At 46.9% G+C, this 222,036-nt stretch overlaps 9 protein-coding genes across 17 annotated transcripts; 5 read left to right on the forward strand and 4 right to left on the reverse strand.

Annotated features, from left to right (window-relative positions):
- Positions 1-4,883: 4,883 nt before the first annotated feature.
- Positions 4,884-59,722, reverse strand: DCPS (decapping enzyme, scavenger). 2 transcript variants are annotated; one of them, XM_074976855.1, is made up of 6 exons: positions 59,569-59,722; positions 51,283-51,451; positions 24,691-24,836; positions 19,102-19,215; positions 9,683-9,793; positions 4,884-5,765 (listed from the first exon to the last, which is right to left on the reverse strand). In XM_074976855.1, exons 1-6 carry the CDS (start codon positions 59,719-59,721, stop codon positions 5,499-5,501), a joined length of 960 nt encoding a protein of 319 aa, XP_074832956.1. In that variant the 5' UTR covers position 59,722; the 3' UTR covers positions 4,884-5,498. The 2 variants fall into 2 exon arrangements, with proteins under 2 accessions (XP_074832956.1, XP_074832957.1); XM_074976856.1 differs by lacking the exon at positions 9,683-9,793.
- Positions 59,723-60,563: 841 nt separating this feature from the next.
- TIRAP (TIR domain containing adaptor protein) lies at positions 60,564-72,015 on the reverse strand. 2 transcript variants are annotated; one of them, XM_074977169.1, is made up of 4 exons: positions 71,694-72,015; positions 67,777-67,828; positions 65,161-65,710; positions 60,564-64,727 (listed from the first exon to the last, which is right to left on the reverse strand). In XM_074977169.1, the coding sequence occupies exons 1-4, from the start codon at positions 72,009-72,011 to the stop codon at positions 64,571-64,573; spliced, it is 1,077 nt and encodes a 358-aa protein (XP_074833270.1). In that variant the 5' UTR covers positions 72,012-72,015; the 3' UTR covers positions 60,564-64,570. The 2 variants fall into 2 exon arrangements, with proteins under 2 accessions (XP_074833270.1, XP_074833271.1); XM_074977170.1 differs by having other exon boundaries at positions 65,090-65,710.
- On the forward strand, positions 71,803-80,838 carry LOC142001679 (cryptochrome-2-like). Of its 4 annotated transcripts, none has more exons than XM_074977164.1 (11): positions 71,803-71,930; positions 72,326-72,598; positions 73,259-73,453; positions 73,967-74,085; positions 75,238-75,392; positions 75,875-76,015; positions 77,048-77,215; positions 77,652-77,792; positions 78,465-78,616; positions 79,072-79,301; positions 79,779-80,838. In XM_074977164.1, the coding sequence occupies exons 2-11, from the start codon at positions 72,384-72,386 to the stop codon at positions 79,853-79,855; spliced, it is 1,593 nt and encodes a 530-aa protein (XP_074833265.1). In that variant the 5' UTR covers positions 71,803-71,930; positions 72,326-72,383; the 3' UTR covers positions 79,856-80,838. The 4 variants fall into 4 exon arrangements, with proteins under 4 accessions (XP_074833265.1, XP_074833266.1, XP_074833267.1 ...); XM_074977165.1 differs by lacking the exon at positions 71,803-71,930 and adding an exon at positions 72,019-72,150; XM_074977163.1 differs by lacking the exon at positions 71,803-71,930 and adding an exon at positions 72,063-72,195.
- Positions 80,839-80,978: 140 nt separating this feature from the next.
- On the reverse strand, positions 80,979-95,455 carry FOXRED1 (FAD dependent oxidoreductase domain containing 1). The gene is made up of 12 exons (XM_074977168.1): positions 95,298-95,455; positions 93,587-93,807; positions 92,418-92,528; positions 90,323-90,441; positions 89,164-89,258; positions 87,392-87,493; positions 86,504-86,574; positions 85,305-85,465; positions 84,478-84,607; positions 83,535-83,639; positions 82,751-83,027; positions 80,979-81,160 (listed from the first exon to the last, which is right to left on the reverse strand). The coding sequence occupies exons 1-11, from the start codon at positions 95,434-95,436 to the stop codon at positions 82,773-82,775; spliced, it is 1,509 nt and encodes a 502-aa protein (XP_074833269.1). The 5' UTR covers positions 95,437-95,455; the 3' UTR covers positions 80,979-81,160; positions 82,751-82,772.
- Positions 95,456-95,931: 476 nt separating this feature from the next.
- Positions 95,932-117,802, forward strand: SRPRA (SRP receptor subunit alpha). Its single transcript, XM_074976848.1, has 14 exons — positions 95,932-96,145; positions 98,243-98,326; positions 100,229-100,392; positions 103,631-103,791; positions 105,067-105,232; positions 106,656-106,809; positions 107,640-107,749; positions 108,467-108,585; positions 110,154-110,240; positions 111,004-111,176; positions 112,177-112,390; positions 113,201-113,364; positions 113,531-113,629; positions 116,238-117,802. The coding sequence occupies exons 1-14, from the start codon at positions 96,020-96,022 to the stop codon at positions 116,364-116,366; spliced, it is 1,950 nt and encodes a 649-aa protein (XP_074832949.1). The 5' UTR covers positions 95,932-96,019; the 3' UTR covers positions 116,367-117,802.
- Positions 117,803-117,974: 172 nt separating this feature from the next.
- Positions 117,975-131,341, reverse strand: FAM118B (family with sequence similarity 118 member B). The gene is made up of 8 exons (XM_074976849.1): positions 131,201-131,341; positions 128,913-128,996; positions 125,523-125,775; positions 124,190-124,417; positions 121,946-122,074; positions 120,847-121,132; positions 118,896-118,949; positions 117,975-118,455 (listed from the first exon to the last, which is right to left on the reverse strand). Exons 2-8 carry the CDS (start codon positions 128,987-128,989, stop codon positions 118,442-118,444), a joined length of 1,041 nt encoding a protein of 346 aa, XP_074832950.1. The 5' UTR covers positions 128,990-128,996; positions 131,201-131,341; the 3' UTR covers positions 117,975-118,441.
- A 673-nt stretch (positions 131,342-132,014) lies between these two features.
- On the forward strand, positions 132,015-165,794 carry EI24 (EI24 autophagy associated transmembrane protein). 3 transcript variants are annotated; one of them, XM_074976854.1, is made up of 13 exons: positions 132,015-132,116; positions 132,956-133,066; positions 135,449-135,540; positions 141,648-141,795; positions 144,634-144,779; positions 146,675-146,735; positions 147,698-147,764; positions 152,821-152,945; positions 156,813-156,932; positions 157,563-157,674; positions 160,039-160,150; positions 161,386-161,460; positions 162,981-165,794. In XM_074976854.1, exons 4-13 carry the CDS (start codon positions 141,754-141,756, stop codon positions 163,141-163,143), a joined length of 1,023 nt encoding a protein of 340 aa, XP_074832955.1. In that variant the 5' UTR covers positions 132,015-132,116; positions 132,956-133,066; positions 135,449-135,540; positions 141,648-141,753; the 3' UTR covers positions 163,144-165,794. The 3 variants fall into 3 exon arrangements, with proteins under 3 accessions (XP_074832955.1, XP_074832951.1, XP_074832954.1); XM_074976850.1 differs by lacking the exons at positions 132,015-132,116; positions 132,956-133,066; positions 135,449-135,540 and adding an exon at positions 135,613-135,749; XM_074976853.1 differs by lacking the exons at positions 132,015-132,116; positions 132,956-133,066; positions 135,449-135,540 and adding an exon at positions 139,550-139,669.
- A 1,812-nt stretch (positions 165,795-167,606) lies between these two features.
- STT3A (STT3 oligosaccharyltransferase complex catalytic subunit A) lies at positions 167,607-192,463 on the forward strand. 2 transcript variants are annotated; one of them, XM_074976859.1, is made up of 18 exons: positions 167,607-167,709; positions 170,516-170,641; positions 171,010-171,070; positions 172,067-172,188; positions 173,230-173,375; positions 175,405-175,495; positions 176,771-176,877; positions 177,678-177,842; positions 178,945-179,125; positions 180,003-180,158; positions 181,599-181,690; positions 182,499-182,654; positions 182,957-183,145; positions 185,250-185,366; positions 188,767-188,869; positions 189,815-190,003; positions 190,801-190,916; positions 192,199-192,463. In XM_074976859.1, exons 2-18 carry the CDS (start codon positions 170,554-170,556, stop codon positions 192,235-192,237), a joined length of 2,118 nt encoding a protein of 705 aa, XP_074832960.1. In that variant the 5' UTR covers positions 167,607-167,709; positions 170,516-170,553; the 3' UTR covers positions 192,238-192,463. The 2 variants fall into 2 exon arrangements, with proteins under 2 accessions (XP_074832960.1, XP_074832961.1); XM_074976860.1 differs by lacking the exon at positions 167,607-167,709 and adding an exon at positions 169,993-170,077.
- A 3,709-nt stretch (positions 192,464-196,172) lies between these two features.
- Positions 196,173-217,235, forward strand: CHEK1 (checkpoint kinase 1). Its single transcript, XM_074976883.1, has 12 exons — positions 196,173-196,379; positions 197,668-197,891; positions 201,575-201,639; positions 201,736-201,805; positions 203,492-203,680; positions 208,472-208,576; positions 210,359-210,454; positions 211,699-211,807; positions 214,523-214,700; positions 214,883-215,014; positions 215,242-215,343; positions 216,061-217,235. Exons 1-12 carry the CDS (start codon positions 196,315-196,317, stop codon positions 216,154-216,156), a joined length of 1,431 nt encoding a protein of 476 aa, XP_074832984.1. The 5' UTR covers positions 196,173-196,314; the 3' UTR covers positions 216,157-217,235.
- The last annotated feature ends 4,801 nt before the right edge of the window (positions 217,236-222,036 follow it).

Consider the following 222,036-nt stretch of genomic DNA (forward strand, 5'->3'; position numbering starts at 1 on the left):
CTTGCAAGCATCACCCCCCGCAGCTCCCATTGGCCAGGAATGGGAAACTGTGGCTAATGGGGGCTGAGTAGCATGACTTAGTGGGTTGCACACTAGATTGGGACCCTGGCTCTGTTGCTGGGTGACCTAGGGCCAAGCATGGCCCTGCTCTGTGCCTTGGTTTCCCCATCTGTAACATGAGGCTGAGCTCATTTATTAAGTGCTTTGAGATCCACTAGTATAAAGTGCTAACTGTTATAATTCTCCTGCCTCCTGCTCTGTGCCTGGCCAGGGATCATGAACCCCACCTACCTGCCTGCCCTGCTGCTAGGAGCTGTGCAGAGCCACAGCATATGTGCAGAGGTGCAATGCCCTGATCCCATACCTCTCTGGAGCACCATGACCGGGCAAGCCCCAGCCCTCTGGCTGAAGCAGGGAAAGACTCCAATCAGCCCATGTGTGGAATAATTTTTCTGTGCACTGAGGCATGTGCAAATGTGCACCACCAGCCAACACAGCTGTGGGGGCTCCGTTAATCACCTGGGTGTCACTGGAATCTCTCCTGAACAGCCACAAGTACCCAGCTTACAGGGAATACTGTCTATAGCCAACTGGGACATCTGTGCCAAGACACAGCTTCTTATGTACTGGGCAGGGGTTGTTCCAACACTACCGTGCACATGTGAAACGTGGACAACATACAAGCATCATCTGAAAGCTCTTGAACAATATCATCAATGCAGTCTCAGGAGAATCCTAAATATCTCTTGGCACATGAGTGTCCTGGAAGAGTCAAACCTGACCAGCACTGAAGCCATTAGCATTCACCTACAACTCCTCTGGACTGGTCACGTGGTTCGGACATCTGATCAGCACCTCCCACAACAGATTCTGTTTCTCGAGTTGGAGGAAGGATGGAGGAACGTTGGGGGCCAGAGGATGCGATATAAGCACATGCTGAAGGCACACATGGAAAAAGTGCAGCATCGGTTAGTCTGTTCGTCTTTAGGGTGCTACAGGACTGCTTGTTTTTGTGAAGCTACAGACCAACACAGTTCCCCCTTGGAGATTACCTGACACTGTTAATCATGTTTACTTCTGGCCCGCTGCCATGCTGCCTGCCTGCCTGCCTGCCAAGACTCTGAGATGCACCTGAAGTGGCACACCCCTGGGGACATCACTCGAGGAAAAACCATCTAACTTGACAGCTTTATTAACCACCTTTCAGCATCAAACAAATTGCCATCTCTAGCTGAGGTTTTTGCCATTCTAAACTAACCGACTTTGAAGTTACAGGAAAAAGGTAATGATTTGTTCCGACCCTGAAGTCGGTAGCACTGTAGCAAGTGCAACTGGGAAGTAGTTGTCCAAATTACTGCGTGCTCCCAACACTGGTGTAACACATGGAGAACAGCATCAGTGAAGACAAAGTGAATGAAACGAGACACGTCATATCTCCCTGCGTCTGACAGGCTTTGTTGCTGCTTCCCTTTCTGCTTTCAGAAATCCAGACTCAATAACGGAGCTAAACTTGGTGCCTAAGCAAGGAAAGAAAACCTGCTGCAAGTCCCCTGTCTTAATACTCGAAATGCACTACAAATCCTTACCTTTGTCCTAGTTCTGGAGAAGCGTTTCCAAGGCTAAGTTAAGTAACATTGGTGTTCTGTCATTGCTGTGGTCCGCAGCAACCTAGACAGGTGAACTGGCATTTTCAACTCCACCACAATTAAAAACAAGAATGCCTGTTCTGGGGCTAGCACTTGTGATCAGCTTGGGAAGGGATCATGAACAACACACTGGCCACCCATCACATTAAAGTGAAACTCACTCTTGCCTTTTTCTTTTTGTAACTCTATTTATGTTGCATTTTAAAATGTTTTGCAAATAGTGCTACATCAATGTCTAAATTTAGTTACTGCTCGCAGTGGTTAAAGCCAGCATGTGTTTACAGTGATTTTATGAAAACTTTACTCAGAAGATATTATTGTTTTGGGTCATGGGGAATAAGTGTTATTTTGCCATTGGGTGTGACAAATCCCTCATCAGTTCCTTAGGAATTCTGTGCTTCCAGGTGGCTCCCCATGTGCCTCTGACACTCACAGAGGCTTCTTTTGTTGCCTTGGGACTTCCTGAAGGTCAGGGTCTCCCTTTACCAAGCCATTTTCATCACAGGCCAGTCCTAATTGGAGGTGGAGTAGGTCCCTTTCCTCTGGTCTCCAGCTGCTCTGGTTTTGCCACAGTTGGGCAGCCCTTCACAGGAAATGGTGTGGGGGGAATCCAGTCCCAACCACTGCTCTGGACCCTGGCCCAGGGACCCTAGGGAAGGAAGGAGCTGGGGAGGGCTTTGCCCCTGTCCCACAGAAGCGATCTTTCCCTGGACATCTTCAGCCACCACTTCCTTGTGGTATCTTCCCCCCCATATCTTGTTATTGGTGTTACTCAATTCAACTCTGTGCTGTGCTGTCCTTCCACCCTCTTTCTTTCCAGGCAACACTCCACCACCCCTCCTGCTGCCTGGGGAAAACCTTTTATAAGGAACCTGGAGACCTTAACTGGTTGCAGGTGCTTGACTACATCCTGTTACTGGCTGACTCCTGATGAGCCCCAGCAGCCTCTCCAGCCTGCAGGCCTGCACCCTCTGTGAACTTGGGAGAGGAACAAAAAGGAGCTTCTCCAGCATCCAAAATGTTCCCCCTCTATCAAGCACTTGTCAGCTGCAGTCTGTGATCTGCCACATGGGTCACAAGAAAAGGGCTGGAAAACCACTGCTCTAGTTAAGTTTTATATTTATGTAAGGAATACAGAAGAGGAGCTTGAGGAATGCGTTCCTCACAGATCACATGGAAATGGGAAGAGTTTCAGGGTGTCTATACGTAAATAGTTGTTTTGTTTGCAAGACCTGCTGCGTAGAAGATGAAGTAGTGGTGTGTCACCTATTGTAGACAACTTGTTGTAAAGTCACAACTTATCACCCAGTGTAGGAATTGTGGAATATCATCAATGTTTGAATTATTAGGGGGATACAGGGCAGTCACCATCGCTGCGTAAAATGTGGATCACACAGGCCTCCCCTCCGCAGAGTACTGTGGAGTAGAAAGCAGGGATGGGGTATTGGTTGAACCTGCTGGGTGCTTTCTGGCCCTACAGTTGTAAGTCTGGTTTGACTTGTCCCCACCCCCATTCAAAGAGAGATCCAAAGCCCAAACCAATACAGCAGTCTGCAGTTATTCTGTGAGCATCGGGCTAGTGATATTCTTGTGATGAGGCCCAGAGCTGAAATCACTGGCAGCTGAAGCCATTGAGAGTGGAAATCACAGGGTTTTGCCTAGAGTCAAATCCACAAAGCAGCAGGCAAGGGGCTGCTAGTGTGAGCAGCTGGCAATTCCACCCCAGTGTGGTAAGAGGGTCCATGCTGACGTATCTGTGAAATCTGGGTTGGTATGGGCCAGACTACACTGTGGGTGGAGAGTTGAGGTGGAAGAACACTCAATAAGTGGGGGCGTGCAGATAAAGAGCTCTAAGCAAGGGACTTGGCTCAGCAGACTCTGGAGACAGTGCCTTGTTAATGAGATTTTCCTTTCCTCTGTTTAGAAATACTGTACTTGCCACTGCGTAAATTTATGCTAGGCTACTGTTACTAAACAAACTGTTTCTATCTCACACTCTGCACTTGCGAGAAGAGAACTGCCCTTCCAGGCACCCAGCAGGGAGGGTGAGATTGTCCCAGGCTATTGGGTGAGGGCTCCAGCCCGTTTGGTTGCATTATTGACAGCATCCCTTAGGAATTGAACCTGGCCCTTCTGGCGGTCACCTGCCATTAATAGAAAGGTTATGTGAAGTGCATGCAAGCTGGTGTGTAAATCTGCAGTGCATTAGCTGCCTGTGCCACCCATGGCTGTTCCCTCATGTGCTTAGATCTACTCCGCACTGAATCTTGCTGTAGATTTCCACCTCAGCTTGCTGTGCACTAATGGGTTATCTTGTCTAGACAAGCCCTCCAAAAAGGAGCTTGTAAGAGTGTGTGTAACAGCACCACGGTGACTCCTGCCAGCTTTGTACATTTAAGGTCGCATTCAAAAGATGCACACCAAGAATGGTGCTTGGAGTTTGATGCAGTTACTTCAGAAACATAAATCACTGCATCCAAACAGGTGGCAAGGGCAGTGCCAGTAACTTATTCCCGTACAGTTAAGCCGTACCAGGTGGGTGTATAGACAAAGCCTTAGTAAATTATGAAGTAAGAGCACTGCTGGTCCAGTGGGCTAGAAGGTGAGTGGATATTGAAAGGCAGGGGATCCACAGTAGGCTGGAAAAACTTCTTGCTTCTGGATCACCAGTTCTAATCTATAAAGGTTCTTTATCCACCTTTTTGAACTGCAGTATCTGGGCATCTGCCAGAACTGCATTAGGCCATGTGACCATCATCTATCACACAGATATCATGCTCTCCACATTCAGAGCTAGCTCAGTTCCTTTCAGCTGCTGGGTGACTCCTTGCTCCCAGTCCAGCAGAGGAGCCAAGTTTGGATCGACCATGGGAAGCAAACTCCTCTCTTGCCTTTAGAGGGAGTCCCTTCAGGTCAGAGTTAAGTCATAATGGTGGGACTGGGGAGTTGTGAAAGAGGCTGAGACAGGGCCTCCCTTGTTCTGGAAAGAGAGGGAAGATTCTGCTGCCTAGGGCTGTCATGCCCTTGCTTGTCAAGACAGTGACAACACACTCAGTATGCAAGTGTCACAGTTCAGCGCACTCACTCTCAGCTCCAGGCTTCTCTTGGGTAGTGACCCATATCTTCTTCCCTCCTGCCTGGGCTATTTCCAAGTTTCACACTCCCCTGCCTACACTCTGAATTTCCCAGTAAGTCAGACTGCTCCAGTACACTGAAAATGCAGGCACAATGAAAATATCAAACTTGACAGATTTATTATCCGTTTTCCGATTTAATTCAGTGAAAAGCCTCAATTTTGTCATTTATCTAAAGCTGATAATGAATATCCACAAGTGTGTTCTTATCACTGAAAAGGATAAACCTCTATGGGAGATGGGTTTAGCCCCGCCCCCACCCCCCATAACTTATTAGCTTCCTCCTGATAGATCTGAGTCCTGGGATCAGGTCACCGGATCCTAGCTCTGCAAGAGACCCAGGGTCAGGGAAAAGGGGCCAGGACGACAGGCACTGGTTTACAGAAATAAACCATCTCTGAAGACAGGGACTGAAATTCTGCTACTGTTGAGAGTTTATGTGATCCACTGCCCTGCGAGTCAGCCCATCAGCATCCGGTTTGTTGTAGACGTTAGGTGCACTCTTCCTCAGAGCACAGAGAACGTGATTCCATAGGACACAGTGAAGAACAGATTCTACCTAAAGAGCATTCTGCTAGAAATGCAGGGACCAGTTACTATGGCAATAGGAACAGAATTGCGATTCTTACAAAACTGAGTTTAAAAAAAGTCAGAGACAATAAAAATAACACATATATAAAACAGGTATAAAACCAGCCCACTTCCAGTCCCAGAGATCTCAAGCTTTGCCTGCTTCTTGGAACTTCTTCAGCAAGGTTTCATCTGCCCGGAGGGCGAAGGTCAGCGTACGCTTCTGGTAGTACTGGGGGTCGAGCTCTAGATTATCAATAACATCGGCCAGCAGGTGAGCTCTCTCCACGGAACAGCCTGGTGCATCGTAGCCCAGAGCGGTGAAATGGACGTGCAGGTGGAAGTAGGATGGCTGATAATGCAGGTAAATCCGCAGTTGGGAGCCAGCCATGCCAAAGCGCTTTAATATGGCTTCCTGGGGGAGAAACGGTAGAGAATTTAATCTCCAAAATAATACACTGGAAAGTTTAGCATCCTACCTGCAGACTGGATAGAAGGTGACTGTTACATCCTGTGACATAGCTCTGTCTCTTGTGACGGTGAATTAATATCAAGAGACACGGACATAGCACATTTCATCCAACAATCTCAAAACATTCTGGCAAAACTTCCCAAATAGCACAAAGGAATGGCTGAAATACAGCAACCTCTGAGGTGGAATACAGAAGCTGAGTTCACGGCCATGCTTGGGTTCATTGAGAACAGGAAGTGCACGATACCAGCTAAATGGCATGGGGGTGGGCCTAAGATTTAGGTAGCAGAATGGACTTACTCAACTGGAATTTAGCCAGCACAACAGGATTAATAACACCTGCCTTGGGACTTGGAATGGCCATGAGGGATCAAGCCCTCCACTCTAGGTCTCAAAGATTTGATTACACCTTAAGGAACTTGCATCAGCGGGGCAGCTGTGTTAGTCAATATCTGCAAAAACAACGAGAAGTCCTGTGGCACCTGACGGACTAACAGATTTATTGGAGCATAACCTTTCGTGGGCAAAGACCCACTTCATTAGAGGCATGGAGTGACAAAGCAGGTCTTTGCCCACGATAGCTTGTGCTCCAATAAATCTATTAGTCCATAAGGTGCCACAGGACTTCTAGTTGTCATACAGGAACTTGTTCTCCAGTGTGTTTACATATTTTTCCCTTCTCAGATTTCTGCAGAAGGAAAGTGATGGACGGGATCATGCAATACTCGGTATTTGCCCAATAAGTCCTCCCAGAGATAAACTCACTATGCAGCATCTCTGTGAAACTTCTAACCCAGCACAGACTGAGGCTAGAGCTCTATCAGAGAGGAGGGGGAAGGAGGAACAGATGCCCACAGCATTACTCAGCCCAAAAGCCCATTACCAGCCAAGCCCTCAGGCCACCAGGTACATGCCCGCAGAAGAATTTTAAATGGGTGGAGAACTACTGTAGGTTCAGACCCACCATGCAGTGAAAGCATTCAGGTCAGAGCTGTAAAACAGAGCCGAGAGCTTGGTGGGTGTACTCTCCCAGAAAGGATCTGAAAGAGCAGACCAAGGCTGCGATGCCATGTGAGCGTCCGAGCCATTATCAAAGGTCTGAAGCAGAAGCTGGGAGGCAGGAGGCAAGCAAGCGGGGAGAGGGAAAGAGAAGAGATGGTGTGTGCTGCGGAGGAGAGCATCCCAGTGCCACACAGGGCACAAGGCCGGGTGGGCCAGTTTCCCCAACCAATCTGAAAGTCACTGTGGGAGCTGAGATAGGAGTAGTAGTGCCCATCATTCCCACCACTGCACAGACAGGTAGTTGAGCCTGATGGCGCATGATGCGCCTCATACAGGTTATTCTCCGAGGCACATGCCTGCTCCAGCAGTGATCCCAAATCAGAGGCCCGTACGCACAGGACGCACCCTCCAGGGAGGGAAGCACAGTGCTCCAGCTCAGCACCTGCCCAGCACAGAGAGAGGGGTAACAGCAGACCAGATTCCAATCTCAGCTCCACTGGTGTATATCTGGACCCGCTCCACTGGAGGCCCCTGGGCCTGTCCCTGCAGAGGCCCAATCAGACAGACCTGGAGCAGAAGCCATTTGTGGCAAGGGAGGCTTGCAGAGCAGAAGGCTGCCTCCGTCCCCAGTACCCATCTCCAGAACAAGGCCTGCTGCTGGTGGGGTGGGTAAGAGCAGAGTCTCTCAGCTTTCACTGGTCTCCATTCCAGGCTTGTCCTCCAGTTTGCTCAGAGAGTTGCAGGACCCTCTGACCATTAGTGTCACTAAAGCTATCGAAAGCGACTGTGAACTTGCCACGGACCTTTGCAGCATGCTGCACTTGTGTGCTGGTTGGGAACACTGAGATGCCTCACCCAACCTGTTCATTGATCTCTACTCTGCCCAGTGGAATTACATTCTGAATTTCCAGTGCGACGAAGGGGAAAAACTCTGTTACCAAACATGCTGCGTCATGGGCCTAGAAAAGATCGTCAGGAGCAGGAATATGGGCAGATGTTTAGAAGCACGTTATGGATGCAGGGGACAAACCTCCTGCTGGACTGAGGAGAGTAACTGCCCCTTGACTCAGGAGGCGGTGTCTGCGGGGGTCAGGGTACTCATGCTCAGCACCTCTCCCACACTGTGTATCCCGAGAGTCCGAGGCCAGAAGGATCCTGGGAACATCTAGTCAGACTTGATTAAAACAACAGCCAGCGAGAGAAGAACCTATCCCAACACTTGGTGGGTGAGGCATGACCCGCCCGTAAGAATGTGTGTCCTAGTTCTAAGCTGAATTGGTCTAGCTTCAGTCTTCAGCCACTGGATTTTGGTAGCCCTTTGCCTGACAGATTGATGACCCCATCCTTATGTGAGGGGGGGAAAAACCCTCACAGACGAGAGGCAGGAAAATAAGACACTCCCCTCCAGCTCCAGCCTGGAACATTGTACTGCCCCTTTATAAAGCTATGATACGCCCGCATCCTGAGTACTGCACACAGATGTGTCTCCTCACCTCAAAAAAGATATTTTGGCATTAGAAAATGTTCAGAAAAGGGCAACTAAAATGAGGAGGGGTTTGGAATGGGTCCCATCTGAGGAGAGGTTAAAGAGGCTGGGACTTTTCAGTTTAGAAAAGAGGAGACTGAGGGGGGATATGATAGAGGTATACAAAAGCATGACTGATGTGGGGAAAGTAAATAAGGAAAGTTATTTACTTGTTCCCATAATATAAGAACTAGAAGACACCAAATTAAATTGATGGGTAGCAGGTTTAAAACTAATCAAAGAAAGTTCTTTTTCCACACAGCGCACAATCAACCTGTGGAACTCCTTGCCATAGGAGGCTGTGAAGGCCAGAACTGTAAGAGAATTCAAAGAAGAGCTACATAAATTCATGGAGATTAGCTCCATAAAAGGCTATTAGCCAGGGGGCAGGAATGGTGTCCCTGGCCTCTGTTTGTCAGAGGCTGGAGATGGATGACAGGAGACAAGATGCTTGATCGTTATCTTCGGTACACCCCCTCTGGGGCACCTGGCACTGGTCACTGTTGGCAGACGGGATGCTGGGCTAGGTGGTCTTTGGTCTGACCCAGTAACGGCCAGTCTTATGAGGTATGTAATTTTACCACTTTAACAATTACTCTCGTACTGTTCTCTCTTCTATTACTAAACTTTTAGATTTTACGTTTTAAAGGACTGGCCCAGCGTGCTGTTTTGGGTAAGAGCTAAGTATATATATTGACCCACGAATATGGCTGGTCCCTTTGGGGCCTGGAAACAACTGCACGGATTTGATGAGACTGGTTTGTGTAACCCCAATTCTGTGTAAGGAGGGATACTGATTGGACCACCAGGGAAGCTAGAGATCCTGAGGGATTTGCTTGTGTGACCCCTAGCTGGCCAGAAAGGTAGCAGAGGTGTGCTTTGTGAATGGTTTGGTGCCTTATAGTGGAGAAATCCCAGTCTGGGCTGTAAGTAACCTGGTTTTAAGCAATTAGCCACAATCAAATTACTGTCCCCAGCAGAATAGGTGTGGTTGGAGGATGAAAGTGTAAATACAGGTCCAGGCTGTGCAGGCTGGTGGGTCTGAAATGCTCTGAACAAAACACCCTGCGAAGAGACTGTGACTTCCACTTGCAGGATATCCGGGAACTTCCAGCCTCTTCCCTGAGCAAACAGCGCTCCCAACAGCCCAGATGGACTCCATAAAACCTCACCACAAGGAAGCTAAAAGTTGGCTGCCATTCCCTGATGACAGGAAATCGAGACAGTTCCCAAACTGATCTTCCATGAGCGAAACAGAGGCCCTGATGGATGCTTAGACACTACTGTGACTGAGGCAATTGGAAACTGGACAGATAAATGAAGCAATACCCACCTTCCCTTCCTGCAAGATGCCTCTCAGCAAGGGCAGGTGCTCTGCGGTGAGGTGTCTCAGTGACTTTATTCCCCGACGGTGGCAGATGGCGATCAAGTACAGGTCGTCTAGCTGCAGAGATGGGACATTGTTACGACCAAAATGTAACATAAAAGCAGCTAGAGGAGCTAGGTCTTAGTGCCTCACAGAGAACAGAACCATATTAGTGTATCTCTGACCGGGGTCTTGCCCTGCACAAATATGAACTGGTGTCATCATTTGCTCTGCCTCCTAGATTTGGCTGGAGAGTATTTCTTAAATAGTGCACTAGGTATCTCTCACCCAAATACAGAGGAAAGATTTTTTTGTGAAGGGAGTTTTACCTGCTGTGAGCCAGTTCTACAGCTGGTCCGACACCATTCATCAAAATTTTCCCCGAACCAGTCAATAGTGTATTTGCAATGTTTCACCCATCATTTGGCTGGTTCTGCTCACATGTTTGCTGTGATAAATGGAGCAGCCAGACAAAACCCAATGATGACACAGTGCTACAGGAGCAAATCACCTCCTTGATCACCTCTCCTTAAGATCACCTCCTTTCTTTTCTTCTGTCATTTGAACAAATCTTTCTTTGGCCTTCAACATGCATACTTTCTTGTTGCCATTGTGCTTAAAACGAATTAGCAGACCAAACCACCTTCCACAGTAACACTCACTCAGTGGCAAAATCAGTTTTAAAATGTTAATACCAACTCCTACCAACAACTCCGTAAGGAATCCTTACATTGTCTTCCTATTTTACTGCTGGGTGAAACGAGGCTCAAGGTCAGAGTGAGGCAATGGGAGAACTAGGAGTAGAAGTCAGAAACATAAGATTGCCAGCCACTTGCTCAAAGCACCGTCTCCCTACAGGACAATGAAGCAGCGTTGTCTCCCTGTACAGATGTTAAGAAAAAGATTTTTCTAGGAATCCAGAAGGGCAAAAGTATAGATTTATATTTCCAAATGGAAAGGCCTGATGTGTTTCTGCTTGACTATTAAAAGCTGGACCAATTTCCAGTCACTCTGGCTCTTTCAATGACTCATCTTGAAAGAATTAATGAGTCAATTCATACTACTAATGCATGAAGCAATATCTTATCTATGAAATGATCAGTCAGGCTTCTGGCATCACCCAAGTTAAACATGCGATCACCCTTACAGGCCTAAGGCATTACAAATGGAAAGAAACCAAACAAAGCTTCTGGGCTAGGTAACACACACTATGGTAACGCACACACACAAATGTTCACTGAATATTCTGATGGTGTTTCAAGGGCCGTAATGACCACGTAATCCATTGTAAAATGTCCAAACACCCATGTGTACCCTTACTAATAATTATTGGCTGTATAACAGTACCAGTTAGCAACCACCGCTGAAATTGGCCACATAGAACCACACCCAATACTTTATTTACATTCTGCCTATTTATGGAAAACCTTTAAAGAATGCAGTTTCTTTAGTGTATTTTATCATCTGCCCCATGCTTCTGAAGCGGAATCCTGCGTGTATGCAAACATTCCCTTCTGTAGGGTTCTACAGCTTGTGCCACTTGTACTGAGCTAGCTCCACTCTAAGATATGTTCAGCATGTGGGACAAATAATTAAGATCTCTAAGGTCCTCTAGGCCTCCTCACCTTTAAAGTAATTCCACTTGGCTACTCTGCAACAGCAGTGTAAGTCTCTCCCAGTGCCTATTCACACACCCAAAGCATGACACTTGCAATTACATCTTTTTGTTTCCAAGGCACGAAATGATTTTCATTGCTAGACACTTATTTATCATTCCCAGGCTGACCTAGTTAGCTCAGCCGTTTCTCTTTACAGCTCCTAGACGAGGCAGCATATTACTGTGGTTTATTAAGATCACCCTGGGCTCCCTACTGGATCTATACTGCAGAAGAAAAGCGAATCTCTCTTGTCTTCTTAGAGCAACATCTGTCTGTTGCTGTTTGAAATATATAGGCCTGTGGCTACAAAGGCTCTGGATGATGTAATGTACAACATTTCAGGCAACGCCTCAGGGTTCCTGTGTGTTTGAGAAGTGGTGAACAGTTAGAGAGATCTAAAACAGCCTTTAGCAGCATGTTCAACTAAAACACATTCCTCTGCGCAGGCCAAAACAACAGCTACTATATTTCCTAGGTCTCAATTGACTCCAATTATACAGGGTCTGGTGACCCTGGAGAAGATCCTCGTAATCCTCAGCAGCTGAAATGGCTGATCAGAGGCACTTCAACTAGTTCAAACACTTGGAAAACTCAGCAAGTTCACTTGGGAATTCCCATGTCCCTGACATTTCTAGGCTTGAGCAGAACCACACCCATCATTTCAGTTGGAAAGTTACAATTATACAGGGAGATCTGTGGCTTGGCCCACTTGCCACCTTTGGAACAAAGATAATCATGCAGACACGTGGCCACATGGAGTCTGTAACCATCCTTCACAGACAATGTTGTAGTCCAGATTCCCAGCTAATGTCAACCGGTGGGATCTTGTTGAAGTCAATGCAATGGCACCATTAAGAACCTGGGTCTGTGACTGCTTGGGCTTCACAGATGTTAGCTCGGAGAGAACTCTGTTTAAAGCCTAGACAACTTAACCATGAAATCTGACCAATAGCTGCAATCCTACTACAGCTAACAAACTCTGTGGGTCCCCAGCCACTAGAAGACACCCTTACAAGTGGGCAGTCTCAATTCTCCCCAGAAGAGCAAAAGGTAGCATACTGCCCACCTGCTTTGTAGGAAAAGGTCACGTAAGATGTACGCTCACGAACACCTCCGGTCTTCTCCTTACACACAAGCCTATAGTGTTTTCAACCACTCTAGCTCTGCAGACCCTTATGCTGAAGCCTGACATCACAGTTCCAGGGAGTCAGCACAAGATATCCTCCACTGCATTATTTGGGGTGGGAGGGGAAAAAAAAAGATTATGTAGATTTCACATTCTGACAGGGAGTAAAGTCAGTCAGCAGCTTCTGTTCATTTTACTGAGGTCACTGACACTCAAAACAATTTCAAAGAGCAAACAAACAAACAAGCATTCCAACTGCAATCCACCAGCCTGAGATAATTAAAGGTCCACACATGCGTCATCACCAATTAAAGCGTTAAGTTAGCGTAACACAACCCTACTGAGCAAGCTTCTACGCCCTAGTTCGAGAGAGGCTTTGACAGCCCTTCTGGGAGACACGTGTAGCTGCTGTAATTTAATCTAGTGGCCTGGGGCTTTGGGATGGAGCCTGCAGTGTGTGCTGATCTGATGACAGAAATCGGACAGCTCATAACAGATGAGTGCTTTGATGTCACTGCTGAAATGGATGTTATGACAGATTAGCAAGTTTAATCTGATATGCTCCTTATATGACTCAAGATGCATTAGATTCCAACTTGTTTGGTGTTTTTCAGACTAATTTATTTACACTCTATGCCTATCTTCTCTTACATAATTTTCATCTCTCCTAAATTTTCCACATATCAGCACATCTGAAGTACATAACTCTGCTCCTTGTGGGGTTTATAAACTGTGCATGCAACCTGCTGCATGCAAGAAATCATACAGTGCATTGAAGTTTGTTACAAAATCTTTGAGACAACGGTTTCTTTGTTCTTATTCCACTCCCTTCCTCCCCCTTCTTAGGCGATGTCCTAGTTAAAGCCACATTTTCTCCAAATAAAGTCCTTTATGATTTGTATAATACCAGTAAGTGTGCTAGGAATTTGAGGGTACTTTGCAATTCTAACCCGACTTCTGTCCAAGGATCCCCAGGTATTTTGCAGGCATTAATTAATAAACCACTAACTGAGGCAGCCTTCACACATATTCTATGGGTTTTTAAATCTCAGCAAAGAAAGGTTACTCACCGTAGTAACGGTGGTTCTTCGAGATGTGTCCCCGTGGGTGCTCCACATTAGGTGTCGGGCTCGCCCGGCGCCGCAGATCGGATCTTCCAAGCAGTTTCTGCCGGACCGCGCATGCGCCGGTGCGCGCCGCTCCCCCGCGCGCTCCCGGCCATGTGCGCGATCCGGTCCCCGCCAGTTCCTTGACCAACCGCCTCGGATGCTCCTGCAAAACACTAAACAGAGATCCGGAGCGGGGAGGATGGGCGGGTAGTGGAGCACCCACGGGGACACATCTCGAAGAACCACCGTTACTACGGTGAGTAACCTTTCTTTCTTCTTCGAGTGTCCCCGTGGGTGCTCCACATTAGGTGACTACCCAGCAGTAACCCAAGATAGGAGGTGGGTAATCGGATTATGTGCAGCTTGTCCCCGAGAGGACCGCTGCCAAGAGACGGGTATCCTCTTGGAATACCCTGTGAAGGGCGTAATGTTTGGCGAAGGTGTCACAGGATGACCAGGTCGCCACTCTGCAAATGTCTTTTAGCGCAACGCCCTTGAAAAAAAGACTGTTGATGCTGCCACCGCCCTAGTGGAATGAGCCCTGGGCGTGGCCAGTAAAGGAGTCTTTTTGAGTTTGTAGCACATTTTTATGCAAGATACGATGTGCTTAGAGATTCTCTGCGAAGAGAGACATTCTCCTTTTGATTTGGGAGCGATAGAGACTAGGAGCCTATCCGTTCTCCGGAAGGACTTGGTCCTGTCCATATAGAAAGCTAGCGCCTGCTCACGTCCAGGAGGTGTAGGCGCACCTCTTTGTTAGAGTTATGAGGCTTTGGATAAACAAGGGTAAACAATAGGTTCGTTAGTATGAAACTCAGAAAGAAACTTTAGGAACAAAGGCTGGATGCAGCCGTATGGTTACCGCCTCCTTGGAAAAACAGCGCAGGGCGGCGTTGCCATAACTGCCTCAAGCTCGCTCACCCTGCGAGCTGACGTGATTGCGAGAAGAAAGGTCGTCTTCATCATAAGGAGGCGGAGGGAGACCGTGGCCAAAGGCTCAAACGGTGGTCCCCTTTTCGCATTAAGCACCAGGTCCGAGTTCCACAGAGGTGGAAGCGGTTTCTGAGGGGGGTATAGGCTTACCAGCCCTTTGAAGAACCTGGTAACCATGGGATGGGCGAACACCGTGTGCCCTTCCTCTTCGTGTCTGAACACCAAAATGGCGGCCAGGTGGACCTGAAACGAGGATAGCGAGAGTCCTCCTCTCTTGAGGTCCAGTAAATACTCTAATATCACAGCCATAGGCACCGAAAGGGGGGCTAGCTGTTTGGTAGAACACCATGCCGTAAAGCGAGTCCATTTCTGCTTGAAGGTCTTCCTGGTGGAAGTCCTCCTGCTACTTTCTAGGACGTGCTGCACTTCCTCCGTACATGTGCTCTCTAGGGAGCTGAGCCATGGATTAACCACGTCTGTAGTCGCAGGCCTTGGGGGTGCGGATGCACTATGGACCCCTGGGCTTGCGTGAGCAGATCCCGCGCCACCGGAGGGGACCTCAGTGGCCGGTCCGACATGCGCAGGAATAGGGGGAACCATTGCTGTCGATCCCACGTTGGGACTATCGGGATCATTCAGGTTCCTTCCCTCCTGGCTTTCTGCAACACTTTGTGGATGAGCACTGTGGGAGGGAAAGCGTAAAGCAGGGGGCCCCTCCATGAGATCGCGAAGGCATCCCTCAGGGACCCCCGTCCCAGTCCTGCCCTGGAGCAGAATTGTGGGCACTTCTTGTTGTGCTGAGTAGCAAACAGGGTCTATCTGGGGAAAAACCCCATGCGTGGAAAAATCGGTTGCAGCAGATCGGGACGGATCTGCCACTCGTGCGTGAGTGCGAAACGCCTGCTCAGCTGGTTTGCCTTCACATTGCGAGCGCCTGGTAAGTACGAGGCTTTCAAGGTTACATTGTTGGCGATGCAGCAGTTCCACAATCGGACTGCTTCTACACATAAGGCACGGGACCGAGCTCCTCCTTGCCGATTTATATAAAACATGGTGGAGGTATCGTCTGTACTGATCCCGACTACCTTGCCTTTCAGTTGGTCTCGAAAGTGTCTGCAGGCGTTGAACACTGCTTTGAGCTCCAGTATATTTGTGTGCAGTGACTGCTCCATAGAGGACCACAGCCCTTGCGTCACCTCTTCGCCCATGTGTGCTCCCCACCCTATGAGGGGGGCATCTGTAGTAAGAAAAACCAATACGTGTGGTTGGTGGAAGGGTACCCTTGTTAGCAGGTTCTCTGGGTTTACCCACCATTGCAGGGATTTGCGCACCTCCGTTGTGGGCGACGCCATCCTGTGAACAGTGTGTGCTGCCGGTTTGTATACGCTCGCCAGCCAATGCTGCATGCTGCGCATGTGTAACCTGGCGTTCTGTTGTACGAAACGTTGCTGCTGCCATGTGGCCCAGCGGCTGTAAGCACGTCAGAACCGGCACCATAGGGCTGAAGGTGAAGCCTTGCGCGAGGGAGCCGATGGCCCGAAAGCGAGTCTCTGGTAGATACGCCCTCGCTGTAATAGAATTTATGCGTGCCCCTACGAACTCTATGTCCTGTGTGGGGTCTGTCTTTGATTTTGTCAGATTGATAAGCAGGCCGAGCGAAGAGAACGTGCCTGCTGTGACACATATTATGCGTAGTACCTCCTCCTTTGAGGCCCCTTTGAGTAGGCAGTCATTCAGATACTGGAATATAAATACCCCCTGTCTGTGCAGGTAGGCTGACACCACTGCCAAGGTCTTGGTGAAGACTCTGGGGGCTGAGGAGAGCCCAAACGGTAGGACCTTGTAAGTCGAGGGCTGCGAACCAATCTCCATCGTCTAGTGCCGTAAGGATGGAGGCGTTTGTGATCATCCGAAAACGTTGCTTGCGCAGGTACCGGTGAGGCCTCGAAAATCTAAGATGGACCTCCCCGTGAGGAAGTACCTCGAGTAGAACCCTCTCCCTTGCAGTTGCTCCGGCACTCTTTCCACTGCCCCTACGAGCATGAGATGGTCTACCTCCTGCTTGAGCCTCGCTACATGGGAGGTCTCCTGGAGGTGGGGCCCCGGGTGGAGGTCATGGCGGTGGGAGCAACTGGGAGGGGATGGCGTACCCCGTGGCTATGATCTCCAGCACCCATGTGTCTGTGGTGATCCTTTGCCACTGGTTATAAAATGGTCGGATGATGGCCTTGAGCACTGGTTTCGTGCCCTCTGGAAGCGAGTCCATGAGGGAGGTCAACCTAATGTGGTTGTTGAAATTATGGTTCGCTAGATGCGCTGCGTAATTTGCCATTGGCAACAGTAGCGTGGAGGAGGAGTAGACCTTTCTGCCCAACAGCTCTAGCTTTTTGGCATGTTTGTTTATTCCCCCACGTTGCGACGACTCCGCCACCAAAGAATTTGGTTGTGGGTGGCTGAACAGGAACTCCATGCCCTTCGTGGGCACGAAGTATTTTTTTTTTTTTTTTTTTTTTTTTCGCTCTTTTGTGGACAGGCGGAATAGTCGCAGGAGTCTGCCATTAAATACACTACTTGGCCTTAGCCTAGTTGGATTCCGTCTGCAGCCGACGGCGGTTAAGAGGAACTGGCGGGGACCGGATCGCGCACATGGCCGGGAGCGCGCGGGGGAGCGGCGCGCACCGGCGCATGCGCGGTCCGGCAGAAACTGCTTGGAAGATCCGATCTGCGGCGCCGGGCGAGCCCGACACCTAATGTGGAGCACCCACGGGGACACTCGAAGAAGAACTGCTCTGTTATTGTAATTTCCAAATGTTTGTGTCAGTGAGCAGAAAGTGGCCAACATTCTGCACTAGCCTCAAGGTTTCTAACACTCCTTTCTAGTACTCTAAAAGAGCAGAGACAAGGAGACAGAATTTGTGTTTAAGAAACCAAATGGATTATTCCATAGATTTAAAGGCAACAGAGATGTGTGGGGCCCTGGACTCTATGACCTCTCAAGGTCCTTTCCAGATCTACGAGATGTGTATATCTCCATAACATCATCTCATGGGTGAAGAATCCAATTCCATCTGCACAATCATGCATTCACTTCCAGAATCTGAAGATCCCCCACCTAAGCCTTTTCCTTCAACAGGCAGGATGGATAAGAACATAACTTGTACCTCACACTTCCTGATCTTTCTTCCCACTGCCACATGATCTGCTCAAGGTCATTCAGGGCAACATCACTGGTGCCAACATGGAGAAGTACAGACGGGTAGCAGTCCAAGCACTTGATCAGTTTCAGAAGAATCCCGTCCCCAATTTAGCTTAATTAAATGTTCTGAGGCTCAGAGACCCAAAGCACTATCCCGGCTCCACTGAAATGAATGAGAGTTTTGCCAAGGATTCTCATGGATCTAGGAATGTAGCCTTGGTCTTCCTATTTTGAGGTTTATGGTTTACATTCTATTTCCTGGTCCCAGGCCTTACAGTTTCCAGACCACAAAAATACCACAACAAGCATATTCAGTACAAAAAATATTAGTTAAGGGCCAGTACATTTAGAGTTATAGACTAGACTAAGGCCTGTGAATGTCAAGATATGCAGAATAAGGAGTATTCATTCCTGTAAGGGGTTAAGCAGTTGCTTATGAGATGACAGCAGAGGGCAACAAAAATGATTAGGGGTCTGCAGCACATGACCTGTGAGGAGAGGCTGAGGGATTTAGGCTTATTTAGTCTACAGAAGACAAGAGTGAAGGGGGATCAGCTACCTGAAGGGGAATTACAAAGAGGTTGGAGACAGGCTGTTTTCAGTGGTGACAGATGGCAGAATGAGGAGCAATGGCCTCAAGTTACAGTGGGGGAGGTCTAGGTTAGATATTAGGAAAAACTTTATCACCAGAAGGGCGGTGAAGCACTGGAATAGGTCACCTAGAGAGATGGTGGAATCTCCATCCCTAGAGGCTTTTAAGTCCTGTCTTGACAAAACCTGGCTGGGATGATTTAGATATGACTGGTCCTGCTTTGGGCAGGGGGTTGGACTCGATGAATTCCTGTTATCTCTTCTAACCCTAGGATTCTATGACTGTGTGATACAAAGTATGAAAGTAACCTTGATGCAAGTGCAAATAGTTAAATGTTCAAGAGAGAAGAAAAGTTAGTTATATCAGCTAAAAGGGACACCAAGTTGATTGATGTATAATATTTAGATTTACAAAAATGAGGTTTTACAAAATCTCAGTCAATAGAAATGTATCTAGAATTTTAAAATGGCTTTAAAAATGCCCTAGCAATGTTTGTATAGATGCACAAGAACCAGAAAGCGTAGTTTACTAGTGAGTCACAAAACAAAAGCAAAACTGACCAGTTAGTTCTCATTGTCAGCCAGAGTGAAATGTACAGTTTTACGTTATAGGTGCATAATTAATAAATACCGTCATTAACAACTGTAGCACATTTAATTTTTAAAACCTGCAGTTTTAAGAATCCCGAGAATTGTTAAAAACACAGGTAAGGAGTCTTCTTTTGTGTTAGTTTGAACCAGGCCTTGACTAGAGGAGCAAATGAGAGGCTAACCTGTTTTTGATTCCATTTAAAATCTGGAATGAGAATGAAACCACTGGAAGGATCAGGGTTTTCATGGATTATTCGGTCAGCCTCAGCCTTCTTCTCCAGGATATTATATACCCACTGGAAGAAAGAAACACAGTTTATATAAACAGCAAACAAACAAACAGCTGCTCAGGATCTTAGATTAATTCTGATGCAATGCAAATGAACTTGGATTTGAAAAAGGACCAAATGATTTTATGGCCAATGACACTGGTAGTTAATTATCCATGAAATAATTAAATCTGCTCCAGGGCAACAACTGATCATTAGAAGGGTCAGGAAGGAATTTTTTATGCATGTAGAGTGTTGTGCAATTGACGAGATAAGTTATGGGGGACTTTTACTTTCTTCTGAAGCATTAGGAGAGATTTAGGTTAGAGACTAAGAAAAAAACATTTTAGGTATTAAGACTGCGCATGGTATATTCCTACACAGGAGAGAGGGGGAAGAGTTCTCCCTGACAGGATCGATCAATTGCTATGAAATGGATATTGGTGAAGGACAGCAACTAACACATGGCTGGGAAGGGTCTATTTTCTAGGATATGAAATGAGACTCAGAGTATGCCATGGCTGGCCTATATTAGCCAACTTGCGCTCATGGGATTTAGCCTGGTTCATTGCAGTGTAGACGTCTGGGCTGAGTCTGGAGTCCAGGCTTTAGAACCCAGCAGGAAGGGAGGGTCCCAGAGACGAGGCTGGGTCAAGTGGCATGAGCCAGCTGTGGGTTTTTGTTTTGCAGTGTAGACATACCCTAAGGTTTCTTAACAGGCACTCTTCCCTTCCCATACATGTACAGTGTATGTAACACAGTAGGGCTCTGATTCTAGTTAGGGGCTACAACCATAATAATTCACAAAACAGCCAGTCACCCAGGAACATGTTGTGCATTACAATATGGTTTGCTTCAGCCTGAATCTATTTTATAACCAGGTTAAAAGAAAGTACATTAACCCTGGCTTTAAACAAACCTGAATCCATCCACACAGACTAAGCCAAATGGTTATAATACAGCTGGTCTTCCCCCACATTAAACCCTCATGCTTAAACACAGAAAGTTTCACAGGGCAGACAGGCTATTAGTGCTGATCACAATTATATGTTATGGTCATTCTCTTTAGTTTATCTTTAATTAACTTTGCAATATGGCGCATGTGTGCACTTGCTCATTCATTCTGTATATTGCATTGTGGGATTGCTGGTGTTTGACATGTTTAGTAAATATTTTGTAGTAAGAAAAAAGGATCTTTTTAAAGGATATAGAAAGGTGCTTTATGAAAGGATCTAGAAGCTCATCAGAGCAAGACTCATCTCAGAGGCAGAGCCAGGAACACAGGAATCTTGAGTTTATAAAGGCTTTGACATTGTCTCACATGTCCGCCTCATAAACAAACTAGTGAAATATGAGCTAGATGGAACCTGTACAAGGTGGTGCATAAATGGTAGGAAATTCATTCCCAGAGAGCAGTTATCAGTGACTCTCAGTCCAGCTGGAAGGGCATAAGGAGTGGTGTTCCATATGAGTCAGTTCTGGTTCCGGTTCTGTTCAATATGTTCATCAATAATTTAGATAATGGCATCGCAAGTACTCCTATAAAGACTGCCGAGAACACCAAGCTGGGAACAGTTATAAGTGCTTTGGAGAATAGCACTAAAATTCAAAATGAGCTGGAGAAATGTGATGAACTCAATAAGGACAAATGCAAACGTACTCCGCTTAGGCAAGAACAATCAATGGAATGCATGCAACATGGGAAATGACTACCTAGGAAGCAGTACCACACAGTGGGATCTGGGAGGGTTATAAATGGATTATAAACTAAAAATGAGTCAACAGGGTAACACTGGCAAAAAAAAAAAAAAAAAAGGGGCAAACCATCCTAGGATGGTAACAGAGAGAACGCCGTGCTAGTCTATATACTATCAAAACAAGAGAACAGTCAAGTAGCACTTTAAAGACTAACAAAATAATTTATTAGGTGAGCTTTCGTGGGACAGACCCACTTCTTCAGACCATAGCCATACCAGAACAGACTCAATATTTAAGGCACAGAGAACCAAAAACAGTAATCAAGGTGGACAAATCAGAAAAAAAATTGTCAAGGTGAGCAAATAAGAGAATAGAGGGGCGGGGGTGGGGGAGTCAAGAATTAGATTAAGCCAAGTATGCAACTGAGCCCCTATAGCGACCCAGAAAATTCCCATCCCGGTTCAAACCATGTATTAATGTGTCGAATTTGAATATGTATTAGTAGAGTGTTGTAAGCCAGACATGAGAAGTAATTCTTATGCTTTACTCTGTCCTGGTATATACTGAAGTATTGTGTCCAGTTCTGAGTAAGAAGCAGTTCTGCTTCAGGCTGAGCAAGTACAGCATGGTGGTACAATGTACCTTTGCCCATTTAAAAGCATGATGGCAATGATTATGGACTAACTTAAACATTAGCAAAAGCAATATTCCCATTGTTGTTCTGCTTGCTGTGTGCTGCATAATATCTGTGAAAGTAACTGTAGGAGGGAGGCGGAGTTTCAGGTGAGGTGGGTCGAGGCAGATCACCATTCAGGGTCAATCTTCTGGGGTTTGCTTTCATGCGTCTGGTAAGGAAGTGTGAAATTGACCTCTCAGGGATTGGCAGTTGACCTCTGTACTCACTATCATGAGGAGTAAGGGAGGACAACAGGAGAAACTCTCACATTGACTTTCCTCAGTGAGGATTGCCAGGTAAGTCAATTTCAGATAAGTCATTCTAGCTGCGCATCTGAAATTGACCTATTTCCCAAGTGTAGACCTGGCTTTAGGGAGGTGGTAGAATCTCTATCCTCAGAGGTTTACAAAGCCAAGCTGGGATGATTTAGGTAGGGTCAGTTCTGCTTTAAGAAAGGGGGCTCCTGAGGTCTCTTGCAACCTTAATCTTCTATGATTCCAAGTACATTTTTATACTTTGTTTTGGCTGCTCTTCTGGTTTCAACAAGAGAAAGAAGAGGATGAGAGACTGCAGCATTGTAATTGGATGAATAAAGCTACACCATAAAATTATACTGGGGGAAGTGTCTCCATTTGTCTCAGACAGACTGACTATCAGATGCAACTTGGTTACTCTGCTTTTCCAAGAGGATGTTTGCATATTCACATACAGTTCACACAATCTCAGCAGAGAGGACTCATTCTTGTTCAGTGCCAACAGCAGCCAAGTTCTGGATGCTTATGGTCATCATAGAAAGACATGGAAAAAAACATTTGCTTTAGAAAGTTACAGTAGACTACAGAGACATCCTCCTGCTTTCTCCCAATTCATAAACACTTCTCACGTACTGCTGATGCTGTAGTTTGATGACACTGGCATGAGAGCTGAAAACTGGAGCAAGCAAAAGGATATGAGTCAGGGGAGTAATTGAGTGCATATTGCAGCCTGCAAAGTGGTTTCCTTTACTAAATGCAAAAAAGCTCAATAATGGTTAGATGTGAAGAATTAGGAAACAAATATCTCAACAGCTTCAGTGCTGCAAAGGGTAACAGACACGCGTAGAGAGCAACCCTGGGTACAAGAGTGTTAGATCCCCAGCGAGAGATCAGCATTTATAGGCCTGGTCTACACTAGGGAACAAAGTCAATCCCAGATACTCAATTCTAGCTACACCATTAGCGTAGCTAGAATTGATGTATCAGAATCAACTTTCTGCCCTAGGTTAGATCAGGGCTCTTCGGGCTCACATGAAGTACCAAGGTAAATGGCCAAGCCCAGAGAGATCAATTTTGCCGGGTCTTCACACACATGGCAAAAATCAAACTCCGGAAGATTGATCACAGCATGTTGAATGCCCGGTAATAGAGACATACCCTCAGAGATGTATGGTCTCAGTGGGCCCTCAGCTGCATGTCATATGGCAAAGCATACAACTCTCTCATTGGGAATCAGTCTAGGCACCTACATGGAGGTTGAAGCAAAGGGAGTTAGGAACAGTTTGATTTGGGTGCTGGCTTTCATTTTATATCAGCTGCTGTTCAAATTAGACAGAAGTTAATTACACTCATCACTTTTAATGCACTTTTCAAAGCTCTACGCAAATATTAACTAATTAGAGTCAATGTTGCATTTCTGGAGTAATTACGCCTACTTCTTTGCAATCAGAGTAAGTGGATCCCAGCAGACTAGTAGAATTGTTTTCCTCTACCCTGCGAAGCGCCGAGGCGTGATGGGATGTGGGGCTGCTTTGTCAGAAGACAGGTAGGAAAGGAGAACAAACCGCTTTCTCCAAAGCGGCAAAGTCTAGCTAAAGAAGAGACAGAACACACCAAAGCCAGGCGGCATACTACTGCACTGGAGATGGGATGGGAGATCTTGCACAGGAAAAGGGCTGGGGTTTTTCAGAGTCCAGACGTAGCACAGGTGTGTAAGGCCTCTCCTGGAAGAGCTTGACACAGTAAACTTCAAGGACTGCGATTATTATTCATATTGCATTGGAAGCAGGGCCCAAGACTGGACAGTGCTAGGCTCTATGTAGACACTGAACAAGAAAGTAGGCTGCAAGCTCTTTAGGTCATGGACTACATATAAGACAAGAGACAACAGCTGAATACAGACACAGAGAAAGGAGTACAAGGAACTAGTGAGACAGTATCAGCCAGCATGGAGAGCAGTCTGTGGCAGCAGACCAGCTGCCTAGCCACTGTCAGGTTTTTGGTAGGCATTGCAGGAAAGGAAAGCTTTAAGGAGAAGTCTTTTGAGACCGAAGACAAGTAGGCTGTTTGGTATAATGGTGAAAGCAGATGTCATGCATAGAGGAAAAGCAAGCAGCTATTTGATTAAAAAAAAAAGAGCTAGGAAAATTGTTTATTATTTTGCTGAGCCTTCCAGGAACAGATCATCCGAGTACAGATCTCATGACCTGGTATTTTCAAGATCTCACCTGTGCATATCAGTACAAGCTGACAAAGCTAACAGATTGCCAGAGAGCTGTTTCTGCTCCTCAGACTCCCAGAAACTCAAGTTTTCATATAGATTTTTGGCTCAAAGACAACTTTTTATTTCTGTTTTGTTTATTTGAAGAGCACGATGGGACATCTGCTTTAACATCATTAAGTTTGTCTCACACTTGACAATTTTAAACACCACAATATGTGCCTCCACATGTACAGCTAGCAAAATGACAAGTGAGAAAGAGACATACAAAGTTATTAAGAGACAGACTGTGTACAGGAATTTCAAGTTCAAGGTAACCATCAAGCTAGGGTTCTAATCCATCGCAATTTTTCCAAGGCCAACCAAATCTGGTCTGAACTCATGACATCTAGCAAAGTGACAAGCAGGCAACCAGTACTGCATGGTCTTGGGTTTATCAACCTTTCTTCCACAAGCTTAACTTCAGAGTTATTCCAAATCAACATTAATCCCATCTAGATTGGCTCCCAGTCTTATTTATTCAAATTCAGCAGCATCCACACAAACTAGAACAAAATGGATCCTTTGCTACTGTCCAAAAGCTGAGCTGTCTTAGGAAAAACAGCTGGATGTTCCAGATAATACTAGGCCACAAAGGCAAGCACCTACTATACCTGGATGCTGAAGCTCTGGGATTGTATGAAGGGCAGTGTAATGTTCTTGTAATCTTCCCCAGTCTCACGGATGAGATACACCTCTTGACGCAGATATTTCTGAAGATGTTTCTCTGTGGCAGGGTACACCACTGTGGTTTTTATCTCTGGAAATAAATATGTTTACAACGTTACAGTCAGAAGAGACGAAATTGAAGTTGCATCCTGTCTGATGAATTCTCTCTTATTTTTGTTGACCACTATGATAACAGATTGCAGAAATGATTTCCAAGGTAGTGAGAGACTTTCAAAAATATCACCAGAGCACTATTCCCTAGAGCTCATTTGTATCAAGACAAGTTCACTCAGTCCTGCATGCTGAAGAGAATCAGTTGACAAAACAGTTTGAGTGCATATTTCCAGCAAAGGCTGGATTCACCTGACCATTTCCAAGGGAAGAGCCTGCCAATTAGATGAATACAATTAATACAACAGCGCTGCTTGTAAAATAGTTGTGTATCTACAAGTGGATATGCACAGCAGGTGGCCAGTCTGGACTGCCTTGTTTTTGATTTTGCCACTTGGAATTCAGGTTTTTCTAAGTGGAAATTTGCCTTTGGAGCTCTGGAGGCAAAAAGGCCACCCTGGAGGGGAGTTCGCAGCAACAGAATTTTCACAGAATCCACCCACCCAGGGCAGAACAAAAGGAGGCAGGGTCTGAACAGCTGCAACATGCCTCAGCTCTGCACATTGCAGCAGCTTCAAACAGCAAGAGACCTATGAACTCTTACCCCCCACTGACCCACTAACATTGCCCAGTCTCACCCACACGGGAAGAGACAAAGGATGGGACACAGAGGGTTACAGGGGGATGCAACTGTCCTTCACCTTGTGTGAACCTGGCGCTCCCAGAGCCAGGACCTGCAAGATATGCTTAAATGGAACTGGAGGGCAACTCCTGATCCATTCTGACATAGTTGCTGAGTCTGCACTGCTGCAGCCCAGTTTATGCGATACCAGGGGTCAGCAACCTTTCCGAAACAGAGGTCCAAAACTTTATCTTTTGACATCCATGTATGGGCTGGGGGCCAGTGATAATTTTTAAAGTCACTACTTACAACAGCTTCATTCATAAATACATTGGGATGCAGAGCTTTACTGTTTAGGTGCTGGTTGGTGGCATTAGCAGGTCTCTTGTTAATCCACAGGTGGCCTGGCTCTGAGCAAGCTCCTGGCTGCATGGGTGAGGAGGGGTGGGGCTGAGCTCCTGCCTTGCACGCTGATGTAAACTGGCTCGCGTGCCACTCTTGGCACCCCTCTGCTGCACCAATGGCTCCCAAACCTTTTAGCATAAGACATTTGCTGTTGGCTCAGTGTTTGAGGCTCCCTCCCTAGCTAAATGAAGGGTCTCTCTGCCATCTCCTTCCCACTTGCCAGTCAATGGTCCTTGCTCAACCTTCGCAGTACCTTCACATCTCCCCAAGTCTGAGGGTTTGCAACCAGCCAAAAAATGTACTGATACGAGAAGTCACTGAAAAAGCAGATTTTAAATCAGAGGAAAGAAACCCAAGTTGTGATCTCCCAGATTTATTTACTGCTACTTCTGCAATTCAACAATTATTTCACAGCTATACAATAAAAGTGCAAAGGCCTTGGGCTCCTTTGCGAGCAGTGCAGCTGGGCAGGGCTGGATTAAGGAAGAGTCTTTAGGGGCTGCAGCCTGGGGCTCTGGGCTAAAGGGGAGGAGCAAAAGGGCAAATCTTTTGCAGGGTCTGCTTAACTTGGTACCTGGGCTGCAGCCCCCATGTTCTGGCCCTGCTTGGCCAGGAGGGGGTGCAGCTCCATGCTCTGCCCTTCCACCTTGGCTGGAGCTGCAAGCGTAAGAAAGCTCCCCCACTTCCCTTCCCTGCAGGTGCAGCCTTCACAGCTCCCATTGGCTGGAAATCAGGGCAAATGGGAACTGCAGGGGAGTGGTGCCTTCTGGCGAGTGCAGGGCAGCACACAGCACGACCCGTCCTTCCTCTATCCAGGCCTGCACCACAAAAAGAGCTCTTACCTGGATTAGCTCCCTGCCCCACCACCCTCTGCCCCAGCCCTGAGCCCCTCCCACACCCTAAAACTCTGCTTACATCCCCCGCTGCACCCCACCCCTGCCCTGAGCTCCCTTCCACACTCCAAACTCTAGCCTTGGGGATGCCCAGATGTCCCCTTCAGAATCTCTACCTATGTCTTCATCTACCTACAGCCACCGATAGCACAAAGGCCCCCTCGCCCCCATGACTTAGCTGGGATAGGAAAGTGGCAAAGAGAAGATAACAGCCCCAGCATTTAATTGACAGTCTGCTTGCACTACCTGAAGCACACCTGGATGCTCTTGCAAGAGTCCACAGAGGAGCAAGAGAGCGCTCAGGTCTACCTATTCTTAGTCCGTTCTATGCCACAAGGGAGTGTGGAAAAGTCCTTTGATATCAGTACAGGTTGGACTTCTCTGGTCCAGCACCTGGGGTACCTGAGCAGTCCCCCAAGGAGGGAGTTTGACAGACCAGGGGAGATCAGGCCATTCCCAGCTGGCCCTGCTCCAGACAGTGGAGATTACTTCTCCCAGCAGCTGGTGGTTCTACACCCCCAGGCTAGTAGGGCTCCCTGCTCCTGGCACTAGGGTATCTGTGTCTCCATAAGCTAGCAGGGCTCCCTGCCCCTAGTCAGCAATGGCTCCATTTTCAGCTGGCAGGGCTGCCTGCTGCCAGGCCAGCTGATCTCCAAGCTTTTAGTAGCATCTGTGGCTGGGGCTCTCTGATCCAGCAAGTTCAACCTGTAGTCCACTCCCTCGCTCATTCAGGCTGAGCAATGAGTACAACAATTAGAGTCTAGACCCCAGAGGGCCCCCCACACATACTGTTTCTAAGAAGGCATCTGAAGAACAGGGCAGGGTGGTGGCTCTTCTACTGCTTAACACCAGATGGACTGGAGAAAAGAAACCTTCACATTTAACTGTCACCTGCTATTCAAGTTTCCAGGGGCAACATCTTTGCAGGAGAAAGGAGAGCAGAGAATATTGGACTTTCAATTAGGACACTGCCGCTGCGCCCCAGGGAGGTTCTCCTCCTCCAGTCTTTGATATCGGTCTCTGGCTAGTTTCTTTCTAGCCATGGCACTGCTAACACTTGACAAAGATGCACTGGAAGCCCTCCCATGGCAGAGAAAGTGCCCTTGGCAGAATCTTTAAGGTGGAGGCTGTTTTTTAAGTCTGAAAGCTTTGTCTGTAACCCCTGCTGGAAACAGACCTAGGCAACTGGGTGAAGTTCTCAGCAACTAGTCTTGGCAGAGAAAAAAGAGAGCTGTCTTTGTAACACACACAGAATTCTCTCCCATATGCTTATTCTTGATGATTTTCATTGCAGCCCCAAGTGCTCATTGTTATTTGTTCTGCTGAGCTTCGTCTCATGGACGTTCTTCTTAATCAATTTGATTTTCTCATACCCCCTTCAAAGCCTGGACATACCCTCCGTTGTGACTCTCAGCTTCTGGCCAGAGTCCCAGTGACAACCTCCTGACACAGGCTCCATACTTTCCTCTATTCAATACAATGCACATGAAAGAGCTGAAGAACTGCACATACAATGATCTGACTAGCTCCTGACCTCCTGCCAACCAAACTCCCATTTTGTACTGCTCTGTTACATCCAAGTGAGCAGGACCTGTTGTTTGTTCAAAGAGTCATGTGAACTTACACTAATATGTAACTAATCACACATGACTCTTCTGCAGTCAGACCCACCAGAGGGTCTCAAAGTCTTAAGCCAGAGCTGCCTTTGAGTTCAGCATGGATCTCTACGCACAGCAGTTGGGCCATCCTCTGCCCCTATGGCAATAGGCTTCCCCTTGACAAATCAGCATTACACTCCAAGGAAGATAAAAGGGAGAGCCTAAGTTAGTGATGCTACTACCACCATTAAGTTTGGTACAGATATGCACTTGGGCTATGTCTACCTACCAGGGTTGATCTTCCAGGGTTCGATTTTGCACATCTGGTAGGGACGCATGAAATAACTTCTCAGGGGTTGCAGTCAACCTCTGTACTCCTCACAACACTCAAGTTGTCAGGGAGATTGATGGGACAGTAAGGATGGCCAAGAAAGCTGAGCACAGATATGTTGATTCTAGCTTCACAACGGCTGTAGCTAGACCTGCGTATCCGCAGTCGACTTACTTGGCCTAGTGTAGATGCAGCCTTGGATGCTCCTTGCCGGAGAGAGGGAATGTGCGACTCCCTTGCCCATTCTCTCCCTGAAGAGCTTTGGCAGAGGGACTCCTGCCCACTGGATCCCCAGGTGAATGAAAACAAAATGTGGATCCAGTTTGCGTACTCCCTGCCACAGATGCATCCAGTCTGGTTTCCTCCCAAAGACCGAGGCAAGGAAAGCAATCAGGCCCAGAGGATGAGACCTTGTGTGTATGAACATGAAGACATGACTCATCAAGGAGAGACATGGGAGCCAAAGAAAGCTGGAGAAAGTCTTATGTTGTATTATTCATAGAGAGAAGGCTCAGAGAAGGGCTACTTCAGTGATTCAATGACTGTTCCTCAACCCAGCTGTCATGCGGACAGTGTTTAGAGGGAGTTTACAGCTTGCTATGGAAAACCAGTTGCTGTTTATCTTGAGATTTAAATTCTTGGCATGTACTTACCAATGCATGATTGGGCATGTAGTCTGCTACTCATACAGTCTGAGAGCTTTGACCCCAGAGTCATGAGCAATGTATCCACCACAGCATTAAAACAAAGTAATAATAACCCCTGCTTTTAAGCCACTCAGCCTAGCACAGAACCTACTAGAACACTGAGTACATAAGCAATCCTCTTGTTATAAAAACATGCAATGTTATGGAAAGTGGCTCTAAAATTTAATGAAGAAGATGGGAAAACAAAACCCTGAACCATGTTTGATCCCTTTTAAACAAAAGTGGAGGAGGAGAAGATGCAGTTTTCTTCACTCCCAGTCAGCGGTCAGGAACATTTCAAGGGAAACTCTTTTATCCAACTTAAAATATAGGGTCATCAGGTCCATATTTACTTTTTCAGCATGGATCATCACCACAAAAACTGCACAGCACCTCCCAGGTTAGATTTATGTCTTAAGACTGATGCTGACCATTTCATATATAAGTAAGGCAACATGGTTTAATGGCTAGGTTACAGAATGGTGAATAGAGCAGTAGTTTTCAACCAGTGTGCTGTGGCATACTGGTGTGCCGTGAGAACTGTCCAAGGGTGCCTTGAAATTTTGTAAACACGCGCCCCCCCAGTGGCTCTTTGCAGAGCCACCATGAAGGAAAATGCCGAGACCCCAGGAACTTGTTCGCACTGGAAGACAGCAGAAATGCTGCTACCTGACCTGAAGGAGCTGGTGGGAAGCCCACCCCTCACCTTGCTGTGGCAAGGGGGAGGAAGGAAGGGAGAGAGGGCAGGAGCCTGTTGAAGATGGGATGTGGTTTAAATGCTGTGTCCTGGCTCCAACGGGCTGGCAGGGAGGGGAGCTGCTTTCAATGGTTACTCAGTTCCACAGCATCCCTAGCATAGCACTATGTGGATTTTGACAAAATGTCTGTGCTTGGCACCTAAGGCAGTGTATGCTGGGGTGGATTTGAAACCTTAACGCGTTTGATCGCTGTTTAGCTTGTTGTGTGCACTGCTGTGCCGCAAACCTCTCTAGTAAGATGGTCACCCCAGTAAATGTAAGTAAATGTGTCATTTATGAGCAACCGATACAGCTGAAAAAAGTGAGTGTGCTGTGGAATTGCTTGTCTCGTTGAAGTGTGCTGTGTTACTGAACAGGTTGGAAACCACTGGAACAGAGAGATGCAAGTTTTAACTATCAGTCTAACATCATTTTACTAAACACTGACTGCATAATGGTAAAGGATCAGAATGGGGCAACACATATGATTAGGGGTTTGGAACCATGCCACAAGGAGAGAGAGTGAAAAAAGATTGGAACTTTACTGTTTAGAAAAGGGGGGATTAATGGGGATCTGATAGCAGTCCACAAAACCATGACAGGTATGGAGAAAGTGAAAAAGGAAAAGCTGTTCACTTGTCCCCATAAGAACTAGGGGTCACCAAATGAAATCAATGGGCAGCAGGTTTAAAATAAACAAAAGGAAGTTTTTTTTCCACACAGGGCACAGTTGGCCTGGGGAACTCCTGGCCAGAGGAGGTTGTGAGGACTAGGACTTTATCAGGGTTCAAAAAAGAACTAGATAAATTCATGGTGGATAGGTCCATCAGTGGCTATTATCTAGGATGGGTAGGAACAGTGTCCCTGGCCTTTGTTTGCCAGAGGCTGGAAATGGATGACAGGGGATGGATCACTTGATGATGACCTGTTCTGTTCACTCCCTCTGGGGCATCTGGCACTGGCCAATGGTGGAAGACAGGACACTGGACTAGATGGACCTCTGGTTTGACCCAGCCTGGCTGTTCTTATGTACATATACTGAGCATATTTTATATATAGATGGGGTCTATATACACATGTTGAAGGTCTGAAAAACAAATATCTATTTTTCCTTAAAAGCAGGATTTAACATTTTTTAGGTCAGAGCTGCACAAGCTGGGAGACAAGGCCTTTCTACTTCATACCAAGCCCAGCTTAATGAAATTCATAGGAAAATGCTGGTGACATGAAATATGAAAATGTGAATCACTTAGACACTCTGGCCTGATTCCCACCATACACATATCCAAATGGGATCAGTTTTCAGATGTTGGTTAGCCCGTCTCTGGATGAGGTAATAGCATAAGACATGGCTGTGACTTTGTTTAATCCTCATCAAACCAAGGTAGTTTAAAATAACACCCAAGACATGCAGCACAACAGCAATGTAGACAAAAATAGTCTGAAAAATTCAGCATTGCCAGAAGAGACTTTGGCATCTCAATTTCTTGCTTTCAAGAAAAGTTGCACATTCAAGATGTGGCAGACTTGGTCACTGGAGACTACTACTTCTTTTGCCATTTGGAAGGTGAAGTGCACTAGCATTTTTTGGAGAGCTCTCCTTTAAGCCCGGGCTTTCCAGGGCGGAGGACTGCACACCACTTGTGGCTCATTCCCCAACACTTAATCAAAGATTTGCCAATAAGAAACAGGAACCATTAGAGCTACGATTTCTGAATTGCTGCTTTCAGTGGAGATGTACTTTATACATTTCTAGAACTCAGTGCAGGGAAAAGGAAACAAAAACCCTTAAGGCACAGTGGTCAAAAATATAAGACGATGAAAGAAAGTGGAAGGAAGACTGTGGTTCATTAATGATCATTTCCCTTCTAAAGGTCTCATCTACTCCAGAACATCCTGAGACCACTAATTAACGTGCATGGCTAAAGTTAGACAAATAGTTTTAATACAGACCAAGTTCAGACGCTGACTTCAGTGAGGTGTCTGGCACTCCAGATTTGGTATGAGGGGGATCCATTTGATTCACATTGAACAGCTTCACCTAGCCACAGCAATGGTTCTCTGTACAGACAGCAATGAGTCAACGCTAACCATTAAACTGCTAAGTCTTTCCTGTCACTGATGTCTAGCTGCACTTGAAAAAATACAAAAGAGGGTACAGGTCTCGAGAAACTATATACGTGTTAAAATAATAATGCCTGACACTGCACAAGAACCAAGTTAAATGAATCACTCTTTCCTCCACTCACCCTCTGGTTCTGAGCACTCATCAGGACCTGGGGGACTGTCTGAATTAGAAGGTTTTTTAAAACTGAATTAACTAACTTTTGGTGTGACGACTCCACAAACATTTCTGATTTATCCTGAAACAGCTTATAATTAACTAGAGTTAATATCCTCTAGTGCAGGCAAAGCCTGAGAGAAACAAACAGGCACCATGCAAAGGAGCCACTGTGAGTACTCTGTACAACTCATTCTGGAAATGAGCTATCTGGGAATCAGGTCCCCTGGAATCATTCTGGCGCATCCACACATTGGGTACCATGTGGTAGTGTCTTTTCCTGGGCATGCAACTGCATGGACTGAAGCATCCCCAAGATGCCACTATAACAATAGCAAGCCCTGATTCAGCTGGACCACAGCGGACATCTCCCTGACAGGTGTTGCTGCAAACCTGTACAATCAATTACGACAACACCCTGGGAACAGCTGTCATGTGTGGACACAAGATACGGCAAAGCTTCAGACATCCAGCTGTTTGTTGCAACATCTAAGGTGGAGTGGGCTCTCATGCAGTAAGATGCTGAGACACACAGAAGTTGGAACAAAAAGAACCAGGACGATTTGCAATTGGATGGAAGTCCAGCTCTTACCCAGCTTTAGCTCATACCGACCGTGTCATGTCAGGACAGCTTTTTGAATTAAGCAGGGTAAAAAGTTAAAGCCAGAAGCAAGGGACCATATTCAGACAGGCAGCAGCTCCTGAAGAATGACCCATTCTGACCAAAAAAAACCAAAAACCTAAAACTGATGTTGTAGCTTCCACTTTCAGATGCATTTAGTATTCTAGCTCTGACAACATCCACTCTGCTATCCCCTCCCATCCAGCAGTCTCTCCTGCTCTCTCTACAAGGCATTTAGAAATTCATATCTAGCTGAGCACATCAAATTCCAATCCCATGCAAACGTAAAAAGAAGTGTGTGATGGGGAGTCCCAGCTGAACCAGTGAAGCCATGTCCTCTCTTCTCTCATCTTACCCATGTGCGCAGACAGCGGGATTGATGAGGTAACCTTCACAACAAATTGAAATGCATTCAGTACCTGAATTATGGTGAGGAGCCTGTGGGGAGGGGCTCGTCTGGCACTTGGCTTTCGATGAGATCAAGTGACAACAAACACGTTTTCCCGTAACAAACAGAAATGGAAGCTATGTCTGGCTCATAATTGACAATAGTTCTTATTTTTTAAATGAATTAACATTGTGTCTGAAAAGTACCTTTCACGGCTAAGATACTACACAAACAGCAACAGGAAGTTTTAATGCCAAGTTTACAATCTTTCCCCAAACGCCTGCCTCACTACTTACCTTGTCCTACACTTGCTCTCTTTTAAACTTTCAGGTATTTACTTCAATCACCAGCAAAAAGCAGTAGAGGATGCAGTCAACAACTCGACACCAAATCCTTTCCTCTGTTACATTCATGCCCATTATCTCTCAGTTACAGACACATTTGTGTCCTTCTCTCAACTAAGTATCCAGCTATGCATGCTGCAGCATCAAGCCCTTTCACAAGTGACAAGAGCTGGCTATGATGAGAGCCTTGCCCTAATTCTCCACTCACCAGGAAAAAAGAGAAATGCCTCCATAATTTATACACTGCAGCCCCAGAGAGACATCTGCATAGCTAAGGAGATGCCATCTTCACTAGCCCACAATCAGAAGGTGGAAAAAGTATCCAGTTACTTGAGTAAAAGCTGCTTTTGGAGGAGGGGAGTGGACTTAAGTATAGGTTCTCAGCATCCCTCTGGAAAATGACTTGAGTAAAAGTACACCCACACAAACACAGACGTCAGATCTAGACTGTACTCAAGTATCCAAAATGAATGCAGCTGCACTTTTGCTCAAGTAACTGTTTGGGTAAGTTGTCCACCTCTGCCCACACCTAGGGACTGCAATTACTTAGCCCTGTTACAATGCGCAGGAAGGCTCTGGGGATAGAAGGAGAAATCTTTCAAGTAGCTGGTTGGTTCCCCAGTCACAGAAAACTTCAGAGTACTGTCAACATTCAGAAATACCCCTGGAGAAAGGAGTACAGCTTTGTAGGTTTCTTCCAGAGTCCAGCCTCCCCATTCTGGCCTGTTCTGCCTCATCTGATCTCTCTCTTTTATTCTTCCTGTGTTTCCAGGTTCTATCCTCCCACCCTGCAGTACTACTGAAAGCTTTAACCATTAAAATGCATAGCTGTACACAGCTAACCACAACATCCTCTGAAGCAGGGTTCACAATGAATGACTTTGAATGACAGCAGTGTTTCCAGGTGCCAGGAATATAAACAGTGTTGATTTCCTAGAAAATGCGACATTGTTCACTGTCTCAGACTACCTCTTGTTGGAAGTAGGAAACAAGGCTTCCTATGTGCAGCTGGAATACTGATGCTGTCCCGCAAAATATGAATGACAGGCTCTAAAAGAAACCATATGTCAACTAAACAGACAGACAAGAACAAATAAAAAAAATTAAGCACTATGGAGCTTAATTGATCTGGCTTTTATGATGGAGCCTTTGGCATCAGAAACTCCTACTGCTGTGGAAGCAAACTTCATGTCCCCTTACTCAGCAAATTGAGTTAGGAAAGTATGTATTGTGCTTAGTCAGCGTTTCAAACTTTCCAGCTTAAGAGTATGCTGCCTATTGCATGAAATAGAAAGTCATTGAACAAGCATTAATGTATGGCAGGGAACTTATTTAACCAGCACTACACAGAGAGCACTGGTTTTAAGGAAAATCAGTTCAACCCAGTTTTCCACATGCATTAAAAGAATATTTAATGTTTGCCTCCACAGAGCTACGCAGGCAGATCATAGAGGTTTAGTGCTAAATGGTCTCTCTCACGACCAACAATAGATTTAAAACAATCATGAAAAAGGCTTTTGATTTTTTGAAGTGAAACACTGTTTCTCTTCTGATTATTAAACTACTTAAGGGATGTAGGAAACTGTCTAACCTACTCCAACAAGTCCCCACCGCCCCCTACAGACAGTGTCTTGAATGAGATCAGACTCCAAGAAGTGTCTTTATCAAAAGACTCAAAATCCAACTGCAACCAAGTAATTTTCAAATGAATTACCCATTTTAGTGTCTCCTTCCCGATGGCCAATACTGGTTGCCAGCAAAGATGGTTTCTTTGGTGTGTAAGAAATTCAAGTCCTGACAACTTTGGTTTTCCCAGAAAATTATATGGATTATAGAATCATAGCACACTAAAACTGGACAGGACCTCAGAAGGTCATTGAGTCTAGTCCCCAGCCCTCACAGCAGGACTAAGCACTGTCTAGACAATCCCTAGGTGTCCATCTAGCCTGCTCTTAAATATCTCTAGTGATGGAGATTCCACAACCTCGGTGAAGCACTGGAATAAATTGCTTACAACCCTGACAGTTAGGAAGTTTGTGCTACTATCCAACCTAAACCTCCCTTGCTGCAGTTTAAGCCCATTGCTTCTTGTCCTACCCTCACAGGCTGAGGAGAACAAGTTTTCTCCCTCCTCCTTTTAACCCTCCGAGGTACTTGAAAACTGCTATCATATCTCCTCTCAGTCTTCTCTCTTCTAAACTAAACAAGCTCAGTTCTTTCAGTTTTCCCTCATTGCTTATGTCAGGGGCCAGCAATATTTTCAACCCCAAGTGCTGAAATTTGACGTTTTGACTTCTATGGATGGTCTGAGTGCCAATGATACTTTTTAAACTCACTAATAGTCCTACTTACAACAACTTCATTAATAAATAAATGAAGATGCAGAGCTTTACCATTTAGATGGTGGTTCATAGAACTGTTGGCATTTTGTTAATCCACAGGCAGGCCTCCCTGCCTTTGTGGTGCGTTGAAGAGACAAGCTGCATCCTTCACAAAACCTGGCATTTTTGGAAAAGCCCCAAAAGAGGCTAGGGCCCCGATCTTCAAAGATATTTAGGCACCTAATGTCCTTTGAAACTTAATGGGAACTGGGCACAGAACTCCTGTAGGTGCTTTTGAGAACCTCCAACTTGGCCTCTCTGTGCCTCAGTTTCCTTGACAGTAGAAGAGGATAATTGGTTCTCTCAAATTCCTTGCTAGGGAGCTATAACAAACGCTGGGTTACCAGTCAGGACCTGTTCAGCAAATCACTTAAACATGTGCTGGACCTCCAGTCAATGTCCCTGAGTCAAGGGCACATAAGGAGGTGGTGGAAGTTGAGCCCGCAATTGTAGTTTTGCAGAATTGGGCCTCTGTTCTGAGACTGGGGAAGGGGCAACTATTTTAATAGTAAGTTGTTATCATAAACCACCATGGGTTGTGGGTGGATTCAGGTGTCACCAAGAACAGGCCCCCTTCCTGTTGGTGAGTCTGCCCCCGAGTAGGGCAAACGCTTTCATGTCCGACATTCTGTTGTCTGGAACTCTCAAATAACCATAAGTCAATTGTAGTGATGTTTCCCATATATAGTGTGTAGTGAAAGTAAATATAAACACACACAGCAAATCCAGTATCAATTTACGGTGTACAATACTGCTGTTAATAAATAAGGTCCTCAGTCTGTCTCCTAATATCTAACCTTGTTTTTCTTTAGTGTTATGCACTGCTAGGTGGATCTCTCTATTACCCAGAATATTTGAATATCTGCAACCTCCCAGTCCCAGGACTGCTGGATAGGAAAGAGTTTACGTGCTGGAAAAAGACAGCTGCAAACAGGGCAGTCTGAGCACACAGAACGTGGGGCGCCTGCTGCCTTCTGTAAAGTGAATGGCCCCAGTGAATGGTAGTTAGTCAAGGGGAATCCGTCTCTGGTCACCTCTCTCCATGAACTAACTGACAGGCACAGAGCAGCCCAGGTGGTGGGTGGGGAAAACTTCCCTCCTTAGCCAGGATTAAGGCTGGCTGGCCGGCCAGCAGCACCACATCTGGAACCGTTGTAAGTGCTTCCCCGCCTGTGGCGCCCACTCCCTGGGCCCTTCTCCCCCATCAAACTCAGCTCCCTGCAACTTCTGCCAGGCTGCGCTGCTGCACTGCACAACCTGCTTCTTCAGCATGGCACTGCTGGGAGGGGCCAGTCCTCCTGTGCTCCTCCACCAACCACCGGAGGAGTGGGACCCAGGTGTGCAGCCGGGAAAGGCAAATTGGGCCCTAGTGTTCCAGCCTTGGAAACAGATGGCCAAGCTATGGTTGGCTTAACAGGGCTCACGGCAGGGCAGTGCCTTCCACAGGGGCTGCTCTGGCTTGGAGCCAGTCTGAGCCCTACCACCCTTCCCCGAAGCTCTAGTTAGGCTGTTTTGATCTGCTTATGGTGCTCCGTTTCTGCAGCCTCGCTGGCCTCCCGTCTTGCCTGGCTCCGCTTTCTGTGCCAGAGCTTGGCAGCCAGCTGCTCTCTCTAAACTTAGTCATTTTCCATTCGGCCCAAGGAGAGGGGCCAGGCTGGTTAGCTCAGCCAGGAGTTGCAGTAAATACTGCTGTACGGGGCTGACTGAGCAGCTGGCTGCTGCACCCAGGAGCCAAGGCACCCGAGAAGAGGAAAGCAGCCCGACAACTTTTGGCCATGGGGGAGAAGGGACAGGTTCATGTATCAGCTGCATATATATTAACAGCATCAGACCAGTCCAAGTCCTTGGGGAAGTCTGTTGTTCATACGATGTGGTCAGTCTGAAGCATCTCCACACTCAATGGTCACTATTCTGTTAGAAATGATTGTTTGACAAACACTACAAATTTCTTATCTGGGCACAGAGAGTAGAATTCTCGGGCTAGACCATGATGCCAAACTGTGCTAACCTTCTGTCCTATCTCTAACAAAAAAAGGTCTGATCTGACCTGATCAAGTCTGATCACTTAAGCCTCAGCGCTATGAGTCAGACAAGGTCCTGCCTGGTAATAAGGTTACTGTGGATGATTGAAGGTAAAAGTCATTTAAATAAAAGCCTACGAGCAGCATACACAGAAAATTTCAGTCTCCTGTGTTGGCAAGCTACCACTACATCGCTATGTTTTGTGCCTCTCACTACTGCCAAGGACTGGGGCTTAATGCTAGCTGTTTCCATGGCACTTATTTGTAGCATCCAAACTTTGATTAAGCCTCACACAGCCCCTTTGAGGTAGGGAAGAATGATTGTCCCCCTTTTACAGATAAAATGGAGGCACAGAAACAAGAAGTCATTCACGTAAGATAACAGGTCTGACCACATACACCCAGCAATGTACGCAGATTTCCAGAGCTAAGTACATAAATGAGCTTTAATTAAATAGTATCTATATTAGCCTTCCACCATAGAGGGGTGAAACAACAACTTCACCTAGTAACGGGGGGGGGGGGGGTGGCGGTAGGGGGGTTGGAATAAGGGGTAGCATCACATATAGTGATGAGGAAACTACAGACTAAATCAGAAGCTGCCACGGCCTTCAGCGGGCATAGAGCGCAGAGCACGAAGTGAAAAGAATGTGTGCTGCAAAAATAAAAGTGTTCTGGTACTTGAGACCAAAGTCAACTAACTGAAAGAGAAAAAACACTGATTCTTCTGCCTTGCATTTACCCCTTAATGTAACTGATTTAACAGTGGGCTCCTGCGTTTAGTTTGTATTTGCTGGCTCCTCTACTGAAAAAGTTTTCAGGAAGTGACTTTCCTTTAATTTCAATGGGCAAAGTACCCACTCTGTGTGGGTCATTCCCACAAGCTGAGGGCCTTGATGCTATGGGGACAGGCACAGTGAAATCCCACTGTAACCACCGTACACATGAAATCAGCTGAGATCATTCAATTAGGGTAAAATGTAAACAAAACGGGGCAGATAAACCCCCAAAACTGGTGGGTTTTCCAATACAGGTTTACCAAGGCAGTACAGAACAGCCTGCGTACTACCTCACTGGTTATGCAGCAGTCCAAACAATGCAACTCTCTTAATGTAGCCAGCCTCAGTCCTCCAGCCAGGTACTTAGGTCAAATAAGAGAACAAATTACTGAAATTCTTATTTTATCAGATAAAGGGAAAAGTTTGTCTGATCTCAAAGGACAAGCTATGCACCCAGGTCTATATATAACTTAGATCTTACCCTCAAAATACACACTTGTAGCCAATTCATAGTAACTAAATTAAAATTTATTTAAAAGGAATATTGGATGAAAGATCAATATACACACAGGAACGCATTCACTTCTTGAGGTTCAGATACACAGAGCTAGTCAGCTTTGCAGTTGCAGATGGGTCTTTTCAGATCAGCCCAGGGTTAAGTCAAAGTCCCACCAGGATATTCTGGGCTCTCATCCCTTCTCATTTGCAGCTTTCCCCAGAAGCATCCAAGCAGACAGGGGATGAAAAAGGATCCTGTCCAAAGGGACTTTATACATTTGCAGCAGCCTCTTGGGCTGGGAGAACAACGGGCTTTTGTTGGGCCAATTAGCATAAGGTAAACAGTTCACATACAGTTTACCCCAACCATCAAAAAGACAGAGACCAGAATATTACTTTAATCAAGTTTCACTATAAATGTTAAGTATCAGAGGGGTAGCCGTGTTAGTCTGGATCTGTAACAGCAACGAAGGGTCCTGTGGCACCTTATAGATTAACAGAAAAGTTTTGAGCATGAGCTTTCGTGAGCACAGACTCACTTCATCAGATGCTGGTCTTGGAAATCTGCAGGGCCAGGTATAAATAAGCCAGAGCAAGGGTGGGGATAACAAGGTTAGCTCAGTCAGCAAGGGTGAGGCTTACTACCAGCAGTTGATCTGGAGGTGTGAACACCAAGGGAAGGGAAGCTGCTTCTGTATTTAGCCAGCCATTCGCAGTCTTTGTTTAAGCCAGAGCTGAGGGCATCGAATTTGCAGATGAATTGCAGCTCAGAAATTTCTCTTTGGACTCTGGTCCTGAAATTTCTTTGCTGTAGGACAGCTACTTTTAAGTCTGCTACTGTGTGGCCTGGGAGATTGAAGTGCTCTCCTACGGGTTTTTGTACATTGCCATTTCTGATATCTGATTTGTGTGCATTTATTCTTTTACACAGAGACTGTCCAGTTTGTCCGATGTATACAGCAGAGGGGCATTGCTGGCACATGATGGCATAAATTATATTGTAGGTGATGGCTAGTGGTGTTCTGTTGGTTTCTCTCTTGGGCTTGTCCTGTAGTAAGAAACCAACAGAACACCACTAGCCATCACCTACAGTCCTCAGCTAAAACCTCTACAGCGCATCATCAGGGATTTACAACCCATCCTGGACAATGATCCCCCACCTTTCACAGGCCTTGGGAGGCCGACCAGTCCTTGCCCACAGACAACCTGCCAACCTGAAGCAAATCCTAACCAGCAACTATACATCACACCACAGTCACTCTAACTCAGGGACCCATCCATGCAACAAACCTTGTTGCCAGCTCTGCCCACATATCTACACCAGCAACACTATTACAGGACCTAACCAGATCAGCCACACCATCGTGGGTTCATTCAGCTGCACATCTACCAATATAATTTATGCCATCATGTGCCAGCAATGCCCCTCTGCTATATACATCGGACAAACTGGACAGTCTCTACGTAAAAGAATAAACGCACACAAATCAGACATCAGAAATGGCAATATACAAAAACCCATAGGAGAGCACTTCAATCTCCCAGGCCACACAGTAGCAGACTTAAAAGTAGCTATCCTACAGCAAAGAAATTTCAGGACCAGACTCCAAAGAGAAATTTCTGAGCTACAATTCATCTGCAAATTCGACGCCCTCAGCTCCGGCTTAAACAAAGACTGCGAATGGCTGGCTAAATACAGAAGCAGCTTCCCTTCCCTTGGTGTTCACACCTCCAGATCAACTGCTGGTAGTAAGCCTCACCCTTGCTGACTGAGCTAACCTTGTTATCCCCACCCTTGCTCTGGCTTATTTATACCTGGCCCTGCAGATTTCCAAGACCAGCATCTGATGAAGTGAGTCTGTGCTCACAAAAGCTCATGCTCAAAACTTTTCTGTTAGTCTATAAGGTGCCACAGGACCCTTCGTTACTATAAATGTTAATATTCCCTTTTGATCTTAAATAAAGCTACAGTAACAGACAAGGGACTGTTAACATCACGAGACCCCAGCACACACCTACCACCCTAAAGCTCTGCCAACGAAAGTTTGCCTTTCAAAGTTCTACTCCAATCTCATGCAATAGCTCAACCATTGTTTATACATTTTCCTAAACCCTGGGTCAGTTGGCCTGAAAGGGTAAACCAGCTCATGGGCTAAGTGCCACACTTTAATCGGATGTCTAATATTTCAGGCAGGGAACATCATACCCTCAGATGGAAAGATTGTTTTCCAGTGAAAACTGGCATGCTGAGGACTTTCATTGTGTTTGTAAATGAAGTAGCACCTGCAGATAAGGGGAAAAGCAATAATTTATCCACGCAACTCCATTCCCAATCACCTCAGGCTAACACAATTTCATCAGTCACAGAGAGATAGCCATGTGAGTCTGTATCCTCACAAAACAAACCAGCAGCTCTGTACCACTTGAAAGACTAACAAAATACTTCATTAGGTGATGAGCTTTCGTGGGGCAGGGCCACTTCTTCACTATTTCCAGATCTGAAGAAGTGTGACTGCCCTACAAAAACTCATCACCTAATAAATCATTTTGTTAGTCTTTCAAGTGCTACAGGACTGCTTGGTTTTTTTCCCTGACAATTTCATAACTTGGTTAAAATGCTCTTTATCACCACCTACCCAGGGAAGAGACAACTGAATTAGGACCTGGCAAGGAGTCAAGCCTCAGTTCTCCTTGGGTTTTGTTTTCCCAACCCCAGGGCCTATTTATTTTAACTTCTCGTGCTGAATCATAACTTGACCTCCAGATATTGCTCAAGATGCCAAGTGCTTCTTCCAATTGTGTCAAAACAATGCACACTTCTACAAGTGTTTCAAGCCTCTGAGATCCAAGGAGGACTTAGCCTAGTATTGCCGACGATAGGCACTCTGTAAAACCAGAGAGCCAGAATCTCTGAACTGGGTCTGCTACAGAGATCAGCCTACAAATGCAGCCATCAAGACCCACAGCAATTTTCTAGTCACCAAGAAGGACCACCTGTGCAGGAGAGAGAAAGAGAATCGAGCCAAGTGATGAGACTCAGTCAATTTATGAAGAAGCTTGGAACAGCACATAAGGAATCCAAGATGGCAAAGAGAAACTGCAGTGCTCCGGCAAGGAGAATTCGACGGTGCAGTTTCTTAAGCTCTTCAGGGAACAAGGCAGCTGGGCCCTCAAGGGCCCTGCTTATTTATAAGTAGAATTTTCTTAAAGAGAAAAAGAAAAAAATCAAGTCATTTTAAGTCTGTGAAAGTGGGATTTAAACTGCCAAAAAGGAGAGGGAGGGATGGCAGATTTCTCCTTGCCGAGTTGGTTATTCACCCTACTTACAGTTTCCTCTGTGAAATTTCAATGAGATGTCAGGGTAGGAAGCTGATGAGATTAAGGGCCCATAAATCATCCATGTTCTAGTAAAGAGAGGCTTAGTAGACTCTGAACCCTTTGCATAGCCACTGCAGTGACAGCTGCCGATGTGACTGCTGAAATCTATGGCTGACAAATGGCAGGGGATTAGTACCCCTGTGGATTTGCTGGTCAGACCCTGGCGCTGCAACGGGTCCCCGCAGCAACGTGGCACTATGATGCACCCCGTGCACATTCTACACTTCTGTTGCCTCTGCATCTGCCAAGGCCTCCAGGAACCCTCCAGCAGGACTGCGAAACATTATCAAGTACAAAAATAGATGCAGCTCTTTGGGGTGTCACCTCGTTTCCCAGTGAGAGGTGGAGCTGAAGAGAGGATCATGGGACATAAGGCAGGACTCAAGTGCAGCTACTTTGCAGATATGAGAAATCGTGCCCTGGACAAACCTCTAGGTGTTGTCTGGCTTCGCAGCCATTTGTTAAGCCACAACTAATGCACATTCCTGTTAAAATCCTTCAACCTGAGCAATCCTAGCCCCAGCGGGGCCCATTTCTGTATTACTTCTGTCCTGTGGCACCAACGGAGCCCGAATGGGGAGAATCATTGACTTCAAAAGGAGTTTGATCAGACTCCCAAGCTGGACACGAATGCAGCTCATGGGATCGGCGATTTTCTATAACGTTTTAGTGGTGCCAGGCCTGATTACCCCGGAAGTCTATCTTTGCTCTTGCATTAGTCGTGGGATTTCAGGTAGTCTGGAGGGTTTCTGCTTTTGGCTCTCCTTCCTGCTTGAGAACCCAGAGCATGGGACTAGTGGCTTTCGGGTCAGGATGTGCTGATTTGACTTAGCTTTTGTTTATTTTTCCTTTGCATTGCTGTTTGATGCCCTTGATGTATTTTAATGCTGTAAATAAGAATCTGCTTTCTGTGGCTACAGACACACTACTGAGCACTAAATACTGGCCACGACTGGCTGCAGCATGCAGTTTTGATAGGGACACAAAGTTTTGGTCTTTGCCCCCATAAGCACAGGTCTCATTTTGTTAGGTCCTGGCAGCATGCTAGAGAAATCTGGCCCTTAGGAGGTTAAATCATAGGGCCAAGTTTTCCTCTGTCTCACATGCGCATGCTGATACTCCCCTTACGGTTGTAAAGGACACAAAGCAGAAAAAGGTAGATCAGGAAACTGTCTCTACATTATTTCAAGCTTAAAAACCAGTTTTCCGTTTATACGGCACCAATGGCACCAAAGCCCCTTACCAACAGAAATCACTTTCCAGTGAAATCAAGGGAGAGAAACAGCCACTTCTGGGGAGCACATGGCACTCTACAGCTTTACCTACTTTAGGTCAGATGAAGAATTCCACTACTAAGTGAAAAGTCTGGGGAAATTTAGGAAGGCCAAATGAAATTATCTGAGCTGGGAGTTTGGTCAAGACACTGCAACAAAATGGGGCTTTTATAGGACCTTTAGCAACCAGATGTCAGCAGGGTCTGGTCTGTATATTGCAGGGGAAGGATGATACCACTGATACCACAAGGCCCCTAACCATACTAGGTATTTTGTTTTTTTATGACTCGGAGGGAAGAAACCCTTGGATTGAGTCCTCTCTACCACTCCATGCAGTGCTTGAGATCTCTCGCCCAAATATTTCCATTCTACTTTTTACAGCAGTGTTTCTCAACAGGGATGAAGACCTTGTGGGTACACTGAGGTCTTCCACGGGGTACATCAACTCATCTAGATATTTGCCCAGTTTCACAGCAGGCTACATAAGAAACACTAGTAAAATCAGTACAGTCTAAAAGTTCATTCAGACAAGGACCTGTTTCTACTGCTTTGTAGGCCTTATGTTGAAATGTAAGTACAATATTTCCACTCCAATTCATTTATTTGATATAAGATGGTAGGAAGTCAGTAGTAGTCTTCTGTGATGTTTTTGCACATTTTTGTGAGTAAGTAGTCTTTAAGTGGGGTGTAACTTGGTGGTCTGCAAAACAAATCTGATCCCTGAAAAGGACACAGTAATTTGGAAAGGTTGAATGGCATTTGTTTCAAGACCTCAGGTTACCTTAGGGCCATGTTTCTCAAATAGTGGTGTGTGTAACCCTTAGGGGTATGTGAGAAATCTGGAAGTACTTATAACTTTTTTTTTTAAAAGAGGTGCTTTACAAAAAAGGTTGAGAAACACCATTTTATAGTGTCAAAACTCTTTATCATCTTTAACTGCTTTATCCCACCCTCCCTTTAGGCTTTTCCTGACCCTTCCACCCAGAACATAACAGCAGCCATATTGGGCCAGATCAAACGTCCATCTAGTCCAATATCCTGTATTCCGACAGTGGTCAATGCTTGGTGTCCCAGAGGGAATGAACAGAACAGTTAATCATCAAGTGATCCTCCCGTCACCCATGCCCAACTTCTGACAAACAGAGGCTAGCAACACCATTCCTACACATCCTGGCTATCAGCCATTGACGGATCCATCCTCCATGAATTTATCTGTTTCTTGTTTGAACTCTGTTAAAAGTCCTGGTCTTCACAACATCCTCTGGCAAGGAATTCCAGGGGTTGACTGTGCATTGCTTGGATACGTCCTTTTGTTAGTTTAAAACTTGCTACTTATTAGTTTAATTTGGTGGCCCCTAAATCTTATGTTATGGGAACAAGTAAATAACTTTTCCTTATTCACTTTCCCCACACCAGGCATGATTTTATAGAGCTCTATCATATCCCCTTAGTCTCCTCTTTTCTAAGCTGAAAAGTCTCAGTCTATTTAATTTCTCTTCACATGACACCTGTTCCAAACCCCTAAGCATTTTTGGTGCCCCTTTTCTGAACCTTTTCCAATGTCAATCTCTCTCTTTTAGATGAGGTGACCACAGCTGTACGAAGTATTCAAGATGTGGGCATACCATGGATTTCTTTAGAGGCAGTAAGATATTTTCTCTCCTATTTTCTGTTCCTTTTAAAATGATTCTTAACATTGTTTGCTTTTTTGATGTCTGCAGCACATTGAGTGGATGTTTTCAGAGAACTGTCCACAAAGACTCCAAGTCTCTTGGGTGGTTATAGCTAATTTAGGCCCCATCATTTTTTATGTACATATGAATTAATTTGCTTTAATCAACATTAAAATTTATCCACTATTTTGTTGCCCAGTCACCTAGTATTGCGAGATCCTTCTGAAGCTTTCCAAAGTCTGCTTTGGACTTAACTACTGTGACAAGGTCAGACTAGAGGACGGCTATGGAGTAGGGAGAAGGCAGCCCCAAAAGGGTGAAAGCCCTGCTAATTAAGGGGGGGAAGGGCTGCTGGACAATTAGGAGCAGCTGGCCCAGACAGACTGGGGCCAGTTGACACTACTTCAGGGCTGCTGGAAGCCTTTAAAAGCCTCCCCAGTTATAAGAGAGGAAGTGGGAGAGAAGACAGCGACCAACTGTCCAAGCTCTAGTGACATACAGAGTACAAAGAGTTGTAGAGTAGAGACAGCAGACGAAGGAGTCCCAGAAGGAATGGGTGGGCTTCCTCCCCCAGAAACCAGCTGCAAGCAGGTCCAAACACTGGCCAGGGAAAGAGGGGCCCTTGCCACACTATCATGAGCAGTTTAGTATCATCAGCAAATGTTGTGACCTCACTATCCCTTTCTCCAGCTTGTTTGGGAACACCTTCAGTAGAATTAGTTCCAGTACAGACCCCTGCATGACACCCCGTGTTACCTCTTCTCCGTGCTGAAAACTGACCATTCATTCCTACCCTTTGTTTCTTTTCTTTCAACCAATTGTTAGTCCATGAGAGGACCTTCCTTCTTATCCCATGACAACTTACTGTACTTACGAGCCTTTGGTGAGGAACCTTGTCAAAGGCTTTCTGGAAACGTAAGTACACTATATCCTTCCTTGTGCACACGCTTCTAGTGGATTAGTGAGGCTTTATTTCCTTTTGTATGTTGACTTTTCCCCAACAAATTACGTTCATTATGGATCTGACAATTCTGTTCTTTACTATAGTTTCAATTAATTTGCCTAGTACAGATATTAGACTTACCAATCTGTAATTGCTAGGATCACCTCTAGAGCTCTTTTTAAAGATTAATGTCACATTAGGTATCTTGCAATCATTTGATATCGAAGCTGATTTAAAGGATAGGTTAAAAAGCACAGTTAGCAGCTCTTCAATTTCACATTTGAGTTCTTTCTGAGTTCTTGGGTGGCTTGTTATGGTTTAGTTTATCAATTTGCTCCAAAACCTCCTCTAATGACCAGGAACCTCAGCAGGCTAAAATACACAATCTAATTATTCCTCACAACATGCCCACAGATAGATACCCCCATTCCATCAAAAGTGAAAGTAAGGGGATGCAGCCTGGTGTGATGCTCTGGCATGAGCCAGCTGAGGCAGCACCATTTAAAGAGCCTGATGGGATACTGCTTGCAATGTGCTCTTCCAGCTGGGCTCCTGCTGCTGCATGCTGGTGCTGGGCGCCCACAACCAGGTGAGACAGCTGGCAGGTTATGTGCTGTTCCTGGCATGTGCTATTGCTAGCAGCTCCAGGAAAGAAACTGGGATGTCTCACACTTCTGCCAGTTTACCTGCAGCAGTAACTGCTGCCCCCCATGGCTCTCCTGTGGCCACATACCCCATCCCCCGAGCCTCTTGCACTTCCCACCCACCCCAACCCTTGCCCTTCCTTGAGTCGCCTGTACCTCCCACCCCTTGCCCTGAGAGCCTCCACAAACCCAGCCCCCAAGCTGCCTACTCTCACCACTCCAACTCCAGCAACTGCTTCCCTGAGCTTCTGGCACCTCCAACACCCCAGTCTCACCCCTGCCTTGACTTCTGCACTTCTCTCAGACACCCACAACCCCCTGCTCTTAGCCTCACCACACCACCACCCACTCCAATGGAAATGAAACCATCAGCAACAGAACATCGGCGTTATTGCTTCAGCTACCTATATTTTACATTAACAATCCCTTTCCATTTTCAGAGACGGACAGACCAATATGAGACAGGTAAGCAACTTGCCCAAAGCTACACAGGAGGCAGCAACAGGGCAGAGATGACAACTCAGGAGTTCCCAGCATAAAAACCCCAAGCTCAGTTAACTACCAAGCCCAAGAGAGCGCCAACTGTCCCTACACTGAGGCTCTGTCCAGCTCCATACGTGCAATAGAGCAGGGGGTGGGAGTGCTGTCAGAGGTGAGCACCCATGTCATTCATTTTTTATTACAGCTGTTCAGACTGTGCACTAGTTGGCATGTTAGAAGGCTAAATCCACTGCAGCCGAGACATGGTTTAGTTGCACAACTGAGGGCCCTCACCTGTGGAACTTGCTCCTTGCAATGGTCCTCCAAAGCTGGAATAAGGTGCATTCAGGTGACAATGCAAGACTATTTTCACCCACTGGCCTCTATTTTATTTTCAGAGATTGACGGTTGTCAAGACTGGACAACCAGGCATGCAAAGGGCTGAATTTCAGTGACAGAGTTGAGGGTTAACTTGAATGATCTGACCAGGTGTTTTAAGAGATATATTCATAGACCACTCCATACAAGATCCTGGGTCCGATATAAATCTAGAGGAATAATACTGCTGCCATCAGACTGAAGATAAAGTTATACACTGCCATAGCAAGATGGTAAAAGAGAAATCAAATATCAGTGCCGAAGGTTTCTCATTACTGAATGCTATTACTAGGGAAAGAGAAGTTGGGATTCCAGCGCAACAATGCCCCCTTGTGGAAATCGCTGCACCTTATCACCACCCACTGAAACACAAATGAAAAGCAGTGCCAAATACCAAGCTACAAAGCACGACTCCTTTGAATTACTGAACTATAACTGCACAAAGATTGGATGCATTCAGCAGCCTCTGTAACACTCCTGTTCTGTTGCACAACAGGAAAAATCACCTTATTGTGCTTTCTTACAATGAACCAAGTCACTTTCCTATGCTCAGGCTGGGAGAGCATAGTAAGGTAAAAGCTCCCATGTTAAGGGCCCACATCTGGGTAGATTGTTCGACTGGTAGGAAAGTTTTTGTTCAGTCCTTAGATGAAGTGCTTCATGATTGGGTGTGAACGTATGGTGTATCCTTTGGTCTTCTGATGTCTCCTGGAGATAGCCAGTAAGGTACTGTTATGGAACTGCTGGCTAGACCTCGTTTGAGGTGTAGGATATAATCCAAAAGTCTAGGTAGCAGAACAGAGTGAAGTGGTAGGGTGTGGTTGTACCCGAGATGTGAAAACAACGCCATTTTTGATCATAGGTTTTTCTGGTAGCAGCTTTGCAGCTATTGATTAGGAAGGATTATTATTTCTTTTGAACATTGTAATCTGAGGCCAGCTAGCCCTGAAGGACCCAGGCTGTGAGTTGGAGAACTGTGAGTTGTGGGTGGCAAAGTTTGCTGGTGTCCTAAGTGAGTGAGGAATTTGTGGTAGACAGAGAGGGAAGACTATCAAAAACTGGGTTAGGTATTGGAACAGAGTTTGTCTGGGCCATGTAGATACTACGAGTAGGACTTGTGCATTGTTCTGCCACATCTTGTAAAGTACTGTATGTATGAGAGGTATGGCAGAGATAGCATAAAGGAAGGGAACATCCCATTCGACGGAGAAGGCATCTCCTAGTGATTGTTTGCCCAGGACAGCACATGAGGAGTGTGTTGGGCGTTTAGTGTTGTGGGCTGTTGCAAAAAGATCTACAGTCAGGAATCCCCATTTTTGAAATATGGTGTTTGGCACCTGCAAGTCCAGCACCAATTTGTGGTTTTGACGAAAGTGTCTGCTGAGTGTATCTGCTACAGTATTCTGTTTTCTAGGGAGATATAGTGCAGATTTTCATGTAGTTGGCTATTCACCAGTTCCATACATGTATGGCCTCCATACAGAAAGAATAAAACTGTGCTCCGTGCTGGCATGCACGCCAGGTTGTCTGTAAAAATGTTGATTGGTTTACGAAGTATTGGTGGTAAGTACTGTTTGCATGTTCTTTTTATTGCTCATATTTCTAGGACATTGATACACACATGGGATTCTGCTGCCCTCCTCTATTCCTGTCTTGTGACACATGGGTGCCTCATCTCTCCAGGGCTGCCGCTGTGGTTACTGTTATTGATGCATGTTGTGGTTTGAAGAGGATTCCCGTGCATGCATTGGAGGGACACAGCCACCACTGAAAAGAAGACCTGATCCCGAGGGGCATGCTTAGCCATTTGTGACATCTGTAGGAGCTCGGTAGCGCAGACCCTCAAAAGGGAGCTTCTCAGCCATGTTTTGTACTTCTTTTGGGAAGCCTCAGAGATGGAGCCACGAGGTAAATTGCATCACCACAGCTGTTGCCAGGGACTGAGCTTCCGGGTTTGTTGAAACCAAAGAAGCCAGCAGCACTGCTTTAGCTATCAGAGATCTTTCAGCCAGATTAGGGAACAATACGAAACTGGGCTCCTCAGGGAGTTTACCAATACATGTTTTCATGGTGTCCAACATTGTACATGTGTATTCTGTGAGGAACACTGAGTAATTCACTATGCTGAGGAGTGGGATTTTCTGCCAAGGACAGCTAAGCATTTCCAGTCCTTGTCATATGGCCTTGACTTGAATTGCAGTTACTTGTCCTTATGGTGCACTGCCTCAAATAGTAGGCTGCTTGTATCTCTGAGGTCCTTGGTCTGAGACTACTCCTGGAAATTGCTGCTGCTGCTGAGGGGACATGGCCTCTGGGTCTGAAGGTGGCCTGTGAGATGTCTCCAGTATGACCAGCTTTAGCTGCAGATCCCTTGTTTTCAAAGACCTGCCTGGCAGGGTGTTTTTTGTTTGTTTGTTTTTGCAGTTGGCACACTTTGGTGGGATGTGCGTGTCACCTAGACAATGGATGCCTTGTGAATAGCCATCTGAAACTGGGACCAATAGCTTGCCTGAGGTGCAGTGTTTGAATCCCGGAGAACCCTAGCTTGCTCAGTATGAGCACCAGAGGCACTAAGGATTGAAATTAAAGGGGTTTTTAAATAAATAAATAAATGGAAACAATGAAATCAAGAGAATGAAAATAAAATTGGGGAGAGACTGGAAAAGATCTAAGATTGTGAGCTCAGGGAGCTGCTGAGGTTCCAACCTAAACCTAACGCAGCAGAGAAGACACTGAGGGATAGCTGGGGGTGTGGGATGGCTAATGGTTTGCACGAGCGCAAGCTGCATACCACGTGTGAACCACCAGCCAGGGTACCACTGCTAAAACACTCTGACTATAAGCACAGGGCACAGAAACACCTTACATAGAGCGCCCACTGGACCACTCCCTCAAAGGAGTTGTGGCTTTAAAAATTAGCATCTTTGAGACCAGATGAGAGCTGTTTCTCCCAAATCTGGTGCCCAAGGCCCTTTGGAAAAAACCTTCCTACGGTAACACAGAAAGGAAGGGAAGAGGGGAGACAGTGGAAAACTTCATCTCCAAGCCACCAAAGATTTGGTCCACTTACCACTCAGCTGCGGAGGGGGGTACAGGTGGTAGGTGCTGTAGATATCATTGGACATTTGGAGCTGCAACTTGGTGTGTTTCTTCAGCAGATCAGATATGCTTTCCTCCTGGAAGGGAGTCTTCTCCAAGATCACCACAGCATCCTCTGCATCACCAGAGGCTCCATTCACCTGGAGCGAGAGAGGTCAATATGAGCCTGCAAAACATTTGACTTACATTAACATAGCACTTACCCGTTCCCTCTCCCCCATCACAGCAGTGGCCATGCAACTTCCTAGTTTTAGCCACTTCCCATCAGGCAGGTGGAGACCTCGCTTGCTTACAGCCAGTAGCATACTTCTCTCTGGCCAGTTACCCTGCATGACTGTAGATACCATTCTTCACCCTGCATGGGGTATGAGAGCTGCGTAAGGGAGAGAAGCAGAGGCTGGAACAGACTGACAATCCCCTGAGATATCCTGACTGAACACTACAGGAGTAAATAAAGCCTTAGTGGTTTATAACCTTGGGATAAACATTTACATTTCCAATACAATGTATGTACCAGTGTGATAGTGCGTGGAATGTCTTTAGTAAGACAAGGTTAATGCAATCTCAGGAAGTGCAAAGATCTTTTTGGAACATTATGTAGGCTGTGAATTGCCCTAGGAAATACACTGTGCTGAGGGGATGCAAATTCCCTCCTCTCCCAAACCAGCCCTTTGAAGATATGCACGGCGGGTTGGAGAGGGACAGGGGAGATTCTGCACAGTATCCTCTGCTTCTGGAAACTCCAGTGAGCTCTGCCTTGATCTGTACAAAAGGGTGGACTGGGTGGGCTTGTTCTTAATTGAGGCTGTGCGATGAACTGGTAACCATAAGAAGTCACCTAGGATGTGAGGGTCTATCCCACTGTAACCCACATGAGCTGCTGTTGTCCTAAGTAAGTGAGGCATCTGTGGTAGAGAGGGATGAACTCGGGTAAATTTTTCCGCAAGCAGGCAGGTTCTTTATTGTTCTTCGAAACGTTTTCTCCCATACTTTTTAGCTGAAGTAGAGCCGCTTAGCAAACTCTGTGCAGTAACTTTTAAGTGTAGCAGTCGCTGGGTGGTCAGCCTCTGAGGGGAAAGCCAGCAGCTGAGCCTGGGCATATGCAGGCGTGCACCACTAACGAGATACACACTGCCCACTGTGGGTGCTCTACTAATCAGCCAGGCGACACCTGAATCTCTCCCAAGTGACCACCCACATGCTCAGTGTACGCAGAACTCTGGACAGACGAGAGCTGGGAAGTTGGAAGCCAGAGAGTAAGTACCAGGCCTGCACAACAGAGAAATGCAGGTCTGCCACCTTGAACTATGACATCAGTATATCACGCACCTTGACATCCACTTACAAGAGCCTAATCTGACCCACTGACACCAAGTGCTGAATTTAGCCCACAAAACCTAACAAACCCCAATCTTCTCCTCAAAGGGGTTTATTCATCAAAAAGACTGCTCTGAAATGAGGAAACACTTGGCAATTTCCTGACCCTGCATCTGTCTCAGGTCTCTCAAAAGTGGACATGCTGCAGACAACAGGGACTAACCCAGTAGTACACCAAGCGAAAACACTGAGTTGTAAGCTAAAGTCAGACCTTTCCAGACTGCTGTGTGGCTGTAAGAGTTGGATTAAAAGGGTACTTACATATTTCCCATTTTATGGTCCCTGAGTGGCAACTCTATCCATCTTATTTACAGCATTTGAGTTAACAGCTAGTTTGCAATTCAATTTCACTCTAAACATGAAAAACTGATCTCCAAGCCAAAAGCAATAGATATGCTAATAAGAAAAATAATCTAAGGCGTTAGATAGGTTTCCAATGATTTGTTACCAAGACCAATTGCAATTGCTCCACTCCTTTTCCCTGCTTCACAGCACACTAAACTGGATTTCGACAGCACCAGACTTCAAGCAATTGTTGAGCCATCCTGACATGCTCAGCCTTACCTTTACAAAAGCCTCTCAATGCAATGACATTTTAATAAGGCTGGTTTAATAGGGCTATTTTTAAAAACAAATTAACCTCCCTTCCTCTAGTGGATTTTGAAGTCTGTCACGAGTCAAAGGCAGAGACTCTACAGGGGATTAAAAAGTGAATGCTTGTCTGAAGACCCAGGTCTTTTGGGTTTCACCAGATGGAATCTCAGGCATGTACAGGTCCCTACAGCCAGCTGCGAACTACCAAGCAGCACATGATTTACATAAATCTGAGCAGCTTGGGGCACTGCATCTTTCAGCCCCAGGTCTAAATCCAGGCTGAGTTGGAAAGAAAGGCTGTAGTGACAAAGCAGGGGATCATCTGGATAAGATATCAACATCTAAACAGAAATTCCACACCACAAAAGCCATCAACTGGTATTCTCTCCAGACACAGATTCAAATGGAAAAAAACACCTCTACTCTTTTTGTACTCCTATGGGAGGGGCCCTTCAGGCAGGGAGGGAGGCAACTGAGTCAGCTGGAACAGAAACTATGGAAGCGAACACTGCTTTTCCCTGAACATGTTGAGATGTAGCACTTTAAAGACTAACAAAATAGTTTATTAGGTGATGACCTTTCATGGAACAGACCCACTTCTTCAGATCTGGAAATAGTTCTGTACTGGAAATAGCTACCAATACAGTAATCACTGGAGGCATGCGCATTCAACATGTGTGTATGTAATACACACAAGCGGCGTGGAGCTGGGAACCAAGCGGCAACCTAGTTCCCAGCTCCCCCACATTGGCAGGGCCCAGGAATCTGGCCAGCCTAGCTGGTCAGCTTCCCAGTTCCCACAAGTGGCAGGAAGCCAGAAACCAAGTGGCAGCCTGGTCAGTTTCCTGACTCCAAGGAGTGGAGAGGAGCCAGGCTGCCCCTGATTCCAGCTCCCCTCCACTGGCTGGAGTCAGGAAACTGACCAAGGCTGCTGCCCTGGTCAGTGTCCTGGCTCTGCAAGGGGAGGGGAGCTGGAAGCCAGGCTGCCCACTGGTTCCCAGATCCCTGCCACTTGAAGGACCTGGGAAACTGACCAGCAAGCATGGGTGAGGGGAACCAGGATGCTCCCTCCTTCCCAGTTCCCTGCCACTCTGTGAGCTAGGACACTGAGCATCCTGGTGGGCTGGTCAGTTTCTCAACTCCTGCAAGCCCAGGGGAGCCTTGTTCCCATTTCCCTTCAACTTGTGTGAAAATTTGAGTTAAGCGCACGTGCACGCACACACGCACACCATGCTTTAGGGAACTGTTTCACCTCCTTTTCTATCTTTCCTGATTCTACGCATCTTCAGTTTCACATTCAGAGCACTGTATAGTTGCCCTCAAATTAACTTTTTGTAAATAACGATAAAACTTCATTTTGGGAGCAGATGGCCTCATCCTGCATTTGTGCAGAAAACTAGGAATTTTAAAAGCTTTGGGGGGAAAATTAATACAAGAATGAGAAGGGCTGACATGACCTTCCTGTGCCCTAGTGTGATCTCCTTTGAGCCCAGCATGACACAGCAATAGCACAGTTACCCTCAGAGGACTCTCAGGCAAGAGATTGCTTTGTGGCTGGACTTAACTTATTTTTCTTCAGGGTTCTGTTAACAAATTACAAAAAAAGCAGCCAAGGGTCTCTGGTAGGGGATCTATATTCTGCTCTGGCTTGTTCAGTACTGGAATTAGTTATGTTTGAGTCTGCTCAGGCTGAAAATCTTAAGCTTCATCTGAACAACTCTGAGATATCAGACAGACTTCACACAGCAACATTTGCTAGATGCAGAGAGCAGTGTATGTGTACGCAGCCATTTTCCAACATTCTTCAACTCCATAACTCCCAGGGACAGCTCTGGAGCAAATCAGCAGTCACATGAAGGGTAATATAAATGGAAGAAACAGCACATCTAGCCCCATCTTAACATTTAGTGGTATGCAAAACAAGTGTAGCACACATACTGAAGGAACAAAAAGCAGTAGCTCTAGCAGAAACAACAGTAGGATGGAGTAAGAAAAAACAGCCCCACTAACTGTCCCCAGCACTTCCGGGGCTAGTTTTGTTCCGGGAGGTAAGCAGTGTATGACTTCAGTGAGAACTGCATCTGTTCACAGCAAGGCTGAATTTGAATCAAGATAAATGCAATGGCTTTCTACACCTGGAGCCCAAATGTGACCCCTCATATTCCTGCCTGGCACTGGTAACTGCACTGAGGAGAATGGAACTGCAAAGATACAAAAGATACTGAAATTCTGTGGTGAGCTGGTCTCAAGCCCAATTCATTCCTCCATACTCCCCTTCCCCTCACTCAATTTGAACGATGTGCTTCTGCCTAGGATCAGGTCTCTCTCAGCATCATATGATTTGAGGAAAGGTGGATGATCTAATACTTAGCTCACATGGCTGGGAATCGAAACTCCTGGGCTCCAGTCCCAGATTGGCTGACTTGCTGTGTGACCATTGCCAAGTCACTTAACCCCCTGCCCTGCAGCCTGCTCATCTGGAAAATGAGCATGATACTCACTTCCCTGCAGTGTTTGGAGCTTTTCTCAGATGGGCTGCAGCTCACTCCACTGTTTTTAGACTAATTATTTGTTCCGTGCTTCTTACATTCCAAGGGTTTACTGGGCATGACAAAGGAATTTGATTACTCTGACAATTTTAACAATGCAAACTGAATTTAGATCTCCTTAAAAAAATAAACACACCCTCACTTAGGACGCAGAAGGCTTGTGATTTCAGCAGGTCACTGCCCAGCATAGAACTGAGAAGAGAGATGGAAAAAATATTAACTAACACCATAGGTAGTACCAATAGTAAATGGTAATCCAGTTAAAAAAAAGCAGGGCACCGGTGGCAGAAAAAAGCAAGCCAGTCACTGGACTACAGCTGTGAATAATGGAATAAGACTCTGGTTCCATTTTGTTGGTTTTCAGAACCGGGGCCATGATTAAGGGGGGCAGCCAGGGGCATTCGTATATTGTGCCGCTAGAGGGGAACTCCTGGATCGGCAGATCGCTGCCAGCCCCCAAATATCTTCGCCGCCGAGGGAGACTATTCCTGGACAGCTGCAAGGCCCCTGAGTGTCTTATCGGCTGAGGGACACTTCCCCCTGGTTAGCTGCAAGGCCCCTGAATGTCTTGGCTGCCAAGGGAAAATTCCCCCAGGTGGCTCCAGGACCCTCACCATGCGCAATCTGCCTGGCACATCCTTTTATTGGTTCAGGGTCAAGCCAAGTGATGCAGCTGGGAGCGAGAAAATTCTAGACTGGGTGGCACCTCCGCGGGAGGAAAGGCAGGGAATGTGGGGGGCAGGGCAAAATGTAAACAGCTGAAAAGTAGTTTCTCAGACTCTTATACAAGCATGACCCCCCACCCACAGCCTAGCAACCACGTGGTGGGGATGGGGGGAGGAGAGCAGCAGCTGGCACCAGGGAGCACCGGAAAAAAAGACATCTAGCAAAGATAAACACAGAACCACAGACCCCACAGCTGTGCTAACAACAAAGAAAGAAGTTTTTCAGCTTCTCACACAAGCATGACCTACAGCCACAGGCTTCCAGGTGCCAAACTGAAACACTCTTCCTGTTGCCTAACTCCTCTGCACCAGAGAGATGGAAGAGGCCAGAGGGGAGAACTGTGTAGCATTGTGGGGCACATATGGAAAACCTCTGGAGACTAATTAATTTGATTTGAAGACATGGCGCTTGCTCACTACCCTTCATTTGGAATTTTAGACTTGACCTGAACACTACACCTGTCAGGTTCCCACAATATTATAATATCGATATTATATCAACTTTAATGCTCCATAAATCGAGCTAATGGTATTTAGAGTGAAAACAGGCACTTGATACAATTGAGATAAATGCCTAGTAAAGAATAAAATTGCAAGGCACGTAGAAGAGCACGAATTGTTGGGCAAAAGTCAGCATGGTTTCTGCAGAGGGAAGTCGTGTCTAATCTATTAGAATTCTTTGAAGGGGTTAATAAACATGCGGACAAGGGGCACCCAGTGGACATAATATACCTAGATTTCCAGAAAGCCTTTGACACGGTCCCACACCAAAGGCTTTTATGTAAATTAGGTGGTCATGGGATAGGAGGAAAGATCCTTTCATGGATCGGGAATTGGTTAAAAGACAGAAAACAAAGGGTGGGAATAAACGGTAAATTTTCACAATGGAGGGGGGTAACTAGTGGTGTTCCCCAGGGGTCAGTTCTGGGACCGATCCTGTTCAACTTGTTCATCAATGATCTAGAAAATGAGGTAAGCAGTGAGGTGGCAAAGTTTGCAGATGACACCAAGTTGTTCAGGACAGTCAAAACCAAAACAGATTGTGAAGAACTACAAAAAGATCTCAGCAAACTGAGTGATTGGGCAGCAAAATGGCAAATGAAATCTAATGTGGGTAAGTGTAAGGTAATGCATGTTGGAAAAAATAACCCAAATTACACGTACTACATGATGGGGTCAAATTTAGCTACGACAGATCAGGAAAGGGATCTTGGAGTTATAGTGGATAGTTCTCTGAAGACATCCGCGCAGTGTGCAGCGGCAGTTAGTAAGGCAAATAGGATGTTAGGAATTATTAAAAAAGGGATCGATAATAAGACAAAAGATATCATACTTCCCCTATATAAAACTATGGTACGCCCACATCTCGAGTACTGCGTGCAGATGTGGTCTCCTCACCTCAAAAAAGATATATTGGCATTAGAAAAGGTTCAGAAAAGGGCAACTAAGATGATTAGGGGCTTGGAACGGGTCCCATATGGGGAGAGGCTAGAGAGACTGGGACTTTTCAGTTTGGAAAAGAGGCGATTGAGGGGCGATATGATAGAGGTATATAAAATCATGAATGGTGTGGAGAAAGTGAATATAGAAAAATTATTTACCTTTTCCATAATACAAGAACTAGGGGACACAAATGAAATTGATGGGTAGTAGGTTCAAAACTAATAAAAGAAAATTTTTCTTCACACAGCGCACAGTCAACCTGTGGAACTCCTTGCCCGAGGAGGCTGTGAAGGCCAGGACTCTATTAGGGTTTAAAAAAGAGCTTGATAAATTTTTGCAGGTTAGGTCCATAAATGGCTATTAGCCAGGGATAAAGTATGGTGCCCTGGCCTTCAGAACAAGGGCAGGAGATGGATGGCAGGAGATAAATCACTTGATCATTGTCTTCTGTTCTTCTTCTCTGGGGCACCTGGCATTGGCCACCGTCGGCAGATGGGATGCTGGGCTGGATGGACCTTTGGTCTGACCCAGTATGGCCGTTCTTATGTCTTAAATTCAATTTTATTTAGTAGTGTAGACACAGCCTCAGCTTTCTGGCGAAAAAGGAAAACCAGAACTTGATATTTCAGATGTACCCAACACATGTGGAACTAGTTTTTTTTAAAGTGACTCAAGCCAGGTTTCAAACATGAAGTACCAGGGCTGGGCGAAGCTGTCTGGCTGCCACTAGCCCAGGCGACCCCACCAACAGGTGAAGAAAGACAGAGAGCTAGAAAGACCGCTGTCGGCCAGGGACCTTTTCCCTGACACATGGCAGGGGGAGCACCTCGGGAGCCCTGCCACAGAGGCTGTCCACTCACCATCCCCTGCAATAATGAGAGCACAGGCCCCGCATCTCTCTCCCCTCTCAGCTCAGCGCCCCGGCCCCTCCCCTCTCCCCCCCCCCCGCGGCTCAGCGCCCCGGCCCCTCCCCTCTCTCTCCCCCCCGCCCCGCAGCTCAGCGCCCCGGCCCCTCCCCTCTCTCTCCCCCCCGCCCCGCAGCTCAGCGCCCCGGCCCCTCCCCTCTCTCTCCCCCCCGCCCCGCAGCTCAGCGCCCCGGCCCCTCCCCTCTCTCTCCCCCCCGCCCCGCAGCTCAGCGCCCCGGCCCCTCCCCTCTCTCTCCCCCCCGCCCCGCAGCTCAGCGCCCCGGCCCCTCCCCTCTCTCCCCCCCCCCGCAGCTCAGCGCCCCGGCCCCTCCCCTCTCTCCCCCCCGCCCCGCAGCTCAGCGCCCCGGCCCCTCCCCGCAGCTCAGCGCCCCGGCCCCTCCCCTCTCTCCCCCCCGCCCCGCAGCTCAGCGCCCCGGCCCCTCCCCTCTCTCCCCCCCCCCCCGCAGCTCAGCGCCCCGGCCCCTCCCCTCTCTCCCCCCCCCCGCAGCTCAGCGCCCCGGCCCCTCCCCTCTCTCTCCCCCCGGCAGCTCAGCGCCCCGGATCGGAGCCCCGCTGCACCACCAAGGCCCTGCTCCAGCCCCGCCCCCTTCCTTCTCCTCCTGGGACCGGCGTGGTACAGCCTATTTCCCGCCCCTCGCGGTACCTGCCCGTGCAGGAAAATGGTCTTGTCCCGCGCAGACTCCCTGAGCACCCTGCGCAGGCAGAGCTCGGCCAAGGGAAAGGCGCCAGCGCCAGCGCCGCCGCCCGGGTCCTCCTCCCCCTCCCGCTTCCTCTTCGTGCCGCCGGCCTCCGCCATCACTGAGAGGAAGGGAGGGTGCGGTGCGCATGCGCTGCGACAACAAGCGTGGGCAGAGCAGCGGCTCGAGCGCGGACCCGCTTCTCCAGCCTGTCTTGCTGAGGGCGCCGCCTGCTGGGCTGGTTGTGCGACCAGAGGGAACCATCGGGAAAATTCGGGGGAGGGGTTGCATGGACGATTCCATTCAGTCCTCACGGGGGGAACATCATGAAGACAGCGTGGAGGGGCCTTGGGCTGGGCCACCTGCCCGTCTGCGGGGGGGGCCCGGACCAGCCGCCCCGCAGTTATTCACACAGACTGGAACAGAGTGCCCCACCCCGAGGCCACACCCATCACCCTTTTCCCACCAGGCTGGGCAAGAGCATGGGGTCTGGGCGTGGGAGGCAGCTGCGATCTGGGGCAGCAGTGGGGCGCAGTCACCGCTTACTTCCCGCTGTCCCAGCAGCAGCTGCCATGTGTCCACAGAGCCCACGGCAGAGGCATGGCCAGGGAGGCGCACAAGCTGACCTTGCCCACAGACCACACTCGCTGCTCCCATTGGCCATGGTCCTCAGCCAATGAGGCAACAGAGCTGGGGCTGGAGCAAGGGCAGCCTGCAAAGCTTCCCTGCCTGCCCTCCCCTCAGTCACTTAGGAGCCAGGCCAGCACAGCATTGCCACCCAGACTTTCAGCAGTGCTGAATGGAGCCATCATCAGGCCCCTTTTCAACCAGGTGTTCTGGTCAAAAGCCAGATGCCCAGAAACCCTACACAGATGGGCATGGCCACTGCCCTGATGGATCTTGTGTGTCTCAACACCTGCCAGTCAGAAAAATATGAAAACCAAGGAGTCCTGTAGCACTTCAAAGACTAACACGTATTTATTTATTAGCTAACGAACTCTTGTGGGTAACACAGCTACCCTGCTGAAAAAAAAGGCTCACCCAAAAATGAGCACTTCTGAACAGAGCAGCACTTGTTCTGTGGATTGTCTGTGCCTCGGCCAGGGCTCCTCAGGGATCTCGCATCATCGAGGCATTTATTCCAACCAGCAAATAATTGTTTTTCTTAAAATTTCCCCATTTGCACGGCACAGAGTTTTCCTACATGCCTTAGGCTTTAGGATGAATTAGGTCAGTTCAGTGTTTCATATGAACTAAGCTGTGTACATTTTAAAACAAACTATTAAGTGCTAGCTAGATTAAAATCCTGAACTATTGATATTGCCAAGGATGAAAGATGCAAGTCCCTGCCTTAAGTAATGACTTAAAACATCAGCTGGAAAGTCGCACTCTTTGGCCTTGAAGGTGTCTAGGGACTTAAGTATCATGGACAGTCTACCCTTGGCATGTCTGAATATTGTTGGTCCCAGAAGAACAGGACAGGCCAAGTAAGCTGGCAATTAACTGGTAACCCAGTTTCCTCCATCTGTCCTATTTATAGTGCTGCTAACTTTTGACATTGTAGCAAAGTCTCTCTTTATTTAGCTTCACATCCCCCTTGTTGGAGTTGGGTTATTAATTGCAAAGCTCAGCTTCCATCTTGGGGAAAAAAGGAAGTTTGTAATGCTCATGGTTGCAGAGAAAAGATTGAAAAATGCACCAATATCAGCAGGCTAAGCAAAGGAACCCCGTATTTGTTGTTTTAAAAAATATGATGACTTTTGATGCAGTCCCCTTACTTTTGGGGGTCTGACTCGATTTTTCAACATTTGGGCTGTGGTGATATAGCATTGCTGTGACTTCCCTAATATCCCTTAGCAGGCTAACTTTCTCACGCTGGTTATACCCTACCTAGATTTACACCAGATTTCCACATAAACATTTCATGCACACTGACACCATGGCCAGGGGGAAAAGCTTCCTTCACTTTCTGAGGATTGCTGGACATCTCCCACTTACAGTGACTAAACAGATGGCAGTTCTGTGTTTATAAGGTTGAGCTGTGCTCTTGAACAGAAGTTTCATCTCCTTGTTACATGTGAAAAATACTGCAAAGCCTCCATATGACAGCATTTTGAGTTCAGAATGATTTTTCAAGCAAATCTGGTGATTATTTTAGGAGTCAAGTTTCTACAGACTGGGTTCTGTAAAAATGTGGTTAGCATCAATGCCAGAGTCTTCGTTCTCTGGCTCTTAACTGAGTAACATGAACTTCTCAGACTTTCCTAGGTTGCAACTCAGGCAGCTAAAAGCAGGAAACCCACTACAATGTGTTATTGTGCTGTGCAAATGGTCCAGCTGAGGTTGGGTTTATTAGAATGCTATCCAAACATAAACTAAAATTCAACTTCTTCTCCTAAACAAGACGAGGCCAGATACTCTGGGGATTGTTAATCCCTAACTCCTCTTTCAAGGCAGAGTCAGTCCAGTTCTGAGGTAGGTGTGTGCCTGGAGGAGGGGAAGCTGGAAAGTAGAGGGGAAAAAACAAGAAAAACAGCTTCTAACTTGGGCAGTGGCAGTGTATCAGCTCTAAGGCTGAACAGCTCTCAGTAGGCAGCCTGTATAGGCCAGGACCGCTCAACCAGTTAGAGACTAAGAGCCAAAATAGGTGTGGATAGAGTGCAGAGAAAGAGCCCCATATTATTTACTTTTATGTAGCTCTGTATCTATCTATATGTAGAGACAGATGTATAATACAGATAGACAGATAGCATAAAAATAAACGTGCAGTATGTGGCTCTACACCCTCCTCCATCCCCAGAGCCAGGTACCCCAGTCCCTCCCTGCTCTAATCCAATGCCTAGCACTCACCAGAGCTGCCACCATGCACTTCCCCCTCCAGGTGCTGGGACACTTGCACAGAGCAGCGGTGAGCAGTCCTTCCCCGTTTCATTGATCAAAGAGCCGCAGGCTGGCCACCCCTGGTCTGGGCCCTTTCAGCAGCATTAGATCCACCCGTTTAAAAAAAGGTGAGAGGAGATTTGATAAAAACAAATACTTTCCTGCATTCATGTGCACACGAATTTAAACTACAAGTGTAAACAAACAAAAAGAAAAGTGCCATTCTGCTCCCAGAACAAAGGGTGAGGTGCTGTGTAGCTCCTCTTCAGGAACATCTCAGCTCCAGAAGGGTCACGTCAGGTCAGTTGATACTCCTTGGCATAGGAGCTGGGTTTTCTTTTTCCCCAAGGATGCTCCACGCCTGTGCTGTGCCAAAGCCCCACCCATGCTCCACTTCTTCCTGCCAGGCTCTGCCCCCTTCCCAACTCTCCAACCCCACTCCCTGCTCTGCTCCAGCCTTTACCACCCCACCCCACCCAGGTCCTGTCCACCTGCTGTTCTCCATCCTCCCACAAGCATCTCCCCCAGCTGATGGGGCTGCCACCTGAACAGCTGTGGCTGGTGGGTGATGAGCACCTACTATTTTTTTTGCCATGGGCGCTCCAGCCCCAGAGAACCCATGGCGTCAGCACCTATCCTCCTTGGGGCTTGGAGCAATTTAGCATAAGTAAGCACATGTGTTGTGACAGCTCCAAGCTGGCTTCTGTAAGGTCATTAGAGATTTAGCTGTCCAGCAGCTTGCTGAAAGATAGGGTAGCCTAAAAAGTAAGGCACTAGCTTATGACAGAGAAGACCTGACTTCAAACTTGCTGTCAGACTTCCTAGTTGAGCCTGGGCAACTCACTTGGTCCTTCAGTGTCTTTTTGGGGATAAGAGCACTGCCCTGTCTCATGGTGACAATGACACACAGTGAATCTGCTCAGACAGTGGTGGGGGTGGCTCTGTTGTCCTACTAGTAACGAACATCAGTGGTAGAGACTCTTGGGTTTGCATGCGTGGCAGAGGACAGTACATTGATCCAGCCCAGGGGGGCAGCATGGAGTCCTCCTGGTGAAGGACACAGCAATGAATTCACAGTACATGTGTTGGTCTCCCTGCATAAGGCAAGAGAACTGGGGAAGCAGCAGCAGAGTTCAGCACCTGGCTTGACAGCACTGAGTATGGAAGGTGGTTTCATCAGCCCTGCAGCAAATGGATTTCTGTTACTGATCTGGACACACTGTTGTCTACCCAATACCCATTGGGGGTCAGCTCTTGGGCTTGCCTAGAATAGGATATAAGGTGTGTTTCGAAAAACATGTTAGTTAAAGCCATGCTTTTATGGGACATCTGACACACCTTAAATCAGCAAAGCCACTCAGCTCTAGAGCAGCTTACAGCTCCAAGCCCAAGGGACAAATCAGATCTTGAGTTACTGCAGCCCCCCCATGGTTCCAGGCCACCACAGAGAATAATGCTGAGCAATCTGAACAGAGCTACCAGGAAGGCAGGGAGAAAGCCTGGCGAAAGGGGCACCACACATTGTGCTGTTGCTGCTGCACGGCAGTGCAGCATGGTCTGTATATTAGCATAAAGCAGTCATGATGCAGACAGTAAAATGCAAGGTCAGGATGGGACACAGCTACCTGGGCTCCAAGAGCCCAAGTGAGGACCCCATCACTAACCTCAATATTCAGAGAGTGACTTGGAGTCCGTGGGGTGGCGGGTAACTAAAGTGGGTAACGCCAACCTAGACTCCCTACTCTCCAGACGAGAAGCGGGTCAGCTTGCCTAGTTGGCCTTATTTACCCAGGCCTGTTATTTACCCAGGCCAGTCACCAGGTTCCAGCCAGTACAACCTGGAGTAAGCCTCATGCTCCTTTCACATCTTTAGTACCAGAAGTCTTGTGCAAGCCTCACTCTCTTAGACATCTACTTGTCCTCTCAGCCGGCCTGCTATTAGTGTCCACAGAGCAGAGCTGCCCGATGCGAGACTCGCACTTCGGTTCAGAAGCCCTTGTGAGAGTCAGCTCCCACTTGTCATTCTGCAGGTGCTTTGTGGATCAGGACCTTGGCAGCAGACGGCCTGGAATCTGCTCTGCCCAGTGATCAAATGAGGCAGCTCCAGAGACTCTGGAAACCAGCAGTGGAGATTCTCGTTCCATTTCCCCGTTGCTGGAACCTGCTTTCTCCAGGTGCTCGCTTCCCATGCAGGGCTCCAGTCACTCTGTTTGGCTCGTGGTGCTTTGACAGAGCTCCCGCAGGTCTGAGAGACACAGGACAGAAACAAGGGTCACAAAGGGACATCAGCTGGCCTGAGGTTCCACTGCTGTCACACTGCAATGTATTGGTACCTCTCCCAGGAAGAGGTCTAACTTTCTGCCCCAATCGAATAGCAGACAGAGGCCCCATTCCCTTCGCTTTAGGGCTCCCCTTGCAGTTTCAGAAGGACACAGGATTCTTTAACTCCTGCATAGGGTGGTGGACTGTCAGAGTGTTGCCATGTTCCACTCCATGGCTAGGAGAGTCACTCCTGAAGCCCAGAAGCTACAGAAAGCAAGGTCTGATCGAAGAGAAACTTCCTACTGGGGCTGTTATGCAGCTGACTCCCCCCTGTATCTTACTTACAGTGAAGGACTGCGTCTTTAATCTGCCTGAAGCCATTCTCCTGGGACGTCACACTAATGTAATAGACACACCTCAGTTCCTGGGGATAGTCTCGCCGGCCAATGCCCTTCAGCACAGGAATAGCACGCCCGTTGGCCATTGGCGCTTCTGCCAGTGCCTGATGCATCTGGTACCTGCACCAGGAATCCTTGAGGAAGCTGGGGGTTATCAGCAAGACCCAGCAGTGGCTGTTGTGTACAGCATGGCAGAGCTCTGTGGTGATAGCACCACCAGGCATGGCATCCCGCAACTGCAGGAAGCACCGAATGTCCTCGGGCTGGCTCTCCAGGTAGGAGACCATCTCCTCGGCAAACTCCAAGTCCCCCTCGCTGTGGCAGATACAGACATCGTAGCTCTTGGCCCAGCGGGGACTCCCCGAGCTGCTGATGCTCACCTGGGGGGCAGAAGGCAGCTGTCCTAGGCTGCCCACTGACCTGCAGGCCGAAGAACTGGCAGTCATCTCTGAGGAGGAGGAAGAGGAAGAGGAAGAGAAGGAGCATGGCTGTTTGAGGACAGCACTCACGCCACTTTCTGGGGAGCTGGCACTTGGCTTGGGTTTCTGCAGGAGCCGCCTGAGCCACCCTATGGAGTTTAAAAGGTCAAAGTAAGATTCACTGAAAGGTGAAATGTTCTTGGGCATATTCACAGCCCTACCCCCTGGGCCCAGAGGAGCTTCTCATCCAAACTCCTGCACTCTTAATCCTGGGGCCCTCAGGGAAGTGGAGTCCTGGAGCCCACGTGCCAGCCCTGCCCCAGGACCTGAGCAGACAGGTTGGGTGCCAAGGCAGAGCCGTGCACTGAGTCACAGCTCTTGATTGTTAGACAGAGCTAGTCCAACTGTGCTGAGAGAGGGGGGCCGTTCCACACAGGCATGGAAGGGCAAAGGGAGATTGAGAGTGGCTGGGCTGTAATCAAAAGACCAATTAGAAAAAATCCTGGTTTCATGGAGGAGCCAGCGGGCAAGCCAGGCATCAGGTCTGAGTCTCAGGTTAGGGTCCTAGCTGGAATGACTGCCCTTCTTTCTGCAGGGGACATCCAAGCACCAGGTAGTTCACTGCATATGGGCCCTGGCTGATCCCGTCAATATGAAGGGTCTCTGAACCGCACAGACTTGTGCAGTTGTTCCAGGCCACCCAGGTAAATGTTAGTTTGTCAATCAAAGTGTGTCCCTCCACGCACTGGGATGGCAGCTGCTGGGCTTCACCCCAGATGGAGCAGCTTCTCTATGCTGACGAGGGTTTGTAAAGGATGGGGGGGATGAAGGGTGTAATTTGCCTCCTCTCCACTCAACTCAGCACTTGTCTCCCTGGCTCCCCAGCTGCTTTACCTCAGCCGCTAGGTCAGGCTTACATGGGAATGGCCAAACTGGATTAGACCTCAGCTCCATCTAGTTCAGTCCCTGTCCTCAGCAGTGGCCAGCACCAGACGGGTTAGGAGAAAGACGTAAGAAGCCTGCAATGGCAGATGTGGGATAGTCTGTCCCGCACCATTAGAGTTAGTGATCAGCTCAAGCCCTGCCATAAATGTCAAACACTGAGAGATGGATGCTCAGCCCTGGGGTCAGCGTGGTGGTGATCAGGTCAGAGGTCAGAGCCAGAATCAGGAGTGCAGAGCAGGATTGGGGCAACTCAAATGTAGGGGTGGGAGCCAGGCTCAGGCCTGCAGAGTCTGTCGCCCTTATTGGGCCGAGGACGTTTCAAGCCATGAAGCAAGCAGGGCAGACAGAGCTGCTGTGCCTCCTGAGTGGCTTATATACCTGCCCTGAGAGCCACAAGTGACTCCTGGATTGGCTGGAATCTAGCCAAGGAGTGACTCACCCCGCCTGTGATTTAACCACGCTCCAGTGCAGTCACCTCACACCATCCCTGCCAGAGCTTGTCCTCATGAACCGTGGTAGCACCGTGTACATTGGCAGTCAGTGGAGCCAGGGGAAAGGCCATTGTGATTGAGACAGGTGCTGAAAGAAGGGACCGCGACTGGATGGAAGATTTGGTTCTGACCCTACCTCCTAGCTCATGACTCAGCTGGCAGGCAGAGTCACCGTGGTGGTCTGAATGCACTGGAACTCCATGGAGAGAGGACACGGAGGCAGTGGTTGGACCCAGAGCCTCTGCTGCACTTCCTCTCCTGAAGGTCTCCTTTCTAAGGAAGACACTCCCATCTCCTCTCCTGGGGAAATTCTCGTGCTCTTCATCATTCTTGTTGACCTTCTTGGAAGTGGGTGGCCACGTGGCTGACAGTATTCCAGAGAGGGCTGCACAGCTGACTTACAACAGTCTTTGCTCGTAGACTTCTGTACTCTCCATCTCACCTTCTTACTTGCTGGGGGGACTGCAACTGCACGCTGAGTCAAGATCTCCAGGGAGGCCTCCACAGCGGTGGCCAAGTCCCTGCCCCAAGCTGATATGGTTCATTTAGCGCCTTGCAAGGGTGTGAGAGTGAAGTGGAAGAGGTTCTGCTGGCGGGGTCCCTTCCAAGCACTTTAGAGAGCTGGGTAAACCATCCCTTCCTCAGAGAACGGGGGAATTGGCACAGGAGTGAGCCAAGGCTCCTGGGCTCACAGTAGGTCAGGGGCAGAGCAGGGATAGACACTCTGCCTCCCATTCCCAGCCCCTCACTCAGCCCGGCCATGCTGCCGGCATACTCACCAGCCATGTCAGAGGTAACTGTCAGATGAGAAGTGCCCATGTGAGTCTTGACCTGTAAGAGAAAGGGAAAGGGAGGTAGCTTGGCAGCTGTTGCGCTTCCTTTTGTGTGGGTATTAAATGCAGCGGTGGGCCCTGTACAGTTCCAGAAGGAAAAGATGGCACCTGCTTTGCACCACACACCCCTGCCCTCCGGCCCCCTCCCCCAGCCCAAGGGGAAGGAGCAATCGGTGTGTTCCACATGCCAGTGCTGTACAAGAGATCGCTCCCGGACACCCATCCCTGGCCAGGTGGACAGGGCACCTCCGTCTCCCAGGTCATCGAGCCTGCACTAAACCCAGGTAACTGAAAGGCCTTTGGATGTGGCCAAGACGACTGGCTGTAGCACACCAGGGAGACAGCCAAGCTAACACCAGACCAGACACTTTGGGTTCTCTTGTGTTGCAACAAGCAGGCGTCAGCACTCGCTTGGCTCCTTCTTGTGGAAAATGCAGCTGCTTTAAAATAAGGAAGTGAAGCAAAGGCCATTTATTGCTGCCGCCCTACCTTTGCTTGGACAAGCACAGAGTTTGGATGACCTCCGCTTGTGAAAATTCCCCCAAAGATGCCAGGACCCTTCTACCCCAATGGGAATTCTTGAGCACACGTGCAGAGCAGTCACTTTACAATGCAGACACTTGGTCACCTGGGCTTCAGTCCACCCTCACACCATGCAGCCAGGCAGGCTCTGTCCAACCATTCCCCCATAATCTCCGGGAGCACATCTCAAACAACAGGTGGCCACACTGGCTTTCTGATGCCTGCCTTAGTCATTGGGCTTAGTCTCTTTACAAGTCTGGGTGTCCCTCAGGCACAGGGGAGGCAGGGAAGCAGGCATGCTCTGGTTCAGTTCCCATCTTTGCAGTGCTCTCTGGAGGATCTGCACTGGCCACGTCCCTGAACTGGAAGGGGCTCCCCAAGCCACTGCTCCCCTAGTTCCATATGCCCAGTGAGGGAAGAGACTGCCACTAAACTCAGGGAGATTTGGCAAGGGACTTCCTTCCCTCAGATAATGAGGCTACTTCTGCCCACACTAACTTAACTCAGTAGCTCAATGGCTGCTGTAAGATTTTTTGTCTTTGGTAGACACCACACTGCAGAAAGGATGACGCACTGGGTACATATGATTCTTTAAAAATTAAAAGGAACAGTAAAATTTCTGCAAGCTGCAAGGAAACTATTGAAAAACACCATAACAGAGGCTCAAACCGAAAGTATACTCCAAGTAACCAAAAAAACAAAAGCAAAACCAAAAAACTGGTATGGGAGTCTCACAAAATGCCAGCATGACGCAACAACAGCGTAGAAGAGACAGAGGCAGATGGACATCCTTTAAAAATCAGAAAAATCCTGCTGAGGAAAACGGAAAGTAGCATAAACCCCGGGGCAAGCCAAATGTACAAATTCCTTCTGGTCAGGAAGCCAAAAAGGAAACTGAAGAGCAACTAGCAAAAGTACCAAAAACTAACAGCTAACATTTTTGTAAGTATGTCACCAGCAGAAAGCCTGCCAGACAGTGTGTGTGGCCACTACAAGATTACAGTGCTAAAGGTGCTCTGAAGGAAGGAAAGACCATTGAGCAGCTCAATGAATTCTTTGCATTGGTCTTCACTGCAGAGGATGTGAGGGAGATTCCCACATCTCAGCCATGCTTAGGGGACAAGTCTGTGGAATTGTCCCAGACTGAGGTGTCAACAGAGGTGGCTTTGGAACAAACTTATGGAGAAAAAACCAAAAAAAACCAAAACCTATAGTAAGTCATGAGGAGCAGAAGGCATTCACCCAAGAGTTCTGAAGGAAATCAAATATGAAACTGCACAATTACTCACTACGGTGTGCAACATACCATCTAAATGACCCTGTGGAGAGCTAATGTGACACCAATTTAAAAAAAAAAAAGGGCTCCAGAGGTGATCCTGGCAATTACAGGCCCACAATCCTAACTTCAGCACCAAGCAGATCTGTTGAAACTATAAGAACTTTGAACTTGATAAAGTGGGGGACAGTCAACATGTCTTTGGTAAAGGGAAATTGTGCCTCACTGACCTACACACAGGTTGCACCTCCTAAAACTGGCACTGTTTGGTCTGGCAACATCCATGGTCTGGCAGGACCACAGATGCTTCTGGGTCAGAGAGCCTGGGAGCAGAAGAGCAGGAGGGCAAGACAGAACCATGGACAACAGCCTCTGCAGTCTGGCTGTGGGCAGTATGGGACAAGGCTGGTGTCCCACAGCAGCCCTGGGAAGCACAGGACTGATGCTGGAGCCACAGCCAGAGCCCTTTGGCAGCCCCATGGACAGAACTGGAACTGGAGTCCGGTGGCATCTCAGGGAGTGTGGGGCCAGAGTCCCCTGGTGGTCCCATGGGAACATGAGGCCAGAGATGGAACTCTGCAGCAGGAGCCAGAGTCCATCCACCCCCCAACAGCAGCTGAGCGAGCAGCCTACCCAGTGGGAGTGGGAGTGGGAGGGCAGGGGCAAGGCAGGGTGCCTGCTGCAGGCTTGGTGGCTAGAGGCAGGGGACCTCCCCTGGTCCAGCAAATTCCCTTGTTCAGAACCCCTCAGGTCCCAGTCATGCTAGACCAGGGAGGTGCAACCTATGTAAGAATTCCTGAGGGTGTCAAAAGCCACGTGGAAAAGGGTGTCCAGTTGACACAGTGTACTCTGGCTTTCAGAAACCCTTTGGCAGGGCCCTACAGCAGTAACAGATGGTAGGAGAAGGAGGAAGGCCCTTGTCTGACTAAAAGACAGTAAACAAAGGGTCAGTTTTCGCAGTGGACGGTGGTAAATAGCCGGGTCCCTCATGGATCCGTACTGGGCCCAGTACAGGTCAACAGAGTCATATCAGGTTTGGGAAAAGGAGTAAAAAGGGCGGGGGCAACGTTTGGAGACAGTACACAACTACTGGCGCGAGTTATGCCCAAGGCTCTCTGTGAGGAGTCACACAGCGCTGCATAAAGCTGGGGTGGGGGAACTGTCAGGCCTTGGGAGGGCTGGCGAAGGGGGAGCTGTGCGGAGACGCTCTAGAGGCACAGCTCAGGCTCCCCAAGTCCAGCAGGGGCTAGGCCAGAGGAGCCACAAAGCTCAGTGTTGTTCTCTTCATGCACTCAGGTGCAGAACACAGAGCGATGCCTGAGCTCAGACGCCCCTAGCCAGGGGCAGCTCCTAGCAGCAACCCCATGTGAATCCGCCTCTGGGGGATGGGAGCTGTGCAGAGCCCCCGCCGCCGTCGGTGAAACGGCTCTGCCCTCTGGGAGCAGCACTGCGGGCGGGCGGGCGGGCGGGCGGCCGGGAGAGCAAACCCAGCGCCCCACAGCCAGGGCCACCAAGCCGCGCCAGATGGAGCCATCGCCCCAGGCCAGCAGCGCTCCTTAACCCCCTCTCACCTCCCACAGAGCAGGCGCCTCCTGCGCCCCGCGCTGCCCAGCGAAGTCTGCAGAGAGCCGGGAGAACCTCGCCGTGCGATCCCCCTGCAACCTCAGGCGGGGCCAGGGAGGGTCTGGCTGCAGCAGGAACAGCAGCAGTGGGGAGAGGGGGGCTCCCGCGCGCCCGAGGGTCCCTCCTTCCCTCCCCTACGTTTCCCTTTCCACAGAAGGAACTGGCAGCCCCGGGTCCGCCCCCGCTGCTTGGCCGGGCCCCCTCCGGGCCGGCGGGAGGGCACCTGCCGGGCCCGCTCCCAGCAGCGGGAACTCGAGCAAACCCGGCTGCAGGCACGGGCGGCCGCCCTGCTCCGGGGCCCGCAGCTTCCTGCCGCCCGGCCCGGGGCAGCTGCCGCCTGCGGCTCGCGGTGCCGGCGGGGGGCCGCTGCAGCCCCGCTTCAAGCCGCTTCCACCTCTCGCGGGCCCGGCCGGGGCGGGGGGCGCAGCGGGCGGGTACTCACCCCGCTCCTCCCCGCCGCCCGTCCCGCGCCGCCAGGGGGCGCCTCCTCCGCCTGGCCCGGCGCCGCGCTGCCCGGGCGCGCCGCTGGGAGAGGCCAGAGCGGGGCTCGATCGGGCCCTGTGCCGGGGCCCGTCCCTCCCCGCACGGAGCAGGGGGCAGCCGGGAGGGATCCGATCCCCGCCCCGCCGCGGGTTGGATGTCGGCGAGGCACCGCCCCTGGCGGACCGTGGCCTGTTCGGTAGCTCGGCGGGGTCCCCGCCTCCGGGGGTGGATCCGGCGGGTCCGGCCCGGACACGTGCCTTTGACTAGCCGGGGCCATTGCGCGCTGCAGCCGGGCACCCGGCCCCGGTGGGGTCCCTCTCTCGCCAGCAGTGCCGGGCCGGTTTGGTCGCAAGTCCGTGTTTTCCTTTTAGCGGCTCGCGCAGGAGCCGCCCTAGGGAGGCTCTGGTCGATCCCAGGTGATCCCCGAGGACTGGGGCTGGACTGGGCCCAGGTGCTGCAAGGTGCCTAACTCCCACTGATTTCCCGGGGCCCAGGGATTTAGGCACCTAACTCGGGTTGATTTTGGTGCTGTTGGGCTGGAGGGGGGCAGTCTCAGGGCACTTAGTTTTGTTTGTTTTCCTTTGTCCCCAGGAGCCCTGACACACGCAGGGGAGCAGGAAGGCACAGCCCGGGGAGCCCCACCCACAGAATGAAGCACTGCTCCATCCACTGGTTTCGTAAGGGCCTTCGCCTTCATGACAACCCTGCCCTGCTGGCAGCGCTGGCGGACTGCCACCAGCTCTATCCCATCTTCATCCTCGACCCCTGGTTCCCAAAGAACATGCGTGTCAGTGTCAACCGCTGGAGATTCCTGGTCGAGTCCCTGAGAGATCTGGACGAGAGCCTCAGGAAACTGAACTCAAGGCAAGTCCTGTCCAGGCAGATCCTGGGTGTGAGTAGAGGGGTGTGGCCATGCACTGTTACAGCACTGGAGTTGTCTCTGGTACCTGGAAAACCTGGGGTTTGATTCTGCTAGCTCTCCCTAGAGGGCACCTGCACTGCATTTGCTGGGAGCTGTGTACTACAGGACTTGCAGCATGGGCCCAGTAGATGCTCGAATTCTCCTTCCTTGGGTCCCTCTGGCTCCAGCTGTTTGGAGCTCCCTGTCCCAGAGAATACAGTGCCAGGGAGCTGTGGCTTCATAGTGCGGAGTGCTGGCAGGTTCTCTGCCTGGAGAGCTGGTGTCCTCTGAAAAGCTCAGTCTGACTACGTCTCTCTCCTGCGTTCCTGCTAAGCTGCCAGAGTCACACCCTAAGCCTGCGGACCCCAGCTGTCCCTCAGCCAGGAGCCTGAGGGATCCTCCCCAGTCCATAAAATGGAGTAGATTGTAGCTGCCCTGACTTCTGATAAGGAGGTGCGGGCCATGCAGACCAGTCCTATTTGCATGTGGCCTGGCATGACTGTATATAGCCTACGCCTTCCACCATGCAACGCTCTCTCTTGAGGCCAGCAGCCAAGCCTGGGCTCCTGTGCCTTCCTGTTTATCTCACTTCCTGTGACTGGACTTTGGTGGCCTCTCCGCAGGCTGTTTGTGGTGCGTGGCTGCCCAATGGAGGTATTCCCAGGCCTCTTTAAAGAGTGGAAGGTGACACGGCTGACGTTTGAGATAGACACGGAGCCCTACTCCAAGCAGCGAGATACAGAGGTGGTGAGGCTGGCAGCTGAACATGGCATTGAGGTTATTCAGAAGGTGTCCAACACTTTGTATGACACTGACAGGTGGGTCCCAGGAGTGGAGTCCTCGTGTGGCTTATTCATTGCTGGGCATTAAACATAAGAACAGTCAAACTGGGTCAAACCAAAGGTCCATCCAGCACAGTAACCTGTCCTCTGATAGTGACCAAGGCTAGGTGCTGCAGAGGGTGTGAATGGAACCAGTAACAGTGATCCATTATCTGTTGCTCATTCCCAGAGGGACGCCTTCCTGCCCATACTGGGGGGACAGCCATTACTGGGCCTGTCCTCTGTGAACTCATCTAACTCCTCTTGGAACACTGTTAAAGTGCTGGCCTTCCCAACCTCTCATTTCTGCTCAGAGGCAGCTGTTCCATTTTTGTTGCCCTTCTCTGAACCTTTTCCAATTCCAATGTATTTCTTGGGATGAGGTGACCACATCTGCACACAATATTCATGATGTGGGGATTTATAGAGGCAATATGGTATTTTTTAATCTTATTATGATTCCCTTCCTTAGCGATTCCAGCCATTCTGATCCCTTTTGACAATCCACAGAATAATTGCTGAGAACAATGACAAGGTGCCTCTGACCTATGCGCGGCTACAGATGCTCCTGGAGGCACTGGGACCCCCGAAGCAGCCTGTGCCAGCTCCCACTCTGGAAAGCCTAAAGGGTGAGTGGCTTGGTGTAATGACTGGGAAACGTGCCCAAGTTTCCCTCTGTACAGGTGTGGAACAAACAAGTTCATTCAGGAACTGGTTGAAACCAGTCCAGATCAAGAGAGCCCAGAGTAACAATAGGTGGTAGAGTCTCCATCCCTGGAGGTTTTTGAGTCCCGGTTTGACGAAGCCCTGGCTGGGATGATGGATTGGTCCTGCTTTGGGCAGAGGGCTGGACTTGATGACCTCCTGAGATCCTTTCCAGCCTGAGGATTCTGTGAACAGGAATGGGGGATGCCCTGGCAGCTGGGGATGTGCGGACAGTGTTTGAATGCAGCATGGCCCTGCCTGGAGACAAAGGGCTAAGCTGTGCCTAGGTGGGAATAAAGAGTGGCCTTCTGAAGAAACTATCTGCTCTTGCCAGTCTGGATTGGACAAGAGGCAGGGAAAGAGATGACATCCAGCCCAGCTTGGCTGGTACTCATGCTGGCCTGGCCACAGTGGCTTGTGGCTTAGTTCTGCCTCTCTGGGCTAATATGAGGGCTTCAGATTCCTAAATGGTTCCTTTATTTGGAAAAGGCTTCCTGTGTCCTTGCCAAAACCCAGGGAGAACACTGTGTCCTGATGAGCCTGTATGACTCCACGGGAGTCCGGCTTGGCAGAATTTGCTGCAGGAGCTGCAGAGAAGTTTGCTGGTGCTCAATGGCCCAGTCTCTCAGCCCCTCCAGAGCTCTCCTCTGGAACTGGGTGGGCCTGTGGCACCTGGCCCACTACAGGGATTGGTTACAGGTTGGATAGAGACCAAGTCCTTTGAGTATGGGACCAGCCTTTGTTAATGCGGTGGTTCTCTGCCATGGAAATGTCTCAGCACTGGGACTGCAAGCTGCCCTGACTGGTATGTTCCCAAAAATCTTCCTGCAGTTTCCAAGGGATGTGGGATTGTTCTTTTCTCCTTCTCCTAGACTCTAGGGTAGTGGTGTCATGAGGTTATCCACCAGCAGCCATATTCCACCTCAGAGGTGGCTGCACCTTGATGTTGGTGCAGCAATCCCATTTAGTTCTAGGAAACACTTTGAGATTCCTTCCAGCTGAAGAGGGGAGACAAACGTCCTGTAGGTTTTGGTGTTGATGGTGCTTGGAAGGACTGAGTGTGTCTATTTGCACAGATTGCTGCACCCCCTGCAAAGACAACCACGATGCTGAGTACGGGATCCCAACGCTGGAGGAGCTGGGTCAGGACCCCAAGCAAGCAGGTCCTCGCCTGTACCCAGGAGGAGAGTCGGAGGCCCTTGGCAGGCTTGACTTGCACATGAACAGGACGGTATGGTAGTTGGCATTGAGACTTTCCCCCCTCTGGGGCTGGGGCATTGATGGGCTAACGTTTGCACCCCTCTATTTTCAAGCAGACAGTGCAAAAGAAATATCTCAGATGGAGTCCCTGCAAGGGGCTGAGCCTGCAGGGGGTTTAGCAGGAGCATCTTGGCTGTATGTACAGCACTACCAGCTGCTCCATTAAAGACTCCAGGCCTAATTCATTCATGTCTTGCATTTGCAATCGCTTACCCCTGTGCTAAGAGCCTGCATACTGGTGGGAGGTGATGATTAGAATGGCAGTGCCTGGAACTGCTCCCCTTGTCACTCCGTTTGCGTATGCTGGGATCATAAGTGCTGGACTAAGAGTGCTGGAGATGCTGCCGGCCCGCCTGCCTTCAAGTGGTTCTCTTTGTAAACAGTTAAGCCATCCACTTCCCTGGGCAGGGAGTCCCCTGCGCTCTGCCTCATCTGCATCTCGTCCTTTTCCAGGCCTGGGTGTGTAATTTCCAGAAGCCCCAGACTGAACCCAACTCCCTGAGCCCAAGCACCACCGTGCTGAGCCCTTACCTCAAGTTCGGATGCTTGTCAGTGCGAACTTTCTGGTGGAGATTGGCTGAAACCTACCAGGGGGTAAGGAGGAAACCGGCTTTTCTCAGTAGCTCTTTTCTTCGGATGCTGGCCAGGGTTTGCGTTAAGCCTGCCAGTGTTGGTGGGAGCATCGCGGCGTCCTGCCCTGCAAGGGCTGCTGGAGTCTGTGGGTGTGGGGCATTTGGAGGCGGAGTTATTGCTCTGCGTAGGTCAATAATGTTCGTGGCCCAGTAAGGATGCTGGATGTGGGTCAATGGGAATGGGGTACGAATGGCAGCAGAACCCCTTAGCAGGAGGGGTGATGGGTGAGCTGGATAATGTAGTAGGTTAGGTTTACACCTGATCTCTTGGGTTTAAACCCTAGAATCCCAAAGGAGACCTTGTATTGTGACCTGTTATAGGTTTAGTTTGTCAATACGACCGAGGTACAGGTTGAACCTCTCTAATGCGGAACTTTCATCTGGCAACATCCCTAATCCAACATGACTTTAGTTCGTCGGGTGGCCAATTATCATGGGTGTAGCCAAGCTTCCTGCAGTCCCATAAAGTTTGTTTCCAGCCACCAGTTCTGGCTCTCAGTGTTCTGTGCTGTTATTTATCTGTAATTTACCCCTAAAAGTCTCCTAAAAGCCCAGTAAGAGGTGAAAGTGTTAGTGAGGTGTTTGGAAATATTGACCTCTCATCCAGCAAATTCTCTCGTCCGGCGCCGATCAGATCCCGAGGTTGCTGGATGAGAGAAGTTCAATCTGTACTTTACATTTTGGCTTTGTCAAGGCCTCTGGATAAGAAATCCCAAGCCTAGAAGAGCAGGGGCTGATGGATGAAGCAGGAGGTACCTTGGCAGATCTGCATAAATGGAAGTTTTTACAACACTTCCCTGGATGGTGCCCAGCTTTAGCCAGTCCTATTAATCACTCACTTTCCTGAGTCCTTAAACTCTACACAGTGTGTGTGGGAGTGCCTGGGAAGCCACTAGCAGTAACTCCTGGTAGGGGACCACCACAAGAGCCCTTCTCTGGGACTCTTCTTTCTCGGCAGTCAGAGACAAGACTGACGTCTGCCCTTTTTTAACAGAGGAAACACTCCAGTCCACCAGTCTCTCTGCATGGGCAGCTCTTGTGGAGGGAGTTCTTCTACACGGTGGGAGCTGGGATCCCCAACTTCCACAAGATGGAAGGCAACCCCATCTGCGTGCAGGTGGACTGGGATCACAATCTGGAGTACCTCCAAGCCTGGAGCGAGGTACCTGTTTTGGGCAGTTTGGATTGCTAACTGTCCCAGCGATGAGCCTTGTAGCAAGGGGGCTTGTAGCAGGGCTAGGGGGCCTGGGGCCAGCCAGCCCACTTTGCTGTCAGACCCAGCTCAAAAGGGATCAGGTAATCATTGCAAAGAGCTAAGAGAGGTCAGTGGGAGGGAGGGTTGGGAGCTAGGGCAGGCTATGGAGTGGAGCAAAAGGCCTGCGCTGGTCAGGCTTGGGAGAGGTGCGCTCTGTTACTTTGTCAGTTTTTTCTCTGAGTTAACAAATTGCTCCCTGAGGCCAGGGCAAGGCGAGTCCTCCCTAACCTCTGGGAGCCCAGCCAGCCACTGTACATGTATCTGATCTTTGCTCTAGTGGACTTGTGCCTAGGCTAGCTTACCGGAGGTTAAGCTTAAGCCTTGTTTCCCTTCCCCATGGCAGGGGCAGACAGGCTATCCATTTATAGATGCCATCATGACTCAGCTGCGCACAGAAGGCTGGATCCACCACCTGGCCCGGCATGCTGTGGCTTGCTTCCTGACTCGAGGAGACCTGTGGATATCCTGGGAGGAAGGGCAAAAGGTCAGGCATGCCACAAGAGGCTCTGCTGAAATGGTAGGGACCTCTAGAGGCTTCATCCTTGGCAAAGTAGATGCTGCTAGCTGCACCCTGGACTTGCAGCCAAGGAAATCCTGGAGTCTGTCCCAGTACTCTCCACCCTGCCTGTCCCTGAGCAAACAGTGGGGAGGGAGGGAGGCAGAGATTCACCGTGCTCAACTGGCATGCAATGCAGCAAGGTGCAAAGCTGGCCTTATAATGGGGCCAACGTACCTGGAGCCTCTAGAATGGGGTGGTAGTTCCCTCGCTGCTGTAGCGCTGCTACCTGAGCGGGAGGCAGTTTGCTGACCCTTCTCCCCCTCCGGAGATGCTCTGTCATCCTATAGGTGCTTCATGGGAGGTGCCAGTTCCTCAGAAAGCTGGCTGGGCTTCTGCCAGTGCCCCCTGCTGGCCTAAGATGCTTGAGGACTGGGGAGTTCTCCTGCTATAGCTGGGGCAGGTAGGAAAGCACAGCAGGGGACTGGAAGGCTGACAGCAGGAGCGGCTCGCCTGCCGCTGGGGTGACTCCACAGACTGGCTGCTGGATGATCCATGCTGTGGGTCAGGAGTCCCCTGAGCCCAGGGAAAAGAAAGCAGCAAGCTTGGAGTGAGTGAAGGTCATGAACGATGTCGTAAAACATTCTCCCCTGGCCCCAGGTCTTCGAGGAATTGTTGCTGGATGCCGACTGGTTCCTGAACGCTGGTAACTGGCAGTGGCTGTCAGCGAGCGCCTTCTTCCACCAGTTCTTCCGTGTCTACTCGCCCATCGCCTTCGGCAAGAAGACGGACAAGGGCGGAGAGTATATCAAGTAGGTGCAGGCCCCAGTCCAGCAGAGCTGTAGTGGGGCCCAGCCTCTTCCTGCATCAGGCAGGCTACTGCCAGCCAGCGCAGCATTACAGCAGGGATGCCATGGGTGGGTTGGGGTTTTTCACCTGCCTCTGCCCAGCAGATGGTTTGTGGCAGTGAATCCTCTGAGCTTTTAGGCTGCTTGGATGAGTGGCAGCCACTGGAGGCCGGCACCGCCTGCGAAGAGCTCTTGTCCCTTTCCTGGGGGTGGAGGACACCTCTCCAGATCACCTCCCCTTCTGTAGAGAGGCCACGTATCTGGTGCCCAGCTCTAGCCCCCTCAGCCTGGGCTGCACTGGTGAAGGCAGCTGCCTGTGGATACATAGGGGCCCCACCGCAAGGCACTGAATCCCCTCCTTGGCTTGTTTCTTGGGGGCTGACTGTTTTGTGTTCCTCTGGGGCCCACCCCTCCTCCAGGAAGTACCTCCCCTTCCTGCGGAAGTTCCCAGCTGAGTACATCTACGAGCCCTGGAAGGCGCCACGCCGTGTGCAGGAGCAGGCAGGCTGTGTGATTGGCCGTGATTACCCCAAGCCCATTGTGGTGCACGAGGTGGTGAGGAAGAGGAACATGGAACGCATGAAGGCAGCCTATGCACGGAGAGCAGCCAGCAGTGGGGCCCACCCCGAGGGAGGGGTTGGCAAGAAAGGTACCAGCCCCCCTTACCTAGAGCCGCTCTGTGACTTGGCCTCCCTAGGGTGGGGGTGGGAAGTGCAAGGTGTGAACTGTGCATAAAGGGGGGAGGGGATCCAGGACAGCCCTGCCTTGAGGAGGCAGCACAGCTAAGGGCTAGAGCCCTGACCTGGGACTTCTGAAACCTATGTTCTATACCCCTCTCTGCTACTAAGCTGCTGGGTGACCTTGGGAAACCACCTGATCACCCGGTGCCTTAGCTCCCCTGTATGTAACATGGGGAAAACCCACATATCTCTTTAAGGCACTTGCAGACTGATGATGGGAGGCTTGGTAAGCACTAAGGCTTGTGGTGGTTACTGTGGGGACGGCTCTTCCTGCCATGGGAGATGTGTCACGCTCTTCCCTACATGCATCTGCAGGGTTTGAGCAAGGAAGAGAGGCTCAGCCTGCCCTCTCCAACAATAACCTGGGTGCTGGCTTCTTCTCCTAGGTGCCGAACAGGGGCTCCCGGTGGCTCGGTCTGTGGCCAAAGTGCTGACAAAGAAGCGGAAGAAGAAAAGCAGCTGAATTCCTCAGCATGGCTGGTGGCGCTCGAGAAGGGGCTGGTCTCTTCTGGGCTGGGGGAGAGCCAAGCTCCTGCACCAAGCAGCACAAGCCCACTCCCTTGCCATGGCGGCTTTATAAAGAGGCTCTGGGCTGTGTTCTGTGACCTGGACCGATGGGAGCCCTGCTCTCCATCAAGGGAAACCTTCCTGCCATACACCTTTGTTCATGCCTGGCACTGGCTCAGCAAACCCCCCTTTGGTGCTGGTGCTCTCCAGGCTGCTGGCCTGGGAGCAGCAACCTGTCCCTTCTGGAAAGGCCATTGCCAAGGAGTGGGTCTGGTCTCCTTTGGGTATAAAGCTCTCCCTGGAAGCAGGAGGTGGAGTCTGACAATAGCTGAAGCCAGGGGCAGAGCTGATCTAGACATCCTGAAGTTGAGGAAGTAACAAACCTTCACTGAGGGCTTGTGTTTCCTGAGCAACACCCTTTCCTCCATTCTCATTGACAGAGGGACAATCTATGCTTGTTACTGTATTTGCTTTACACAAACTACTCGCAGCGGAGCCTCTTAGGAATGAGCCCCACTATAAATGCCGATAGCTAAATTGTGCTGCTAAATTTATTAACCCAAATTTAGGAGAGTGCAGATTCTGTCCTGTATCTATCTATATATAGTCTGACTTTTAAACCAAACATTGTGCTTTTGGATAAGTTAATTATAGAGTAACAGAGAGAGAGCCATGCTAGTCTCTATACTATCAAAACAAAAAGCAGTCCAGTAGCACTTTAAGACTAGCAAAATAATGTATTAGGTGAGCTTTCATAGGACAGACCCACTTCTTCAGACCATAGCCAGACCAGAACAGACTCATATGGGGCTCAGGCAGCTGGGGCTGCACCAGGCATCTGCAAGGTGGGGGCTGTGCTGTTAGTCTGGCCCATTGATAGTTGGCCTCTGAGCTGGAATGAGGCAGAAGGGGTCAAGGTCCAGACGGTGGTAAGGGGGCCTCAGGGCTGTGAGGGCCAGAGGGGGGGAAACGACAAACACACACTAAGGCTTGGGCAGCACAGCTCCACTGAGTCTGCTATTTTCCAGACAACTTTTCTGGCAGCCTTATTCATAAATTAGTAAGCAATCCATTCAATGTTAATGTTGATACTTCTGGCAATGTATTGCAAGAACAAGCACCCAAAATAAAATATGATTCAAGTGCACAAGAATTTCAAAAACTCAAGCTCGGAAGAATTTTGGACAAAATATTTCCCGATGTACTTGCAAGTTGGGGAAGAAGTGCTATGTATTATTCTTCCATTTTTGTCAATATGCCCCTGTGGAAAAAAAAAAGCTTTTCAAGTTTACTCACATTAAAAACGAGATGAAGAAAATCAGCTGGATGTCAAAACCCATTTGCATTGTGCACGTTCATCTTTCAAACCTAGGACTTCCCAACTTGTGAAGAAAATGCAGCATCATTCTTCACATTAAATTCATTTTGTTTCTGATGTTAAATTACATTTTTATTAAAGTTTTTGGCCAAGAAAAGCCATGTGCTTATTTTTAAATTTAAACATTTTTATATTAAGTGTTTGTGTTTAAATTATGAATTGAATTTTTGGTTAAAAGGAGGTTGGATGATGGTAAAGAAGAGCTGGAGGGGCATGAAGGTCTCAAAAATCAAAAGCAGGGCGTGAGGCTGAAAAGTTTGGGAACCACTGGCTTAGAGCACCCGAGGATCTGAGGCACCACTGGGTCTGAATGTGCATCCCTCTACTTCTCCCTATCCCTGTTCTGTGGCTCTACTTCCTCCAGAGAGGATCTTGTGAACTTACAAGTGACAAAGCCTGCCAGAGCTGTTGGCAGAACCTGTGAAAAAGCCATTCAAGTGGTAATGATGTTATTTAACAGACATGTGCCAAAATCTGTCAATTTCTGAATTTACTTGTACAAAACCAAACAGCAGAAGTGTACCTCTTACTATTCAAGCTACATTTCTGCTGTTCGGTTTTACCGGAGTACAGACTAACATGGCGCTCTCTCTGTTACTATTCAACAGGCAAGGCACTGAATTTACTTGTGTTAATTTACAGGGGTCTTAGTTTAAAGCAGGGGTCAAGGGCCCTGACCCACAGAAGAATAAGATCACCCCAGGCTTCAGGGACCCCACCCACATAAGGAAAAAACTCAAAACCTCTCAGATGTGTGCAAACACATACAAGAGAGAGAAAAGGAACACATTTATCTCACAACCCTCAAGCTGCACAGCATAGTCTAAGGGGACCGGGCCAACAGCTTTGGTGTGGGGCCAAATAAGAGAAGTTCAGTGCACAGGAGGGAACTGCTAGAGAGCAGGCTGGGAATGTGGGGTACGCAAGGGAGGGTGGGTGGAGGAGCAGGCTGGTGGTAGGAGGGTGAGGTCCGGAAGGGAAGATGCAGGAGAGGGCTAGATATGTGGCATGGGATCTGAAAGGGAGCAGGGTGGGAATGAGGGGTCTGGGTGGGAAGGAGAATGCAGAAGGGGGCTGTGATTGTGGGAACGTAGGGGGGTGGGGTGTGGAAGGGAGGATGGGGGCTTTGAAAGGGGGAGTGAATATGGGGTGTGTTGCTACCTCCATGCCAGGCACACATTTCCCCCAGCACCTAACAACAACATGGGGCCAGCAGATGGGAGCAGGGGAGAGGTTCAGGAGTCAAAACCAAGAGCTCCCAAGAGGCAGTGTTTCCTGGTGAAGAGAGTGGGGACCTGGATCCTATTCCCAGCTCAGCCACCAACCCACAGCATGGCCCATGGTAAGTCATCTCTCACCACAGCTCAGTTTCCACCTCAGCACCCTGAGCTAATAAGTGGGCTGTCGGGCTGCAGTGCACCCAGGCACTCACAGGAGCAGACAAAGCATTACAGGCAGAGAGGGGAGACCCACCTGCTGGGTTTGCTCCCAACTCTCAGAAGATGTTCCTCTCGAGGACCTGCTCCTTGGAGATGAACCTGTCGAAGCAGAATCTCTCCATGTTGATGGTCTTGAACTTGCCTTCCAGAATTAACTCTGCTACCGCCCTGCCAGCCGCTGGCGAGTGCTGCAGCCCGTGCCCGCTGAATCCCGTCACAAAGAGCATGTTCTCCACCAGCGGGTGCAGGCCCAGCACCGCATTTTGGTCAAACGTGTTGTAGTCATAGAAGCCAGCCCAGGTGGTCTTCAACTGCCCAGAGAAGGCACACTCAGGGTCCCTGACCAGCAGCCCTGACCTACCTACCTACCCACCCACCTCCCACTGGCACTGACTGGCCCCCAGCTTGGCAGCCCACTGGGAGGCCTGGGAATGAGCAGAACTCACCGTGTGGGGGTGTCTCAGGGGCAGGACTGGGTGAGGGAAAGGCATGCTTTGGGCTGTTCCTTCTCTGGAGACAGAGGCTTCCCACCCCAGGCTGTCAGTCCAGCTCTTCCAACAAGCACGCCACTCACATTAAAGCAGCTCCCCTGACTCCTCTCCCTGGCCTGCGGTCCCCACGGATATGAGCTGCTGCAGTCCTGCCAGATGGGTGCTCCTGCGGTGGCATGTGCTACCCATCAGATCACATCTGCCAACCTTCCCCTTCCCTGAGGTTCTCCACACCAGGGACCAACCCCACCAGGAGAGAGAGAGACGTTCACTTCCTCAGCCTCTTTCTCCAGGGGAACAAGCACAGGGACGCACAGGCCCCACTACCTTTAGGGACTCAAACGCTGGCACCCGATGGGCCAGCTTGGGCCAGATGTTCTCCTGGAAGAAATCGTGGTCGACTTCCAGGTCCTGGACGTCTGGCTCTTCCTCCTGGGGTAGGACCAGAGAGAGGGGCTGTAACCCGAACAAACAGCAACCTATGGCTCTGGTGCAAGGGCTCAGTGGGGACAGCCACCTTGGAAAGGCAGAGACTGTGGCAGGGAGCTTGGAGTGGCTGCTGGATAGCTGGCACCTGGGACAGCTCAGACAACAGGGCATTGTGCATGGCAGCGTAGTGGAAACTGGCTTTGGTGCTGCAACAGCACAAGCGCAGGCTGGGGGCTTACAGAACCCAGCTGGGTGTGGAATAACTTTTTATGCACACTAGGGTATGTGCACCACCAGCAGAAACACAGCCTGGGGTGGGCACTCTGCTAATCCACTGGGTGGTACAGCAATCCCTCCTGAACTGCCGCACGAGCAGCCGGCTGGATGGTGGCAGGGATAGGGCTGGTCCCACGCCACACCTTGCGAGCCCCAGGCTGGGTAATTGTATCCATGTCAGACTGGGGTTCTGAAAGGCCTGCGGGGGGACGATGAGTCCCATCATGTCCATAGTGAATTCCCCTGCTGAAGGGGCTGAGTATGCGTGCTCACGGCTGTATCGGATGGCCTAAGAGAAGAGCAGCTTGGGGAGACGCTGATCTGCCAAAAGCTGTTTCCTTTACACTGTCCCTACTCTGGAGTTCCCTGCTGCAGCCACCGCTTTCCCATCCTTGGCCCGTCCTGACTCAGAGCCCAGTCCTAAGGCACTAACTCCCCTCCTTCCATAGCTCCAGGGTCACTGCTTCCCTGCTGGCCCCTCCCGCTCCCCACACCTGCATCAGTAGGGCTCTTGCTACCCTTTTACAAGACGATTCACTGATCACGCTTGCCCCGAGTAACTCACCTCTGCTGGGCTGAGGCCTCCCAGGTAGTTGCCTCCCAGGCCCTCCCGGCGGAAGTAGACCATTGAGGTGTCGATCAGCTTGGGACACTCCAGGCCAGGCCCATTGGCACAGTGCCACACATAGACATACCTGGGGCACAGAGAGCGTGGTCAGCTTGGCTCAGGGATGGAAGGCTGAGGTCCCCCCACATCCTGAGAACGGCGCACCCACAGCCCCAGAAGCTGGAGCAGACAGTGATGAGGCACGAGTGCCTTGGGCAGGACCTGCCTTTTTAAGCAGCGCTGTGCACTCCGCCAGCACTTGCCCACGCCAGGAAAGGAGGCTCCAAAATCCCTGCCCTCCCCAGCTGCCAAGGCTGCTGCTTGTCCACTTTCAACAGACGCATGAGCCGGGTATTTCCCTCTGAGCTTTCCGTCCATGTGCAGAATAGACTGTGTGAGGTGCACCACCACAGAAATCCAGGCCGCCACGTGGCGGCGCTCTGCTAATCAGCTGGGTGGCACCCACACCTCTCCTGGGCTGCCGCCCTGCACCCGGTGTGCTTGGACCACGGACCACGGCCCGCTGCCTTTGGAAAGCCGCCTACATTCAGTGGCACAGTCCCTTCAGGAGCATGTGCCATCTCGTAACTCCAGCTGTGATGCTGACACCTTGCTTGGCTGAACCAGCTACGTCCTTCCCCAACTGGTCCCCTTGCAGGGACATGGGCGTTGCGGATAAAGGAATCAAACTTGGATGTGCAAAACAATGCCCACCCCTCACAGAGAGCAGATTCCCACGGCCTGAGCCCTGCAGGACCACTCCAGGCACAATATTTAACCTGCACCTTTTCCTGGGCTCCACTGGCAGCTTGACAGCTTCTTGGATTTTGGAGGAGCCCACGCCAATGCTGGCCATCTCTGCCACCTTGGCTGACCAGGCACCAGCTGCATTGACCACCACAGCACACTCCACAGGCTGGCACTCTAAACTGTTGGGCATCTGGACCTGGAAGGCACAAGAGGGAGAGCAGGGAGCTCAGCAGGCCCCAAGGAGCCCTGGGCGTGGCGGCCTCATGGAGGCTTTCCAGGCTGACACACGCAGAACAGGGCTTCCTTGAGGGAGTGTGCTGAGTGAAAAGGGGGAACTACATCCCGGAATGACCTTGCACTGGAAACAGAAGTTGGGGAGCCACTGCATCATGGGAGAGAGTGAGAGAAAAGGGAGAGCAGGTGTGACTGGGTACGGGCTGCTGGAGCATGGCAAAAGGTGAGGACAGTCAATGATGGCTTGTGCTTACAGCCTGAGCAGCAGGAGAACACAGTAACTCAGAATGGGGTCTTGTGTGAGGCCCTGCATCGCTCTGTGCCTCAGTTCCCCCTCCCCGCATTCAAGTGAATGAGTATTAGTGACTTCCCGGGGGGAAAAAAGTAAAGCAGGAAGAGTGAGTGTTATGGCAGAGGTGGGAGTAGAACCTAGAATCCCACCACCCATGGTGATCCATTGCCTGGCTTCTTGGACAAGGAGGCATTGCTGTGTTCTTACCCCAGGTCCCATGGACACATGGCCCCCCACAAAGGCCATGTAATCTTTTGCGGTGTGTTCATATTTCAAGACTCAGGCCCTGACGAACCAGCTATCATCCAGTGTGACATTGGCACACTATGGGTCAGGGAAATTCAGACCAGTGACCTCTGTCCTGGGCCCAGTGACTTGTAGTTGAACTATAGTGGAGCTTTTTTGGAAAATGCACAACCTCAATCACAAAGACTCCAAGTGAAGGTGAATCACCATGACCCTCCAGGAGCTGTTCTGGTCACCAGTTATCCTTGCAGCTAAAATATCCCACGACTCAGGGTTACCTGTATGACCCCATCTCAGCCCCCTAGTGCCTCTCTCTTATGATACCCTTGCCAATTACATGGACGGGTATTTTTTCCATCCACACAGGTATCATGTAAGGTGGTGAAGCCAGGACTCACCACAGATCTCTCCTGTCTGAGCTACAGCAGTTCCCATGGGATTAGACCACTGGAGGTTACTTACATGGACATAGTTAATGCGGGAGAAGGTCTGCTTCCCCTCAGGCATCACCATTTCTCTGGAGATGGTAAAGGCTGGGAAAAAGAAATAAAAATCATGCAGCAATTTCCTAGGGCCCTTCAAATACCTCTGAGGATCTGGTCTATCCACATCTGGCAAGTCAGCACAGCTCCCAGCACAAAAAGGACAGCTCCCTGGATAGCTCGTCCCTTCACTAGCACCGTAAACTCTTGAAATGCATAGCTTCATGGTGCACAAAGCTCTCTTTAATGTGAGTTAAGCACAACCTGAAGCTGCTCTGCAGCTGTCAGCCTGCCCAGCTGCCCACAGTTGCAGGCATGTAGGCAGGCTAAGAGCTGCTTCTTCCTGCTTTCACTCAATGGCACCACAGTCAGGCTGACAGCCATGTGGCTGGGGGAAGGCAGGGAGAAGCAGCCAGGAAACTGACCAGCCATGGTGGGTTGGTCAGTTTCTGGGTCCAGGAGTGGCAGGGGGCTGGGAACCAGGTGGCTCCTGGCTCCCCTCTGCCTGCGGGGCCAGGAAACTGACCAGGGTAGTTTCTCCAGTACTTATACCCACCCATCTTTATTTCTGATTCAAAGTCCTCAATGGTTTAGGTGTCTGTTTATTATATTTTAGCAGGGGTCTTACAATTTTCCCATCTTATTTTAAAAGGTACCCCCTTCAGCAGCACAGCAACCCCTCCAGATCAGCTAAACAGCTCTTAGCACCCTGGTAGATCAGTATCAAACACCCTCACGTGACTCCTTACAATCCTACATGCTCCTTTGCAGTCTCCCATCCAAGTACCAGCCACATCCAACCCTACTTAGCTAAGAGGACCTCAGCCCATGGTACTACTTACCAACCTCCAAAAGATACCTCACTTACATGTCACTTCACCATGGCATGGATAGACACCCATGGACATTGCCTTTCTCCTGAAGCCATGGAGGAGCACCCAAGGATCAAACCAGCCTTCATTTTCTAGGCCTAAAGACACAAGGAACGGGCATATGGAACAGCAGGCAGAACAAAGCAACTGTTTAACCATACAAGGCCTCTAAACATAGGATGCCTACAGACTACAGCCCTATTTCTACAGGTTTGTGTGCTCCTGCTTAACTCGATGCAGAAGATGTTCCAATGAAGTCAACAGAACCAGTCACAAGCACAAACATAAGTGGGTACATAATACCTGTGTGCTTAGCTACTGCACTGTATAGATAGGTATGTATTAAAATACCTGTTCTATAGAGCAGTGAGGTGAAGGTACCTATGCCAACTAGGATTTAGTTCTGCTTCAGTTATCAGGGTTTTTCTTTAATACACAAACATAATTCAGCAACAGACACTTAATATTTAACTTACAGTTACATAAAAGTTACACCAGCTCCCAGCAAAGAGCACTTAATGAGGGTGAATTCCAACTTCCAGGTCTCAGTTCATCTTTGTTTTTCAATCTCATCAACCAAATTCTCCTTAGTCTGAATGGTTCAACATATGGCCTCACGAGGTCAATTTGTTTGGTGAGTAAGGGAAACTGGTCCTGTTATTTGGGTGCCAAGTAGCTGGGAAGATAAAGCACCTTCCCCCACACAAGCCAAGTGAGGATTTTAAGCTCATCTGATGCAAGTGGTGGGGGGCACAGAAATGTTAAACTTGGCTTCCTTTATAGCCCTCGATGGGGAAGGGACAGCAAATCAAATCTGAAGTCAGTACAATAATTTTAAAAGTAGGAACACGTAAAGGCAGCCTCTCCAAACAAATCCACTTGAATTCTGTCTCCCTTCCTCACTAAGATAGAGACACTTGGGGCATGTCTACACTAGACCTGGAAGTCAATTACAGATACACAATTCCAGCTATGGCAACTGCATAGTGACATCAACATATCAAAGACTGATCTGTCAGGCTGACCTCACAGGAGGAGATCAAAGGGAGAAACAAGAATGAGGAACAACAGGGTCAACTGTTGAGCCCCGATGGTTCAATTGAGCACGTCCCCACTCTGACCAGGTCAATCTTCCAGTAAGTACAGACGTACCCAGTACTTTTTCTTGTGCTGGTTCTGACTACCAGCACCTTGGCAGCCCCAGCCATGGGACTGGCTGTGGGCGAGGCACAGGGAGCTGGCTCTGGACATACCCTTTCAGTTAGCTGCATTCTCAGGAGATAAACAAGGAAACTGGGAAATTAATTTTTGCCACCTAATGTTAATGTTCAGTTGTGAAACAAAGCACCCAAAAGTTACGTACATTATGACCATGGGAATGTATGTACACAATGATCTCCTCACTCATCTTGTTAAACGCAGGCTCTGGTATATTGTTGCTTATGTTATTTGAACTGTACCATGAAACAGACACCATGTAACAAGCTAGGTTAATATTTATCAGAAACCTTCATTTTTGGCCCTCTCTTACTCTGGACTTTGATTTTTCAGCACCATCATGGCACTGAAGCATGGTTTCGCACTTAGTATTTAAGAGAAGGACGGACCCTTGCAATGAGAGCCAATTTCAGTTCCTTCTCTAGCACTTTCCAGAGCTTCAGGGACATCCACAACATTTTCCTTTTCATTTCACTCCTCTAGTAGTTGGTGAGATTGCAGTGCAAAAGGGGCTTCCCTCATGTGAGAGATGGGTCTAGGAATTAGCTACCGTAGGATGCCACAGCCACACCATCAGTATTCAGCCAGGGAAACTTCTTCTTCAGTTGTGCTGGTGACAGAAGGGAGACCTGAGCTCCTTCAGCCCTGAAAAGCAAGAAAGATACCTCAGAACAGGCCGGTTTTGTCCTGATGCAGAGATAAAGAGGAGACCTGGAGAGAACAAAGCATAACCACAGCGGGGAAAAAGAGCAAACCCTTGACGTCTTCCATGCTGTGAAAGGGAAGAACAGCTGCTGGAAGGAAAGGAAACCCTTTCTCCCCAGGCCTCCCTCCCGTGCTAACAGGCCCAGCTAGCTAAGCCCATCTCTTCCAGCTTTTCACTCAGCAAGAGCCCCTGGGAGGCTGCAGGGCCAGGCATTCTCTGCAAAAAGCTCTTGGCCATGAAAATCATAATACTCAGATTTTAAGGCCAGTAGGGACCCTTGTAACCCTTCTGTCTGCCCTCCTGCACGCCACAGCCCTCAGAACCTCACCCACCCATTTCTGTAACAGACTGCTGGCTGAGTTCCTGATGTCCTCTAATCATGACTTCAGACTAAGTTACAGCGTAACCATCATTTACTTTAGGTTAAGCCAGCAAGTTACCCAGGCCCCACGCAGCAAAGAAAGGCAACAACCCCCTCATGGTGTCTGCCACAATGACCTGTGGGAAAATGCCACCCTGACCCCAGCTATGGCAGTACATTAAATCCTGAGCATGCGGCAGACACTTGGGAAAGAATCTGCATGAGTAATTTAGAACTCCACCCCCCCGATCTAGCATTCCCTCATCAGCTACTGGAGAGATCTGCCACCAGCAGCTGCAGATTGGCTACGTGCTGCTGTGGCCAGTCTCCACCACATGCTTCGCAAGCTCAGTATTGACGCAAATACCACTGTCTGCCCCCCGCCCACTGCCCTTGGTTACCATGAGCAATGGCCAAATCCAGCTACCTTCTAAGTGCCAGGCAAGACTCGCCTGTTCCCACTGGACTTGTGGCCATCTGGGTTCATTCCCAGGGAGCATAGAATGCCGATGGGTCACCACTGGTCCGCCCCAGCATCGCTCGATGCCATGGCCCAGCACTTCTACACCACCACAGCCACAGCCTAATTTCTCAGCTCCCGTTTTTTCCACCACCAACACGCCCCTGGTGGAGGGACCGTACCTCTGAATGCGCACATTCTCCTCCAAGGCAGCAGCTTGGTTCTCTGAGGTCAGGAAGAGGTATCCCAAAGGGTTAAACTGAATATCTATGGGCGGCTCATTCAGAACCCCCAAATGCTCCTGTGGACAGAGAGCACCTGTCAATACCCCCGTCACTGACCTGTTCCCCTTTATTTACACTGGCGAAGCCACATCCGAAATGATGTGTCCAATTACACACCCTGCCCCCTTGCATCACACAAAGGATATGGGCGTATTGGAGAGAGTTCAGTGGAGGGAAACAAAAATGATTTAGGGGCTGGAGCCCATAACTTCTGAGGAGAGGCTGAGGGATTTAAGCTTATTTAGTCTACAGAAGAGAAGAGTGAGGGGGGATTTGATAGCAGCCTTCAACTACCTGAAGGGGGATTACAAAAAGGATGGAAAGAGGCTGTTCTCAGTGGTGACAGACAGCAGAACAAGGAGCAGTGGTCTCAAGTTACAGAGGGGGAGATGCAGGTTGGATATTAGGAAAATCTATTTCCCCAGGAGGGTGGTGAAGCACTGGAATGCGTTACCTAGAGAGTTGGTGGAATCTCCATCCCAAGAGGTTTTAAAGTCCCAGTTTAACCAAGCCCTGGCTCAGATGATTTAGTTGTGATTGACCCTGCTTTGAGCAGGGGGTTGTACCTGTGACCTCCTGAGGTCCCTTCTGGCCCAAGGGTTCTAACCTGCTCAGGCAGTCACAGAGAGCAAAGGACCTGGAACCCATTCAAGAGCTCTTCACTGCATTAGTTCCCCATCAAACAGAGGAACTGCACTGATTTGGCAATTCCCTCAGAGTGACCTGTCTGCCTTTGCTAGAGCTCTCCCTTGGCACCCCCAAGGGGAGCTATTAGCTCTGCCAAAGGGGTCATTGACAAGTTACATCACCCCCCTCAGTCCTCCTAGTACACAGCTGGACAAAATACAGCCTCCAAGCCAGATCTGGCATGCCAAGCTGCTGGATCCAAGGGTGCAGTGGGAGACTCAGTTAGGTAACCTACTGGACTTGCCACCACAGGCCATTCAGAAAAGCCAGGTGCAGGGCCCTGTTTTTGAACAGCTGTGAGCTGGGGGAATGGGAGAAGAGAGGCTGCGTGTATTGGCAAGGCTACCAGCACAACCTTGCAGCTCTCATTGGCCAGAAACTGGCCAGCGGGAGGTGCCCATTTGAAGAACAGGCAATGCATGAAGTACCCTTCCCTCTCGGGCTTGCAGCTGTTCACAGATGCACACGGCCCTGCAGCTGGCTGCTCTGAGCAGCCTGCTGTGATGCAGAAGGCAGGGAGCCTGGCTGAGGGTCCTGTCGGGAGTTGCCTAACTAAGGGTCTCCCAGGCACAGCCTGCCTTTGGCATTCCAGCCCCTCCCTCCCCACAACCCTCTGCCCCTCGCCACATAACCCAAACCCTTCCCCGCACCCCAGTCCCCGTCCCAGGTCACAACCTCCTTCACTGAGGCTACCTCACAGACCCCAAATCTTTTCCAGAACTCCAATCCCTTCCCCCAAGTTGCCTTCTGCATCCAACCTCTGTCCCAGATCCTGCACCTCCGTCACTCATCTACTGGAAGAGTGCAACACTCGACCACTTACCAAATACTGGCAGTGGCTCCCCCATCAAAAATTACTGTCCACCTTTGCCATAGTGACTTACCACATGACCTATGCACACTTCCAGCCCATTGGCTTGGGAACAAACCCAGGTTCCTTACATGGTCATGCAGCACATGACCTAGTTATTGCTTGTGCAGTGCTTCAAGAGGCAAAGAGCCATGGGAAGTTGGAAGTATTATTAAGCATAGGCTTGATGCTGGAGAGACAAGGACAAATACACTGGTGTAAAGCCAGAGCCACTCCAGATTTACACCAGGCAGACAGCAGGCTAAAGCCCCTAAGCAGGTACAATCAATGCAGCGATGAACTCATTGTCATGCATGTGTACAGCCAATGAAGTGACTCATACGAGGCTTCATCTGCAGCCACGGCAACAGGGTGGTTCACCATGCCCACAGCTCCCCCAAGTCTGAGCTCACAGACCCAAGTCCCTCCCTTCCAACCTTGGCCAGCATGACATACGTTGATTGTGCGCAGGAAGAACGCTGAGAAGAGGGACATCTGGATGTTCTCTGGTATGGAAAACTGCTGCCGAATCCCTCCCACAGAGCGCACTGTGGAGGCCTGCAAGTACTGTAAGGAAGCCAAAGAGGCAGGGTAAGGATGGTCAGAATGGCAGAGTTAGCAGGACAAAAAGGAGTCAGACATCTTTCAGGTCTTCCCTCTCCCAGGCTCTAGTGCTGGTGAAAGGCCCAGACCCAACAGCTCTGGAGGCCAAAACTGGCCTATCCACCAACAAAGCCAGGAAAAGTCGCAGCAGTGTGATGCTGCCCTACCTAGAATCTCGGGAACTCTCTCTCGTGGGTGGAGGGGAGATCGGTTTTATGGACTATTCACTCATGTGATTATCAACACAGTGATGTGGGCACGCTCCCCGTGGGAGACAGAGGGGCCGTCAAACAGTCTGTAGATGGCAACAGTTTTGGGTCCCTTCCAACCTGGGCTGGAGACGAACCACTAATCGAGGCTACACCTCACATTAGCAAGCCGTGTCTGTCCCCAAACACCAGCCCTCACTCAGCAGCATTGCAGTTATGACACCTACACTGTGTCTTCACCACACAGATGCTGCCCTCACTGAACATCATGCAACCTGGGAGCCCTTGATCAAAATAAAATGGGTAGGAATACTGTAACCCGACCCCACACCAACACTAGTCTTAGAGTCACTATTGGGCACTCAGCCCCGAGCTCTGCTTTCTGCAGAGCAGCCACTACCGCCTTCTCTAATCAGTCTCTGTAGCCTCCCAAGGGAGCCGCATTCTACTGCCCTAGTAGCTCTGGCTGCTAGGACCCTTTTTCTTGCTATAAAGCTCAGCTTAAGTTTTTCTTTCCTTCACCTTAGGCCCTTGTGCCTTGACTTTCCACATTTGTACCGTTCCTCTGCAGCTCGGCCTGGACTGATTCTCCTTCCACACTGAGCTGGCTCTTCTCTGGACCAGTCCCAGTCAGCTCTTTTCACGCACCTGGCCTCCCTTTCTATGGACGAAGGGAGTTTGGGTATAACGAGGGGGACCAGGAGGGTTGGGCCTGCAGACCACAGTTTCAGCTCAGTCTCTAAATAAGACTTGGACTCCACACAGTTCTAGGATGCTGCATATTTAAGTACCAGCCTCCTCAGGGAAACTTACTGTTGGGTCTCTCTCAATCACCACCACTCGGAGCGTATCTCTCCGGGGCTCTAGTGCCTTCAGCCAGTAGGCGACGGACCAGCCCATCACCCCTCCCCCCACAATGACTACATCCGCTTGCTCAGGAGGGAGACCCTTGGTGATATTCAATGGGCTCCAGCCACCGCCCGGGAGGCTCGCTTTTAACTTCTTCCGGAAGTTCTCCATCCCCTTCTCCAGGTCTGCAAGAAGAGAGGGGCTGTTAGCTGGCTCACCCTGCGCCAAGCAGCTGGAACAATCCCCAGCTCAAACAGGGCTATCAAGTGGCACGCAGGAGGCATGGGGCAGTGCTAGGCAGAGGGGCATTGCGTTTGCTGGGCAAGGTCAGCCAAGGCTTAGGGTATACTTCCCAACTCTGTTGTCCATTTAGCCATGTGGGAAGGTCATGAGATACCCAGGGACCACACTCCAGCAAGACACAGAAAACTGCCCTCTTCCTCCTGCACTGACGCCACCTCTGCCACCCCAAAGGTGTCCCAACACCTGGAGGAAATAGGCAAGTGGACAGATCATCAACCCAGGGAAGTTGCACAGGCTGTTTCATGTAAGGAAAAAACTTTGCCATGCTCTAACCTCACCTACCACTGAGCCATAAGCATAGGTAGGTGACGCAAAGCCTCAGCATGCTGCCAGACTCCTGACTAGTCCTGGACTGCCCCCAGGGTACTCTTCCTTCCCTCATTCTGCAGCTGGTAACTGCCTTCCCAGCTTTCAGATGAGGACGTAGCCACTGAGATTCACACCACCACCTGTAAGCTAGTGGAATGCACCTCATTCAGTCTAGAAGTGGATTTAATTGACATGTCATTCTGCCTACAGCAGTACAATTTTGTTAATTAAGGCCAATATGAACACATCACATGTCTGCATTGTACATGGCGCTGTCCCATCTATACGGGCAAGATGACTCCCCCACATTGATAGGAATGCATGAGGCCCAGACAACTACCTGGGGGAGGCTGATGGGGGTGGCAGCTGGGGTTCAGGACCACAACCAACAGGATGAACTCTGATTAACAGAGGAAGGGTGTGGATTTTTACATTCTGCTCACTTTGAGCACCTTCTGCTCAAGTGTGGAATATTTTAGGAATGTAAGGTCACAGCCAAGGCAGGAACCATAGTTCCGTTCTATGTTTATACGGCACCTAGCGCAATGGGGATCGTGCGCCAGGGATACAAACAACTCTCCTCCCACTCCTAATACAGATGGGAAACCGAGTTATGGGAGAGACAGAGCCCTGCCCAAGGATACAGTGACTGGTGAGGGAATGCAGGAGTCGTGACTCCCAACCCCCATGCTCCAGCCATTCTATGAAGCCACCCGGGCTCCCCAGAGCACAAGGACCTGGAAACGGGCAGGCCCGCCTGACTTCGGGCAGCGCGGACACCTGGCGCCGAGTGTCTCGGGGCGCAGCCCACCGAAGCCACCTGTACTTCCTTCGCAGGGCAAGAGCCCAGCCTGGGGCAGCTAAGCAGCGAGTCCGCACCTCCGCCCCGCTCATAACCAGCGCGTCCCGGAGCCGCCCTAAGGCAGGCGGCGTCCGATCGCTCCCCGGTGACACACGCAGTCGGGGTCAGACACAGACCCCCGCCCCAGGCGAGCCCCGCGCCGAGCCGAGCCCGGACACCCCCCAGCCGAGCCGAGCCGAGCCGAGCCCGCGAGTCCCTCACCGCCGAAGAGCGCCCGGTGCCGAGGGCGGCCAGTGTGCAGAGTGCGCGGCCGCCACCCGCAGCCCCCAGCGGGCTGGGGCAGAAGGCGGTAGAGAAGGGGCGCCAAGCGCCGAGGGCAGCAGCGGCCACCCACCACCATGCTAGCTGAAGAAATCACGCCCCGCGTGCGCTGAGCGGGCAGCGTGGGGAGACAAGCCCCACCCCCAGCTGCACTAACCAATGATCTCCAAGCACACCGCCCCTTGCGAAGCCTCCAATTCGTTTTCCCCCTGAGACCACGCCCACCAATAGGCATTGGCCAATCCGTTGACCCCGTGCTCTGGCACCAACCCCCTAGGGGGCGGGGTCCTTGTAGAAATTGAACCATCCATGCCGGTCCGCCTCCAAACAGCTCTCGCGGATAGGGCAGTCTCAGCCCCGGGCCCGCCCATACGTAGAACGGACCAATCGTAGCCTCGAGCTCGGGCTCTCCCCACCCATCCACGCCCAGTACCAGCGGGAATAGGACACTATGGTCACTAATGCCCGCCCCCTGTACCGGAACCGATCCGTCGCGTTCTCCTTTCGGCCCCGCCCCTCAATTGTTCCCCCTTGTGGCGTGGTGCTTCCGGCGGAAGTGAGGCAGAGCGGCAGAGTCTGACGTGTGCTGAGGAGCTTGGGCCGGCGCCGCGCACCCCGCTGTCCCCGAACCCGGGCCTGGCCCGGCGCCCGCCCGCCCCGCCATGCTCGACTTCTTCACCATCTTCAGCAAGGGCGGCCTCGTGCTCTGGTGCTTCCAGGGCGTGCGCGGCCCCGCGGCAGCCTGCACCGCGCCCGTCAACGCGCTCATCCGCTCCGTTCTGCTCCAGGTGAGGCGCGGCCGCGCCCAGCTCAGCTCCGGTCCTCGGCGGGGGGCGGGGGGCGAGACCTTTGCCCTCCCCCGGGAGGCCCGGATGCTGTTCCGTCGGGGGTGGGGGCGTTTGTCGCAGCGGAGAGAGCCCGCCGCTCCCCTGTAGCCTCTGCCCCCAAGCCGTGCTGGTGACCTGTGATCCGGTTGCCGCCCCGTCCCCGAGAGGCAGAGCTGCTGCCTGGGCTGGGCGTGTGTGGTGTCTCAGCCGCAGCGACCCATTGCTCTTCCCCGGCTATCAGGAGGTGAAGGGGTTATGATCCCGTATGCCCGTTGGGCGCACACCTAGATGCCGGGGTATCTTCAACAGCACAGTTTGTGCCTGCTTGGTGGGGCTTCCCCCCTCATCTCTGCTCCGGCGTGTGAGCATCCCCCTGGCTTCCTCAGCTCTGGTTGCTCATTGCGAAACATAGTCGTCCACTCTAAACTGCATTTTCCCAGCTTAGCTTTGTTTTAGGTTAGATGAAGCAATGTCCTTGTTTCCTGCTCAAGTAATTTACCTGTCACTTGAGAGAGAACCACTGATAGTCAGTGTAGGAACACCTGTGTGGTGCTTGTAAGCAAGAGTTGGACTGTTAACTTTGGTATCCGGGACTGATTCTAAAGGCAACTACAGTCCTTCTTCCTAAATTCCTTGCATTTCCAGTTGAGAACAGCATTCTTCTTAGCATCTTTGCTTACCCATTGTGTGTCATTGCTGTGTACTGTCAAGGTGTTGCCATGGTCTGCTTCAGAAGGGACTGCTCTAGCAGGATAGATTGAACTGCATATAAGATTAAAATGCATTTTGTCATCCTGAGATAAAAGCTACCATGTAAACATCAGTTACAACTAGTGTGCACCTTTTCAAGGGAATGTAGTTTAGCTGCTTGTTACAAAGTAGCTTTGAGTGCTTATGGGCTGAGGACTTCAATCATTCTTGCTACAGTTGCATTGAGAAAGAGTTCTTGCCAGCCTGGTTGCAAAGCTACCATTCTGTGCATGTGGCTGTGGACTACATGTGTTTGTGGTCTGTAGCACAGCTTCTTACTTTTGCACCTACTTGTGGCTGCATGAGGTTGTTGCTACTGTAGCACAGATGTGAAGGTGCTCTCGGGTGTCCTGTAATTTGGAGTGCTGAGGGACAGTCCTACTGTCTCAGAGAATTTGAAGTTTGCTTTAAAGCTTTAATCTGACGGAGGTCACTGTACTTTTCAGAATTAAACCTGTTTGGTTATAGAACTAGACATCTGATGGGTATAGAATGAAGCTGTACAGCGGGGTGGCCAACTAGTTAGGGACGAAAGCCACAAAGAGAGTGCAAAGAGCCACATATTATATATTTATTTTCATCATCTATCTATTCATGCAGGTATAATATATATCTATGGAGAGATCAAAATAAATATAAGGTACATGGCTCAATGTCGTCCCTCTCCCCCAGAGCCAGGGACCTCCTACTCCCCCCCCCCCCAACCCCCGCAGCTCTAACTCAGTGTGCTCTCCCAGAGCCAGGCCCCTCCAGTCCTCTCACTTCCCTCCCTTTATGACTCACCAGAGCTGCCACCCCAGAGCCACCATCGCGATGTGGTTCTCGCACCAAGCACTGGGGCGCATGTGCCGAGTGGCAGATGGCACTCCTGTCGTGTGGCTCTAAGGAGCTAGATAAGAAACAGGCTAATCAAAAAGGCTGTTCTGGGTGGCATGAGCTGCAGAAGAGAGCTTTCAATCTGACTCATGCTCTGTGTTTGTATGAAGACAAACTGAGGCAATCTCTAGTGGGAAAGCATCTGGGAGGGAGGAGAGTAACAGAGGAGGTCCATGAGGCTGCTGAAACTATGCCTGTGAAAAGCATATTACTGAACAATGATTTCTAATGCCAGAGTACCAGTTGTGATGCAAATCAGATGCTATGAACTAGAGCTGAGGACACAACAAGGGCCTGCAAAGGGAGACCCCAGCAACTAGAACTCTGGGCCCGTTGTATAGGGTATTCTCCAGTTGTAGTGTAATATGAAGTGTGCAGCTCTTCTGTGGTACAATAATTGTTTTGGTTTTTTTTGTTTTTTAAATCTCCTAGGAGCGAGGCGGCAACAATTCTTTTAACCATGAAGCTCTTACGCTTAAGTACAAACTGGACAATCAGTTTGAGCTTGTGTTTGTGGTAAGTAATCTATGTTAACAACCCCTTCTCTTTACCTCAGTATTTGAGCAGGGCTCTATATCTTTCTGGAATAACATAAAACCCCAAAGCTGCTAAACTATGCTGATGTATTGACACACAGACACTTAAAGAGAAGATCTTAAACTCAGGACACTGTGCATGGCTGAAAAAGTCTATATCAACTTCCAGGCTCTGTTCTCAACAATTTCCCAGTTGTGCTTTATGACATTAAGTTTCATTTTTGCTTCTGTATGATAGCTGTGGGATCTACCTTAAAGTATAGAGCCTTTGGGGCGAAATTAATGTATGAAAGCCATTCTTAAACTCTTGGATAAGCAGTGCTATATAAGCTCAAGGTGTTTCATTTTCAAAATACTGATCAGCTGTTGTATTTAAGTAAGGTCAGTTGACAAAAATCTGAAGTATCTGGGGCTTTTACTACAGGAGGTATCCTAGGGGGAAATTCTGGACCTATTGCAGTCAGTGGTAAAACTCCCTTTGACTTCAGTGGGACTGAGAATTTGCTCCGTGTCAGGAAAAGAAACACAAGTCTCCCATCAACTTTGCTGTATTTTACAGCATTGAGTAGCAGTGATTTGTATTTGCTTGACATGGATTGAAATATCAGTAGCTATTTACAGTTTACACATTTGGTTAGATTTCTTTCAGTTTACAAGTTTGTTTGATTTAAAGGAGCCTGGTGTGGATAGCCATGGACTGCAATGTGCAGATTAAGACATCTATGGCGCACATCTACTGCCAGCTCTCCTCTGTCTAGCTGTTCTGGATGCCTTTGGCTTGGGGTCAGAAGCCAGTCCCAGATTACTCAGGCCTCTGTCTTAAGGTCATCTTGGATGCAGTTTTTTACGCTTTGTCCTGGGAATAGCTGCCTTGTTTGTGGGTGTGAGTGAAGACTCTGTATTGCTGTGAGATAATCTGTGGCTGTTCCCTTCCTTATATGGCAAACAGTGCATTTGTACAGAATAATCTGTGCAGTAGGTGTGAAGGAGATTTCCCTTCACTAGCTTTAAATTTAGGGATAATTTAGGGCCTGATTCTGTGGGACGAGTGACTTCAATGTATGTTGATTTCAGTGGGTGAAAGTGACCTCAAAGTTGAACATATTTGCAGAGTTTGACCCTTAAAAAAGTGCACTTTAGTGGTTGTTTATGAAATAAATGTTGAGTAGGTTGGAGCAGTGCCAGCTGCTACGCTGTTCACTGTACCAGCATGTCTGGCAGCTATTTTAATCACTTAGTGCTGTAGATCCTAGCAATTCTAGTCTTATGAGACACAGTGGGATTGAAATCAGTCTGCATTGAAAATCAGACTTTTGAAGCTGTACAGTGTGTTACATCAGACAGATTAGTTTTCAGTAACTGTAACAGTCTGAAATAGAAAAAGATGGCACATTTCAAGTTGAAATCTAGTACATTTTAAAATGTAAAAAGAGCTTCAGGTCATATTGCTGCCAGTTTGTGATTCTGACAATAATATCATGGAATTGCAGAGCTGGAAGGGACCCCAAGAGGTCATCAAATCCTGCCCCAAGCAGGATCAACCTCTATCTTCCTGTTAAGGTTTTTTTCCCCAACTCTATGTCTGTGAAAGTCCAACTCAGAAGAGAAAGTAACTGTACCAAGTGCTCAAATGTACAACAGCTTAAAGAAGATCAATATTATTGTTTTCTCTGATCTTCCAGCTTTGAAGTGGACTCTGTAGTTCTAGAGTCACTAAACATCTAATTGTCAAGGTGGCAGCTTCTTCTGTCTTCTTTCTCACATTTTAGTGTCTTGTTGCTAGATAGATACAGCAATCAGAATGTGTTGCGGTGTATCGCCCTTTCAGCTAACGATACACATACTGGATGCTCTTTACAGTGCTTGTAACGCTTCGTTCCAGGTTGGATTTCAGAAGATCCTGACTCTGACCTATGTGGATAAGTTGATAGATGACGTCCATAAGGAGTTCCGGGATAAATACCGCAATGAATTCCAGCAGAAAGGCACTCTGGGTCTCCTCAATGGCACGTTTGATTTTAAAGAGGATTTTTTACGCCTTCTCCGGTAACGAGGCCATTTCTGCTTTTCTGTGTTCTCATTTGTACTAAGCTGTTTTGAATGCCCTGTATTAGGAATTGGCTACTGGTCTGTGCAGCCATATTACACCTGTGCACTCGAGTAATGTGTACTGTTTGAGCTCTCATTTTAGTTGTATATTGTACGTACTGAGTGTTGTAGAATGGTTAGTGTGCAGGGCACGGGGTAGCCTTGCATTGCCCTTGGCTTGCTGTGACCCTTACTAGGCTTAACATGGAGATTCCATTGTGTCCAAAAATGACTAAATAAGGAGTCTCCATCAACTAATATCCTTTGGGACCTGTAGCTGGCTAGAGGAAGAAATGGGAGCTCACCTGTTCAACAGGCTGGCGTGAAGATGTGGTTGCCATGCCAGGAGACTTCTCAGACAAGATCTTTCCTGGGAGAAAGGACTTAGGGCTAGACATTCAACACTGAAAATCCTGGATTGGATCAGCCAGCACTGCTGCTTTTGATGCCCTTCTCTGGCTGAGCCAGTGGAACACTGAGGTCATCTCAGCGCTGTTGGGTCAGGGTTATGCTGTGTTGTCCATTTGGAAATAACTGAGCGAGCTTTTCCTCCCTCCCTCCCTCACACCTGCCTCCTAAACTGGCTGTCGGTGATACGTAACAGATGGTGGTGGCACTTGGCCATCTTGCACCCCACTGACTGGACACAGAACGTCAGCTTCACATTGCATCCTCAGGTCTTCTATTGTGAGGCAGGCTTACGATGTGAATGGGAGCAAAACCAAATGGAAAAAATATCCCTTTTCAGTCTATCTTCGTTCTCCATAGAGCCAACCTCCGCCTCCCCCAGCATCCTCGGTATGAGTCACTGCTGCTTCAGAAATGCCAGCTCTGATCATTTTCCACGCTATTTGACCACAGAAGTCTGTGGAATGTTTTTCATTAGTGATTGAGATCGCTGACTGTGGGGTTCGATTGGGGAGACAATGTCTTAATGTGAAACCATGGTGAGTAGATAGGTGAGAGGCACATTACAGCCTTGGCCAAAGTAAACGGGTAAAATCATTGGTTTCAGGTTCTGGAATGATGCTCCTGACACAAATGCCAAGATTTGGTTAAGCTTTAAAGGGCAAAAGTAGTATCTCTTGAATCCTGAATACCATAAAGGAAAGGCCCCCAAAATTATCCTACCTGTCCCCTACATACCAGTTGGGACTTGGAACATGCAGTGAATTGTCTAGTGTTTTGCTCACTCTTTAAAATTCCAAGCAATGGGACTTCCACAGCCTAATCTCTGCCTATATCTAATGGACCTAGGGATTTGTGGTGGTTTCAAACTCTGCCACAGGAATTGCCACTGTGCAAACTTTGTCCTTCATGTTTTTTCACTGGCTGATGAAGGACATTGTAACAAACCCCTGTTGAAGACTAGTCTGGCTAAATAAAGCACGGTCTTGGGCTGTAACCTCGTGTTGAGTGGGCCTGGTAAATACTCTGAGACTTTCAGTTGTTGGGTGATTCAAAGGAGGACACTGCAATGCCCCCGTGAAGGATTTCTCCACACAAGCTTAAAGTTTAAGGTGCCTGCATGTACAGTAATCTCTTACATTTCCAGCAGCCCAAAGGCCAGGAGGTTGCGCAATACTCAAATATTCTGGATAACAGAGAGGTATACCTAGCAATGCATAACGCTAAAGAAAAACAAGATTAGATATTCTGAAAGAAACAAAAACGTGTGCAGAGTGCTTTATTTACCAACAACATTAGTACTTTACACTGTAAACTTATACCATATTTGCTGTATTTGTGTTTACTTTCATTATACTGTACTTATGGAAAACAACTAAAACATACTTATGGTAAAAATGCCACTTATCTGAGAGTTCTGGATGATAGCAAGCTGGGTGTGAAAGAATTTACTGTATTGTTGTAGGTACTGAATGAACAAACATTAGTTTCTTAGAGATGCAAATGTTGTCCATGGGAGTCTGTTTGCAGGTTTCCTCTGTTCATTGGCAGTAAGTTGTTGTGTACAGCGTCGTTACAGCCACGTCAGTCCCAGGATAATGTGGTGCATTTGTCCACAAATTCTTCTTCAAGGTGGCCCAGGAAGAAGTTGGCATACTGGGGAGCCATTCTGCTACTGGGGCTGTTCCTGTACTTGGGACAAAGTGTTTGTAGAATGTACAATTGCTATGGCTGATGATGAAATCAATGGCTATCTGAGGGTTGTCCACTCTCTTGTGGATATCTAAAGCAGGCAGCTGTGCAGTCATTGCGAGGGATGTTGGTGTATAGGCCAATGACATTCATCCTGTGATGATGGTTTTCTGAGGGAAGTTGTTAATATTGTGGCATTTGTAGAGACAGCAGGCCCCTTGTGTTGTCAGTGGTTTGGGGATGGTTTTTCAGAGTTCTCATGTTCCTTCAGTTGGTGTGTTGTGGTCACATATGATGGATCTGCCTGAGTTCCTGTTTGTGTACCTTGGGGTGCATATGGAAGGTCCCTGCAATGGTTTCTTACCTGATGAGTTTGTATAATCTCTCTTGGATGGGTAAATTGCAGTGTGGGGTCATCTTTGAGTCCTTTATAGCCAGTGATGTTTGAGAGTTGTTGGTTGGGGCCTCATTCTTGTAGTCATCAAGTTGAGGATAGCTGCGAGCCCATGCGACTGTCAGCATTGCGTAACACCCCACTTTGGTCAGTTCAAGCACATCTGCTGAAAACAGGCAACACCAGCACAAGTAGGATAGTATGGATACCCACAACCCATTACTGTGGTGGTTGTAGGTCAGTCTCAATTAAGCTAATTTTGTAGTATAGGGAAGCACTGGATGTTTCCCAGACCTGGGAAGCTTGAAAGCTTCTCTCTCACCAACCAGAATAAGGTCCAATTAAAGATATTACCTCCCCCACCTTGTCTTTCCAATGAGCTACAAGCACAGATAAGACTTCCTTCAAGAACAGAAGGTGTTTGATAGTATTTTTCATCCCTTGTCTTTTATACAGTCACAATAAAAACTGCCTAAAACTCAGTGCTTAAAACAATAAATGAGCAGAGGAGTCTGATACAGCAAAGGCACAAAAGATGTCTTCAGCAGAGGTTGGAAGTGCTGGAGTCTAACCCCAGGGAGTTGAGGTTTGCAGTATGGTAGGTGTTGCAGCTAGACTTTTGTCCAAGTGATTATCATGCTGTGATGCTTAGTTCTGGAACTGGACATATTTTGGAGGGTAAATAACTCTGTCTTTGATCAGGGATGCAGAGGAAAATAGTAAAATCCGAGCTCCTACTGCCATGAAGACATTTGAACAGTCTGTGAAGTCTCAGAAGACTGTCAAGTCTATGATAGAAACCCGCGGGGAGAAACCAAAGGAGAAAGCCAAGAACAAGAAAAACAAAGGTTCCAAAAAGGAGGGTAAGTGGATGCAGCTGACTGATCTGTGCAGTGGGATGAGCAAATATCCCAGAGGGATCCCTAGCCAGACAGTGTCTTTGCCCACAGTGACAATAAGCCAGTGCCTGCAGACTGCCCAGTAGTGGCCTGTTGCTGGAGCAGGTTAAATCGGATCCACTATACTTGTTGCTTTTCTGTGGCTACCAGCATCCCTCGCCATGCATGTAGCAGTTGATTCAGTGGAACTGACCTGGTCAGGATGCATGACAGGCAGGCTTGATGCTCATTTGATGTACCTCGTTTCATGCAAACTTGGCTCTATGTTTTCAGGTGACCTAAATCAAAGTTGTAGCCTGACTGACTGCAGTGCTCAGCACTTGTGAAAAAAACTGGTTCCTTTGATTAGACTCTTAAATAGCAATTTGGGAGCTGACTTGGGTGCTCTTGTTCAGAAAGTGTGTTCCAACCGACTGCTGTTATCATGAGATGTTTCTCCAAGAACCGATTGCCCACATTGTAAGGGAGGTTCTGCAGTTTAATTCACATGCAAACAGGCTCCCTTACTATGTGGGCAATCAGTTCTTGCAGAAACATGGGTTATAGCACAAAGCCTGGTATTGGAACCTTGGCCTGACCTTGAGCCCATTGAGGACTCTCATGCATTTGCTTTTTTTGTGGGATGGGAGACAGGTGGCCCAGAAGTAACTGAGTCAGAGTGTTTTGAAAGCTGTAGCATTAGGGCCTCCACCTGCTGCAAGATGCTTAGAGAGAAACCTGGGGAAGACCAGCATTATTAAGGTGATGGAATTCAGTGCTGAGGTCAGAGAAATCGTGAATTTCAGGTTGCTTTGGCAGCAGCTCGGCTGTGTTAAATGTGCATGCCATTCTGTTCCCCTCTCTAAATGGAAAGTATACCATACATACTTACTGTATACCACAATCGCAGGAGATGGGTTCCCTGGGAGCCAGATCATAACATAGCAGCCTCTGGGAAAGGTTATAATCATGACCCTCTCTGCCTTCTGACTGCAATATAAAATTCACTTCTGTCCAGTTCCAGACTCTTTGGCTTTGGGCTAGGCACACATGGGTGCTGTATACAAAGGGGTCTCTGTCCTGATGAGCAGGGTGCAGAATCCTCAATAAAAATTTCACATTGCTGAGCTAATGACACTAGGAGAACTCATGTGGGATTCCCTGACTCCTGAGTGCTTGGTCACCTTTTAGCACTGAGCAAATGCTGTTTTCCCCCATTCCCGTGTGCTTACATTGTGGTGAGAGCTTTGTCTTGTCCAGCTTCAGGAACCGAAGCTGTTACCGTGCTCACTAAAGCAGCACCAGATGCAAAGCAGAACCCTCCTGTGGCAGCTGGCGACAGGGAGGAACTGACCAAGGATGAGATCCTGCAAAAGAACCGTGAGGAATTCTTCCGAAAGCGCCTGAAAGGAGGAGAGAAGTCCAAGTGAGTGAGAGGATGACAGACCCGTGTCTCCTTCTCCAATAAGAGAGTGGTGGTGAGGGTAGGGTGGCAGAGCAGTGTTGGCAAAGGGTTTCATGCTGTAACAATGGACAAGGAGCTATTTTCCTATTGCCCTTCAACCACCAACTTTTATCAATTCTTCTTTCTGTGTTGGGTGGGTAGTGGGCAAGAAGACCTTGGACTCGCTCCTCCTTAAGGTGGAACACACAGATCTCCTCTTAAAGCACCCCTCCCTGGCATTACAATGGCAGAATAGCCCATTGTCCCAAGGATAAGTTGTGACTTATGTCCTTTCAAGTCCTGGGGACTAGCACATGGTGTGACTTGTAGGTGCTCATGTTCTTTGAAATGCCCTTGCCCTGTTCCCTGGAAAGAAGCAGCAGGTTAGTTTTAGGGCTCCAATGAGATGGGCTTAAACATAACTCTGGCACTGGAAAAGTATCTCCTTAAGCTTGCTTGGAAGTGAGGTGATGGCACTTCTTGGGCCCTCGGAGTGATCCATTAGTGTCTACATGTCTCTGCCCTGTGCTTGACCAGGAACTTAGACATAGGGTGAAATCCTGACCACCGTGAAGTCAGTGAAAGGTTTGCCATTGACTTCAGTGAGGCTGTGATTTCACCCCTAGTGATTTTCTGAAAGCCTATGCTATCCAACTGCAGCAGCTGTTGGGATCCCATACGCTCAGTCTGCCAACGGTTGCACACTGCCATCATTCGAAAGCCTGGGTGGCTTCTTTTGGATACCCATGGAGTGGGGGAGAGAGAACGTGCCGAGGTTGTGAATCCAAAGAGTGTGTGAGACAGCTGTACAACCATGTTCCCCAGTGGTCCATGTGACTCTAAAGAGAAGGGTGGTATGGGACCAACATTTCAAAACCTCCTCAGTGATGGGGCTCTCATGGCAAGAGCAGAGGGCACCATGCTGAATTGTACTCAGGAAACCTACAGATAAAAGAAATATGCTGTCCCGCATTTGGCAGTGATACAGCATCAGAACTGAGGCTCTTGGGTGACCTTTGCAGTACACTTTTATGCTCCGTCTTTTTCAGTTCAGCCAGAATTTGCAGTGTTTGAGTGGTTAATTAAAGTTAGACTTCCCCGAATGTTGCCAATGCTTTCTTGACTACCTCCAGATTAAAGGGATGCTAGCAGCTTGCCCTACAAACTGATGGGTTGGAGAGGAATTCTCAGAGCTGGGAGTGGATATTATGGAAGTTCATATTGTCATCTATGGGTGTCTGCTCGACTCAATGGTCCAATCCCAAATGACAAACCTATAAACTCACCCCATTAATAGTGGAGATAGCTCCTTTCTAACATCTCTTCGTGTAGCTCTTCCATGGTGGGAGTGTTGACTGCTGTCATGGTAGAGTTTGTTTTAATAGCTTCTTCTCTGCCTTCCCAGCAAGTCCCCAAAGCCTGAGACTCAGAAGGAGAAGGGGAAAAAGCCCCGTGTATGGGATCTGGGGAACTCTAATGCCAAAGTCCTCGATTATAGTAACTCCACTACCAACGGAAACACAGACACTTGTCCAACAGAGGAGTATGACCCTGATATGGTAAGATCCTAAACATTCCCCTTTCCACAGCACGATTAGGGTTTGTGCTAGGTCCAGGGACAGTGTACTGACAGCTTACCTTCACTTGAATTATATGCGTAGGTGGCTGGATTGGAGTGTGCAGAACTGACCAGAAATGGTGGGGAGTAGCTGCTATAGGTGAGGTATTAGTTGGGCAAGCTGGTGGCTTTCTGAGAAGTGAGATGGCAATGCCCAAATTTTCTCCATCAGACTGTGGAAAGCTGCACCTGTCTGGCTCCTCGTGCTGCTATTACAGGTTTGGACTTCAGTGCTGGAGGAGTCCTCTCTTGGAGGAACTGAAATCAGGTTCCCCACTGCTATCAAAGCTGTGTGGAGGAAGATGGAGAAACCTCCTTTAGAGGATGCCTGTGCAGTATGGAAGATAGTTTTGTATGTGGAGCACAGGGCTGCGAATCAGGACATCTGCATTTTATGCCCATCTGGCATTGTTTTGCTGTGTGATCTTGGGAAAGGTTATTTCAGTTTTCTGTGTAAAGGGAAACCACGATTTATCTAATCACCACAAGTCTCGGCGCGCTAATATCAATGAAACTCCCAGAGGTCCCTGCAGGCACTATACATGGTCTTGTTATTCTGACTGGCCCTTCACAAGCACCCCATTTGCTCACAAATTGTGTCGCAAATAGATGAATGCTCCTTCCTGCCAGAACTGTTGCAAAGGTTGACTTAGCATTCAAGGTGACTTGACAGAGCTCCCCTTTGCAGCAAGCCAGTGAAAGAGGGTAACAGAGGCTTAAATGCCATTTACTGAGTGTGTCTTCCCCCTTCCTTATTACCACCCTTTGCAGGCCCTAGGAGATCGAGATCGGGAGCCTGGCCGCCTTTATGATCTTGAATATGAGAGTGATGAAGAGGAACCAGAAGAGGAGAAGGTTATTCAGAGCCCTTCACAGCCCAGGTTAGTCCTTCTACAAACACCCCTCTCTCCCCTCCTCCCAGCTATATCACCAACGGCTTTTCCTCCATGTCCAGACTGTGAAGCTTGTATAGATTAGCTTACATGGATCCTGGGCACTGCTATCTAAAGCCTTGGCTTCAGACCCTCTGCAGGAAGGAAGTGTTGTCTAATATACTACATGGTTTTGGCATGCTTCCTACTTCGACCCAAACACTGGTGCACATGGCGAATAAGTAGTCTGCTGGTGGGTGGCCCTTCCATTTCTGAAGGCTGAGTCATTAGACTGAATGATCACATTCTATCACTGCTTCCAAGCAGGGTTTGTTTCCTGACGACTCCTGATACACCTTTGGTTCCTCTCTGTGCGTGGTTATTGAGCAAACCCCGGCTGGTTCCCAGAAGACTTTGGAGCTTGTTTCGTACCAATGTTTTGGACCAGATGGGTTTGCAAACCTCTCATTATTAGTGTTGCTTGTAGATCGGCTAATAAGGACCAACTCCCAGCTTGCACTGTCAATCTGGTTCTCTTATTAAAATGCCATGACCTAGGAAGCAGCTCATTAGCAGAAGGTGAAAGTGACCAGCTATTTATTAGTTTGAGAATGGCACTAATGGCTGTCCAGTCTTCCCTCCCTTGTGCTTCATTCTCTTCAAGACTATCACCATCCCTTTATGCTTGAGAGCTGGGACAGATGATCGCACTTTGTTTGTTCACAGGGCTAAGAAGGGTGGTCTGGGAGGCATGTTCGGGATGCTCAAAGGCCTGGTGGGTTCCAAAAGCTTAACAAGAGAGGACATGGACCCTGTGCTGGAGAAGATGAAAGATCATCTGATAGGTAAATCTGGAATGTGTCTTCACAAACTAGTACCCCATGTCTTTGACTTTGGCGCCAGGCTTTGGAGATCTACTAGTCTGCATTTGGAAGGAGCCATTTCTCCAGGTCCTTCACTAAACTTTTGTTTTCCTTTTTTGTATCAACAGTCACATTAAAGATTTAAAGTGACCCTTCCAGGAAGTAGGGTCGTAGCTCAGCCATAGATGCTGTTTGTTCTATGTCTGACCATGTTAGCCAAATGAACATGGAACTGTTGCTATTTCTGTTGGATGCGTCTTCCACTATTGTTATAGTCTCTCCTTAACAGAGTTTGGAGTACAGTTTATTTCCTTCCTTACTGTCTAAACTGCTTCAGGAGTCTTGCATAAACAATTGCCACAGCATGTGTTTTCCTGCCTTGAATATACGTGCAGAACAGGACTAGCAGAGGGAGATTGACAGAGCAAAGGATGTTTGGCATGTGATCCACATACACCACTCCCTTGCAAAATTCCCTCTTCACGAGTCTTTTTCTGGACGCATGTACCTGATTTTAAACTTACTGAAAAGGGATTCACTTAAGCAGTCCTTGTGTTTTGAAATGATATTGCAACAAACCTATACCGTAGCTCCGACTTGCAGCGGTGTTGGTGTAAAATTGCTCACGAGGACTTCTGCATATGGATCAAGTAGTAGCCAATTACTTCTGTGATATCCAGGTGATAGGTGAAATCCATGATACTCTTGTCATCTGTCTGGTGGCATGAGACTCTGAATAAATCCGTTACATCTGATGCTATAACCTGCTGTTGAGCTAGTTGACAGTGTGATGCTTAGGATGGTAGGCCTGTAGGTCTGTGTGTGTCTGTACCTTTTAGTAAAGGAACCCGACTCTTATGTGTTCTAATTGGCTTGCTCACATTCTGTAAAATGCCTCTTGGGTTATATTGCGGACAAAAGGGGGCATGGTCAGGTTCTAGTAACAATCCTAGGTTTTTAAGAGGGCAGTTATTCAACCACTTCCAATGGAATTGGGCTGAACTGAATATAAGGCATGTTTTCCAACAGACTCAGAAGGGAGCCAGTGTCTTAGGTAGTGATGTGGGTGGGTTCTGAAGTCCATGTCTCCTCCAGAGGTCTCTGATGGGCAGGGAAGGAAGATAAAACGGTCAGGGTCATTGGAGTTGACTAATGTGGAAAGAGGTCAGTGGCTCCAAAATAGGATGTGTATTGCCTTGGGGGTCGGACAGTGAAGTCCTTTCTTGGGTCTGCCCTCCCCTGGGGTGGGGGCTTACTTCCAGGTTGGAAGATCATTTTGAGGACGTATCTGGGCTGTGGCTGTGATGGGATAAGAAGGCACACTCCATGCCCTTCTCACAGCTGTGAAGGCTGTCCACACGGAGTGTCTGTATCACTGTCTGCTTTAGAGCCCAGCGTCATTGGCACTGCCAAGCTCTGCTCTCCCACAGGGACAGATTACTCTGGCTGACACATGGAGTGTGTGGAGGGGGACTGGGAGAGCCCTGAGTCCTGGAGCTCCATGGTCTCTCAGTGGTAACACTCACTCCCTTGGCTTTTCTCTTCCAAAGCAAAGAATGTTGCTGCTGATATCACTGTCCAGCTGTGTGAATCGGTGGCTAAGAAACTGGAAGGGAAAGTGATGGGCACCTTCACCAGTAAGTGTCTCTGCCTTTCCATTCAAGGAGCTGCTCTGAGTTCTCCAGTCTGTTAGCCAAAGTCTTTCAAATGCCATCTCATTCTTCCCCATCCTCTGTTCCGATGCTTGAAACAAATTGTGCTAACCCTAGCAGCTCATTGCTGCTTTTCAGCTGTGTTTCAGCCCTTTTAATACCCTGAGAATCATGGGACCCTGAGCTTATCCCAGCCTGCTCTTGGGGCCTGTTTGTGCTTGCATAACCTTAGCTCTAGTTGCCAAGTGATTTGTAACTCTGTGTGTGTGCAGAAGGGAATGACCTCTGTATTTCTCCTGCTGGATAAGCACCTCTCTGTAGTTTAGGAATGGGTCCCTAGGCTCTGTTTGTCAGGGGCTGGAAATGGGTGACAGGAGAGGAATCACTCAGTGATTCCCTGGTCTGTTCACTCTCTCTGGGGCATCTGGCACTGGCCACTGTGAGAAGACAGGCTCCTGGGGTAGGTGGACCTCTTGTCTGACGTAGTATGGCCGTTCTTATGTTCTAATGTCTAAGGCATGACTGTTCTGGATCCCTATAGTTTGGCCTTCACCAGTTGTTTCTGTGAGCGGGAGAAGGTTTCTGTGATTCCAACCTCTGCAGCAGTTCCCAAGTGTAACTCTGCCAGTTGAGGTCACGTTTGACTATTATGCTCCTGACATGGTGAGGGGAAAGGATGGGCAGTGCTCCAGGCCACCGTGTCTGAGCTCAAATCCTGACCAGGTTCTTTGTCTTATGCCTTCCCCAGCGGTAACCTCAACCGTGAAGCAGGCCCTGCAGGAGTCCTTGGTGCAGATCCTGCAGCCCCAGCGCCGTGTGGACATGTTGCGTGACGTTATGGATGCGCAGCGCCACCGCCGGCCATATGTTGTCACTTTCTGTGGTGTCAATGGGGTTGGAAAGTCAACCAACCTGGCCAAGGTAGGGCACAAACCTGCATGTGTTCTCTTGGATCAGCCTGGTCCCTTCAAAAGGCTCCTCCCTCCTTTTCTAAGTACATTCCGGTGACACCATCTCAGATCCACTTGGCTAACAGTGATGGCAACATCTCCAGGGTGTAGGAATGTCTACCCACAGCTATTGCATAGGGCTCCCAGGTGTCAAAATGTTAGCGAAAGCCATTCTTCTGCTCGGTTCACTTCCTCTGTGGGCCTAAAAGCACTTTGCATTTTGCTGTGCGCCGCTTTCAGCTTGCTAAACCATGCACTAGAACGGGGTCAGCAACTTTTTTAAGCTGGAGTGCCAGGGTCCGAGTGCTGGTGATACTAAGTCACTGGGGTGTGTCTACACAGCAAAACTATTCCAGAAGAGAGATTCCGAAATAGCTTTTTGAAATAATGTTGGTACACATACAATGCATTAAGAAATAGCCCTCAGCTACACTGTATGGGTGTGGTGTATTCAGATAGGCATTTTGGAGGGGTGAGGGCAGGGGCAACACAACTGAGGCCTGAGATGGAACCATGCTGTCTGTTGGCCTTGTAGAGTGCAGTTCCCTTTTCTTTTTCGAAGGGCTGAGGGGCAGGAAAAGGAGGGTTATTGCCCACATACTCATCAGTGTTCCGTGCAAGTTAAGTCAGGTGCTGCCCAGCTGATTAGCAGAGCACCAGCTGGCAACATACATTTCTGTTGGTGGTGCACAGTTGCACATGCACTGGTGCACATAACAAAGTTTATTCTGCACATGGATGGAAACAGTTAGAGGGAACATTGCTCGTCATTCTCCTCCCCTTCCCTACTTGATTTGTCAGTGACTGTCCTGGGCTGGGACACGTAGTTAAATGCCTTTGTTGAACTTTGGGATGGGGGAATGAAACAGCAAATGGCCTGGGGCAACACGTTGGGTTTGGATCAGCTAGGAGCTGAGCAGAGCTGCACTCAGGCAGGAGATGGTGAAAGGATCCCTTCCCCCTGTCCCCAGATCTCTTTCTGGCTGATTGAAAATGGGTTCAGCGTCCTCATTGCTGCCTGCGATACGTTCCGCGCTGGAGCTGTGGAGCAGCTGCGCACTCACACCCGCCGTCTCAACGCGCTGCATCCCCCCGAGAATCATGGCGGCCGCCCCATGGTGCAGCTCTACGAGAAGGGATATGGAAAGGATGCTGCTGGCATCGCCATGGAGGCCATTTCTTATGGTGAGCCCTTTCCTCCTAGCCAGCCCTGCCTTCCTGTGTCCCCCAGTGGAAATCCCCTGGTCTAGGGGAGGCAGGAGGTCAGGGGGTTTGAGTTGGGATGAAGTGTGATCTTGGCCGGGTTGAGCTGGGGAAATGGGAGGACGGCTGGCCTTTAGTCCTGGCTTTCCGTTGATGCTGCCGGTTCTCCACGCCTTACTGCTCCCTTGCCCCCGTGCTTGTACAGAGCCCAGCTCCTGACAGGTCAGGAGCGGTCCTGGGGGGAGGGGTTGGGACTGAGGAGCAGGAAAGGCTCTAGCAGTGGGGTGAAACCAGCAACTTTATGCATTAGCTGCCACGTCCTCTCTTTTGACCCCTGAACAGCATGGGGGTGGGGCAGAGTAAGCCACTTTCATAAGGGGATGTGAGAGGCACAGGACTGGTCTGTTCCTCAGTTTCCACAGCAAGGGTTCAGTTTACCTAATGAAGATTGAATAGACTCTGCCTGCTGGGAAAGGTTTGTGACTGAGGTTTGAACCTCTACCTCCTAGAGAAATGGGCTCAAGCTATAGCATAAATCTGAAAGTCCCTAGAGTGCGAGGCTGTTCATCGTGGGCCCCCAGTTCTCATTCCCTAATTTTTATGTTGACTGTTTTTGTTCTGGGGAGGGGGTGTGTTACAGCTTGTGTAGTGCAGTGAAAAAATGGGTGGGAGAAAGGAGTGGGTAATCCCAATACTCTGAGGAAAGGCAGTAGCTGGAGGAGCAGTGTGTCTATGACTAGAAATCTCTCAGCTTGCTTTGCCTAGTAACCCCCTTCACTTCTCTTCCCCTAGCACGTAACCAGGGGTTTGATGTTGTGTTGGTGGACACTGCTGGCCGCATGCAAGATAATGCCCCCTTGATGACGGCTCTGGCGAAACTCATCGCAGTCAACACCCCTGACCTGGTCCTGTTTGTGGGGGAAGCCCTGGTGGGAAACGAAGCTGTGGATCAGCTGGTTAGTTGCTGATTCTTTAACCTTAAACAAAATTCTGCCAGAGGGAGGTGACTCCAGTTGTCATGAACCTTCTGTGTACACTTTGGGAGGTGCTCACACACCAGTGATGATACCTCCCCTTAGAACAACTTACATGGATTTTTTCCTGGTTGTATTTTCTCCCCAGGTCAAGTTTAACAAGGCCCTTGCTGATCACTCCATGGCCCAGACACCTCGTCTCATTGATGGAATTGTGCTCACCAAATTTGATACCATCGATGACAAGGTACGATGGCCGTTCACTTCATGAAGGAGGATTGCATGTTCTCTCTCTCCCCAGCCAAGTCTTCTGTCTTAAATGACCTCTGGAAGGATCCCCCTCCTTGCTGGGACTAAAGTGTGGGAGCGAAATAACTGTGTCCAGACCTCAACAGGGCAGGTTCTTATGATGCATCAGTCAGCTCCTCTCCCTGAGAGGCTCCTCTCACAGGGACTTCTTTTCTTTGGCTGTACTTTGACCTAACTCTATATGTTCCACTTTGGGGCAGGGTACTGGGTGATATCATCTGAGTGTTTTGGGCATCTAAACTGAAGTTATTCTGGTTGCTTCCCAAAACAGATAGCTTTAGCAGCTATAACAAGCAAGATCCAGATGGCCCATAAGGGACTCCTATTTCATAGCAATACTCCAACAAAAACTCCAAAACTCGTGGGTGGCAAGTTAAAGCTGCTCTGAACCTGTGAGGGAAAACTGCCTGAACTTAGCATAGGCCATAGCATAAAACCCCCTTGCAGTCTCAAGTGTCCTGTTGATAACAGCAGCTCAAATGTACAGCCTGTGGAGGGTGACAAGATATACCTAAGATGACGCTGGCCTCAGAGGGTTCCCACTATACACCTGTTTCTTCTCCTCTGGGCTGGTATGTTGGTAGAAAAACCTATACTAGTTCTAAAGATTTACAGTCTATGCTAGCTCCAGCTAACGTTACTCATCTAGCAGCAGGAGGGTTGGAAAGGTAGTGTCTGTTTTTTTCCACTACGTGGGGGGACAGGAGCTAGAGAGATGTTAGTCCTCTGGACTGGGAGGCTGCCGACCAAAGCAAACCAGGTCCAGTCTCTTCTGCTCCTTATTCTGACAATTGAGTATTAATACCTGTGCTGGCCTTCACAAATAGCTCAGCTGCTGCTTACAGCTGGGAACTAAGACCTTGCTGCAGTTGTCACTGCTACAGTTCCATTAAAAAGATAGTGGAGTAAGGCAGGCGATAGTTCATTTTATATGGCGCCGACCACATCTCTAGTTAGCTCAAAAGAAATTAAGGTCAGGCATTACAAAGCCATTACTTTTGCTGGCTTTCTGACTGTTTGCTCCATAGCTTTTAATTTCCTACTGCTTGCACAGACAGCTGGGTGAATATGAAAGTTAAGGTCAACAAGGCTATTGTGACTGCCTGCTGACCTGCATAACATAGGGCAGAGGATGTCCTTCACGTAGTTCCTGTTTGAACTGTAGCAGATCTCTTAGGAAACTTCCAGTGATGAACAATCCCTAGGAACTGTAGTGACATGTTACCAATAGCTAATTCCCTCATTGTTACAAATGCATGCCTTATTTCCCCTCTGAATTTGTCAGCTTTTGCTTCTGGCTATTGGATCATGTTAGAACAGTAGTCACCCACTAGTCAATCCCCAGGAGTTTCCCAGTCGATTAGTTGGCAAGCTGGCTGCTTGCCCTGGCCCCACATGGCTACCCTGTTCCTGGAAGTGGCCAGTGCAGCCCTGTATATGTAGAGGGGAATCCTATTACAAATCACTACTCAAACTGCAAAACTCGTGGGTGGTAACTCAAAGCTGTACTTGCAGAGGGATTTCATGCTGCAGTTTCACTGAAGCTTCCCCTGCTCATTTGAGGGCAGGTCAGCCTTGGTTGTTGTTGCATGCTGTTGAATCAAACTCAAGCAGTCACTGTTTTTGCATGGTACCGTTGCCTGGTTGGGGAAGTCCATGCATGGTAAAAATTGGATATCATCCTCTGTGTTATTGCTGGAGAGATTTCAGCTACGTGGCACATAGGCCTGTGTTACATCTCTCCTCTGGTTCCTTGCGAAATCAACTATTGACTTTGAAAGACTAGCTCTGTTCAGAACTCTGAACAGTTGTGGCTGAGGAAGGGAAGTGGGTTGCTTTAAGGTCTGTCCAGTGGGCTGTTTAGTTAGCTCCAAGTGTCAGCTTCAGAACTTGTCTCTGTTCAGTGTGTGACTAGGGAAGTGCTTACTGTGCTGTCAGTTCCCACAGGCTTGTAGACATCCCAGGAATGCAGTTTAAAGAAATTCCTAAGCAGTGCAATGCCTCTTTACAGCAGTTGTATGCTAAAGCTACAAACCTGGCAATTCAAAGTTACCTGACTGGCAACCAACACTAAGCTGCCATACTCATTTAGTCACACCAGCTTGCACACATCAGATTTAGCTACACTCTGCTCCAGTCCACCTGGCTATGCAGTGAAACATTGCCCCTTTCATGGGGTGGGACACCCTCTCCAGGAGCAATGGAGTTTTACCTCATAGTTAAGACCCTGCCCTCTGAGACACTTACCCCAGCTAGTTTATATAAACCACCCTTCCAGTTGGATTCAATCTTTCTTCCAGCAGAGATGGACTTTCCAGAGTTCCTTTGATTTATCCTGTCTCATGGGGCAGACAGGGCAAGGCTGGAGAGGGACTTCAGGCTGTTTAGAACCTTAAGTGGTTGTCAAGCCCTTACAGTGTCTGGTTTCTTCCCATACAGGCTTCTCCTCTGACCAGTGGCTGTTCTAGGTGTGGGATTTACATTGAGGCAGAGTCCTGTTCAGTAGATCTCCTTCAACCAACTAATGGATGTTCTTTCTCCTGCAGGTTGGTGCTGCCATCTCCATGACTTACATCACAAGCAAGCCCATTGTGTTTGTTGGTACTGGACAAACCTACTGTGATCTCCGTAGCCTTAATGCCAAGGCTGTTGTTGCTGCTCTCATGAAGGCCTAAAATCCAGATGTTGCACCAAATGGCTGTTTGCAGCTGTCTCAGAAGAACATGCTTTACAACATGACCGTCTTTTCCGTGTAGTGCAAAACAGCACGAAGGGATATCAGAGCAAGGGGTGCTGCCTCTGCTACTTGTGTCAGGACAGCCTCAGTGTGTCTACCAGTGCATAGTCCTCCCTTTACCTGGTGCATGACTTTGGAAGGAGGTTGCTATCTTTCAATCACGTTGCTTACTCTAACTAGCTACACTTCTTCCATATTTATTGGTTACAAAGCATACCTTTGGGAAGCAATTGTGTCCTTCAGCTAGAGCACCCTGGCCAGCTGAGCTCTGTGGTCTTCATCCAGCAAAAGCCCTTTCCCTGGATTCCTTCATTCTAAGTGACTCAGCCACCATTCCAAGTGGAGGCTGAAATCAGAGCTTTGTATTGTTCATATCTTGGGACTGGTGTCTAAGATATGCAGCACTTCAGGGCTGCTCTGCCAGTAACCATCTATGGACTATGGAGTGTGCTAAAGGTATTCTCAATCCTATGAGCCAATCTGGGTTTTTAGATGCTGGGCTTAGTAGGATCTAAATAGGAACGTCCCAGGCCAGGGGCTGATCCTAGACTAAGCTCCAAGGCTAGCTTTGCACATTCCACAGAGCAGAAATCAATGCTGCTTAGTGACTGTGTGTTCAACCTGATTAATACCTGCTGCTAGCTTTGAGAATGGCAGCTCACCAAAGTTCATGAACCAAAAATAGCAAATCTCCCCTTTGTGCTTGTCAAGCAGGGGCCTGTGGAAGATGAAGTTGCCTTAAGGTCCCCAGTTCCATTGTGTCTCTGAAAGGGAGGCTTCCTGGTCCCTGCAGGAACCTGAGGGCTGTTGGACAGTGCAGTCTAGGGCCCTTACAGCTCCCAGTAATCAGACTTTCCCCTTGGTGTGAGGCTGGGCTTGGAGTTACTGCTCTTGGTAATTAGCAGGTCCAGCCTCTGTCTCCGTCAAAGCTGACTGAGCCATGCCTGAATACTGGCAGGCAAGGTGCACTGCTTTAGTATGTAGGATAGAGCTGGTGGCTGTACTCCAAGACCATCTATCCGTCCTTCCAAGCTGTTTCCACTGATGACTGATGCTTCCTAGTCCCACCAGTGGTGAGGATCCAGCTGACGCTACCAGAACTCCTGCCTGCTGTCTCTACAGCATTAGCTTCTGCCTTTACCAAACAAGCTAGTGAAAAGAACACATCATCTACAGGAAGACAATGCTGGCTGCTTTCCTGCCCCCTTCTCCCTCTGTTCAGAGTGCCTCTAGATCCTGCTCTAAAGTGCTGCATTGAATAATACAAAACTCTTTGACACCTTGTAGCTCAGTACTGCAGATGTGCTATAGTGCAATAAATTGAATGCTGTCTGCTAAAAACATAATTTATATGAAAATAAATTTCATAAATAAGTTGGATGAATTGTCTCTCTTGCCAGAAGGACAGCTTCTAAGGTAGAATATGCACAGAAATGTTTAGCTTGATACAGGTATTATCCCTGCAGCCCTATTGTCAACTGAGCTAGCTCCATGTCCCAGGTGTATACAGCCAGGGTGCACCTTTAAATGAATCAAGCCAGAACAATTAAGTGAACAGGCTTTTAATACAGCTTCAACATACAAAATACTGTACTGTAGCATAAAGAAAATAATAGAAAACTAGAATTTCAGGTGATAAAAGCCACTGCTCAAGTTTCACTGAAATGTATAAAAAAGAATGGATGAATCTACAAGGGGCTGCGACTGTTCTAAGGGACAGACTACTTGCAGCAGCTGCAACCTTGAGAGAAAGGAAGATATTGCAACTGCTTGGCAAACTTCACTAGCCAGGACCAGCCAGCTGAGAGTCGGTCAAGTTGGGTAGTTTCTAGTAGGTTTTAGAAAGGCAAGAGTACAGCTCAATCCACGTTGCTAAGAACTAGCCCTGGAAAAAGTGTCCGTCTCTCCTCGCCCCACAGTAAACTGAGCGTTCACATGCTGGTGCAGTAGCTGCCAGGATCTTTAATGCTGATTAACCAGTAGCACAAACTGTTGAGCAGCTGGAGTGGATGCTCAGGTGCTGCACCCTGTGTAAAGTAAAAATATCCTTTCAAAGAAGCCTTAAATTAATTCATTCTCATTAAATGGCTCACAGCACTCAAGTGCTAATTTTGATCCTGATCGGTGCTGGAGGAGACAGCATACCATATACTCCCCTGCTGTGTAAGTCTTAAGTTGTGACTAGGTGCAAGCAGCATTTAAACTACTTTTTTATCTGTATCCCTGGCAATCTGCAGAAAGCTCCTTTGCACTCCAGCCAGCTGAGGAAGATGGATGGCTCTGAATTACTGTTGTCAGAGCCAGCACAGCAGTATATGCAGACCTTATCTCACAGCTACCACAACTTGTTTCTCTGGGCTAGGGGGTTCTGCCTCTGGGCGCATACACCTCCAGAGCGGCCTGCAAGTGTTATCAGTTTTGTCATGCTGCTTCTCTAGCTCAAGAACTTTGTAAATAAATTCTGTACCTTTTATTTCGGAGGGCGCTGTAGCAGAGCCATTTAGCTGTCCTCGGGGCTGCGCTGGGGAACAGAGAAGATACCATTTCAGAAGTGTTACTTGGTACACCTATAGCCAAGCTGCAACCCCAGGAAACAAAACTGGAAGCAGCAACCAAGCCAGGAGAATGCCAGGTCCCCTGCCCCTTCTATGGCTGTTCCCACCTCTTTTAAGAGTGGGGGAATGAGTTATTCTGAAGTTACCTATTGGAAGAGAAGGACCAATCTTAACTGCTGACCAGAAGGGGAGGAAAAGTGCTGTAAGCTCCCTGAGCAGATGCCATTGCCAGGGAGAGCTCAAATACAGAATTCAGAACAAAGGTGAGCTGTAAAGGAAACTTGGCCTTGTGCATATTATGGACAACAGTCTGCCTGCTGCTCAAATTTAAAATGCCACACTGACTAGAGGGCTAGAGAAAATCAACTATTGGAATGGAAAGGGAAGTGCAATAGTGTACTTTTTCCTCAAACAGAGCTCATTGCATCCTCCCTGTCAGGCTCCTGCTACCCATCTCATGTCTGGTGATTTGAGGGATTCCATGCCAGGAGCTCAGGGCTCAGCTGGTCCCCAACCATTATTTATCTGTTTAGGAAATAAAGCAGGGCTGCAGCCTTTTTAACTATTGGTACAAAAGGCAGAGCTGCTATGGAGGTATTTTGCAGGAAGGAGCAATGGCTGCTTCATGTGATTCTTTAATATACAGACAACTAGAATTATGTAACAGACAAACACCACAAGGGAAGTGTAGACGATTGCTTTCCTGAGCTGCTGAACTTCAGGGACTAACAAGATTCTCTCACCACCAGAATGGAGACTCACAAAAGATGGTTCAGCCACGCTGTGTGATCACCAAGTAGCAGGCTTGCCAGCTACCCTTCAACAAGTCACTTCCCAGATCATTCTAAAGGTAAATGCAAAAAGCCCAAAGCTGGGCCTTTTTTATATCAGAAGCACAAACTGGTTTCTTTTAGTCATTTGCAGATCACTTTAACAGCTCAAGCAATAGAGTGGGAAGAGTGTTACATGATTTTACTGACGATGGAAAGTGAAGGGAAAAAGCTGATTTCTAGTTAGTTTACAGTGGTCATGGTTGATGTGCAGGAGGTACCACACAACAGTAATACTGCAGTTAAATTTAAACAGCACACCTGTGGAACATACCCCAATTTCATTACATCAGCATAATAGTTTGGAAAACAAAAAAGCAGTAAAGTAGCACTTTAAAGACTAACAAAATAATTAGGTGAGCTTTCGTGGGACAGACCCACTTCTTCAGACCAGGTCTAATGGTCTGAAGAAGTGGGTCTGTCCCACGAAAGCTCACCTACTAAATTATTTTGTTATTCTTTAAAGTCCTACTTTATTGCTCTTTTGTTTTGATAGCATATAGACTAGCATGGCTTTCTCTCAGTTACTAATCACAATAGATTGGGGAGAACAAAATTGTTTAAGATAATGCCAGCACAGGCCCAGGATGTGTTCTAAAATCAGCAGTAATTCAAATATTTTGTTGACTGGTGTGAGTGCCCCCAGAGCGGAGAGAAAGGAGATATGCCTATTTCACAGAACTAGAAGGGATCTTAAGAGGTCGTGGGAATCCAGTCCCCTGCACTCACAGCAGGACCTGTATCACTGTCCCCAATAGATTTTTTTTTCCTCCCTTTGCCCTGAACCCTTAAATGGCCCCCTCAAAGACTGAATGCACAACCCTGGGTTTACAAGGCCAGTGCTTGAACCAGTGGGTGTAGGAGGAATGGAGGGGGGCTAGACTCGATGGCCTGAGTTCAGGCTTTGTCCTCAGATCTTGCTAAGCTCATACTCAACACAGAAGTGCTTGTAGAAGTGGCCTGGAGAGGTGCAGTGATGCACATGGGGTGTGGTGCATTTGCTGTTAAGAACAAAGCTCATTACTCCATGTACCTGCTCGACCCCGCATGGAAATCTCATTTGCCAGCCTCTCAAAATAATCGGGTAAGTCTGCATATTCGTTTCCATAAGAAATCACTTTAATCCCTTTATCCAGCATGTTTTCACGAAGCTTCTTAAATTCATCCACATCTCCCCTCCGCACCAGCATGAAATGTTCCAAGTCTGACTTGTGCTTCACAGCTTCAAGAAAAAGGGCCTGAAATGTAGTGTCGTCAACAGTCCAGCCACAGCCCAGGAACAAGAATGATTTGTTTTCATACAGCTTCTGGATCTCCCGCTTTTCAAAAGGAAAGATAGAAGTTATCATAGCAGCCTTGGCAGGTTCTATAGTAGCCTTAGCAATGTGCGAGTTACACCCCATTGGGCTTCTACCCATGACACCCCAGACTCGTGCTATGACAAGATTTAAATTAAGAATTCTACCAACAACTGAACTCTCCCAGGGGACCTTGCCCATTCATCCTAAACTCCAAGATAGAGCCTCTCCTTTGTAAGTATGGGGGTGGGGAGGTAGCGCTATCCTGTGCCCAGTTGTGAAGAGTCAGCCATATTAAAAAGTATATTGCTTGCCCTAGCTTACCAGGAACTTCAGACTGCTGTGTATCAGTGACCGGTCCTCTTAGTTCTTTTCTAATTCCCTATCTGTATCCTCTGCAAATTTTGGTTTTCTTTCAGATCATTCACAGATTTGAATGATGTGGGACCAAGAATCAGTCCCCACAGAACACCCTCGAAACTACCTGCCGAGTCATGATCCACTATCAACAATGACATTTTAAGATCCAGCTTTTCATTTATTTACACTATGCCATGTTAAATTTATATAGTATTAATATAATGAAAATGTCATGCAGTATCAAGTCAAAATACGCAAGACTTCTGTAAGGTAATCACATCAATGTTTTACCTCTAGCCACCAAACTTGGTATTCTGATGAGGTTAAGACATTTCTTTTACTACAATCCTTTGATTCAGAGGTGGGGAACCTTTCAGCCAGGAGCCACTAACCCTCCCCTACCCCACGGGGGGAGGAGTCAGCCTTCTCAGCTTGCATGTCCTGGAAGGAAAGGACAAGCAAGCTGAAGCTCACCATAACCTCTGTGTTGCGCAGCACATTCTGGTACCCAGCTGGATGGAGAACTATTCCACGGGGATTTGTATAAACTCCATGGATATGCAAGACACTGAGCTTCCGCTTCTCTTGCGCCCATTCCAACACCTGCACAAAACAAACAGCTTAGGAAATACCAGCCAGAAGTGCCCATCTGCTTGGGTTCCTGGGCAAATCAGAATTCAGCAAGGCAGCGCAGGCTGTAACTTGATGTCTTTGTTTAGCAATCTCCCATGCCAGGAATGAAACTGTTAAAGGAACGTTTCTGACACTCTGGAAGGGGAAGAGATGCAGCGAAGTCCCAGTGCACATGAAAAAAACAAATCATCTGCAAGGCATCCAACCACAGTAGGCCAGGGCTTCTCCAAAGCCTAGCAAGCCTCATCTTGGGCCAGTCTGGATTACCAGATGCTTTTCCCAGGAGCCACAGTGCAGGTGTAATTCTTCAGTGTTTGGTTCAAGTTACCATGGTACCCAGCCTGCCAGGAGCTTCCTGAATTTCAGCCAGTTTGAACAGTCAGCTTCCCCTTCAGACCTCTATTCATGAGTTCTGGAGTCCCCGTCTCACCCAGACTAAAATGTGCCACAATGCCCATTTGCACCAGAGGCTGAGTTGTTTGTCTTGCCACTTACTGTTGACGGGAAATTTGGGATTCTTCACTCAGGACTCAACAAGGAAAAGATAAAACAAATGTGATCCTTATTTTAATATGCATGTCTCTTAAATCTATGTTTATTCCATTTACAATCTAGACTCAAAATAGTTGAGGAAGCTTAGCAAGTTAGACACTATGTTTCAACATAAAATCCTGAGCACATTTTCGTAGTTTGCAAGTTCATTCCTATGCAGGATTACATAAAGAAATGAGTTGTAATGGCTGAGAACACTACATTTGGATCACTGCAAATATACCAAGCTGTACATACTCAAATCTTGCAGGCGATTGGAGTTTAGAAATGTGATTGAACCCTATACAGATTAAACCTCTAATCCAGCACACTCTTGTCTGGCAACATCTCTAATCTGGCATGATTTTAGTTAGCCAGACAACCACTTATCAGGGGTGCGGCCAAGTTTCCTGTGGGCCCAAAAAGTTTGTTTATAGCCACCAGTCCTGGTTCTCATTGTTCTGTGCTGTTATTTAGCTGTAATTTATCCCTAAAGGTCTTCTAAGAGCCCAGTAAGCAGTGGAGGTGTTGGTGATGTGCTAGACAATGTTGCCCTCCCGTGGTCCAGTAAGTTCTCTCGTCCAACGTCAGTCAGTTCCTGAGGGTGCTGGATGAGAGACGTTCAACCTGTAGCCTATTCTTAGATATAATGCAGAAAAATCACTCTCTGCTGCATGCTTGGCATTTTATGGACAGTATGGAGAGCAGATTCTTTTTCAAGATCTAAACTGACAATGTAAGGATCAGGAAGAGGACGCAAGTGATAGAGTGGTGCAATTCAGAATGTACTATTGGTTCCACAATTGTTAAAGTAATAGAAAATCCTAATTTTCTATCTGGTGACTGCTTAGGACAGAAGAGTTCTGACACATGGCAGAGTGGGTGAGGGATGCTATTCCAGGAACAAGGGTGGGCTACATGGAAGAAAGTAGAGATTACAGAAAGAAAACAAGAAGCAACAGGGTGGATGGGAGAAAGAAAGGAGACAAAAAGGAAAGTCTTAAATTTGTGCAAGGCCTTGAAGGTTTCAGCTCTGACTATTATATAGAGTACCCCAAAAAGAATGCTTTATCTAAAAGACTCATCAGCTTTGTCTGGTGCATATAGCTTCCAGCACAGTTCTGTGTCTAAGCAGAAGCCTTTCTGGAGTCAAAGTTGGGAGAACATTGGAAACTGAAAACCAGACATCCAAACCATAGATCAAAACAGTACAAAAGATGTTCAAGATGCCAGAGGCTTCTCCTGATTTACAAGGACGTCTGCCAGCAATCGGCATTTCTAAGGACTGACCTTTGGGACACAAGGACCTTGGAGGATGTTCTTACCAAGCCCTCTCCTAGAACACTAGGCACTTAAAAGTACAGCACTGAAGATCATCCAGCCTGGAATATCTTATCTACCACTATAAAGTACCTTCAGAATCAATAGCATGACCCATTTCAAGCAGAGGCAGGATGTTCCACCACTCTGCCAATCAGGCACCAATGAACCTGTGACGCAGGTGAGCACAGCAGAATGTTTAGCCTGGCTGCCCCAAAGAAGCGTCCAGTTTACCTTTTTTTCATCTGTAAGGTCGAGCGATTCAAGCTGTTTCCCATGGTCCGCTGCATATAGTTCCAGCAGGTTATCAAAGTTGGTGGTTAATACGAGTGCTCCATTTTCCATTAAGTGAAGCACAGACTGGAGGAGCCGTTTCCCAGACTCTTCCATTTTAGACTGCAGGTCGTCAAACACCTCGTACAAACAGTCTTTGAAAAACGTGGAGCGGACATTGCTAGTGCGCTGCAGAGGTGAGCAAACAAACCAAGGTCATAGGTGGCAATATGCTTCCCTGTAGCACCTTCCATACAGTGGAGGCTAGGGCAGCATACAAACTGACATGGCTAACCCAAAATGCTTTGCAAAGCAATGAGTTAAGGGGGGGTACACACAAACAGCAGCAGTTATGTGATAGGTAAAGAGCTCCCAGGTTAGAGAGTGCAATGCTGTGTGAACAACTGAAATGCAGTGTTGGCCAGGGCACATGTGCCCATCCAGGTATGTCTACTATGCTCACCACTCAGGGCCAGAAGCGAGGCATCCTGCCCTTTCCTTCAAGTAGAGTGTCTTTACTGTCTACTGAATATTCAGGCAGACAGAAGTGTCCTAGACTTAATCATTCAAAATAAGGGCCCCTTCCACTGCTGCACACCTAGAGCTGCCCATCAGGCAGCAGCAAGGAGGAGCACAACGCTTAAGGCGGGATTTGTACCTACAGCCTCCTACCCAGATCTGAAACCACTGCCAGCCAGGCTTCCTTGAATCGCACAGCTCAGAGGCACATTCTTCCCTAAACACAGCACATCCTCGGGACTGCCCCTCTAGCATGTGTCACCTTTGTGAGAACAAGCTCACTCTAAAATCACTTAGAAAAACTAACATTTATTTTCTCCAGCAGTGCAAAGATAGGCTAATACCAAAGCAGGTACTTTCTGCAACACAGCTAGGTAATTAAACAGTGCATAGAGCCAAGCTGATCTCCACAGACAAGCTGGCATATATGCCCCCATCCCACCACATGATGAAGCTCTGAGACAGAGTCATCAGGCTACTACAACTGATGCACCATCTCACCGATGCCAGTGAAACTGGGTTGGTACGTTGACGCTGGCATGCTAAGTGGTGGCAGCAAACACTTTGTGCAACTCTCTCAAGTCTGAGGCTGCTCGGAGGACAAAGGGCCAGGACCACTGGATTGATTTCCGAGACAACAATAACTAGCTTTGACTGGAAGGTCCAGCCAGGCCCATTAGAGTAATTGCAGGGGACAATCCCTGGCCAACCCCCAGCTCTAACAGTTCCAGTCTACACACTGGTTGCTGAACCTCTGCTGTACGTGCTCACTCACCGGAGACAGTTTCTGGATAAGGTCATGGGCAACATGAACAAGGTTCTTGTCTTCTTGGAGGCATTTCTGGAACTTTCTGCTCTCCTCCTCTTCAAGAAGATCAAAGTCAATTGCAGCATCCAGCAGGGCCTGGATTAGCCCTTTCCAAGATTTCAGTGCTGGAACTTGAGGAGCTACGGCTGCACTGATCCCTGTCCCAATTACCAGAACAAGTTCTTGGGGCTTTTTGGTTTTAAGGCTTGGCAGTAGTTTCCTGCAGCCGGGTAAGAGAGAAGCACATTTATGCTGATATAAGTGAGTGTGTTCCAAATGCACACACTGGGACTCAGAATTTAGAGGCGACAATGGAGAAGGCTGAAGGCATTTGAAATCCAAGTGTACATTCAGTCACTCATGGAGAGAGAAGGGGAATCAACAGCGTTCCCTTAAAAGGTAGCCTACAGTTCTACAGGCCCGTAACAGCCAACTACAGGTATGAGAGTCACAACCTGGCCCTTTATCAGCCCTATTAAGGCAAAATGTTCTGTCATCCTGGCAAATTCTACAGCAGCGGAAGCCATGCTGACTTCAGATGCAGGTTAGAGGGGTGGATGGAATGTGAGCTGGAAAGAGGAGGTAATGTAACCTGCAGTGTGGCTAGTTGAGACTTCTCCTCTCCATCTTTTGTTTGTTAAGTAACAGGTGCTACACTTGACACCCAAGACAGAGCTCTATTTATACACAGGCCAGTGGAAGCAAAAAAGTTTCTTCCCAGCATGCACTGCCACTTTTTGTCATCTCTGTGGCCCAGTTTGTCATCAGCCACTGCTCAGACTAGTGAGCAGAGGGTGGGGAGAGGGATTTTTGATAAACCACGAAAAGGAGCAGAGTCAAAGCCAGGCTTTTTGAAGCTTAGATCATGCAGTCTTACAGAGGGTTTGCATGCGCAGCCCCATTACTTCGCTGGCCTTGTACCTGTACAAGGATTTAAACTACATTTTCATCAGACTCCTGCTGAATGGCTGTAATTGTCCCATCACGGGTGATCACACATGGGGAAAAGTGCTTTTACCCAGCATGGGAGTGACTACAGCATCCCAGAGAGTTTCAGCTGTTACTCAGAGAATAAGCAAAGAGACGCACCCAAATACAGAAGGAATACTTTATCTGTAAACACTTGGCAGGGCTGGAAAAGTAAACACAGAGAGACCTTGGGTATGTGTACACCACAGCCAGTGTTCCTTGTATGCTGAGCTCTTGGGCAGCCACCCATGAGAGATTCAGGTGTCACCCAGTTGATTAGCAGAGTGCCCACAGCTGCCAGCATGTGTTTCTACTGGTGGCACACATCAGCACATGCCTCGGTGCACATAAGGTTTATTCTATACATGGATGGAAAAAAATGAGACAGAACATTGCCTGCAACCTCACTTCCCCAGCAAGTTTCAGAAGCCAGGTCAACTAACTTGGACTTGTGCTACAGGGTTCAAAATAGCAGTGTAGATGTCCCTGCTCAGGCTCGAGCGTGGGCTCTCATCAGGTCTCAGAGCCCAAGTGGGAACAGCTATGCTGCTATTTTTAGCTCAGCAGCACAAGCCCAAGTCAACTGATAAAAGCTCTGAAGCTTAGTGCAGTGGGGCTGTTTTTTCCTCTTTTTGTAATGCAGATATTCCCATACTCAGTGTCACTGTCTGTCTTGGCTTTATAGTGTTGTGTGGATGCAGCAGCAGATTGGCCTGAAAGCGCTTTTGAGATCAGCCTGGTCCTGTATGCTGGCTGCCACTTCAGCACACAACCTTGGTTTGTGAAGTATGCATTAGTTATTGGTTGTGACTGCACATCAGGCTTCGCGGATATCACTCTACCACACAACCTGATCTGTAATTTTTAGTCAGAAAATGTTGGGTGTTAAGAAATAATTTAACCCCAATTCTCCCTTCTTACCTACAAAAGAAATAAGCTTTCCTTAACAGCCTGTGAGTGCAATCAGGCCTTTTTTCTATTTTCATAATCCAGTTAGTTGAAATCCCGCGTATCAAAGCATAAACCCAACAAACAATTCTAAGCAACAATTGTCCTGGAGAAAGATTTGGTTCACACACTGATAAGCAGTAGCCATTTCTATTCCTGTGTTGCCAGTAAGCCAGCCTGCACACCCAGCCTCCTCTCTGATCATTTTAGAATTCCTCAGAGTGGAAAACAAAAAACAAAATATTTTTTGAAAACAAAACAGAACAAAACAAACAACAGAGGCCTGGGATATTTTTTATCATTGTTTAAATTAAGTTTTACTTCACCCCTGTTCCTGCCATCTCACAACCAATAAATAAGTCAAGTTGGTTGACTGCTCTTGAGACAGACACTTTTCTGGAGAACCAATCCAAAGAGAACATCAAGTGCTGGTAGTATCTCAGCACCTCCAGGCACCCTCCAGCATGACAGGGAGTTAAAGAAACTGAAGCAAAGCAAATGCCCTTTTCCGCTTCAAAAGGGAACAAGTCTTGGGTATCTTTTAAATCTGAAGTAACTCCCTTGTCCTGCAGGGTAGTCACCAAAAGAAAGAGGCTGGACTGAATCAAACCAAGGGCAATTTAAGTTATCAAGTGAAAAGTCTCAGTTTGGTCCATATTTTTTGCTGTCTCTCAGTGGTGAGACACATGATGGTGTCTTCTGAAGTCAGAGCCCAGGTCCCAACACCTGAGGTAGCTTCCCCGATCTCTTGTATCCCGTAGGAATATTCCTGAGTTGATCACAGGACCTAGCCTAGGTTGTGGCATATTTATAAAGCATTAACTCAAAAGTTAGATATTTCCTGTGGTGCCTTCTCCATCTACAAAAAGCAGCCCTTCATGCCATTTTTGATCGTGGCACATGGAATCACTGTATTTATTTTTATGTATATGTTTTAAAAGATTATAATAAGTAGGCCTTAGTTTATTTTGTATTAAAATCAGATTTTATATATGTTTAAGAAAAATGTCATTAAAATAAGATCAGATTATACAAAAATACAATTAATAAAAATAATCTGTCTTTCCCCACTCCCCCAAAGAGAGAGCGTATTCCCCACTGACCAGAATACATCGTGACAAGTATCAGAGAGGTAGCCATGTTAGTCCATAGCTTCGAGAACAACACAGTCTTGTGGCACCTTATAGACTAACAGATATTTTAGAACATAAGCTTTTGTGGGCAAAGACCCACTTCATCAGATGCATGAGTGGGGGGGGTGCGGTTCAGAACACACTGGTTATCATAGACTGCTAAAGGCAACATGCAAGCACTGGAAAGATCACTGAGTATAAGTGCCAGATGTCACACCCCTTTCTAAAATGAAGACAGGGTCCTGGAAAAAAAAGTGTCATTTCTCTTACATATACAACATTGACACTGAAATATTAGTAAACTTACTTGGGCTTTTTTGTAGGTGGTACTCCTTCCACCAGTAATGTGTTCCTATCCAAGTTTACACTCACCGTAGAATCCATCCAGTTTCTGTAGCGGACAGATTTACAATAAGCAAAATTAATAAATGCAATCTGATCTGGAGCAGTCTAAATAATTTTGTAAAGGAAGAACAAATATTTAGTTTCATTATCACATCACTTTTTGGCTAAGGATGGCACTGTTGTGGATTCTACAATTCAGCTCCCACTCAGCTGGTCATCTTTAATGACCCAAAAACTCATTTTTAATGAAGTTTTGCACAGTATCCTGGAAGGAATGGATGCTGTTGATCACAAATATTTTTAAACTCCCCATTAGGTAGAACATCCTCTCAGTAGCTTAAAAACAAGAATTCCTTCCCAACTCCAGCCTCTAACAATTCACTCAGACTTTGTAGCTAAAATTAACATGGTTGATTTGGTTTTAAACATTGTGTGTGTGACAAGCTACTGGCTGGAAAGTCTGAGCCACAGGAGACCCACCCATAAAAGGTAATGGGAGCTGGCCATTTAGGAATCTGGGGCAAATGGATCAAAAAGGTGAAAAAAAAGAAAAACAAAAAGGGGTGGGGGTTGGTGTTTCATCCTGCCAAGAGGGCAGGAGAGCGGACTCGATGACCTCCCAAGGTCCCTTCCAGTTCTATGAGATGTGTATCTCCATATATATTATCACACCATATAGGTAGCCCTGCACTGCAATCATGAGCACTCAAGATAGTGATCTGCCTAGCACTTCTGAGGCTTGCAAGAGAGCCCCAGCTTGGACTTAGCTGAAAATTCTTGATCTTATTGCCAGCTGGGGAGACCAATCAGTGGCAAAGAGTCTTTGGGTGGCCAAGAGAAACAACAACAATCTATGATCAGATGGTGCATGAGATGACTGCCCAAGATTGCTCCCGAGACTCAATGCAATGCTGGGTAAAGGTGAAAGAACTCCAGTAGGCCTATCAAAAAAATCCAGGAAACCAAACAGTGGTCGGGGTGGCTCCATGGGCCTGACACTATTATCAACAGCTGCAAATACTTATGAGGAGCACCCCACTCTGGAGCCTGGTCTGAATTATGACACTTGTGGAGGCCCTGGTATGGAGGTTCAGGGTGAGCCTGGAGGAGCAGTTGGCCCAGAGGAAGAGGGCAACAGAGAGGAGGAAAGGGACAATGAGCAGGGGACAGAAAAAAATTGTTCCAGACAGCCTGGAACTCTTCATCAAAGAGCTGGAACCAAGCCTGTCCACAGCAGGCCTGGATCCTCACAGAGCAAGCAGTCTGAGTGAGTACTCTGCATGCTAGAAGTCAGTTTTGTACGGGTACAATGACAGGTTGTGTATGGGTACAGGTTTGCTAGCTATGGTTGTGTTCCCCTCAGAACAGCACGTTAATGTTACATGGGATGGAGCGCTTCGCCTTTTTGGAGACCTCCTTGAAGGCCTCATCCAGGCACTCTTGTATTTTTTTCACGAGGTTCGTGGGCAGGACCGACTTGTTGCAGCTTCCACAGTAGCACACCTTGCCACACCAGGCAGCCAGACAGTCATCTGGTGTCATGGCAGCACACAGCATCCCAGCACATTTTCCAGGCTTTTGGTCACACACAGCAGGAGTGGCTGTTCTTTCTCCCTCTCTATTAGTTTTTAGGAGGGTGACGTCTTGTTTGGCAACCCGCAGAAGCACGGGAATTTGTTGGTTTTTTTTAAACCTGCTTCCTGCCCTGCGGTTGCTGGGCTCTTTAGGGCTTTTCCCCTGCAAGTCCCTTTCTCCCGGCATTTCTTTGCCTTTTTCAGGACTTCCCCATTCCCCGCCGAGCGTTTCCCCTCCCAGATGCGGCTGACGAAGCAGGACTTTGCCCACGAAACTTATGCTCCAACACACGGGTTAGCCTCCAAGGTGCCGCAGGACTTCTCGTTGCCCTGCGCCGCTGTCCGTCTGTCCGAACTCCCCGGACAGCGGAGGCGGCGGGTCTGCCCCACCCAAGCGCAGCACCGAATCGCTCGCTGCTGGGCTGTAAGGTGCCCCAGGACTGCCGTCAGCCAGCGCTGCTCCTTCGGGGCCCCCCGCCCCGGGCCTGCCTGGCGGCACGAGTGGCTCTGCCCCACAGCGCGGGCTTCGCCCACGGACGCCGATGCTCCAAACTATCTGTCGCTCGAGAAGGTGCCGCAGGGCGTCTGGTTGTTCTGGACGCGACAGACCGACGCGGCCCCGCCGCTGCTGACGGCCGCACGGTGCGCTTCTCCCCGGGGCTCGCCGCGTACTCACCCGGCTGGGGCACGCCGCGGCCAGCACTGCCAGCCCACGCAGGCGCGCGGCGCCTCCCGGACCGGATCCTTCCCGGGCGCGACTGGGCTCCGGCTTGTCCAGGCGCGCCCCCGGCCCCGCCTCACTGCCCTAGCGGCGAGACAGGGCGGAGGACAAGGGCAGAGCCGAACCGGGGCCCGCAGGGGCGTTTCCTCTGGCTCCTCCCGCCACTTTCCATTGGGCGACAAGCGGCAAGGGGCGGGTTACGGAGCTGCGTGGGCGGGGCTGAACCCTCACAGCCGGGCGGAGGCAAACACCGCGAGAACTCCGAAGTCCTGGCCGTAGCTGGTCCTCTGTGTTATCGCGATAGCTGCCGGGTGCTCGGCCCGGGCGCGCTGCTCCGTCGGTGGGTGGGGTGGGCCGGGCCGGGCCGTGGCTCCTGCGGGCGCCTTGTCAGAAGGCAGCGGCCGGTAGCCAGCCGCGGGGGCGGGGACTGCGCAGAGCCGCCCCCTCCCCGACTGACTGCGCGGCCGGGCGAAAGGCCTGGCCCGTCCCCACGAAGGGCCCGGCGTCACCAGCACGGGGCGTCCTTACGTCAGGCGCACTCGGTCTGCCCAGGTGTCACCGCCTCCAGCACGTGTGGCTGGGGCTGAGCGCTCACCGGCAGCCCTCTGGGGTTCCCCTGCGTGCCCCTAGCTGCCGCCCTGATCAGTTCTTCGCCGTATTCCACACCTGGTGGTCCTACCTTGTGACAGCAGCCCGGAGAAGCCCCTGTTCTGTGCACCTGTCCTCGGAGCACGAGGAACAAGAGGATGCTGGTGGAACAAGAGCTCGGGCACGATGTGACAGTGTTTCAAGAGAGAACGTCTGGGCACTGAGTGTTGTGGTTGGGGGGCAATGGAGCCCCAATTTGTGACGTTCTGTTCAGCAGTGCTTGGTTAGGATGTGCTTGGATGCTTTTGAAGAAACATTTAAATGTGAATGCTGCCCAAAAAATTAATGCATGAGAAGCTGGGGAGCCACAGTGGTTGACGCAGGCAGAAGAGTTTTGACTTGGGCTCTTTTGGAGAGTGGTGAAAGGCAAAAAATAGAAGTAAACTAACACTGGCAGGTGGAGCCTGGTAGATGGGGTTGTTGCAGCAGAAAATATGCAGTGTAGTTCCTGCTGTAGGGCAACCAGACAGTTCTGCTTCTTTGTAACTAAGAGAAGTTACTGGCTCCAGGGACTTGCTGCAAAAGGCGTTGCCATAGTCTACCCCTTCATATGAGCAAGGTGCAAGTGCTGGTGTCTGGTACCAAGTAGGGCTCTCGTCAGGGGAAACGTTCTTTAGCTTTCCTGTAACACCCATGGAACACATAGAAGTAACTCAAGGCCGCAAGAACTGTCTTTTCCCATGACAGCCAGCCAAGTGTGAGGCACTGAGCTGCTGCTCATTGTCATCTGTACTTCAATGTGATCTAGTGTTCCTAGCTATCTGGGAATACCTTCCCCTGCACGGTAGGACAGGGGTCTCAGTCAGTTTTTCATTCCTGGCTTAGTTGAGATTACTGACTGCTTAACCTATGATGTAACTGTGAAGTTTCAAGTGACTATGGTGCTTAGTGTAATGGTCACCAGAAAGTTGTACACTACCACCAATTTGTGGCCATATTCAGTTGCCTATTAAGGTGAGGGGCGGGCTAAGTCAGTAGCATTCTTAGGTGGAGGCATCTGAGCAATGAAAGTATAATTACTATTATATTTATTTCAGAATGTCTACATCCTGTTTCTTTTAGGTTTAGGTTGGACATCAGGAAAAAGTTCCTAACTGTCAGGGTGGTCAAACAGTGGAATAAATCATCAAAGGAGGCTGTGGAATCTCCATCGCTGGAGATATTTAAGAACAGGTTAGATAGATGTTTATCAGGGATGGTTTAGACAATACTTGGTCCTGCCATTGGGGTAGGGGCTGGACTTGATGGCCTCTCCAGGTCCCGTCCAGTCCTAGTTTTCTGTGATTCTATGATTTTTCAAACTGGATTCCCTGTGCCAATCTCACCTTTATTTTGTTATGGTTTTAAAGTAACCAGAAATATATGTTGCAAAGAAACACATTTCTTTTTTGTATTAATAACACCTCAAGTGATTGGAAGTGAATGAATTGTAAAACCCAAAATGCTTTTTCCTGTTTGGGCTGATTAACTCTGGAATCCAACTGAATCATTTTCCTTTTTTTTTTCACTTATGGTGCATGTCACTTTCTGGTGCTGAGAGCTGAATGTGGGCTGCAAATACTAAAGCAAAAGATCAGAGGGGTAGCCGTGTTAGTCTGGATCTGTAGTAGCAATGAAGGGTCCTGTGGCACCTTATAGACTAACAGAAAAGTTTAGAGCATGAGCTTTTGTGAGTTAACTCACTTCTTCAGATGCTGGACAGATGCAGCATCTGAAGAAGTGAGTTAACTCACGAAAGCTCATGCTCTAAACTTTTCTGTTAGTCTGTAAGGTGCCACAGGACCCTTTGTTGCTACTAAAGCAAAAGAGTCGTTTCTTTAAAAAATGGTGTTTTCTTTGGAACTGATATAACGCCAATATTTAAAAAAGGCTCTAGAGGAGACCCTGGCAATTATAGACCGATAAGTTTAACATCAGTACCAGGCAAATTAGTAGAAACACTAGTAAAGAATAAAATTGCAAGGCACATAGAAGAGCACGAATTGTTGGGCAAAAGTCAGCATGGTTTCTGCAGAGGGAAGTCGTGTCTAACTAATCTATTAGAATTCTTTGAAGGGGTTAATAAACATGCGGACAAGGGGCACCCAGTGGACATAATATACCTAGATTTCCAGAAAGCCTTTGACACGGTCCCACACCAAAGGCTTTTATGTAAATTAGGTGATCATGGGATAGGAGGAAAGATCCTTTCATGGATCGGGAATTGGTTAAAAGACAGAAAACAAAGGGTGGGAATAAATGGTAAATTTTCACAATGGAGGAGGGTAACTAGTGGTGTTCCCCAGGTGTCAGTTCTGGGATCGATCCTGTTCAACTTGTTCATCAATGATCTAGAAAATAAGGTAAGCAGTGAGGTGGCAAAGTTTGCAGATGACACCAAGTTGTTCAGGACAGTCAAAACCAAAACAGATTGTGAAGAACTACAAAAAGATCTCAGCAAACTGAGTGATTGGGCAGCAAAATGGCAAATGAAATTTAATGTGGGTAAGTGTAAGGTAATGCACGTTGGAAAAAATAACCCAAATTACACGTACTACATGATGGGGTCAAATTTAGCTACGACAGATCAGGAAAGGGATCTTGGAGTTATAGTGGATAGTTCTCTGAAGACATCCGCGCAGTGTGCAGCGGCAGTTAGTAAGGCAAATAGGATGTTAGGAATTATTAAAAAAGGGATCGATAATAAGACAAAAGATATCATACTTCCCCTATATAAAACTACGGTACGCCCACATCTTGAGTACTGCGTGCAGATGTGGTCTCCTCACCTCAAAAAAGATATATTGGCATTAGAAAGGTTCAGAAAAGGGCGACTAAGATGATTAGGGGCTTGGAATGGGTCCCATATGGGGAGAGGCTAGAGAGACTGGGACTTTTCAGTTTGGAAAAGAGGCGATTGAGGGGCGATATGATAGAGGTATATAAAATCATGAATGGTGTGGAGAAAGTGAATATAGAAAAATTATTTACCTTTTCCCATAATACAAGAACTAGGGGACACCAAATGAAATTGATGGGTAGTAGGTTCAAAACTAATAAAAGGAAATTTTTCTTCACACAGCACACGGTCAACCTGTGGAACTCCTTGCCCGAGGAGGCTGTGAAGGCCAGGACTCTATTAGGGTTTAAAAAAGAGCTTGATAAATTTTTGCAGGTTAGGTCCATAAATGGCTATTAGCCAGGGATAAAGTATGGTGCCCTAGCCTTCAGAACAAGGGCAGGAGATGGATGGCAGGAGATAAATCACTTGATCATTGTCTTCTGTTCTTCTTCTCTGGGGCACCTGGCATTGGCCACCGTCGGCAGATGGGATGCTGGGCTGGATGGACCTTTGGTCTGACCCAGTATGGCCATTCTGATGTTCTTATGTTCTTATATAAACATTTCTATAGGTCTTATTTTGATGAAAGTTTGGCTTTACAGTATACAAACGTAGTTGGGCACAAATTTAAGGGTGCCCGTTAAATGTGTTACAATATGGGAGAGGGATGGGGACATTTGAGCTTTAAATATACATCAACCATTATTAATTAGACATGAAACTCCATTTCCCAGAAACTCAAGAGGAGGCTACAAAAGAGCCTGTCATCTCGACTTTCAAGAACTACATTTCCCAGACAGCTCTGCATATCAGTCTGATTCTGTGGGTGAGTCATTTCTGTTCTGTGCTGCAGGAGAGGTTAAGAACTACACCTCCCAGGGTGCTCAGGAGAGACATGCTCTGTGCAGAGATGGTCAGGGCCTGGGAGAGGGGACCTGCACTGTTTGGGAACTGAGCAAGGAATTAATCCCAGGCCAGCACTAAATACTGACAGGCGTGGACACCCAGTGAAGGCCAGCTGGGGAGCCACAGGAGGTAAGTCACAGCCCAGAAAGAGGAAGGCAGAACATACTGGGCTGAGAAATGGCTGTCTCTGGGTGCGGACAACACTGGGACTCTGATGAGCACAGATGAGCCAGATTATGTGTTGTAAGGCAAAACAAGGGCATGTGTGTGTGTTGGAAATATCGGAAAGGATGCTTCCTTCTGCATGCAGGTGTATGCTAACTGGAACATGAACAGGAATCTTAGTTTTCCATGTTTTAAACTTCCCCTGCCATTATCTGATAAAATCCATACATGTCTGTGTTTTTTATGCTGAATTTGGATTTTTCTAGTCACGAGATAGTGGAATCCAATTTATCTGATCTAACTGGGAGCAGGACTAGATCAGATAATAAAAAATGTGGACCATCCAGAGAGCTACAGCTGTGGATGGCAGGGTTCATGCTGTTAGCTTTGGGTTGGTTAATTCAGGGAGCCAGATAACAAAGGCTCAGATAAACGGGGTGATACTAGACATGGTTTTGGTTTTCTGACAAATTGAAAACCTAAAGAGTCTCTGTAAAAATTCAAATTCTAGGCTTTTCTGTGGCCAATGGATTTCTAGTATCCCTGAACATGAGCCACAGTTTGGATGTATGTGCCAGGTTAGACAGTGGAGCGCTTTCTCTTGAGTGTGTGCAAGGAGGACAGTAATGACCTTGTGCCCTGCAGCTGTTGGCCAGTTCTTGTCAGAGGGCATCTTTGATCTTTGGGTTGTTTTCTTCTTATGTGGTACTAATGAAAGCATACAACAGGTCTGGGCATTAATTTAGATAGTTACTGTGTATCTGGTTGCCAAAGCATTCATTTGACCTGGTTTACTGAACTCTTGATGGCTACAGTCCTCCCAAAGCGTGACTGAGCCTTCCCACTTACTGCATGGCTGATCAAAATGAATTATTTGTACATCTCTGAAGTGTTTTGTCAGGACTGGGGACCTCGGTGAGGGAAATAGAGCTTTTTAGTCATTTTATACCACATTCCTCATCATGGTATCTTAAACATCTCTGCACAAACTGAATGCTATACAGAAAAGGAACCTGTTTTTAGAGTGTGATAGGTATTTGCTAGTTGCTGGCACTTTGGGATTGTTGTTGGTTATAAGGAAGCCAACCAAGTTGTGAATGGCCTTTTGAATGAGGGAGTGTCAGCAAAGGGAGTGATCATTGAATGTTGGCTACCCAAATGCTGACAGCCACTTTGAACTTGACCTTGGTCTTGCACTTGGGCTGAAGGACTCAGGACTAAACTGAAAACTAAAATACAAAAATAAGGCCTTGTGTTTCCACCTTAATATTCTCTCTAAATGTGTAAACCAGTCATTGCATTTTTCAGGGAAGCCAGCCTGCTTGAAAGTGGACTGATTGGAGAAGGGGTTATTGAAAATGCTGCCTATAAATCATCATATATTGTGTAACGGTGCTTCAGTTTTTTGGCCACCTGAAGTGGGAAGCAAAGTATTAGGGTTATGGTTTTTTTACTTGTTGCTTTAATAGGAACATGTAACCAGAATGGTAGTCCTAGGCAAGGTGCATTAGGTAATGTTTCTGAGCTGTTGTGAATGGACCAGAAGAACTTAAAAATGTATCTCTTTTTAAGAAACATGCCCACACAACAAGGAAAGTCTTATAAGTGCTAAGCATGAATAGATCTAAGGGTGATAGGATCTTAGCACTGGGGCAGATGTGATTACTCTGTAGTAAGCTGGTCTCAAGCCATTCTCCTTCACTGCATGTTCTGCCACATATCTGGAGAGTTCTGTGGCAGTTCCATTTGCAACAGATAGTAGGAGTCTCAGAACGTGCCCCCAGAATCCTTTGTAACAGCCCTATAGCAAGTATGAAGAACGTGAGCTCCTTGTCATGGACTCAGGAGTCTACTGCCAATGGTTGATCAGAAAAAGGGGCAGCAAGGGTGAATGTAAATGGTGGAAGGTTGATTTGCTGGGGCGGGTGAATTAGTTGGCAGTAGAAATTTTTTTTGTAGTGCAGACTACTAACTCTGCCTTCATCTCCTCGGTTCAGCTTGATCATGCCTACCTCAAATACCAAGGGTTAGCTTATCTCCTCTTGTGAAGATGAGGAGATGGACTTGAGGTGGCATCCACATTTAAACATTAGATCGACCTAGCTACATCACTCAGAGCTGTGAATTTTTTTTCCCCGCTATGCAGCATATTTAGATTGACTTAATCGCTAGGGTAGACATGACTAGATTAATGGAAACCTACCTAAGGATAGGCATCTAACCTGCAGCAATGGAAAACCCCCATCTGTATATTCAGGAAGCATTAACGCTATGGCACTACAGAGGTATAGGTGGATCACCACAACTGTGCTGTTGTGTACTGGACTTGTTTAACTAGTTGCCAGTCTAAACTCTAGAGAAGGAAAAGGAGATGAGTCAGAATGCTCTGACTAGTCCAGAGCTTTGGCTTGTAGTTATAATTTGAAAATTGCAGGATACTCCCGTTTACAAGGTAATAACTACATCCTGGACTGACATCCTGAGATGAGTTTTACCAGGGCATGCTCATCATTGAGTTAAAGAGGAAGAACCATCTGTTGCTCTGAAAGATGCCCATTTGTGTCATACACCCTATCCATTCCTGTGCTCCTTCTTACGCTTGAGAGATTTAGCTTCACCCTCAGTAAATAAGAGATTGTAATGTAAACATAGTCTTCATAAAGCTGACACAACCCTTCCCCACACTAATTAATATTATAGTGCATTAATAGCTAGAATCTTCTTGTATGTGGAACTGTGGTATTGCATACAAGTTGGCTCATCTGCCCCAAAGGCATCATAGGAGGAGGTGGATTTGAGACGTACAGGCTGTGGTCTCTGCCCATACAAGCAGAAACACAGGCCCTCTTTTCACTCCAAGACATGCATGGCTGCTTTGCGGGGAACAGTTTCATATTGAAATTACAGACAGTTCTGCTCTTTTCATTTAACTGAATTTTCTTTCCTGTCTTTTATCCTTATCTCATCAATGTAGCTAGTCAAAATAAACCCACTTGGCATTAGAGGGTTGACTCCAGATAGCTACAATAAGACAGAAACTACCTGTGCCTTCTCTCACCTTGGATTTTACATTGCAATACCTATCTTAATGTAAAAACGTCTATTTTTTTTCAGTGAAGATCTAAGTATAATTTTCTATGTAACATCACAGAGCTGGGGAAGTTATTTTGTTGTCATAGTGGGTGTCATATTTTCAGGTGGGGAATAAGTGGCAGGATCAGAAGAGCTCCTAAAATGTACAAATCCTGGACCTGGTTCTCTTGGGAGTTATACGATCAGAAATCAGAGTGGCAGCGTTATTTAGCAAAACTTGGAGGGAGAAATTGGGCTTATTTTCACAAATATGAGCACAATTCTGAATCTTGGGAAGAGGGATGGAGACAAAAAGACAATGCACTGGTGATCTATGGCACCCCCTTGTTCAGAAGGTCGTGCTGGAGGTCCTGCTGTGGGGTGGGGTGAGGTGGGGGGCTGAGCTGTGAAGGGAGCAGGGCTCTGGTGGGCAAGGGTGTGGGGCATGCTGGCACAGGGCCGGGTTCAGGGGTTGGGAGAACGCCACCATGGGTGGCCCAGCAGTAGGCTGGAGGGTGGTCCTGGGCCTTCAGTGGCCTAGACCTGGGGCTCTCTCAGGGGCTGTAGCTGGGAGCCTTGAAGCATGCGGGCTCCCCTGGCGGCTGGGCCGTGTGCCGCGTCCGTAGTGCGCGCATGCGCAGTCTGGGGCCGGCGCCACCCTGCGGGCTTCCCTGGCGGCCGCCCGGAGCGTGGCCAGCCTGAAGGGGGCTGTGGGCGCATGCGCCTCTGCCGGCTGGCGCGCAGGGTGTGAGGAGCTCGGAGTGAGCCGGGGCCTCGCCCGCCGCGGAGCCCCGGGGGTGTCCCCCGCGCTGGTGAGTCCCGCTCTCTGCCCCCCTGCGCCTTTCCAGTGGTTCTCCGTGCCGGGTACCCCGCCCGCTGTCCCCGCTCTGCCCCAGTATCCCCGCTCCCGCCGCTGCTCCCCTTACCCCCCCGCCCTGGGTACCCCGCTTCCTGCCCCCTCTTCTTTGCCCCCCCCGCCCTGGGTGCCCCGCTTCCTGCCCCCTCTTCTTTGCCCCCCCCGCCCTGGGTACCCCGCTTCCTGCCCCCTCTTCTTTGCCCCCCCCCCGCCCTGGGTACCCCGCTTCCTGCCCCCTCTTCTTTGCCCCCCCCGCCCTGGGTACCCCGCTTCCTGCCCCCTCTTCTTTGCCCCCCCCCCCGCCCTGGGTACCCCGCTTCCTGCTCGCGCGCCCTGGGTGCGCTGCCCTCTCCCAGGTACCCCGCCGCGCTCCCTGCCCCTCGCTCCCCACGACAAATCTGCAGCCCTAAACCCACCTTTAAGAAGTACAGGTTGAGCCTCTCCAATCTGGAGCTCCCTGCATGGGCAGAATCCATAATCCGGCGTGATTTTCGTTAGCCGGCCACCATTTGTCGTGGGTGTGGCCAAGTTTCTCGTGGTCCCATAAAGTTTGTTTCCAGCCACCAGTCCTGGCTCTCAGTGCTCTGTGCTGCTGCTTAGCTGTAATTTACCCCCGAATGTCTCCTCAGAGCCAGGTGAGCAGTGGAAGTGTTGGTAAAGTGCTAGGCAGTAGTGACCTCCTGTGGTCCAGCAAATTCTCTCCTCCTGCACTGATCAGGTCTTAAGGGTGTTGGATTAGAGAGGTTCAGCCTTTAATCTGTTAGGCAGGGGCCAGTCTGATAGTGAGCGTTGGCATATTAGGATAGATATCGTGAATTGGACTGCTGTTTGATGGGATCCATTGCGGAGAGAACACTAGAGTGGTGTGCTCATGGTGGCACATGTCGTAAGCAGATCAGCAACTGCATTTTGTACTAGCTGGAGCTTTTTCAGGGTATATGGCTTCATTCCTAGGTATGGGTTGCAACAGTGAAGACTGGTGTTAATGCTGAACTTGATTTCATTACTTCAAAAGTCTGAAGTTTACAACTTTCAAACAATTAGAGGCCTTCTGCCCATCTTTGTTTTGCAGGAGTGGGGCAAGGGCTATTGATGTGGTTTCCAATAGTCCTGACTTTTTTACCGAAACGTTGCATATTAATATAATCTTAAATGACTCCTGTAGCCTGGACAAATCCTACCTTATGTTTAAAATGGCTGAGATGATGTTTAACTTACAATTCCATTACATGCATCAATGTGTAAAACAGGAATTCTTTGTTTACATCTAGCAGACCCATATGCAGGAATTGTAGGGTGGCAGCTTCTCTTGTAAATATGGACCACTACCCTCTGCCCCATCTCAGCAGGCCCTGCTGTTCTGCCCCCACCCTCCATTCTCCAGCTGGCCTTGCCCTCCACCCTCATCTCCTCCAGCCACCCCGATTTGGGCTCCCTGTTCCCCACTAGACCCAAAGTTTCCCACGGCTTGGCCTGAACACCCCACACCAGTAAGGCCCCAACATGTCTCCTAGCCTAAACCCCCCATCCTCTTCTGGGCCCAAGGATAACCGCCCCCCAGCTTGGGAGGGGGAAGATATCATCCACAGGGGATTGCTCCCCTGTAGTCTCTCTCCCCAGCACTTGCTGTGTAGTGCTCCATCTTGGCTTCCTGGCCTGCCGAGCCCCACTTCTCCGCAGGCATCTGGGAGGCCTTCAGCCACCCAGTGGGGTTCACAGGCTGGGAGGCAGTGGCAAAGCACAGTGGATGGGGGGGGTGGGAAGAGGGATGCCATGGTGAGGTGAGCCCCTGCTGCTGCCACCGCTGGCTAGCCTGGTAATCCCTGTCCAGGCTAGTTGGAAAGGCGCAGCCCATGTGAGAGCTGTGTTTGCACTCCTTGCACCCCGTGTATGGGCCTGTCTAGTATGGTAATGTTTCCTTTTCTGTCTTCCAGGCTCCATCAGTTTCCCATCTCTGCACAATGACAAAAGTTTGGGCTCTTCTCCTCCTTTTTCCCTGTAGTTGATAGTTTTGGAATCAGAGGTGATGCTGGAGAAGAGATGGCAGACAGCGTGAAAACGTTCCTTCATGATCTTGTCAGGGTAAGTATTTCAGTTTGTCTTGATCCCAGTCTCTCTTCAGGATCTTTTATTTTCTTGCATAGTGAATTTATAGGCAAAATAGACTTAGAGACAAATCAATATAAATATGAGATATTCACATTATAATCTGTTCAGTGCTTGGTGCCTTACTTTCTTCCCAGTCTTGGGCTAAAAATATTCCCACACCTACCAGTGGAGTAACTTTGTTTCATCCTTGGTTACCTTTTTCTTCTTAAAATATGGAGCCAAATAGTGGTTGTGTAGCTACCTTCAATATCTGAGATCACACACACACGCGCGCACCAGGATTCTAATCTCCTGCCAATGCCACCCAGTGACATTACCATTTTGGTCACTCACCAGGTTGAAAAGAGACCTCAGGAGGTCATAGAGTCCAACCCCCTGCCCAAACCAGGATCAACCCCAACTAAGTTATTCCAGCCAGGGCTTTGTCAAGTTAGGAGTTAAAAACCTCTAGGGATGGAGATTCCACCACCTCTAAAGTATTGCAGCGCTTCACCACAGTCCTAGAGAAATAGTTTTTCCTAATATCCAACCTAGACCCCTCCCCCACCACAGCTTGAGACCATTGCTCCTTGTTCTGTCATCTGTCACCACTGAGAACAGCCTCTCCATCCTCTTTGGAATTCCCGTTCAGGTAGTTGAAGGCTGCTATCAAATCACCTCCTCATTCTTCTCTTCTGTAGATTAAATAGGACCAAATCCTTTTCACTCTCCATGTAAGTCATGTGCTCCAGCCCCGTAATCATTTTTGTCACCCTCTGCTGGACTCTCTCTGGTTTGTCCAGATCCTTTTTCTAGTGGAGGACTTAAAACTGGACACCATCAGATATATTTTGGGTTTGTGTGTGTGAGAATAAAAGGGAGCTACTCTTGTTCAGTATGATACCACTATAGACTCACCTTGGTGAGCAGGGTCTGGATGTATGTTGAGTCCCCCCTGCACTGCCAAACAGCTGTGTGTGCTTCAAAATGCCCTGCAGAACTGAGTCTTAACCTTAGTTGAGCTTTTCCGCTTAGACTGTCATTGACAAGACCAGTTGTATATTCTGTTTGTGATGAATATGCTTGACTGAGATCACCAGTTCGCTTCTCATAGGCCACTTTCTACCTTTCAGGTACAAATGACTTTTGATCATGGCTGATTTGGATGGTTTTGCCCCCTCCCCCCCCCCAGGTGAAAGGCTAACTCCCACTGGCTTAAGAGAATGCTGGCTCCTCTCGCCCCCACCACCCCTTTTTTAATTAAGTTTGGCATGTCTGAAATGGTGTTTGCTTGGTTAAACAGAAATTTTGTGGTTTTGTAACAAGAATACATGAGAAAGTAGCTATAAACAACAATTTTTGATTTATGTTCAACCCCAAATGTCTTGCATATCCTAAGTGTGTGTAATTATTATTAGCCTTATTTTTTCTGCTTCTATGGATTAAAAAGCTAACAAGATAATAGATAACTTGTATAAAGATACATCAAAAATTGTACTATCACTCCCAACCCTTGATGGGAAACTACAAATAAAATGAACCAGTTCTTGGGAGGTTCTTGAAACACTATCTTGTGGATTGATACTTGTATTGCTAGCACAGCATTAAGGAACTAATAACTATTCTTCAAGTGGCTGTGACAGTCTTGCTTATCAGCTTGTTGCAAAGAAGACAGTAAAGAAACCCAGCTGGGTTAATTCCAGCTTCATACACAAATTGGGAGGAGAGTGAAGCACTTTCTGCCAAATAGGAGAAAACAGAAGAGGAAAGAAATGAGTCTCTGGCTTCTGAGAAAGGGGCTATAAATAATGGAAAGACATTTCCCCCTTTTTAAAATGACAGATTATTTTCTGATCATTTAGCAATACCTAAACTGTTTCTGATTTAGGTCACTGGGCTCCTGAAAATAGTTGTAATTATTGCACTGAAACTTGGCTACAGTTAGCAGTGCTGGCTTCCCCTCCGAAGTACAGTTGCTGACTTTCATCCAAATTCCAGTCTGAGGGAATGGTGGAGCTGAGGGAACAGAGGACAGGTGCCCAAACTGTCTCAAAGAGAACAACCTCTCCATTTATTACGCCTAACAGCCTTGCTATCCTCCTTTGAAGTCCAGGTCAGAAGCTCATGACTTCGTGTGTCTTTCCACCATTGATCCTGCCACAGGTGCTCACTGTTGCCACTTCTGAACATGGTCAAGATTATGTAAAAATAAAGCCAAAATTACTGTCCCAGGAACCTCTCTCCCACTTCCTTGTTTTGTTAGCCTGCTACTCTGCTACATTATCTTCACTAATTATCTGTCTACACTAGCCTATGAGCTCCCAGAGGATGGGACCTTGTTTTTTAAAATGCCATGCACATCTGCAGTTTTAAAGGCTTCAGTTTTATGTATTGGCCTCTCAGACCCACCAAGACAATATGATTTTCATTGGAAGGGAGACCACTGCACAGATTTAGTATGCCCAAACGGTAGGCCTTGGTTTTGAAAGGCTCATGGAAATGCTGATGTAAAGTTAAAAAGAAAAACAAGGAAAACTTATTGTTCATACCTGCCCCTGCAAAATTTACAGCCCGAAGACAGAAGGTTAAGCCAGTGCATGTGACTGAAAGTGAAACTGCCCTGGCTGTTTTACTGTTCCAAGCTGGCTGGCTGAATCAATGATCATAATGAAGAGATTTGTAAAATTCCTTCTGTTTTTATAATCTAGGAGGTGGTGGAGAACATACTTATTTTTATGAGGATGATTTTTCATTTGACAGTCACTTAACTTTTACTCTGACTGCCCAAAGTATATTGAATTCAAGTGTTGTGCTGTTTCCTTGTGTCTGCAGGGAATTAAAGACTCCATCTGGGGGATCTGCACAATCTCCAGACTGGATGCTCGGATTCAACAGAAAAGGGAAGAGCAGAGAAAGAGGAGGGCAAGCAGTGTGCTTGCCCAGCGGAGAGCTCAGAGTGAGGAGAGGAAGCTAGAGAAGTGAGTAAAGGAGTTTAAATGTTAGACTAACAAATTTGTGCCCTTTCAGTCTACCACCTACTGAGGACAGGAGACAAAATCATTTGTAAGTAGAATGGTTCTGACTAGGGTGATAGAGATCCTAAATGACTGGAAAAATTGAAAATCCCACTGAATTGGGAACAGCCTGTACGACGATTTGTCCACATACATGATAGTTCAGAGCAGTCCAGGTCGGAGGGAATTCGATGAGAATGGGGATTTAACATTTAGACTGCCATTTCCTTTTGCACATGAGGATTTCCATACTGGTTTCTCCATGCATTGCGATGAAAATATGCCCTTTAATAATAGAGACTTGCTACATGTGGTAAGAATCTTCTGAAATAGTTTGCCATTAAAACTGGATTTATGAGCCAACTTTAATTGAAACAGACAGGTAACAAATGTAAAATGGAATTAAGGAAACACTTCCATGTGTGCCCTATGTAGAGTGTAACTTCCACAAGATATCTTTTAGGCCAAGAGTTTTGCAAGATTCAGGACCATAGGGCCTATTTTCGTTCCTTGTTCCATTCACGTAATCAGGTGGAGTTCCTCTGGGCGGCACTCACCGGCTCCCTCACTGCCTTTCAGAACCATGGGTGCTATGTGGGTCTCTCTGTTTGATGTCCCTTTCCAGCTCCCTCATTTTGGCCCTATGACCTCCACAGCTATCCCTGTTTTTCTTTTTAGTTGTCCCCTGAATTTATTTGGGGTCCTGTGTTTAGCGGACACCAAGTGGTGGGACCTTTTGCCAGAAGCAGAGGATGGGAATCCCCAGTGGGTCAGTCTGTATTCCACCTTGGTCCCATGGCCCGTTGGGGACATTGGTGGGAGGATCCTCCATGGTGCTATGAGCACAGGCATGTACTTGGTGTGGTTGACCCCTCTCCCTGACCTCCTGGTGAGCCGCCTCCTGGCTGGAGTAAATTTTTTTTTTTTAAAACCATGTGTTTTGGTTGTAAACCAGTTACATAAGAATGGCCGTGCTGGATGAGACCAAAGGTCCATCTAGATCTGTATTTTGTCTTCTGACAGTGGCCAGTGCCAGGTGGCCCAAAGGACTCAACAAAATAGGGAACATAGAAGTGATCCATCCTGTCACCCATTTCCAGCTTCCCAGTTATTTTTTCCCCAAAGGATGGTTCACTTGGTGATTCCCTGTTCTGTTCAATCACTCTGGGGCACCTGGAATTTGCCATTGTTGGAAGAAAGAGCTAGATGGACCTCTGGTGTGATCCAGTATGGTCTTTTTTCATGTTAGAAGGGACCACAAAGGCCATTTAGTCAATGTTTTACATATTGAAGGTGTCTTTAAAAATTAGCTTAATATAACCTGAGACTGCTGGTACAGTTATGCAATAATCATAGTTGAAAAGATAATGCATAGATGTCTTAATTGTGCATTTCTGCACCTTAACATGTTAAGATTTTTAAATCGAACCTTTAACTTAGAATTTCCTGGACTTCTTGTGCTAATTTTTCGAATAGTTGGAACATCTTTGTAAAGTCTTTACTCTAAATTACTGTTATATAATCTTAATTTTAACATAGTTGCTGATGATAATTAACATGTTGAAATGGACTATCTGATGAAACAGCATTAGTTTTCTGTAAGAGTTGGAAAATTAACTTGTGTTGCAGTGAGTATGTCATGAGTTGATGTGGTGAATTGTTGGAGAATTATAGCACTACTGACTTTTTATAAATAATAATATTAGAATTAGGTAGTGTTACAGATATTTTGAAGGCAATCCAGCACGTTCTAATTGAAGATATTGTATAAAAGTGGTTCCCAGTGACCTGGGATGATTTGCTTTGAAGATTAGCTACAATGATAAAATCTCACATGATTGTGTGTTATTGCTCTCCAGTGAACCTCGGATAGTAAGCCGGATTTTTCAATGTTGTGCATGGAATGGAGGCGTATTCTGGGTAAGCACTTTTTTTTAATTTTCTAACTTAAAAATTGAAGTACCAGATTAAACCAGTTTACTGCTTCAGTGCTTTTTATGTTTTCAGAGGTGTTATGTCAGCTTGATTTCCCTGCTAAGTTGAAAGGCATTATGAATTGAGAAAAAACAGAAAGTTTCTAAGTTTTAATGTTGTATATAAAGGAGGGACCCTCCTTTAAACATATAATTGAACAACTGTATTGCCTAGTCAGACTCTGGACTCTGTTTCTCGAGTTCCTAATGCTGCTTGTTCACCTGCTGATTAAATTAACTCTGTAGTGCTGCTCCACTGACTCATATATTACATTTCCACAGGTCCACTTTCATACTAGTTGTTAATGATTTTAGTAGGGTTTATTCAGGATTGTAATAGGCACTTTACAGCCTGAAGAATCATTTGGCTCTTTTCATCTTCCATTCGACTTTGTCATAGTGGGTGAGGCATCAGCATGGAAGTGTTGAAGCTAAACAGTTCAATTGTGTGTTTTGGTTGTATTTAAGTAGACCAGTAATCTTTCAGTGCTCTGCATTGATGCATCATGGTGTTTGATGTATGGCTGGCAAACATTTTGCTATTAAGCAGAGAATGCAAAGTAACTGGGTGAAATACACCTTTGAATCCGTACGTATGGATATTTGTCCCTGTTGTTGAAAGCTAGTGTCCCATCCAAAGCAGAGATGTCTAAGTGTCAAATATGAAACAGCCTTTCCGTTTGCCACAGTCATTCAGCATAGCAATGGCAGTTCAGTCAGGCAAGATGATGCTTTCAGTAAGGTTCCTGCAGGAGATAGGCATTTTAAGGGATTTGAGTGTCTTGTATGTAATGTCTGTGGAGCAAGTGTATATTGGGTTAGTGGATAGAGATAAGAGTAATGAAAGTGAACATGTTAACAAAAGTCCTTTTATGATTTCCTTGTTGGATTTTTTTCCTTTTTCTTTAGCTTAGTCTCCTCTTGTTTTACCGAGCATTCATACCTGTACTTCAGTCAGTCACAGCACAGATAATTGGTAAGTACATAATTTATTTCTCTCAAGAGTGCTAAGGCATCAGCTCTCCTCAGGGTAAATGATTATCAGTAGGGCCCTACTAAATCCTTTGTCCATTCTGGTCAATTTCATGGTCTGATGGTTTTTACATTGTCCAACTTCATGATTTCAGGTATTTACATCTGAAATTTCACAGTGGTGTTAACGGTTCATGGTGTGCGCGTGCGTGCATGTGTGCGTGCAGAGTTTGTTCTAGGGGATCCCAAAATTGCCACCCTCACAGCTTCCTGCAGTTAGTTGATTCCTGGAGGTGGGTAGGGATGGCCTTGCGCCCACATAGATCTGGGGGGGCCCTACCATGAATTGCCCTGGCTGCGGCAGTGGGGGAGCAGAATCCCCAAGCCTGAGCTGCACTGAGCACCACCTGAAGCAGTGGGAGCCCCAAGCCTGAGCTGGAGTGGGTAGGGGGGCAGAGCCTGGACTGCCTCCAGTCCTGAGGCTGGAACAGTGTGGGGGCTGAAGGCCTGAGCCCAGGCTGCTCCAAGCTCTGGCTGAAATGGGAAGGGGCAGCAGCCTAGAGCCTGGGTTACCCTGAGCTCTGGCTGAAGTCGTGGTGTGGGAAAGAGGGAGGCCCCAAGCCTTGGCTGGAGCAGCTGCAGGAGGAGGCCCCAACCCTAAGCTGGCCTACGCTTGACTGGAGCTGCAGGGGCAGAAGCTCAGACTTGAGGCTGCTCCAGCGGCAACAACTGGGAGCCATTGTGGGAGGATGTCCCCAAGCTGGGTGTCTGGAGCTGCAGCAGTAATTGCAGTGGGGGAGGAGAAAGCCCAACTCCTGGGCTGCTGCAGTGCAGAAGTGAGGGTGTACCACCCTAATTTCTGGGCTGCCTCTGAAGTGCGTCTGATGTACCCACTAACTGTGGTCATGCAGGGGAAGGACAAGTCCTGTCCCTCCCCAGCAGAGCTGGACTAGCAGCTAGGGACACCAAGCTCCCAACAGCAGGGGAGATCACATTTCATGAACGGGAGCTGATTTCAGTCTGTGCCATGCTTTTCCACATCTATGTAACAAATTAAGGAGACTCAACTCCCACTGCTCCCATATCCCACCTCTTCATCCTTGCATTTGTTTCCTTCTCTTATGCATTTAACTGAGAGCAAAATTTCTGGAGATACTGAGCATCTGGTAGGTCCCATTGACTTGAGTGAAGGATGTGAAAGCTCAATACAACACAGGATTCAACCCAGCTGGTATGGGCTCTGCCCTCCTTTTCCTATGTTTTTCATGCACAGTGCTTCCACGTACTCTTTGGTGAATAAGGGATGTGGCTGCTTATGACTCATTACAATTAATGGGAATTAGACATGCATATTTCTTAAGTTTTTTTGAAAATTTCTGCCAGATTTTTGTGTGTTTTTTCTGATGTGAAGACTAATTTACCAGCTGTAAAAAGCACACCTGGACAAAATTAAACAATGATCCAATGCCTTGATTAGTATGATAGTGTATCAGACACAGAAAGACTGATGGGCAATTCTACCAGCAGATGGGGAAGTGGCAAAGGCACTTTTTAATTCTATGTTTTAGTAGTAAACTGATTACATAAGAGTGGCCATACGGTGTCAGACCAAAGGTCCATCTAGGCAGTATCCTGCCTTCCACAGTGGCCAACACCAGCTGCCTTGGAGGGAATGAACAGACCAGGTAGTGATCAGAACATCAAGTGATGAATCCCCTCTTGCCGTTTCCCAGCTTACCAGTTATTTTTTTCTCCATATGTGAATCCTGCTTCTGTTTGTAATTGCTTTTATTTAACTATTGTTCACAGTGAATCTCATCACAGGTTGTACATCCTCTTTATAGGGTTTCTGGCTTCATGGAGTTCACAATATGTAGCACAGAAAGTTGCCCTTAGACATGGGTTGAGTTGTTTTTTAATTGGTGTATTCTCTTACCAGCCAACAGAGTCTAAAGCTGTTAATATTCCTTACCGCAGACAATTCATTTTGTGTTTTGGCAGAATCCTTATTTAATGAATAGTGCTTTTTCTATTAAGTGGAATGGCCCTCAATTGCTACAGTGTTACTACAGTACTTAAGTTAACAGGAAGAGTCTCTGCTTATTTTCATAGTCCTCAGATTCTTCTTAAAACTGTTGGAATTAAACCTTAATAGTGAAACCAAATGTAAAATCTGACAGGTTAAAACTCAGTACAGGGGAATAGTCTTGCGTATTAAACCTTGGGGCAAATGCCAAAAGGTGTGTGGGGAGGGGTCCGTCTCTGTGTGTTCTGTTTGTTAGCCATCTGACTCAGTCACATATTGCTTCTAGTTTTCTGTCGTATGACCGGAAGGTTCAGCATAACTCAAAGAGCAGCCACAGGCATCTCCAATGATTGCTGACATGTGGTGAGCTAGAAGTAGTGCAGCCAATTTTGGGCTCAGAGACCACTAAAAAGTCAGAGAAAAATTATCTTTGGTTGTTTTGTCCCTGAGTAAGTGCTTCCCGCATAACACAAACTCTGACTAGCTGATCAAATATTTCACTTCCATCTTTGGGGAAGAAGATACAGTGAATGATATTGACTGTGTTGAATTTTTGGTAGGTCTTTTAACAATACAGAGATGGATGCCATTAAGTACTGTGTCAAAGCCAGGCTGGACAGTTGCTAAAGGGTCCTGGAAGGCTCTCTATTAGCCCTAGAATGTTAAAGGCCATTTTTCTTATAAGCGGAGAAGGGGTTACCCCAGGTCAGCTAGGGAAACTTGAATTCAGTTAAGGGATGCCTGAAGCCTTAAAAAACCCCTCCTCAGAGCATGGGGTGAAGGGAGGAGACAGACAAGCCGCTGCCAGACTGGTGGCAGCTGAGAAATAAGCTGCTGCTTCTGGTGAAAGGCTGTGCCCCTTCCCATAGGGGAGAAAGCCAAACTGCATTGCCGCTATGGGAAGGACTGAGACCCCTGGGCAAACCAACAGGATGACATCTTGCCCCGGCAAGAGGGACAGCAAAAGGTGCTTGGCTGTGTTTGTGACTTCCCTTTTTTATTTTGGTGGAGCATCACTGGCTGACCCTCAGGCCTACCCCGCAAATACAACTGGGGGAACCCAGAACGGGGGAGGCAAACCCAGCCTGAGTAGGGCTGATTACTCCAGGGCAAACCATCTCTAGAGGGGGAAGCGCTAAGGCTGGTGAGAGAAAAGAGATGCCTTGACACAGTACCTATAACCAGGGAAATGTCTTACCCATACCCTGTGTCTCCTGACATCTTTCCCATCCTCTAGTTCTGTTCTGGTTAACACTAATTCCCTTTTTCTCTGTCTCGTGCCCTCTTCTCTCTTGTTTCCCCTCCACCACCACCTTTGTCCATCTTCTTTCCCTCTTTCTGTCACACTGTATTTACCCTTTTGCCGTACTCCATTCAGTCATTTTACTCGCATGTCCGTGCTTTCTTCTTGTTGCTGAATGCGCTCTTCTCTGCTGTTCAGGTGTTTGGTCAGCTCATGATGCGCATGCTGTAACTATTACTTCTCTTTGCCTTTTCCCACTCTGAGGCTGCGTCTACACGTGCACGCTACTTCGAAGTAGCGGCAGTAACTTCGAAATAGAGCCCGTCACGTCTACACGTGTTGGGCGCTATTTCGAAGTTGAAATCGACATTAGGCGGCGAGACGTCGAAGTCGCTAACCCCATGAGCGGATGGGAATAGCGCCCTACTTCGACGTTCAACATCGAAGTAGGGACGTGTAGACGATCCGCGTCCCGCAACATCGAAATAGCGGGGTCCTCCATGGCGGCCATCAGCTGGGGGGTTGAGAGATACTCTCTCTCCAGCCCTTGCGGGGCTCTGTGGTCACCGTGGGCAGCAGCCCTTAGCCCAGGGCTTCTGGCTGCTGCTGCTGCAGCTGGGGGTCCGTGCTGCATATACAGGGTCTGCAACTAGTTGTTGGCTCTGTGTATCTTGCACTGTTTAATGAAAGTGTGTCTGGGAGGGGCCCTTTAAGGGAGCGACTTGCTGTTGAGTCCGCCCCGTGACCCTGTCTGCAGCTGTGCCTGGCTCCCTTATTTCGATGTGTGCTACTTTGGCGTGTAGACGTTCCCTCGCTGTGCCTATTTCGATGTTGGGCTGAGCAACGTCGAAGTTGAACATCGACGTTGCCAGCCCTGGAGGACGTGTAGACGTTATTCATCGAAATAGCCTATTTCGATGTCGCAACATCGAAATAAGCTATTTCGAAGTTGGGTGCACGTGTAGACGTAGCCTGAATGTGCAGGCAAATCAGGGAACAGAATGCTGCTTAGAGTAAGCACCTGAGGAGCAAATAAGTTAGGAATCTCACTACATGAATCAGGAACTTCTTAGCGAATTAGCCGTCAAAACAAGAAGAACTCCATTTTTCTCCTGGGTGTTCTGGGGCTCTCATTGCCTTGAAACCAAAACACACAGTTTTGATACCATCTATCCAAAACAGTATTTAAGGTATTGGTAAGAGCTTCCCACATATCTACTGCATAGCGTTTTAGTTGCAAAGTGCTTTTTCTTCGCACCTACATATGTTTTCCTACAAATAAATTTCAAATCCAGAAACCTTATTCCTAGTATTGGAAGAGGAAACTATTCCTGCATGTACCACAAGAAACTGAAAGCCATTGCTTTTCAACTAGTAGTTCCAAAGCACATCTTCCCTTAAGATTAACCACTTGTTTACTTTGAAAAATACTGCACATCTCAGAGGAGTAGCCATGTCAGTCTGTATCTGTAAAAACAACAAGAAGTCCTGTGGCACCTTATAGATTAACGGCTTTTTTTGGAGCGTATGCTTATGTGGGCAAAGACCCACTTTGTGCATCTGACGTGTATTTGATTTCCTGTTGTTTTTGCTGCTAGAATACTTTACACGTGGATAAAGAGTGGGTGCATGAAAAGGGCTCTCCTTTATTGTAGCAGGGCCAGAATATCACATCTGTACTAAAGAGACTGCTGTTGGCTATTTTTCCATTGTAACTATAGATAATGCACTCCGAAATGAAAATAATTCCATGTGCGTGTCACTAATGGGGACTTTATTCTTATTTCAAAGGTGACCCCTCACTACATGGTGATGTCTGGTCTTGGCTGGAATTTATCCTCACCTCTATTTTCAGTGCCCTTTGGGTCCTTCCTCTTTTCGTGCTCAGTAAAGTCGTCAATGCCATCTGGTTTCAGGTAGGTAAGGATGATGAGGAACAGCCTTCGTTAGCTATGGGAGCAGAAGTTGTCATTAAACAAGTGACGTAGTATATGCTGTGGGGGTCACTTCAGAACATAAAGCAAAAGTACAACCCACAGTGTCCTTTATTTTTTAGTATGGAGGGTAAGCAGTCAGCTTGAGATGGCACATTGCATGCTGGAACACGTAGTTTCCACAAACTGGCACAAAATGAGCTGTAATCTGTTTTGTTTCATGCATACTTGATAAGACCTTCTGGCTCAGACATGCAGCTAGTGTGGCCCTTATTTGGAGGAAGTGTAAACAGCCATGTGCTCTGGTATGTGTAATGCCATAAAAGGAACATTTCTATCCAGAGGTTTTTGGTCCACATGTGGTGATTGACTTGGCGTTGTGATAGTTGCTTGTGTTGGGCGTGTTAACAAGTGCACTGTGGAATATGTGCACTGTGTTTTTGTCGAGAGAGCTTGTTGCTTTCTGGGAGAAATGACGACTGTGTTTCTTGCCACCATTATTTTGACTGGCAGCATGTTTGGAAAATAGGCAGTGGAAACAGCATGGTAATGTGATTAGAGAAGAGGACTGGGAGGCAGGAGACCTGAGTTCTCCCCTCAGTTCTGACAGTGGCTTACTGTATGACTTTGGACTCTGTGCCTCAGTTTCATAGACTGACAGAATCCTAGAGCTGGAAGGGACCCCAGGACGTCATTGAGTCCGGTCCCCTGCCCAAAGCTAACTAAATCATCCCATCCAGAACTTTGTCAAGCCAGGGCTTAAAAACCTCTGTAGGCAATGCATTACATTGCTTCACCACCCTTCTGGTGAAATAGTTTTTCCTAATATCCAACCTTCACCTCCCACTCTGTATGTAACTTGAGACCATTGCTCTTTGTTCTGCCATCTGTTGCTAATAAGAACAATCTCTCTCCATCCTCCTTAGAACCTCCTTCAGGAAGTTGATGGCTGCCATCAAATTGCCTCTCACTTTTTTCTTCTGCGAACTAAGACCAAATCCCTCAGCCTTTCCTTGTAGGTTATGTGCTCCAGCCCTCTAATAGTTTTGATTGCCCTCTGCTGAAACCTTTCCAATGCATCCACATCCTTTCTATGCTGGAGGGCCAGTGCAGGCTCACCAGTGTGGAATACAGAGGAATAATAACTTCTCTAGATCTTCTGAAAATGCTCATCCCAATGCACCACAATATGGTATTAGCCCTCGGGGCACACTGACTCATATCCAGCTTCTCATCCACTGTAATTCCCAAGTCTGTTCTGCTGCTCTGCTATTTAGCCAGTCTGTCCCCAGTCTGTAACGGTGCTTGGGATTCTTCTGTCCCAAGTGCAGGACTCTGTACTTGTCCTTTTTGAACCTCCTCATATTTCTTTTGGCCTCATCCTCCAATTTATTTAGGTCACTCTGGACCCTATCTCTACCCTCAACATATCTATCTCTCCCCCTAGCTTAGTGTCCTCTGCAAATTTGCTGAGGGTTCAATCCATTCCCTCATCCAAGTAATTAATAAAGATGTTGAACAATACTAGCCCTAGAACCAATCCTTGGGGCACTCCACTTGAAACTGACCGCCAACCAGACATAAAGACATTGATCACTACTTATTGGGCCCGATCATCTAGCCAACTTTCTGTCCATCTTACAGTCAATTTGTCCAATCCATACTTAATTTACAGGCAGGAATATTGTGAGAGACTGTATCAAAAGCTTTGCTAAATTCAAGGTATATCATAACCATTGACTTTCCCATGTCTGCAGAGCCAGGTACCTCATCATAGAAACTAATCAGATTGGTCAGATGTGACATACACTTAGTGTATCCATGTTGACTATTGCTGATCAGTTTCCTGTCTTCCAAGTGCTTCAAAATGGATTCTGTGAGGATCCTGTCCATGATTTTTCTGGGGACTGAGGCAAGGCTGACGAGCCTATAGTTTTCTGGATTGTCTTCCTTTCCTCTTTTAAAGATGGGTACTATTTTGCCTTTTTCCAATCATCCGGGACCTCTTCTGATCTGCAGTGACATTTGCCAATTCACTCAGGACTCTTGGATTTATTATATCTGGACCCGTAGGTTTGCGTATGTCTGGCTTTTCTAAATAGCTCTTAACCTGTTCTTTCCCCACTAAGGGCTGCCCACCTAGTGCAGTAGTCTGGGAACTGACCTTTTCTGTGAAGACAGAGACCAAAAAAAAAAAAAAGCATTGAGTCCTTCAGCTTTTACCACATCATCTGTCACCATGTTATCTCCCTCATCCAGTAAGGGCTTCACACCTTCCCTGATCACTCTTATTGTTAACATGCCTGTAGAAACCCATCCGCTTACCCTTCACATTTCTTGCTAGCTTCAGTTCCCATTGTGCTTTTGCCTTTCTAATTACTCACCTGCATTCTCAAGCGGTATATTTATTCTCCCACATCGTCATCCATCCAAATTTCTATTTCTTACACACACTTTTTGAGTTTAAGCTTGCCAAGGATTTCTCTGGTAAGCCAAGCTGGTTGCCTACCATATTTGCTTTCCTTATTGTGCATTGGGATGGTTTGTTTCTATGCCTTCAGTAAGGCTTCTTTAAAATATTGCCAGTTCTCCTGGACTCCTTTTCCCTTCATATTAACTTCCCAGGGGATCCTGCCCATCTGTTCTCTCAGGGAGTCAAGGTCTGCTCTTCTGAAATCCAACATGTGTATTTTACTGTTCACCTTTCTTCCTTTCTTCAGGATCCTGAACTCTACCATCTCATGATTGCTGCAGCTCAGGTTGCCACCTGCTTCTATTTCTCCTACTAGTTCCTCCCTGTTTGTGAGCATCAGGTCAAGGTGCATGTGGCCCCTGATCAGTTCTTTCAGTACTTGTACCAGGAAATTATCCCCAACATTCTCCAAAAACCTCTTAGATTGTCTGTGTGCTGCTGTATTGGACTCCCAAAAGTTGTCAGGGTGATTTAAGTCCTTCATGAGAGGCAGGACCTGTGATCTGGAAGCTTCTCTTAGTTGGCTGAGGAAAGACTTGTCTACCTCATCCACCTGATCTGGTGGTCTGTAGCAGTCACTAACCACAACATCACCTCTGTTGCTTCTGCCTCTAAGCGTAACCCAAATACTGTCAATGAGCTTTTCTCCCTCTGTATACTGGAGCTCTGAGCAACGACACTGCTCTCTTTCTTACAGTACAACTCCTCCTCCTTTTCTCCCCTGCCTGTCCTTCCTGAACAGTATACCATGACTGTGCTCCAGTTTTGTGAGTCATCCCACCATGTTTCTGTTATTCCAGTCATCTCCTACCACATTCACTGACTGTGCCAGAGCTTCTAATTCTTCTTGTTTGTTTCCAAGGCTTCTTGCATTCACATACAAACACCTTAGCTAATTTGCTGATTGGTCTACCTTCTCCTTTTGAATCAGGTGTCCTCCTTTGTTGCTCCTTGTGTTTCTTCCCAGTACCCCACTTTCCTCAAGGCTTATGTCACCATCCCCCAGCAAAACTAGTTTAAAGCTCTCCTTGCTAGGTTTGCAAGCCTTCCCGCAAGGATGCTCTTCCCTTTCTTCATTAGGTGGATCCCACCTTTTCCTATCCCTATCCTAGTCCCATCCCATTTGTAGCAATGGGATTAACAATACCCAGGTGTCTACAGCACTCCTGAGCACCTGTAATGAAAAGTGTAAGTTCTTATTATTACATATAATAGGTTGCTGAGCTAAAGCTTTTACTGCATCAGGAAGAAGACAAGATTGCATCCTGAAAGTATACTCAGTGGAACTGGCATGCTGAGTGTAGATCAGTAGTTCAGTCCATCGTGTTAATTGTCTTTGTAAATTAGTGTCCCTGAAATATCTTTCTCTATTTCAGGACATTGCAGATTTGGCATTTGAAGTTTCTGGAAGAAAGCCCCAGCCTTTTCCCAGTGTCAGCAAAATTATTGCTGACATGTTATTTAACCTCTTACTGCAAGCTCTGTTCCTCATCCAGGTGAGATTAGTTTTTTATTGGGTCAGTAGAGAACAAAGTGGATATTAATTGAGAAATGCGTTTGGAGGAGATGCCAAACCATTCAGCTGTTCGAATGCAGCTCCTGGCAATACTGGCAGCTTCGGAAGAGTGAGTGCCACTTGGCTGGAGGGATGAGCTGGGAACAGGAGACTTATATGCTGAAAATTGTGCCCAGGTTGATTGATATTCCCACAATGACAGCAATATTTCCTCTAACTTTTTTCCATCTGTGGGCAGAATAAATTTTGTTATGTGCATTAAGGCATGTGCGGATGTGCATCACCAGTAGAAACGCATGCTGCCCGTGGGGGGCGCTCTGCTAATCAGCTGGATGACTTTATCATCTCTCCTGGGTGGCTGCCCTACTGCTCAGTTTACAGGGGACGTTGAATGACCGGATGAGCTGTGCTAGAAATGAGGTGGGATTTTGAGGGTCCTTTTGGAGAGTTGGGGATAACGTTAAAACTACAAAAAAATCAAGGTCATCTCTAGCTATGCTCCTGTGTCAATCTCGAGAGTGAAGATAAATTTATCATGTTTCTACTGTGCTGTACATAAATCCACCTCTGTAGCAAGTAAACTCAGACAATTTCTTCTCTTCATCTGTAGGGAATGATTGTGAGCCTCTTCCCAATTGATATCATTGGCCAGTTGGTTAGCCTCCTGCATATGTCACTGCTCTATTCCCTGTACTGCTTTGAGTACCGTTGGTTTAATAAAGGTGAGTGCTACCCTTCATTTCCAGTGCTAACTTCATGTGTCTGGGGGCATTCTGCACTGCCGGAATTATTTAAATGCAAAAGCTCCCCAGTAGGAGGGCAATCCAGTTTCAAACACCCGCTATCCAGGCAAGTAACTTGGACGTTACCAAATAATCTCTTTCTCTCCCCCAGCCTCCTTCCCTTAAGAATATAGAATGTGGTCTTTTGAGAGTGAATTTCTACTGTATTTGCAAATTTTGTGTTTTTCAGAGTATTATCACTTACTAGGTTGATAGCTGTATTGTGCTGTTTACACAAAAAGGATACAACTAGGCGATAATTTTCACTTGTGCTATACTAATACATGATCTCTCCTGTTTATCCGCTTTTGGATGTTAGTGTCTCGTTATAGTTGGTCTGCTTATAGGAGCTGAGGTATTGCCCAGGCTGAGATGTATCCATAAGGCAAATGAAGCAGAAAGGCTCTCCCACTTAAACAGCATTTCAAAGCACCTCATAGTTGGGAATGAGATCCTGATATTTTGAGGACTGCGAAGGCAATGAATCAAGCATATCACTAGCAGTCCAAGAGACTGCCCTATGGAGAGAGAGGAAGGTTGGCTGCGACACTGGCATGATTATACCTGACTTTCTTCAGAAGGTGTTATGGGAATATTTCCACCTGAAACAGTCACAAGAGATGGGCGGATGGGACTTGAGCACCTTTTCTGAAATCTGTCACCTGTGACAGCACAGCCAACTTTTCAGTGGCCCTTGCGCCATTGCAGTGTGAATCCAAATTCTGACAGGGATCTTGGTTTCACAACTTTCTGGCATCCAGGTCTGAGTGCAGAACATTGAGCAGTAGAGACCTGTGGTAGGGTTGAATACATCGTTTCAGAATCCATTTTAACACTGGCTGATGAGGGGCCACTACAGATGAATTTTTACTCTTCTGTTTTTCTGTGACTGAACACTTTGGTTGTGCTAGGCTGAGTCTTTCGCTTGCTTATTCTTTGAAGCTGTAGCAGAGATGAGAAACAGACATATTTGAAATGGAGCAGGGAAGATGAGTAAAATAATCAATGTTTATCCAAGGTCCAGGGGCAGTCTGAAATTCTCGTGGTGGTTCTCGCTTAAAACTTTGAAGTTCATCCCTTTCTGGCTTGGTTTGAGTGTACCATGGAATCCTCAGGTTGTGGGGAGGGGAGAGGAGGAGGCAGCGGCAAGGGACAAGATTCTCTTGTGTAATGTTTTGTCAGCTCCAAATCTTTTTTGATCCCTGGAATTTAGTCATACAGGAAATAAATGCAAAGAGGTAGTCTTACTCTCACCGGAACCATATGAATTTTAAATTGAGGGGACAAAACCACTAGTAGAAAAGAAATTCTTCCATTTCTAGTGCTAGAGCTCTGGACTGGGAAGGAGCCTGATGATGACTGTCAGAGCCAGGCCATGTCTTGCCCTGTTTTGCATGTGTCCAGTTACGCAAAACATGAACATTTGTCTCTCCGAGCTATGGTAAAATTGTTTTAATTGTTTAACCTTTTTCAGCAAAAGTAATAGAAAGAAAAAAGAAATGATGGTATCTTCTTTCAGGTTGGAGCAGACAAAAGATGTCATGTTATTTTTCACAAGAGGAGTGTTAGCTCAGTTGTCCCAATTGGATTAACTGCCACGCAGAGCCAACTATTAGTTTAATTTCATAGCATGTTTTGCATCACACCATAGGTTAAAGGGCATTTTAGGCTTATGAAGACAGGGATCTTATTATCTAAATTGGATTCTTCATTTAATATGCTACTGTCCACTGATATATTACTGCTGCATTTATTCCTCTTTATTATAACTGAGATTACCAGCTTTTCTGAGGCTACATTTAGAAATCTTGATATTACCTAAAGTTGGAGTTGAATCAACTGCTTTTTATCTTGTGCCTCTTCTGTCTTTATCAACTCAGTGAGTCCAGTAAGCTAGTTTGTTTTTTACTACAAAATGGCAAAACAATGAGATTTGTCGGTCCTGAAGAGCATCTCTGTTTCTATGGGTTTGTAACTCAGGGATCCCTTGTCAGATTTTATGAAAGTGCGACAGAAAACTTCTGTCACCTCAGACTTCATGTACCACTTTGGAGACTGATATTCTTTTGTTTGTAGATTTTATAGAGTAGAGCCAAAATATAATTTGTAATTTAAATTTAGTTTGCCAGCTTAACTATGGGTTGGCCACTACAGCTCCTTTTTTTGATTTGTAAATTACTTGGGATCATTCAGGATGTCTGGAATTCTAGAAATGTAAGATTTAGTGACAACACATGGTCTCTGTCCAAAACTTTACTGCCTTAGTTCCTTAAATTTTTGGATGTTAACTTGTGTTTTTATTAGGAATTGAAATGCATCAACGGTTATCCAACATTGAGAGGAACTGGCCATATTACTTTGGATTTGGTTTACCACTGGCTTTTCTTACTGCAATGCAGTCGTCTTACATCATCAGGTGACTTAAACGGTGAATTGGGAGTACTGGGCAATCGTGCTTTGTGGGTGATAAATGCAGCGGTAACCTGTCCTCGAAACACCATCCAAAATTCCCACACTCAAAGAAACCACCAGTGAAATGTGTTTCTCCAGTCTCTGCAAATCGGAGCAGTACATCATCTTCTACAGCCCTAAAGGAAAAGAGCTCTGACTAATAAGCAGTTGGAGGGGAATAAAATGGGGAAACCACATTGCGAAATAAGGGCGGGTTTTCCATTCGAGTCAGAATTGTAGTGCAGATTCTTCCACAGAACTTCATACACCTATGAGACATATTTGGATAGTACTTCCTTACTTCCTGTCCCACTGTATTGACCAGTGGCTGGGAAAAGCTCAGAAATCCCCTTGCTTCTCAGACATCTCTCTGCTGAGGTGTCTATTTGCTTTGGTTTCTCATCCTACTGTGACATAACCTCCTCCCATACAGTTGGAATATGCTTAGAGGTGGAGCCAACACTAGTGACATATTCCTCTTATATTTTAGAGCAATAAGCAGTGCTAGGAGGGGCCATGATTTATTGATGCAGACAAGCTTCTCTGTGATGAGTTGCATTTCTAATTATCAGTCTTTACAAAGCTAATACTGAGTATATATGTGGGAGGTAAAATCAGTACTTAGCTTTATATCTGTGTCTTCTTAAAATTCATGGAATCCTTGCACTTCAAGGAACACTGCAGTGGATCCCAGCAAGGAAAGAATTAAACATGACCCAGTTCTACTGGAATTAACTTGTCCTTTATTTACATGGTGATTTCCATCTCTTTTACTCATCTTCCACTGGCGCTTAAGTGAAACAGTCTCAGTAACATGAAGTGCTGATGGTTGCAGTAGACAAATCCCATGAAGCCCACAGCAACCTCTATTTAGCATGCTTGTGCAGCCAACAGAAGGTACAGGTCCCAGCACATGATAATCTCGCGATCTGAGCTGCTAAAAAATGTAGTCTCTCCCTGTTAAATGCTATGATAAATGCCATCTGCTCTATTTAAACAAAATCAGTGTGGCCCTTGGTTGGGTTGTTTAATTTTTCCTGTACTTAAAGGTGCTTCATGGTTTCCTTTTCTGCTCTCTGCAAAGGGATGTTCCCAAATCAGGTTCCATTGTGTGGGAGATCATTTTCCTGTGTAACTTTATTATGACACCAACCAACAATAAGTGGCCTTTTTGCCCATTGTGTTGTTTTCTCATTGCAGTGGCTGCCTGTTCTCCATTCTTTTCCCTCTGTTTATCATCAGCGCCAATGAAGCAAAGACACCTGGGAAAGCATAGTGAGTATTTTCCTTCATTTCAGAGGGGTAGCTGTGTTAGTCTGTCTTAGCAAAACCAACAAGTAGTCCTGTGGCACCTTAAAGACACTCACATTAATTTTTGTATAAACTTGTGTGGGCTGGCACCCACTTTGTCAAATGCATGAAACGGAAACTTCAATTTACTGGGGATCTATACACACATGCAAAGATGGAAGTGTGACACTACTATGTGGAGGACCATTGCTAATGATGCCAATTCATTCAGGGTGAATGTGGCCGGTTGACAAGAAGGTGAGACTACCAAAAGGGGAGAAATGACTTTTTGTAGTGAGCTAACCACTCCCAGTCTCTTCAGACGCAGTCTGATAGTGACAAGTTGACATATGAATTCTGACTCTGCAGTTTCACATTGCAGTCTGTTTGTGAAGTTATTTTGCTAAAGTATGGCAACTTTCAAGTCTGTTGTTGAATGTCCAGGGGAATTGAAGTGCTTAGGCCCAAATAAATTTGTTAGTCTTCAAGGTGCCACAGGACTCCTTGTTATGTTCTATGGGAAACTCAGTTGATTTTAGCTATGATGATAGTACTAGATGCAGGGTGAATTGATACTTGAATGTATTACCCAAAGCTTAGTTTTAGCAGTGCTGTATCTGGTAAGTCCCTGTGTATCTTTTGACCATATGGATCATATAATGAGGAAAGAACAGTAGTGTTCGGTCACCTTCATTAATTTAAAATAAGGGAAATGAAACTGGATTTTATTAACAAGATAGCACATTGTGTTAACACTTGCAAAGGGTGTGCTACTGGTAAGGGAAAGGTGCTCTGAGGCTACTGATAGACCTGCACTGAATTTCAGATGCTCTCATGTCACACTTGCTAAGCAGTGGTGTGCCACAATGTGGGAATTCCTGGGCAGCCATCAGCTCGGCTCTTACCGGCAGCTTCATTGTGCTCACAATGGGTTTGATGCCAAGGCTGGAATAGCTGGGTCTGCTTTGCCCTCCCTGTGAAGATACGAGGATAGAATGCAGGCATCCTGCCATTTCTGGGAGAGTAGAAGAACTGTGCCTGCAATAGGCCTTTACTCTGTTACTGTAGAATGTATCTATTAACTGTGCTGCGAAAAAGTTCATTATGCTAGAATATACTAAACCCTGATAAAGGGAACTTCTGGCTGCACTGTATATTAGCATGTTGAATAGTAACAGAGAGAAAGCTGTGCTAGTCTATGTACTATCAAAACAAAAAGGCAGTCCAGTAGCACTTTAAAGACTAACAAAATAATTTATTAGGTGATGAGCTTTTGTGGGACAGACCCGCTTCTTCAGACCATAGCCATAGTCTGTTCTGGTGTGGCTATGGTCTGAAGAAGTGGGGCTGTCCCATGAAAGCTCATCACCTAATAAATTATTTTGTTAGTCTTTAAAGTGCTACTGGACTGCTTCTTTGTTTTTATTAGCATGCTTGTGTGTGCAGGCGCATGTGTATGCAAGATGCACCAGTTGGGAGTTCACAGCCTTTGTCCTGTGTTTCAGCCATTTCCAGCTGCGTCTCTTCTCCTTGGTGGTTTTCCTCAGCAACAGACTCTTTCACAAGACAGTTTACCTTCAGTCCACCCTGAGCAGCTCCTCCTCAGTGGATAGAATGTCCTCTCCTCACCCATCCCCTGCCAAGCAGAAGGCTACTTTGAGGCACTGAACCACAACCAAAGGGGTGTGTGTCATCCTCAGCTGCGACATGTGCCCCAGGCAAGGGCAGGACCAATTCTGCCAAGGGGCTTCTGCATTTCACCACCAGTCACCTTTGTAAACAGCACTTGGACATTGGTTTTGTGTCACATCGAGAGTATAAACTGAAATCTCCGGAAAAGTCTGGATTTTTAACCCCTTTGTGAGTTTTAAATTGCCGGGTTCTCTGTGCTTGTTTTATAGAGTGTAACAGACCTGTGCCTGTACTGTTTTGTATACTCTCTTCCTGTGCCATTTCCTGCCATACCCCAGGAAGAATGGTTTTGTAATCCACATTTTGTTGTTACTATGTGAAAGCTGATGGGAGTCTTTTGAGTAGATTGCACCACAAGTGTTCGGTTCCTCGATGGTCATAAGTCTGCGTGTACTGTATCTCAGGTCAGGTTTTTGTAATTCCTGCTGTGCTGAAAAGCAGAATCAGAAGATAAACTGGATCATAGTCTAAAAGGGGTAGCTGTGTTAGTCCATAGCGTCACAAAAAAACAAGCAGTCCTGTCTCACCTTAGACTGACTAACAATTTCATTTGTTAGGTGGTGAGCTTTCCTGGGTAAGACCCACTTCACCAGAAAGCTCATTACCTAATAAGTAAAATTGTTAGTCTTTAAGGTGCTACAGGATTGCTTGTTTTTTTTGTGAAACTGGATCATGCTGATCTAGGGGCAAGGGCAGCTTATACAGAGAGAGGACTCCCCCAGCCCACTACTTAAAGAGCTTCAGTCAAGCTCTTTTTGTCAAATGGCAAACTTTGGGTCTGTCAGCAGTACAAGACCTGGACAAATGCCACCTTTCTGTATCCAGTATATATACTGGGGGGCATCAGCTTTCATTAGGATGAAGCAAATTCCTAACCTAAACAGCAGAATGTGGTGTTTTGTTTTGTTTTTTTTAAAATCCCATGTGGAGCTGCTGAAAGCTCCTTCTGAACTTTCAAAGGGAAATTGTGTAAACAAGATCAGGAACTGAAATGGAAACTTACTGAACACTTTAACTCAGTATTTGGGTTGTAGGTTTTTTTAATATGTCCTTTTGTCTCAGCAGTCAGATGCTTTTGAAAATTGTCTGCCAGTTTTCAGTGGAGACACCATGCATACTGGCATTTAAAAAACGAAACAAAACTCAGAATTATGAGGTTCCAAATTGTATCCAGACAACACAAGGGAGAACAATCAGTTTCTACTGGACTCATGGTAGATCACGCAGACCTGTAGGTAGCATGTGTCTTGGAGAAGAGAGAGCGCTTTTCCAATTAACACGGAAAGCTCCAAGTCTGCTGCTATGGCATGCTATCTCTACTGCAGTTGTTGTCCCACTGTAGGTGGAATGGTGTTGGCCGAAGTAAAGCTCTTTGGCTGTAGCTGCAGTGAAGCTGCTCTGTCAGCTCAGGATATGTGAATTCATGAGTGTCTGTAAGTCTCTGTTTGTGGTGTATATGTATGGTGTATACACCAAGGGAGGGTGAGCAATCCTGGTTCTAGACAGTGTTCTTGCATGTAAAACTTGTGTTGGGCAGAAAAAAATTGAAATTCAATAAGCCCTTGGTTTTTCAGAACTGAGGTTGATCTACAGATAAATTTTTCTCTAGTATTTTCACACTGAAATATTAAATGAAAATGAGCAAAATAAATAAATAAATAAATAAATAATTCTAATATGTTCTGTCTGAGCCCTGAAGTTGATGTTAAAAGGAAAAAACATTTTACTGTGGCTAGGTCATTCTTAAAGTCTCTAAATTGCAATCCATGCCAGGGGACAGGGAAGATTTGCAAAACAGTTCAATACAATATACTGGAGATAAATGAAAATAGAATCTGAACTTAAGCTTCTCTAAATAATGAAAATAACTCTCTTGGCTTGCTACAAAGGACTCTTGAGAGAGCCACTTCTGGATGTTACGTACTCTTCCAGCAAGCTACAGAGATGGAGAAGGGGCAGATTCATAAGAGTGTATTTTGAAAATGAACATTTCTGAAACGTGTACAATCAGTCTGCTTGTACTATAAAAACAAAAACTTTAACAGCAGTTCAGGTTTACTAAATGGCCTATATTAGCCTACTGCATTATTGACACAAATCAAGACTTTCAAATCACATAGTTTTAGGACACTATCTGACGCTGCCCACTTAATATGCAACCACACTGATCTTATCAGAAGTTCAAAAATGTGCACATCTTTAACTTCAATAAGGGCATGAGTTTCCAGGGAGCTTTAAAACTTGGAAGGTTTGAAGGGGCAATAATGAACCAGTTTTTAAGTCAGAGGGAGAAAGACAAATGAAAGACAATTCAGGGTAACTTTAATGGCCTTTAACTCAAAAAGTTTGACAAACTATTCAAAAACATCCTTTATTGCTTTATGAGTAAATGAGGCAGTTTTCAGACTCAACTGATTTTCTAATTTAAAATTTTATTGGGGCTCACTAGGGGCAATGGAATAAGCTGGTTCCAAATTTAACTGTGAAGCAGTGACTGCTGTTCTCCAGTATGCAATCTGCTGTATGCATCAATTGTTTGATCTTACATATGTAGATTAACATGGCCAGAAGGACCTCCTTGCTCAGGCTAACATGATAAACTAATGATGCCTTAACTGAAATAAACAGCCTAATTGACAGTTGCACTTGGCACATAACCTAGTACCTTTTCTGGTTTATCATGCTTCTAAGTGCTTCTTGTGAGAAGGATGCTAGCAAAACCTTCCTGGCCAATGGGATTGGGCTGAAGTATGGTCACCATCAGCTAAATAGTGACTGGAAAGTTTTGAAACTGACCATCTGAGGAAAACTCTATGTTCTAACATACTGGTTGGGATCTGCATTTCATGAGTTGCTCCGTTTCTAAGAGTAAATGAAACTTAGGAAGGGTGAAGCTATTGCTGCTTTTCTTGCAAGCATACCACACAGCTCCCTCCCACCCTCCCTCCATGATACCACTTTCAGTTTTCTGGACGAAGACCTCTGTTCCAGATGAGGGTTGCTGTTTCGTATTCAGCTATGCATCTGTAAATGACTGGTGTGTTTAAGCTGCTTTCAGCCCTGGCTTGCTGATTGGCAAAAGGAAGACAGACCTGAGGTAGTGAGCTGTATCACACACAAGAAGCAGGTAGAAGTAACAGTGGAATTCAGCAGACAAGCTCATTACCAGGCTTCCTAAGCAAGCCGGATATAAATCTGGTACTGTTAGGTAGGCTTTTTTCCCCGTTCGCGTGGCCTTGGTGACTATCAGCAGGTTTTGCCTATCTAGGGAAAGGGTGTAGAAGCTTCTTTGGAGCATTTTCTACAAGAAGGTGGAATGGACAGGGTGGTATGGAGAATAATACCGGAGGTAGTTGGGTTAGTTTGTATCCTAATAAAATAGCAGTCCTGTAGCACTTTAAAGACTAACAAAATGATTTATTTGGGGATGAGCTTTCGTGGGACAGACTCACTTCATCAGCTGAAGAAGTGGGTCTGTACTACGAGAGCTCATCAGTGAATAAATCATTTTGTTAGTCTTTAAAGTGCATATTAATGCTGTTTAGTTTTATACACAAAGGAGGTGAGACTGAAGATGAAATATGGGCTTTATGGCACCACACTAAAAACTGAAAAATGTTTCACAGCTATTTTTAAGCTTTTATTCATGCTTTAAAATGATCAGAGAAATTAAATTTGGCTGCTCAAGCCAGCTGTGACGACCTCCACCAGAGGCAAAAAAGTCCACCCTTATGTCCACGCTGCAGCGCTTGTTATTATGGAACAACACATCACGTCCCTCGCCACAGTAACTCCACCAAAACGAACGACATCTGATGCCCGCTCTTTCAACGTAAGCAGAAGTAATCCCCACTGCACTGCACTGCCCTCCAGCCGGCGAGCAGCCCGTCCTTGCTGGGGGTTGGGAGTAGTGCGGGCTCTCTTCAGCCAGGCCTGAGTTCAGCGTTGCAACGGGGTAATGCCCAAGTCCGGCCGTGCAGACAGCGGGACGGATCGGGACCGGGCCAGAGGCGCCCCATAACACAGCCCCAAGCGCTGGGCCTGTCCCTAGGAAATCAGCGGGGGAGCGAAGCCCAGGCCCCTGCTCAACCCGCGCACTAGCGGGATGGATCGCGTGGCAGACCCTGCCCAGCAACCGCGGTCCCCAGCGCCGCTTCCAGATCCGGTCACATGACACCCTGGCCCGGAGATGCCTTCCGGGTGTCCCTCGCCCAGACCGACACGTCACTGCTCATCCCTCAACCAAACTACCTCCTTTCAGACCCGTCCCGCCTCTCCCTCTTCCACCACTCGCACCTCACGCATGGCGCATTAACCCGCCCACTTCGGCACTGAGTGGCAGGTTCGAAGTCCAGTCCGCTGCGGCGTAGCCGGTCGAGGCGCGGATCCGCGGTGACGGACAGCTGTGTGCGTCAATGGGGTGTTCCCAAGAGGCGGGGGCGGGGTGGGGCAACCAAGCGGACGCGGCTGGCAGGAGTGGGTGCGCGCGCGCGCGCGCAGGGTATGGATGGCTGAGGTAGCGGGGCGGAGAGCGGAGCCCAGGTGAGGACTGTACGCGCGTGTGTGGCCGCGATGTCGGGCTGTGGGGCCGGCTCTGGGCTGGGGGCGGCTTGTCCCCTGTCTCGTCAGCCTGGAGCTCCTGTCCTCCGCTGCCCCGGCTGCCCTCGGCCCCTGCCCGCCAGCGCCCTCCCTGCCTGGGCACGCTCCCGATCCGCGCGTCAGAGCGGCAGCTCCCGTGGCCCCGACTGTACAGCGCCTGGCACGGGGGTGCGGGGAGCGGAGTGCTGCTCCCGGGGCGGGGAGTTCCAGGGCCGCTCGGCGCCCACGGCGTTCCTGTAACGGGGGCCCCGGGCAGCAGGCCAGCTCGCAGCTGCTGTGAGCGGCCCTTTGCGGGTGGGGCTGGAGGACTCAGCTGGTGGGCTGGAGACGGAAAGAAGCTGCTGATGCGAAGCTGAGGGGCTGCTTTGTTTTTCACCAGTCGAAGGTTTTCCAGGGCATGCGACTGCTTCCGTCAATGGGAGTGACAGTAATCAGACCCCGAAGGTCATAAGTGACACTCATTACAGGTTGAGCCTCCCTCAGCCGGCACCTTCAGAAACTGACGGGTGCCAGACTAGAGAGTTTGCTGGACCACAGCAAGTCAGTATTGTCGAGCATGTTACCGACACTTCCACGGTTTGATAAGTGGTCATACAGCTAACTAAAATCATGGCGGGTTACAGATGATGTCGGATGAGAGCGTTCTGGATTAGAGAGGTTCAGCCGTGTATGTTGATCATCATTAAAAGCACTGTGTCTGATGGGAGGAATGCAATCATCTGGCGTATCATAGATGGAAGTGGGCACTTTTTTTGACACCATGCTCATTTGGGCATCCAGTGTCTTGGAAGAGTTTAGAAAGGACCCCAAGGCTGCTGACTGAGCTGTCCTTACTAGTAGGGGATGCTGTAGAGGAGCCAGTTTCTTTGAAGAATTTCCTCCCACCTATGAGCATCACCTCGGTCCTTTGGCTGGAGAGAGAGCCTGGAGACTATGCTGCCTGAATTTAGCATAGAGAAGATAGAAAGCTGGGTATCATGTCTATTTTGCTGGCACTTTCACCTTTATCAATTCTGTACCTTTCCAAATGGTTTCGTAGACTTGTTGAATGATAGGGGAAAAATATTGAGTCTTCACGGACTGTAGGTGAGGGACAGTTGCCTGTGATGACTCTGTTAAGTCTGAGAAAAAGCAGGTGATGTGACATCTTGGTGATATCTGTTCCACAGTTGTTCCATGACCCGACCCTTTTGCTTATTCTCAGTGCATTTACTGTAGTAATTTTAGGTAGCCTAATCTTGATGAGAAAACCATGGCTGGACAATGACCCTCAGAGCCAACTTCACCACTTGGTAGAGTGACCTGTGATGCAGACTAGCATACCTTGTGGGTCACCATCTGGGATAGCAACTCCCATCACCATGTCCTTTTTTGCCCTGAAGTTCCTGGGACTGCTGCCAAGCTCAGAGCTAGATTATCTATTACCTAGAAAGCCTCCAGTGCTAGTGTAAGATTCACCATCATCATTTGCATTCTTTTGCTCTTGAGTAGAATAATAATGGTCTTTGTGTTCCCTCCAACTGAGAAACTATTAATAATGTAGCATCAATTATTTGGTTTTGGATATTTATTTTTGGGCATGTTTGTACCCTGTGAAGTAGATCTGGAAGTGTTTCTGCATGTATATTTGTTTTATCTGACAGATCTCAAGATTGTCAAGTCTTGTCTCCTTAGGCTTAATTGAAAGGCTCCATTAGGTGTTTGACAAATGGATGTGGGCTTTCTTAGTCCTCGTCTTTTGGAATCTAAATCAATAACAAAAAATCTTTATTTCCCAACTATGTTTGTTAAAAAGGTGTCAACAAAATCAAAGAATTTTACCTCTTCTGAATTAAAAATCTCTTGTTGTCTGATAATCATAATCCTATTGGCTCTGTGCTTAGTCTTTGTGGTTCATAGGATTCAAACTGTTGCAGGGGTTTAACCAGGTTGATTTTAAATTGATTTAAACTGGTGTAATTTTTCTGCTTATGCTGGTCTAAAGTAGAAAAGGCTTTAATTTCTAGTCTAAACAAATTAATGTGGTTGTTGGGGGCAGGGGAAAGATCTTTTCAGGTTTTCTTTACGTATCACATGGGAGTAAAAAAGGGCACCAACTGTCCAGTTTTGTTTGACTTTTCTGGCCTCTGCGGGTCATGTTAAAAGTTGAAGGGAGTGTTTTAGGCCTGAGAGTGCTTTTGAAGTATTACTTATTGTTAATTGCTTATATAAATTACATGGCAATTCACAAAGAGAGAAGCAGACACACCCTCTGCTCCAAAGAACGTGCAGTCTAAGATAGGACACCAAACGACTGAGAACAACTGGTAAGGTAAGGGGGTGATTGTTGAAGTGGGACTGTTTGAAAAGCTGTCTTTCAAAGATGAATTTGAAGTGGGAAAATGCTGTCTGGTGGATGAGGGCAGAGAGAGGGTAGAAGGGATGAAACAGAAATGGAAGATGTGAATATTAGTAAATTAAGGGGAGGGAGAGTGAGATCAGAGATCTAAGCAGGGCTGAGCTTACTGAAAAATTTGAATCAGATTCCATAAGAGACAGAAAGCCATTGAAAGTATCCAGGGCTGGTGACAGTGTGAAAGTGATAGGAGCGTCAACTATCTTCTGGGACAGAAATGGAGTGCATTGAGGCATGAAGCTGTTCCTGTTCTAGGTAATATTAAGCTGTTAGTTTATTAATTAGAGTAAAGCATTCTGACAGGAATTCAGGAGGCTGTTCTTGGCTCATCGCTTCTGCCCTGTTCTCTTTCAGGGGTTCAGGCATCATCCATCACAGCCTTTGATGTGAAAATGACCAAGTTAGGGTTTCTCCGCCTGTCCTATGAAAAACAGGACACACTGCTCAAACTTCTCATCCTATCAATGGCAGCTGTGCTATGTAAGTCCGATCCTTGATAACTGTATACATGCTCAGAAGCTATCTTCCATAATGCTGGTAGCCCAGCACCATGTTCTGCATTTCTTAGGGTAATGGGACTCAGCTACTTTTCAATAGCTTTAAAATATCTTTTCATTATTTTTAACACATTGAAAAGAACATCTTCCCATAAAGGGGAGAGACTATCTCCCTTCATGTTTATAAATGATCAATTTGAGCCTGGTTGGAAGGCTAAACACAACTTCTCTAATGGTCCCACCACTTGTCACAGGCATGAAGCTTTTATCTAACTAAGATATTGAGTTAAATCAAGTGTCCCTTGCTGTGTGAATGATGTACATTGATAAAAACTTTTCTGTGTATTGCAGCTTTCTCCACTAGACTCTTCTCTGTGTTAAGATTTGAAAGTGTCATCCATGAATTTGACCCGTAAGTATTCTCCTTGTGTTTTGTGGGCTCCTGCTAGTCATTTTCCTTGTCATGTTACCGTTCCACAGTGTCACACAGGAAGGTGCTGGACAAATTGCTCTGCACAAAAGATTGCAGGGGTTGAAAATGTTTTCTTCATTACCTGGCTTTAGATGCCCTTCCCCCAAAAAGTGTCATTCCACTGTGCCAGTGATTTTTGCTGGAACATGGAACTGGCTTAGATGGGGTTAACTTGAACAGGTTCCCTGATAGCTTTGGTATCAATATCTTGCTGCCAGTGCATGCTCTCTGAACCTCATAGGGATGAACACAGGACCCCTCTTACTATAAAGTATGCTTAGGTAGCAAAGCTCTGAGAGCTCCTTGCAGGTCTGAGTTCCTGCTGAATTTGTTTTGCGAGCAATTTGAAAACAGTAGGAAGTAGCACAGATACTTGAGGAAGGCCACCTTCACTGCAGAGGTTCAAGGCAGTTTAGAGTACCAGATAGTTTTGTGACATGCTAGCCAGGAGGGTGTGGAATTGGATTGGCTCTGCAAGTGTTCTGTTTTGGCTCTGCTGTAGTAATTGGGTGTCGCAGCAAAAATACAATCTGACTATCTTGAAAAATGTTAGCCTGAATAAGCAGAAATATGAGCTGCCTTTTTTCACTCTTAAGAAAATATATTGCCAAGTGTTGTAGTTTGGTGTTCTCTCTTTAGTCATATAAATCTCTACAGTTGGAGGGAGGTGTAGCTGATCACATTGACAACCTGCTAAAACTCAGAATGCATAATAAAGAAATGGTCAGTGCTCCTTGTGTCTACTACTTGGTGCTTTTGCATATGTATCTTCTAATGATTTTATTTCAAGACCTCATTCTGCTGAGCATCTGTATTGGATGGTAGTGCTTCCTCATGCACTGGTTACTTAAAGTCTGAGATTGCTGCTTATCAAGTTCCAAACGATGTTTCTTGTTTTCACGCCACAGAGACACTCACCATCTCTTGGTATTGCAGGTATTTTAACTACCGCACAACGCGCTTCCTGGCGGAGGAAGGCTTCTATAAATTCCACAACTGGTTTGATGACAGAGCCTGGTACCCTTTGGGGAGGATCATTGGTGGAACCATTTACCCAGGTAAAGCCTGCATATTTCTTTTGTGCTAAACCTCAATTTAAGGTAAAGGAAGTTCAGATGGTGCCAGTTCCAGGCTCTTATCTTGGTTTAAGCGATTTATCCCTTAATCTTGTCTCTCCTGTTCACTAGCTCCAAGATCTCTGTGACAGGGCAATCAAATTTGGTTTCTCTCTCTCACTTTACATCAGTATAATGAAACATTAAGATGGTTCTTACTGGTTATGTTGCTGAAATGGTACTTGAAAAATCAATTTTGGATAAACAAATTGATGGGAGCCGATTGTGCTAGAATCTGATTGTGGTAGTTTAGATAATCCTTGCTATGAAAAGTGAAGGGATTTTTCATCTAAGACAGTGTGACTGGAGCTGCACATGCCTATGTCTTTCCTTCTCCTCCCTTGGTTTGGTTTTGGGCAGTAGCATGCTGTATCTGCACCATGGTACCTGATTAATAGAGAAATGAAATTCTCACCCATGATGTGGACCTTTGTAATTCTAATACAGCCCTGAGATAAGACTCCACTTAAATGCAATCCATTTGTGTCCTGCACGGTTGCACACACTGCTGCACATTCTCCAAAGTAAGAACGTAGTTGCTCAGGGTGGGAGGACGTTTGCACCTTATTTTGTGTTCAGAGCCAGTTAAGCTAGATGTCTTCTAATGAGACTGTAGTATTTTGATGGCTGTCCCTTTAAATCTGACCAACATCATCTTGCATCAGAGGCACTGGCTAGACATTCCCTGTTTTTATATTCTCTCTCCACCAAACCCCTAATTCTAGGAAGGTTTAGAGATCCTTGAGACCTTCAGATACTACAGTGTTCAGCAACCTAGATAGGTATGCACAACAAACTCAAGGAACAAGTTTTAAATGCTTTAGTCTGACAATGTCCCTCTAAGCCGTTTTTACAGCAAAATTATCCCTTTCTTAACTTTAAACATCATCTTGGGTGCCTTTTGTTCTAAATGAAGTACAAGCAACTTCATATATTGCTGGTGAATCAATGCCCCTTGCTAACAGTATTATCTCTGTCACTCAGGTTTAATGATCACATCAGCAGCAATCTACCATATTCTGCACTTCTTCCACATTACCATTGACATCCGAAATGTTTGTGTGTTCCTGGCCCCTCTCTTCTCTTCCTTCACCACTATAGTAACTTACCACCTCACCAAAGAACTTAAGGTAAAGAGCAGATCTGTGCATAGCTGCCTAGTTCTATAGCTTTCAGTAAGGGGCATGTGTTTTGCTGTCTGGCGTACCTGTTTATCAGAGCAAAAACACTGATAATTACAGGGGAGATCTGAGATTGTGGTCCTTTGGTAAAGTAGACCCTTGATTTACGGAGAGTTATGTTCCCACACACCCTCACATAACCTGAATTTCGTGTAAGTCGGGGTGGCCTTTTTCCTCGACAGAATGCATGTTCTGCAGCTGGGGAAGCAGCAGGAGCATCTGGAGCTCCTTTTTGAACAGCAAGTCCTGGGGTTGCCAGGGGTCAGCTGGGAAGGATTAACCCTGGCGGTGGGTTGGGGCAGGGGGATTAAGCCTGGGATTAGGGCTGCAGGGGGGCGGAACTGAACCGGAGCTGGGAGTGCCTGCAGCTGCTGCTTTCCCTGGGTTCCAAGGCCAGGAGAGGCCGGGGCTGCTGCTTTCCTGGTGCCGGGAGCACCCCACTTCCCCAGGGCTTGGTTGCAGCCATGAGGAGGCACCTCCCCTCCCCAGTGGTGGTGAGCTGGAGCCGTGTGTGGGTGGTGAGTAGGGCTGGGAATGGGGTTGAGCCAGGGCTGCAGGGGGAGCAGGATTTTGAGATGCGCTTAACTTGAGTTAATTCAACTTACGCGCAACTCAAAATCACTCATTTCGAGGGTTTACTGTACCCCTGTTGCTTTGTTGTTGTTTATTATTTTCTGTTCAATAGCCAGATGCATTTGGCAGATCAGTTTATTCATATGGCCTCGAACATCTCCCAAATTATCGGTGAAGGTTGTATATTCTTGGCTGGGATTTTTTGTTGGTTTCTGCCCATGGGGGGGTCTTTCCTGTGCTCTTTTTCACTTTATGATGGCCTCTGAGTTTTTGACATTGACTGGCTTTGATGAGGAAGCCAGCAGGATAGCAGCTAGGCTGTAGTTTATAGATTAGGAAGAATTAGCGGCTCTTCCCTTCTGTCATGTTTAGGGTCCGTATCTCACACAAAGCTTTTTGAGTGCTACACGGCCCACTGTACCAGGGGCTTTTTATAGCACAATATTTGACCTAGGTTTGCAGCTTGACTTTTGTTTCCATGTTCCTGGTGATTTTAAATATGGTAGGGAGAAGGAGGGCAGGAGATGTTGGAGTAAGATGTGTTTCCTCAGCTTTTACCCAAAGACAGCTCTGTGAGTTGATACAGGATGTTTGCCTACTTGGGACATCTGGGCCACAGTTTATTTTGTGCCCTGTGGAATTCTTTGCTGCCTGGAGATGTCTTTTAAATGACTCACAAGGCTTATACTTGCACAGCAATATGTGTCAAGTGACAGTGCACTCTTACGTTTACCTGCATTGCAGTTCGACCACAAGGCTTTTATTTTCCACCGAAGCTGCTTGGAATAATGGTGGTGTAAAGTCATTCATGTTTGCTTAGTTCTCCCTGCTGGCTTTTAGAAATATATGTTTGAGCTGGAGAGAGTGACCTTGGCTTTGGAGCTTGGGCTACTGCCCATCTCTTCCGCTGTCCAAAGATCCTTCCTCATTCAGTCTCGTGTTCTTGTTCAGCATGCCAGTCAGTTCAACTGGGAGTTTCAGCCTTACTGTCAGAATTTTGTAGCCAAAATGCAGGTAGCTTCAGGAGTCTGCTTAGATACAGTTTGTTGAGTTCCTTCTGCCAGCTTTCTGACCCAGAGGATGAGACATTCAGTAGTCAGGCTTTACTCTCATCTGTGCTTCAGTCTCTGCACTGATCCATCTAGCAGATGAGAGCATCATTTATGGGCTCCAGAGGAGATCCTCTTCCTGCTCTGCTTGGCTGAAGGCAAGATCTGACAGGTCCCAGAGGGAAAGAGGTGTGGAGAATTTTTTTCTGTGGCCCCTTGCAACTGAGAAATTGATTATTTTAATAAGTCACTAAACGGGAACTCTGATAAGTTTGCTTTTTGCCAGCTGAGCGTGTAAATCTGTCTTTAAAGACTGAAGTTATATTTCTTTCCTTCTCACCATATGTGATCTCCAGGATGCAGGGGCAGGTCTCCTGGCTGCTGCTATGATTGCCGTGGTGCCTGGTTATATCTCTCGTTCTGTGGCTGGCTCCTATGACAATGAAGGTGAGATTGGTGGGGCTCCAAAATAGCAGGTAAACCCTAAAGAACCACTGTGTGCTGAAAACTAACTGTAAAAATTGCAGCATGGGGTTCCTCCTGCATTTGCTCCCAGGGAGTTGCAAGCAGTCATTCCCAGTCAGTAATGGTCCACAGACAAAAAGTGGCTTTTTTCATGCTCATTCAGCCTGCTTTGCCTGTCTGGTTGAGGCGGCTGACCTGTCAGCACAGACGGCAATCTGTTTCTCTTTTGTACAGGAATGAGCCTGGCATTCATGCTGTAATAGTATTATAGCCCATTCCAAATCATCAAGTGATTCTACTAACTCCATAAACTCTGCTAAGGATCAGAACACTTGCCGGATTCTGCCTGCCCCTTACTTCACTGCCGGTGGCAACATTTCTGCAGATGAGATGGAGACAAGTTTGCTCTTGGTGTCTAGAGCAGAATAGAATCCAGTTTGCTCTTTGTAGCTGTATGGGTGCTGCATGGGCTAACATGAATCAACTTGTCAGGAAAGTTAGCAGATGCTCCTGGTTCCTCTGGAAGTCACAAGTGTGTAGTGTGAGAAGGAACCATTTTACCTTTATTTAAACATTTAACGGCACTTTTAAATTTTAATGTAATCTAAATTCATGTTAAGGGGTGAATGTTTCTTCCAGGGGTCCGAAGCAACATCTAGTGCCTGTTAAGATGTCGCAGGAGCAGACAGTAATTCTGTGGAGCTCTGCTTCTTGGGAAAGGGATTTGAAGGTTCCCGCTGACAAGGGTGCACAGTGTATACACGCACCTTGTAGTATATTGAAATCTAGGTAGGTTCCAGATGTGGTTCCCAAAGCAGTGGGGTTGTCAGAATCTGGACTGCATGCACTATGCCCCAGTCCCATAGCTGAATTTTTGACATATTTTGACATAGGGCTCTAACTTAAAGTGGAGATCACGTTAGAATATGTGGTTCCTGGTATGCAGGGGCAGGTCACCTGGCTGCTTCTGTGATACCTGGTTATATCTCTTGTTCTGTGGCTGTCTCCTGTGACAGTGAAGGGGTGGGGCAGGGGACCTAGGGACAGGTTTATTAGGGTTTTTAGTTCTGCTTAAAGGTGCAGCTGGGTGGCTAGTGAAATTTACAAAAGTGCCTAAGCAAGTTAGGCATCTAATCCTTATTGACTCAAAGGGTTTTTTCTTTTTACCTTGAGGAGGTTGTCCTAGGCACTTCAGGACAGATTTATTTCTGTGTCAGGAGTCATCCCAGGCTAATTGCTATATGTTATTTTACGCAGGTATTGCAATATTCTGTATGTTGCTAACTTACTACATGTGGATCAAAGCAGTGAAGACTGGTTCCATCTACTGGGCAGCCATGTGTGCCCTTGCCTACTTCTACATGGTAAGTGTTTGTTTCTGATGATAAATGTTGAGGAATCTCGAGCAATCCAGTGATCATCTCAGATGTTCCAGTTGACCAGAAGCAAACAAAATATAGCCTATTTATCAAATGGTGTACAACTGTCTTTGTGTCTCTTCCCAGCATGCAGTCTTTCATGGTGATTCCTATATGCAGGGAGCTGTATTCTCCGCATGGCGTGCCTGGGTATTAAAGTTGATGGTGGCTGCGTTTTGCTTCATTTTATGCAAGCTATGTGTATCTACCTAGTTTCTATTAGGTTGTTAGTGGGGTCTGTTTTAGGAAGCCCTTGGAGTGACTTTCTTCTTATTATAGACAAACAGGTTTTTGTCAGATAGGACCAGTTATGCTATGTGGCCTATAAGGCAGATGCAGGGAGCTGCATTTTCTTTTACAAAATGTGAGCGTACCATGCATTTCTGTGAAGTTAGCAAGCCTGGTCCTGTTGTGCATGGAGTTTGGATGTCTTGTAGTGAAAGATGCATAGCTCAGCTTAGCTTTGACTTTCTTAATATATTTTATTAAAATGTCAGTGGTATTTGAGCTGCTGCATGTTTGGTACTTCCCTGGCATGCTCATTGAGTGTGCACTCCTTTGTCCACTCTTCCATTACTATCCCAGTCACATTAATCATTATTAGAATAAAAGGGAGAATGGGTCTTTGACATTGTGTCTCTGTGAAAAAGCATAAGGGAATGGGGAATGGTCTGTAGAATATTAACATCTTTTTCACCCCCATATTGCAAATCATTCTGATCCCAGACTTTTCTCTTTTTATCCAGGTCTCTTCATGGGGTGGCTATGTGTTTCTGATTAACCTTATCCCCCTGCACGTCCTTGTGCTGATGTTGACAGGACGCTTCTCCCACAGGATCTATGTAGCCTACTGCACCGTATACTGCTTAGGAACCATCTTATCTATGCAGATTTCCTTTGTTGGCTTCCAGGTAAGGGAATCAAATGTAGCAGCGAGACCAGGGGGAGCAACAGGTTAACATATGACTTCTGCTTCTGGCTGTGCCACTAACTTACTGTTTAACGGGAAATATTTCACCTCTCTGTCCCTCAGTTTCGTCGTCTGTCCCAGAGGGATGATAAGACTTAAATTTCCTCACAGAATTGTGCAGGGCTTCATGAACTTTGCTAAAGTTCTTTGCACTGTTCCTTAGAGTGTTGCAGGCTGTTAGCAGTGTTAGCAAATATCCTGATCTGCTGTGTTCTGGGTATTTTAAGTTACTATAACATCCATTATTCTGAAATAGCCGCAAGTCTGCAATCACTTAGATTTGGCTGATCTTCAAATCAATTGGTCATCACTGACTTGCTCAAAGCTGTTGTGAATAAGGTCCTTGTTTCTTCTTATAGGTTGTACTAGTCCTAGTGCTAATTATGGAAAAGAGAATGGCCCAGTGGGGCATGGGTTCTACTTCCAGCTCTGCCATGCTGACTTTCTGTGGCCTTGGGCAAGTGATTTATCCTTGCTGTTGCCTCTTGTTTCCAGCTCTGTGATAATGGGAAGAAAACTGCTTTACAACCTCTGTAAAATGTTACATGCTTGGATGAGATGTAAGGCTGGGTGACTTCTAATCCAGTATATACTAGATTACTCAACACATCTTTGTCATTGCCTTTTATTAAAATACTCCTATTTTCTCATAAGTGAATGATCCAGCTGAAACCGGCTCTAGTCACAGTTACATGGTCTTTCTGGGCTCCTGCTTAAATACTCAGGAGACTTCATCTGAGCCACTGTCATATGCAAAATGTTATGGTATCGGTATGGGAAGTTCAGGTCAGCATCTTTGTTTTAAAAAGCTCTTGGAGAAAGTAACCTGGAAAAAGGGTTAATATGAGCAGTGCTCTCATTTTTGCTTCTGGATTTAATTTTCCTGTGTCTTCTTAAGAGCTTTAATTTGGGGAAGAAAGAGACTCCTCCTGGCTGAGTCTGTGAGCTCTGTGTGATTTATTGAGACTGTTACTGGAGAGCACATTAAAATGTCTGTTGTTGTCACTCTCCTCTACGTACAATCCCACTGTCTCTCCTTGCAGCCTGTCCTGTCATCTGAACACATGGCTGCCTTGGGGGTCTTTGGACTGTGTCAGATCCATGCCTTTGTGGACTACCTGCGTAGCAAGCTAAACCCCCAACAATTTGAAATTCTCTTCCGGAGCGTGATCTCCCTGGTTGGATTTGTCCTTCTCACAATAGGAGCCGTGCTGATGCTGACAGGTAGGTTGAGTTATGTGGCAAAAGCTGAATAGGAGCAGAGAGGTAGCCATGTAAGTCTGTATCCTAACCAAAAAAAAAAAAAAAGCAGTCATGTAGCACTCTAAAATGTTACATAACTGCATTTTTGTTTTGTGACAAAAGCTGTACTTCTGGTGGTGAAATTTGTGAATTTCTGCTTAATTTTCCTGCTACTGCTTTGGAAAGTGGTATGTGGTTAATTATAATACATTCCTTTAATGAAACAGGAAAGAGCCCTTTGATAAATTGTATGAGCTCTTGTACCAAAATCTGCAATCAAAATATCTCTCTACTCTGAAAAGTAGAAATGTATCAGTAGTTCGTTCTTTTTCAAAACTGTCTGTGTGTATGTTTGTCATAATCTTCTAATGATATTCACTAAAGCATGTTTCTAGTACCTTTGTTGGCCCAGGGGAGCCAGCACAACTCTGGGAGGTGGACCTGGGTATGTCCTGTTTCATGAATCATCAACAGAACAGATGACCAATCTCTAATGTGAAAATCGGTATTGTTGGTGATAGAAGAGTCAAAGGACTCTCAGATCCCAGACAGAGTTTGGTAAGCTTAGACATTTGACCTGGAATCTGAGCAGATTTGATCTGGAGTCATAGAGAAACTATTAAAAATGGCATTTTGGAACTCCATGCTGAGAGTGCCTTTTTGAGGAGAGCTGGATGTGTAAAGCTATATTAAAACCCAGTAATTGCAAAAGACATTCAGCATCTTAGTAGTGTTGCATATGATCAATATCTGAGATAAAATTACAACTCTACACATCCATTCTCTTTAGGAGAACTTTCTGCTGTAAACTGATCCAGGACTTGAGTACGTAAATGTGGATTTCTCTTTTCTCTGCCAGGAAAAATCTCTCCTTGGACTGGCCGTTTCTACTCTCTACTGGATCCTTCCTATGCAAAGAATAACATTCCCATCATTGCTTCAGTCTCTGAGCATCAGCCCACCACTTGGTCCTCCTATTACTTTGACCTGCAGCTTCTTGTTTTCATGTTCCCAGGTGAGTTTAGTGCATTTATTTCTGGAATGCACTCAAACAAATCATCTGCATATGAAGAAAACATTGCAGCAGAAACCTAATGACAAGCCTGTGCCCACCCGCCTTGAGCAACACCCTCCAAAGAGTGGAGGAACTCTATACAAAAGCCAAGTACTTTGACCTACAGAAGATCAGTGGGAACATACACTGTAGTGTGCACTTCATTAGGCCTACATTTTAGGGCCATTTAAAAGCTTCAGCTTGTCAGCTGCATTGCTCATATTACATCAACTCTGAAACCTTCACTTTTACTTCTGGATACATTTTAGAGTAGCGACCTTATGGCCAATGTGGCTTGGGGTCCCAGCTTCCAAGAAACAGCATTGTCTAATAGGCAGAACACTGGAATGCAAGTAAGGACTTCTGGGTTCTGTTGCCATCTCTGCCACTGTGTGAGCCTGAGCAAGTTATTCCCTTTTCTGTCAAATGGAATAATAATGCTTAACTGTCTTGTAAAATGCTCTGAGATTTGTGGATAGAGAGCTGAAGACATAGTAGGTGCTAGGTACTAGTACAACTGGAGAGATGGCCTATTGTCACTGCTGAGGTTATCCCAAGAACTGTTGCTTTCAGTCATGTTGTGGAATCTAAACAGATTTGATCTGATTTAATTGGTGCTAATACTTTGAATTACACCAAGATATGCATAAGAAACCAGTGCAGTCTGCAGAGCATTGATTAGTTGAGGGTGTACTTCATATACAGAAACTCACTAAATTGGCTGAAGCCTTCTTTACTGTATCAGTAAATGCCCTGCTTGTTGTGTCTTAATGCTGTAGCACACCACGTGTTCACAAGTCTCCTTATTATACGGTTAGCTCAGTATTCAAGGTAGATGCAGGAGCGGGCTGAGGGGGCAGTGGGGTCCAGGCAGGAGGTAGAGTGCAGGAGTGGGCTGAGAGTGAGGGTGTGGAAGCGGGCTGGGTGTGCAGACTCTGGGTGGGAGGGAGGTTTCAGGGAACATGGCTGGGTATTGGGGGGTGGGGGGGTGTTGAGAGAGAGGGTGCAGGAGCAGGGTGAAGTATGGGGTCTGGGTGGGAGTGGACAGGGATGGTGGGGGACCTGGCATAGCTGGTGGGAACCACCCTCTGGCACCACCTCCCACCATGCCCATTGGCTGCAATTCAGCCAGCAGGAGCACCAGAGGACATTTCCCTGCAGTGCACAGAAGTCGCTTCCTCCCAATGATATGGCCTTGGCTTGCCTGGATTGGGCCCATGAAGCTCAACTTTCACTCCCCTCCACAGCAGGGAGTCAGTGCAGGTGCTCCAGGCATAGCATGCATACACACCCTCCCCTGTGGCCAGAGCACCAATATCTGTTCTCGCGCTGGCATTTTAACTCTTGGCCTGGAAGGAAATTGCCAACCTGGCTGCTGACCTGTGTCTCCCTCTCTTACAGTTGGTCTGTATTACTGTTTCAGTAATCTGTCGGATGCCCGAATTTTTATCATCATGTATGGTGTGACCAGCATGTATTTCTCTGCTGTCATGGTGAGAGCTAGTGTGTGCAGTCCCGGACTGAGCATCTTGGGAATGGAAAAATGGTAGAAAGAGGAAATGGGTGAAGTGGAAAACTAGGATGGACAGTTTCTTTCAGTTGTCAAATGGGCTTAATGTTGCTTGCTAACAGAGCTGGTTGAAGCAGCCATGACATTTCTCTGTTTTTCAATCACACATAATTGTGAGGCTTTGTTAGGGAATGCAACCTGGCAAGATTTCTGAAGCAGCAGTTAAATGCCATTTGTCTCTGTTGCCATCATGGTAGGTGAGTCAATTTTGGGAGGGGTTAGCGAATGCTCTTTTTAAAGTCCATTGAGCTCCTCAGGTGTTGGGCTCTGGATTCCGATAGTAAAGCTGGTTGTGAGCTAGTATCTTAGGATTTTTCTGTAGCACATGGTGCCCCAGGTGAGAGTTGACCTTGGTGCATGGAGGCACATATTAATTCTTTGGTACATTACAATACTATTAAAGGCTCTTGAAGTTATGTTAAATTAAAATCCCTGCTGTACAGAGGTGGGAGGGGGCTGTCTGTGAAACTCAAAGACCCCAAAAGCACTTGACAAGAGGTTAGTATTGATGTGTTTGTCATTAAAGACTGTCCACCAGAAAACAGTCCAGGGCTGGAACAGTTATTGCAAAGTGCAGAATGGCTGTTCCTCTGCACAGTCACTGCATTAGTTGGGAATGGGAGGAGTCATAAGCACCCAGAGTCTATATTTGATTTCTGTACTCATTGTACATTCTGCCAGAAGCTCATCTTTCTGTGGTCAGGTACTAAATGTTCTGTTGTCTTCAACAGGTGCGTCTCATGCTGGTCTTGGCTCCAGTTATGTGCATTCTGTCTGGCATTGGGGTTTCTCAGGTGCTCTCCACTTACATGAAGAACCTGGATATCAGCCGACCAGACAAGAAAACCAAAAAGCAACAGGACTCCACCTACCCTATTAAAAACGAAGTGGGTTTTCATGCATGGTTATAATCCAGGCCTCAAGGGAAAGCCTTGTGAAGACTGGTCGGGAGGAAGTGCCCCCAAGCCTTTATGGTGCGGGGAGGATGTAATTAAAGGGGATGGGGGAAGGAGATTGACATGCAAATGTTCTCTTGTCCACCTCTTGTGCAGTGCGTAGAGAATCGGTGGGACTGTCTCTTGTGTAAGACCCAGTCGGTGCTTGTTTCGGTTGTGATAGGGGATTAGGCTCTGATTCAAAATGAGTGAAACTTCTGACACACTTGTCATGCTGTTTATTGCTTGCCTAGGTTGCCAGTGGCATGATCCTGGTCATGGCTTTTTTCTTGATCACCTACACTTTTCATTCAACTTGGGTAACCAGTGAAGCCTACTCCTCACCTTCCATAGTGCTATCTGCTCGTGGGGGGGATGGCAGCAGGATCATCTTTGATGACTTCAGAGAGGCATATTACTGGCTGCGTCACAATACGCCGGAGGTAAATTGCCACAGGGCCTCTGTATAAAGTGATACTGTGGTTTGGTTTCAGGTGGAGCAGAGACATCTTACAGAGCTACTGTATCCTCTGCTTGCGAAGGGCTTTGATAGCCTGCTATGAAAGGCACTACATGAGCAAATTTTATTACACTAACAGTATGGATGAAAAACAAAACAGCAGTCCTGTAGCACTTTAAAGACTAACAAAATGATTTATTAGGAGATGAGCTTTCGTGGGACAGAAATACTTCTTCAGATCTATAGAATTTTCAGTCTAGACCCAGTTACTAGTCTGGACTGGAAATTCTATAGCTTTGAAGAAGTGGGTTCGTCCCACGAAAGCTCATCACCTAATAAATCATTTTGTTAGTCTTTAAAGTGCTACAGGACTGCTGTTTCGTTTTCATACAGACTAACACGAATACCTCTTTGTTGCTATTTAGTGTGGATGCAGTTACCGTCTTACTGCTGTAGTATACAGGAGTTTTCCAAGCACTCCTAAGAGAACCAAATCTGGGCAGATTGCTCAAAACCCAACCAATTACAGCCCAGACATGGGTTCCCTCTTCTATGAGGCAAACCAAGCCACCCACAAAAAGCACCTATGCTGCCTGCCAGCAAATCCCACAAACTCTTGGGCAACTTTATGCCCAAACCAGTACTCCGCCTAGCTAAGGTGAGAGGTTATGAAAACTAATTTCACCAAATCCATACCAATTCTTCCAACTCCCAAAGGGGTCAGCCACATTCCCAGGTCAATACAGACTTAGATCTTACCCAAAACATTATGTTGTGCCAATCCTTTAGAATCTAAAATCTAAAGGTTTATTAAGAAAGACAAAATAGGATGAGAGAGCAAATTTGTTAAAGTGGTTAAATTACATACATCAGTCAAAGCTTTTGATGCAGGCTGCAGCTGAAAGTAACAGCTGCTATCTTGAAAATCTCTGAAGAAAGATCTTCCGAGGGACAGATCCCCTTTCCATAAAGGCTTAGTTCATGGCAGAGCTGTTCTTACAGCCTGCTCCCTAGATGGAGACTTGAGGCTCAGAACTGTGGTCTGAGGATTAAGGGCAAAATGGCCACTGACTGGGTTCTCTTTATAGACTCCTGCTATGTTGGGGGGAAAACTTTTGTCACAAAGGCAGCAGAGACTTATGTGATTAGGTCACCTGTCCTCCCCCTGTTGGGGCATTCTTCCATTGCAATTCCCTGATGACATCCTGAGATGTGGGTTGGAGTCTGATGAGGCTGTTCCTATGTTCAGCCCATCTCACCTGATTGGGAGGTGACCACACCTTCCATTATTGTGAATCCCATCACTAAAACACAGATATAGACTCTGTACCTCTACAAATATGGTACAGATATACAAGCAGCATAACAGATTCAGGGAGTTACCAGCTTTTATTAAACACCTCAGTTGGCCCACCTGACACAAGATTTGGGGCAAACTTAAAACAGTGGATACAGAAGTGTGTTTTTATTTATTGTAAAACTCCAGTAACATCATAATTCCATCCCCAGATCCCAAGCTTGCTGACTGGGGCCACACTGCCTAAATGGAAGATACTAATATTCAGTATGGTGGCATCACACACTAATGGAAAACCTTGAAAATCTAGCTTAGCTGCTTACCGCGTGCCTATAAAGGGCATTGTAACTATACCTTTCTAGGCAGCTTTCATTGACCTCACTGTTGCAGACTTTCCCTGTCTGTGTTTTATTGATGGGAAATGAGGTATCTGAAGAAGAACTGTCTGTTGATGTAATTTGCAGAGGTGACCCAGTTTGCTGCAGAGCTCAGCATTTGAGAAGGATTTTTACTCTTTTCTTGCTTTGTCTCTGAACCTCTGACATATGTGGCTCTGTGGCTGCCCAACTTTTTTTCCATTGCAAACTGCTCACTTCAGTGAACACTGCAGTGTGTTATAATCATGTTTATTCTTAAGGAGCCCTAGAGCCAAAGAACTCTAGGAACATGACACACATGTTTAAGCTGCTCATGGATCAGTCAAACCTGGTACTTAAAATGAGTGATAGTGGAAATAGGACAGCTTTCTTTCTGTATTGGTGTACTAATTTTCTTTTGTATTTGAATGCAGGATGCAAAAGTTATGTCTTGGTGGGACTATGGGTATCAGATAACAGCCATGGCAAATCGGACAATTCTTGTGGACAACAATACCTGGAACAACACACACATCTCCCGAGTTGGTCAGGTAGATGGTGATGGATACGGCTTCTTTAGAGCACCAGTAAAACCTCTTATCGATGAACATGAATATTTCTGGGGTGATAAGAATAGCCATCCTGAGTCAGACTAAAGGTTCATCTAGCCCAGTGTCCTCTTCTGACAGTGGCCATTGCCACACGTCCCAGAGGGAATGAACAGAACCGATTATCATCCCCCTTTACCCCGTCATCCATTTCTCGCTTCTGACAAAGAATAGGGACACCATTCTTGGGTCCATCAATGGTTATTAGCTTGGATGGCTATCTTCCATGAGTTTATCTAATTCTTTTATGAATCCTGTTAAATTCCTGATCTTCACAACATTCTCTAGCAAGGAGTTCCCCATGTTGACTGTGCATTGCATGGAGAAATACTTCCTTTTGTTTGTTTTAAACCTGCTATCTATTAATTTCATTTGGTAACCCTTACTACTTGTGTTCTGGGACAGAATAAATAACTTGTTCTTATTTACTTTCTCCACACTAATAATAATTTTATTAGACCTCTATCATATACCCCCTCCCAATCTTCATTTTACTAGGCTGAAAAGTCAGTCTGTGTAATCTCTCCTCAAATGGCAGTCATTCCAAACTCCTAATAATTTTGTTGCCCTTTTCTGAACTTTTTCCAATGCTAAGATATCTTTTTTGAGATGAGGTAGCCACATCTGTACGCAGCACTCAAGATGTGAGCTTACCATGGGTTTATATTAAGGCAATAACTTATTTTCTGGCTTATTCTCTGTCCACTTCTTAATGATTCCTAATGTTGTTTCCTTTTTTGGCTGCTGCGGCACATTGAGTGGATGTTTGGAGAGAACTATCCACAATGACTCCAAGATCTCTCTATTGAGTGGTAATAGCTAATTTAGTCTCCATTTTGTATGTATATTTGAGATTGTTTTCCAATATGCATTACTTTGCATCTATCAACGTTAAAATTCATCTGCCAATTTGTTGCCCAGTCACCTAGTATTCTGAAATCCTTTTGAAGCTTTTCACAGTCTGCTTTGAACTTAACTATCTTGTGTAGTTCAGTATCATCCACAAATTTTGCCACCTCACTCTTAATCCCTTTCTCCTGCTCCTTCGTGAATATGTTCAATAGCATTGGTCCCAGTACAGATCCCTCTTTCTATTCTGAAAACTGACCATTTATTTCTACCATTTGTTGTTTCCTTTAACCAGTTATCAGTCCATGAGAGGACCTTCCCTCTCATCCCATGACAGTTTACTTAAGAGCCTTTTCTGACTGTCCTTGTCAAAGACTTTCTAGAAATCTAATACACTACAGCCACTGGATCCCCCTTGTCCATATCTTTATAGACCCACCTCAAAAAGTCTCGTAGATTGGTGAGGCACAATTTCCCTTAACAGAAACCATGTTGATTTTTCACCAACAAATTTTGTTGATCCATGTGTCTGACAGTTCTTTACTACAGTTTCAGCTAATTTGCCTGCCACTGACTTACTGGTCTGTAATTACCATGATCACCTCTAGAGCCCTTTTTAAAGATAGGTTTCACGTCAGCTATCTTCCAGTCTTTTGGTACAGAGGCTGATGTAAAGTTTAGGTCACAAACCACAGTGTCTAGTTCTACAATTTCACATTTGAGTTTTTTTGCAACTCTTGGGTGAATGCTATCTGATCTGGTGACTTGCTTCTGTTTAGTGTATTAATTTTTTCCAAAATCCCCTCTAATGCACCTCAATATGGGATAATGCATCAGATTCTTCACTTAAAAGGAATGGCTTAGGTTTGGGAATTTCCCTAACATCCTCAGAAATGCAGACTGATGTAAACAATTAGTTTAATGTAGTTTCTCTGCAATAACCATATCATCCTTGAATGGTCCTTTAGCATCTTGATCATCCAGTTGTTCCCCTAGTTGTTTAGCAGGCTTCCGTCTTCTGATGATCTTAACAAAATGTTTTTTATTACCTGCTGAGTTTTTGGCTAGCTGTTTTTTAAATTCCTTTTTGGCTTTCCTAATTAGACTTTTACATTTCTTTTTACAGAGTTTATGCTCTTTTTATTTTCCTCACTAGGATTTAACTTCTGCTTTTTCAATTATGCCTTTTTATTGCGCACTACTTATTTTACTTGGTTGTTAAGCCATGGTGGTGCTTCTTTGGGTCTCTATTGTGTTTTTTAATTTTGGATATACATATAAATGGAGCCTCTCTTATGGTCTGTTCGAAAAGTTTCCAAGTAGCTTGTAGGGATTTTACTTTTGGTTCTTTACTGTTTTAATTTCTGTTTAAGTAACCTCATTCTTTTGTAGTTCCCCTTCTTGAAATTAAATACCTGTGTTGGGCTGGTGTGGTGTTTTCTTCACCACAGGGATGTTAAATTTAATTATATTATAGTCACTATTTCCAAGCAGTCCAGTTATAGTCACCTCTTGGACCAAATCCTGCACTCCTCTTGGGCCCAAATCAAGAATTGCCACTCCCCTGTTGGGTTCCAGAACCAGTTGCTCCAAAAAGCAGTCACTGAAGCTGTCAAGAAACTTTATCTCTGCATCCCATCCTGAGCTGATGTTTACTCAGTCAATATAGAGATAGTTGGAATCCCCAATTATTATTGAGTTTTGATAGCCTCTTTAATCTCCCTTAGCATTTGACTATTGTTATCCTGATCAGGTGGTCCTTAGTGCTATATTCTTAATATCAGAGCATGGAATTAATATCCACAGGGATTCTGTGGTACAATTTGGTTCATTTAAAATTTTTCTTTCATTTGATTATATATTTTCTTTTACATGTAATGCTGCTCCCTCACCAGCACAGTCTGTTCTGTCCTTTTGATATATTTTGTGTGCTGATATGATTGTGTCCCATTGATTTATCCCCATTCCACCAAGTTTCTGAGAAGACTATTATATAAATATCCCTTATTCAATATGAGGCACTCTAGTTCAGCCATCTTATTATTTAGACTTATGTTTGCATATAAGCACTTTAAAAACTTTTCACGGTTTATCTGTCTGCCATTTCCTCATGTGATTGAATGACACTCTTCTCATTTGATTGTTCCCCATCTGATTTTACCCATATTTTATCATCTTCCATCGTCTCCTCTTCACTGGGTCATTGAGAATCTCTAGTAATAGAGCCCCCACTAAGAGAAGTCTCTCTCCAATCCATGTGCTCTTGCTCTACAACATTTTTAATGTTAAGTGCCAGCAACCTGGTTCCATTTTGGTTTAGGTGGAGCCTATTCTTCCGTCCTACACTGAATGGAGGTTCTGGCTCTCATTTGAATGATCCATGCTCTTGTTTATTGATTTGAGGTGACTCCATGGTGCAGCTGGTACCACTGTGTGATGGAGTTACTGTGGGTTTGATGGCTGTTGCTTGACGCCGGCTTTGTTTTTATTCAAGGCAATGGCATCCACCGAAGAGAAGGCGTATGAGATTATGAGGGAGCTGGATGTCAGTTATGTGCTGGTAATATTTGGAGGCCTCACTGGATATTCCTCAGATGGTAACATGTCACTCAAAAATCCTTTTCTTGCAGCTCAGCTGTGCAAACTCCTGCATGCTAACTCCTTCCTCCAGTCCAGTTGCCCACAGTTCCATCTTGGATGTATAACACTTCTGTGCTATGATGCTTCCAATTTCTGCCTCCACAATATACACTAGGAGGTCATGCTTTCAACTGCTCCACCCATATGACCATTGAAGAGCTAGCTGGCTGAAGCTATTGCAGTGTTGAATGTATGCTGCTCAGGGGGCTGGGGCCGGCGGCGGGGGCTAGACTTACAATCGCAAGTTGTGCAGCAATTGTTACTGTGAGAGTTATCACAGAAGTAGTGATTGTGCTGCATAGTTACTGATATGGCGCATGTGTTTGAAGGAAGGATACAGTTTGGGTAGCAGATATAGCACAAAACCAAGAGATGGGGAACACTGAGTTCTGAGCTTGTCCTCTGTGTTTCTGGGCGAGTTCACTTGTACTCCCTGTCATTGTGCCCTGATCGGTAAACGGGAGATAGTTCCCTAGCTCCCGTGGACATTGAGGTTTAATGAGTTCACGTTTACTGTTTCAGAAGACTTTAGATGGCATTTTTACATATTTGCTGATGAAGATCTTAATGTATAGAGTTGAAGAGATTAGAGTTCAGAGTAGCTTCATTCATCTCTTCTTCACTCAGATCCATTTTACACAGCGTCAGCCTGGAGAGAGGCTCTCCAGAGAGCCAGCTGTTACTGACATCCCTGAATATAGAGACTGAGGGCACCTGACTTTAAACCGTGTGCCTCCAGGTGGGCTGGTTCCTCAGTAACTACATGTTCTCTTTGTGGTCCTCCATGTGGTAGAAGCCTTAAGTCTGAAAAGTGACCCCCCTGAGTGCCATGCTTGGCTGCTTTGCTTGCTTGAAACATGTGATGTGTAAAATGCTTTGACATCTCTCTCCTGCCTCTTTAGATATCAACAAGTTCTTGTGGATGGTACGAATTGGTGGAAGCACAGACACCGGGAAACACATAAAGGAGCATGATTACTACACACCAACTGGAGAGTTCCGTGTGGATAGGGAGGGTTCTCCAGTGTTGCTCAACTGCCTTATGTATAAGATGTGCTACTACCGTTTTGGGCAGGTCTACACAGAAGCCAGTATGTAATAATGCTCCTTGTGTTGGTATTGCAAAAGGGCATCGAGGAATACTGCCTAGGTGATAAAGCAAGGAACATAGGTATCCAGATACTGAGGTTTTGTCCCAGCTCTGACACTAACTTGAGGTGTGAACATTTACAGAGTGGAGACAAAAAAAGGAAGGGACTTGCTGTGCCAAGTGGAGTAAGTCCCTTTTTGTCTCCACTGTGTAAAGTAGGAGGATGTTGACTTACCTCATGTGGGTAAGGAAGGAGGATTTCTCTTGACAGTGCTGTCATTCCCACCCCATGGACCAGTGCCACATTCTGCTTTGAAATATAAAACACATTGCCAGGCTCTGGTCTTCTTTTAAGGCATTGTCAACTCTGAGCCTGCTGTGCTGAGGTTGGCACATGGAAACATCCTTATGCCTGACACTAGAAAGTTAAGGATGCAGTTGGGCTCTAGCAAAAGAAATGCAAAAAATAACCCCGCCATGTACTTTGGTTCCCTGTTCTGGCTTGTCCCAAGGATGCTGGAATTGCAGCTCTTTAGAACATAGAGATGAAGATCTGACTTTAAATGGGGGGCACAGACTGTGTTAGAATCCACAATATGCTGTATATTCAGAATGGAGTCACCTGGGAGAAGAGAAGAGCCTGGCTGGCTCATGTTTCAAATGCATTCTGTGCCCATTGGATTCTGAGTCCTTTGGAAAGGCTTTTCATTTGGGCTGGCAAGACCTGTATTATTTCTGACAGAAATGCGGACTCTGAAGCCATTGGTCATTCTAACCCCTAACTCTTTTTTTTTCCAGAGCGCCCCCCAGGTTATGACAGAGTGAGAAACGCTGAGATTGGAAACAAAGACTTTGAGCTTGATGTGCTGGAGGAGGCCTATACTACAGAGCACTGGCTAGTCCGAATATATAAAGTAAGCAGGCAACAGGTGCTGTTATACCTGTACAAGGGAAGTGGGAAGCCTGGAACAGTTTGTGTATCTGGTGTTTACTTGTGCCGAGAGCTGGATTATGATCACTTGTGACAGCCTTTAGGAAGTGAGACTGAGATTTTTTTTTTTTTCTTTTAATGGATGGAGTGCAACTACCAAGGCAAATTTGGGCTACTGTTATGGCCTACAAGTGTTAGAAACTGCCAGGAATGCCATAATAATTAAACTGCTAAATTCAGAAAAGTCAAGCTTTAACTTGGGCCGATGTGGCCTTTTCTCAGGGTTCTTTGTTTGCATACTTGGTGCTTTCTATGTAGTTACGCAGGAAATGCTCCATTTTGATTAGGATTCTTGAACATTCTGTGTGTGCTCACATGAGCTTCAGAGAGGATATATTTTGTCAGCTGTGAAGCAGGGGAAGGATAGGCCACAAGAAGTTCTGCATAGATCTCAGGTTTTATTTCCACTATGCTAAAGTAAACATATAATGTGGACAGTGGCACAGGTTTCCAGTTCCCTTGTGCTGATGCCATTTGTTTGGTCTTTGTATGCGATCGCATCATACCTTCCCTGAAACCAATACAGTTTTTGCCCTTTTAGTAAGCAGAGTACAAGAGTAGGAGTAAATAGAAATGGGTTTTATTCCTAGTTCTGCATCAGATTTGGACCAGTCTGGTCACCCCATGCATCTGTTTCTTTGGGTGTAATATGCTGTTAATCATAGTAAGTCCATCAGTGGCTATTAGCCAAGATGGTCAAGGATGTAACCCCAAAATCTCCAGCTACCAGGAACTGAGGTAGACAATGAGGGGAGATGGGATCACTCAAGAGCCCTGTTCTGTTTATTCCCTTTGAAGCTTCTGGCATGAGTCACACTCAGAAGATGGGGTCCTGGGCTAGAACTACTATTGATTTGATCTAGTTTGGTCTTTAAGTTATATAACATTACAGATGAGTGAAGCAGTTGTCTCTTCCTTCAGCCCCTCACTTGCTAGGGTAGCCTGTGACAAGCCAGAGAAGCAGCATAGATGAAATGATTTGCTGTTTATTTCTTTAGAAGTACATGAGCTACAGATTGCAGAGCACTTCTGAACAGAAGTAAAAATAATGTGACTTTGAATGTTTAGGTTCCAATATAAAGTGGACAAATCAATACTAATAATTTATGATGATTCCAACACATGGGTAGGGAAAGTATACAGAAGAGGTGTTCCCTGTGTTAATCGTACTATAGAAAGCTGCAAAGATTATTTGTACCTTGCAGGTAAAGGACTTGGATAATCGTGGATTGTCAAGAACATAGATTTGCCTTCAGCTTTCATGTAAACTGCACTGACCGAGCTTTGCCTGTGAAGCAGAATTTTTTATACCGTTTGTAAGTGCAGAAAGGAGTTGGATTTACTGCCCGTGAAGTCCCGTCCTCATGCATTGTCTTCATTTCATGAAACGATTTTTATAAGTATGAACCGGTTACCAAATCAGAAATAATGGCTTTACGGTGGGTTGATTAAAGGGAGAATGAAAAAGTGTGTTTGTTTTTCCCTTCTTGTGATGGTGCCTGATGCAGCAATCGAGGTGGCTGTGCTTCCCTCATTGACAGTAATGGCATCCTGGCCTCTATCAACTCTGGAGCCCTTGTCCATTTGGAATTTCAGGTCAAATCTATGACACCTCTCCCACTCAAACAGGCAGCAAACTTCCCTGTGGTTTTGTACTCATCATCGGTTCAGCACCCATTGGTGTCTGATGCCTCTGTCACTATTTCCTTCCATCTGCTCCTATCCAGTGCAGAGTGGCTCTGTAGACTAGCTCCACACCCATCTGCCCATTTCTCTGTCAGGTCCTCCTCTCCTATTTGAACTGTCCCTTGTGCCTAATACCCGGGCCTTGGGTTTTCGTTCATTGGTGTGCATGTACACATGTAGCTGCTCACAGGCAGATTTGACCATGGGGCCTCTGGAGCTTAGTGCATGCGCTTCTCCAGTTTGATTTAATGGCCAGCTGGCGGGTTTTATACTGTAGGGTACTAAACACATCAATTAATATGAAACGGGCAGTACTGCTTCCTGGTCACACAAAACTAAACCTCTCCCTGCAACCCAGGCCTGATGTCTTCTGCAACCTATATCATTTTAGGCAGCCTCTGATTGAGCTGCGTTCTTCCAGGCTTCCCTATCTCATGAATCAGTGGCCTTGGTCTATGTTAACAGCCTCTAATTGAATCCTACAGTATGCTTTCGCTTTGCAAGGTCAGTCTATACATCTCATTAGTAATGGAAAAAAAGACTGAGGTACCTGAGGAAGGTACCAGGGAAGCAACTGGTGGTAATGGCCCAAGGAGGCACCTGCTGTATTGAGGGAACCAGAGAGGAAAGCCCTTCTAGCTGCAGCTGGATAGGGTACCTGAGCTAGAACCTGGTATGTTTGGGAGGGGTTCAGGTTTTCCCCGAGAACATCCCATACCCCAGGCAACACTGGGGATAGTAGGAGATGGGGGTACACCTAAGGGGTCTCTTCACTAATGACTGTGCCAAATGATAAGTGTGGCTTGATGCTGTAACCCAGGCCTCAGTGAGAACAGCCTCTGTGGCAGCACATTAACCACCGCGAAGTGTAGGACCCAAGGAGGACAAGTTTGGGGCTCTATTATATTGGTGTCAGGGACAGAACAGGGTTAGCATAGTGGGTGAGGGATACCACAACACCAAACAAAAACTAAAAAGGGGAGTTCACCTGAGGAAGGGTGATCTGGATTTCCCCCACACGCTCAGGTAGTCAAGGTGTTTAGGGGGTATGCAGGGGCCATCTAGAGAGAAGATGTGGTGCAGGAGTATAGGCCATGGCTGCCCGACAGGCTCAGAGGTTAGCTTTGAAGGAGTCCATCTAGCTCCAGCAAGCAATAAATAATTTACTAATAAACCAGGCCCCCTCAGATGGAGCTCTCCTCCAAGATGTGGTCCAGTAGGTGAAAGTACTTGCGGCCAGAGGGCCGAGTACATTGATGGTAGGCTGCCTCCCCAGAATGGTGGCAGATGCCTCCTTGTGTTTGAACAAACTGCGCAGCAAGAGGCTTGGCCCAAAGGGTATTGGGCCAGCATTCTCGCCCCATTCCTATGTGGAAAGACACAGAAGGTGTACTATGACCTATCCCTCAAAGATGCATCCAGCTACCCCTGGCTTGAGGAAATCCTTGCATAGTTAGGGGTGACCATGGCCACCTAGGCCCAGCAGTACTACACAGGAGTACCAGGACCCTAAGCCCCTGTGGGCCCAGCTGTTCAAATTAGTCCACCTGGCACAGAAGTGACTGCACTCGGAAGAAATCCTGGAAATCCCAGACATCAACCAGATTGTGAGAAAACTGCTGCTAGACCTTTGGGCATGGGTAGGCCAATATGAACTAACCACTTATGATGAGGCCATGGCCTTGGCAGAGGTGTCTTGCCATGAGGGAATTCCCACAGCTCCATGGGTGGTGGTGGGTGGTTCCAGAACCAGGGTAGATCACCCATACTGCCCTGAGAGGTTTCAGCACCCAAAGGCCTGGGGAGCCCAGTACAAGGGAGGAACAAGTGTGAGATGCCCAAGGGGCATGGAAAAAAGATAGGGAAGAGAGAGAGAGCAAACCTGAAGCTAGGCCCATTTTTTCTGCCTGGAGCCCAAAAAGGAGCAATTGGTGTTAAGTATGTGGGGAGCTAAGGACACATTATGGCCCAATACCCCACCCCTTGAGGAGTCCATTCAATGCAAACAGTGATTGAGGGGGGGGAGGGAACCCTGTGTTCCTTACTCAGCCTGATGGGGGCAAAGTTACCCCTCACAACTTTACCAGGTCAGTCTGGGTAATGGGGAACGAGTACAGTGCTGGTAGATTCTGGGGTTTTGGTAGAACCCAGTCAGTTAATTCCAGCAGCCTGCACTGTGGTCACCTGCATTCAAGGGTCAATAAATTATTACCCCAATCCACAGGTGAAGGTAGAAAGCCAAGGCATTAGCATTAGGATCCAAGCCGGGGTAGTCTTCCACTTCCCCTGCCATGTCCTCAGTGGGAGGGATTTCCTGGGTTTCTATGCCCTACTCCCCACAGCAAGGCAGGATGGGGGGAAGTCCCAAAGAAAAGAGAGGTGAGGCAGAGAAGTACCCTGCCCCTATGTTTGTGGAAATGGCCCAAGAGCTGTTCTCAACTGCTGGGAAGGGCAGGAAATCAAGGAAACAGAGCGAGGCCGAGGCCTTGGGCACCTGCAACCTGTGGCAGGCCCAGAGAGCCACCTGCATTAGCATTAGCAAAGGACCCTGTGGCTCCCAGGGACAAGGTTCAGAGAGGCAGGGAGGAAAGGACCCCAATTTGCCAGAAGTCCCAGAAACAAAGGGGTGAGGGTGGGGGTGGGGTCCAGGGAGGAAAGCCCCCCCGCCCACCTGCAAAGGGTCCCAGGGCTGGAACCCGGAACGTGCTGGTGGGGTCTGGGTTCCCCCAGCAGCCCTAGGGGGTAGGAGGAGACTGGACACACCTAAGGGGCTTCCCCGCTACTGACTGCGGCCCTGACTGTGCCAATGACGAGAACGGCTCGATGATGCCCTGGCCCGCGCCCCCGAGAGAGCAGCAGGCAGGGCAGGGACGCGGTGAGCCTCTGCGGCGCCACCTGCGCTGCCATGAAGCGCGGGGCTGCCACAAAACGCACTTCCTTCGCGTGCTGTAGGGAGGGAGGTGGGGCGGCGGGACAGCCGGGACAGCCGGGCGGAATCGCCACCGGCCCGCCGCGTTCTCCCTCCGCACGCGAGCGGCGCCCAAGTCGCTGTGCCGGGCCGGGGCGCTGCTCTGCTCGCCCGCCAGGGGCCGCCGGGTGGCGGGGGAGTCCAGCTGCCGGCCATGGCCCCGAGCGTCCCTGTCCCCTGGCGCGCGGCGGGAGCTTCACACAGGCCTGACAGGCCGCGTCCCGCCCCCGCGCTTTGCCCTCACGCCTGGCGCTGGGACCCCGCCCCCACGGGAGAACCCAGGAGTCCTGCCCCCCCCAGCTCCCCTTCGCCCCCAGCCTCGCCCCGGCCGGCAGAGACCGAGCCCCGCCCAGCCTGCGCCCCCGCTTCGCACCGGGAAGAACCCAGGCGTCCTGCGCCCTGCGCCCCGCGCCCCCTCCGGCTCCCGGGTGGGCGGGAGCGGTTCCGAGGCCCCGCCCCTGCCTCGAGGCAGGTCCACGGCGCGCGCAGGGGGCGGGGCGGAGAGCGGCGTTTGGGCGGGAAAGGCTCCGAGGAGCCGGGCCGCTCCGCGCGGCAGGTGAGCGGCTCGCGCCGAGCCGGCTACGCCCCGCCCCTTCCCGGCCCGGCTCCGGGGCCCGGCCCCGCCCCGCCCCCTGAGGCCACCCGTCCCGCCTCGCCTCGCCTCGCCATGGCGGTGCCCTTCGTGGAGGACTGGGACCTGGTGCAGACCCTGGGCGAAGGCGCCTACGGCGAGTGAGTAGTGCCGGGCCCGCCCCTGTGGCGGGAGCGGGAGTCCCCGACCCCGACCCCGTCCCCAGCGCCGCGCCTGGCGGGAGTGTCGCCCCCGGTCGGCACGTCTGGTGCAGCCCGGCCCCGCGCCTCTCAGAACGCCCGCCCGCCTCCCCTTCCCGTGCGCTGGGCGGGGGAGCCCGTCGTGGCTCTGCGCCAGGTACCTCGTCGGCCGTGGGCTTTGTGGTGCGCGCTGCCGCGGTAGCCCTCCGCGGGCGCAGCGCAATGGCGCTCGAAGGCACCCGCTGCCCGCAGAGCCCACTGATCTGCAGCTCCTTTGCCGAGCCCGTCAGACCCGCTTGGGATTGAGTAGGCTCTTAACACGCTACAAAGGCCATTTCCCCTCTCTGGGTGTTCAGGTCTCCGCAACAGATGCTGCGGATGAGGCGCCCAAGCTCACTGGCACTGGCGCTCCTCTTGACAAGCTGTGGGCTGCAGCTGGCTGGCGCGTGCGGGCTGGCGGTGGCGCCCAGGTGGGGCGAGAAGGAAGGGCCTCTGGGAACAGCAGCTCAGGGATGCTCTGTCCCTATGCTCGCTTGCAGGCTCCACTCTAGCCGCTTCCGCTGGCTGAGAATTGTGGCAAGTAGGAGCAGTATAGGGTGGTGCCCACAAGAGCAGGGCAGCGCAGAACCATGTGCACACACCCCTTCCCATGAGCAGTGCCAGGTAGGGCCCCCCCCAATCTCCTGCCTATCTTCTGCCCAGACCCTCCACCCTCAGCCCGCTTCTGCACCCTGCCTCCCACCCAGGTCTCAAATACATCCCAGAGCTTAGAGAGCCCCACAAAATCTTCTAGTCCTGGACCTCCAGAAGAGTTAATCTGACCCTGGGATAAGCCCGAGCCTTGGGGCCCACTCATCACTTGGGGGCTGGAGCTAGAGGGCAGTATCTCTTTTTTCCCATATTCTCAATAGTGGGCTACATCTGAGGATTGTGTTTTTCTCATCACTTTGGGGACCAGGTAAGTGACATTTATTTTCTTCTCACTTGTATGTAGCCCAACTGATCTTTCTGTGGGTCGGTGACCCCTGCCCCATGAAAGGTTCCCCATCCCTGCTATAGTGTCAAGCCGCCATCCTTAAAGATCTTGGTTGCCTTACTCCTATTGATTTTGGTGGGAGTGGGATGCCTAAGTTCCACTAAGTGTATGGATTGTAGTGTTAAATATCAAACTAACTTTGCGTTCCAAGGTTCATGGAGTGCTACTTGCTTCATCCCTTGTAATCTTGCTTTTTTTCCTCCACCTCTTCAGAGTCCAGCTTGCTGTGAACAGACGAACAGAAGAAGCCGTTGCAGTAAAGATAGTTGACATGAAGCGTGCTGAGGACTGCCCAGAGAACATAAAAAAAGAGATATGCATTAATAAGATGTTAAATCATGAGAACATTGTTAAGTTTTATGGACATCGTCGAGAAGGCAGTATTCAGTATCTCTTTCTGGAGTACTGCAGCGGGGGAGAGCTCTTTGACCGAATAGGTACAGAATTCTGAATGCCTCTCTTCAGGCAAGGGAGGGTTTGAGGGCAACTCCCAATAATGGCTGCAGAACAGTACTGGAACAGCATAATTGTCTTATAAGACTAGAGGGGTTCCTTACTGTACTCTTTTGGTGCCACTGATCTCAGGGAAGGAGTCTGGGATAAGCTGGCTGTGTGCCTGTGCATATTGTGTGTTAGTGACTAAGTCATGACTAGAAGTAAAAGTTCATACCTTTCAAACCTTTACTCACCTTGCTTCAATTAATATGGTCTTAACAATTCAGAAATTCTACATATTTATTGCTATAGGTTAAATTAAAAGTAAAAATCTGGTTGGAGAACAAACAGGGTAAATGGTCTGGAAGATCTAATGTATGCAGATTGGCATTCCAGTGGTTACCAGATTAAAAATTCAGTGTGTCATGTAGTCCCCTACTACTGTATAGTTTAACTCTGCTTGTGCACACTATGAATAGCATAATCCTAGCAGATCATCTGTTACAAGACTGTTCATAGCCATCATTTTCACAAGCAAGGATAATTTCATTTAAATAAATAAAATAACTGCATGAAGCACCCCAAGGAAGGGTTATCCCAGGCCAATGCTTTCAACTTCTGTGGAATCTAAGCTTTCATTTAAAAAAATCTAGCTCTTATGGTTACAGAAGTCAGTAATCTTTTGAATAAGAACAATGTGGATGGAGGCAGCAGTATTTTTCAAAATCTGTAGTCAGTTCAGTAGTACCTTTGCTGGTGGTTGTTCCGATTAGTTTTGTCAGATGTAACTGATGCTATTCAGAACCTGCTTTATGGAACTGAAGCGGAAAAGAAAGACAGTTTCACTCTGCTGCTGGTTGGGAAAATTGTGAGTAATATGTAGATAACAAATACTGGTATTACTAAGGAGAACCCCAAATGTTCCTAAACATGAGAAAAATATTGTAGGCTGTTCCTTACGTCCATCAGGAAGATGGCTAAGTGGAAGCATACCACTGGTTGGGGCTGGTTTCTCATTTGTGTGCCTCCAAGCATTGGGTTCTTCCAGTTGTGTTACAGGTTTGCGGCTAGCAGATTTAATTCTATGGTACTTAGATGAAAGTGACCCTGAGTGTAATGGAAGAAGATCTCTTCTGATAGGAAAAAAGAAAAAGTCATGAAGTCAGAATTTTTAAAAGATATAATAAATTTTTATTTAAAAAAAAGCTTTTAAAAGGTAGTAGTACTCAGTGCTTTTGTTCGTTTAAAATTTCAGGAGTTGTGGCAGCACAGCTGTTATTGACCCTGGCTGCTAAGGTTGAACCTTCGGCTGGCATACATTAAGTGAAGTTTACAAGTCCTGGTCTGGTGTTTAGGCTCTTTTACCTTCAAAGTCCACTGAAGTCCTTTCCAAATGAGGAAGTTAGGTTAGGATGTTTCTAATATAGATACCACTAAGTATTTTGATGTCATCTTTATCATAAAGAATCTTTGAAAGGGTACAAAATTCTTTACATTTTTCTTGGCATTTGATTTTGTAAAAATCACTTGTCTACGAGTGGTGCGACCATATTTTTGTTGCAAAGAATGTGTTTTTAAATAATGTTTTGCTAATTGGGGAGTTATGTTTCAGAATCATTTAATTTCAGAGATTGTGCAGTTTGAAGTATGATTTAGAGAAAGTTTGTCTTGTAAATCATTAACCCACTAAAGCAGAAAAGCAGGAAGGTTGGGGATTGAAGTTGCACTAACCGAAAGAGAAATCTGCACAACAAAAATTGTTGTGAAGGTTTTTAAAATTAAATGTCTGTGTTATACATAGTTATCTATTTCTTGGAAGTTTTAATCATTATTTCCAACTACACAATGTATCTGCCATTTTTCTTTACTTTGTTTTTGCTCCCATTCAAATGTTAACTTCTGAAGCAAACCTCTAAGGAACGTTCTGATAAGTTGTAACAGTTCTGCAGAAGTAATGAACTGTGGTAATATATAGGAATTTTCAGTATTTTTGTAGAGAAGCCTTTTTTCACATGACAAACGGCTGGTTCCTTTTTCAGTTTGCATCTTAATATTAAACTTGCCTCTTACTTTTTTAAGCAGAAGAGCTTTTGGCATTATTGGAGAGGACTGGAGTATGGCCCTATCTGGAACTATTAATCTCACTCCCAATCATTTGATGGAACATGCAGGATCCTGGTCCCCCAGAGCATTCTATGCTAGTCCTGCACAGAGTTCTAGACTAGAGTTTGAGGCAACAAGTTAGCATCTAAAACAACAGTGGGGTACAGCCCACCAAGCCTTTAATCTGGCCTGCCCTTGTGTGTGGAGCGGCATCTCTCTAAGTGGTTAGCAGCTCACTGTAGTTGTCTTAGCTGCAGAGGAGGGGAAACAGCCAACGGGGACTGAGAGACTCTCAGATCCCCTACTCTCTCCTGCACCTAAGTCTTCTATCTCTAGCTCCCTTCTGCACTCAACCTCCATCCCAGATCCTGCACCCTCAGTGTGGTCCTTGACCTCTTACCAAAATCTTGGAGTGCCTGTCCCCCTTAACTATTGCCCACTTTGACCTAGAAAGTGGAAAATAGGCTACACTGGGACCCTATGGGCACAAGGGGTGTGTTGGTGTAGCACGTCTTACAGGATCTGGGTCCTAGTGTTTTGATAGTGTAAGATTTAAAGAGAATCTGTTGTGTCACTTGTGGTGCTTTGAGAAGCTACCAAAAAAGTAGTGTTTTATTTGAGATTAAATAGATGTGGATTCTGCATGTTACACTGCAGTGTAACTCAATTAACCATTCATTAAGTGCATTGCCTATAGGTACTGTTTCAAGACAAGTGAAAAGTAAGTGTTGAGCAGAGTATCCAGAAAACTTTTGTCAAATACAGGTTGACCCTCTGTAGACCAGCCTTCTCATCTAGCGACATCCATAATCCAGCATGATTTTAGTTAGCTGGACCACTTATCATGTACGTGGCCAAATTTCCTGTGGTCCCGTAAAGTTTTATGGCCACCCATCCTGGCTCTCACTGTTCTGTGTAGTTATTTAGCAGTAATTTACCCCTAAATGTTTTCTGAGAGCCTAGTAAGCAGTGGAAGTGTTGGTAATGTGCTAGACATTATAGATTTCCCATGGTGCGGCAAATTCTCTTGGCTGGTCCCGAGGGTGCCAGACAAGAGTGTCAATCTGTAGTTGCAAACACATAGTGCAGACTTTCCTTTCCATTGTTTGTTTGCAATGGAAGAAAAGTATTTTGGTATGTAGATTCTGAAAGACTTTTTATAGCTGCGGTGTCCAATACAGTCCCCACTCGCTAGATGTGGTCAATGGGAAACCATGATGTGGCGATTCAGTTCTGGAACGGCATGTGGCTCATGGAGCCTTTAAATGCGTCTCCTCCTAGAGCTGCATGCTAGTGCTGCCTGCCCGTGTGCACACACTATCCCAGCTGGCAGAAATGTGGTGTCGCCAGCGGTGGCAGCCCCGGCGGTCCCAATGGTTCATTTGGCCCTCGTGGTGGCTCCGGTGGCAGTGACTGTGCTGAGTCTCCGGCATTTATTTGTGAGGGAGGTGAGGGATCCTAGAGGGCATTTATTTGGGGGGCTGCCAGAGCCTGGCTGGGGGATGAGCTGTGGAAAATATAGAAAGATGCCAACCACAAGTGTGGCCACTTTCAGTTCCCATTGGACACCACTGTTTTACAGAGCCTGATATAGGAATGCCTGAACCAGACGCACAGAAGTTTTTTCATCAGCTTATGGCTGGCGTGGTAAGCGGCATACTTTATGCATTTATTTGAAGCTCCTTTTTCCAGTTAAACTAAAAGCATGATAGTAAAGCCTTGGTTTGTTTGTTTGTTTTTCAGCTATATCTCCACGGTATAGGAATAACTCACAGGGATATTAAGCCTGAGAACCTACTGCTAGATGAAAGAGGTAAATATAAAAACCTGACTTAATTTTCTCTTAAAATTTTGGTCATTGGCAGTATAGAGATGAAAATAAATACTGTCACTCTGTGACTCTGAAAACTGTCCTAGAGCGTATGTGGGTCCTGCTGCATTAAGAATAACCAAATGCAGTAAGTATATTTGTGCAGTCAGGGTTTGTATTCATTTTCTTATCCTGTGTAAATGGATGAATCAGTGTATTTTAGAGCAAGTTATTCTGGGTCTATGCAGTGAGCGGTCTTTAAAGGAACACACTTGAATAAGACTTAAGTTTTGTTAAAGTGTATTCTTACAAAATCCTGTAATCGATACAAATGTTTGCACGTACATGGAACAGCTTTTGATTGGAACATTTTTAAGACTGCAGTGTTTAGAACCAAAATGTTACAGCATGATACTATACTAGTGCATGAGAGTATAGTAATGAAATTACTAATGAAATTAATGTGTGTTTTTATTAAAAGTGAGGAAAACCAAAGCACTAAATAATTGGGCTATGGTGAAAAGTAAACTAGATTTTTAAAACTTTGTTTTATAACCATAGATGGCATTAGTAATAAAAACTTATTTTTGTCATGTCTAACCCAACTGTACTTTAAAGGGAGAGGTATCAGAGGGGTAGTCGTTTCAGTATGTATCTGCGAAAACAGCATGGAGTCCTCTGGCACCTTAAAGACTAACAGATTTATTTGGGCATAAACTTTCATGGGCAGAAAACCTGCTTTCTCAGATGCATCTAATGAAAGGTGTTTTTAGACCATGAAAACTTAAGTTCAAATAAATCTGTTAGTTTTTAAGGTGCCACAGGACTCTTTATTATGTAAGGAGAGAATATCTCTGCATAAACTGTTTTAGAGCAGTGGTCACCAACTGTCTGATCACAATGGACTGGTAGATTCTGGGGATTTTCCCAATTGATTGTGATCTCCAGGGCTGCCCCTAAGGCAGGCTGCTGGCATTTTTACAAAAGCAGCTGGCACAGCCTCGTGTAGAGTTGGTGGTGAGAGGACAGGAGACCCAGCATGCTGTTGCTGCCTGCAAGCACTGCCCTCCACAGTTTTAATTGGCCAGAAATGGGTACCTATAGCTAGTGGAAGCTAATGGGGTGATGCCACCAGAAAGAGGTAGCATGTGGAGCCGTGTTCCTCCCATCTCCCAAACCGACTGGCCATGGTCACCTTGGCTCCTTCCAGGACAGGCATGAAAATCAACTGGGAGGTGCTTGCAATAAGTGCTGCCTGATGGAAGGCCACAACTCAGCCCCCATTCCCCTCCCATAGCCAGTGCCTCCTACCCACTTCTACTCTGAGACCCCTCTGAGCCAGCACCCTATGCCCCTCCTTTACCCCAACACTCTGCTCCAACCTGTCACCCCTTCCTGCACCCCAACCCTCTGACCCATGCTCCTGCAGGACCCTCAGCCTCTGCCCAGAGTGTGCACCCTCTCAGATCAATAGTATAAAAGTCTGTGATCAGAAACAAGAAAGCCTGATTCTCACTTTTATTATCGTCCCTTTTTGTTGCACTTTTGGCAAAGTAAAGTGGACCTTAGAGTGCGAGTACATGTGCTTATCTCTGGTTTTATCTAGTTTTAATGTAATACAGTCTTTTACTAGAAACAATGAAAATACCTTGTTACACAATACACTTAACAATTTTTCTTTTTGCTTAGATAATCTCAAAATCTCTGACTTTGGTTTAGCAACTGTGTTTAAACACAATGGTCGTGAGCGACTGTTAAACAAGATGTGTGGCACTCTCCCATATGTTGCCCCAGAACTGTTAAAGAGAAAAGAATTCCATGCGGAGCCAGTTGACATTTGGTCATGTGGGATAGTACTTACTGCTATGTTAGCAGGAGGTAGGAGATGGTAAATTTCTTCTCCCTTGCAAACTATGTCATAACATGTATGTTTACTTCAGCTTCATGGTTTCATGGTTTAGGATTGCAGCACAAATGCTCATAACCTGCAGAGGTTTAAATAGTTGACTTCAAATCATAGAGGTGGTCTTGGTGGGGCAAGTAAATGGTGTATTTCAAGTATTTTCACAAACTTTCATATTGTGGTTTAGCTTTTTAGTAGATTCTTTTAGGAGTCATTGGCCATGGACCATCTTTGTTCTGTTGCAGCTATAGTACAGGTTGATCCTTTCTAGTCCAGAACGTTCTCATCAAGCAACATCCATAATCCAACATGATTTTGATTAGCTGGAAGACCACTTTATCATGGTTGTGCCCAAGTTTTTTGTGGTCCGATTAAGTTGGTCCCAGCTTCCAGTCCTGGCTGTCATTGTTCTGTGCTGTTGTTAGCTGTAATTGACTCCTAAATGTCTTCTAAGAGCCCAGTAAGCAGTGGAAGTTTTGGTGGTGCTGCCAGACAACGCTGACCTCCTGTCATTTGGCAAATTCTCTCATTCAGCACTGGTCAGGTCCCAAGGATGCCAGACTAAAGACATTCAATCTGTATATTGTATTTGGTTGTAACCCTGTTTACCCTTATGGGCTGCATATTGTAGCTCTGTATTACATGGGCTGCATCCATGCAAGGTGTGAAGTACCTCTCTTGCCCTTAGGATGTCCCATGACCCACAGCTCTGGGCTGATTGGACTGTAAGTAGGCCACAGATTGAGAACTACTGGTATATATGTAAGTGGGAGAATGTTCCCACTATTGTGGGGAACTTTTCTGACCTAAAAATTATCCTGGTGAAATGAGCTAGCAAAATGATCTGAATGCTCATTTCTGCTTTCTTTGCCCAGAAGCTTGCCTGACCACAAGGTCTTGCCTTCCATTCTTCTGTGTGGCAGAGTCCTCAGAACCCCAACAAGGCTGGGCCCAGGATTCCTTAGGGGCTTGACCCTCAGCCTTGTCATGTTCCCTTAGGGCAAGGGCTGTAATGTTCCCGCTCCAGGGTGATTTATTTGCATTGGATGATTTCCTGGTCCACTGATCATTATGTATAGTTGAAAGCAAATAGAATCGTAGAATCCTAGGGCCGGAAGAGACCTTAGGAGGTCATCAAGTCCAATTCCCTACCTAAAGCAGGACCAACCCTAACTAAATCATCCCAGCCAGGACTTTGTCAAGCTGGGACTTAAAAACCTCTAGGGACTGAGATTCCACCACCTCTCCAGGTAACACATTCCACTGCGTCACCACCCTCCTGGGGAAACATTTTTCTTAATATCCAACCTACACCTGCCCCTCTGTAACTTGAGACCATTGCTCCTTGTTTTGCCTTCTATCACTACTGAGAACAGCCTCTCTGCATCCTCTTTAGAGCCCTTCCTCAGGAAGTTGAAGGTTTATTCTACTCTTCTGTAAACTAAATAAGCCCAAATCCCTCAGCTTCTCCTTGTAGGTCATGTGCTCCAGCCCGCTAATCATTTTGGTTGCTCCCGGATGGACTGGGTCCAATACAATTTTTTGAACAGCCGTCAATTTTGAAAAAGGAGAGGGGGGGAAGCGGGAAGGTTAAAGGAAAACTAGTAACCTCACTCTGGGGTATGGGACATCACAGCCAGCCATTTCTGGAGTGTGAGGAACAAACTGAGAAGTTCCCTTACAAGTCCCAGGCCACCTTCTCAGACCATTGCTGGGCTGCAGGGATGCTGCAGGTCAGACACGCTCATGAGCGGTAGTCAGATACCTTCATGCTCAAAGTGACAGGACTCTTCCCAGCATCAGACCCCTTGTGTTGTCTCTTTGGATTTGTGATCCCCCTCTAAGTGTGGTCTGCAACTGCAAGGTCTCTTGGCTGGGGTTGTCTCCCTATGCTAAGCCTGCTGCCTAGGGTCTTCCCTCACGCTCCCAAGCTGTTCACTCTTTGCTAGGGAAGTTGACGATTAATTGGTAAGCCTAACCCTAAACAGATGAGGCTTACTGGTTATGATTGACTGGTAGGGGCTAGAGCAGTCAGCCGTGGGCAGGAGGATGCTCCAGCCCTGTGGGGCTGCTGCAGATGGGGGGTGGCTTGGGAGGCTCCCAGGTTAGGCAGCTGTGCATGAGAGCTGCGTGGGCCGAGCTGGGGTGCCTCCCACCCATGATGGCACCGCAGGCAGAGATGCTCCTGCTGGGCTGGGGCAGTCCGTGTCCCCAGTGTGCCTTGGGTGAGAGCACTCCAGCACGGCCAGAGCAGCCCCTGTCCATGGCAGGTTGGCACTGCCTCCTCAGCCACTTCCCTCTTGTTTAACTGGTTAACAGATTAAACAGGATTTTACATCCCCCATTACCTCTCTGCTAACAGATCTGACCTGCTACCTGGGCTGCTTTTCTGGCTCTGGCTGGTGCAGCTCTGCTTCCTAGCTCAATTCAGGCTCTTGCTCTCTTTAGCTGGTTCCACTCTATTCCGGACAGTTCCCGCTCACATGCGGTCTAGACTCCCCTGGCATTCTGCTAGCCCTGCCAATCAGGCTGACCTGGAGCATTGACCTCTTTTGTTCATGGGGACTGTCAATCTCATCTGATTTTTCCATCTACCTCTACCCCTTTCTTTTGGTATTGGGAACTAGACAGCCAAAAACCCCCCACTAAGGGGCCAACAGTCCACTTACATATGGTCACGTGAAAAAGTGACAGTATTATTAAGGAGACAAGATGAAAATAGTCCAGCCTTCATAGTTCTGCTGTGGCTTCTTGGTTATTTCCCTTTTTTATATGCTGTGTTTTGTTCTTTGTTTCCTCATCTTGGCTTTAGGGCTGTCTGTTAGTATTGCCTTGTGTTACTTGTGGTTCCCCCTACTGTAACAATCTTTTCAGGTTCTGCTTTTTGTCTGTTCTGCTTTCTTGTGGTCTTTCAGATTTTGGAGTGACCTGCTAATTTGATTGCAGTTTTATGTATACGAAAGAAATGCATGACAAAATGGCATGAATCAAGTTCATGTACCCGTGACATGGTATGAAACAGCAGGGGCTTTTTTATAGATAATCAGGAAGGCCTAGATAAATGTTGGCTTGGGCAAGCAGAAAATATCATTGTGTAGACTAGCTTCAGAAAGGTAGATGTGTTAGGCTCAGCAGAAGTAACCAGGAGTCCTGTGGCACCTTAAAGACTAATAAATATATTGGGTAGCCAAATCAGACATCAAGAATGGTAATATTCAAAAACCGGTAGGAGAGCACATCACTCTCCCTGGACGCTCATTAACCGACTTACAAGTTGCTATACTTGAGCAAAAAGCTTCAAAAACATTCTGCCATGTGAAACTGCTGACCTGGCAGTCCTATGCAGACTTGACACCATCAGAATGGGTCTAATAGAGATGGAATGGCTAGCTGCTGAAGAAAAGTAATTTTCCCCCATTAGGTATTCTCACCTTCACATCCACCCTGATTGAATTAGCCTTACGGTAATGTAACACTTGCTTCCTTGTGTGTATGTGTAAATCCCGGTCATACTGAAGCTTCTGCTTCATGCATCTGATAAATTGAGCTGCAGCCCACAAAAGCTCATGCCCTAATAAATCTGTTAATCTTTTCAGGTTCTGCAGGGCTCCTGATTGTTTTTATTGTGTAGACTGACAGCTTCACCATTACTGTAACAGCATTTCCATGGATTACTAGAAATTCCTCTGTAGTTCCATCTAAACCAGAGCTGGAAAGAATCATTAATGCTTCTTGGTGCAACTTTACAAGCTGCTTTACTTGTGTGTGGGGTTTTATTACGAGGGACTCCTTGAATGAAAACCAGGCCTTTGCTTCTCAAATGTTAACTCGCTTCTGCTGCTCTGTGAACTGTCTTCTGATTTTAATAAAAGACCAATAAATTCTACTCTTGCACCAGTGTAAGCTGCTTCAGAAGTATGAATACATAAGGAAACATTCCAAACTCCAAATCTTCCTTTTATTCTGTATTTATAAAACATGTGGGTCACTAACTTAAAACTCTATTCTTGAACGTGACTGTCTTACTATGCATTTTACACTGATGCATAAGTTACAATAAAGATCTGCATTGCGTAGCTATATGGCTCTTTTCATGCAGGGTATAAAGATGAAGTGAGCACCCTACTTTATTCTTCCACTGCATTAGGTTTTCTCCTTGGTTAGGGGCTTGGGAAGTAATTCTTCTGACTGATCAGGCCCAATGTTGTGTACACACTACAGAATTTGTGACTCAGCAGTCTTTATCCTGCTTGGACCTTGTGAGAGTCAGTCAGCATTTCGGACATTGGATGTAGAACTATCCAGTCATGATGAGCACCCTCTCACCACTGCAAGCAGGCAGTATTGCAGTGAGCCCTCTGAATGCTTTAGTTAGAACCCTTACCATTCTTTCCTAATGTGCATTGTACAGAATTAGTTCTGTTTGCCAAGTCTGCTTACTCACTAACCTTACTGTTACAGCAGAATTTACCGAGGTTTTTGTGGCACATGTTCATTGTAGAGCTTCTGATTACCAATTTACGAGTTTGGGATATTTTCTAAACGTATATATAAATGATGTGGGTGTATTTAATTATATTTTTAGTATAAAAATCAGGAATGAACCATCTTCTTCCCTTTTCCTTATAATGAAATTCACTTAGTTCAGTGGCAGAGGTCTCTACCCATCTTTCTCTTTCCCCAGCCCTCCTAAATTTGTAATCCTTAAACTTGAGTTCAGAGGTGTATAAATGATTGGTACCTGGCTTTTTTTTTTTAATTTGCAGAATTGCCATGGGACCAGCCTAGTGACAGTTGTCAAGAATACTGTGATTGGAAGGAAAAGAAAATATACCTTCCACCTTGGAAGAAGATTGATTCTGCACCATTAGGTAAGATATCAGAGGGCTGACTGAGTTTTCTGTTTTTCAATAGGAAATTATGTCTCTAGCAGAAAAAAGTACTGAAGTTGTGCATGTCTGTATTCAAAAATCATTTTGTCTAAAGGCTAGATTCTGTCAGGGAGACTCAATCTGGCCTTTGTATGGTAGCTACCTGAAAAAGGAAAGTGGAATAGTAGTGCTGTCTTGTTCTTAAGCAGACTGGTAGGAGATCCTTGGTTGACATGACTGTGATGGCAATAGGAAAAAATTATTTAGACAAACGTCTAAAGATGTGGGACCTGACTCTGTGGCTACATATGTTTTTGTCTATACTTCCCAGATGAAAACATTTCTATTATTTAGTGTAGCTGTGTGCCAGCACTGGGAGAGGGCTCTTCCAGTCCTTTAAAAGCAAAAAAGCTCAGTAAGGAGTATAGCTGGTAGTGCTGGTAGCCTGTCTACACTGGTGCTTCATAGCGCTGAAACTTGCTGCACTGAGGGGGATGATTTTTTTTACATCTCTGAGAGACATTTACAGCAAATGCCACTGTAGACAAGACTTTAGCTTTCCAAAACAGATGTTCTGATCTTGTACTGTTTCACACCTACTTTGCATAGCTGTAATGACTTTTTAATCTAGTAAAGAATTGGGGCCTGAGGTCTGTTCCTGAAATAATTTCCCAAGAGAATGCCCAAAAGTTATGACAATATGGCATATATACAACTAAGCTGTGTTTTATTATTTTTGAGTAATGAGCTTATGGTCACTTGGTAGTCTGTGCCTATCAAACTTCAGTCCCTCCCCATCTCATTGGACATTACTTTTCTTCCTTATCCTGGAGCGACCTAAAACTCAAGGTACTAGATTTGTTTGCTATTTTACTTTTGCCCTAGACCTTTCTGCTTGAAAGCCTTCACAAAGGTGGATTTGACATCTCCGTTGGCAAGTTTTTTTTACTTCAAAGGCTCTGTATGTTGGCTGCAGCCCATGTGCAACACAGACTTTGGCGCCTGTTCAGTCTATGGGCAGGTCTTCACTACATGCGAGATCAACTAGGTCAGGGTCGCTCTTCCAGGGTTCAACTTTGCACACCTAGTAAGGATATGCAAAATCAAACTATCTGGGGTCAGCAGTCAACCCCTGTGCTTTTCAAAGTTTCCCCTCTCCCGTCAACCTCCCTCTGCGAGGACAGCCGTGTAAGTCAGTAAATCGATCCTAGGTATGCAATTGCCATGCCTAGAATTGCATACCTGCTGTCTACATTAATGTCTAGTGCAGGCCTGGCCTGAGTCCACGTTATGAAGTGTTGCCATGGCAGCATTTTAATGGTTTAAGTGAAAGTATGGTGGCGGCACCAGTGCTGGGAGAGTGCTCTCCTAGTACTCTGTGTAAAGTACCTCAATGAGAGGCATAGCTCTGAGTACTGTTTACACTGGTGCTTCACAGTACTATAACTTGTGGTCTCAGGGAAGTGTTCTTTCAAGGCCCTGAGCAAGAAAGTTTGCAGTGCAATAAAATGCCAGTGTAGACAGCCCTCACTCACAAAGTTGGTTTTCATTTTAGGCCTCCCACGTATGACTTGACTTTAACTTGGTGCTATTTCATGAGTGATCAAAATATGGATTTGATCGGGTTAAGAATGATGAACTCTAGGACTTGGGGATGACCTTGATGTATCATTATGAAACATAATTACCTAAGGAAAACATGATTTATTGATCTAGAAATTCATGATCTAGGAGCATGGCAGTTAATTCATTGTTTTGTCTCTATGAATGTAATTTTTCTAGCTTTGCTCCATAAAATACTAACTGAGAGCCCCACGGCAAGGATTACCGTTGCAGACATCAAAAAGGACAGATGGTACACCAAACAGATGAAAAAAGGTAAATGCCTGTTCATGTTTTGTACGATCAAAACAAAAAAGCAGTCTAGTAGCACTTTAAAGACTAACAAAATAATTTATTAGGTGATGAGCTTTTGTGGGACAGACCCACTTCTTCAGACCATAGCCATACCAGAGCAGACTCAATATTTAAGGCTACTGGACTGCTTTTTTGTTTTGATAGTATGTAGACTAACATGGCTATCTCTCTGTTACTATTCAACATGTTTTGTACAATATAGACAAATAGCTCAAGTGAAGGATGAGAGTATGTGCTGGGATAAAAACCCTGTAGTTAATAGAGACTACTTCAAGGCAAGAAATTCAGAGTTAAAGTTAAATTTAACAAGAAACTGAAACAAAACCTGGCAATTAACAGTTGGTGCAATTTACCTTAATTCATCCTCTGGATATATGTTTGCATCCCAGCTTCCCTGCTCTGTGGCTGGAGTATCAGAAGGTACACTGCAGAGTATTGGTTTTAAAACTTCCCTATGTATATTTGAGATTGTGTGGTATTTTTGTTATCTTGTTAACCTTGTGTCATCTCATGTAAGTGCTACAGTTTCATGATCTGTACCTCATACTTACATATGTGGGCATGTTAGGTCGATGTAATGATGCTCTTATAAGTGGTTATCTCACACATAATCATAGGAGAAGTTACTGAGTGCTATCAACACCTCACAGGAGGGGTCTGCCCTTAGCAACCAATGGGGAACATTTTCTTTTCTAGGATAAGATCTTGTGAAATTGCAAAGCATTTTTCCCCCTGTGAACATAACCGTAAAGTAAGTATCAGTAAAACCAGCATAGATTTAAGGCATTCTAGTTCCTGCCTTTTCTAGTGAGAGGATACTGGTTTGGATGAAAAAAGTAGTAATTTTTTTATTTTACTTGAGACATTACCATAGAGGCAGAATTTTTCTGCCCCTTTGGTGTTCTTGAAAACAATAATATTTTAAGGATTTTTTGTTCTTGGCAACTGATCTAGTTATTCAACAGTTAAGATTTCTATTTCTACTCAGTGATATTTACCATCATAGTCTCAAGTATTGCAGGTTACTGAAACACGAATGGAAAAAAACAAACAAGGACAATGATTTGTATGACCATTTAAAGGCTGACCTAACAAACCTAGGTATTTTTAATAGGAGAGGTCAGCATAAGTCCAAATATTTTAAACCCCTGTGGACTCTTGGAATGACTTTTCTAACCCATCTGATTTTTGTCTCCTTCTTTTAGGTGTGAAGCGAGCTCGTGTCTCCTCAGGGGGCCTTTCAGACTCTCCAGGTGGCTTTTCTAAGCACATTCGGTCCGATACGGACTTTTCGCCAATGAAGAGTGCACACAGGTCAGAATGCTTGTATTTTTGTTTTCAGCGACTAACACACAAGGGACTCTAGCCTGATATCCCCTTTTGTTTCTAGATGCCTGTTTTTTAAATCAGAATGCTAGTCAGATGGGGATATATATAATTCAGGGCTATCAAGTATTAAAAAAATTAATTGATTAATCATGCTGTTAATACAATAGCATTTATTTAAACATTTTTGGATGTTTTCTACATTTTCAGGTATATTGATTTCATTTTACACACAGCACAGAGTGCTCAGTTCTCACTTTATTTCTTTATAACTAATATTTCACACTGTAAAAACAAACATAGTATTTTTCAGTTCACCTAATACAGATGCTGTTGTGCAGTCGCTTTATTGCAAAAACTTACAAATGTAGAACTACATACAAAAAAATAACTACATTCAAAAATAAAACAATGTAAACCTTTGTAGCATAAAGTCCACCCAGTCCTTCTTGTGCTGCCCTAGTACCACCATACAGGGATTTCTGCCACCCTGGCCTCATTTGCTTAACAATGACTTCCTCTTTCTGAGTTGTGATGAGGCACGATGGACTCTTCTTTTTATGGAACCACTGCTTCAGTCTCCAGCAGTGATTCAAGTGATGAAGTAACAAAAGAAAAACAAGAGTTGAAGATATGTACTTGAAAATATAACAGTTTTCTTTATGGTTTTTCGAGTGTTTTGGGCAAGAACAAAAAGCCTAAATATCTGCTATATCAGAGTGTTATCAGGTGGAAGCATCAACCCTAATAAATTGACGGAATACTTGGAAATATTTTGCAAGGAATGCAGAGGGAAACCAAAGTCATTTTGCAGTGCTAGAGAAAAGAACTTTTTCATCAATCACTGCAATTCAAGCTCAAAAGTAATTTGAAGTTACTTATCATACTGCACAGGCCAAGAATCCTCACACAATTGGACAGAGTTTTTGATTTTTGCCAGTTGCAGTTGATTATGTTGGAATATAATGTGTGAGAAAACTGAGGCCATTTTTTTCCATTAGCACTTGTGTCAGCAAAATTTTTGTCACCAGGTGTGGGGGAAAAAACACAGCCCTGAACAACACTAGTTATTCGGACATAATCATTCATTTACACAGCTGTCCTTCCAGCATAGCTACTGCTACTCCCAGAGACAATTTTATTATCTTGACAATAGAGATGCCTGTCATTGGCATAACACAGCAATGCAAGCCATCTTGCAGTGGCACAGCAAGTGTAGACATGACCTGAGGCAACTCAAAACCCTACCACTCTCCAGCAACACAGTGCAGCAAAGGATTGAGGTATTAGCAGCAGAGAAGGAAAATGTGCTAGCAGAGCATCTGAAAAACAGTTGCTTTTGCTCTGCAAGTTGATGTGAGCACTGAGGGCTGTGATGCACGTATCTTGAACTTTGTGAAAAAGGCATGATGGTGGTTCTTGAAGACATTCTGTTCAGTCTGTATTCCTGGATATGAGACAGCACAAGGAATGCTCCATATGTGATTTGACTACATGGAAGACAAAAATGTACGTGTGAGTTTTGCACAGATGAAGCTACGTCTCTTGCAGGCCACAAAGAAGCTTGCTCAGTCTGCTGTGTGGACTCACTGCATGATTCACAGAGAGCAGCTGGTATCTAAAGTTCAGAGCTAAAGTGACATTTAATAGTTGGTCTCATCTGTTGTGATCTACATTGAGACCCAACTTCTCTAAGCATGTATTTGCAAACTCTTCTAAAATTCGGGTCTGATCTTGATGTTTTTCCACTCAGAAGCTCATTTGCATGCCAATGGTCACCAAAAAGTGAATGTTTATTTTTTTTCCTATGCGACCAAAGGAAGATGTACTTTCTTGTCTCTGTCACAAACATATTTGGGAATCTGAATTGAACAAGCGTCTGCAAGGAAAGAACACCCATGTCTTCCAGATAAGAGATTGAATCACAGGATTCATTTTCTGGAAAAATAATCTACAAAAGACACGTTATGAATCCATACTGCAGCTTTGCAAGTTCTTGGCTGACACGCTATTCAGTCTTCAGTGCAGGGGATGGCTGAGCATCTTGGCTGGTTGGAGGAACAGTTTGCATCTTTTTTTGCTGACTTGGACATGACAAAGTGTGATGGGGTGCAAAACCCCTTTCAGTGCAAGCCTGATGCCATGGATATCCCAGCAGCTAAAATGAAAAGCTCAAATAGTTCCTACAATCAGTTCTTGCAAGGAATATTCTTGCTCAACTTTCTCTACCAGAATTCCATTTCATTGTGAAGAATAAATATCGCACATACTCAACACTTGCCTTGAAGTTGAGAGCCATTTGTGCATGCATATTTGTGTGAGGTGGTATTTGGCGCACACATCCATCTAATCTGCAATATTGAGCTACTGTTGATACCATGTCAGAGATTAGAAGTGCAGTTTCTACAGTGCTGTTGAACTTTGAAGATCTGTCACAGCGTGCAAGCCCATGTATCACCTGAGCATTAAATAACAATGTGTAATCCTTGGATTCCTTCATTACTGTTTTGTTGCTATCTATGGTTACAGGAAACCCCTGACAAGTAAGTCTCAAAACTGTGGTCACTCAGGTAAAAACTTCGGGAACATGTATATATAAGGTAGTTGGGCATTACATTGGGGTGAACGTCACAAGAGAAATGTAGCACTGCTGTAATGCACTTTATTAGTAGTATGACTAATTGTGTTTTTTCCATGTTTCAGTGAAGAAAAGGTGGGGTACTCTACTTCTCAGCCAGAACCTCGCACGGGCATTTCCTTGTGGGACAGCAGTCCAACCAATATCAACAAACTAGTACAAGGCATCAGCTTCTCCCAGCCAGCATGCCCTGAGCACATGTTAGTTAATAGTCAGTTACTTGGCACCCCAGGCTCATCACAGGTAATGTTTGAAAATGCTGTACTCATTCACCTTTGTTGTTCACAGCAGCTGATAGTTTTGTTCTTTGGCTGCTAGACTGTAATTTTAAAGCCAAGTAAATTGGAAGAGAGTTATCCATACTTTCAGCTGAGACAGGTAGTTAGTTATCTATGGAATCCATATCTTTGATCTCTAATCTGCAGAACCCATGGCAACGACTTGTGAAGAGAATGACCCGTTTCTTTACAAAGTTGGATGCTGACCGCTCTTACAATAGTTTGAAGGATGTTTGTGAGAAGTTGGGCTATGTCTGGAAGAAAAGCTGCACAAATCAGGTATCTGTAATTAAGTTAATGTGTCTGATTCTACCTGGCAAATCCTATAAAATCAGATGTAACATTTTAATCAGATGTAACATTTTCTGAACCAGCATGAGACCTGTAAATGAAATCCCCAGTCAGACTCCTGTAGTGTAGTTACTAGTGCACCATGAAATGAATATAGCGCTTGTAGCATGTGAAATATGTCCTCATAAAAATTTTCTCTGTCATTTGTCTTCAAGGTCACTATATCAACAACTGACAGAAGGAATAATAAACTGATTTTCAAAGTGAACCTGGTAGAAATGGAGGACAAGATTTTGGTGGATTTCCGCCTATCTAAGGTATGCAAAATAAGCCAATGGACTTTAGCACTGGAGAGGTTGGTATTAGAGGCAAACTGGATCAGCTAGCATACAATAAATCTGCATGTGCTAAGGGGATGAAATGATAACAAGGCTAGGGAGAAGGGGCTTTTGCATGGGCAATATGTCTCTATCCATAGAGAGAACCTACAAAATTAGACTGAAAAGCCTTGTTTACTGGTGCCTGAAACCTGGGCGCTCATGCTGAATGCCTCGTGCAGTGCAAATGCTATTAACACTCACTGTCTGGAAATTCTCCTCCTAGTTAGTTAGTATGGAGAGCTAGTGAGATGGCAGACTTGAAGGCCCTCTCAGTGAGTTATGGGTCTACAATTCAAGATAACTCCCAATTACTGTTTTACACTCAAGTTTATGCTCTCTCAGCTCTTGCTTTATGCCTAGTTATACAAACAAAGGTTTGTTTTGCTTTCTTCGCCATGCATTGTCTATTGTTCAACTAGGCTTCAGGCCTGCTTCATCTGGGCATGTGTTAACGATTCTGAACAAAGACTATGGTCAGAAACTTGCATAGTATTATTGAGATCTTGGCTCTTTAATGAATATAAAGATTGAAAAGGAAAAAATAAACTTGCTAGAGCCTCTCAAATAGCCAGGAGTTCCAGCGTTCCTGTTCCTTTCTTGTTTGTCTGCCTGTCTGCATGTGGTCCCCAAAGTAATTCTGTTTTTATTACCTAGGGTGATGGGTTGGAGTTTAAGAGGCACTTCCTGAAGATTAAGGGGAAACTTAATGATATTGTGAGCACCCAAAAAGTATGGCTTCCATCCTCATGATCCACCTGCCATTGGGAGTTGGTTTGAATTGGATTCGGCTACACTGATCTAATTTTTATTTTTATTCCACATGAAGAATACCTGTGGTTGCCAGCATCTGAGTCACTTGCAATGGAAATTCTTGTTTGTTTAGGGATCAGTCTTGACACCAAGACATTTCCTCAGAGGGCAGGTTTGGTGTATATCCAGGGCCTCCCAGACAAATTTGGGAGTAGAGATCACGAGGTGTTCCTGATTGTGGTAGGTTAACTGGTGACATGTCTTCCTATTGCTAACTACTGATATGAGTGTTTTTTTCCTTTGCTGAGTCAGCAGACCCTAATTCATGGGGATACTTTATGCTTCTGTGAGAGCTTGACTGTTCTTCTGACTTAGAGCATGCATCTTGCCTCAAGGCTGCTTCAGCCACTTACTTATGCAGACCTTTGTTTTTGGGGCAGTGCTGGAGACCACCTTACTGCATTGTTGTATCTTCAACTTTTAAGTCTATTTGAGCAATAACTTGTCTGTTTACCTTTTTGTATAAAATTTGATGACACAGGATGAAGAGGCCTAGGGATGATGTGTGTCTTGTAATTTCATGGAGTTTATTATGTCTTTTCGGCTTTTTCTTTTATGAAGTGGTTAAACCCAATGCACTAGTTTTCATGTATTGTTCATTTGTAGTTTTACGTGTGGCAGGCTGAGGTCTGCAATGGAACTGTACAGATAATGTATTAACATTTCTGTTCCATTTATCTTGTTTTTAACTATTCTTCCCTCTTCAGTGTTTTGTAGTTTTCCTATCATTGGAAGGTAAAATGAAACCTGTTAAATATAACAGCTTATGATGAGAATTTTCTGGAGGGTAGCAGGACCTCTTTGAAATAAGAAATTACCCTTTCTCTTACTCGCTTCTTGGAACCTAAAATTCCAGCACAGTTGGGCAGTTATTTTCTTTTGGTGGTACATACCTTCTTTGTATTAAGGACCACTTGCTTATGAGTAATCACAGTCAAATGTACAATGATGTGAAGATAAACATGATCTGTATAAAATTTTGCAAAACTTTACAAAATAAAGTGTTGTCTCAATTTGAAAGAAAGCAAATGGCTGCCTGGTGACTCCTGGACAGAATTCTGTTTGAGAATGGTTTGCTTCTTCTATTAGTGAACAGAGTATCCAGATAAAGCCAATTGTTCATTCCCCAAAACACTACTTTCCAGCTGCTCCCCCTTCCAGCATCTAAGGTAGCCCCTTTTTGGGCTCTATTTCTCTATTTTAGTAGGAAGGTAAGCACACTGGGGGGGGGGGTGGCATGTGTGCACAGTTTTGGTCAGCATTCAGCTTTCTGTTCTGCTTCAATCCATCTAGTTTCTCAGACAGGCCTGGCAGTACGGAAGCAACTCAAAACTCATTCCTGTAATGACTGAAGTTACACATGAAACTGCCAGTTTCTGACTTGTAGTTCAGCAACACTTTTGGTTCATTGATCTCTTCGTTGCCTGCTTTAGCCATAAACTTGAAAAAAAGGCTCACGTTTTTTGATATATGTCCGCAGGGCCATCTGATATATCCTAACAAAAACAGAGGTCAAAATGACAATACAACCTGGGGAACGTATTGGGGCACTCCTGCCCCCTGGGAGTGTGTTGAGTCCATTGTCAACACACATTCATGTACTAGTGTAAAACTGCTGGTGTCCAAGCAGGGACACCCAGAGTAGTACAGCCCATGTGTCAACAACAGTAAACCTGGTTTGAGCTCCTTTGGACCTCGCTTGATTTGTGGTTCTTGGGTGCTCCTAGAGGTCTGCTGCATTGGTTGCCTGCGGACACTAACGCAGCAGTCCGGAGGGAGCATGCACAGAGCCAAGGGTTAGCAACGCAGCCAGGAGCAGATAAGACATCTGAACACCACTAGTAACAACGTCCCACCTGCATATATATGAACTGGTTCGTTTTTTGACATTTCATAGGTTAGAAAAGCATTTGTTAAAAATCAAAGTATTCCAGTTCTGTCTCACTCATTTTGGAACCACAGTTTTTCATGTATCATCTTTTTTATTTTTTTTATTTTATTTTATTTTATTTGCATTATCATGAGGGGCCTCAAAAGTCGGGAGAGGCCCAAGCCTCTTTGGACCTGTGAAAGGCCCAGTCTCCAACATGCTTTAAAATCTCCAGGGCCCAGCGGAGGGGATCTGGACAGAGTGGTGGTTAGGGCTTAGGTATAGGTGTAGCAGTACGACTTCTTCTGTTTTGGGGCAGGGCCCAGCAGGCCCAAGCCAGCTCCATATGGCAGGACCAGGGAGGCAGCATCACCTCCATCCCATTCATGCCAGCAGGGCACCCAGCCTGTTTTGGCTGTGGTGCAGGGAGAGGGGAGGTTCAGCTCAAAAAGTTTGCAGACATCTCAGCGTGCAGAGATGGGTAGCTTTGGGTATGGAAAGGGGGAGGCCAGGGGCTTTGTGTGGTGGGAGGTAGGTAGGGGCTGTGTGCAGGCAGCTAGGGGCTGCGTGTATGTAGGCAGCTAGCCCAGAGTGCAGACGGGGTGGGGGGGGTAGTGCAGGCTGGGATAACCTGGGGCCGTGCAGCCAAGAGATAGCAGATAAGTACGGAGAATGTAAAAACCTCGTTATTTGGTGTATAAATGTGAATACACCTACATAAAAACAAAAAGCAGTCAAATAGCCCTTTAAAGACTAGCAGAATAGTTTATTAGGTGAGCTTTTGTGGGACAGACCCACTTCTTCAGACCATAGCCAGACCAGAACAGACTCAATATTTAATTATTCTGGTCTGGCTATGGTCTGAAGAAGTGGGTCTGTCCCACAAAAGCTCACCTAATAAACTATTCTGCTAGTCTTTAAAGTGCTACTTGACTGCTTTTTGTTCTGATAGGGTCTAGACTAGCACGGCTTCCTCTCTGTTACTATTCTACATACAAACAGATTTCAACCTTTCTAATCAGATGGCTGCACTACACTGATTGCAGTAGCCCAGCAGAGGGAGTGCTGGGGCTGAAAATACCCTACAACTTGCTTGGTTGTTTTTTTTTGTTTTTTTTTTTAAAGTTGGGACAGTTTGAAAGCTGCCTTAAATAAGAGACAGTCCCTTTACAAACAGAGCAAGAGGGTCACCCTACTCTAGGGGTGCCCAAAGTAGGGGACAGACCTCCTCAGGGAAGCTTAACATTTCATAAGAGGGGTCTCAGTCTCATCCATCTCATTAAAAATGTTGTATGTTACTGTTTTTATGTCTGTGTATTCACACACATACTGATTACTGAAGTTTTTACATTCTACATCAGTGTTTATTAAACTGTGTTCTGTGAACTCACTGGTGTGCTGCAAGTGTTTGGAAAAATAATTCAAAGTCTATATTTTCTGCTGTTAAAACCAGATATGATGCTACTTCATTGCTAGTATACCTGATTAAATTACTTTATTTAGCTTTTGCTATATATGTTGTTGGGTGTGGTGGACTTTTTTCCCATTTTTGAAGAAAATTTTCATAGGTGTTCTGCATAAAAAATATTGTTTGGCATTCAAAAGTTTAAAAAAATACTGTTCTACGGACTTATTCTCTTACATGCACCTAAAGAGGTTTTTTCCATATGAAATAACTGACATTTCCAGGTTGCAGGACCCTGACAATTGCAGGGATGAAAAGTGGGGCCTGATATAAGCATGAGAGAGGGTTAGGCTTGGACAGCTGAACTCAGGGAAAAATCAGGAACAGGGTGGGAAAGGAGCAGTGTTTTCTCCCACAAATGAGCTAAACATGCTCAGTGATATCTGCTGAAGCTACTGCTCTTCTTAGGCATGAGAAGGGAAGTACAAAGCAGCAGAGGGTAGCCAAGATCTGAGTTGAGGCCAGAAACTGACTCGTCGGGTGAGTGAAGCAGCTTTAGGTAGGGTTTGCATGGGACAGCTGAAATCAAGGGACATTCAGGGGTGTTAGCCAGCAGGTTCCCTGCCTTTTTTCATATGTAGGAATTGAAATGTCTTCAGCCGATGTTACTGAGCATGCTCAGTTCCTTCCTGTAACAAAAGCCCAATCCTTCCCTCTCCTCATCCACAGAAGTGCAAGTAAGCCAGTGCACCCTGGTGCACTCCTCTGGCAAGGACTTTGCTAGCCGGGGCTCTTGGCTGCAGGAGGGGGGAATGGTCACTCCTAGGGCTTCCTGCAGGTTGGCACGTAAAACAAGGTAGGTCAAAGGGGCTGGCTGGACCACTCCACAAGAGTGGGGGACTTCCCCAAGCCTCCCTGCCCCAGACTGTGCCACTGGGGTGCAGCAGCCACACGTACCGGGACTCTGCCACCTTTTTCTCCTGACTGTCAGGGAATGAGTTGAAAGTGCACGGCTTGCGTGCATTCCCCTCACTCCTGGCTGCTGAGTGGAGGGGCAGAGGAGCACTTTGGGTAAGCTGTGCACTTTCCCCTCACTCCCTGATCATGAGGGGAAGGTGAAGAAGAGCTGCAATGTCCCAACATGGATGGCTACAGCCCCCCTCATGAAATATCACTCTTACCCCCTGCATTCATTCCTACACCCATCCCAGCCCCTTCCTTGAGCCCCCTACTCTCCGCATCCTGCCATGACTCCTGCACCCACCACATCCCAACCCCTGCCCTGAGACCCCCCCCATCAAAATTTATTACAGGTAATGTTGTATCTCACAACCCCTCATCTCCCCGCCCTGATCCCCCTTCTCCAGGGGGTGGTGGCGCGATATGATAGCACCACTAAGAAACTTCTCTTATCTTCACCCCTGCTCCCCCCAATTCTTTTCCTTCAACTCTAATGACTTTATCAGATGTTACAGAGCAGGATGTTGAGACAAATGAGGCATGAGGGTGGGGAAGAAGCAGCCATTTCTCACATGATGAACAGAGCAATGCTCAGTGACATCGGCTGAAGCCACTGCCTTTCCTACGTGTAAGAAGGGATTAAAAAGCCAGAAAGGGTTGGGAGGGTCAGAGCTGGGGCTGGAAACTGTCGTATCGTGTGAGGCAGCCAGATGGTTAAGTTCAAAGAGGCCAAGGCAAAATCAGGGCTGGGGGCAGGTGGGCCACTGCTCTATTTCTGCTGAGATTCGGCATAGCAGTTACATAAATCTGCTACCCACTCTGACATAGAACAAAAGGGAAAAGAGGCGAGGAGTCCAAATTTGTCATGAACAATCTTGGTGTGCCCGATGACATGGTCTTTGATTTTGCTTACAAAGGGTACAGTCTGGTACGATCACGCAATGGATTGTTTTTAGCAGGATCAGGTTTGTAATACGGGGGAAGAGTGTTAGTCCAAAAAAATAAAATACCTAGGCATGTGAGGCTGAGGCAGCTGGGCTTTGGTAAGAAATCTGCAGGCTCCTTGTCTGTTTCGATCATCACCTCCCACTCATATTCCCAGAGGGTCCTCATTATATAACCAAGTCTTTTCAGATAGTTGGTCTTGAGCTGTGTCTTGTGTTAAACAAACCCTGAAGATGTCCCTATCATAGGGTTCTGTGGTTTTTGCCCCCTGCCCCAAGTCATACAGCTGTGGAAAAAACAGCTGTTAAACTCAAAGGCTGAGTGTATCCCATCAATGACAGTGTAACCATCTAGAATGTAGGGGCCTACCTGTTATTCCACACCCCATAAAGTATGTCCTAGGTGTATATTTTCTTTGTGAGTGGTATACAACGACCACTAAATGGAGCTGGGGGTCAAACACCTCTTTTTCTGCCTGTGATATTTGGAGGGAGAAGAGCTCCTATGTTAGGTAGCCATAAACCAATACAAAACCATGCATATATACAAAATTTCATCTCTGTGAATTTATCAGGGCATCTTTCTACAATATTTTCTGTCTTTTTCATGATCCCTTCTCTCTACAGGATATAGGCCTATC

Source organism: Carettochelys insculpta, chromosome 25 (assembly GCF_033958435.1).
Source record: "Carettochelys insculpta isolate YL-2023 chromosome 25, ASM3395843v1, whole genome shotgun sequence".
In the NCBI taxonomy this organism is placed as follows: domain Eukaryota; kingdom Metazoa; phylum Chordata; order Testudines; family Carettochelyidae; genus Carettochelys; species Carettochelys insculpta.

Coding starts and splice junctions, on each gene's coding strand:
- TIRAP (XM_074977169.1), bottom strand. CDS start 72,011: ATGGCCCCGGCTAGTCAAAGGCACGTGTCCGGGCCGGACCCGCCGGAT. Junction 67,829..71,693: donor GGGCGGCGGGGAGGAGCGGG/GTGAGTACCCGC, acceptor TTTCTCTTACAG/GTCAAGACTCACATGGGCAC. Junction 64,728..65,160: donor GACTATCCCCAGGAACTGAG/GTGTGTCTATTA, acceptor TGTGTCTCTCAG/ACCTGCGGGAGCTCTGTCAA.
- CHEK1 (XM_074976883.1), top strand. CDS start 196,315: ATGGCGGTGCCCTTCGTGGAGGACTGGGACCTGGTGCAGACCCTGGGC. Junction 201,806..203,491: donor CCTACTGCTAGATGAAAGAG/GTAAATATAAAA, acceptor CTTTTTGCTTAG/ATAATCTCAAAATCTCTGAC. Junction 210,455..211,698: donor CACCAAACAGATGAAAAAAG/GTAAATGCCTGT, acceptor TCCTTCTTTTAG/GTGTGAAGCGAGCTCGTGTC.
- STT3A (XM_074976859.1), top strand. CDS start 170,554: ATGACCAAGTTAGGGTTTCTCCGCCTGTCCTATGAAAAACAGGACACA. Junction 176,878..177,677: donor CCCTTGCCTACTTCTACATG/GTAAGTGTTTGT, acceptor CTTTTTATCCAG/GTCTCTTCATGGGGTGGCTA. Junction 179,126..180,002: donor AGCCGTGCTGATGCTGACAG/GTAGGTTGAGTT, acceptor TTTCTCTGCCAG/GAAAAATCTCTCCTTGGACT.
- FAM118B (XM_074976849.1), bottom strand. CDS start 128,989: ATGGATTCTACGGTGAGTGTAAACTTGGATAGGAACACATTACTGGTG. Junction 121,133..121,945: donor TGCGCAACACAGAGGTTATG/GTGAGCTTCAGC, acceptor CCTTTTGAAAAG/CGGGAGATCCAGAAGCTGTA. Junction 118,950..120,846: donor TTCCATGCGGGGTCGAGCAG/GTACATGGAGTA, acceptor TCTGTTCCCCAG/CGCAGCCCCGAGGACAGCTA.
- SRPRA (XM_074976848.1), top strand. CDS start 96,020: ATGCTCGACTTCTTCACCATCTTCAGCAAGGGCGGCCTCGTGCTCTGG. Junction 98,327..100,228: donor AGTTTGAGCTTGTGTTTGTG/GTAAGTAATCTA, acceptor GCTTCGTTCCAG/GTTGGATTTCAGAAGATCCT. Junction 103,792..105,066: donor CAAAGGTTCCAAAAAGGAGG/GTAAGTGGATGC, acceptor TGTCTTGTCCAG/CTTCAGGAACCGAAGCTGTT.
- DCPS (XM_074976855.1), bottom strand. CDS start 59,721: ATGGCGGAGGCCGGCGGCACGAAGAGGAAGCGGGAGGGGGAGGAGGAC. Junction 51,452..59,568: donor CCATTTTCCTGCACGGGCAG/GTACCGCGAGGG, acceptor CTCTCGCTCCAG/GTGAATGGAGCCTCTGGTGA. Junction 9,794..19,101: donor TTAAATGGAATCAAAAACAG/GTTAGCCTCTCA, acceptor CCATCTCTGCAG/CTAGACGACCTGTACTTGAT.
- FOXRED1 (XM_074977168.1), bottom strand. CDS start 95,436: ATGGTGGTGGGTGGCCGCTGCTGCCCTCGGCGCTTGGCGCCCCTTCTC. Junction 90,442..92,417: donor TCTTCCTGCGCACAATCAAC/GTATGTCATGCT, acceptor CTCTGTCCACAG/GAGCATTTGGGGGTTCTGAA. Junction 87,494..89,163: donor TGTGGCTGTGGCATCCTACG/GTAGCTAATTCC, acceptor TTGTGTCTTTAG/GCCTAGAAAATGAAGGCTGG.
- LOC142001679 (XM_074977164.1), top strand. CDS start 72,384: ATGAAGCACTGCTCCATCCACTGGTTTCGTAAGGGCCTTCGCCTTCAT. Junction 72,599..73,258: donor CTCAGGAAACTGAACTCAAG/GCAAGTCCTGTC, acceptor GCCTCTCCGCAG/GCTGTTTGTGGTGCGTGGCT. Junction 75,393..75,874: donor ACTTGCACATGAACAGGACG/GTATGGTAGTTG, acceptor GTCCTTTTCCAG/GCCTGGGTGTGTAATTTCCA.
- EI24 (XM_074976854.1), top strand. CDS start 141,754: ATGGCAGACAGCGTGAAAACGTTCCTTCATGATCTTGTCAGG. Junction 144,780..146,674: donor GAGGAGAGGAAGCTAGAGAA/GTGAGTAAAGGA, acceptor ATTGCTCTCCAG/TGAACCTCGGATAGTAAGCC. Junction 160,151..161,385: donor CAGTCGTCTTACATCATCAG/GTGACTTAAACG, acceptor TTCTCATTGCAG/TGGCTGCCTGTTCTCCATTC.